The sequence below is a fragment of the Serinus canaria genome, chromosome 1, assembly GCF_022539315.1.
Source record: "Serinus canaria isolate serCan28SL12 chromosome 1, serCan2020, whole genome shotgun sequence".
Classification (NCBI taxonomy): Eukaryota; Metazoa; Chordata; class Aves; order Passeriformes; family Fringillidae; genus Serinus; species Serinus canaria.
This window is the reverse complement of record NC_066313.1, coordinates 10950471-11238828: the sequence shown is the minus strand read 5'-3', so window position 1 is coordinate 11238828 and position 288358 is coordinate 10950471. Positions and strand designations below refer to the sequence as shown.

At 38.0% G+C, this 288358-nt stretch overlaps 2 long non-coding RNA genes across 5 annotated transcripts; both read right to left on the bottom strand.

Moving 5' to 3' along the window:
• Window positions 1–17282: 17282 nt before the first annotated feature.
• Window positions 17283–32304, bottom strand: LOC108962420 (uncharacterized). 2 transcript variants are annotated; one of them, XR_007777471.1, is made up of 4 exons: window positions 32189–32304; window positions 31030–31146; window positions 28837–29198; window positions 17283–17878 (listed from the first exon to the last, which is right to left on the bottom strand). It is a non-coding gene; the product is annotated as an uncharacterized LOC108962420 (long non-coding RNA). The 2 variants fall into 2 exon arrangements; XR_001991045.3 differs by lacking the exon at window positions 17283–17878 and having other exon boundaries at window positions 27137–29198.
• Window positions 32305–45013: 12709 nt separating this feature from the next.
• Window positions 45014–273401, bottom strand: LOC108962419 (uncharacterized). 3 transcript variants are annotated; one of them, XR_007778231.1, is made up of 7 exons: window positions 273052–273401; window positions 225683–225802; window positions 180216–180314; window positions 139766–139814; window positions 111143–111196; window positions 85812–85874; window positions 45014–49675 (listed from the first exon to the last, which is right to left on the bottom strand). It is a non-coding gene; the product is annotated as an uncharacterized LOC108962419 (long non-coding RNA). The 3 variants fall into 3 exon arrangements; XR_001991040.3 differs by lacking the exons at window positions 180216–180314; window positions 225683–225802; window positions 273052–273401 and adding an exon at window positions 146779–147068; XR_001991041.3 differs by lacking the exons at window positions 180216–180314; window positions 225683–225802; window positions 273052–273401 and adding an exon at window positions 146317–146611.
• Window positions 273402–288358: the final 14957 nt, after the last annotated feature.

The following is a 288358-nucleotide window of genomic DNA, read 5'->3' as shown; positions in this document are numbered from 1 at the left end:
GCAAAAATAACATCCATAGTAGTTTTGCTTGTTCAGCTGCCAATAATACACTGAGCAACATAAAAATCATAGAAATGGCTTGAGTTGGAAAGGTCCTCCAAGTTCATTGAGTTGCAACACACATCTTCTACTAAACCAGATTGCTCAAGGTCCCACCCAATCCAGCCTTGAACATTTCCAAGGATGAGGCATGCAGCAGTTCTCTGGGTGACATGTTCCAGTGTCTCATTACCTGCTGAGCAAAAAATGCATTCCTAATGTCTAATCTAAATCTCTGCTCTTTTAGTTCCATTCCACCTATTCTCCTATCATTATCTGCCTGTGTAAAAAGTCACTCTCCCTATTTTTTGGAAGTCCCCCCTAGGTTCTGGAAGGCCACAATGAGGTTCCCCCAGAGCTTTGCCTCTCTTCTCTTCCTCTGAATGACCCCTGTCCTCTCAACCTGTCTTTGCAGAAGAGGAGCTCCAGCACTACGAGCATCTTTGTGGCCCTCTTCTTGCCCTGCTCAAAAGCAGATCTTCCTGATATAAACCTGTCCCATTCTTCTCTCTCCAGAGACACCAGGATATACCACAGTTTTCAGGAGGAAGGACAGAGGACCTCTGGATTTTGGAAACTTTTATTCATTTATTTTTATGATACATAAAGCACAGCAAAACATACTTTATTCATGAAACCAAAGTGTGGGTGGGGGAGTTGGTAATTCCCTAGGGGTTTGCAGAGATGCTGAATTTGTTTGCACCTATCCTCTAGAAAGTTCTTGTTCTTCCTGTCTGATCACTAGATATGGAGGGGGTGTGTATGAGCACATTTGACTTACTAATTAAAATGGGGTCATTTTCTCCATTTCTTCTTCTTCCTTTATAGTACTAGCTGGAAAGAAGTGGTCCCTAGGGATCTCCAGGGTTATAGAACAAATTTTGAGATATTTCTGTTGAATGCATTCAGAATGTATTAACAATATATATATATTGACTTCACATTTCAGTCAACATCAAAAATTTTGACCCTTGAGGTAAATATTAATCTCAGCCTTGACTCAATCAATATTTACCACTTGGTTCAATAAATCTTGATGATCCTCTCAAGTTAATTCAATATATACTTGGCATGCAAGAAAGTTTATTACACTGTTACATGGGGTTTTATGTACCGTTCTTTCTATTCAGTTTAAGATAAAGTTTCTAAGGGGTATTTTGATAAATAATATTACTTACCTTTGAATTATATTTTTGATCATAAATAAAATTAAAGATTCATAGAACTGATTCACAAGCTTGGGGAATGAACTACTCAGCACCAGCAGGTTTTGCTTAATAAAAAATTCAAGAAAATGTCAAGGACAAAGTACACAAATGTCATCTTAAAAAAAAAAAAAGTATTTTTCAATCCAGGTATCTAGTAATTCAAAAAAGGAAGAGACTGTCCCACAGATATAAAAACCTGTATAACATACTCCAAGAAAAAGAAAAAAAGATGAAAAAACACAAGCCAATTTTTTAACACTTCTCAAACAAGAGCTCAGAGAAACCTCTGTTCACCACCTGCACACTGCAGCTGTTAAAGACAAAACCCCTGTTACTGAATCTGTACACAGTATTGGGCTCTGAAAAGAACCTGAGGTGTTCTATGGTCTGAAGAACCTTATGTCCACTGAAGCTGCATTCTCATACCTGCTGTGTTTAATGGTGAAGTCAGAGAAACAAATCTGGATTTGGTAAAAACCAGGCAATCCCAAATTCAATATTTTGCTTAGTTTAGAAGCTAAAGGTTAATAACAGGTGCCAAGCCTAAGCAGGTATCCTAGCACCATAAACTGAACAATCTCCCTGCCCAAACTTTTTCATATATAGTGGCTACACAGATAAATTGTTATCCAAATAAACTGGCTACAAAGCAGGAGTGAAAACTAATGGTATTTACTGACACCAAGAGCAAGGCTGCTTCAGCAACTGAGTGCAAAGGCAGCCATCCTCTCACCTCACCCTGGCTGCATCCTGCACAGGTCTGATGGGAACCCCTGACAACCTAAGGGATCTCCACGCCCTCCACTCTTCCACAGATTCCTTCCTGGTTGGAAGTAAAATGAAAGCACAAGGCAGATAAGCATCTAAATAAGAGTCATGGACTGTGTTTGCTCCACAGACCAAGACTGGCAAAATCTCTATGCTACTTATTTTGTTAGAGAACCCACAGAACAGAGGAAACACCAAATTTGGATTTCTCAGTGAGTTGGCGAAAGCTAGACTTCAGATGGATTTTGTTTCATGAAAAAATAGAATATACACCTTCATTCCTACAGTGAAGTTATCATATTATAGTTATTATTGAAAACCAGCTGTTAGATAATTTTTTAAAAAAGTTGTGTTTCTGAACCCAGATTGGGTTGCCTCTTTAATGTATCTCATGGAACATAATAGCAGGACAAGAATTATCGCTTTTACCAAGAAAAATCTCTCTTTACTCCAGGTTTCATTCAAGAAAGCAAAAATCAATCAAATTTTCAGACTGATTTCCTTAAGATCAAGGGGTAATTCACAGGCCAAAGTCATGAAGCACCTACCTGGATATATTTCATGCACTGTACAAAAACAATAGAAAGACTTCTAAGAAACAAGAGAAATTATAACGTGTCTCTCCAAACACATCTGCTATCAGAGGACAGAGATAAAACTCAGTGTTTCCAGACTGCAGTACTTGAAGGTTTTGTAGCTCTGACCACACAGCTAATGAGCACTTTAGACACACAATTCACAGGCATACTGATGTTGAAAATAGCAGACCTGGTGCTATTTACTGCCTGGGTATTGATTTCCCCAGGAGCAGCAGAACCTCTCAAGGAGAAGATGAGCACATAGTGCACTCCAAATGCTGGCTGTATGAAAATATGGGCAAAACATGCCTAGATTACCTATAAATATAGACACCTAAAATTGAAGATGTGCAAAAATTTACTGTTTACTACTCCTCAGCATCAGATGGTGAATGACAAGTGGTTCTTAGCTCCCAGCTATGAGCTCCCAGAAGCCAGCAGATTGCCTGCAAGAATGATGAGAGAAAGCCTATATTCAGCAAACTTAAAATTATTGGAGGAAATCTGTTTCTCCACGGGAAAGTTTTTGATTTATGGATCCCTTGTATGATTAGGTACTACCAATGAAGGTTCCATCTATTTCTTATGCAAGACTGAAAATGGGATCAGAGTTGTAAACAAACATACAAGATGAAAATTAAGCAAAAACTAGATAAAGCTCCTCTTAGCACAAGGAAAACACTCTGGAGAGCAATTGGGATTCTGGTAAACCATATGGATCACAATTTTTTGGTCTGTTTCCTTTCTCTCCCATTTTCTCCCACTTTACCACCTCAGATCTGTGGCTGTTAACAACAGTAGAAAAAACATTGCATAATTACAGCACTGAAATGGCTACAGTTCCCAATGAAGCAGCAGAAAAAATGTAGGCTGAAAGAAATGAAATATAGACGTACAAGGTCAACATAAGAGAAATCTTTGTTGCATAGGAAACCAGTAAAATATACTTTGGGATAGCAAAACAAATAAGAAAACCAAAAAAACCATTGATAATATAATCTGTGAGACATTGTCTTTTTTAATGAAATAGATCTCAAAGTCCTTCTGTAAGTAGCCAATGCCACAGAACTGCATTTGTATACAAGATGCTGATAAGTCATGGACCTGATCCTCCAAACTAAAGATTCTCCCAAACAGAAGAGTTTTGTCCTTTGACTAAATCTTCAAGTCAAGTGCAAAGACTGGATACTTAAAACAAATGAACAAATAAACAAATAAACAAGAATGTTTCCTTCCCTACATTCAAAATCAATATATCAGCAAAGAAAAGAAAAATTGAAAGGTAGACAAGATTTGCCAGGGGACTGAGAAATTCCCCAGGTGCACCTCATTTCTTCCTCTTCCCCACTCACTTTTCTACCTTTGTCTTAAATCCTGGATTGCTTATGTCTGACAGGACCGCATCAAACCACTGCAGGAGACCCCAAGGAGGCAGTGTATTTCCAGAAGTACACTGAAGGTCTCAGTGCCCTACCAGAGGTCAGAGATGTTGCCAGTGGAGCTTCATCAATAATTGCTGCCAGCAAGGTAGCCTTAATGGGGTTACTGCACTTAGAGCCTTCTTTCACTCAATGCATCTCGTGAAAATGCATTTCACAGTGACTCTCGTTTGACGAGCATTTTATTGGGCACTTAACAATAAAATAAAGATCAGAAGTGTCACAGCTAGACCTCATCATCTTTAGCCCATTAGACTATCAGAAAATGTTTTTTAAAATAATAAAAAATATGGATTTAAAAGAGCTACAGATTTTGCTATACTCTGTTAATTCAGAGTGGCACCAGTGAAGATTTTGCTGACTTTTCATTTTTGCAGAAAACAAGAAGATATTGAATGATTCATTGTCTTAGGATTTACTTTATTGCTCCTAAATTAAGCTTACATCTGCAACATGAAACAAAAAATACAGAGATACCATAAAAGAAACACATTGGCAGAATGAGAAACTTTCCTTGGACAAGCAGAAGTTCCGTGTGAATGAACAGGTGATACCTTTACAGAAAGAAGGGAAGAGATGGCAAATTATGTGTCTCTAGGAGAAGATCCAAGTATGGCAATGAAACAGGTGAATCTCAAACTGAGGATAGCCAGAATGAAGCTACCAAAGGCTCAAAAATCTGGTGCAGTTTACATGTCTGCTGAGCAAGAACCAGACTCCAGAATTATCTTTGAGGATGAGACTTCCAGTTAAAATTCTCCATTATAATAAAAGTACTAGGAAGAAATTGGTAATTTTCATGATGGGATCATGCGACAATCAGAAGTGGATGCTTCCATTTTCTATTCTAAAATAAACTCAAAACTCAAGCTAAAATCTTTATGTTTCAAAGTCTATGGCATAAGAAATTGAAGTAAAAGAATTTTTAGAGTACTGTGCCATCATCATGACTCTTCAGGGCTCACTCCTTGTCTCAGGCTTACTTTCATTAAGCAGCCCCACTGCAGAAGCAATTTACCCTTACAGTCTAAATCATTTCAACCAGTCCTTACACAAATGTTACCAAAAATTTAGCAGCAAAGAAATTCTCTTTGCATTCCACATGCTACTCCACATCATCAGAAGTTCAAATTGTCTTCTGGTGTAGTCGGCAACAACTGAAGGAAATGGAAAAATTAGATGAGACATACACATTGATTTCTAACCATTTTTTGTCACAGTTTCCTACTGTTTTGAGAAGGACTAGTAGAGTCCTCTGTGCTACTCTAGACAAGAAAAAATAGTTGTGTAACTCTTTGACTACCAAGGGAGATCTAAGTAGAAATAAGCCTTCACACTTAAAGGTAGTCATCTGGCTGGCTTATTCACAATTTTTCTTGTACTGATATTTGGTGCTGAAAAAAAAAAAAAATCAATCTCCCTTCAAGCCAGAGCACAAGTGTTATTTTACATCATTTCACCTGACATGCTGTTCCTAGCCTTCACAGGGTAAAGAGGCCTCTGTCTTGGAATTTTAAATAGTTAGTGGCTTTAGTGTCCAGTACCTCAGAAATACTCTGTTAGAAACTGGAAGGTGGAAATATAAGATATTATCAATTCTGTCCTAAGCTGAATCCATGAGTGCTTTTGTACTTTAGATGTCCCTCTTTGGAGGAATGTCAACAAAGCTGCTGAGTTTGAAACCTTGGCAAAGGAGTTCCTCTGGGCTCACTGAGACAAACTCACATATTCAGTGTCACTCACTTGCTTAGCCTAGGTTAAAAAAAAAGATCATACAAGTACCCTGCCAATAGTTATCTATTTATATTTGGAAATTCAATAGTTTTTTATGAACTGAAGTCTATTCGGGGGAAAGCTTTCATACCAGAAATGAAGACGCTTGTTCTCTTAGGAGTAGAGAAATATTTAATTTCTCTTACCATTTTTTTCATATTTCTCCTTTTGATTTACTTTAAATAAGTTCCCTTTAGGCTCAGAAGTCTGAAGGGAAGGGGCTTGCTCCCTCCCCTTCTTTGCAGTATGAACAGGAATTGCTCTCCAGGCAGGTTTTTCCAAGTGCCCACAACTTTGCTCTTTACTTATATAAAAGGCCTTCAAAAGAAAACAGTGTAGGATGGTTTGTCATCGATTTGAGATTTTTCTAACATTCCTACAGTTCTCCAGTTTGGAGGGGTTTTTGGTCAAAACCTCAGCTGCTATTTTCATCCAGCCATAGATGTCAAGATAAGCAGAGCACACTTTGGTACTTGATACTGGAGTCATGCACATCATCAAGGATGTAAGAGGGGTCATCTCATCCTCACTTTGTTGTTAACAGAGACTATCACAGCACCCACTGAATTTTTCTTTGTGCATATTTTTAAATTCCAGGCCACAATCTTGTTTCACTCTTTAACTTAATGTCACACCCTCTGCTTCTAAATTTATTCCTAAGCTGAGGTTGTTCAAAAGGCACTTTCAATGATATGGAATGGAAGCTAAATAGGTGTTGCTCTGTAAAATGATATATTCCTTAAAACTGTTTCCATTGGGTATTATAAAGGCTCAGCAAGCAAACTCTCAGGAGGCATAACTAGGTAATGCATCAACAAAGACACAGAAAAACAAGAGGCAGCTGGGCTATTATTAAGAAATGAAGCAGAAGTAGTTGAAAATATAGGGTGCAAGCTTGAGGAAAAAAGCAATTTGCTTAAATAAAAAGAGTACCAGCATCTGCATCTATACTGGAAAGCAAGAACAGCCTTAAAAAGAGAAGAAGAAAAAAAAAAAGGCAGCAAACCCCTATTTCTCATTGTATAACAGCCTTCTGTCTTTCAGCTGCAACCAGAGCACACAGCAAAGTCCATGTCTAAAGGGCTCCTCAAAGCAAAAATTTCTAGGCTTAGTTCCATCGTCACTGAAACCAGAGTGACTTTTGGGGCGTGGGTACCTCCGGGAGGGGCGGCGGGAGCCCTGAGCTCTGTGATCTCCACGTGGGGGCACAGTTGTACTTGCATGAAGTCCTGTTGGGCTGGACAGGTCAGTCATCCTCTCTCAAACCCTCTAAGTAACACAAGGGCATCTACTTAATCACCTCAGTGCAGAATTTGGCACTCTCTTTTGTCTTTTTTTTTTTTTTAATAAATTATAGCCAGGTTTTTACTCCCACCATTAACAAATTTCACTTTTCCTTTTATCCATGGCACTGTGAAATACAATGGGAAATCATGAACTGAGATGCTACTGCTCCAATTTTTATTTTCAGTGCTTTTAAACAAAATTAGGAGAGATACTTACTAAACTCAAATAAAGATTTCCTGTGGAGGCATACAATAAAGACTTTGACATCAGCAGATCTACAGCCTTTAAATATCACACTTATAATTTGTTTTAACAATTATGCAAAAGAAACATTCTTTTGACTTGAACTGTGGAAATGTGTTTGAAGTTCATCACTTTGTGTGCAGGATGCTGAATTCATGCCTGGACACTTCAGTACTGAAAAACCAAACAAACAAATTAGAAAGAATTACAACCATGCAGATTCCGTACTTAATTCTTTAAATAATTTCCTTGTCCTAGTGTATTACACATCCAAGTAAAGCACAGACACTAAAATTCAGTCAGAAAGCAACAAAAGAAGAAGATAAAGACCTAAATAATTTACAGGAAGTATCAGAGAGCAAGAACACAGTTAGTGTTTACATTGTAGTGGTTTTGGACTGAATTTTTTTGTTGTAATCAAAACCAAGGCTTGATCCTCAGCCTCCTAGTTATGGAACACCAAGGCTGGCTACGTTCCTTCAGACCTCTTTGATAGAAGTAGATCCAAAAATTCATCAATCCAACATTCTCCACATGTCCTTTGCTTACAGCACAGGCTCCATCAGAAGAAGCACTTGCTGCCTTGAACTTAGTAAAGGCTTCCAGGGTCACTTACAATCAGCACAAAACACTCACCTGGCAAGTGACCCAAGGTTGCAACAGAGCAAATGCCCTTTTCTGACTGATTTTAACATACAGAAAGGGATCAGCTTGTCCAGTTACAGCATCAGTTTAATGCCTTAAACACAGCACCAGGTAGATGAGTTTCAAAGAGCATCCAACTGTCTTTAGTCCCACCTACAAGTCAGTTTTTTGCAGTCCATCTTTCACTGCCTATGATTTTCTCCTTTCTGTGTAGTTAGTGGGTTTATCTGTCTCAGGTTAACAAAAAAGTTTTATACATATAATCAAAGCCCATAAAACTATATATACAGATGTATATAAATATATGATTTTATAAATCCCTGGCTGGAAGAAATTACATTTTCAGCTCTTATTGTAACTACTTCATACAAGGAAAGATAAGAGAACAAGACCCATTTTTTTCAGCAGACCACAAGACCCGTGTTAAACTGCCTAGAATTAGCCTGCTCTCCTTACTTGCCTACATTGTTGTTTATTTGCAGACTTTCCTTTCTCACAGTCATAGCTGCAGTCCTTTAAAACTGCTGCCTTTGGTGTGCAGTGAGAGATGGGAGAGCAATTAGGGGCTCCATTAAGGCTTTAAATGCTTCAGGTACATGGAATATACAGCCATGGCTCACAGCATCCCAGACCACAGCCAGCTCCTGACCAAATTATGGTCTCAGTGTTAAACTGCAGAGCAGAGACACAATTCCAGCCTCCAGATTATACATCTCTGTCTATTAGCCCAACATAAAAGTCACAGATTCAGGTTTTTTTCTTACTAGCAATTTTGGAAAGTGGTGAGCTTTCATAGGGCACAGGCATTAAAAAATTGTGAGCCAATAATGTTCAATACAACAGAAGGCAAAAAAAAAAAAAAAAAAAAGGAGGAAGCAGGGAGGGATAGAGGGCTAGATTGAAAAAAAAATAAATTACACACCTATGAAAAGGACATACCTACTGACAAAAGAAAGATGATCCAATTTCTATTTGTCTAACCGTAAGCTCATGCAGAGTAATTTAAAATATTTATTTCTAGTCAAGACAAAAGCTAACAGAGGAGGCATTACTGAAATGGGATCACATTAAAAACATTTAAGGGAATTTTTTGAGAGGCTCATAAGGACTCCATCTAGTTTGCTCTGAAATCATTAACATCCTTGCCATAGATTTTTTTAGAAGGACATTAGGAAAGAACCTCCCTTGAGAGAAAAAAAAAAGTCTTTCCACCAATTTATGACTCTTACACTTGTGCAAGTGGAAACAAAATTTTGTTGCCAGCACTTGCCCTGCCATAACTCAGATATTACATAGCAAGATTAGCAAGAAACTACCGAACACTGAGTAAACTCATTGTCACATTTTAGGAGCAGCAGACACTGTATGAGTACATATTGCCTTTTAGAAACTGTTTTATTAAGAAGTGTTTAATCTCTTAAGTAGTGTTTAAACTTGACTCATCTCCTGCCCCAAAAGTAGTCACCCACTCTGGCCATAGGAAAGGCACTGCCCTGGGTCAGCACGAAGAAGCATGGATTAAACAGGTTATTAATATCCCTGCCCTTGTGCAATTAAAATATACTTAAATACATTTGAGTGTAAGAGGGAAATAGCTATCAGCTGATACTGAAGTCCCTCCACAAACATTCACTCATTTCAAACTGAAACTTCCTCTGTAGTTTCAATGATGGCATATGCTTTTGAGTTCTATGAATTTTTTTGTTAGTAAAGACACTGGTATAGGTATATATATTCCCTATTAGAGCCAAAATAGTGATAGTAGTAGTAATTTAAAAAAATAAAAAATTCCCAAAACAAACCAAACAAACAAATAAAAACAACACAGAAGCTAAAAATCTTCAGCACAAAACACGGAAGACATTAACATTGGTTGTATATAAAATATTAGGGGAAAAAAAAGAAAAACAGAATTCTTCCCCTCCTAAAATTTAACCATTACCTTTATCAACAGAGAAGTACAGCCTTTCAAACAGATGTGTGATATGAAGCGTGTTGTGATCTAAAAATTAATAAAATTTTAGAATTTTCATTAAATACCATCACTATGATGCATTGTAACACAAACTTATTACAAATAGTGAGAAAAAACCAACATGAGAAGCACAAAATTTCCAGCAAACTAGATAATCTTCTCCTCCCTTTGTCTTTTTTCTCCCATGACTACAACTCAATATTCAGAGTACAATAGCACTATATAAAACCATGTCATTGCACTGTAAAATATTTTTAAAAATTATTTTGTCCCCTAAACAGATTGTAAGTTAAATTTCATGCATCATTTTCTTAATCTAAGTCATGCCTTGGTCTGCAAGGAAAGAAATTAAGTAGAATGAGAGATGCATACTCAGTACTCAATTCTCTTTATTATAAGGAAAATACTTTTATTATGTACAAAGGAATCCTACTTACACCAAAACATGGTAAAATTTTGTATTCTTTTGTATGTATGTATGTATCTCAAGACATCTAGAAGGGAACCTGTAATTGCCTGCATCTGACTCACCCTAACATAATTTTTTCTTGATTAAAACATAAGAGGGGAGAAAAAAAAATTAACCTTTAAGGTGAAAAATTTTGAAGCCCAAAACAGACTGGCATACACTCTTTTGAAAGAATTTAAGCAGATTGAACACTCAGCTCAGCTTTTTTTATCTTTCTTTTTTTATTTTTTTTTCCCCTCTTTCTGGGCTTGTCGGCACAAGAGGGAATAATGGGGAGGTGTATCATTCCCAGCGAGCTGCAGTTCAGTGACTGCTGCATATTTAATGTCACACTGCAGCCATGGCCACGCAGCCAGCTGGCTCACATCTACACTGCAAATAACTGCTTTCATATCTGGGGGGATTTTCTTGATATTAAGCATTACATGACCATGCTCCGTGTTCCTTTCCCCCCTACCAGCCCATCAGCATCGCAGAATTTCACCTGCTGTACATTTCAGACTACAGCAACAAGCAAACAAAGCACACTTAGCAGCCCCCTGATCCCTCTCCTGCCAGGCAGTAATCCGTCTCCTCCTCCCACTCTGGCAGTACCCCCACCCAGACCAGCCACCCAAGTGGAACTGGTGCAGCATTTGTGGTTACCAACACAAGGGCATCTGGAGGGACATTTGGGGCTCTGCCAGGGCCCAGGGCAGCTGCAGAATGCCAGCCTGCCAAAGCCAAGCTGGAGCCTGGTCACAGAGCAGCCATCAGCCCATCTGCGGCAGCGACGAGGGGACACGGCACAAGCATAGCTGGAAGGAAGTTCCTTGGGATAATGTCTCCCCAAGCCACTGCCCAAAATTCAGGGACAGATGCAGATGGTCAGCTAAGCTGCTCTGCTTGGCAACACTTAACAAAACACACAGGCTCCTCTATCAGCCAGAGCAGTAGAAGTGAGGAAAGACTGGACATGTCAGCATGGAACGTCTGTAATAATGAGATCATCACTATTGTTGATGGTAGTACACAGGTGAGGAAATTTGGGTTTTCTTAATCAAGTAAAAGAGTGCTGAAACCAGCCTGTCAATGTGGGCATTTCCAGACCAACCAGTATGTTAGAAAATGTGTGAGCTCAGAGGACAGAGGCCAATTGTACAAAGAATATGATTGTAGATACCATTTCTTTCCTCGGTGCAATTTGGGACCACTTTCTGTGCAGACATCCCAGTAGTATCCTATAGACTGGCAGGCTTTATCATCTGGCTGCTATGAATTTCTTAATGAAAACACATCTCTCTTATCAATGGGTCTGCCACCATCATATTTAGGCTAATGACTATTAACTAGGGTGAAATTTTTGGCGTAAAAGCAGCTACATGAGGTCCAGTCATGCTCTCTATCTGCTGCTGTTTCTACAGTTCTGGGAGGAACCCGCCCTAAATGCACAGTGCAATTTTTCCTATGAGGTTTGTTTTAAAAGCATGGCAGAAGTACAGATACTATACTCATCATTCTGGGGGAAGTTACCTGCCAGATGCTATCCTGACTGATAATGACTTCTATTGGACAGCTAGATATTCAACCACCATCAGAGCAATTACATTTGGCTGAAGGAAGGAGGCTCTTTCACAGCTAGGCTAGTGCTTGCTAAGCAGTGTCTCCACCTGGTATTTTCATGTGGAGACACAGGAGCAGGTTATGTGTTACATAACAGCTGTGGAAGCATGAGAAAGCAGCTCTCTGGTGGCTGGGAGGCACAGGTTCAGTCAGATTTACAGAGCCAGAAGTCAGCCTTCTCTAAGATGACACTTCCAAGAGACATGTCTAGCTCTTACTATATTCTTGCTCTTCTTGCTAGATAAAGACTTGCCTTTTAAATTAAAGAATCCAATTTCCAGGTGTATGGGTTTTTTTTTTTTAGTACCTTGTATAATTTTTCATGCATATTTCATGGGTGGTCAACGCAATACAACATGAATATTTCAAGGCCTTTTACCCCACAGAATGCTAGGGAAAGTTCTATTTGAAAATTTTCTTATTACTCCTTTTTTAAAGCTTTTTTCTACTGTAAAGGAGGGAAAATAAGTATGAGTTAACCTACAGGATTAGCAACTACTAGACAGAAATCCCTCTATGAAAATACTATGATCTAAACTAAACTAGGTGAGATGGGTCCCACCTGTGCTGTCTCATTCCAGCATTCCTGAGGATCCACTGCCCCTGACTGTCTCTAGACACCCTGCAGGCCTGAGAAAACAGCAAATTACTCTTACAAGTAATGGGTTGTGTTCGCTTTGGGCCGTGGGAGAAGCAGGACCAATTATCAGGCCACTTGGCAGTTATATCTGCACTGGTATTAGCATCCCTTTTAGCAGAAGAAATGAGAACAGGGAGCAGAGAAAGTTTCTTCAGGCAGACTAGAGCCATCTCAGCACTGTATATATTATGTCATTCACCAGGGCTGTGACATTTGGCATAAGTGGAAGGGCAAAGCTCCCCACTGAGGGATGGGTGACAAGGCATCTACGCTTGGCACAGTTTGGATTTAGCAAATTGCTTTCCCTATCTTTCCATTTCATACCCCCTGAAGTCATGCACAAAGTTCACTGTGAAATAAATGGGGTTTTGAAATGATTGCTGACAATGTCTTCATACTGATATGTATTTTCATGGAATTATTCCACAAAAATATTTTTTTCTTCCTTATAGTTCATTGCCTAAGTGCAGCACTAGGTTTTGTTTAAGGGTGAAAACTGAAATGCCTTTGTACAGCTGTAATGATCCAATCTACATGTCACTAAATGCTCCAGGGAACACCTTGCATGTTGATTCTTTGGTTCTCTGAAATGCACTTCATAACATGCTGTGATGTTTGTGGAACTAAAAAAGGGCTTTTAGAAATCTGTTTCTTTCTAGCCCTCTCAGACTCCTACTGCCTCAGCTCAGGCTTTTTTTGCAAGAACTGCTTCTCCTGCTCTGAGAGATAACCCAGGCCATCTGCATCCAACTCGCTGCCCTTCCATGAAGTGCAGTCCAGGACTGGTGTCCCAGGACCAAACAGCTCTCAAAGGAAGCTGCTCCTACCACTGGAAACAAACACAAACCACTCTGTTTTCCTGAAATGGGTTCTCCATAAATATACAGGGGAGGGCTGCTTCTTAGCAATGCTTGCAAGCTGAATTCTCAGATCCTTGCTGATGTTCTGAGGCCAATGGTCAATCAGAGTGCAATGGCCAGCGAGGGGGCCACAAACATGTGTAGGCACCTGCCCACACTCCTGTAACAAATCTTGCTGCAGTAGAGTTCCTGAGCACCTATCCCACTGGAAATAGGCCAGCCTAAGGAAATTCAAGGCTTCCAACAACCTGATTTGGCTGCCCTTGCATCCAAGGCTAGCTGGAAATAGACTGGTCCTGATTGAACTTAAGCACAAAAATAGATAAGAAGAAAGAGATGGACTGTCCTAATGGGGAGACAAACCAGTGGGAAGTAACAGCATACTGATGCAAAAATACTATATAGAAGAGGCCCATTTTGCTCATTATTAACTCCATGCTGCCTAATTTACTACACTTTGAAACAGAAGTGTGGAACAAACAATATTCTGTCAGGTATATAAACTGTATTTTGGCACTGAAGCTTAGCTCAGTAAGCTCATTTGAGAAATTTTACTCAGAACCAGTTTCCTTTCCATCCTCCCTTAGATAATTCCCCTGTTTCACTGAAGAAATGAAAGCATACCAACAAACCATGTAAGAAGGTCCTGACAGCATCTCCTATTAAATTTACAGAAACAGACGGATTATTTGTGAAAATGAACAAAATCTTCCCTTCTGAAGAGAAAGAACCTCCTCGTTCATTTGTTCAATAATAACTGCATGTTAAAATTCCAAAGTTAATCTACTTCTCAAAAGCATTCTTTGCATGTTCCTCCCCCTCACCTTCCTCTGTGTATGTAGCCAGCAGTCCTGTCATCTCTACAGAAGCTTTTCACTAAATCCCAGTGTTCCAGTGGATAGAACCAAGAACATGAATTCTTTCTGTGTGTTTAAATGCTAAAAATAAAGCATCAGATTTTCAGCTGACATAAATCAGCCTGATTACACCAAAGCCTGAAGAAAGCAGGGAATAACCCAGCGTATAAAATCCAGCTCACAGAAGTTTCCAAAAGCTACACATGTACCTGCTTCAGTACCCACATAGGCACATGGCACCACAGAATAGGAAATGTGCACTTGCTTCAGTAGTTTTTTGACCTGCAGTGCTTTAATTTACCTGTTCTTGATTCTAACATACACTTGCTAAATTTTAATTACACACAAGGGGTACAAAATCAACAGTGCAGCAAAGCCAACCATAAACAGATGCAGAAAGAACCTGTTCACCCCCTTGTGTTACTTGCCAAGGCAAGGCCTAAGCATGCCTCTGGTGATGCTCCCATGACTTTTACTTTGAATGACCACAGAGTTCTGTCCTCGTGATGGAATGTGCTGGTCACATCTCTGTCTTGCTCTTTCATGATGTGTGCAGACCCAGCTAAACACTAAAACAGCATCTGGAAAGTTTATACTTTTTGTTAAGTTTGTGACAGCTATAAATATTTTGTACGTTAATGAGATTATAGAAATCTTGAAACCCCAGATCTTGTGCTCTGTGGGGGATTGCACTATTTGGGCTGTAAGGCTTGTGTTTGGAATGTCTCATGCCAAAACCAGTGGCTAGGCACAGAGCAGAATCTTAAGATTTACCCAGGCATCCAACACCCTCAGAGAGGGTCACAGTCCATGATTCACATTTCCAAAGATATATTCAGCAATGGAACATCCTTAAACCAGCTGCTGCAGTGTTTTATACTTTCCTTCCTGATAAAAAGATTACCTAATGTTTAACTTCTAGGTTCCTTACTGAAAATGAAGTCTATTACTTCCTTCTAGGCAAATCTGTCATGAAGACAGGGAACCGATCATTCCTTTCCTCTGTGCATTCTTAAAGATTAATGTTGTGTTTCTCATCAGACTTCTAGCACTGAAACCAAATAACTTTACCCTGAAAATGAAGGTATGTGGACTTCTTAATTTCTTTATTTCCCTCCAGATTCTGTTCAATGAATTTGGAAGAGCAGTGGCCAGGACTGAACACAATGATTTGGTTGTGCTTCTACCTGTTCAGTAAGATGAGGGCATCTTAAAAACCAAAGCTGTTGGAACACTCTGGTATATATTTTGCTGGTTTTCAACATTATAATTATATTTACTTCTAGTTTTAGTCTCAACAATTTGCAGGTCCCTGTCCATACAAAATTTACCTGGTTGCTCCCCTACCTGCCTTAGTATGGCTGATTATTCCTACCTAAACTTTGCATACTGCAGCTATCCCTGCTGACATTCATCCCATCCCCACTCAGCCCCAAGATCATTTCTCCCATTTTTGAAATGATTTTGAGTACCAAAAGTGCCTTTCACCACTCTATTCCTACCTACCTGGAGCTGAACAGATGACTGCAGAAACTTTGAAAGGTCTTTCCATCTTGATATTGTTATGAACTGTGGTTTCCCAGGTAGTTTGTTTGCCTTTCAATTTTTTCATCTAGGTCCCTCTTCTTTAATTTGTTATGTGTTACAGTTTAGGAGCACATAAAATGCTACTAAAACCTTCTTGAAAGTCAGCAAACTAAACATCTACTGTTACTCTGCTACAGAAATTTGTTAAATTTATTTAGAATGAAGAACTATTTACTGTCTTGTTTTGCTGCTGTCTTCTAGGTGTCTGCAAAAATTAATTTAAACCATCAAGTGTTAGGTAAAATAGTTTTTCCAGTCTTTTTATTCACTTCCATGTCAGTTAAGTTTTGGAAGAAACTTTATCTAGCAAAGATGACTCTCAACTGTGGGATCTTCCAAATTCTTCTATTAATAACAGTACTACGTCCTTTAAGTACCAATTTCTATAGATGTTAAGGTTAGCTCTTATCACATATGGTTGTAAAAGCTGAAACTATATCAGCTAAGCAGGAAAGAGCAGTGAGAGCCAAACTTAGCCATGTTGTGAAAAGACATCTTGCAGAGAAGAGGCTGTGTAGTACTTCTTATTCCTACCTTCCAGAACGATAATACTAAGGAACAGAATTATCCTTGGACTTGTGGGTGGTTGTCTGCTACTTCTGCTTTTCTCTGTGCCTTCTGGAAAGTCATTTAACCTTTTTCTGCTGCAGATTTTCTGCCTATATGATGGACATAATGATGCTCACTATCCTTTTAAAACTGTTCTTTAGCAACATTAAAGACAAAATAAAAAATTCTCTAAGTGCTAAGGTGTTATTTATGATTCACTTTCCCTGGGCAAAGGAAAGTGAAATTTAGAAAATAGTGTGGTTAAAAAACTCCAAGCAGGTAGCATCCAGCAGAATAAAGATAATATGTATACAAGAACATCAGAAGTTTCATTGTTCTGCTCTTAGACATAAATGAAGATGTAACATATGTTTTTAACTCCTCCTTCATTTCACCAGCTGTCCATGTGACCTTTAACTCCTTAAAGTAGAAATAAGCACATAAAAAGTGCATTATTGGTTGGAAAAAAAAATCCTGTCAAATTTTGCTCTACCTCTCTCACTCCCCAAACATTAATATGAAATGAGGATTTATGGAGTTCGTGCCACTTTTTTGTAAGATTGTATTTTTTTTTCCATAAACTTGAGTTAAGTATCACTCCTGTTTAGGTATTGAAGACATAAGGTAAGCTGCCATCTCAAAAAAAACAGCTATCAGTGCAAAGAGCTACAGAGATTCTCTGGATGACAGCAGAACAGGTTAAGCAATTTGACCCCCAATAATTAAACTTTTCTCAGGAAATCACATGAGTAAATAAATAAATAAACATTAGTATCTGTAATACAAAGTCAGTTATATCTATTTTATAACTCCTTGTGACAGAATGTACAAAAAAAAAGAGAAAAAGAGAAGAAACAAGAAAATGGTTACTGGAGAGCCTTGACCAGATCTGTCATTCAATTTAACTTGAAATATTTGAATAAATTCTGTTTACACCTGTGTCATCCCTTGACTTAAATAGCATCAGAACATTTTGTCCCACCACATTCTGTCATATTTCTTGAAAATGTGAAATGGTTGCTGAAACAGGAAAGTTTGAAATCTGAAGTGGAGGTTTTCCCTAGTGAACTTCAGAAGTACCCAGCACATGCTGGGGGGTGGTATTCCCCTACAGAACTTGTCAAAGCTGTATAATTATGTGGTAACACTTGTAGATCCCATTTGCTAGAGTGTCGCCGAGTTCAAACCAGCAATGGAAGTGGTCTTCACACACATTTCCATATGCTTGCATTCCTAAAGTACTTCAAAAGGAGTATCAGGAGTCTCCTGCTCACATATGGCCTGTAGAAGGCATTTAGAATTCTGGAGTGCTAACTTGTGGGATGGGAAGCAGCTCTGTACAGGAGAGGTGGTTTCCATCTGCAAATGCAAAAAAGTAAAATTGTATCATTATCAGAGCCTTAACATTTACTTTTTCTTCCTTAATTCTCTTTATTATGAATTTTCTGTGCTGTGAATTACACATTACAGATCTTCTTTTAGCTTTGCTGCAACAGTAAGCAAATGGAATTCTATTCCTTATGTTTTGTTCTTTTATTCTTTCCTCTTCTTTTATTTTCTTAAACTCTCCATTACTCCCCTTCAATATGACTACCTGATTATATCTCCTTTATAACGTGCTCACTTTTGCTCTCCCTTTCACTCACCACACCCACATGTGGTGTTTTCATCAACTTATCCACTAATTTTGGAAACAGTACACTGTGATGGCTGGTTACACCCTTCTACATTTCTTGTTTAACCTTATGACTGGTTTTTTGCTGACAATGCAAAATTTTGGCAGTAAGCTTTGGGTTCAGGACCATTCTCTTGATATTTCTCACAATATTTTTGTAGAGTCTGGACTATATCAGCCAAACTACCTTATAAATTCATTGCCAGCTGAATAGATCCCAGTTGAAATGTTGTTTCTCATTTCAGTGTGGATTCTAAGAGTTTTAGACATGTCCTTCCTGCCTTTCATCAAATATTACTTGAAGAAGAATCTCTCATTTGAATTTGTATAATCTTCATAATTGTCCACTGGTTCCAGTGGGGCAGGATCCTTGAACATTGGCAGTCTGGGATGTCATCAAGGCTTCACCAGTACCCTCACTGACAGCTTTAGATATTTTCATCACAAAAAAATATTGGAAGACATTTGAACTTGCCATTTTATGCATACAGATCTGCAGCTGAGTGTATTTTGTGACCATTCCCCTGTACTTGGCACAGAATTTGGTGCACCTCAAATTCTGCATTTAGTTTCGGGCCCCTCCTGAAATGAGGACATGGAGGTGCTGGAGTGAGTTCAGAGAAAGACAACAGAGCTGGGGAAGGGTCTGGAGAAAAAGTCTGATGAGGAGCAGCTGAGGGTATTTAGCCTGGAGACAAGGAGGCTTGGGAAGACTTTATATCATTCTACACAACTCCTGAAAGGAGGTTGTAGCCAGGTGTGGAGGGCAGCTTTTCTTTGTAAGTAGTAACTGATAGGACAATAAAAAAACACCAGGAGAGATTTAGGTTGGATGTTAAAGGAAATTCTTAATGGAAATAGTTGTCAAGCTTTGGAATAGGCTGCCCATGGAGTCACCATCCCTGCAGGGATTTAAAAGTCATGTAGATGTGGCACTTGGGGACACGGTTTAGCAGTGGGCTTGGCCGTGCTGGCTTCATGGTTGGACTCAATGGCCTTAAGAACTTTTCCAAACTAAACAATTCTATGATAATTTAAAGTGTCAGGATAATAAAATCATTTTTGGCAGATTATTTATGCCAGGTGTTTTTGATATGTGTCTGATATTTCTGAAGGCATAATCTCCACATTTCAAGTTGGTAGGTAGCCTCGCTTAAAGATTTCCATAACAAGGCCAGTCATAGCTTAAGAGGCAAATATAAATCAACCACACTAGCAATCAAGTAATCAAACAACTCAGCTCCTCATCTGTTATGAAGCAAGTTTGTAGATCTCTTGCAAAAATTTTAAGCTTACAGTTCCAAGACAGTTTTTCAGTTCAATTCTCTTTCCCTCTTTGTGCGAACTCTACAGCCAAAAATATATAAAAAAAGAAGCCAATAAACTGTCCCAGGTCAAGCCAACTCTATTATGGAATTTCCCATTATAAACAAACCTTTGGAATCACAAATCAAACTTGGTATCTATATTGTTCTTTCTCTCCCCAAGTTAACCTTGTTCTAATCCTCCAAACTCACTTTATACAATTATCTTTGAGAGGTAGTTTCCTTTATATATATACAAACCATCATTGCAGTGATTGATAACATAAATAAGCTGTAAGCACACATTTAATCTAGGCTTGTACTGATGTCCATTTGCTTGTAGCATTGTATTAGGGATATTACACATGAAACTTAACAACAAATTTAAATAACACTCCCCTGCACAGAAAGATGACGCCTGCTACACTCAAGGCAAGTGAAAAGTCTCAGTCACACTTGCTCCTCCTTTTGGACTTGCATCTCTATTTTGAAAAGAAGCCTAGTATGAGATCTGAGCTTAGATAAATCCTTCTTTTAAAAAGACTCTGTCACACAAAGTATTTCCATAGTAATTCTTTTTTGTTATTCTATACTAATACTTTTTCAGAAAAGCTGATTCAATTATTTTCCTTCTCTTACTAACGCATTCTGCTTCCTTTTTGAGATAGGATAAAAAAACCCTAACAATCTCTTTCTGTGTTCTGTTCTTGTTCTTCCTCACAAGCTCAAAGTGGAATCATTAAATAATAATTTAAAGGTAAGCAATGACTGTATTTGTGATTTCTCAGCTAGGCCAGAGATCATTCAGCGCCTCAAGTTATCCAGTCCAGCAAAACCTGTATCAGAATTGTCCAGCTCAGCCTCTACAGCTATAGACTGAATCAATGTGCAGAGGTATATTTCAGTCCTCTTCCAGGTACAAATTTTCACAAGACTAATTTTTCTTTGCCTGTGTACTCATACAGGATGCTTTGGTTCTTCCAATTACTTCTTTTAGGGAAGGTTCCCGTGTCATCTGACATCATAGACTAAGACCACCAGAAAGTCTATTATTGAGAGCCATTTCCTAACTCTTTCCCCTATTATTTTCATCTGCAAAACTCAGACTTCTTACTAAGGGCCAACAAGCCCATAACAATATTAGAGTGTATCTAAATTTATCAAGGGAGAATTCAACTTATCTCAAGCTAAAAGCAGATCACCCAGTTAAGATTTCTCTCATCATTTGTTTCCTTTTTGATTCCTTATGTTGTCCTTCCATCAGATAGTCCCATAAACAAAGTTCATTACTATTTTACTAGTTTTCTGAAATATCTCAAAGTCCTTATTTAGTGGAATAAATAAATCTTCAACAGAAGAGCAAGCTATTTTAAACAGGGTGCGCCATTATCAATTTGCTATGCTGCCTTTAACTTTCAATTTAGGGAAGAATTAGGAAAAAACATCTAAATAAAATAAGAGTATACTTTCCTTCTGCTTTTTCCCCCAATCAAAGACTCAAAGATTAATATACCATGCAACAGAACACATGACACTTCTACAGATGCTAACAAAAACACATACAGTGAAAACAACTACATTCTGCAGAGAATCTTTTAGAGACAAAAGTGCTCTTCAGACAAGGCCTCTGAACAGGTTGTTAACAAGTGCCTCTTGATAAAGAACTCCCACATGCAGCTGTGCCCACCATTCCCTGAGGAAGATAATGCTTCCCTTAACATCCCTTTGATGGGCCAAAACTCAGAGCCAAAATCTTTCCAGCCTGCAAGAGGCTCCTTGAGTAGGAGCATGAGCTCAAATAGAGCTGGTGGGTCCAAGATGAGGGTGTGGGCGAGGGCTCCAGTTGGGGCTGGCCAGAGCCACTAAGGCCTGCTCAAGACACTATTATATAGGAAAGAGTCAGAAAATTGAGAATGCAGCCATAATAGTAATAAAACCAAACAAAAAACCCCAATATTAGTCACTTTGCATGAATTTCAAGAGAACTGCTTGAAGACGATTCCTCACTAAGATACCGTGTTTTGGGAACTATTAAGTAAAGTTCTAAAGGCTGTTCTTTAATGATTTGAATATCTAAAGCTTGTAGGAAAAGAAAAAAAACAGTAATTATAAAATAAACTCCCAATGACACAGACTGCGTATCTCCTCCCCTTTTGGTATGCCGTTCTTTAAATTATTCAGCGAGTAGCCACAAACTCATCTTCACGTGGGCTAGGAAATATGCTTGCACAGACTTCCAGAAGACCAAAGTCTTTTTTCACTACATCAAAAAGCCATGCAAAAGGGTGTGCTGAAATAGAAATGAAACTCCTGGTACTTTCACAGACTTTACTGGTTCAGTGCATATTTGCTCATGGTAGCTTTTGACAAGAAACAGGACGCAGGTCACTGGATATTTTTTCAACTATGATCCAAATAACATGACTTTATCTAATTCTTTTCCCACATGATGAACTTCATCACACAAAAGTTTTCAGAGGAGAAAACACCCCAGCCTATTGAAAATAGCAATGGTAACCACCACACTAAGAAGCAATGATGACGATAAGTACAATCTGACCTCATCTTGGCAACAATGTTGGCTGATCAAAGAAAGTTAGACATGAAAAACTAACACATGAGATTTCCCAGTAATTTCGACTCCACCTTTGTCAGTGGCAAGTGAGTCCATGTCCAGCAAATCCATTTCCATACTGGCAAGACTGGAATTAACTTTACATGACTGATAGACTGCTTCTGAAAAAGACAGCTGATTCAAGCCCTTCAGAGGGCTGTGTTAGTCCAGTACCTTTAAAAGCACACATTTATAAACAAATACAAGGTCAGATCACAACATGCCGTATGCTAGACTGGGTTTTTTTTCCCAGCACATTCATTCTGTCCAGTAAATAAGCATTTGGAATGTAATAATTTAAGTGTAGGAAGGGAAAAAAAGGCACAAATAGTAACAATCACCAGGGCCATTAATCTCCTCAAAGCTACCTGCCAGATCTTGGCAGTAGAGGCAGCAGACTAGTTTTTTTGGAAAGGACACAAATACAGTACTGTGGTTTATTACTTCTCCAGATATATTGGTTTGGCTCTACTTATATAGACATAAGTGGCACACATTGTCCAGAAAGTAAGTAAATACTTGAAAAACATGAAGTTCTCATGTCAGATAATGGACTTTTAAAATAATCAAAGTTTTCATGGGGCTGTTACATTTAACATCATTGTCATAGTTTATTTTGCCCCCAGAGAAACGGGGGGAAAAAAGGTAGAGAGGAGAAGAGCATGAACTAGAACATATTAAAAGAAAAACAAAACCCACAAACCATCTGCAAAAGTTAATGGGTTGATGTAAAAAAATCTAGCCAGTCAACAGCTATTGCACCTGGATCTGCTTCTGCACAATTTCTGATGGTAAGAAGATTAAAGATGATTCTATCCATGGCACCCAGACAGCCTTAAACTAAATGTTCCAGATGAAAGGAATGTTAAATATGAGAAGATGATATAAAAATCCATCAACAACAAATGTCAATGGCTGGCACAGAGCAAAACTACTGCCTGGCCCGAGACTGGGGACTGGAGCTCTCAGACATGTGGAGCTTTTCAGAATGTAGCAAATAATCCCAGCCTCCCTTCTGTGATGATTCAGAAGGATTTCTTTGGAGGATCTGGGGTCATCTGCAGTATTTTCCAGTTCAACAGTGAGAGAATCAAGGACCTGTTTGCATTCCCTAATGAAACATAAACTACTTAGGAGGCTTCCCACAAGACCACATCAGAAGCCAGAACTGTCTTAAAACCTCTCTCCATGGGTATGCTCCATAAGCCTGTGTGTTTGTGTTTTAGAAATGTTGATTTGTCATTTTAAGTCTTAATGCACTTGCCAAACAGGACCATGATATATTGGAAGGTTAAGATAATAAACACGGGAATTTCAGGAAAGAGCTTTTCCTAGCAGCATCACGAGCCACTTTATTTAAAACAGGACAACACCAAATATTTCATTTTGGGTGAGATCACCCATATCAAAAGACTATCCTTTTCTAAAACAAAATACTGCTTTTTATGTTGGAGAAAGTGTATGTTAAACTCTAACAACCTGGAGCAATTTTCTGATGCAGTTGATGCAGCACTTTGTACTGCAAGGATCTTGTTTTTTCCTTCTGGTGACAGAGGCCTTCCTTAGTTTTGAACTGCCAGGCACAGTTACTTCTGGAATTGAACATGTAGTCAAATGTCAGATATCCCATATTTTAATTTTATACAAAAAAATTAATCTTACTTTAAATCTGGACTCTTCAAAACCCTAAAAGAAAGGAGCACCCTCAAAAATCTTACATGCAGATATGGAGGCTGCATGGTTTATCTGCTTCCTTCCATTACTTAGAAAATGGTTTTCTCACCATCAAGCAAATAATTTCAGCCAATATTAAACTAGACTAATACTAAAAACAATAAATAAAAAAAAAATATTAAGCCACCAGGGACAGTTAGAAGAAAAGCTGGATAACCTGAATCCTGTGGTGAATTTAGCCCAAAGAACCTATGCTTCCTCAGTAATTTTGAAAGTCTGCCCTTGAAGGATAAGAGGAAGTTTTTTGCTGTAGTGACAAAATACAACAAAAACCACTACTACTTCAGAAGGACTCAATAAAGCAGCTCCAAAATGATAATAACCTGAAGAAGTAAAACTTTTGCCTCTGACTCCAGCAGAGATCAGATCTCCACTGTAACTTTGTACTGGTTGGTGGATTTTAATTCACTTGAAAATTTAACATGTAGTTGGGGTCTACCTGATACATGTTGAGATGGTCACAGTATTTCCAGTTCAGGAGATTTTTGGCCATGACTGGCGTCCCTGAAAGGAGTGCAACTACCATAAACTTCCAAATCTTTCCAAAATTCACAGTTTCATAGCTGCAGAAAACACTGGGTCTGAATGTGATCATCCTAGTCTCCCTTTCATGGTCTCCCAAAGGAATAGGGAACAGGCATGGGAATGAGAGAGAAAGGCTCCAGGGCATATTTCCAGCCATAGGTAGACATGCCACTTTTCTCCTGCAGGGCCATGGGTGGGCACACAAGGCTCCACACTCCTGACTTTGGAGCCTGCAGAGGCACCAGTAGAGCCTGAGTCCCTCTTCCAAGACAGAGAGTTCACTCAGAGGATCCCACTGTTCAAAGGCACAGAAAAATCAAAAGGGAGGTTGCAGACAAAGTGACAATCTCCTTCCCAGCCTCCCCAGAATAGATTTGTGTAACCTTTCACTGAGATATGACCCGTTACTTCAGTTCTTCCATAACCTTATTTATCAGATTTTCATCATTTTAACACACTAAATTTGTGTGCCAACCAGGAGGAACCTAAAGTCATGAACTTCCCAGGCCCAGGTTCAGAGCTGAAGTACATATTGTTTCTTCCTGCAGTTAGAGACACACAGCTGCTCCTGTGTCAGCCAAAGCAGTGCTCAGACATCCAAGTCTGGGAGTTTATTTTTGTCAGTCAGCAGTCCAACAGAGGCTTTACATGGGTTGGTTAGAATCCTACATTTATTTGTATATTTTATCTATTATCTCTCTATCTATTATATGTATACATATGATACATGCATCTCTTAAAGCAAAGTCAAACCTGTCATCAGCTGAATATTTAATGCAGATGCATTACTTGCCTAGAAGAGAATCTGCACGAGGGAGTACTGTATCCCAGCACAGTGCATTTTGTGCTTCAGTGCAAGATTATCTCACCTCCATTTCCCCTAAAAATCCTGGTGGAAGAGGAAATTAAGGGAGACAAACTGAACTGTGATGCTTAGGGAGTCCCTTGATTCTGTCTGTCACAGTTTTAAGCCTGCCTGGGGCCTCAGGGGAGTCTGGCTGTTCTTACTCCTCCTCTGCCAACCAGACAGTAACGGCCCAGTGCTTTTATTCATTACCCTGAATGTAATGCACTAAATTTAACAAGTAACACACTCAGCGGGAATTTATTGGCCTTTTGCAGCATGATTGCAAGGTAGGATATGGATATGGATTCCAATTACTGCTGACACCCAGATAAGAGGAACAAAGCCTGCATATGATTGTTATTAATCAAAGGTGATATCTGGTATTGCGAAGAAAAGAAAAACAAACCTAGAATAATTTAAAAATACTTAACTAAGTACTTTTTTCCTGTCAAAATGTCAGTGGTTGCAAATAAAATTATGCTGGCATTTCCTAGCTGGGAATAATAAAAAGGATAAGCATATTGGGCAAAAATGATCAGAAAAAAAAATGTAAATAAAACCTGCTATTGATTACAAAATGACATGCAGAAAACTCACATCCCAGGAGATGTAATAAGCTGTGTAAAGCTTAAAAAAGAAATGTGCCTGGGTTCACAGCTGTAGAAGTATTATTAATCACTAAACAAAATGAAAATTCTGTGTTGTATATTCCAGGGAGCTGAGATTCATATTTATCTGACAGCATTAAAAGATGGGCTAGGAAGAAATTAATTTTTCTTGTTCACATCTGGAGTTTAAATAGGTACAATATGAATGGGCAAAGAACAAGCCAAAGACCACTGCGTCAAAATTCCAGAAACCAACAGATGTGAAACACATGTAATATCTCTCCCAAACCTCTCCCAGGTGTGCACAGAATCGAGCCACTGAGTTATATGGGATTGCATTCATTTCACAGCACTGCACCCCACAGCATGTTAAATACTACCGTCATGCAGAGCAGTGAGAGGCAAAGAATTTGGGTTCATAGTCTTGGGAATTGCCAGTCAGCTTGGACATAGAAGAAGAAAGTCCTTTCCAAGTTGTCTAAACAGTTAAGGTCAGCAAATGGGACAAGACAGCTTATGAAGTTTCTCACTACTATTTCCAAAATTCAGGCTGAGCACATCAGATGAATATCTCTGCTAACAACTCCTTTCCCTTTCTGAACCATAAGCAGGATGAATTACTTTTCAAAACCACAGTGTTAAAAGGGATGAAAATTTCTGAAAGACACAACAGAAAAATTTGCTTGAAGTCCAGTGAGTCTGCTATTCACTGACAGACTGCCTTAGATGCCTATAACTTATGTATGACTTTAAAAATTAATCAGAAAATGTGAAAATTATGTTGCAAATACCAATGTGGCTCTTCCTGGATCTATTCTAGAACTCTTTCCTGCTTCTTGAGAACATTTTTATTTCCCAGTCCCTTCAGTATTTGTAAAAGGCAATGTGTGTGCCCACTGGGACCAGAACTGCCACAGTAGCTGTCTCAAACAAACCCTCACAAACTTTTCAGTGAGGCTTCCAGAAAGGAATTCAATGCTATGACTGGAGAACAAGCTTAAAGGAGCTTTGACAATCCTTCTGTCTTTAACTAAAGATTTTATTCTACAAGACATCGTTCTCACATCATTTACATCAGACATGGCACATGCATAAGGCTTACAGCCCACCTAACTGGGGTTAACCTGCCTTTCCTGGGATGCTGCCTCTCACCTGTAAAAAGCAAGAGACCAGTTTTTGCTGACATTGAGAATTACATTTTCATCTCTCCTGTGAGGAAAAATGCCATAAGCATGTTCTACATATACAAGAGATATAAAATAAAAGGTATAAAGATTTATACATTTCATCAAAAAAAGAGGTGAGAAAAATAATTTTAGCAAAGGCCTTTAATTAGTGAAACAGAAAAGCAATCATGTTTTCTCACTGCTTTTTGCCACTTTACTGGTATATGAAAGTGTGGGTACAGCAGGAAGAAGAAGAGAATAAATAAGAATAAGATATTTTTAGGAAATAAAAGTATTTTAAACACATTGTTTATACATTATATACTGTATATTATCTATCACATGACATTTGCTATTTATATATGAATGATGGATTGAGAGCACAAAATCATTTTTGTGGTATTTAATGCTGTAAGGTTTTACTGATAAATATTTTGTTGCATTTACAGAGCATTTCAAACTGAGGGACAGTCAGCTTGGTGATGCAGCCTTGGATATCAAACAGATCTTTTATTAACAGCTGTAGTATTTTCTTGCAATACATGAAGTTTGTCACTGAGGCAGAAATGGAAACAGCTAAAATGTTGATTTATCAGAGCATGCAGCTATGTTTATAATTTTAAGCTTGAGATTAGTGCTCACCAGGGCTTTGTAAATAAGGACTTTACTAAGCAATGACTTAGTAAATACACTATTTCCCCAACATTGGCTTCAGAGATTACTCCTGTAGTCCTCCAGCTAAAATGCATGCTTGTGTTTTACAGTCCTTGCTCACAGTAAAATAAATGCACAGAAGGTAAGTTTCTGTGATTGTCTGCACATTGTTTTCCAAAGGACATGAAACTAATGTTGTTTCCTCATATTGCAACTAGAACCTTATATGAGGAAAAGCCCCATGGGTGGCAACAAATGTTGAAACTCCAGTCTTTTGTTCTCAAATGTTAATGACAAAAATCCAACAACATTTTCTGGAAAAGATTACAATTTAAAATGGTAATGGTACATTTGTCTCAAGAGAATTTGTATTCTGTCTGCAAACCAATCAAGATATGGTAAAAGGATTTAGAGAGAAATCACTGCTGAATGCATAAAATCCTGTGAACAAAGAATGGTACCTGCACACAGGAGACAGCTGGCAATAACCATCAGTGGACTGAGAATGCAATTCTCTTTATTCTTGCAAATACAAAACCATCTAAATTCTGATAGTTTTTGCTATGTGTGACTGGTTTTATTCACACCACACTGTTAAGGAAGCCACTGTGTCCTCCATATTTTTGCTAGCCCATACCATGGATGTGTATTAGATCCAGACTCTTATGATTGGAATAAAAATCACCAAAATGTGGATCAGGTTGATAACTCTAATATAAATTATTATCTTCTCCTTCCCCCACCCTGCCCCGAATTTCTCACAATGCTTTTAACACACTAATCCTTAAGAATCATTTAAGCAATAAGAGTAGGAGAAGGCATCACACTGGAAGGGAATAATTTCATGCCTCAGATGTGTTGTGAAGCATGAGGATGAAGAATAAGTGACTTCAGTCACCTGAGAAGTGCAATGATTCCCAGAAATGCATTGCCTAAAGTATCTTTTTTGAAATTATTTCATGGGAATTATTTTAGAAAAGGTCAAAAACAATGATTGGATTTGAGTGATTACGGTGCCAACTATACAACTTGTAATTCACTTTTTAATAAATAAGTTCTCTCACCATGCTCTTAAAAATAAAGTGTACATTTTAAAAATTAAAAAGGACCTCCTTGCTCAGGTGAACTTCCACCCTGGCCAAGGTCTGCTACAGGAGCTGAGAAAACAGGGTTTGGGCCACTCTACCTACATGAAGAGACTTTCATGGTGATATTTGTCCAAATCCAAAGCAAGCATCACCACTGGGAAGTGTCCATTTCCCATTCTTCTGTGGGATTCCTCTGTCACAGTCTTCCTTGGTTTAGGAATGGCAAAGAAGCAAACAAATGTTCTGCACCACTGTATAGGCAAGAGACATCAGTTCTCTCTGGGTCAAGCATCTGTTTGGGTGTGGAGCAGGTATCTCAAATTTTATTCTTACTCTTGTTGGAGCTTTTGTCACCATTTTTCTTCTTTTAAAGAGAAAAATCACTTCTATTCTTCAGGGTTGAAAAAAATTGCATATTCTTCGTGCAGATTTCATTTTTAATAAAAAAAGAGGTTTCAGAAAACCTGTAAAATAAAGAATTTTAAAAAAATCATCCTTCATTACACAGATTACAAACTACAGTTCTGTTTGCTGAGGCATCATCTCATGGGTTCTACTAGGCAAATTACCAAGTATTGAATGGAAACAGCACTTTGGTTTTGGAAAAAATGTATCACTTTTCTTTTGAAAAGAAGTGAGCTGTAGCTAATTTTTAAAGTTATATTATTAATCTAAAGTTTAATCTTTAAAGATCACACTCCTACTCTCATTCTTGGTATATGTTGTAATTTGACCATACTAGATACTGCAAAACATTTTCTTTCTTATTCATGTCATTTTATGTTTCTTTAATGGCATGATACTAGGGAGTATTTTATTTGCCTGATAACATAAAGGGGAAAAAAAAAAAGTTAAAAATTTAAAGCCAGAGGAAAACAAAAAGCCTTCCAGATTTTAAATCAGAATATTTCTTACTCCTCTTGCTTCTTTATGGCTCTGAGGGACTGATCAGAGTATCTGAAGCGCTTTTGACGTTGCTGTCAAAATGAAATATTTAAATTAAGGGATTTATTTTTGCTCCCCTGGTCAAGTACCACATGCAGGTAAAATGTGATAAGAAATCAAAAGGATGAGGCACACTTGAGGGAGTATTTTCACAGCCTACTCAAGGCACATAACACAGGCATGATTCCATGTAACTAAGTTTAGCAGCCAACAGCCAGCACAGAAGCAGTAATGTGTAGGGGCAGGTTCTGTCAGGGGGTAGTAAAGAAGGTTATTTAGTTCTAAACAACAAAGAAAGCCTTATGTTCAAGATAAGTTTACAGGGCATTTACTATTGCTACAATGCATGAAATGCTGTAATTTCCTCTTTCTAGCCTTAGGTTCTGCTGGTGCTCCACTTTTGGCAATTGTTCTGGGAATAAAGAGAAGTGAGTGTGTTGGTCTAAGCACCTGAGAGCAGGAGAGATCTTGCAAGTGTTTGTCTTTCACATTAGAAAGGATCATCTCTGGAAGGACTTTGGGGGCTTAGAAGGACTTGACAGCTTTGCATCCTCAAGAAGAGACTAATTTGCTGCCAATTGTAAACAATATATACTGGGGTGAGTAGTGGACTTAATTATCTACAATAAAATTTCTCAGTTTAAGTTTTCAAACTGATAATCATGAAATTATTTTCTCTTAGTCATCATCTTCCCTGTGCCCCTCCCTGCTTTCCCTGTGATCTGGTTTACATGCCCTCATTTGCAAATATTTTTGGGACAATGTCAGGTTGCTTTAGGCCAAACAATGAGATTTCTTATCTATTTTTATAAAATTTAATCCCACTGGCAACGTTGGCTGGATTTCACTAATGGTTACAATGAAAACAGTGTTTCATTTGGCTTTAAAGCTGTGATCACAGATGAAACTTTACAGGACTATGCCAGAGTATGAGGGCCAGGCACCGAAACCAACTCTAAACAAAAACTGAAATTATGTAGTCTGGATTTTCATTATGAAATCTGAAAAAAAAAAAAAAAAAAAAGGGGGTAACCTAAACCCCATAAAAGTTGCTTATATAAAGAAATAAATTTATTATATAGCAATATACCCTTGCTATATTGTAACATGCTACTGATGTGGTATCAGCCAGAGCTGTGGGGTCCCAGATGGGGCAATGTTCATTGTCACCCAGCAGCTGGATCATTTATCAGCCAGCCAGCACATGGAGTTTCACAACCCTCTTCTGCAATTCAAGGGGGACCCTCCCCTCCAGCCCACTCCCACTCTGAGTTTAACCCCACAGCAAAACTTTTAGGCTATCTTTGCAAGGATGTCTAATCCACACTCAATATGCTGATCAAGAAATACCTCAAGGGCCTCTTTGTGATGGTTTTGGTTCTACATGTGTGCAAGATCTGCAGCTTTTGGCCTTATCTCCGGTAAGAAGTCACCATCTCTGGTTCATGAAATGCCATTTTCCTTGTCCTGTATAATAGACAGGTTTCAAACATTATCAGTAAACACAGGCTGGGAGGTTAGCTCAGAAGGACACGTTCCATAGAGGCAGGATGGATGCTCCCTCTACACTTTGACCTTCTAATCAAGAGACCTCAGCACAAATAATTTGGTGGGGAAAGGGGAGGAAAGCTGAGAAGAAGTGTCCACCCTGCCACAGCATGCACACAAGAGCCCTGTGATGGATAGTGCTTGCAAGTCCATCAGTATTTACAGCCAGCTTCTTTTTTTGTTGTTGTTTTTTAATTGTGAGATTCCCCAGAAAGAGCAGTCCCAGCAGCACTATGGTGTGCACTGCCAGATGCCAAGATTCTGCAGCCTCTGAGAAGTAGATACGCTATTCCTACCCCAGTGGTCCTGTGCTTCTCTGGAACACTCTCTGGGATCTGCCAGCTTTGGGAGAGAAACCTGTTTCCTCTTTTAAGCGTATGAAAAACCTGCCTTAACCCATGGACAAATTAGGCAAATCTCTGTTAGTGAAATCTCATAGACTATCCCTTCCGTAAGTAGTTTTAATTGCGACTTTTTTATAGACAGGAGAGGGGTTTATATCCTGGCTTGAAATCACTAAGACTGCAAGACCACATTATACTGCGTGTAAATGTTGGGAAAGAGCACATTTGAAAACTGGGCTGAAGAAAATGGTGGATCTTCCTCCTTCTCCAGCCTGATTTTGTGAACTCAAATGTCCATCTTGTGTGGTGCTGCTCTGCCTGCACCCACCCCAGGGCCTGGGTGCTGGGCCCTGATATATCCCAGTGGCAGAACCTCCAGTCTGGACCACCCTTTTTCCCAAGGAGAAAAGGAAAACCAGGGCGGTACCTAAAGAAACAATATGTCAGTTCTTTGTAGCTTTGCTCCCTCACTGCAGGTACCAGCCTAAGATGGGGCACTGTGTGCTAAAACAGACCTCTTGTAAATATTTCATATTCATGAGACAAGCAAAAAAGGCCTGTCACCACCCTGTGCATTTCTATTATTTAAAGGGTCACTAATCAAGCAGTGAACTTACCTTTCCGACAAATCTCCATACCAGACAATCAATATTCATCTGGTGCTAGCGATACCCTTTCCCCGCCCGCCCAGCATGGGGGTGCAAGCTGGACTGTCCTCCTCCTCCTCCTCTTCCTCCTCCTCCTCCTCCTCCTCCTCCTCCTTCTCCTCCTCCTCCTTCTCCCTGGGGATTAACACAGCCTGGGCAAAGAGCCCTGAGGACCTGGCAGGGTGTGCTGTGTCCAGCACCCCCAGGAAAGGGTTTGGAATTGTCGCCATCCGCCGCAGTGGGTACAGTAGTGGCGGGACTAGGAAGGGTTAAAGTTTTGTCTGTGACACTGAAATTGAGGCCAGCTGTAGGTCATATTCATGTCCCAGTCACAGGAAAATGAACCTGTGAGACAGAACCTAATTATCTGCTAAACCAAAAGCCAGTCTCAGTTCAATAACTTACGACAGAGCTGGCAGCCAGATATAGCGTTGTCATGGTAACGCCGAAAAAAAAAATCCACTGCAGTAGAGAACAAGAAGGAAAAGAAGGAGACTGTAACCCTGAATATGCTGTAGCCATTTGATCTTGGACAAGTAGATATGTCTAAAGAGCCAGATTGCTACAACTGTCTATCCACTTTAATATCCTCTATAATTACTGAAATGAAAAATGCAATTACAGTGTGCTCTGAGCTAAAAACCAGGAATAACTGGCTAACTGGGAATTAATTTTAGAGGGAACAATATCGGTTTCTTTCCCCTCTCAACACACATGGACTGAGAAGTATGTGGGGGCTGGAGAGCAGAGACGCCTGCTTCCTGCTAGTCCAAAATCACCACACGCCAATCAAACCCTTGCTTTTCCCTATCACCTTCCCCTCCTCCCTCTTCCATCCACAATCCATTACAGACAAGGGAAAAGTTCAGTAGAGCAAAACACTAAAGATCTCGCTTTGTGGACTGCAATGTCTGAACTACGTGAAGTTAAAGGTGACATGAGTTTACAGCTCACAGAAAAACATCCTGAGCATGGCCCCTGACACGAGACACACAATAAGTCAGAGCAGTCCCTGGTGGAACCACGCTCCTGGGAGCCAGGGGGCAAGAGATCCTGTCCCCCCAGCATGCTCCTATTGGGAGCTGAGCACAACATACTCCAGCAGAGCTGGTGCTGGGTATGAAGGTTTTTCCAGCTGAGTCTTCCCAGGTAACAAAACAAAGGATATCATCCTTGGATTGCTCACCCAGCTGGTCGGGAACAAGGGCACAGAGCAGCCCCTTGGCTGTGGACCACCCCCACTCCGCCAGGCCCCTTGGCACAGCTGAAGAAAAGTTTACAACAAATCAGACACAAGTACACACCAAACACAAAATCAAATTGTGCTTTGAAATGTATATTAAAAAAAAAAAATAAAAAAAAAAAAAAAAAAATATATATATATATATATATATATATATGTGCACATATTGTTTACTGCTGTGAGGACCACAAAACCTATCTCTGCTTCTTTTGGTCAGAGATGCAGATTTGATGTCGGAAAGATCAGCAGTGATTCCATAAAAGAACATATATCTGTTCATGTGTATAAAAGACAGATTGTAAGTGAAACATCATGGTTAGAACAGTACAATTAAAGCAAATAAGCTATTTATTTGACACTCCTCTATCAGTGTTTCCAGCTTGCTGGAAAAGCTATCTGTGCTTCTCAGAGCAGCTTGCTGAACAGTGAGAATTCACTCCCAGATGCTGGAAACTGCATGGTTTCAGACTCTCACATAGGCATGCTATTCAGACTCAAAATGTTCTTGCCCTTACTAATTGCATAAGAGACTTCTGAAAAAAATTGCAGTATTTCAGGTGGTTAAGATAGCAAAATCATTTCCAACCTGAGAATGTGATCAGGAAATGTTATTGTCCTCATATTTTTACTTTGCACATGCATTCTTTCTTCTGACTGGGCAACTGAAGACCAGATTTGGCAATTCTTTTCCAGGAAAAAAAAGCTCTTATTCTAGTAATAATACTGGATAAAAATTACTCATTTAATTGTGGCACCTTCTGGAGAAGGTTATGTATCAGTCACCAATTCACAGTGCTGTGTATGTGTAACAAAAAAAAAAAAAAAGGAAATTTCATTCAACAGCATGCTATTGGCATTCTAGCTTTTAAAATAAAATATGCAAAAAACACCCCCAAACCAACCCAAACTCCACAAAAGTCTGCAGGCAACACATCATGTAGATCTTCATGTCTCTGTATAGTTTGACAGCAAGATCCTGATCTCATAAATACTTACCATTAGTACCCACTCCAATGAGTAGTTCTGTTGAGGTAGTAGAGGTGTCTGGTATCTACAGAGAAGTGGAGCATGACCTTTCTACACCTGCACAGTTTTTGTCAGCAGTAATGCAGATCAAAAGATGCCCATAGCAATATTTTCAATCAGCCAGCCTGGTGCTTGGCACGCATGAGGTCTCCTAAGGTCTGTGGGTCTAAACCTGATTATGGTGGTCATTAATTTTGCCTGATTTTCATCATGGAAAATATGAACCACCTCATGCTTTTCTTTCATTGATCTCTGTGTTTCTGAAATGTTAGCAACTTGCTTCTCTACCAGTCTGAGAATTGTGATTAGTCTTTTCAAATTATGTAAAGGATTTTTAGGAAAATATCTTCTGGAAATTGGCTTTAATACACTGGTTTTCAGCCTTCAAGAGATCTATGTAAACTGATAACTCATTTTTAAAAGAAATTTATCAAAAAGGGATCTGAATCTTTTCTACAAGGATCACTATCACAGGAAATTCAGAGGCATGCAAATAATGCAAAAGAAGAGAAAAACTATTGGGAAAAGGTTAAAAACCAGCATGGGGAACAGAAATACTGTCTCTGTTTAAAAAACTGAACTTAAAAAGACCCTGGCCACTCATGGTAAAAGCAAAAAGTCTTGATTTTGCTTCTGAAATGTGTTTTGTTTTTCACCTGAGCCTGCAGACATTCTGAGACAGCACTTCCAAAAAGAGTGGACTGCCCTTTCCCTGTCTCTTACATGGATCTGCTGAGGAGAGACAGGCTCATCCTGGGGATGAGGCAAAGGGGAGCCCCAGAGTGGGTCTGCAGAACCCCTGAGCAGCAGAGCTGCCTCTGCTCACTGTGAGTCTGACAGGGCCACTTTTAGGGCGGGAGATTTTTTGGGAAAGAAGCACCCACCCTCACCTGTGATGCTGGCAGCACATTTATCACTACCAAATCCCAGGACTGTACACTTTAAGCTGCTCGTTGTAGCTATGAAAGGGGTTAGCTGGAGTACTGATATGTTTACACAGCTGAAACCCAAACGTGTGCCTCAGTTGGTGTTCTGACATTTGTTGAAAACAGACCAAAAAGAGACCAATTAATGAAAAATGAGAGCACAATTTTGTAATGGCAGAAGCATTACAGACAGCTATTGGTTAAAAAGTCTACTCTTTAGCACCAACATTAAAAAAGAAATAAAGAAGAAATTAAAGAAAGAGAAATCATGACCTGACCATTTTGGCAGTAACTGGGGTCAAATGCTGTCTTGTGTCCCCATATGAAACTGCAGCTTTCATAAATTTGAGCTACACCAAGTATCCACTGACATATTTTATTAATCCATGTTTTTATCCAGCCTCCTGAAAATATAAACTCAGAAAATCAAAGCTGGTGGTAATAGTCACAACTGAGTATTTCAAGGCAGCATTTTAATTTTCTGAACAAAATATGTAGTTTGTGAAGTTCTTGAGAGTACAGTGGAACGGGACAGGTACCACAGGACTTGATTTCATATGTATTTGAGTGTCTGTTGCCTTTTGTGATGACTTGAAGCATCTGAGACATTAGTGTGAGGCTGGCAGATATGTCACACTGTTCCAGTGGACTTGTCATCTTTGGGTGTAACACCAGTAGGATGCCCTAAGACAAATGGCAAGTGTAACTTTACATTTTCTAAACATTTCTAATGAGTTATGGTTCCTCCAAAGTCCCAAGCACTAAATTTTAGTCAGGCCTGAAAGAAATACCAAATAACCACATGAATCCATTTTGATTTGTCCCATCAGCTGGGTTGTAGTATGCCCTCATATACTGGCATTATACTGCAGAGTAGCTGTACTTGATCTAATTCCCCATAAAATCAGCACTTAGTATGAGATGCTAAATTTTGTTCTAGAAATGAGAAATCAATCACTGTATTAAAAAGTCAGGATTGTGAATTACTTCAGGTAGAGTCTTTGGTAAATCATACAATTTACAAATTGTGATGCTATACTTAAAAAAATTATGTATAGTTGACATGAATCATCCAATAAAGCTGCTATATTAAAAGCTAAAATATCTGTTTAAACTAAGCAGTTAATATTTAAACTCATGTTCCATTAAAAATATACCAGAATAGTTTTGCATCATGTTAAATGATACACAGTGAGGTCACTTGATTTGACTCTATTTTTGTTGCAGTTTTTAGATCCTGAGCAAAGCAGCTAAATATTATACTTCTTTTGTTGAATCTAAACAGAACTTTTCAGTCTTGGAATATAGACAGTTTGAGCTCTTTTTTCCAGAGCTAGCATTCTACTTTGGTGCAGGATTCAATGTAAACTTCTCATCTTGTCCTTGAAACCCCTGACTAGGAGGGTGTGATGTTCTGACAAGGGAAATGCCTTCCAGGGTTCATTACACTGTCCCCCACGCAATTTGGGGATAAGTTAAGCACAGAAGGATCCAGCTCATAGTATGAAGTTTTTGAGAGTGGAAATAATTTAAGTAAGTGTCTTGTAAGGATGGTGGCCACTCTCCAAAATGTTTAAATTTGCTGGTGACACCTTAGCAACTGATCCAAAGGCTCCCCTTGACTTTAACAAGGCCAAAGCATTCCTTTATGGAAACAACAAGGCTGCAAGATGCCTCTGTCTTCCAGGACATGCTTTATAGAGATAAAAACAGTCATGAGAACATCACAGTGCCAAATGTCAGAGCTCTGATTTAATCCACCTTTAAGTCTCTCCTTGTGCAGAACAATGTGTGGCTGGAGAAGTTTGCCAATAAGCTACACATATCAGAAAAGAACACTGGCCTCAGGTAAAGTCTGTACTAGGACTGAACATTAGAAATTGTCCCTGACAAGAAAACAGTGACAAATTAAGTGAGCATAATGATACAGGTTACACAGAGGCATTGCACCTTGGAAATCCATGCAAACCACTTACACATGGCTCCAACATTTTCTCAGTCTTCTGTGGATGCAAATGAATCTGCAGAACATGGGGATATTTGTAATCAAGGAAAGATACCATTGTTATCACACCAAAAGGGGTCAGAAAATTAAAGCACAACACATGCACAAAAGAAAAGAAAAATTCTGCCTAGGGTGCCTAAATAGGTTGGTACCAGCTATTAGTCACTGCATTGAATTCCACAGGAGACAGAAAAAAAAAAAACAAACCCACAACAGAGAAGTATCACTTTACTTGTCCTGATCTTATCCTTTTCCTTGGGCATGTCCTAGTGGCTATTGTCAGAGAAAAAGGATTCTGGGCTAGATGCTAGCAGTTTGCTAGATTGTTAGCATTTCTCTCCACACCAGATATGTTTCACTGCTCTTTAAGATGTGCTGTGACAAAGCCCATGGACAGTGTCTAGACACAGCACATAGCTAAGGCCTTTGAAAGTCATTTGATGCACTGGGTCTCTGTTATTTATGCATGGTTTTAATGAACTTCTTACAGGTTTTCCAGGAGTACTGTGCAGCAGGCAAGATACACACAAAGAGAGAAAAATCCTTACCTTTGATTTCACACCTGTTGCTATAGACACCGCAATGTGTTTCACTCTATCCTGTTTAAGGGGCTTAAACATGGAATGGCCATCAGATATTTTTAATCCTCTGTATGCTAAGGATGCTTTTCCTTTCTCAGTTTCACACAGGAATGCATCTGTTGGCAAATTTAGGCACAGCTTACTCACTGGCTTAGATTCTCACACATGCATTACCTTACGCCACCTTCCTTTTTATAACCGGTGTCCTCTAGATGGTTTTGTTTTGCCAAGTGAGAAACTAAAATTTTGCAGAGCATGGCAGCTCCCTGTGAAACTATTGGAAAGAACATTTCAGGCTCAGTTTTGGACCTTCAGTCTGATGCCACCTCAAAGTCTTCACCTTGGGCAGTGGCCTTGCTCCAAAAGGGGTGTTGTGGTGTGTATGAGAGCAGTCGGAGTGAAGGACCCTTGGAATCATATTTACTTACACTTGTTAGTGCAGCAGTTCCATGGGTGCTACAGTCACTAAGCTCATTCCCCTCTCTCCTTGGATGGGGAATATCTTGTCTTTACAGTGCATTCTTACCACCCATGCAAAAAGAAAAAAAAAATAAAATAAAAAAGTAGAGACAGCCACTTTAATTCCATTTGCTTGGGGTTTATTTTTGGCTCTTCAAATAATAAAAAGTGCAGCTGAAAGTTCTAGAATTTCTGGGCCATTTTTGCTACAGAAAGGTTGTTACAAGCAGGACAATTTAGTGCACAATGGGATGTCCTGGTGTGCCAACACTGCCACCACTGTGGAGCACCCCATGGGAATTCACATGCAGGAGAGCAGACCTGTGGCATCCCATGCTCTGAGTCTGCCTTTTCATCCTTCCAGTGCAGGACAGCTACTGTCTTTGGAGGTGGGAAAAAGGCAATGTAGGTTCAGGAGCTGTGCCCATCACCTTCAGCAGGCTGTCAGAAAAGGCAGTTACTCACAACAGTACCAGGTCCTGTGGTGCACTGCACACAGACATATTTCTGTTTTAAACTTTATGTGGGATATTTGTAAGAGTCGTTGCATAGAGTAACTAATCCTCCAACAAAATCATGGAAATTCTGAATAGGATGCAAAAGAAAAAAAAAAAAAGAACAAGACCATATTTGGAGTATCCCAAGATTTGTGAAATGAAATTGATTTCCATTCAAATCAGGTCTTTTACTCTTCTTGAAAATGTCAGGGTGTCAGCCTTGGCCATTACCAGACTGTGATTTATAGTTGAGGCAGAGCAATAATACTCAGGTGACTGTCTGGAACTGTACTGCTGTGTCTGGAAAGGCTACAGATGACAGTTTCCTCCTTTCTTAACTAACTTGCTTTGCTTATCTGAGATCAGTCTCCCCCCATCCCTCCTCCCCAAACACATGATAGGGAAATGATAAAATGTATGTATATAATCTGTATGGGCTTGCAGATTTACTGACATGAGCCTTGTGAAAGGACTAGGTTACAGAACTTTGGAGAAACATATTAAAAATAATCCTTTATCTAGCTATATCCTAGCTGTTTGGATGGGTACCTGTAAAATGTGAGACTGATTGCCTGGCTTCAACACATGGGTATGTTTTAATCCATCTGTAGGATCTATTTCTGTAACTCGAGTGTACAAGAAACATAGGAAATGCTGAAACAAAGCAAGCTTTCAAATAGAAGGAATAAAACAGCTGCTGTCATTTCCTTCTGAAATTAAACACAATTTATTCAATAAATAGATTAATAGAGGTCAAAAACTACCTGGCTAATAATTACTCAAACACTCATGAGCTAATTCTGTTATTTCTCCCATTGGCATAAGGTTTTGCTTAAATAAAGGCAACAGAAGTACTTAACAGTTTAGGTGATAAACTCCTACTAATTTTAACTGGAATTGGGAACTTTTAAATACCTAAAAAAAGACTTTTGCAGATAATTTTCTCTCTTTATTCGTTTAGCTATACTTGTGATCTCAGTATAGTAAAACAAAGAAGAGAATAAACAAGATAAATGAGTAAGTCAAACAAAAGAAGAATTACTAGCAAGCTAATAATACCATTCCTGACATAGCTCGCTCATTCTGCTATTAGTGTTTGCAGAAGATATTGACAAAATGGGAAAGACTCAAACAAGAACAAGCAACATGATCTGATCTTCCCAAAAACCTTAGAGTAAGACAATGAAGACAATCTCATTAGTTTTTTCACTGAAAGTCCCAAGAGGGCGAAGGAAGCAAATGACCATTTAAATTGTCAGGAAAATTAAAAAGGTAGCTGGAAACAAATGCTAAACAAATTCTAATTGGAAATAAAGCCTATGTTTTTGATATTGATGTAATAGACTACTGGGAGACTGTTCCAGGAGGTTATTATGGATTCTCTGCCATCCCAAATCCTAAATATATATGCTAACCAAACAGAAATTGTTGGTGTTGACGTGGGAGTTGCTTGGTGAATGCTTTGGCATGTTTTATGGAGGAAGTCAGACTGGATGATTGAGTTTGCCTTGGCAGCGGACAGGATATTTCTGCTGTGTGTGGGAGACACAAGGGAGGAGAGCAAGGGGGAGGGAAAAGGAGGGAAAAAAAGAAAGAAGGCGATGCCTGGCTGTATTTCTAGCCTAGCCCATCTAAGGTGCAAGTCCTGCATGGTACCAAGTTTCCCGGTCTAGTGAATGGCACACGGTACTGGAAGCAGAGAGAATATAGGAAGGCATCCATGGCATTCATCAATGGCATTTATCCACAGGTTTTACCACAAGCAAAGGAGCCTTCATGTCCTCTCAGAAGACAACTGCAGGTATTAAGTTCTGCTGTCATTTCATAATCCAAGCTGAAGGATTTTTTTCACCATGTTGAAATCACACAGAATTGAGACACACGCTTTAGACTGAGTTATACAAAAATGATGAGCCAGGGACTCTCTGTGGAGCTCCTCCTTTCTGTTGGTTTTCTTACTTACTTTTGCAGAAGATCATTGGGACCATTAAAATATGAACCTGAAAAAAGTAAATGTGCATATCAAAACTAGTCTGAAGAGTTTCAATAGAAACTAGTTGAATATTGGGATCTGAGATCCCATGTCTTGTTCAGATGCAACCCTCTCTTTCCATACACTGCACTAAGATACTCTCAATAACTGAAGGACAAACAGCAGAAACAAGATGGTAAAAGAAATGTATAAAACGTTGCCTCACACTGCCATACTAAATAATGACCTCCTGCTTTGCTAATATTTGCTTTATACTGAGGTCTCAGAGCTCTAATAAAATCCAAGGTCCCCCTGTGTCAGTCACTGTGCTCCCAATAGTGATTGGTGTTCCCCACATGAAAGAGCCCACAGTCAGCCTGGACAGCATGGGAAAATGGCAGGGAAGGAAAGTAAAGGCTCCAGGGAACTTGTCTGCATTCATGATGGGTGCCAGGAAGTGACCCTAAATCTTTAGCCATTGATGCAGCAAAAAAGAGCACGTAGGCAGCAGTTTGGAAACATTTCAAAGGGGTTTAAAAGTGTTAGTTACTGCATGTAGTAATTTTGATTTCCCACTAGCATTTAGGGAATGATTACCAAATTTCAGAAAGCCAAGCTGCAGTCCCTGGAATTTATTAACTCATAAAAGCCTACCAAACCTCAACACTTAGATACTGGCAACACCTACAAGAAATCTAACCCTCTGACTCAGCCAGGAGAGGTTTCCAATGCTGCACTGGTAACCTGCTTCACTTCTAAACATCCAGCCATTGTTTAAAAACCAGGTGCCACAATGGCTCCTAAAACATTAATATTTTGACCATACTCCTCTATTTCAGAAGGAGACATAAGATTGAGAATTAAGATCCAAAATAACATGCCAACATAATAAACAACAGAAAAGCACAGTCTACTATGTTTATTTAAAATGTCACAGTAAATCTAGTTCCCTGAATACCCCAGTGCACATATATAAATAACATCAGCAAGAGCTATGAGGACTGTGTACCCTCAGACTTGTGACAAATCTTCCCAACAGAGGGATGAACCCCGTGCTTCCAGCGGGGAGCTATAAATCCCACCACAAAATGGCTGTGCCAGCCATTTCATGTGCTGGGTTTGCTGAACACTGATTCCTGTGCTTTTGGGATCCGGTGCCATAGGGATGGAGAGGTGCTGTGTCTGGGTTAGGCTCATCCAGCTGCTGCAGAATGGCAGCAGTGTGAGAGTCTGTGGACCTGCCTCCTGTAGGCCCAAAGCAGCACCAGGCTCCCTGAGAGCAAGGGGTGACTGCCAAACCTTCTGGAAATATGAACCTGGCTAAATGCTGGTGGCAAAACTTTCCTGCACATTGCCAGCAGAAACCACCTCTGCTGAAGAGAGCCGCAGAAAATTATCCCGTAGCCTGCTCTTCCCAAATCACAGTTATTAAATCTGATGTTCCATAAATGAACCTTCTTCCTGATTGTGCAGAGATCAGGACTATCATGCCATTCTTCAAAAGAAAAAGGAGAAAGAAGATCTTTATTTTGAAAACTGCAACCCACAACACAATATCTTACGTCTGACTGCTGGTTGTTTCTGAATGGGGCCAAGGGAGGAAATGCAGAGTCTGCAAAAATGTACAAGTAGGGGCAATTTATACATCCTTCGTGTTCAGGGTGAAGAACCACTGTGGAGAGAAATGCAAACAGTGGGAGAAAGGCCGACTTAAACTCCTAGGAGAACAAAGCCAGTTTCTTGTCAGGCCTTACAGTGGGGCTGTGGAAGGGGCTGAAACAAAGAGACAAGAGAAGAAGGGGAGAGGTGATTGTTACTCACTAGTAAGATTCTATTTCACAGAATAACTTTGGCAGAAAAAAAGTAACCACCTTGTCCAATTCTCTGGCACACCCACATGGACAGAAACATTTTAGTAGTAGAGTGAGTGAGGATCCCACAATCAAAGTTTTTCTAGACACAGTTTTCCCCATGCGCTTCAAAAGCAGTTTGCAGAGGACAGAGGGAACAGAGGAACAGACAGTGAACCACAAAGACTTTTCCACTGCTAACTGTCTCACTTGTATGAAAATCAGTATATAAACTGGATAAACAGAATCTACTTCTTTATGCATTGGAGGCACTCACTTCATCTGATTTATTGCCATCCGATGGAAATGCTTTAAGCAAAGGGATGCACTATGAAGAAACGCTTTCTACTAGGAAAGGCTTGAGTTTGAAATTAAATCCTGTGCTAAACTTTTCAAGAAGTATCTACCTTCACTGAAGTCTTTTCATAGCCCTGCTTATTTCTACTTTAAACTTCTCATTTATTGTACTTTAAGCCCCATCAGTGAATGTAAATGGGGTTTCACTATACGTTTAGTGCATTCAAGCATTCTTTGTTACAGTTCCCACCCTGCCGCATTATGTGAGCTCTGCCACGGAAGTCCAGCAGTCGGTTTGTTTTCTGCTATTAATAAAAGAACCTACTTTTCCGCACTTCTTTGAAGAAGTTGAAAGGGCTACATGTTAGAGGGGGAGGTGGTGGGGAACAGACTGTGGTGTAATCCCCAAACGCAAATGCTGTCTAGATTAGAAACCTCCCTGAAGAAAATTTACAAATGCTAAGACTGTGCTTTTTGTGTGATGAACACTAGAGCAATAACTTAGCCACATACTGGGTTCTGCCTAATGCTTAGGGAGCCTACTAGGTGAAAGGAATTAAATGAAAAGTAAAATCTTCCAGTTGGCTCTGTGCCGATGCCATCCAACCCTTTTGGTATCAAGTGACTTACTAATGCAACTATTTTCATGTGTATTTCATCACTGAGGTATCTTAATATAATACTCAGGAATCTGTTAAACTAATAATAACAAAAACACAAATGGGATTTACACATTGCCAGTGTTTTTACATAGTCCAGGAAAAGCTTAATTAAAGGGGTGGGACGTGTCTCTGCTGAATAGCTGTTTTTCCTTCATACCTTCCCATGCATGACACGTACACATCCAAGAAAAGAAGTTGGGGGTGGTGGTGGTGGAAGAAAACCACCCAAAACCAAAACCAAAATTACCAGCCCTAAACTACTCAGCACAACCTTGTTGATTTGCTTGGCCATTTAAATAAATGAACATGTTTCTTGTAGAGAATCACGGCCCCAGCGCAACAGCTAACGAGTAAAAGAAAAGTACAGAATATTGTCTGTCTTGTTCCCTGTAGAATGCTCATATTGCTCAAACTATCATTACCATATCTAGTTTATCCCGCAATTACGACTAATCTTTTGCTCCTAAATAAGTAGGAACAGGTGTAAAGATTGCACTTCTGAAAGCCTACCAGATAAACTTTAGTCTGTAGTCAACTGAAAGATTCTGTGATTAATTTTAAATCCTACTTAATAGGTTAAAGATGTTTTTAAAGATGACATAATTTTATTGTGTTGATTTTATTAATCTGACTTTCAATTACTCTCTAAGACTCCCATCCACTTGTTGCTACTCAAGCAGTGCAAGTGAAGCTCATCAATCAGTTGAGCTGGATTCTGGTCAGAATAAAACTCCCCATAAGAATCACTCTAGTGTTGCCAAGGAGTGCAACAACACAGCATCCAACAAACTTGGAAGATGCCTATTGTAATCATCAAACAATGAAAAAACTTAACAGGGTGATGAATGCCTCAGATACATTGTTTTGACAAAACCACTTTAAATGAACATAATAAAATAAATCTACTTTTAATTGAGTGATACAGTTTCAGCTGGCATTTTTATAGTATTCCAGATATGTTTTTTTCTATTGTGTGACTACCTAGCTAGTTATAGACTTCAGACTCAGATGGCAGGCTGTCTTTTTTTTTTTTTTTTTAGGCTACAGTTGGTCCCTAAGAGGAGATGACTGATTTTCAGTGTGAAATTATGTACCTAGTCAGGAATTGAGCATAATCATCACACAGGCGAATCGAAATGATGGCTACATTTACTGCCTACAGAAATTTCTGCTGCACTGCATATTAACACACTGAAAATGTTGTGTTAGCTTATCGTGGCTGTGCCGATTTTCATTACCCACGGAAATGCAGAACATCTTCTGTTAAACCTCATTGACATTTTTCATCAAGTGAATAGAGCAATGCCCTGAAATGTGATAATTGTAGATTCTTGTTATACAACTTCAAGTAAAATATTCTTCCCTCTAATTCCAACAGTAATTAACTTGGATTGGAATTCCCTTGACTCGTGTAGCAGTCTTCAGCACTGTATTAATGGATCTTAGAGTTTATATGGTTGGAAAAGAAATCCTGTCCCATATATGCAATACTATACAAAGGTGCTAAAGACTTTCAGGTTAATGAAAAGAATTGATCAAATCACCCCAGCTTGAGCTATGAGCTTTTTTTCTTTTTTTTTTTTTTTTGCATTGTTTGGGTGAAATATGAAATGGTATATTGCTGAAACTTAAAATGCCTCAAAAATGAAGCTCCAGAAAATTGTTGCATCTCCCAGGAAGACTAAAAATTAAATTAGACAATTATCATAATAATAACTCAGTTGTACATGGCAGACAAAAGAGAAGCTAATACTTCCCTCTATTTTTTTGACTGATGTTTTGTTGGGCTATAGCTAAACAGCACTTTAAGTTGACAGTAAATTAGCAAACAATATGAGGGAGAAAAAAAAGAAAAAAAATCACGTGGGGGTTAAGATGTTTATGTAAAACAGTGATTTTCCTTTTTAAAATTAAAACGTACAAATAAGCTGGTGTCAGAGCCTAGGTGATCCTTCATTTCCACCGCATTGAGCAGGCTCCCATCAGCAGCAGACAGCCGCTAATATATGCGTCTGGCTCAGTCTGCTCCACCAACTAGGAACCCATCGAATTGTTAATATCAGTCCTTTTTTGTATGCAACACACATCTTTTTCACTCTCTCTCTCTTCCTCCCCCTTTGCAAGAGCTTGTGTTTTTGTTTTTTTGTTTTTGTTGTAGCACAAGCTGATTACTCTGAAATCACTTATTAAAGAGCATTTAAATGCTTTTTGCATTGAAACAACATCAAGTTGTATAGAAATATATGATTCCTATATATAGAAATGTATCAGAATCCTGCACATATATCTAAGCATAATATAGTGAAGATTATGCTTTCTATTTATTTGTGATAATAGAGACAGCTTTCATATTCTGTCACTGGGTAAATAGGACTGCTTCCTGCATGTTCTCTGTAGGCGTTGTCACGCTGCTCCAGGACACAGAAACACGTTGTTGATCTTGGTGGAAATTCTGCCTGACTGAAGACACTGCTTCTTCCTCCCCTCCATCCACCTCTGCCCTACCTGTGTACCAGAGGTTGGGCTGGCTGTGCTGAGACTGGGGAAGAAGAGGGAGCAGGCAAAGAGGCAGGCAGTGCACCAACTTTCCCATCACTATGGCAAGGGGCAGCAGTGAGTATGATGGGCAGAGCGGAGCCACTGGAGTCATCCCAGTTCAAGCAGTAATGCAGAGGCAGGACTGCGTATTCACGACTTTTGCTGGAGCACCAAATACACCAGGCAGGGGTGTAAAATGATTCATTTTCTTCTCACTCTCAATGCAGGGCAGAGCATAGTTGAAATCTTCAGACTGACAGAGACAAAATGTTTCACACCACAGTTTCACCTTCATTGTACATACAGTGTTAAATGCAAAATTAGTTCAGAGTGCTGAATGTGAACTATCTTCATTCAAGAAAATTTTGCTGATCGAAAAATAAATGCAATGACAATCTTTAAAATGCGTAGATGGGTACATCTTACAGCTGATTAAATCTATAAGGGCTTTTATTTCGATAAACACTACATGTAATTTAAATTATATATTGACACATATACAGCAACACACAGGATAGTTTTATCTATCTCATTATACAGCTCGAATGAACAGAATATGTATTCACCTGATCAGTATCTTAAATAACCCATTTTCAGTATTGAAAACTGCTACAGAATATGTGTAAATTCCTAACAAAGTGTAGCACCTACCTGAGTGCATTTGTCTTTCCTATATACATTCACATTTACTTTTCCAATATTTCCTAAACAGAGGTCAATGTTGAATATCACATATGTGTTAAATAGGCTACCTTAATATCTGAATTTTTGCAAGTAGCTCTTTTGGGTGTTCTTAGCATGTGGGATTGACAGTTTATGAAGAAAAGAATTACATATTTACAGGAACTGTATCATCACTGTAATTGCTAAGGCAATATTTTTATGACTATTTAAAGACTAATTATATCTTGAGCAACTTGAAAACTATGTACTGAGCATAGTTTCTGTCTCTTAAGAAAACAAGACAAGAAGAAAAAGTATTATACTAACAGATAAGAACAATTTATTTTAACAATAGTGTTGATGCTTACAATAAAACACATTTCCTCCCACACAAGTGGAAAAAATATACTGCAGCCAAAATACCACTTTTGAAATGAACAAATAGTTTAGATGCCTGATCTGTGTGAAGCCTTTGTTTCAGTGAAGTCTGATGAATCAACAGAGTCCTTCAGCATCTTGGTTAGACACAGGAAACAGAGAAAAATGACTCAGAACTAACTCACCTATAAAATATTAAGAAATACAAATCAGATGGTGTGTTTTAGATCAGATGTTTGAGACGAATAAGCAGTAAAGAATAACTCATGTGCTTGTGAATCTCCTTATGCAAAGTCAGAGAAGAACTTAACACATGAGGGACAAGCTACAGCTCACACTGGTTATTTTCAGAGGGATAAAAAATATAAGAAGTGATGGAGAAGTTACAAGTTGAGTCCAGTGTTTAGAGTATTGTGGGTTCACTTTAAATTGGACAGGTACAAGAAATATGTTTCTGAGTGCAAAGGGATGTTAGTGCTGTAGTATGATTTTTAAACCGTTATTCTCTTTCAGATTAAAATGTAAATTAAATGAGAGAATATCTTAAATGACATATTGTGTTCTCACTTGGACAAAGAAAAAGGATGGCAACTAAGTACAAAATACTCTTTGTTCCATGTTACAGGAAAAGCTAAGCAACAGTTTCCCTGTAGACTGAAATCATTATTCAAACAATAGAATGAATGTTTTCTAGGCCTCAAACATCAGTGTTTATGTTTTACATTTTTAAAGTCAATTAATGCTTGAACAGTAAGGATGAATATATTCTTTTTCGTAATTATTTATCAAAATTGTCCACAATCATAATGATAATAGTATTAATATTATGATTGGGAATCTTTAATATATTTTAGTATCTGTTTTGAGTGGAAGTTTTGTTGTTTTTATTGTTTGGGGAGAGTTTTTTCATGCAAACTAACATCCAGGTTAAATTATAATTCTAAATGTTACATGTCATCTAGTCCAGTTTTCTAAACACATAAAAATGTAACATCCTAATGCTGTACAATGAGTAACAGTTGTTTGGATTTTTTTCTTTTTTCTTTTTCTTCCTTTTTTTTTTTTAGGAACAGTTCTGATGCTTAACATTTAAAATAGGTATATTTTCCTTTTTACCCTTCCAGGCAAGGAAAGCTCCTTTGGTTCTCTAAATTCTGCAGAGAAACAAACACAGTCCAAAGCTGCTGGTTCCCCTCCGCCTAGGTCCCAAGAGCCTGACTTGTGATTGTTGCTAAAAAACCTCACAAGTTAGGGTCTCAGGGACTAGGAAAAGTCCGATATGATCCAGAAGAATTCGTCTTCCAATAAACTGAATTGTTTAGTAGTCATAATCGCTGTCACCAAAACTTTCACTGCTATTGTTAAATAGAAAAAAAAAAAAACCCAAACCCAAAAGAAACCCTAAAACCAATGTCCCGTCTCCCCACCAAATCAACACCACCTCCTTCCCCCCAGATAAACAAACCACAGTTTCAAGTAGGGGGCAGAAAAGATCAAATAAGAAGGCAAGACACATACATACATTCGAACAATGTATCAGCTGACCAAACAGACTTTTCTGAGAGTATGGTCCTTAACTTTTGAAAAGAAAAAAAACAAAGAACACAGGATAAAAATCTTCACTGCCTTGTCTCACAAGTAGCTATGTTACTATAATGCATCAGAGGGAAGCATCTACAAATGGGTTAAAATCTGCTTCCAGCAGATTTGTACAGTAACAATTTTATTCTATTTCCTTAATGCCTGAAAGAAGGATTAAATGCTTGTTAAGGGGGTTCTAATTGAAATATTTCTCCGGTATACTTTCAGTCCTACTGTTCAGGTGGGCCCTGGGTTACAGGGTACTTTAAACCCATTCACGATGCAAGGATAACCTTTGGGCGTGTATTCACTTTTTGCCTCTTCCCCACGTTCAAGATTTAATCCTTCTACAGACTGCTAGAAAAAGCTTCTTCCTTTCCAATGGCAAAACTAGCCTTCACTCCATAAGCTGCAGAAAACATTGACATGCAGAGATTCTTGTCACTTGAACCAGATTACTCAAAACACACATAACTTTCAAATACTGTCGATACAGTAAGAAGAATTGCTCGGATTCCCCAAATAATTTTGTTCTGAAGCCGAACACTTTTAATGGCACGACCACAATCCTGAATTACTTTTGAATTCGTTCTCCTCCGATCTTTAGCCTTGTTTGCAGAATGAAAAAGAAAATTTCTACTTTAGGGACAGGATCCATCGTGGCTTTTTTATTTTCCTCCATCAGATCCCAGAGCAAAAGAAACAGCAGCCATAAAGGTCCTAGCCACTGGAGCAGAATCTGGCATAGAAAACTCAGAGCTCTTCGGGAAGCTGTTCAGCTTTAAAAAGGAAAAAAAAGAGAAGAGGGGGGGAAGAATTAGAATCTCTGCTGGTCGAACAGGTGAACCATCCATTTACAAGAAAGCTGTACAGAGTGCTCTGCCGAAGAAAAGATTTGCCAGTGCCCCCCACCCCCACCCCTGCCCTTCACCCTCCCTTCCAGACTGATACTTCAGATTTCAGAACATTTTGGATTATTTACAATATTATTTCAGCTGATGATATAATGCAACATTATATAAGAGCTGTTCCTTTGTCACTGTGCACCATTCAATCAGTTATGCCTCAGACACAAAATAGTTAAATGAAACAAAAAAAAATATATATACATATATGAGAGAGATATATATGTATAGCAGTCCCTAGATTTCATTCAATTTCTTTTTTTAAAGCTGATCATGATTTAACAAACAATTTTGACCACAGCTTTCAAATCAATAATTAGAATGAAAAATCTCTCCCCTCTATAAATATGACATTAACATAATTATACCACCCCCATCGCATAGACCCATCCTCTTTAGGGAATACATCTGATGCTCTGAAGATGGAAATCAGTCAGATTTTAGTTGCTCTCAAACGTACCTTTGCTTCTCACTGACTGACTGGCTTTACCTTCCACGCACACACACACACACACATACACACACACACACACACACACACATATGGTCACAGCAGACAGACAGACACACACAAACACACACACACACACACACACACACACACGCACGCACACACGCGCAGAAAGGCACGGCAAAGCAGCGGATGCTGACTCAGAGCAGTTGTGTGTGGAGGGGGTGGTATCGGCTGGTATTTTCACTGCACTCATCATTAACATTAACTCACTCTCTAGCATCCACCCTCTCTCGGACCTGCTGGACTGCAGCATTTGCATGACGCTGTCACTCTAGCCCTTGTGGGTCAGATGTTAGAAGAAAAAAAAAAAAAAAACCTCAAGGCTCTCATAAGAAATGCCTTCATTTCTTCCAAAGGGTCCCTCTTCTTATTTTTCCACCTTTCTACTTCCTCTGTTGCTGTGTCTCAGTTGTTTGACATCTTTCCGGAAGAAAATGTCTTGAGCTGCAATAAGCCAGTAGTCAGTCGGTCCTCCCCTCACCTCACACTCATATTCCCACCCCCTTTTTTTCCTAATCAATAAGACAGATCTCCAAATGCAGTTGTGAAAACAGGCTCTGACACACAGACTTTCATCCTCGATCCTCTGCCTCAGGAATAGCAGGCAACCCAGGCTCACACGTGATGTAGAGAGAAATAATGCCAGTAATTCTTGAACAGTCTTAGGAGTTTATTCTACGCCTTCTTCATTTTTTCCTTTGCTCGAATAAATACCAGTGGGAAGGACACACTAGCTCTCAAAAGCTACAAGGATCCACTTTTTCAGAAAATAATGAACATTAAAGGACTAATATTAATCTTCCTCAAAATTAATGCTATCTTCCTCCCCCCTTCATTGTACTCTTTATAAGTAGGAATTGTCTCATAGCCAAAACCCTGCCAGGGTCTGAATCACCATTCACTGTGCTGAAATCGTGAGTTTCTGGGCTTCAATTGGCATTTAACTGGACTAAGCAATTTTTTTCCTCTTTTTCTTTTCTTTTATTTTAGACTTCTTAGTTAGAATAAAATAAAAAAATAGAAGCTGCTTGTATCAAAGGGAGCACTGCAAGAGAACAATGGCAATACACCCGCACCACCACGCTGAGTACTGAAAATGCATGTTTGAGCCCCACTTGTGTATTTTCCAGTACGATATTTGCTCCGTTTTGGTAGAGAAGTCTGAACATATACATACACACCGAATACACACACACCGAATACACACACACACAGAAACTGAAGACACATATGGAAAATGTACAACACAAAACAAAGCACAAAGGCTGATAACTGAAACACAGGCACAAGTTGTCTGACAGGCTATGAAAATCCACAGAGCATAACCATTGTGTGCATTTTTACCTTGTTCCTTTGTTCTTAAGGCAAGGGACTTTAATGGCTTACGGTGTTGACAGTCTTTCGGCTTTTCTCTTTTTTACGCCAACAGTATTTGGGAATTACTTTTCCAGACAATACCACATCACGGTGATTCGCGGTATAGAAATTATTTACCAGAGGGGGGGGACAGGTGATACGCAATTCACCAGTCAATTCTCTGAGCTGCCTGGTGCTGTGGGAGCCCTCGGCGTAGCCGGGCGGGCAGGTCCCAGGATGCAGCGCTGCAGTCCCAGCTCAGGTAGCCTTTTGGCAACCTTGTGGCAGCAGCAGCGAACGGGAAGGGCATCTGCTTGCAGGGAAGGTCCAAAAGAAAATACCACACAGCCCCAAAGTAAAGGAAGGAAGCCAAAACGCCAGGTACACGCCCTAAGCCCAGTTAGTGCGCGCTTGGGACCAGTCGTGGTGATGGTGATTAATTTCGTAGGAAAAGGATGGAGGAAAGTACACAATTAGGAAACAGTTAAGTTTGTAATCTCACAGAAAGGGAGAGACGGAGACAGACACACACCCACATACAGAGAGCGAGCGAAGAACGCCAAGCATGAGACAACAAAAACATGACCAAAATCAGATTTGGGAAACTGAAAAAATACAGGATTACAGCATTCAGCTTAGCAGTTACTGAGGTATATGAAAAAAAAAAAAAATTACCACATGCACAGCATGGCTTAAAATACTTATTGCCATCAACAGTCTGTGACGGATGCCGGCTTCTTACTGCTATACGTACATTAGATTGGTCATCGCCTCTTAATCTCCTTTTGCTCAGACCCATCCATTTTTTGCTGCTCCAGCATCTGTGCCCTTTATGCTTTTTTTCTGTATAGTTACCCACAATACCCTGGATAAATTAATGTCATGACCTCACTATGGCTATCAGAAAGAAAAAAAAGTCTACTATTTTAATAATTGAACGTGCACGTACAGCAAACTGCCTACTGATAGCCCAGCTTTGTGGACTGCCTCCAAAAGCAGCCTTTGCTAGCTCTGCGAATCAGAGACAACAGATGCAAATACTGGCCACAGAGCCCCGGCTCTCTGCCTTGCCTTTTTTTTAAAAAAACCCACCCTTTTCAGTCTGTGCCACTTCATTTTCCCTGTGCCTCTTCCCTCAACGGTTAAAAACATTAGCCTGATGAAATTAGAGGCTTCTGAATAAAAGGATGAAGATGAGTGAAAATTATAAATGGTTGCAGATTCTGGAAATTTATATCCAGACGGTGAGTAGGGAAGAGTACCCAGGTTCAAGTGCTGAGCCTCACTCGGGAGCACCTCTGGGGCCAATGGGACTGCAGACTAGATTAAATCAATAGTCGTCTGAAACGAGATGTCGTAATCAATCAGCTCAATTACCACTGTCATAGATCTGGGCTTAAGGTCTTTCCTGATTCCACTCTTCTAATCATTAACCCTTATACATCCTCATAATAGGAACTCTCGCTTGCTCTGCTGCCCTACCTTCCGACCAACAAAGTTTAGCTTAGCATTTTCTCCTCTTTTTTCCTTTCCCTATTTAAATAATATCAGAGTGGGTCAGCAAGAAATGTTTTAAGCGTGAATATAGTGAGATTAGATGCACTCCTTTAAGTGTACCTATTATATATGTGCTGCTGTGCACTTATATATTATTATTATGCCTCCGGGAGTGGCTGGGTGGATCAAAGACTGCTGTTTAATTAACATTCAACTCAGCTGTTTCCTGGGAGATTAAAAATAGAAGACTAGTTGAATTAAACTGAAGCTGTTCACTCTTTTCACTAATCCAATATTACAGAAACCTCCTCCCCTCAGCCTAGTTAGAAACAACTCATTTCTGGTTAATCAGCCACCAGGAAAATCCATTTTCAGTTTGAAGGTAAGTGTGAAAAAGTTGGAAAGACAGTTTTGTGTGCATGTCTGAATTTCACAGAATTGCCCATCATTTACATTTTGCATCCACAGTACAGTAAATCCTCATGCAATGCAAGGAGAAAAGAACCATCAGGCTTGACTATGAGCAGAACCACTTTAAATTCTTGCCGGTAATTATTATTTACTGTATGAAGATTAAATGTCAACCATTAAACTATTTATTTTTTCCTGTGCAGGAAAAGATCTAAGAGCTTTTCATTAAAATGCTCCAGCAATTCTCACGTATCTGTCTGTGATTTTGTTAGGAGGAAAGAAAGAATACAGGTAGCAGGTATCCAGAGTTCAGGTCTCTTAAGTCTGATTTCTTCTGTTAGACTTAAATAATAGTAATGAAAGAAAACCCTGGTACATTTACACTTACATCACTGCTTGTGCACACTGCCTCTGCTTCCAAGCAGAACCACACCTTTTTTAACCATAGATCTGCTTCTCATCTGGACAGACAGCATGCACAGCCCCACTCCAGGCAGCACTGAGAATACCAAATAGCAGAATTAGCAGTGATAATGGTATTTGGGGGGGGAATTTGTGCTCCTGGAGGTGCTAGCAGTGGGTATGGGACAGGGGCAGCAAACACAAATCTCACAGCAAAGGCAGAGGCCGAGGTTGGGGGTCTGTCTGGGCAGGGCTCCATGCTGTCCAAACCAGGTTCTAATTGGAGATCGACTGCTGGATTTAATGACCCGCTGTTTTCATTAGTAGAAATATAAAAAATTGGTCTCGAAAATGATTCAGCTGCTAGCATAGGTGCTTTTTAACAGGCTTATACTTCAGCCAGGAACAGCTTGGTTGCAGTCACTGACCCCTCACAGATGGAAAAAAAATGACCTCAGCTTTGCCTCTTTTCTGGGAAAGCTGTAGCTGGCAGGGGGATGAGAAACAAAAAGATCCTTAATTTTGTCCTTTAGTCATGCTAAATGAATGCACTGCACCAGACACCACCTTAAACTGGCTGAAGGGCACTGCTCAGTTTTGCAGGCAGCAGCTCAGACTGTAAGCATCATCCACAAGGGGACAGCATCCACATCCACACTGGAAAGATGCAGTTTGTGATGTGAGGAACAGAAAGGGGAGCAGCCATTGCTGAAAGCACCCAAAAAAAAAAAAAAATTAAAAATTTAATAAAGACAAAAGACAAAAGAGAGACAGAAGAAAAAAGAAGACGTTTCCTGGATTATTACTTCTGGACGGAGAGGGAGGAGAGGTGAGACTGGACATGCATGTCAGATATCAGAACCTGCTCAAGTACAGGATCAGCCTTTTGTTTCTTGAACAGCGAGAGTGAGGTGATTTGCAATATTAACACAAACTTTGTGTGACAGATAAAGACTCTCTGGAATAACAGATAGTAATGTTAAGAGAATGTGATGAAAATAATTAGATACCATTGGAGCAAAATCAGAACGCATCTAATGGGAAGAGAGAAATGCACTAATATCAAATGTTATTCCTGATTTTACAGTTCTCATCTTCATATCCTCAGTGTGCTTGAACTGAGACATAACACACTCATCCCTTTTCTTTTTCTAGAAGCAAAAGTTTCTTCATCGCAGTGCACATGGAAAGTATATTCATAAAAAAAGTTTCTCTTAACGTAGCATTTAAACGACTTAGAAGAGTAACACTGTTAGAATGACTTGTGCATAGCTCTGTATGATTGTCCCTAACACCTTCTCACCTCACTGATGAACAGCAAGGGGATAAAGACTTCAGAAAATTCTCACAGCTATCCAATGCCAGATTTACCATAAAAAAAAAAAAAAAAAAATCTACCCTTCTATATTCTTATCTAGAAATGCTACGTCCAGAATTCATCTTTTTATTTAGTAAGGGTGCCTTTTTAAACTTAGCTGTAATTCCCACCTGATCATAAAGTATTGAAAATATATGTAGCCTACACAATCTTTAAAGAAAGGAAATCACAGAAATAAAATGACAGAGAAACAGCAATATCCTTCTCTTCCTACGCAAGCTCCATCTTACTCAAGAAATGCTATTATACCATCTCCTTGCTGACTTGTCAATTTACCTGCCCTTTATTAAAACACAGATATGTGACAGCAGAAATTATTGCAGTTTGAATTACTTTTTGTGTGAATTCTACTCAATAGACCTTGATTTTGCCAACACTTTCAATTAAAAAAAGTAGTTAGTTCTGAAAACAAACCACTGTGATATGTATACTTTTTTGACCTATGTTTCCCTGAGCTGTGAGAGCATGAAGTAGTGAATGAATTAACTTTTCTATTTAAGAAAACTTTTTATACATACTTCACTAATTGCTTTGTGTTCCTACTTAATACAGGATCAGCACAATGTGAAGAAAGGAAGGGTCCAGTAATAAAATGAAAATCCAACTGTTTCAAACCTGTTTTTGCCTAAACTGCCAGGTCTGCATTTGTGGTCTGTTCAATAAGAAAGATGTAAAGTGCCAAGCACTATTTTAAAAATCCCGCTTTGTAAATTTTCCAGTAAGACATTTTTACTGTTCTCTGACCTGTAGGTATACCTGCACACACACACACACACACACACACACACACACACACACACATAATTGATAAAAACACAATATTACATAGAACTGGATCACCAAAATATGCTGTCTATTCCCAGAAGTCACTCCTCACACACTATTGTTGCAATCACCAGTGGGCCTGATCCTGAAATAGGGCAATACAAGTCCCTTTATTCGAGTGGATAATGTTTCTGAAATGAGTTGAACAATTTCTATGAGCACTGACTCTGAGGTGTGTATTTGCCTGATAAAAGTCCAAGTTAGTAAAAGGAAATTAAGGGTATTTGGTACACACTGCAAACACTAGGAGAATGTACAGAATTCTGCTGTAGGACAAAACACTCCTGTTTTCTTAACAATGCAATCTGAAGATAAATATTTGTGAGAAACATTCAGACACAACACTTCTACAACGTTGTTTTTAGAGGTTTCAAAAGCAGTCTGGAGAAAACAAAAGCATTCTAAGAAGAAAATACAAAACAGGTTCAATGCCTGCAAAACCAGAATATTTTAAATTTTCTAGACAGTGAAGGTTAAAGCTCTCCTGCATTCTCATAGTTCTCTCTCTCCTTTCAATCAATCTCATTGATTTTTTTTAAAGGTCAGAGGCTATACCTTCATTGATCAAAGAAACAGCCTGACACAGCGAAAGAGTCTGCCAATTCCAGACAGATCAATCACACCTTTGTCTGCTTTTGATACATTATGGTTATTTATTCTGCATCACCACGACTTTCTGTCGCATGGCTCTTAATGTAATAACGCTGCTCTGCTCGGGGACAACAATAAAAGAAAAGGGGGGAGGGGAAATATTCTATTTAAAATATTTTAAGCCTCTCTCTGGTATTTCTGAGGGTGGCTTATGATGGAACTTGGCCAACTTGTTTGATTTCATTTTTGCCTTGGAAGTCCTGTTCTGGTATTTAGCTCTTCTTGGTCAGCTCTTTGCAGGATTTTAGAAAGGCAATCTTTTGAAAACAATTCGTGAAAACAGTTTTTAAAAAAGTAATTGGATCTTGATAGAATAACAGTTATGATCTAATCACAACCATAATTTTCCACATTTATGCACCATTTTAGAAATGTTTTAATAATTAGGTTGTAACTGATACCTGGCTACGGCTACAGCTACAGCTTTATGACTGTAAAAAGAAACTAATGGTCAGCCTAAAATAATTACTAGGAAATATTGCTGAATAAACAGATATAAGTGCTGAAAAGCTCCTGGCTTTGCAAACTATTATGCTGAAAGCCAGCTAAATCTTTAAAAAATTCACGATAAGCTCACTGTCTGCCATCACTGAAAGTTCTATGCTATTATTTTGCTCTCCATAGGTCCTGCAAGAAGCCTTCAAAACTCCTGTTGGTCTAATAGCAAAACTTTTGCTCATATTTGGTAGCATATCACTTCACTAGCATTCCTAGCAACAGTTTTACTGCTTAAGACTGAGACTTGTGATATTGGTTAACAGTAAAAGCATTAAAATACACTTTTAAAAGTGAAATTGTATCTTAAGAGAAGCCAGTGGTAAAATGCCCAGTGACAGCAAAGGAGCAGGGACTTCACTGGAAGATGTTAATCTCAACTCCACCAGCCAGAGCTACCTGCAGCAGAAAAGGCAGTTTGTGAGATTTCAAAGGACCCTAATGGTAGAAAGACTTAAAAAACCAGATACATTTCTTATCAAAATTGGTAACAAAGCTGTGATGGGCTCTATGCACCACTCAGTCCTATCAAGCAAAGTGGACCTGTTCAGTAAAATTAAGCATGTAAACCTTTGCAGAATCAGGATATCAGATAATAAGACATAATCACCATAGTTAGAACATTAAAATAAGACATGCAATAATCCAAACACTTGGCATTAGTTTCTGATTTCATTGTGCCTGCTCTGTAAATTATCATGCACCCAATTTACAATTACATCAGCACTATTATGTAGAGCAAAAGGTAAGTGGTATACAAAGCTGAAATATTAAACCCATTAAAAAGTTATGAGTTTGACAGAGTCCCTACATGTATTTGTGTTCATGCCAAGAAGTGCATTTAAAAACCTTTAACGAAAGGAAACTGCCTTCCAGTGATAAACTGCAGTGCCTACAAGACATTGCTAAAATGCTACTGCCACTTTCAAAGGCCAAGAGACCTTAAGAATGGTTGCTGGCTGACAGCATTATACAAAAACATACAGTTTCTTCTGTAAAGAAATAAAGCTGAATGCACAACATTTCAGACAAGTTTTGAATAAGTCTATTTGTCCAGCTTACTTTGCAAAGGCTCTGAAGAAAACAGCACCATAAACACTTTCAGTCCCCACACAAGGGCTAAACAAAGAGTCCTCTTTCTAGCCATTTAATCCAGTAATTTATTTTTTCAACCATCACATAAATCGAAACACAGCTGTAACCAATGACTTGCAGATCCATTTCCCTGCCAGCTGGATCCTGTTCTGCTGAAGCAGCAAGATTTTTACATTGTTCACTTCTGTACATCTGGAGAAATCATTTAGGTTCAAAGGTGACTAGAAAAGCTCTTTAAATAAACTCAACCAACAGTGAAGAGAGGCCTGTGTATCTATGAAAGCTCCACAGAGTTCCATTTTAAAAGTTTATTCTTTAAATCACTGCATAGAGTAGTTTGCTTCTTTAACTATTTTTGATTATGACATTTTAATTGAATTCTAACTCAAATATGCATTGTGATAACAAAGAAATATTTAGTATTTCCCATGAATTTTCAAACAGTGTCAAAAGTGATCAGAGTCAACAGTGTGTATATTTATCACATCAAAAGAATGACCAAACAAATAGCAGTATAGTGAAAAATATATATACCTCAATTAATGCATCTTAGCTGCTGCCTGAAATGCACCTTGACTTTAAATTAAAAAGAAAACAAACAATAAGAAAGCATACACTGTACTTGGATATGCTGAACCTGAAATCTCTTAGAAGTTAGTCCTTAAAATAGCCTTACTTCAAAAAGTCCGCCTCATCCCACACTGCAGGAGTCTGCAGGTTAAATAACAGAAATGTCCCTGACATTTTAAACTGCACACAGAAATTGATTACAATGCAGCATTTCTTCCACAAAAGCAATTGCAAAGCAAACCAGCTGAATCTTTCAGAGGAAAATAACAATGAATATTAAAGGCTCTTATAATCTTTGATTTCTTTTCTGACAAAACAAGCACTCAAACACATTGACAATGGAAGGGGTTTGTGCCTAGCCCAGGCCCCACTATCTAAAACATTTATGATATTGAAAGTTCTGATGATAGGTCTTATTTACAAATTCATAGGCACATGCTCTCAATCACAAATTCAACTAAATTTTTCTCTGCATTTCTGTTGAAAGCAGGTAAGCTAGACACATCCAGAACATGCCCCAGTTGCTCAGGTAAAGATGTAGTTCCTGTCTTGCACGTTATTAAAAGGCATTTCAAAATTCAGTTACACTTCACTACTGTAATTGCTTCTTTTCCTCTTCTAGTACTTACTGTAATAGCTGCTTTGAAACAATGCTGATAAAAGTATCCTTTCTGCTTGCCTCTCTGGCCACATGTCTGCTCTTCTTCGTCTCATTGCCAGTTATCTCTCCTCACAGATTAACTGAGGAGCTACCTCACCTTCAGCTCTTGCTTCTCCTTGTCAACTCTTGCCTGCACTCATAATTATAGGAATGCTATCTGTGCTCTGTTGTGAAAATAGGAGCATTAAAAAAAAATAAAGAGGGAAAATATAATGTCTTTAAAAGCTAGATAAACCAGATAAATCATCTGCAGAAATCAACATGCACAACTCATAACCAGGTAATTACCACATCACTCCAGGGCAAACTTCAGAGTATTTAGACATGCATTTCTGTCCACTAACATGTATAGATTCACATAAACATGCTAAAATTAAAAGTATCTAGTTTTCAGGTAATTACCATGTTTCTGGAAAGCTTTCTCACTTCAGTTCCTAATGTGTATTTACCTGTAACTGTGGCTGAGTTTTTGCTTGATAACCAAGGTAAGTGTCACAAAAGGAAGTGAAATTTGTCAGAACAGAAGCCATCAGTGCCCAGTGAGTGAGGCTCTGCAGGGCTTGCCATGATCAACCTTGCCAAGTCATCAGCACAATTTAACAGCATAGACTTCACTTGCCACCCATTTCTTTTGTTTCACCAGCAGCAGCCCTCTGTAATTCAGATTCTGTCTTGCCAAAACTATTTCACTCAATAGGCAAATGAAAAAAAAAATTCTATTAGGATTTATTATTCAGTTCAGACATCATCTGTGGTCCATGATGTGACATTGCCTGTTTTCTGCCTACCTGCCTAGGGTTTCAGGTAAGTTTGGTTTGGGTAACTTTAAGTCACAATCTGAACTACACCCTTCAAAGGCCTGTGACAGACTAGGAAAAGTAAAGTAGCCTGGAGGGAGGCATTACCTATATTTGTTAGCTGCCTTTGGCTACTTAAAAGACCTCTCTTAATTCCCTCACATTATAGTTGACAGTACAGATGGTATTCTGATTTATCTAGGAATATAAGTCCCATGGCAGATCCTGAGGACGTTTCAATATATAACTAGTTTAAAACCAGATATATATTGAAACCTATATAAACTCTGCTGAAAGAGTGTCCCAAGTGGAAATCCAACTCACCAAACTAGGAAGACCAAATCAGAGATTCTGAGATCCCAAAGGCCAATTTCAGAATGTGCTCAGCCAGATATTCCAATTATTTGCATTTTTGTTATGGGTGCTTCTACCAAAGGGTTTGGATAATTATGCTTGTCTACTATAAGGCATTTACTTATGCCAATTTAAATTGTGGAGGGTACTTTATGTAACCTGTACCACTGGGTACTTGCAGCAGGGATGAACAGCTTACAAAGCCTGGAGTGCCAGACTTCACATTCATCTCCTGTCTTAAAGACAGAGCTTGTCAGCAGGAACTGAACGGGGGGACAGAACCTGATGCCATTTAAAGATGAGTGATGTTGACAATCACTTTTTTGGCAGACTCCTGCTCCCATGCAAGGTAGCAATTCCCATTTGCCAATTCCCAGTGCAGACCAAGACCTGTAGCATAAATCAGGACATCTGCCTGGTGTTCCTTTCTGCTATCCCTCCCGAGCTGGGTCATTTGTTCCTCCACCTTGTTTGTGCTGACACTTGCCTCTTGCAGCTGCATCCTAAAGCAGATTAGGGAACTGTCCCAAAAAGCAAATCAGAAGAAATACAAGATTAGTTTGCAGCAGGATCAATCCTTCATCTGGCTCATTTAACAGTCATATAAAACTAAGTGCCAGCACAAAAAGCCAAGGAGAAATTAATGCCACTAGCAATGGATGGAGTTCTTTCAGTGGCAACCTGAACTCAGGCAGAATATACGTGGCCTTGCACCTAGTTGGAACCAGGAGCTGTATGAACCTGGGCTTCTCCAAGTCAATTCCTTAGGACACTTAAGGTCCCCACATTCTGACTATAAAGTAGTGTTGCTATCCTCCCTGCCATCTGTTTTGAGCTCTGCAACTCAAAAGTAAAAATACTTTCTGATGCAAAGGTATGAGACTGTTTTTCAGCCAGAGAGAAATTAGAAGCTACAGCCAGGGGATAAAAGACTAGGCACTCCAGGAAGTATCATGTAGAAGGGCTGTTCAGGGTGGTCAGAATAGTAAATGAGATATTAGCAACAGTCAAGCAATACATCAAGGCTGTAAATAACTGTGAAATCAAGTATTAACAGTAATCATACAACACATAGAGGCGGTGCTCAGAGATTCCAGTACACTTGAAATGCAAATTACAGTAGAGCTAAGGGTAGTTGTGACAACAGACTTGAGCCAAAAAAATTAGATCTCTAATTTTCAGACACTACGAAGAAATGTATTTGAGCTTTGCCAAAACAGGCTGAAATGTACCATATACATATAATTACTTGTACAGTCTTCTTCTTGCATGTATCTCATTCTACTTACCCTATTTATAACAGTGTTCTCAGTCAATTATTTACAAAGATAAAATGGACAGGCTTAGGGTTTTCATAAAGTCCATTATAGCCATAAAGCATACAGAGAGAATCAATAAGTTGTATGTTATCTCCACATAGCATTCAGCATTTTCCTGTCTTTTATTTTAGGGGGGCTGGGGAGGGGAAGGGGTAAATAACACGCCTATTACTGATGTAGTCAGTTCACTCTTCTCTGGATTTTGATCCACACACCACAAGGCAAACATATGCCTTTTCCTTCACAAATAAAGTGCCATCAGTCACCACACCCATGTTTGTAAATCTTTTCCGAGATGCTGTGTTCTCACACGTGCAATTTGAGAGCAACAACATAAGATGAAACATATCATTGTGAAACATATCACATCCAGGACTTATGAAAAGGAGGGGGGGAGGAAAAAAAAAAGAGGTGGAATGGCACGATCCACAGCTAGGTTTACGTTGTGCCTTGAATTCCTAAGCAGAACATCTCAGCACAACACTGAGCATTTCAGCCCCCAAAGGCCCATGCCTCTCCAGGCATCAGAGCATTTGCAAGTGCATGGGGATTCCATGTGACGCAAGCATGCGACAGACTCTGCCTGGGAACCCACCAGCCGGCTGGAAGAGACCAGCAAGAGCTTAAAGAATTATAGCACAGACAGAAAATAAACTTCCCACATCCATGCTCATTTACCTTTAAAATAGCCCCCAAAACAGAGCTACTTTTGTAATAAAGTAAATTTGACCCATAATGTTGGCTCAAACCACTTCATTTGCATACCCTCAAAAGAATATGTTCTTGAGTATAACCCAAGGGAGATGTAGGCATCAGAGAATACAGGTATCTTTTCTATCTTTTCTTAATTTTTGATTATTAGGTTGCAATGGCAGCTTGAAAGGCATAATTTCCCTTGTGAAATCTATCTGTACAAAGTCTTGCCTTCCCAGGATCCAAAACTGCAGTCTGTGACAGCAACACAAAGCCATTGAGCAAATCCTTCTTAACGCACCAGTTTTCTCCACAAAAGCTGTGCTAAACCTTGAAAACACATGCTTCCATGCTAGCAGAAGATATGCCTGTAGGATAGCCAGCAATAGGAGGAATGTAGGTCTCAATCCCTTATGTAGCATAAAAATGGCCATAATGGGTTAAATCCAAGAGCCTTCTCGCTCAGCATCCTGTCTTCAACACTGCATATAAATAGATGCCAAAGGTCTTCCTTTGAATCAGACAAGCACAGATGATCCTCCTAACAAAAGACTGTGAGGTGACTACAAGGAAAAGGAACAGGTTTGTATTTTATTAAGAGAGACTCCAAGTGAGAAAAGTGAAATAACACAGAATTTTGCAGTCACGTTTATTCAGAAACTGAAGGGTGGCAGAGGACAGGGAGGCGGTTAACGTGCTGTTCTCAAAACCCACTAAAACTTCCCTGTTCCCAGCTCCTCTCTGTTTTCCGTGGATACCATTACAGGGATTTCAAAGCCTCTTTGCAATTCTTTCATAAAGGTCAAATTCCACACTCTGTTCAACATGAGCAGTGGTAACTGCTCTGCCTTTGAACATCAGCTCTCTGGTGCAAGGAATCTCTTGTTACCAAAACGGGAACTGCTTCATACAGTCTGCTGAGTGCAGCTACCCAGATGACAAAGAAGCAAATCCAACAAAACCCAACAACAGTAGCTAATCAAGAGAAATTATGTTTAATAATTTGGGGTTTTTTCTCTCTGTCCAGGGATCCCTTGGAATCTATCTTGGGAGCTTTGCAAAAAAATAAAATTTATAAAAAAGCTCCTACTGACAAGATCACATATTTCAATTACATCTGGCAAGTTCAGAAAGCCGCTTTGAAGATACTGTCTCTAGGTAAGTCTGATAAACACAGTTAAAAGCTCCTGTGCCCTACATGTCATCAAATACACGACTGACAAGTTTAAAGAGAGCTACTCCACTAATAAAATGTTCAGGATGCTAAGTAAATATATGTTATGTTTCTGAGGCATAGAAGTTCTGCATCAAGCCTTGAGCCAAGAACTAAGAGCCTTATAGTCTGAATTCTTATATATTTCTTTTATTAGACAGAAACATTACACCTCTGGACAGGGTACAGATGCCATAAGCATAGTTACTTGAAAAATTAATTACCAAAATTTTCTGTGCATTTTAGTTAGGTAACTCCAGCCTTAATGGGCTGAAAACAAAAACCTGTAATCCAGCCAAATATCTAAGTCCCCAGATTTATGAAGTGGTTCAATGCAATGCAGAAGTGGCAGGCTGCTTTCCTAAATCCACCTGCAAGTGAAGTGCCACGTGATTTTTTTTTCCACAGGAAAGTGGCCCTCTTAAGCCTTGATGATATCAGAGTTCTTCAAAAGCAAGTTGAAGCACAGTATTTTTTCAGCCTGCCTTTACACTTGATTCATTCTTAGAATTCAGCAAAAAGTCAACAGGCGTTTTCATTGTTCAGTGAGGAGCACCAGAAAGCATGAGGCAAACAATACATGAGGACAGGTTTATAACTTCTGCCTCTCCATCAATTCTTACAGATTTCAGTTGTTTAAAATTTTCTTCTTAACTCCTGTCTCTGCTTTAGCTAGTGAACTCATAGCAGCAGCTTTTAATTTTAAATACCAGGCATTCACACCTCAATAAATGTGCAGCAAATTTTACTACATCAGCACAAAGTTTCCCTTTATTCACAGGGAAAACTGCTTCTAAAACTATCTTTGGACTCATATTCTTGGATTCCCAGCTTTTTGGGTCAAGATGAACCAAAAATATTATGTTCATTATTAATCTAATTTATTAATATTTTAATATAATTTTTGGGAAAAGAAAAATAAATTATATTGTATTCCTTTGAAACCCAACATCCATTTGAAGGAAAAGAAACAACCCAAATGAAACAGTATCAAATGACACTCCCCATTCATTCATTTGGACTCTTGGTATGATTATTAGTGCTCATGATTGGGAACCCTGGACTCCTCTCACTCTTAGTTCCTCTAGATTTTATTCTGTTCTTAAGAGACAAAATTTATTTGATTCATTGTCTAATATGAGAGTAGGAATTTTCTTTTGATTTGTAAGAGTTTCATATTTGATGCTGTTAGGTGTGGGAGTGAAATCCACAGAATCAATGTAACATTTCAGCTTATAATCCAAAAGTTTAAAATAAACTTGAGGGAACAATAACATTTCTTTTACTGACCACCTTTTCACTTCAAAATAAATCCAGTAAAGGGATCTCAAGCAAAGAGATCTCAAGTCAAGGGTTTTTCCATAAAAATCCAGTCCTGTAATTCATTAAAGTCATCTGACTCCTCTGCTTCAAGACTACAGTCAGAATTTACCTAAATTGGCATTGAACAACAAACTCGTACTACACATTTTTCCTATATGAATTTTCTCCATTGATGTAACCTATATGCAAACAAAAGTGTAGGAGAATATTTTCTCATTTACCATTTCTACTAGGGTACAGCCAAAATTAGTCTAAAATGAAAGATATCAGTCAAATTAATTTATATTAATTTAAATATAATAATAATAACAACAATAACAACAACAACAACAACAACAACAACAACAACAACAACAATAATAATAATAATAATAATAATAATAATAATAATAATAATAATAATAATAATAATAATAATAATAAATCATCTCACTCTTGCCATCCTGTTATCAGGAACACTTTGATAATGTGGAGGAAGTTCAGAAAAAAAAAGAAAATTTAACAAAAAAAGGTTTTGATTAGGTCTACATAGTCTGGAGAACTGTCAAGAGAGATGCTTTATTTTAAGCAGATATTTTAAGCATTTGCACAACAGTCTACAAGTATTTTTTGGGCAATACCTCCACAGAAAAAGGGCAGAGTTTTTCCATAAAGAGTCCTATATAGAAGTGAGACAGAAATAAGAATTTCCAGTTGTGTAATAAGGAATTATTTTCCACAATGACACACCACTTCAAGATAATGGCTATCATGTACAAAACTAGCTTAAACCAAGAAAGAGCAGGGACTAATCCTTCAATGGCTCAAAAAGCAACATGGATCACTTTTAGCTTCAGTTCTTAAGGGCTTTCATACAAAGATAAGGAAGTCAAAGAGTGATATTAGTGGTAAGAATCAATAGAGGAAGCACCTCAGAGCATGGCAGCAGTTCAAGGTTTTGTCTGCCTTGATAGGGACTGAAAGAAGATCACAACAGCAACACCACAGTGAGAATTCTGCAACCTGCCCTTCCTGAGAATTGAGGCTTCTATGAGAATATGAAAATATTGTAAAATGTAGAAGAGAACAGGAAGTAATTACAGATTAGGAGGACTATTCAAAGACAAAAGACCTTTTGATGTTGAAAAATATTTAGTAATTGAGAGGAATTTTCAAGTATATAAAAGAACATGGGACAAGACAAAACTACCAGAAAGCAGAACACAAGATGGAGTGGTGCATGGATTTGCCTTGGAGTTAAAGGTAACTGTGAAAACACCAATTAATTTCTTTGATCTGGGGTTTTACTGAGATTCTTTGCTGCAATAGTGATATTGAACAACCTGGCAAAATATGAGACAGCTTTCTAACCATAGGTAAAATATGGACCTTTTCTTTAGGCTGAACAGTAGATATATGCCTGTATGCTCAGCTCATACTCAGTTCAAACCAGTTTAGTAAAAGAGGAGAGAATCATAGCATCAGAGAATCATTTAGGTTGTAAAAGACCTTTAAGATCACCAGGTCCAACTGTTAATCCAGCACTGCCAAGCCCACCACTAAACCATGTCCCACATTTCCATGTCTTGCTAATGCCTCCAGGAACAGGGACTCAACCACTTCCCTGGACAGCATCCGACCTCCTGCCTCTGCCCCTGGGAAATCTTTGGCACCAGAAGTTCTATCAGGGAATGAATCACGGCCACCTTAATGATCACTTCTTAATGGATTTTTGCAAATCCTCTCTTTTCCAAATATTTTTAAAAGCACCATTGTTTAACAACTGCACAATGAACTTTTCTCCTTGAAATCTATTTTAATCAGTTCTGTACATACAACTAAAAAAAAAAAAAAGAGGATGCTCATTTTACATTTTCCTTCCTCTCCTCCCACGTGTTCTGCTTGGAGGTACACTGTGTAAAGATCCCTGCTGTGGGTGTGTGACTGTCCATGGTAACACTGGCACGGTTCTTGTACAACCGTGCAGTTAATTTTTTACAGCATATGAGATTTACTATTACCCTTTGGACTGGAGAGAGACACATGTAGCCCAGCAAATGCAGAGGATGGAGTCAGGTCAATCACAGGGATAACTCTGCTAACCTTAGCTGTGCTAAATAATAACTAAAATGTAAGCAAGGAACAAGGACTGTCCTAAGAAATCCCTCAGCTCTTTTAACGGGGACAAAGATGGTAAATCTTGCCTCACAGAGGGAACAGTGAGACAGAAGGGCTCAATTCAGACCTTCACTAACAGCTCCCCTCTCTGGATTTCTGAGAAAGAAGAGTCTCTATGGGATGCTCAGCACCCTGTAATAGTTGATACTAGCAGCACTTTTATATCAGTTTGACTTTACACATCTAAATTGCTTTCCCAAATGTATGCACCTACAAGTCTGGAACCTTCTTGCATAGACTAGTATTTAGGTATTTATTTAATGAAAAATATGTGTTATACTTGCATAGATAAAATTTCTGTCCCCCCACTTTTGCCAAATCTTCACTCATTCTACTTTAGAAAGAGGCACAATGTATCTATTAAGAAATAGGTTGTTTTGTTCCTCTTGTTGCTTATTTCTTCTCTATCACAGCAGTCAGAATAGGAGAAGATGCTGCATAATACACTATTGGCTGCACTGGATGTAGTATATTGCACAGACAGGGTCATATTGCCATTGATTCTTATTTTGTTGTGAGGGGATCCTTTTATTTGGAGAAATTATAAGGGGAAGGGAAAGGCTGATGAAACTTTAACAGAGAGCACAGGTTTTATTGAGTTGTCCACAATGACTTGATCTCTTTTTCTGGTATTTCTAAATTAATTTAGAACCCAAGAGAGGTCATAAATAGTTTAAATTACTTCTTTCAATGCCTGCTAGCTTTCATACTGTTGAATTTTGTTTGACATTGTGTCATGCACTGCTGTAGATCTCAGGGCTCCCTTTTGATGTCCCCCACATAGTGTGTTTTGGATTTGAGCAACCCAGCTAATTGTGACATTTGCAGGTGCTGTCATCTCATTGCCTAACTTTCTTTCCATTATTTCCATGGATTAAATAACAAACATCATAACATGAAGCAGTGGAGCAGCCCACTTAATCTTTCAGTCACAGTGGAGGATGACTATATATTTTTACTCTAGACTTTGTCATCCAGCCATTTTCACTCCATGATGAGAATTTTCCTCTCCCCCAGTGGCTACTTAACTTCCTTAACAGCTGCTCCTGTGGAGAAAATTTTTGAAGTCCAAATATTATGCTGACTGATTCATTTTCCCCTTCTTTTCTAATAAGTGGTTTAAAAAAGAAAAAACATAAACAAGAGAGCTAATAGAATAGTGAGGAATTAATATTTTTTTCCAAAAAAAGACCTGGTAGCTATGACATTATCATTTCAGCATCTTACTTTAAATAGAGCCTCCTCTAATTCCCAGTCTCTATTTCTTCCTATTGTACAGAAATAAACCTCACTAGATTAATCTGTAACAGCTTTCTGAAACCTTGTCACAGTACTATTCAATTCTTCAGTAAGGATGAGTCATTACTCTTCATTTGTCAATAGAGAAACTAAAATGTGCCATATATAAATAAGAAATCTTTGTAATCTTTATCACTTTATTCCAAAAAAGTACATTTCTTTAATGTCAGAAGGGAGAGGTATGGTCACTTTCACAGACCAGAGAGATTGACACTTTTTAATTACATTAGCATCTAAATATAGCCAGCAAAGTCACTCAAATCAGAATAAAAATCCACACTCCGAGGCACTTTTTGATCTTAACCTTTCTGTACTTCTACTACTTTTATAATCTTGAACTGAGGAATTTATAGCTAAACTGTTTCCCACTCAAGGGTCAAACATTATTCCCAGAACTGTGAGATTCTTAAAATTTGTATCTGCATATTGCAGTTTGAGATTACATGGGGTTTTTTACCACATCCTTTAAAGAGTTACGAGAACAATGCTAACATAAATACTTTAAACTTCTTATTCATAAGGTGCAGAACATACATTTCACACCTTGTGGCAAGTGGAAGTAAAATGGATTTAATCCAATTTTCAGCCTCCTTTATCCTGGGCTGCTCTACATCTCCTCACATAATTCAATTGTCTCTTTGAGAGTGCCTAGGACTGAGCAGGAAATGCTCAGCTGTCCATGACCTCCAGCCAGAATGGCTGGGATTTGTCCAGCAGTGCCTGGCACACTTGGAGTTCCTGCAGCCTCAGGGTTTGCCTGGAAGACAGCCTAATGGCCATTTTCTTACTTCCCTCCACAGCAGAGTTCTTCCCAAGATGGACCTGGAGTTCTCAGGGCCATGTCTGCCAGGTCTAGTCCTTTCCATAGAAAAAGGGCCAGGGCACAGAGGATACAGAACAGGTGAAGTTAAATGCTGTGGGCAAGGGCATCTCTTCAGCTTCCTTAATGGGAAGTCAATGCTGCAGATTATTTAAAGAGAAATGCTTGGACTTCCCGTCACTGTTCCCCCTCCTTGTTCATATGCCATACTCCTCTCCTTTTAGACAATGAAAATCAACAAAGGCAATTTTAGTTTTATTTGTAGAGCTAGTTTTACTTTCAAGATCCACTGAGCTTCAGCACTTGAATTCCAATTGGTGTTGTTTATTTTAAACACCTTCATTACTGCAGTCTTTCTATGTGCATATATTATGTAGCTTTTAATATTTATGACAACGAAATAGTCTTATTAAATGTGTGTTATTATTAAATACAAGAGATGCATTAATTTCAAGAAGAACTGTGGGGCAAGCTGTGTAATTACTACATTATAAAACACAATGTGAAAACATCACACTGATAGAGAAAACACATTCCAACGTGATACATCAACTTCAAACTGTGAGATGGTGCTGCTTAACTCAGAACACAGGCACTCGGCCTTTAATGTACTGCCCAGAAATGACTTTCATAAATATGTGTTTTGGACTAGTCATCATTTTGGCAAACCAGAGGGTTCATCCCTTGATCCCAATGCTGACAATGACATCCAGCACGAACTTGGATAAAGTATTAAATTGTCCCAAGCTCCTGCTTTTCGCTGTGGGTATCATGTCACAAAAGGATGTCACACTCCTAGGTACATCCTGTTTGTTAGAAGCTGTCTGTGGAAAATTATTAAATAGAGGTATATGAATGGAGAAAGACACAAGGACCTTGGCTTTCAAAGCAAACCTGAATGCTCTCCTGAGTACAAATGTCCTTAAAGACGTCAGTGAGGTTATCATGGAAGAGGAGGGACTTCTGTAAGATTGAGTATTTGCCTGTTTTTCTGACTATTCCTTAACACTGGATAAATGTAATTGCAATGTCTTCTTCATGGATGTGTATCACTTATAGGTGCACCATATTTATTCTACTGAAAAATAAGAATACATTGAATTTCTCAAAATGCTGTGGCTTGTAGCCCTGGCAATAAATAGATTTACTTTTTTCCATGTACTGATGATAGTAATATTTTTAGGAGGATGACACTGAACTGCTGTATATAAAGCTGGCTTACCTTTAGGTAATAGATTTTATCCCACAAAATATATAGATTGGCAAAAAGGCAACAGTTCAGACAGCCAGTTGGCAAACATTATCTGGTGAACAATTATGAAGATTATTTATATAATGCTCTCCATTTTATATTTATTCCCTTTTCCTTCAAGTTCTTCAGTTGAATTACTTTGAACTGGTTTTGTTCAGTTTCACATGAACACTAATATTTACACTTCTTGGACTATGTTATTCCAAAGATGCTAAGACACATAACCACAAGGACTTTTAGGATTATTGAGTCGAGTATTGTGGGGTAATTTTCTTTGTCTAATAGATGATCATTAATGATTCATTTCTCATTTCCCCTACTACTACTACTGCTAGTAACAAGGCCCATTTCTCTTGCCAGCTTGTTGATTTTTTTTTTTTTGATAAATACTTTTTTCCATTTACTTTTTATTTAAAGTTAAATTGAACAGTTATTTTGTGCCTGAAAGAACCTGACATTATTAAGACTTCATTTGTACACTTTCTATACTTTAATTTTTTTCCTCAATAATGCTCAATAACTAAGGATTTAGTCTTCACCTAACTATTTCCATAAAGCACAGAACTATTGTCTGTTTGCATGCAACTGTTTCTTGATATCTGGGGGAACTCCTACCTCCAGGTTTATAAAAAAGCTTTTAGAGGTAAAAAAAGAGACAATAATTCACCGTGTTCCCTCAATCATTTATCATTTACCTTGTTCTTAACAATAAACTAAGAAAATTTATATGAACAAAGTAATGAACCTGTGAAACTATATTAATGAAAATTTCATCTTGGAACAAACACAAGTTTTTTTTATTAAATAGTTTTAAATTCATAAGAAACATGAAGATTCTAAAATTTAATTTAAATTACATGAATTTGCAGACTTGTATCCTCTTTGTTAGATCACTAACCACCATTCCACCATTTTTAAAAAAACTTTTTTAGATTTTTTAACAAACCTTCAAGATCAAGGCTGTGGCAGAAAAAACCCCAAACCAACCAAAAAACCGAAACAAAACAACAAAAGCCCCCAAACAATCAGAAAAACCCAAGCAAAAGCCCCCACATCTATATGTTAGGGAATGTTCTCACTCCCTTACATTCCACAGAGTTAGAACTCAATGTGCATGCTGTCATTAATGAACACTCCTCTAAGTATTTGTCAAATATATTTATACACATTTGCTTCTATCCATGGATTTAAAGTTTAAAGCAGCTTTAAAGCTTATGAAGTCTTCTGTAGCTCTGAAGCCATACAGAAATTTTTAGAGCAAGTATTTTCAGATGTTATTGCACTCAACAGAGATAGTTACATTTTCAATATTTCCAATACCATGCTATGGACCCTATGCATAATGATAAAAGTGTCTGGGACTGAATTTATCTGAATATTTTAAAATCAGCAAGGATTTTATTCATTTCTCCTTGTAGTCATGTTTTCTGGTATTTTAAGGTATTTTAGAAGATCTACTCACACTGGAAAAGCTGTGAGTGAAAAATTACACAAATGAAAGCAATGTACTTAAAACATTTTGAGAATTTGACTTTCTCAGTATTTCCCAATTTTATATATGTTAATTGAACTAAAGACTTACATTAGTAAACACTTTCCTTTCTGCAGGGATCCTGTTTTCATGATCACTAGTTCTGAAATAAATCTTCACTCAAGACTTCACTCAGGGAGAAATTTACCATCAGGTCTTAAAAATGTAGCATCATATATGGGGAGCTGTGTTGGAGATGCAGTATATAAAATGCATTGCCAGAAAGCAACAGTAAATTGAGGCCTGACTGGTATATTGCAGTTATGTCAAATGGAGAGAAGAGAAACAACTGATGATGATCAGACAAGTCAGTACAATCCTCTAATGCAACGTTAAAAACATTGTAAAATCACTGTAATTCTCTCCAATGAGAAATTACTATCTGGTAAATTAGGACTGTCTTTTAGAAGACAAAATTGTTTATTTATTTTTTTCCCTCACAAGAGTGCCTATGAATATGGTTCACTTCACTTTGTTACGCTACTATTTGTTTAAAACAAAAGCTTTGAGGATACCTTACATGAAGATTAATCACCACTTCATAACCATAGCAAAAGCCTGTTTTATTGGTCAGCCATTTCACTTAACAAGCAAATAACCTTGCAAAGCAAAACTGAAATTTGAAAGTACCTAATAATATTATTTATCTCATACCATAAATATTCACTTTCCCTCCTTATATTGGACAGAGAAATTAGTGTTCATGTATAAAATAGAGAGGCAAAAATGATCCTCCAAACAGGCTTGAATGTAAATCTGCAAGCTCTTTTTGGATGCTGAATAAGCTGATCTCCTTCATAGAAATAGTTCAGGTTAACATCATGGTATCTCCCAATGTTTTAACACATTCCATGTTCTGCAGATGTGGAAAATTGGAAGCAGCTAAATTTACTTCAAGGAGATGGAAACTTATGACTTGACCAGTTTAGAGACATTTAGGGAATTAATGAGATATTCCATTAATTTGTGGAACTGCTATTACACTCCGAAAAGGACTAATAGACCACCGTTCTGTGTCTGGAAGTGATCAGCAGTCAATAAACTTCATTCTCTCATAATTTTAAAGAGAAAGAAGTTCTGGAACCTCAACAACTCTACAGTGCATGGTTTGAATCAGAAATATTGCTACTTCTAGCGCCACTGCACATACTGTTCTTATTCACACAAATGTTTAACATTCTTGATTCTAACTAGGAATTTCCCTAAATTTAGTTTTGTGGTAACAGGCTGCAAATTAATTACAGTTCATATAGAAGCTGGAGTTATCTTATTCTTTTTGATTCAGGCTTTTGGAAGTTTTATATTTCTCATTTGTGCAAATAAACAGAGCAGATGCCAAGGGAAGGGCAGGAGAACACACAGGAGTTAATCCTCCCTTATGATGACACTGTGCAGTCATAATATGTCCATAATATAATCATATTTAGTATTTGTTGTCTTAGACTGAACTGAACTAACCAGCATCATTACTATATTGCTTGCATTAGTCAGAGTTAAGGCTATCTGTGTGCCTTTGGTCTGGATTTTCAGTTTATCTTTAGATTTATATTTTTGCTTTCCTGATTCTCAGTAGTGGGGGATAATATTGAGATGGTTTCAATAAGTTTGAAATGTGTAGCATCCTCAGATACTACTTTTCATAGTTACTGCCCTCCAAATTTTTATATTATAATGGGGTTTTCTACTTGTAAAATAAATAGAAATAGAGCAGGAAATATAAAAACTTATTCTCAGGAGGGAATATTCTGTTTATTTACAAATATATGAAGTTTTGCCTGTAAATCTTTCCTTCAATTTATATTTCACAGTTACCAAGATTCACCAATGTTGATGAAGCACAACAATCTGAAGCTACAACATCCTCATGTCTTTTCCCCATATCTTCCAAGTTCCTTTTTTTTCTTCCACTTTCCTGAACTACTGTGCCTACATTCCCAGAGCTCCTCTAAGTGCAAAGGAGCAGTGACTGCAGTTCCAGTCCTTGTAGCCTCTCTCTTATTCCATGTGCAGCTTCAATCTCCTTCTTCTCTTACATCCTCTTACACTTCTTATCACATAATAATTCATCCTCCCTATTCCTTCCTCCCTCCCATACAGATACACTTTGTGTCTCTTGCTGGTTTTTTCATTCATTGGTTCAAGTGCAAAGGTCTGGTTTCAGAAAAGGTAAAAAGCAATATCATTAATTAACCTCTTCCTAGCTCCTCTCTGTTTGAAGCCTTCATTTCTAAAATTTATTAATATTAATTTATAAATATTAAAGAGAAAGAAAGCTTGTCTTTATAAAATTACTGATAGATTTCAAAATCACATAATCTCTTTGTAAGCTTTTCAATCTTTAGTTTGAAAAATACCTGCAGCATGAAAATAAGTAGGAGACTGTTGCAGATGCTTTTACAGAATCTTTTTTCTGCATTTGGAAAATTTATTACAAATGAATAAAAGAATAGATTTCCAGAAGTTATAAGTTACTTATTTTCTGTGAAAGTTTTGCAGTTATAATCTCCAAGATGTCCCCTTTAAAAGCCCATTATGCAAAATTCTATAAATGAAACCTTTAATTTACCTTTAAATAGATATTGAGTGTGAGAATTTGGGGGAAAAAATCCACAAGAAAGGTGGGTTTAAAACAATGGATTTGCCAATCTGCTATTTAAAAAGTGAAGTTTAATTAAGAATTTTCTTTCTTAAAATATTTTCACACTGCCCCTGAATGACTTGTTATTGAAGCATTTGAGTTCAAGTTCCATCAAAAAATTCCTTACCAAGCTGGTTTTGCAGACTTTCATTAAATCTCCGATGAAGCTTCTGAGTGCAAGTCCAAGTAAATTAAAGGCCCAATCAATAAAAATTGAAATCAGCCTTGCAAATCATGCTGCCTGCTAAGAACTGTCATTAAATTAGAGTCAAATCAAATTACACAATAACAAACAACAGCCACTCCTCACGTATGAGAAGGATCCTTAGCACAAACCTCCTCTTTCCTGGAGATGAGCACAGCCTGACCCTCTCTCCAGACTGCCAGGGTCGCCCCTTGGAGAGGATTCCCACATCCTTGGCTCCTGCCTTAGGGAGCTGTGTGGGCCCAGCCCCGTGGCCTTGAATCACAGCCCTTATCCTCTTTGGTATTTCCAGCAGCTCACACGGCTAATAAATAGTACATTCATTAGGCAGGCTGCGTGTTTACTGCCACAGACCAACATTTGGACTTTTTTAGCCAACAAAACCCCAAACTGACTCAATGTTACGCTCAATTCCTTCCTTTTGGGCACGACACTGCACGTCCCTGTCCTTGGAAGGGTGGTGATTGCAGCCCCTTCCAGGGAGAGCCACCCCTGCCCCAGCAGTGCATGAGGCTCCCTGGTGCCCCTGGTAGGACGGTGCCTGCCTGTGCTAAGGACTGAGGCAGGAGTGCCTGGCAGCATTCCCTGACAGCATTGCCCTAAAAACAGGAGGCTGGGGCCAGCACTGTCTCCCACAGCAGGCAACTCCTCCCACAGCGCCTGGCAAGGAGAGGAAAGGAGTCCGGTGTCCCCTTGGAGCACCTGCATGGCTGGCAGTGGCATCGGCAGGAGTATCAGGTGTGCAAGCTGTGCCTGTTTTCTCTGGCTGCATTGTTTATAGTGCCTTTCTTTAAAACAGCCAGAGGAGAGGAATTAAGGGGCTATTACCTCATAACAGAGGCTAAGTGTGTATTGGCGCTCCATGTTTGTCTGACATGCAGAAGCACAAACCTAGAGGCAGCTCCAACCACTTTATATTTTTAACATCCGGTCATTGGGTCAAAAAGCTGTAAAAATGCCTTTGCACCTGAGGTTTCTCTTTTAAAACTTGCCCAGATGTTGTAAATCAAGAGGATGCTGGCTGCTAAATCCCTAAGATATTTTGGGAAAAACATCAGGATTGTTTCAAAATGTCACACTAAGTGTGAGTTAGGTTCTTAGACTCATCACTAAAATTTACATTTTGGCCTTTCTGGTACAGCAGTAATTCAAAACCAAAATAATGATAAAAATACCTCTAAATTCTCCCTGTATCAGATGACAAACATTTAAGAAGAGCAATAGGCTTTGCAATATTTAATAATAATCACTCACAAAAATGCCTTAATCACCACAGGAATCACATACTTCACTAGTCACATCCTGAGAAAATGCTGTCTAAAGAAAAAAAATACTTCTCAAGCAAAAACCTCTCTAGTGTAGTAGCCAAACTGCCAGCTGTGGTACCTCAGATGGACTCAAGCCTGCAGACTCATCTCCAAGTGTGTGTGGGCCATGAACAGCAGAGGCTGGGAATTTTCAGACACTGCCTTCCTATTCAGTGATGAGATACAAGTGCAACACTTGATTTAGGTGGTCTGAGCTTAGTTCTTTACAATTCACAACATGGAAATATATATATATATATATATATATATATATTTGGGCAGTAGAGCTAAAGAAATTAGAAGTGAATGTGGTAAAATGCATACTGTTGGAAAGATCAAGCCTAAGGATAAAAAGTTAACATTTGGACAAAAGAACTTTACTTAGCATAGAGCTGAACAGCTACATTGGTCCACTGCTCCCTCTGCCCCAGCTCACAAGGATGTCCTCCTACAAGGATGTCAGCCTCAAAAAAACTTAGCTCAGCATAGTATCAATCCTACTATATTAAAAATTCTACCTCCAAATAATTCTCCTCCCAATAAAAGGCTCAGCTGACACAGGCAAATCTGCACATTCAAGGAACTTATGGAATAAATCCCCTTCAATTGTGCAAACTAAGTGCACTTAGGGTTTTTGAAAAGGTGAAGATGGAAATACTCTCTGAAAGTGCAAGATTTGCTGGACTGTGGTATGGAATAGCAGCCAATGATTCTCACCCCAGGACATTAGAATGCTGGAGGGACTTTCAAGCCATGTCTCCATCTACCATGGAATCTACTTCTGGTCCAGACAGAACATCTTTCTTGGGTAACTTTTCAGGAAACCAGCTGTTTTAAATCCAGGAAACCATGGATTTAGCATGCTTCAAATGCTATCCATAGTCTAAAGTGAAGTTCTTTCAAGCAACAGTGAAGTTATCATGGTCAAGTTCCTATCTGATGGTTTCTTCCTAACATGGGAAATGAACAAATTTGTCTCAGCAAGCTAATTGCAATGGCTGAGATGGAGAATTTTGGGACTGTGTTCTTTTGCTCATTTCAGGGTAGTGCCAAGCAAAAATCCCTGACAGCAAATATAAATAAAGACACGTGTGACTGACAGTCATCTTTTCTCAGACATGCAAATCTACTTTGATATTGCAGTAACCAGAAGGCTGGGTTTTTGTCAGGGAAAAGTGAGCCTTAGACTACTTTTGTTGTCCAGGGGCTTTGAAAAATGAGAGTCACACGGAGTTTGGGCAAGTTCAACCCCAGAGTCTCAAGTCAGACCTACAAAGGTGATAGTAATAAACAGCTTTATTCTCCTTCCCATGCTGAAGAGTCATAACAGACAGGACTCATGGAGAAGATGTTTTGAGTAAACTTTGGTTTCTACTAACCTTATAAACATTACAGCAAATCCCTTTCTCTCCAGCCATCAGGCCATTCCCAATCCATCCCTGTTGCCAGTATATCTGCAATGGAGTCTAAATCCATTGCTGGTATTATCATGATGTCAGTAAATAAAGAATCAAAAAATGACCAGTGGAAAAAGTGTGTGGAGACCAAAAGTGGAAGGAAGGGAGTTGCATTTCCCAGATAAACTGCAGATTAACCCAGGTAAATCACCCTCAGCCCTGGACATAAAGTTTAGTTGAGGTGACTCATAACATTCAGATAAAGACAATACAAGTATAATATATGTATGTTAACCACATGCACAAGAAAATACATCACTCCCTTTTTTCCCAGCCATGAAAGCAAAGCAGTACACAAGGCTGTTGTGACTCTTAGAGAAAGGATTAGTGTGCTGTTCTGAATTTGTGTCTTTTCAATGAGGCTCTTGGTGAAATGGTTGGTGCATATTGGTGCCAGCTTTACTCAAGCCAGACAACCACCTTATCCTGAAAACATCCAAGTACAGGTGTTTATGGGGACATCTTTCCATTCAAAAGGAGGTGCAACAAAGCCCATAAGAGTAAAGGGATCCATGTCTATTTTGCTGCAAGATCAAACACCATGCCAATTATATTTGCAAAAGAAGGGATAAGGAGATAGGAATTCCTAAACACAAGAATGACATTCTAGAAAACAAAAAAAAAAAAAGAGGCCTGATCTTGTGAGTTTTTACTTAGAGTTTGTAAGCATTCTTGAGAAGGCTTCATCAGTGTGAGGCCTACTGTTACTGTTCCTAGAAGTGGCATGAAAGAAGAGGTGAAGGGAAAAAACTGAAAAAAAATTAGCCTGAAATTTTTATATACATGATATATATTACAATGAATTACAACTGAAATATCCAGAAGCCTTATGCAAGTTTAAACTCTACCAAAAAGATCACTCTGATGTAAACATTTTTACCATGTGAAGGCCAAAGCTGAAACAATTTCATACTTCTGCACTGTGCAATACAAAAGCATTAGCTTTTCAAACTTGTATTTAACTGTGCTGTAAAAACAATACCCAGATTTAAATAGGGCCTGCCATATGTATTTAATTCTTGTTTTAATAAAATTATCAGAAGCTGCTCTCAATAGATAAATTACTGTCATGTGGAACCACATCCAAAAGATCTGAAAAACTTCAAGTGCACTTCTAGTCCAGCTTTATCAGCTGAGCGACCTATCCCAGGTCTCTTGCTGAAAAGTTTCAATAAACCAGTTTTGGAGATTATTAAACACTGTTTGTCATGTTCAAGGAACAGATTTTGGAGGAAAAACCTTTTTTGGGGTTGCTTTTAAGTATTTTAACACATTCTTTACCTAAAAATCTCTAAAGACCTTCAACTGTTTTGAAGACAAGGAAGCTAAACAAAGGATGAGACCAAGTGAAAATCCACTTTTTTTTTTTTGCTGAGTAGAATACCAAAGCCAGAAATTTGCTCATATATTTTTGACTACTGTGTGCTATTTGAACAGCACAAAACTAGTAATAACTTACTTTACCTCTTCTGCTAAACTGGATTAACTTCACCTTTCGTACAGGAAAAGGTCTCAAAATGGCTGCACCCAAAACACCTAAGTTCTGTCAGTGCTTCCAAGTCATGTCTGCTAACTCAGAAATGTCCCTCTAACTCTGTTTTTTTTTTTTTAATGTGCCTCTGGAAAAAGACACTGAGGGCTGCAGAAGGAAATACAAATTCTCCCCAGCTCTCTGAAGTGACTTGGCTCTTAAGACAGGCAGGACCTGGCATTGCAGTGGGTTTTTGCCATGCTGTAATTCCTTTGTTGGGAACCAGGGCTCACCATGGATCAGACTTAATCTTTACCAAGGAAATTGTGGCAAGCAAAAGATTGCTGGGTGAGTCAGTGCCTCTGCAGCTTTTCTTTGGGACCAAACTTGTGAAACACTGTGGACATATCTCCCAAAGGAACAACTGGGAGTCACAGATCCATTGGATCTCCAGATTTTCCCTGAATATCTTAATGGAGATTTTTTTCCAAATGCAAGAAGCAAAGTAAAGGCACAAGAATGACAACATTCTCTCTTACTCTCAGGAGCAAACACTCTCAGATGGGCCCCAGGTTGGAACCCATCCCCGTTTAGCCACTCCACAACGTGCATTCATTTCCTACAGAAGCATCACATCAGTGTAATGCTGAGTCTACGAGGCACCCTTGTACTCCAACTGCACTGCAAAGGTAAAGTATGCCAGACTTTACTTAAAACAGACAATATGTTTTATAACTTTAAAATGAAATCACAGAAGACCTAACTCCATCCAGCTGTTCTTAATAGAAGCTTTTTTCCTCCTTTGTTTTTCATTCTCTACCTTAATCCGCTTCAAAATTACCTCACAGTCTCATTCATTTTTTGCTTGTAACTTGATAACTCTTGCCAAAACAATGTATTGCGTATTACAGGGTAAAAAGCCTAAATTGAAGAACAGAGAAAGAAATAGAGAAAATGTATATTCATTAAAGCTGGTGATGCTGCAATGAAAATTTGCATAGCAACCTGCAACTAGGCCTGATAGAATTACAAATTTATCATGCCTTTGAAGGAGAGATGAAACATTCCCACATTTTCTGCATCAGTCATTTCTATTCAGTTCAGCTTAGTATAAACAATTCCCCTTATTTTGCAACTAATTGAAGAATTAATACAAAGGGATTGAACACCTGTTGCTCTGTTGGCAGAAACCAGCAATTACAATGTTTCTTCCCAGTGAACTTAAACTACAAAAGAAAAAAAAATTAAAATAACAAAAGAAAATGTACTGGTGACCAGAGTCTTTTTGAATCCAAAGAGGATATTGCAGTTTTTACTCAGATTGTGAGTGGTCCCTGTTAGGCTTCACTGGTTGATGGAGGTCTCCCCTCTATCCTTCCATTTAGCCACTGCTCCCTTAAAGCATTTCCCATCAGCTTGGAGCAATTCTGATTCACTCAACCTCATCTCTCCTCTGTCCCATATACTTTAAGACAGACTTAAAATTCAGTTTGGATCCACCTGTCATGCAGATCCTCTTTATCAATTTCCTATCATAAAAATTAATCACTGCAAATAACTGCTGTTAAAAAGATAAATTAAATCCATTTTTAACTCCTCCTGTTATTCCTTATCTATAAAAGGGTTCAGGTAAACCTAAAGCTTGTAGGAGACAAACATAGGGAAAAGTGAGCAAGTGATTTTTTTAATACACAGACGTGGAAAGAAAACACCACCAAAATACAATCAACCTTCAAATCCACTTAAAATAAAAGTTCTTAACTGTCCTTGCTGATGCAAAACATAAAACAATTAAACATTGGAAATATCAAACATCTTGTTATGTTCACCTCCAATAAAAGTAAAGTCAGAAATTCAGGGCTTCCAAACACCCTGAAAAGAGAACTGTTTGCTGGTAACCTGGCAGCTCCAGGAACAGATCCCTCACCCCTATGTGGAACAGTCACATTTTACCCTCTCCTCATCCCATAGGAGTCTGATCTGTCCCTGACCACAACACCACAGGGATGTTGTACTCCACTCTTTTGTAGAGCACATAAACAAACCTAAGTCACTTTCCAGCAAAATTATCACCATTGCTGTCTTTAATGACAAATTATTCTTGAAAATAATACTCCTTTTCACTTTTTATGGAAAAGTATGTGGAAAAATACAGCATCACTTTTTCCCAACTACTTTGGAATGAGCATCACTGTCTGGTCCAGATGCTCTGACTTTGGCAATAATGTTTGTTCCATCTCACTGGGGAGGCCTCATCTTTGAGGGCAGTTCCAGAAGTAGCCCTCACTTAAAAAATCATGGTGAATATACAGGCACAGTTCTTTTCTCTCCTTCTCATAGCTGTTTCTAGGAGTGGAAACACTCACTCTTGTCTCTTTTTGTCAGGATACCTGCTTGTGGGAGGTACATATTAAGGGACATTTCTTTGTTTTTCCAGACAGGATGAGGAAGGCTGCAAACCAGAATGAAATGGGGTCACACAAATTGGGGCATAAACCTCCACAAGCTCAATTTTGTCTCCAGAATCAGATTGGGATCTTTTTTATTTTTTTTTCCCTTGGTTCATTCTGGTATTTCTTTAAAAAAAAAAAAAAAAAAAAAAGGCATGCAGGAGGCATGGAGATAATACACCAGGATTGAGGAGAGATAATTTTGTCTGTGGCACCCATCCCACATCGGTGGAGGTACCCAGTGCTGGGATCTGATACTGGGGGCAGTTTCCAGTGTTTTGGAAGCCATTTGCACAGGGAGTGTGATTTCTCCAAGTCCTGCTGAGCTAGAAAAATGAATCAAGGACTGAAACAGACAAGGGCATTTTGGGTCAGGTCTGACTCTGGCCTGACATTTGGCCTGATGTGCTGTGCTGAGACCCCAGAGTGGGGCTGGGCTGAGTCAGTGAGTCACAGGAAGGTGGGAACATAGGTGGGCCTGAAGGTCCTTTGGATCTGTGCTCATAACACTGAGTTCTTCAGGCACAAAGAAATAATATCATAAATCCAGGGAAGACCAGCATCAACTTGTGACATTGCCACTGCTATCCAAGCAGCAGCATGCAATATTTTCTGGAAAGCATTTTAAGGACAAAATCAAATGTTCTTTTTCTTTCCAAAAAAAAAATAGACTTATATGACGTCAGCAACAAAAATCAAATGTATAGGATAAGCGATTCCCTGAAGAAAGAGAAAAGAATTAAATACTTGGTATTTTCCTGTGTTTATAAACCAAAATAACTTTTAAACCTTTCCTGTTAATGGAATTAAAATGATCATCATTCTTTCCTTAAGTGTCTGCAGTACATAGTCACAGTCCATTAAGGCAATGTGTCAGCATTGTTCATAACAGGATTTAAATGAAATAATCAAGTCATCAGGACTATTTCAACATCAATAAAGCCTCAGAGTGATCATTATGTACAGCCACGAAACAATACCTTTTTGCATACTTTCCCTGATCAGATTAAAGTGGTGATGAATTCCTCGATGGCTCAAGTGTGCTCCAAGGAAAGCTAGAAGGTTGTACAGTTAACTCCCAGGGTGTAACTCTAAACCATACAACCTACTACCTCAACCCGGATGCACACAGCTTCCGACGGTGACCATAAAGTCTTCTTCATTTCTTCAGCCTTTCTTTGAAATGTGACAGCAGCCACTGGCCTACATATTTCCCAGGAGGGGAGGCTTTCCACTGCAGTTATTTCCCACTTTCAGATCAAAAGGCATATTCTTAGATAGATTTTTTCTGCTGCAGAAGTAGAACTTCTATCTTGTTTACATATGTATAAAGATATACACGTGTGCTGTGTGCGTATATATATATACATACATATTTGATAGGGATGATGAAAACCCAGAACATCTCTGGAAAGAAATGAGTCTTTGGCCTTACTTTACAATAAGAATAAAATATAAATGTCTTCTTTATTTTTGAGCGTAATATCATGGAATGGCATATTTAATAAGGCCACGAAATGGTATATACTACACTCCCTCATTGGAAACCCTATGATTCCCTCACATCTCTTTCTAAATCTTAACAAGATATTAAGACAAAGATGCTTAAAGCAACCTATAAAAGAACAAATCCCTTAATCAGGTTGGAAGGCAATGGACAAGAGAAGAATTCCAGAATCAGCACATGGTTCTGTACGCTCATTTGGGCTTGTTGTCAAACCCCACTGCAGTGGGTGCTGCGTGAAGTTTTGCCAGATCACCACACTGACACAGACCCATAGAAGCGAGCTTGTGCAATGCGTTTCAACACAAGATCGGATCTACGGGTTTATGCCAATTGGCATGGCTGGTTAGGGCTTTCCTCCTGCAGGGAGTGCAGGAGACTTCAAACAAACAAACATACCATGAGATCTGAGAACAAGTACTCAGGAGTGAAAACATTACCATCTATTGCAAAGAAGGCTCCTCCAAGCTTAACTGCATGAATGGCAGGCAACAAACAAGCCAAAGATTTGTGACTATTTCTATTTGAACAGGGAAGGATTTTTTTAAAAAAAGTTTAACAGCAAGAGATTGTTTTGTTTTCCTCTGGAACTAATGTCCTTTTGTGCGCTGTTTCCCTTTCTGATGAACCCTCAGCTCCCAACTTGCATCTGACTGTGGTGTGCTCGACTGGAATCAATAACTGGACATGACATCAAAGTGAACAGTAGAGGTTTTCCTTCATGTCTGAGTTCATATCATGTACCACAACCCAAAATAAAATTCACCCCCCCAAATCTGAGATGCGACAAACAAGGCACAGTGGAATGCTCCTCCCATACAATACTGTGAAAACTGCAAATCTATTTCTTCACATATTCAACTAAAGTACTGCTTGACAATAACTTGTTGATTGGATAACAGACACTAAACAAAGCAAAGAAGTTAATTTGTATATTTTAGTCACTAACCCTCCCATCAATGCAATTCCCTAGTAATGAGGATGCAGGTGGAAATGCAATCTTGCAAAACTTCAGGGTTTACACCTACAACAAATCCATCAGTCTTCTGATCGGCAAGCAACCCACTAAAAATTATCCCACACTGAATGTAGAGTACCCTAAACAACAGACTGAAAACAGCTTATTTGGGGCAAAACCCAGTAATCCAGAAGAGTGACACACAGACACAGTTTTATAACTCTCATACTCTAACCAAAAACATTGATAAACACCGCACCTTTAAGCACAAGACCTGACACATCAGAATAACTTGCAACAATATGAATGCAAAGGCATTTGTAAAATACAGCCATGAGACTCAGGTATAATTTCAAAACCAGGCACCATATAAAGGTGTCTTTTGATTTGAGCAGGTAACTGAAATCTTTATCTGAATAAAATTTTAATGCCTTCCTTCCACTAGTTCTCACCATAGTCCTAATTCTGCCATTGTTATTTGAGCGAAATACTTTTAAAGAGAATAAATGTTTGTCAATAGCAAAGTTTTTTTTTTTTTTTACCAAGGCAATGTTTTATTTTCTTGCAGACTTCAACACGTATTTCTGGTTCAATAATGATGGCTGAGTATTAGTGAATTACCATTTCCTTCCCTTTCCTTTTTTAAATTAGTGAATTAAATCTTGCATTTCATACTCTCTTGCATTTTAAAATAACTTAAATTTATTTTCTAAAAAAAGTCTCTTTTAAACCTGCTTTCACTTTCTATGCAACACTTCAGTATTCAGGAGGAATGATATTTTTATAACTGCATTCTGCTGACACTGTGAAGAATATATAGAGACAAGCCCTCAAACTAGAATAGTTATCCTAGTATCAGAAATAAGTATGCAGACTGAATTTGCAACTTACTGAATGATTGTAATAAGATCTATAAAATTACTTTTCCAATTTTCTTTCTTTTTTATTTTTGTGAATAGAAGATATATTTCACATTTGAAAATTAATTTGTCATTGCATTATATTTACATAGTAGAAAGTAGATATACGTACTACCAATAGATTAGTAATATGAGTATATTAGTAAATACATGTCTTATTATGTATCTTTTATATCTGTTAGGCCTAATCAAAGAACAAATAATGTTTTGATTTTTTAGTTAATTCTTAAATTTCATGTATAACATACAGGATAAAGCTACATCTTTATGCAATTACAGCTACACAATCTGCAATATTCCCAACTGCAAATAATGAGAGCAAAAGTTTAATACACAACTCTGAAATTATATTTGTAGACTGTCTCAAGGAAATATTTTTTAAACTGCTGCAGGTTCTTGCCATTAGCTTTAGTGTATAACCAAAAAACAAAAAACAAAACAGAAAAAAAAAAAAAAAGAAAAAAGGTATTTAAAATCACTGTATTACCTTCGTTGAAATCTGGTATCATTAACATCTTCATTTTCCTTTTTCATTTTAATTTTTCTTTCACTAAAATGAAAAAAAAAAAGAAACAAAACAAAAAACAGTGAGAGAAAGGTTTTGAAATATCTGTTTTATGTCCAGTGCTTTCTGAACATGAAATATACACAAAATTAGTAAATATGCTTTTAAGATATAAACCCGACAGTGCTGACGCCCCTCCTCAGGGCCATGGGGCGACGTGCTGTGAACATGCACTCTTTGGAAAAGGGACTTTCTTTTGTTATTTTCTAGCCTTTTTTTCAACCTATTAATACTTAATTTCTATTAGGAATTTCAGAAGAGAAGGAGCAAACTTAACAAAAAGGAGTACTTTTTATCAAGCAGCTAACACAATGAGGTAATTAGGTACGGAACTTCAGAAAAATATGAGCATAAACTAAGTGGCTTAAATTAAGAAACATTTGCAAAAACTTATTGGGGGGGGGGATTGGGAGAGTGATTTGTCTGACCAGATAGAGAAATTTGTAAAGTTATTTTCAGCTAATACAAGCCTTGGTTTCTCAACAGGCTTAGGTATCAATGACAAACAAAACTATTCCAATAAACTATTGGGGAGAGCAGTATCACCATAAACCTTAGAAACACTTTCTGGTCCAAAATGAGTATAAGGGGGTGTATGTGTCATATATATATAAGGTCTCCACTCAGCAATTTCCCAGAATTCATTGCAGAATAACAAAAAAATAAAGTAGCAAAACTAGCATATAATCTTATAATCATATAATCTATAATCTTAGAAATTACTCTCTACTCAGTAATGTATAAAAAGTGAAGAACATGTTAAAACAGTTCTATTTCATAAAGGAATATTTATAAAGCCTTTTATTAGAGATGCAAATATCATGAACATTTTGAAAAAACCCCAACAAATGTAAGAGTTTCTGATGAAAGAGACACTGTAATTTCAAAGTAATTTCTAGCTAAGAACATCTGTTTTTTTAACAGTAATTAAAAAGACTTAGATAATATTAAAAAAAAAAAAAATCCAAACTACGTAAAGCACCAATTTGGCCAAGCTTTTCAAAATCTGTGAGTCAGAATGAATTTTGTTACATACTCTTCTAATTGCTCAGGAATATGTTACAACAGACAGACAAATGCCTTAAGTAAAAGGCTCTACTAAAGTGTCATATGCTCAAAACTTACTTTAACTGTACATGCACTTATCACAAACATCCTGAATGGGTATCTTAAATACTGTTTTCAGCTATTCCTGGACAAGTGCGGCTTTTCCAAATATCTTAAAATAGTTACTGCTACTGGCTGCAAACCAGGCGTGCTTCATGAATGTCCCAATAATGTGCCTTTTATTCCAGTGCTTATCACACTGATTTCTTTGTAACAGATTTAGATATAAACTGCATGAAACTCATATTTAAATTAACTCATATTAAATTAAAGTTACAACTTTAATATACAGGCTACAAGAGCGATCCTTTCCTGCAGCTTAACACGATTTTTTTTTCACTTCTCCTCTTTAGAAACTGAAAGCATGAGTCACACTGTAAAAAAAGAATTTAATTTCCTTAGCAACCAGATCTAAATACCCACAACTTTCTTAGAGATAACCAAAGCTTAGACTGAGTAAATGTAACATTAAGGTCTTTGCGTAACTCCAGTGCTTAGCTAAGACAAAATGTGCCTAACCACTTATTTCTATAGACCGTCGATTTTTTGTTTACTTTCTATCTTTAACAACATTAGATCAAACACAACCCCAAAAGTTAGTTTAAAAAAGTGTGAAGAGAAGACTACGTTAAAATTAATACACAAGAACTCAGCTGCAGAACAACACGTTTAAAACGGCTTAAAAAAAAGAAAAATAGGAAAAAAAGAAACAGAAGATATACCTGATATGAAAGGTACGTGTTCACCCAGTGCCAAATACTGCTATGTGAGCAATAGTGAAAAAAACATGCAAACAAACAAAAATTAGTTCCATCTTTCTTTTTTCTTTTTTTTTTTTTTTAACTTAAAGAAACAATCTCCTATGCTCATTTTGTTACACTGTTTTAAGAAGCTCTAACACGTCCTGATGCCTCTGTAGTGAAACGTGCCAGATTTTTTTTTTTTTGGAAGCAGGAGAGTCACTTTTTTTTTTCTGTACTCTTGTATGTAGGACAAACTCAGATTTGTTTCTTCTTCTTAGGGCTCCTGTTCTTTCTCGGAAGAAGACCAGGATGCCTGTCTTCTCTCTCTCTCGCTCTTCTCGGAATTCCAGGCACAAAGCACTGCGCAAAAGCTGCACCAATCCTTGCCGCAACTGCCTGCCCAGGACAAGAGGTGGGGAGAGACCAGAAAATTCACCTCGCCCCTGCGCTGGTTTTATAAATGGGGGTTGCACAAATGTGCCGGAGCAAAGGGGTGAAAAGGCAGGGTGCCAGTTTGCTACACTAGGCTGCAATGATCTCATGTTCAATGCTGTCGCCCCGTTTGCCCAGTTCAAACGCCTGTTCATTAAACAGGAGGAAGGAGGAAAAAAAAAACCAACAAAAAGAAAAGAAAACCCAGAAAAAATAATAAAAAAAATAACAATTTTATCCTTCAGACACTCAGGAGGGTTGTTCTAAACTACACGTCACCAATAAAAAAATAAAGCGTGCAGTTCTAAAACGCAGTTATGAAGTATAATTATTCTGCTTATATTTTCTTTCTTTCTTTTTTCTATCTGGAGATAAGAAGCAGAATTTATCAGGCGTGAAAGGGACAGCCTCCTGGTGGTGTGCCAAAAAAGCCAGAATAAAGGCAAAGTTGTGCTTCAAAGCTCAATTGCTTGCTGAGTCTGGCTAAAGTCAAGTATTAAGATCCACCATTTTCTGAGCCATGTAAGAAAAGAGGAAAAAAGTCAGAACGGGCACCGCTTTCCAAGTCTCCGTTGGCACCATCACAAAATCTCAGCCGTAAGGTCACATGATGCTCTGCCAAATGTGGAGTGCATTCCCATAAACCATTCTGCTGATACTGCGAAGGCAGCTATTGTCTAGTTTATACCCAAAGTTCAGCCCACTCTTCATTGAATTAGCTGAAAAACGCATCACCTTTGGGGGTTGGGAGCCATGGAAACGTCTACCTGGCAGGCTGCCCACTTTTTCTGCCCAACAACCAGAGATGGAATTGTGCTGCCTAATGTAATGATGACGAGGAATGTGAAGAGTCGTCCAAAGTGAATCTGATTCTTGCAAAGCCTGCTTCATTTGCACAGCAAACTCTGGCTTCTTGTCGTTAAAAAGGGGAGGGGGAAGGGTAGAAGCAAAAAAAAAAAAAAAAAAAAAAAAAGCGCCTTTCTCCTAAATGTAGCAATTAAAGGTCTAGTAAACATGCCTAGTCTGCAACTTTCCTTCATAACATACTGAAATGGTTCCCAAAATAAAGCACTTGGTATAACACAAGTTTTCTGATTTAAAGCAGCACTCGCTTCTCCCCAGATTAATGTGGCATCCCCTGGACATTTTTTTTCTCCCTAAGAAAAATAAGAAAAGGAAAGGAAAAAGCCCTACACAGCAGATCTCTCATCTCTTCTTTTTACCTGTCTTTATTACTTCCTGATTTTATCTAACACAAATTATACATGCATGCGGCAATACCCACCAGTAACAGTGGGGCTGCAATCTCCCTCAAAGCAGCCTCCTGAGAAAATTGCTTGTGTTTCCAGCAACACAAAACTCTTCATCTGAGCCCTCTTATCTTCACCAGCGAGTAGGACAGCTGGTCTGCAAGTTTGCAAACCAGCATATTTGAAACCAGTCAGCACCCTTCCTTCCTCAAAAAGCATTCTAACTGGATTTTGTGAAAAGAGATGCAATCAGGCAGAATTTATAAATGATGCAAGTTACTAAATAGACTAAGTAATAGACATTACTCTTCTGCTACAGACCTGAAATTTCGATTTTGCCCAGCTATTGTTCTAAAGTAAAATGTCACGGAAAATGTCACTTCCAAATGAAAATACCACGTAACCTACTGAGCAACAAACACATGCTCTCCCAGCACCTGAAAACCTCATACAGAAGAATTGACCTCAGAGCTTTGTGTTGTCAACAAATGAGTTTACTGTTTCTACACCATGAACTTTATTAGCTACTGCAAAAAGCGATGTTAAAAACGTGACAATTTCTCTGATCCTCCCATTAATAAAGATGGAGCTATGGGAGGAGTCTCCCTGCCTATTATCATGTCTCCAAATGCTCCTGTGAAGGTTGCATGCTAGAAATCTTATAGCTGAAATCTGGGAAGAAAAGGCAAACAAACTAGGAGACAATAGGCTAGAAACTGCAGTGCCAGGACAGGAAAACCCATTGCTAGGGACACTGCAGGCTATAACTCTCCAGCTCAGCTACTTTTATGTTTTGTTTTACAGTTTTTTCCAGTTCCACTTTATTTACCTGGAGGAAATTGAAGGTTCATTACCAAAGGAAGGAAGTGTGAGAAAGGGGGCTTTGAAGTAGAGGGAGATTGTTATGATGGTGGTGCAGCCCTTAGAGTGAGGTCCTGAGGCTGTCATCCAGGTGGGACTAGGACAGTGCACATGGCAGCCTGGCAGCACAGATCACACCCTGCCTTGCTCCTGGCACATCCTGGAGGCTGAGACCCAGGTTTCAGGGCAGGCCAGTGTGACTGGGAGGGGGAGAACACTTGAAGCAGCCTCTATAGATGGTGGTGGCGATGCTGGTGGGACCCAGAGGATAACCACAACAGCCCAGGAGGGGCAAAGGCCTGGGAGGAGGTGCTGGGTACAACATCAGGGGATGGAAGTGACCCTGCTCTGTCTGCTGAGCCAGTGCTTGTGGGGTCAGCCCCACTCTGGTCATCTGGTGGGAGCTGTCAGTCAGAAGAGAAACTTGCTATGGCTCCAGAAAAACAGTTCATGGCTTAGTTTGCCTCTTTTCCAGCTTTGGAAGTTTTCAGGGGCCAGCAGCTGGAGGAAAGCCCTCTGATGCAGTGACATGGTGTAAGCTCTCTCAAATGGTCTTCCAGACGGCAATGCCATCTGCATGGTTTTATATCCAGATTCCCTTTTCCCTATGAACTAAAGATGTCTGAACAGGTGCCCCCAGGAGGTAAGTGGAAATGCAGCTAATCACTCCAACTACTTGCCACAAGACTCATGGCTTGGACCAAAGGGATCACACTGACCTCCAGGGATCACAAACAAGCTCTGTGTGTCATTACCCTCAGCCATAAGAATGATGGAAGAGGGGATTCTTCCATCAAGGTCTTTGAGATTGAATATATTTTTGAGATTATTTAGAACTAAATTAATTTTTCCAGACTGAGAAAATTCAGCCAAATGTCTTTAATTAACAGTTATGTAGAAATTGAAACTTGGAATTCAATTTCTATAATTTTAGTAGTTTTCTTATTGATTTCAGCAAAAGTTAAACCAAGTTTTCCCTTTTTTATAATTTCCTAATCGGGCACCTGGGACTCAAGTTCAGCTCATTCCATCTTATATTTTACCATTAACCATAAAAATGTTTAGGCTGTAATACATCTCCAACAGAAGCACCCATTTATTCAGGTGCATTTTCAACCACGGTGAAAAATAAGGGTTTCAGTAGAATTGAGTAGAAATCTCCAACTAAACAAAAATTAATTAATATCCTGCTCAAATTTGCGGCTATTATTCAGTGGTGATATGTGAAAAGGACAAGACAATTGTCTGACTTTCAGATCTCAGAAGGATAGATTTCAATGATTACAAATAATAGACAGTCTGAACTGGGCAAATCTGAGCAACAGTTTTTGAGGGGTGACAGGCACAGCATCCTACAGCCTTTTTTTTATTTTCCATGGGTGGAAAAACACTTCAACATGTGCCTAGCCCTCAAAAATGAGTACTGACTTCACCAATATTCAAGAAGGATTTAAAAAAGCTGTTAAAATATCACTTGCATATGTGCCTGACAACAATTAGAGATGTAGATGAACCTCAGAGTGCTTTGCCTATGAACTAATTCACGGGCAACACAAAGGGAACCAAGAACTTGTGTCTGTGGGAGCGCTTGGCCCTGCTCATGCAGAGCTGGAGGAGGCAGGGAGGCTGGGTGGAGGGAAGCTGCACAGAAACAACCTCTCCATGGGAGAACAGGGCACTGAGCCTTCCTCTGCTCAGGAGGCAGCAAGAGGAATGCAAGGAGGATGGGAAACCTGGGCTGTGCCGAGGGTTTCTGGTCACGGACAAATACAGTTGCACTGTCCTCAATTCCCATAGAACAACCCAGAATTCTCAGGTTAAAAGGCTAAACAATGGGAAAGGGAAAATCAGAATCTTTCCTGGGCATGGCAACCCACAAGATATGACAGAAAATCTGACAGAGAATGGGAAAGAAATGCAACCACCATGCTGGTGTGAAAAGAGAGGTATGAAGGGAGTCTCTACTCTTTACATGGCTGTTCTTGAACATGAAAACAAAAGTTTAAAACTTTAAAAGTACAAGTTAAAAATTGAAACTGCACAAAATGAAGAGGACATGAAAGTGCTAGATATATTGCACATTTCTGGATAACTTTAACATACTATATTGCACAGCATAACACTTTAGAACTAAATGGTCTTGCTCTGCAGATCACATTCTCAAAGGCCCTAGTGTACAGAGGTGACAAAAATTATTTGTAAAATGCATGCAAATTAAAAGTTATCATCTGCTAGCTACTTTAATTTTATCCCCAAATGGCACTATGCCTTCTGTTTTTTTCTGCCTTAAGGTTAACAGCACCGAATTAAGAGACTTAAGCAAGATGCTCTGTGGCAAGAGCCAGAGATGTCATTCCTTTTAAATTTAAGTGTAATTTTCCCCTTTCTGAAATTTCCATGAACAATTTTGTTTTAAATTCCTTCTCCTCTAAACTTTTCACTGTGTTGTTTGAAACTTCTTTCACTTTTGGCCTTTGGCTGTATGACTGGGTACCAGCTCTTCACAAACTTCTTTCTGCTTTGCTACTGGATTAAGGCAGTCTTTAGAAACACATAGCAATAGAAAAATGAATAATGCACATCCAGTACTCTTGTTCAGGCAATAAAAGACTTGTTCACGGATTTTTTAAGATTAGCTTTTCCCTTAAGTGTGCAGATACTCATAAATAACAAAGGGTACAAATAAAATGAAATTAAACCTCCACTGAAAATTCAGATGAGCCTTTTCCAGTAACTCCTGCATGTATAAAGAAAGTACCAGGAGCAAAGAGGAGACACACTTTTCTGCTTCACAGGGAAGCACAGTTGTGGTAGAACAAACAGCATGGAGAGATGGTTTGGAGACAAGCTCATAGAGAGGCCCAAGCAAAAGCCAGGCTCTATCACTACTCACCAAACCTTATAAAAACTCAGCCTTTTACAGGTGATAATCCAGAAACAAGGAGATATGTCCCTTGCTCCACAAGCAACAACACAGTGGCTCGGGCAGGTAGAAATGCCATGGTGTTCTATCAAACCAAACCTGATTCTATGAAAATCTTTGCCACAGACATTTCCTTCAACATTGTTGTTCCAGCTCCAATTTATTTCACTACTGTCACTCCAGATACATTAAGTTCACAGCAAGAGATAAAACATCCCATCTCTTCACATATATCCAGTCTTAGATGTAGAAAAACACACTCTCTTTACCTTGTTTATCTCTTCTGGGTCTAAGTGCAAATATGACTAAGCATTATCATTACCGTTCAGCAGATGAAAAAATCTGAACCATCTATTTTTTTTTCCCCTAAATTTAAAAGCTTTCAGCACATCACTCCTCAAAATTCCTGGGTAGCATGGCAGTTAAATGTTTTTACCAGATTTAGAGGCAAAGGAGCCAAAGATTAACTTGTTTTCAGAAACAACATTACTGTACTGAGCACAGAATACCTGACACTGCTCAGTGATAAGTACACTGCACTGAATCATAAGTACTACCTTGAACTAGATAATTTCTAAATAACACCCACACAGTTTACACCAACTTGACCATTACCTTTGAAAATTGAAATCTGAAGATGACTTGTTATAGTTCCTGGTCATTAGAGTAGGAAGACAGTGCACACAGTATATCAGCTATCAAAGAGGGTAAACAACAAACACCTCCTTACATGCCTTCTACTTGTGATAAACAAAGCACTGTCTGTCTTTTCCAAACATCTCTTCAAAACAAGGACAAGTACAGCCAGAATGGAAGCCAGGAACTTTTACAGATTCCTGATTTAGCAGCATGCCTAGTGCCTAAACCTGTCCCAGTGTAACTCCCATCCCAATGATCCCCTTCAAAAACAGTTGCCCTCTGCAACTCTGCATGCTCTGAGTCCATGCACGTGTGCAAAGAACAGCATCACAACAACAACCCTCTCCCAGGCTTCAGAAGGAAAAATCCTCAGGGGCCTGGGATTGCACAGAGAGAACTCAGCAGGAAGCCCAGATGACTTCTTGCTCTCTTCTGCCCAGTTATGTAGCAAGGGTCCCCCAAGGCACTTATTCTTCTTAGGACTCATTCCTGACCTGAATACAGACTGGTGATATAAAAGATGTGGGAGGGGCCTTCTTTGGACCATTGGTTTATCTGTCACTGAAAAAGAGCTGTGGGTTTTTTTGGTTTGTTTTAAACTTCATAATTTTTCCTACACGAACATGTATGAATCCTGGCTGCTCATCCCTTAAAAATGTTATAAAATGTTATCTAAGAAGATCATTTTGCTTAGCTGCCTTGAACCAAAAGTAGAACACAAGCTGTGTGTCACCTATCCCGTGACTGCTATAAATGACACAGTCTTACACCTCAGTATGGCAGAGTTCATTGGCAAAAAGAGAAAATTAAGATTTTTGAAACATAATTATTTCAAGAAGGAAATGACATGCATCTCTAGGTCCTTATATTCCTACAGTTCTGGACAGTACTTTCAAAAACATCATAATATTTTCCTGGTAGATGTGTATGGACATATGTCCAAAAATATCCCACACATTTTCTTATTTTAATTACACAAAAAATATGGGACCTATGTACATACTTTGCTGGGTTACCTTCCCAGCAGGTTGAGTTCTATTAGCCTGAAAAAACTGGTCAGGTCACAACTCTTAGATGAAAAGAAAGAACATGTGCATTATAGTCCAATGCAAGGTGTGTTTTTGATTCAGCAGACCAAAGTATCAAGTAGTTTTGAAGTAAAAATGGTTAGACCAGTTTTAAATATAGCATTATTTAATTTCCCTACTGTGAATTCTTGATTCTGCAAAATATTCCCACCCCAAACAACACGATCCCTCAAATCTAGATCTTAAAGTACTTTTATATTAAAGAAATTAACACTTCATGCATTGAAATGTTTTAAATATTCATTCTACATTTTGACTTCTTCAGTGGTTTTAGTAAAAACAGCTACATTTGCAGTTAGGTTTTAGTTTGAACTGACTTAATTTTGTGAGGAAAACCTGCACTTCAAAATCAACATCCCCAGCTAACCTGAACAGCAGAGATAGAGGCAGAGGAGATCAAAGGCACGGAGCCTTCTTGTAAGATTGAGCAGGCTCTGAGTGATCAAAGACAGGGAAGAGAGGACTCTGGATCTTAACTCCTACTTCCACTATTCATGTATAATTTACAGGTTATTGACTTGTAGAGGGGGAACTATTTATACACTAAATATAGTTCACAGGCTGAAAAGTTATTTGAAATACAAAAATTAACTTTGGTTGTTGAAAATATACAGGCAGTGTCTTTTAAAATCCCATTTTCCAATAGGAAATGTTGTTAATATAAGCAGCTTTCTTTTCAATAAACTGTCTCTTTCTGACAAAATCAAACATATAAAAAGGCACGCTCTGGCTGGTGGGTGTCATCACAGACAGGTGTGCTGCTTGGAACTGATTCACAGGAATAATGGAAAACTCACCTTCTGAGTTAAGGCATACTAATGATACTAACTTTGGGGAAAATTTAGTGCAATGTAACTCAAAATCACGGAATCACAGAATGGTTTGGGTTGGAAGGGACCTTGAAGATCATCTCATTCCAAATCCCTGTTATGGCCACCTTCCAGCAGACCAGGTTGCTCAGAGCCCCATCCAGCCTGGCCCTGAACACTCCCAGGGATGGGGCAGGCACAGCTTCTCTGGGCAGCCTCTGCCAGTGCCTCACCACCCTCACAGGGAAGAATGTCTTCTTAATATCTAATCTAAACCTGCTTCCTGTCACTTTGAAGCCATTCCCCCTTGCCCTGTTGCCCCAGGCCTTTGTAAACAGTCTCTGTCCATCTTTCTTGAATGTTTCCTTCAGGTGCTGGAAGGCCATAATTAAGTCACCCCAGAGCCCTCTCTTTTCCAGGCTGAGCAAGCTCAGTTCCCTCAGCCTTTCCTCATAGGAGAGTCCTTTATCTCTTTATCCAATTACAGCTCCACACTATCTCTGTGAAATTCACATTGTGCAGTCATATCAGGGCATTTCTTTAGCTTTTGCCTCACACATTTTAGCAGTATTCCTGTGTACAAGCAGACTTCCTGCCACGAGAGTTTTCACATCTTGCCATACAAGATCCTCAAATCAGCACTGGATCAGCTATCCTGCAATCAGTTAAGTATCTTAGCTACCATATCCTTGGTTACTTGGTTATCCATCTCTATCAGAACAAAGTTCTGTACTTGACAAAATATTTCTAATTATTTTTTTTCCTAAAACAAAGGAATTATTGCCCTCACGTTTTGATTTGGCCAATCAGGTAAAAAGATTTACTCAGAAAATCCCGAATAACTACATAAAAATAAATACCAAGCATTATGTGCAAATTAGTGAAAGAATTCAAATTCAGTAATGATACATGAATTTATGTAACTTGTGATTCCACAGCTCATTGAATTTTATGATATTACATATTTCTTCTTCCCCAGATACATTCACACACTGTGAATTTCATTTTAATATCCAAATTTTTTCTTGGTGGAGAGACCAGAGCCTCATCACAGCCAAGATTACCATAGTGTAGCTGAAAACACATCTGACTTTAGGAGACTGTTCTAGTTCACACTTGACAGCAAAGCTGCAGCTTGGGCAACAGGTGACACATAAATAAGCACAGAATGATTACTGAAGAACCTGAAACATGTTGAACCATTAACCAAAACCAGACAGCACAGTAGGTTAGTCATTGGTTTGAAATTTTCAGTACTGGATGAACGACCAGCACAAAGGAGATTTCAGAGGACCAACAAGCATCATGCACTTAAATGTTTTTTTTCTTCCCTAATAATAAGTAGAAGACCTTTATTTCTTGTTTCAAATTGTGACAAGAGTCCTCAGTTGCCTTTCAACTTCTGCCTGGAATTCTGAACCTCTAGCTTACACAGACTACATCAACTTGAGAGCATTAAAGGCTTTTTATGTTAAACTTGCACAGTACCTAGGTCTTTGGGATCAAAGTCAAGAATTTGCATTTTTTCATTACAACAAAAACTTGTAAAGTAAAATCTGGACAAGAGGAATCCAGTATGAATATAACACTTTTTGATCACTACCAGGTATATCCTGGCTTAAAAGCTGGGAGGCAGGGCTTGTTCCAGTGGCTCAGAGATAGGTATCTACAGAAACATCTACAGTCTGGGTGGAGGGAACTGTCTGGTTTGCTTTCCAGAAAGGCTTGGGTGCTGAAGAGTCAGTTTGCAGCAGCCACAGGACAATCATAAGGAGGTATATTCAAAGGGTTGGCAGCTGCTGGGTACCTAGAGGAATACTTCTGGGCTTACTGACATGCCATCATCTTTTTTATACTTTTCTGATTGTAGCAGGAAAATAAAGATTACTAATCATTAAATCTACAAATGCTTTGCTTTCAATTTGTTAACAGACGGTTCATTCATTCATCCCCCACAACTCCAGTGGATTATATTTGATTGTGCTTGTGCTCCCTGAAAAAGTATTTTTCTAAAACACTATGGTAACCAATGCTCACAGAGCATGAAACCAAGCAACCAGGTTTGTGGGATGCTTTTCTGGATAGCTTTTATCTAGCAGGAAAGAAGCAGAATGCAACATGTAGGCAACAGTTCCCTTAGTTAAAATGCTGCTATGTTCTGTAAGCAGAAACTAGTTCTGTCCTCAGAAAATTAATATTATTCATGGGATGGTGAATTCATGGAATCATAGAAAGCTCATCTCATTCCAGCTCCCCTGCCATGGGCAGGGGTGCCTTCATCTAGACCAGGTTGCTCAGAGCCCCATCCAACCTGGCCTTGAACACTTCCAGGGATGGGGCATCCCCAGCTTCTCTGGACAATGTGTTCCAGTGCCTTGCTACCCTCACAGTAAAGAATTTTTTTCCTAGTTCAAGAGAAATAAACTTTCATAAGGAATGTCAGTATCTTATATTAATTTGAATGCTGTATTGATTGAATGTAATGCTGTGCACAGAGCACGCAGAAATCTTGCCTTCACACAGCATGTCCCATGATGAACCTTTTACTTCCATGCTCTGGGAGAGGAGTTGGGCTGAATAAAGTCTCTAGGCTTCAGTCATGCAAACTCTTACACCTATATTAATTGTTCAATTAGCCTTCTCACTGAAATTATAGGAACCATCCAACGTGAGCAAGTCTGCAGAGCTCTGTTGAGAATGGGAGCCTTAAAATCAAAGCCACTTACAACAGATATTGGGTTCTATTGTGTAAACAAAGAATTAGTACAGTAAAATTCCTTTAAAATACTTTATCAAGGTCTTTAGAGATGATGTAAACAGTAACATATAACATTGAGATGAACTGAAACATTTGTCAATGTGTCACTGTCTACCTCAGATCATTAGCTTATGCTGGTACCTACTGAAAACTGGTTTAAGTTTCAAATAACTAGCCAAGTGGCTTCTCCTATACATGTGGAGGATCTCCTAATAAATTGTCTCCTTATCTACATGGCAAAAATTTAGTTTTTGACATGAGCAGTGTCTACTTGAATTTTTTTCTCCATTTCTATCTGTCTTCTAAAGTATCAGCAATCCTTCCTGTTCACACATGGCTGTATAGCTGGATGCCTAATGAAGAGCCTGAGATACACCACCAATCTAAATAAATAAGCCTAAGGACTGCTTTGCTCTCAAAGGTTTTGGCAACGTGTTGCAAATAACTAATAATGAGAAAGAAAATAGATATAGTATTTGTATGCATTTTCAGTCACAATGTAAATCCTAATCTTGAAGTGTTTATAAACCAAGCATATCACAATAAATAGCATTTTCATCAAAAAAGGCTTCCTACTACAGTGCTGGTTTGTTGTATCCTCTTTTTCTGATTTTCATTCTGAAAATCTTTTTTTTTTTTTTTTTCCAGTGGGAGAAAAATTACACATTGCAACTTTGTATATAACAAAGTATTTCCTTTCCTTATTTGGCAACCCCTCCTAAAAAGTCCATACCTTTTGACTGAATGTGATGTGACCAAGCTCACATTTACTTTGAGTGTTGGGGAGTTTCTTGCCAGCAGTGACTTCTCTTGTACAGGTGTCTGGTCAATCCTGAGCTCCTCTGCAGATACTGCAGCGTGTGTGTGTGCACTCAGACAGGTGTGTAGCCAAAGAACCCCTGTGAAAATATTGCTTGGCAAGGAAATGCATGTATTCCTCTCTTGAGTATAACAAGAGAGGAATACAGAATATTCCTATGTGTATGACAGAACAAATACTTCCCCTCTCTCACACCCCTTCTCTCTCTCAAGTGGCCCTCTTTGGAATTGGGGGAATTAAGTTCTGGAGCAGAGGACATAAGAGACTAGGATGGATTTGTGGATCCTGTATAAAATTAAAGCTCTTTACAGATAAGTAATACAATTTTTTTTTTTTATTTTGGCATTGGGCATTGCACCTCTGTAGGACTGTAATAAACTGCAACTAAGAAAACTCACTTCTGGAGAGGAAAAGTGATTGATAAGCTGCTGCAGTTGAGAAAGCAGATTCTACTACTAATATTATATTGTGCCATGTAAATGACAAACTCTGCAAAAACATTTATGTAGAAACCAGTCCAGCTTCAGGCAAGGTCAAACTGTGAGTTCCTAGAGGTGCTATACACATGTGATGCTTCAAAACTCTGATGCAACTGCCTATTGATAACATGCCCAGATGTGAATGCCTTTGCCAGAGTTGGAGTTAAACTACTCTTATCTGAGCACTTAAATATCTCAGGTCACTCAAATCAGCAAATTATTACAACTAGGAAAATAGGTAGCTTTGCCTTTTCAGGATTTGCATTAAAACAGAATTACCCATGAAACGATTTAGGGAAAAATTCAGGAAGGTTTTTATGTGATACCTGGGACTAAATCCCAGCTGTGTATTATTTTCTGATTTAATCTTACAGCAGGGTGAAAACTGGTATTTCAGGTCCTGTGCCCTTTCTAGTTAAAGAAAATTTGCAAAATGACACATCCATTTGATATTTGACATAACTTTGAACTCTGTACTGGCCATGTGAGAGACAGTTGCAACATTTACAAAATGACCTGTGACACAAAATAAAAACTCTGCAAGGACATCCTGCTCTCAACAGGCTTCAGGTTCATTTTGCAAATAACAGATTTGTAAGCAATTAGACATTAATTAAAATAAATTGATCAATTAATTTCAAAGTCAGATACAGATGAAGAATTATCCATTTAATTAGTTGGGTATTTCTTTAACACATACTGTGCATGGGTATTTTTAGTATGTAAATTTAGAAATTCTTCAGAAATTTTATTCATTGAAATAATTACTATAACCCAAAATTTTCTTGGACCTTCCTGCACAAACAGACACAAAAATGCATCAGGATTGCAGACATTTTTAAAATATTATAAAACTCAGTTTATATTTGATAGGAAGAGTCCTTTCAAATGTTTAATATGCTTCTAATCCATAGTTTTCTAGCTTGTGTTTATTTACAGAGGCATCTCAGCCCCCTTGCTTATCTATGCTTATCTATTTTCACCTTCTTTTTTGTTCTGGGCACTGAATAATACAGTTTTAATTTTTGGGGTTTTTTGGGGGAAGAGATTGATATTTTTTCTGTTTGGTTGGTTTGGTTATGGTTTTGGGATTTTTTTTTGAGGTTTTTGTTTGTTTTTTTTCCTTTTAAATTATTTATTTTTCTTTTTTTAGCTTAATTAAATTTACTTAATCTCCATATAAATTTTTCTTTGAGCATATTCTGCTTGCAGTTTGTCTGGGCACCTCTGCAGCATCACTTAGTGAGAACACAAGGTCACAGGTTTCCAGGGTACAGCCAACCTTTCTGGGGACAGGAGCATTTACCAAAGAAAAGAGGCTCCAAAACCCCATCTTCCCTGGGAACTATCTCAAAGAAGAGATAAAAGGATACTATATTTTGGACATTTTTTTCATTTCCAAATAAAATATTGAGTGGATTAAAATCCAAGAGCTGAAAATTCTGGCATTTTCTGTAGGTTGTAATACCTTCAAACAATCTGTCAGACATTTCTGAACTACTCTTGAAACAGATACCAACCTTCATGGATCAAACAACAACCTCTTGATAGCCTAAACTTCCAAAAAAGTCTTTACTGTGTTAGCCAGCACATGTCAATGTGTTTTCTTTCACCCAATTAAACATCATTTTCATTCATGCTCTTTCCTCCTCTCACTGAGTATTTATACATGCAAAATATTTTAATGTTTAAGCAAGTTTTTACATTTCTCCTACTCCATCTTCCCCCAAGCCTACAGTTCTCATCCTGCAAGGACAGAGTGCTGAGCCACAAACCCATAGAGCAATGCACTATCAGAAAATAATCAGATATTATGATGATAAGAGCAGTATAATAACCTGTGGAATAAAGTAAATCATTGTTCATTCTGATCTTCACTCCCAATTTGGATTTTTGTACTTTGAAGGAACTTATTTCCTGGAAGCACATCTATGATGCAGTATTTAAATGACAGCATCATTAACAGAAATTATTTTCCTCTGTAAAATCAAGTCCACTATATTGAGAACAACTTCTAGGAATATTTAATTGCCATTCAAACACTTAACCACACAGATACCTACTCTTTATTCTAACATGAGGTTTAATTTATGTGCTTGTTACTGTTAAAAAAGTTGTGTGCAGGGTTAAAAATTTTTGCTCCATAATCCATGTGGTCTCTATTTCATAATTCCTCATTGTTAAAATATTTTATTTGGATTAGAGAAGTCATTTTCTCTTCTTACTTCTCTTTACCATTTCTTGGTGGACTGTAATCTAATCTAAGTATTTTCTTCCTCCTTTTTGCTCTTCTCTCTTCAGAGTGACAAAGGTACTTAATGACCTAGATTTCTATCATATTTTAACTTTGCCCAATACCAGTCCCTAAAGATTACTAATTTTTAGCTGGAGTACAAAACAAGAAATCTCAGGATATGTATAATAATTTGTTTTTAATTTCTTTAAATTAAGATAATAGATGATAAAGTTTAAACTAAGTAATAATATTTTATCTATATCATACACATAGATGTCTATCAAATTTTGTACATAATTACAATAATATTAATATTTTGCAGATGTTTGCACAGAATAATTTTATTTGGTTTTATTTAGAATTTGTGTGCTTTTTCCAGTGTTCCTTTTTTTTTATTTCTAGAGGAATGAGCAGGTTCATGATCAGTACATTTAAAAAAATTTTGATAGAGAAACATTAGAAGATGTAATGCTCTACATAATTTATAATTATATTTTGTTCAGTTCAGAGATAAAATTAATTCACTTTAAGTATGTAAAAGGATATTTATCCTGCTTAAAATGAAAATCCTAATATATCTAACCATGATGTTGTTGGTGATATTTTCATAGCATTGTCATTACACCTACATGCTTATAGGCAAGTCTGCTGGTTAATTTAAGTCTCCAAGCAAGACTTCTTTACTGCCAGTTCATTTCTGAATTCAAAGCAATGTGGTGTTTTTAAACTACAATAAAAGAATACATGTGAATTGAAGCCAAGAATGTCCATGTGAACAGAATGTGAACAATATTCTGCAGTACTTCACAATAAAAATAGGTTAACAAATGGGGGTAAGAAGTCCCAGCACTTCAGGGCACAGGTACACTGCTATTAAGGGGCAGCATTGATCAGAAAAATAAAACACTGACTTTCAGATGCTACCAAGATTCTAAAAATGCTGTGATTGTTTGCAAACTTTGGCAATTCATTGCTTAGTTGTTGTGTGGAATCCTGGCCTTGAAATCCATTCCAAAGGTGTTGAGAGCAGGTCACGAACGAAGATGAGCAGGATCTATGTTTGTGTGAGGCTGGCTGGGGTGGGAGTAGGAAGGCATGGCCCAAGCCTGAGCACCTGGAATTGCTACGTTTCCAAAGTGAGTGACACCATCACATGCATAAATGTAAGTCTGAAGTGGGAGTACAAACAGGAATCAGAATAAACCATTAAGCCTGTAATTTTTTTCCCCATATGCTGCTTAGGGGCAAAACATAGTAGTGCTACATGCTAGAAACAGCAAAAGCAATTCAGAATCTGCTCCATAAGAAGAAAAAGTTATTAAAAATAGGTCTTTTTGGTACTGCTTGAAATGTATAATCTGTTTTTAAAGTGCTGAGCACAATATAAATGCAGATTGTGCTAGATCCTACTAACCAAAAAGCCTAGTCACAGCGTTATGACAGCTTTATGACATTTAAACATCATAGCATGTGAAAACATGGAAGAGATGGCAGGTGGGAGGAAGTACTTGATATTCAAGAGAAAATATTAATGGATGTGTCTAAAATGTAACTACTTTTTAACATGTCATGCTTAGGAATATTTGCATAATATTATCCTTTAAATTGCAGTGTGTACATATTAATTTCACAGTGTCACTCCCAATAAGTCTGGCATCTGTACATTCAATGGGCCCAGTCTAGCACACTTGCATCTCTTTATCACAGACATTTGGAGTCTCAATTTAACAAGTGACTCAAAAGCAAGACAACCCAGACAGGCATAAAGATTTTGGGGAAAAACTGAAAGTCTCCGAACACATTATGTTCTAGGAAACCATGTCTTGCAATGTGAAGAGTTGTCCCAAGCTACCTTCTGCCCCTTCCTCAAATATATTGTTTCTTAAATTACACTTCTTCCTCTGGATAATGCCTGGTATCTAAGTACTCAAAGTCCAAAGTCTGTTTCAACCTGTAGAAGAGGTGAGAAAGTAAGGAGCACAGAACAGTTCAGAAACAGGAAGCTTAAAAAAAGCCCAAACAAAACACCTCAGGGATGAAGAACAATGAAGCAAAGCACAATGCTCCATATATGCCCTTAGTGCTTGGTGTTATATAGTTCCTAGCACATTTTTACCTCTTCCAGCCTGCACTCTCCCCTTTTCCCTAGGAAGTACATCATTAGATGCATGAGAAAGGTGGCTGTATTTTTTTTCCTCCAGTTTTAAAAATAATATGCTTTTTATTTGCAGAATGAGTCAGGCTGGAAGGGACCACAGTGGGTCACGTGGCCCCAGCCCCTGCCCAAGCAGGGTCATCCCAGAGCACATGGCACAGGGTTGTGTCCAGACAGTTAAATGCTCAATAGAAATAGACAAAGAAACCCCACAGCTGTATGTGTCTGATCTCATTATCAGTCTGAACAAAGTCTTCTCTTCTATATGGTGGCATTTTGGACTTTAGTTTGATACCCATTTGCAGTGGGAAACAGGAATTGTACCATAGATCCTGTGCACACAGGCTGAAAAATCCATGTTTTTCTTGTACTATGTGTCACACCATTAAAGGCAAAACCACCCTGCAATATTGAAGATTTCCATTCTGTAACTCTTAGAAGCATGGAGAGAACATTGCAGCCACTGAGACTCAAGGAGACTAAGACTCACATATGAGTATGAATTTGACCACCACCATTTTCTAGCAGGTCCCTGCCACCTCAAGTATTTAGAATGACAGATGGGAAGCACATTTAGACCTGTAAATCTGCCATTCACCTGCTCTCATATGTTTCCCTTTGTAACATAAGCAACTTCCCCAGAAATTAATTTCTACACAGTGTAGTTTCTACTTAAGAACGAGAAGCACCTGCTAAAAAAAAGGTTTTTTTTTTTGTTTTGAACCACTGTAAGCTAATAGGATACAGAATCTTTAGGACATATTATCATCCTAAAAAAATTGGCAGAAAAAACTCTATAATCTCACTTATTTAATTTATTATAGCTATACATCTCTCCAACAGGGCAACTGTAAAAAGGTTGGAAAATATTTTAACTCATTGTTATCAAGATAGCTCTACTCATCCTTTCTAGAATTTTCTTCCTTATTATTTACTTAATTTTATTCAAGTAGATCAGAAAACAAAGTTGTCAGTACCGTGTAAAAACTATCCCCAGAGAGGTTTGGAAAAATGAAAACAAAAGAAAACTGTAAAACAGCTGTACATCTTTCCTATATATAATGAAAATTAACCAAAAAAACTTCAGACATAAAAGATACAATAACAAAAATAGCATCCTGAAGATACCAGTTTAAACTACAAAATAATACTGTAAGTATATTTAGGTGAAATTTCCCTTAAATGTTCCAGGAAAAACTACTTAAAACTAAGCCTTTGGACACATGACAGTTTGTAAGATGCTGTAAAAATGAAGCAAGTTAGTATCTCATCCAGTTCTTCATTTTGAGAAAACGCCAAAGCCACAATAGTTATATCTCTACTGTTCCAAGATGAGGCTTGTAGCTCTCAGCTCCTGTAGCTTCTGACATTCTACTGCCTGGAAATATATGAGGGAAAAAAATCACATACACTATCCTATTTTTACATGCCTGACTAATTTCTAAAAGTAGATTGGAAGCTCTACAGAATGAAATCAATGAGATAGTTCTGCTGAAATCTTAACATTTCAGGTAACCAATAATTTATGTTTCATTTCCTGCTTTCTTATGAAAATAAGAAAATATAGAATGAAGAAAAAAGGCATAAAAAGCAACTGCCTTAAAGCCTTGCTTTACAATTGTTTAAAAGGTGTGAAATAATTTTTTCAGTCTTCCTTCTCCTTGTGATAGTAATTGTAACAATATTGCATAGAGGATGGTAAAAAAGAAAAAAGAGAATACTTATTTTTGAGTATTGGCTATTCTTTCTTTTATAAACACTGTTTGAAGTCTGAAGTTAGAATGAGCCTTTCAAGACACCCTGTCTAACTACTGAGGCTACAAAGTTAAAGAGAGCATGAAAGGAGGAGTTCTTTCATACTCACACCCAACTGATGAAGCATTAATGAAATTATCAAACTTTGCAAGACTGATGGCAGGAGAAAAAGAGTTGCCAAGTTTGCAGAGTCTGACCCTGCAAGAGGTCTCCTGTGCTCATAAAAAGATCTATCAAAATCTGCATTTTCTCAAAACAAGGGCTTGCTCAGTCTGGATGGAGCTCCAAGAGCAGAGCCCATAGGTGTGTACTCTGTTGTATGGAGCTTTGCATAAGGAATATTAAAAGCATTTCAATTGGTTAGGTAGCTTCAGGCTCTATGGTTAGGCTTTCCCAGGTCTTCAGACATAGCACAAAAAAGTGACACCATATATTCCACACCCATCAGAAACTATCATTCCAAGGCTGTGTTTAATTTCAAATGATCCCAAAATAATCCTATTTTCCTTTAAGAAAGGAAAGGGACAGAGCTGCTTGAAGAGAGACTGCTTGAAGAGGGGTTTGGATCCTGACTTCTGAGGTGTTTGACAGAGCTGCTTGAAGAGGGGTTTGGACCCTGACTTCTCAGGTGTTCACAGTGGGCCAGGACAACAGCCCTGATCCAGGAATAAAGGCTGGATTTCCCTTCCCTAACCAGCTCCCTCCCAAGGAGTGAAGCACACACTACTTTAATTCTTCAGGGGCAGCTCCTCTCCCTGCCAGGGTGAGATCTGCACAGGAGGGGCTGGATCCACCTAAAGCTGTGTTTTAATTGTGTGGGTGCAGGATCTGACTCAGCACACATCAAACCTGTGACCAAAGAGAGAGGGAATTTCTGGAGATAACCTCCTGCCAGGAAAAGGGAGGTTATGTGTGCTAACACTCTGAAGAAAGTCACACAGGAGTAGAAAAAACTAGGAGAAATTTGCTATCCAAGTCATCCCCAGGATAGCTGACCAGCAGATACTGCTACATAAGAAATGAAAGTGAATTTAGGATTAGTTAAATAAAAATACTGCAAGAAAAAAATAGATACAAAGTTAATATCAGTTCTGGGGCCTTCCATTGCTGATATAAAGTGAAGAGAAATACCCTCTTAGCAAACCAAAATGCCACAACAGCAAAACCCTCAAGAGACCTTTTTATAATCACTAGTACTAAAGTTCATATTTGTGCACATCCAAGCTGAAAAAGAAACAGCCCTTATAACAAATTTAAGCTATTTTCAACAGTCAAAATGTTTAGCACATGAATGAAATTGCCTTTCTTTAAAAAATAACAAACAAAAACCACTGCCTTTTAATGGACTTTTTGCACTCACTCAGAGATTTGTGGAATTTTGAGTACAAATGTGTGCAAAGCCCTAGACTTGGTGAAGAAACTACTGCTGTTTTTTTATGGTTGTTGATTTTTCATGGGCAAACTGAAATCGTTTCATCTGTATTGATTCTGTATGAAACTCATCCTTGGGCACAGAAACAAACACACAGCTTTATGCCATACAAAGACTTCAGAATAACAAACAGCAATATAGAAACCACCACATGAGGTGAAACCTGGGGCTCACAAGTCCAAAACTGTGCTTCTGAGAGAGCCAGGACCTGGTATTTACAAGGAGGTTGAAGTGAAGTACAATTAATAGAGAACCACTAGTTAATTTAATTCCAGCTTGTATGACTTTTGGTATATAGCCTGTGAACAGATCTCCTTATGCATCTGAGACCTGATTGGAGAGTAATTAGGCGAATCCTGTGGTTTTGTTCAAGTGTAACACTGGCAACCAGATTCTGTTTGTGAAAACTGTGAATCCAATTTTCGCTCACAATGGCTGCTCTTTGAGTTTGTTCTGTATCTGGCAGCAATTTGATGGGCTACAATAGTCCTAACTTTCTAAAATCTCTGAGTATTTCAAAAAGACATCGTTGGAATTCAGAAAACTTCTGAAAGAATTGCCATGCCATTTACTAGAGCTCTTAGGGAATACACTTCTAAGATATTCTATGCCTCAAAATAGTTATTTAGAGCTCTTCTTATTTCATATGGAACCCAAATTTACTCATTGAAATGAAAATATAAGATGCACCAGTTGTTGAAAATATTTAAAATTAAAAAATTAAAAAGTAGACCTTTTCCTGTTGGATTTTCTATATTATAGATAAATTCTGGTTCTCAATTTGTGTACTGCCTAGAAATGGTGTAATAACAATGTAGCCATGCTATTAGAAGACTTTCAAAGCCTCTGAGAATGCCAGTAGCCTGACAAACTTTAAAACACAGCTATTTGTCAGAGTGGTAATTCTTGTAAGAATTGTTGCTGATCAAATATCTATGGAAAATTCTGCTTTTGGACAGTATTGCAATAGCAACCCAGTGCCTCAGTCACCAGTCAGCCTTGCAGGCTCACAGTGTCCTACCCCACAAATATCAACAGAATCAGGGGCTCATCAAAAACCTGAATAATCTTGAGAATACTTAGATTTGCATTTTAAGTTGGTAAGAAAGAGCAAGGAAAAGTGCCAAACCAGCTTGCATTTCAGTACCAGTGTTAAAGAGCAGCCCTGCCCCCCATGTTGAGCTGCTCATCATCACCTGATTCAGCCTGATTACTTCATCACAGACATCTTCATTACATACATATATTATGCAATAATACAAATAATTCATGGAAACTTATGGAGTACATGCAAAGATAGACTGTGCTCATGGAGCAGAAGTATCTACTGCAGCTCATCTTCTTTGTACCTCATTTTTTGTAGCATTTTTTTTTGCTCATTTTCTATTGTACCTATAAAGCCTGCAAGCATCAGCATTAAGGGTAAAGGAGGCCATAAACCAAGTCAGTAAGGAGAGCAAACAGTTGAGAGAATCACAGAATCATAGGATGGCCTGGGTTGGAAGGGATCTCAAAGATCATCTTGGGCCACTTGAGCTTCTCCAGTTTGTATGAAAATTTTCTAGGGGATCTAATCCCTGCCTTTGGACTTATCTTCTTGAAAAAAATGTCACTGACTGCCAGACATATTTTATCCAGAAACATAGACCAGGCAATCTTTGAGAGTGGTGGCCAAAGAAAGAAAGTATGGAAGATGTAGAGATGAAGTGGGAGAAAGTAATTTGTTCACAGAAAAGAAAGTTTTGATGATGAATTTTTTTTCACTCTTTTAATTAAAATAATTTTTAAAAATTGTCCCGTCAAAGACATATTTGTGGAGATCTTTCTAAATTATATTGATTTTTGTTTCAGAAAAATGATTAATGATATTTAAATAGAGGCTGTTAAAAAAATAAATTAAATTAGCTATTTAAGCCATAATGATTTGTTTTCTTGGATATCTCATATTGATGAATAAATCAATTATTATTCCAGATCAATCAAAGCATTACAATTCCATTACAATTTACATCTGTAAGGCAAACACCATGACAAATTTTGCAGGAGATATTATGATTTAAGAATATTTTGATATCAGATAATATCAACAGCCATCTTTTTGCTAGAGCTGTTAAAGTTAATGGATTCATTTATCATTGATCATTAGATCCAACAATGCTTTCAACAAAATATCATAATAAAATACCATAATACCGTATCTTGGAGAAATGGCTAATTTGGATATGTCAATGTCCAGAAAAAGAGAGTCTAGACATTAGGGGCAAAAAGATTTTTTTAAATTATAATTATTTTTTTTCTTTGATCAGTTGTCCAAAATTTTAATATGAAATTCTTTCGAAAAATTCTTAAGACTAACATTTGAAATCACTAGGTATTTTTACACTAAGTTTTTCCCTTCCTTTGCAAGTGTAAATGCAGACTAATTTGCAAACAAAACCCAGGAATATCACAGTAGGCACCCAAAAGGCAGCACAGGCTGAAGCAGATATCCATTTTTTTTAAAGACATAAAAGGTATTGGGAGCAATTTGTCCAAAACAAATTTCAGGAGAAGATCCAAAGGGATGAAACTTCTCCTTGGTGAACTGAGACTGAGAAAGCTTTTTAAGTGTTGGCAGCACCACAGAAAAATCCAGTGTCAAGAAGTTAGAATAATGAGAGGGTGATCAAAGAACAGTTTATCTAAATTAAAGGTGAGATTAACAGTACTGATAAAAAGGTAGAGCAATGGACTATTTTAACATAAAATAAGAATAGTACTTGCAAAGAACACCATGATCTTATTTATTATTTTGGCTGTATTTCTTTATTCCAGCCAGGGCTAAAATAAGCCCATAAAAAAGTACAGAAACTTTTAATCTAAGGCAAACCACATCTATATACTGTGAAGATAATATTCCATCCAAAATAGCAACTTTGTTCACATCATTCTATTAAAAAAACAAAAAGGATAAAAAATTATCTTATGTGTGTAGGCAACATTAAAGCTGCACTGCATGTAAATGATATTGCCCAAGTCTCTCATAATTAATGATGAAAGAGGTGGACAAAAAAGGTGTTTTCTGCAAACTCCCTACAAAAACAGCCAGCCAAACTGAAATTCCACAGGTAAAACACAAAATTCAGCCTATGAACCTAGGCACAGCAAGAGTGTAATTTGGTGCTTTACCTTATTTTTTTGATAGCAATGAAACCAGATTATTACCTCCATTTATATTCATTTCTGAATTGTATTTTTTTAATTTCAGAAATGGTGTTTATAAATTTCCAAAGCCATCTCTACTTCCCAACAGTCACTACAGCATTGCTTTGCCATTCCCATGGTGTTAAAACACCATCCCTGGAGTTCTCAGCAGATGGTTTTGTTTGCAATGCTGAAATACTGGCAGGTAGAGGGAAATCGATAGCAAAAAAAAAAAAAAGTTCCACTTGTAAGACTCTGATAAAAACAAAAAAAGCCCATAAATATTAATGCAAAATGTGATGAAACAAAGAGAAAAGAAAAGAAGGCAGAGAAACAATAAAAGTTCAAACATCTGGAAAAGGTGGTAAATTTCCTAATTGAAAATGATAGCCTTCTTAAAATTGTAACTGTCTTGCTTTTGAGTTTTTTAAATTAAAAAATAACAAAAGATTTTGAATGTATTTATAATAGATTTTGCAAATTTTATCCAACAATTCAGAAAGCCAGTTTCTCAGAATTAGTTTTCAAATGTCTGGAAAATATTTTTTTCTGAAAAAAAGTATGACTATGCATATTTGCTTACCTGGTCAGTTAAATAAAATTCCCTGGCTGGAGCAGAACACATTGTAAAAGAAACCTGCAAAGAAGAAAAAAAGCTTCATTATAATTTATTTATTTCTCTCATATTTTGGATGAAAGATTTAGTAATGAGTGGTTCTTATATAAAAATGGCAAGCAGCACAGTCATTCTAAATGAAAAGCCTCTTAAAATCTAGCAGGTCCCTGTTTGTTCAGAAGATTCCTGAGTGTGTGGCAGGATTACATTTATAAACAGAACTAAACCAACAGACATACTAAAGCATGCTTTCCAAAGAAATGTTTGAGGTTATCTGTTACACAGGTGGTATCAACTTTTGTGTATTTTTATTCAAATCCAAATGTATAACTATAATTACATGATAATGATATCATTAGAAGATGCTCAGATGTTCAGATGGTGAAAAGAAAAGGAAAGTATTTCTCATTAAGTGTTCTTCAAGGGACTGAAATATACGGAGTTACTTTACTTTCTATAATATTTTAAATAAATATATTGTCAAAAGAACATTATTAAGACTGTTTTGTGATAAATATTATCATCAAAAAATGCCAAGTTTTAAGCCTTCCTGAGCAACTTTTATTTTTTCAATGAGTACAGAATATGCTACAGTTCTTAATTACTTAGTCACACTGTATTTCCATGGGAACTCCTCTTCAGCCTGTGCACAAACAGACATTCAAGAAGTTCAAACACTGTTTTGTGAAATTTCATTGACTGACCCCTGGTTTGGAGAGACATTAAATAAATAGTATTCAAATCCTCATAGAAAAAAGGGTGATAATTTTGCTATGGTCCATATATTCTAATCATGAATGCTTTGACTGTGTTGCAAACACTGCACAACTCAAGTTCAGCAAATTCCTTTGCAGGAATAACATTGTCCCAGATGAGCCCCTCAGTGCCAAGAAATCAGACCAAAAACTGAATACTTAATTTGGATCACATGGACTCATTTTTTGTAAAGGACCCAGAATTATAACAGACTTTATATATTCAAAGATCTGCTCAAAGATTTCAGTTGAAAACAAACACTGAGCACATTTCAAATAATTTTTTGCTAAGTAAGTGTGTTTGGATTGGATATAATCTTCAGAAATTCTGTTAGGAAGAATGATATCTGCCAACCACTATCACCAGCTCCAGGGCTGGAAGATGCAGATGATCCTCCTCAAGGTCAGGGAATAACTGAGAGCCCATTCCATCCTTTCCACATACAGGTGTGACAGAAAGGTTTTTTGGGAGTGTTTCACCAGACATTTATTGACCCCAAAGAAAGAAACACAGTTTCAATCCTGGACTCTGGAAGTTCAGTCTTATAATAGGAAGTGTAAAAACAATGTCAACAGAAGACTCTTGAAAAGGATTATGGTGACACAGAAAGACAGTTCTTTCACCTCTCTGCCAGCCCTCTGAGACAGCAGTTTCTGTCATATGGAACATCCTTCCATGCCTCTGTGTTGGCCAACATGCCTTACATCTTTCACTAAAAGGGAAACCACTGACCATGTTGCTGAGAATTTTGGAATGGATGAACAAACAGTAACAAGGAAAGGTACAGACATCATGCAAACCCTGTCAAATCAGCCCAGTATTCAGCAAAGCCTAGAGAACATCTTGCTTAAAATAAAGGTTTCTTGTTACACTAGCATCTTTCTGATGTAGTCAGGCTAGTTTATATTAATTCAGAAACTGTGATTTAGGTCAGACAACTTTGAACTGAAAGGATCATGTCCTCACCATTTCCTCAGCCATCTGCCTGTTTGTGACTTTTGAGAACATCTGTCTCATTTCAGAAAGACTCATTGTGTGAGTCCCAACCACAGCCCTGTTATTGGGTTTGCACCACTGGACTGTGCATGTAACTGTAGATAAAACAGTTTCTCTGCTCAGATATAACAGCAGGGAACAGTTTGCAGCAAGAGAGTTTGAGCAAATGCAAAACCAGGGAAAAGATGATTGATGATGGGATAAAGGATAAAATAAACTGGTGAGTGTGCTTTTGCAAGATTTGCTTAATAATCTTTTATTCTGAGGTCTTACATGGTAATGAGATATACTATGAAAAAAAAAAAAAAAAAAAAAACAACAAAAAACCAAAAACCAAAAAACTCCAAATCTAAAACCAAAAAAAAAACACCCATAACCAGAATTTGTTCTGTATAAGAAAGCCATGTCTGCATGAGAAGGACTATCACTATGTGCACTAAAAGACAGCAAACTTTGCAACTGGCTGCTCATCTCCCTTTTTTTCCTGACAGTGTTGGTAGGTCACCAGTGATGTCCCACCAACATAAATCACTCCTGGTTAGACTCCAGTACCAAGCATGGATGCTCCTGATCATTACATTTGTTTAGCATTAGAGAGCAAACTGTCTTTCCCTGTTAGACTTGTGGATATTTTTGCTGTTCCTTTCAGTAACAACAGGATGTGCATGAAAACTAGCAAGAGTAAATGCACTCATGAGAGATGGGATGCAATTTGCAGATTTGGCCAGGTCCCAGAACTGTGGTGGCCACCCATCCCTGCTGATGCTGACATTGCTGCCAGCACTCCTGAACCAGCCAAAATCCCTGAACCTATGACTCTGCTCTGGGGAAAAAAGCAGCAGCTCCACTTCCTTCATTAATTGCAAAAGATACTGCTCACTCCTCCTTAGTCAACTTATCTCTGCTTTGCTTAGAGAAAATAGTTTCAATTCTTTACCTTCTAATGAATCACAAACAAACTGTTATCCCCACTAGCTCTGGAGGAACAGGCAGCATAGAGAGTCTGATGAAAGACATGGTTTTTTTAACTTGTGATGACATCCAAGCAAGAAATGAAGCAAGTTTCCCTCCTAGTTTCCAGACACAGTCACCAAATTCTTCTATTCAAATTGAGCACATATGATATAAAAAGCATCAAGTTACAGGAACAATTACCATACAGTTCTAAAGATACAATTTTCACAATCCTTTTTAGAGGAGAACAGTATTTTCATTCTCTTTTTATCCCTGAAACATTTAATAATAATCCTATTTTATGCATATTAATTTTAAGTCATAACGATAATTGGAAAGGTATTGATTTCAATAGGAGTTAAGGGCTAAATACCTTTATATGGAGCCACAGCCTTCATCCTATTAAATCTCTACATTTATTGTCTGGACACAAATCATTATAAAGCAGGCGCTACTCAAGAAAGAACTCAAAAGCAAGAGAAAAGTCCAATTAACAAGGAATTTAATGCAATTATGGAAGTTCGGAAGTTGCCTGGGGTGGTGTTTGCCTGTAAATCATTGGGGAAGATGAAAAAGGAAGAGTTTGTTTCATCCCCACTTTCAAAGTATTATTTTCACTTCAGGTCCACATTGTTAATTTTTAAACCTGAAGTATCAGGACTTCTACAAAGTCAGGGGTTAGGAACAAAGATGCCATTAACTGAGTTTCTGGGGGATCTTTATTTTGCAACAGGGGATCTTTATTTTGCAACACTCATCAGTGCTGGGGTTACTTTTATCAGTAGCTGGAGTTCTTGTCTATAGCTCTTGGATGTTTGTACATAATTAAACTGGCTTTTCTGACCCTAGTCTTGCAGACATTAAAATCAGCTCAGCACAAACAATCCTGGAATGCACATTATAATATCTGAACTCCTTCCATCCCATTTATGTGAAAAAGGGAAAAGAAATAAGAACAGAGAGCCCACAAAAAGGTAAACTAGATAATTAAAGTAAGGACTTTTTAAAGTATTAAAATCAACCTTATTTTATTAGTATGGGCTCAAATCTTCCTATAAAAAATGTCTTTGTATGTTCTCCACCTAACCATGGAGAAAAGAAATTTATCAGTTTAGATGCCTGCTTAAAAAGTTGTGGGAACAGGAAACATCTAGTTGAATACCTTTGTGGTAGCATCAAGGCATTTCAGGGCAGCACAAATGGAATACCTTTGTGGTAGCATCAAAGCATTTCAGGGCAGCACAAATTTCATTGCACAGTGTTTTTATGGCCTTTTTTTGTGTAATACTGCAATGGGCTTCATGCACCTTACATCAGCAACACACTTGGCTGGTTACAAACACAACAACAAATATCTCCAATGAACTTTGAGAGCTGCAAATTCCTGCCTTTCAGATTGTCTCTGTTTTAACCCCTGTGCCAGCTACCCACAGTTTTCCAGCTTGGAATCGGGTTCTTCTTCTCAAGGTAGATTCAGATATACCATGATATGTCACTCTTGGGGTCAAGATGTTTGTTTTCCCAGTTTTTATCTGTGTCACTTCCCTAGAATACAACCAGTAGAACCTAGCAAGTGTTCCCAGGGTGCCCCCAGTGCTCCTAGGACACTGGGAACTCAACAAACTTACACATTTCAGGAGGAAAAGGCTAATAATACTGGAGGTGGTAGTAAGTGGATGCAAATTAGCTAAAAATATAAAATCCTCTAAGTTTCATCAAAAATGCTGACAATCATTGAATATTTAAATTCATTGAATTTTAAATATTTAACAAATACCCCTTTTTTAATGCATGTTTCCAGCTGAACAGGGTCAATCTGAAAAGACTGAGAAGTCATATTTAATTAAAAAGAAAACATGAAGAAATCACCTACCAGTACCTCAGCTACTAGTAAACCTGGACTGGATAATTTTGTAGGCAAAAAAAGGTGCTCATGGTATTTTTTATATTTCAAACAAACAGTAAGGTATGACAAGAACCAACCTCTTTCTTTCTTTCTTTCTTTCTTTCTTTCTTTCTTTCTTTCTTTCTTTCTTTCTTTCTTTCTTTCTTTCTTTCTTTCTTCTTTCTTTCTTTTCTTCTTTCTTCTTCTCTTTCTCTCTTTCTTCTTTCTTTCTTTCTTTCTTTCTTTCTTCTTCTTTCTTCTCTCTTCTCTCTCTCTCTCTTTCTCTCTCTCTCTCTTTCTCTCTTTCTTCTGCATTTGTGTGATAAAACCCACAAACTATTTAGAGGGATTTTCGTCATATGGATTTTCAAATTTCTAAAAAAAAAATCTATTTTGTGAATGGTTGTTCCAAAAGCATAATACAGAAACATTAATCAAATATTTTATTAAATGAATTTGAGTTCTTCAAGGTTTTTTTGCAAATTATGACTGATTTGGGGGTAAAAAGTTAATTTTTCTTTCCTGAGTGAGATCTATTCTACTTTGTAAGGCTTCAAGCTCCCTTCATTTCTTAAATTGGGGATAAAACTGGACTCAAACATTGGCTTTGCTAATTCCAGTTAGATTCCTACAACAGTACCCAAGCAATGACCAATTTATCAACACAAAGCTTATATAACTGTTTTCATTTTGTTAGCAGGAGTTTCAGTCACTGCTGCAAGAAGAAAGGACAAAGTCTTTTAAGTCTTTTTTACTCCTAAAATATTTAAACCAGTATTGATTTTAATATATTTTCTAGGGAGTTGAATTGCACTGTGAACCCATTTTAGCAGAAAAAGAGAGAAGTAAAACCTCCACTGCAGTTGGAGGAGGATTGGAAGGCACATCCACACTTCCCACTGAGTCAGCATCCCCTGCAGCTCAATCCCCGTGGCAGCTACTTTGTGGGGCACCCAGAGCAGATCTACAGCCAGGCAACCCCCCTGGAAATCACCCTCTTCATCTCCCTTCAGTAGGCAAACAGCAGTTTTCTGCTTTCCTCTTCTTCCCTGCAGCTTCTCCAGGGTCTGAATTTTTTCCCCAAGGAGAAGAAACCCCACATCCAAATGCTAGCAGGAGCAAAACTATCCTGTTCCAGACTGGTGAAGACAAAATACTACACAGGAATAGTGGCTCACAAACTGATCCTAAATACCTCACTATAGGTGCAGAGCAACTCCATTAAACCATACACCAGGAAAAAAAAAAAAAAAAAAAAAAAAAGCACATCCTGCTCAGCCCTGCCTTATTACATTAGCATTTCTTTTTGATTAAATAAAAAATAAAAAAAAAACACAGAAGAGTAGGCACTATATTAGTTATTTATCTAGAAGAATAACTTGCTTAAGATTTTTGGCCTTGATTCAGTTGAGCTTTGTAATTTGTCTTGTAACATTTTTCAATATACCACATGAATGGAAAGCTGAATTTCAAAGAACAGAAAAGCCACAAGTTACATAACAATGGTTGCAAAGTGGATTTTTTCAAAATTCATAATAGGTATAATTAGCTCAATAGAAAATAATCAAATTATGTTTCAGTGAATCTTTAAAATGCTCCAGATGTTTTATGCTTTCAGTTCTTCATTTGTATTTACTTAAATCCTTCTTAAACAAGATTTGTACAGGAGCAGTACATAGACCTGACAGCTAAATGCCAAATTGCTCATTTTTTCACTAGTGTGACTAAACAGGAGAAATTTATATTCCTTTTGCTGCTCACCCCCTTGAACAAGCCAAACAAAAACCTCATCTGGCAAATCTATCAGAATATAGTGTTATACAGGAGGTGAGATGAGATAACATGTCACTGTACTTTTGTTTGTTTCCTGTGAAAGTGAATGGTCTTAGCAAAGCAAAGAAAAACACGAAACAAGGAAAAATACCTCTAATCCCTGAGATTCTCAAAGGTAATTCATGAAAATTTCATCTTCTAAATCTAGTCAGACACTCTCTGTACTTACACATTATTCTAAAGATTATTCTCTACCTTAAAATTTTGATATCTGTTCTTAGAAAGAATTCCAGCTCATCTTTCCCGGTACAGCTTCAGCATTCCCTCTGCTTTCCCTTTTGTTGACTGCCTCATCTCTCAGTATTTTTCCACACAAGTCACATCCCCCACCCATAACTATTTTTGCCTCGGGAACCTGTTGCCTCCATGGCCAAACCCTTACTTACGACGCTGTCCTGACCCAGGGAAGCCGCGGCTCCGTCGCCCGTGGACAGCCTGGCTCCCTCTCACAGCCAGCCCCAGGTCTCCTCCTGGGGCCTGCTGCAGACAGCTGGAGCTGCTGGAATTTACAGCACCACCGTGACCTCTGCCTTTAACCTTGAAAGAGCTCTGTTATCTCTAGAGCACCCTTCTTCCCTCTGCTAAAACAGACGGATTCCCTGCAGAGGTTTTTCAGCTGGAGAGAAGTATTTCAATAATTACTCTTCTTCTGACTATTCTAATACAGAAATCTTCTCTCACAAAATTATTTTCTTTGCTGCAAGCTATGCCTCTTCTGATTTCTGATCCTTCTGTGACGTCCTCCTCTGCACGACTTCATCCACAACATTAGTCTTTCACTAGTAAAATACAATAAATTGACAACAGTTTCAGTAGCTGCTACTGTTACTCTCTCTCTCTCTTCTCCATCATATTCTCCCTCTCCTTTTCCAACTCCCCAGTTGTGTCTTGATCTATATAGTCTACCAGGAAAAAAATCCTCCTTCAAGAATCCTTCTTCCATCCTGTTTCCTGATTCTCTTCCATTTTTTTGTTCCTGTATGTCTAACTTCCAAAGTGAAATATCCATTCTAGAAATATTCCCTCTTATAAAGTACTTGCTTGTGTGCTCTTCCACTTCCTCCTCTCTCAATGCAGAATTTCAGAAGAGCCTTCTCTCATTCCCTGGCATCTCCTTGGACCAAGCGATTCAATATTTTTCTACTTTAGTCATGTCCAGCCACAGCTCAAAGAACTGCCTTCCACCAAGAAGTGTCTCTTGGTTCTCACACAAGAGCAGCTCAGTGCATTGCTGATATTTCCATCCTCTAAGGCTCACTAGGCCTCTGTCTCCCGAGATATTAATGAATCCCTGGTGCATGGATACCACATATACACATTCCAGCCTAAACTGTGCTTTGAGGTACTTAGACAAGCTTCCTTACTGAATGAGCCAAGCACTTAACAAGCTTTAGGCATTTATGCCCACAACAGCCCTGTAAGAGATCCCTATTTTTACCTGATGGGCAACTGAGGCATAGGAAAACTACTTATGCTACTTAACATCAGGATATCTGTGATAACTCAGGAACCATGACTAAGTCTCTGATAACCCAGACTAGAATGCCAATCTACAGACTATTCCTCCCACTTCCTGAGTGATAAGGGTTCAGCAAATCTTGTGCACGTAGATTTTCTCCTGCTGCCCCTGGAATGTTCTGTGCATAGATGAGCTATCTTGGCTGGCTTGAAAGCAAAAAATGGAGTGTCTTTTCCTCCCTCTATACACCTTTAGACTGAAACTGGTTAGCCAGTGGTATTTTGCTGTGTGCAGCATTTTTTAGCCTTTGATACAAAAATTGATGTTCCCATAGCTATAAACATAGGCAGTAAAAGAAAAGCAAACCTAAAAAAATAAAACAGAATAAAGGGGAGAAGAAAGAAATATGCTATGTGTGATTTGTGTACAAAATTCCAAAGCAATTGTAAAATCCATTCTGTTTTCAGTACCATCTTTTATTTCTTCTTAATTCCTTGGGAAAATATGTCTCATCATACCATACTGTTCAACACCCTTTGTCAAAGCTTTCATCAAATATGGAGAAAAAAATAAAAATTCTAAACACTGCTGTCTTCAGGACAGTGATACCCACTTTATTTACTGAAGACTGGGATTTTCTCCCTGCACCTGAGTCTGTTTAAATGAGATAGCTCCACTATATCATGAAGAAATACTGCCTACATAGAGATAGCAGCCAGAGGTAGCCACTATGACTTTGCCAGTACAACTCCTCAGATATAGAGTTATTACAAATTATTATCTCTATCAGACAGGTAAGTCTGCTGAAGTGAGGGGAAGAGACAGGAGAATGAAGAGGAAAAGGTGATGAAGGCAAACAGGGCTTGTAAATCATGTGCCTAATACAGACAAAAATCATAAATAAAAATGATTTCTAGTGAACAGTAACACTTCAGGAGCTAAAATGTTTTTATACCTCATTAAATGAAATTTCTGTTTCCTGGGACTAAAACTAAAAAATCTCTATATCCAAGCTTATTTAAACTTCAAAACAAACCAAATATTAATTCCAAATAGCAGTAAATTATTAAACAGGACATCTGCTTCAGTGATACGAATTGCTTTCCACATACCATGTATTGAGCTAGTCAACCTTAGTCTATTGTTTATTCTCCAAGTTTCTCAAAGTAAGATGAAAATAATACCTGACAACAAGGAATCCTTTTAAACAACTTAGACTGCATCTGTAGTGGCTCTTTGGTCCTGTTCCCATAACAAAGCATGGTTTGTGCACAGCTGAAACATCTCTTATCTAGTTCACTTTATCATTTATAACCCTCTGAGCAATATCAAGAATATTGAAAATAGCAGCTTAAAATTATATCACAGGAATAGGAAGAAATGGCCAGTTGTGCTCCAGGGAAGAAATAACTGTGTTCCTAACTCATTTAATATGATCATGAAATTGTTTTTGCATAAAAGTATAAATACTACTGTAACGATCAAGAGGAAGTTTTGAGATCCATTAGCTTCTATAAATACTGCAGCAGCAAATATTCTTTATGAGAATCTATAGGAGCACACTGCTGGAGTGCTTGGAACACTTCATACTTTTATAATGTACAGACAAGTCAGTTCTTCCAATATATGTTATCCCCTTTATCCACGTACACATCAGAGCTACAATGTCCATTTATATATAATAGACCTAGATTAAATTAGCCCAATTTATGGATGTGTCCCAAGCTGCAACTTTTAAGCTGAACCACACTGAACCGTAAAAGAAAAAACCCAACCAGCCAACTAAACATTTAAAATAAGGTCCTGTGTGCCCTGAAGTCTGGCACTATCTTAAACCATAACAAGGCTGTAAGTATGGTATTCTCAAGCACCAACACACTAAAATGTATCTAGTTTAATATATCTTACAGATGGCAGTATTTTGCCACAGCAAGGAGATCTTGGCAGGGAAGCCCAGCAAACAATAAAACCAGAAGCTTTTAGAACTGGATTTTCAGAAACTGGCCTCCATGTTTGAAGATAGTCTGGAAGTAAAGCTTTTAATTTCCTCTGTAGCTGTTGCCAAGAACACAAAAAACCTTGAAAGGAGGAGATGAATGAAGTGGGTTGTGGAATGTAAGGATTTGCAGCAGCAGGATGCTCTGGTGTTGTCCCATTGGCAGAGAAGACACTGAAGTTTGGTCTATTTGCAAATCTCAAACTACTGAAAGAAAAGCTAACTACTAATCCCCCCTCAATTAATTTGCACAGGCTAGGGGTCTAGGGTACTCAGCCTTGCAGCACTCACAAAGTCCTTGCAGAAGTACAGTTGCATCTTTGTGACCTACAGTTAACTTTCCATGATTCCTATTTATCTATGAAACCACCTTAACAGAGTCAAGGAAAAGGAAAGATTGTGTTACTTTAAACTAGCACCAAGAAAAAGCTGGACCTCAGTCAGCAGAAGCCTTTTCTTGCTTCCTGTGTCCCAAACATTGCCCTTAGAATAATTCCTGTCTTTTGCATCTTCATCCTTTGTTCACTGGTGTTGGGAGCTGCAGGGGCAAAGGGTTGCCAGGGCAGTGTGGTGCCAATCCCCCTCCAGCCCCTTCCTGCAGCTCCCAGTGAGGTCCATGTGGCATAGTGATTGCTCACTCCTCTCCCAGGAGGAGGATTTACTCCTAACACCCTCCCACCCCTCCTGGAAGAGAGGAGGCAGAAGGCACGGTGAGTCACTGCTGCCTACCTGCACATCCTGTGGATGCACCACTTTGCCTCATCCTCCTCACAGGAGAACTCCCACATGATGCCTGAGAGGTTTCCACTTTGCTGTCTCTTACTGAAAGCAGAATTTCCCATCTAGAAGGAAGAGCAACTGAGCACAGAATGCTTTGTGGTTTGGTGGGCAAGGCTCCTGGCAAACATAGGAACCAGGCCTCCAGCCTTCTGTGGTCTTCCTTGCAGCACTCAACATACTGACTAAAAGCTGCTGGGAGCCTGTAAGATATCACAAGACAAACTCCAAAAGCATTGTAGGATTTAAAAACAGAGAAGAAAACATATGCATATCTCTGCACATGCAAGGCCGTACACAAACAAGTGGGCAAAAGAAACCTTCTAAAAGTTTTGTTTCATTTTTATCTACTGGTGAAAGAAAACCATTGCAGTATCATTAAGAGGAAGATATTTGGTTTGTGTTCTCCAAAAGGCTCAGTAGTCCTTTGATTAAATAGGTTTGGGAATCACTACTATAAAGCAGTCATCACAGTTACAGCAGAGAACCTCCCAAGTAAATTAGATCTGCACTGTACACACCAACTCAATTGAGAGAAGCTATTTGCTCTTCAACCCATTCTTTAATGCGGGTTTTCTTCCCTTTAAAAATGCTGAGAGGCTGAAAGAACGTTTTATAATCATCACTCTGCTGCTGGTAGTGGAAATACTTTGTCAAGAAGAACTCTGGAAGCTCTGTTGGGAGATAGTTTTTCCTATAAGATACTCATTTACTGAGGATAATATTTTCAAAGCCAGCTTGTCATATCACAGCATTTTTCTTTTCATTTCCTTGACCATTTCATGTTCAAATAAATTTTGTTCAAATGTTCTCATCAGGTCCTGGGTTTTTAAAAAATATTTTTAGTTTATATCTTTTTTATTTAATTTCCTAGCTCCTGAAATAGCAAACATGACTGTAATCACAAGCAAGCAGCCCCCCTATTATCATCCACAAGGAATCTAGTCCCACTTTCCTTGTGACATGTTCCAGGTTAAAGAAAGAAAGCTAAAACCATGAAACAATGGATTTTGTATCTTGGTTTTATCCTACTCAAGTTCTTCCCAACAGCCATTGGATATACCTTCAGCTGCCAGCCTGGAGATCCTTCCAAGGAAACCCTGCCCACAAGGCAGATGAGCCAAGCTACAAAGAGCAGGGTGGTGCACATCACACACTGAGATATGCAGGTAACAAAGGAAAAGCTGCTGCTTTTTTGTTGTTTTTTTTTTTTTTTTTTTGCAAGAAAATATGAAAGTCTACCTTAAAAACTGCCCAGAGCTCATCAGAGATGGCTGAAATTCCAATACTTTCTCCAGTGAATTGCTCAATACCTTTTTCCTCAATCTGCAGTAGATGAGAGCTTTTTAAAAAATGAGCAAGCATGACTCATTTTTATGACCAATGCACCATTCGCAAAATGCTTTCCAACCAGATTGCAGTTCAAATAAGACATGTGTATTGTTGCAAAACAAAATATGCTGGCTGAACAGAATGTATTCATCTATATTAGTTTTTCTTTCTAAATCCAGCACACTGTGAGCTAAATTAATCTGCTGAGTGCTAAATTCATCTACTGAGAGCTACTGTAGATTCAGGGAAATGTTTTGAGTGCTGTAGCAAACAAGTCTCCCTCACTCAGGAGCCCTCTGTGGGCTGCTGGTGTTTTTAACCATTTTGTCTGCTTCCAAGCAAGGGAGCAGCTGAGAGACAAGGGAAATGCTCATTGATTTGCAGGGGCAGCAGCACAGCCAATCAACCCTGCAAGGAGGCACAAGCAGGGATCTCTCCAAGTATGCATATTTATATGCAGCTGCCGTACCTCCAAGTCTCCAGTGAATACCCAGTGCTTGTGTGGCCACCAAGACACACAATGCTACCCTGCAGCCTGCTCTTGCTTCACTGTGGTAGGGGGAAATGCAATATACAGAAACACATTGCATCTTCCCTGGCTTGGCTACCCCAGCAAATTACATGCCTAATACAAGTACACTGTAACTGCATAAAAATTCTTAATCCAGAGGCATTTTTAAAGGGCTAAAGGAAACAAACCTCTTGCAAGAATGTATTTTCAGTGGGGCTTAGCTACAACAATGGAGTAACAGAGACGAGCATCTTGCCAACAGTGTCAAAATGCCCCCTGGTACTGAAGGGAGGGCAAGGGAAAGAGCCTTCCCTGGTGCTGCCGTGGTGATGCATGGGCAGCACCAGAGATGTGTCTGGGAATGGGACTGCTCAGCTCAGAGGTGGGGCACAGGGGTTAGGAAGAGTGACAGGGGGATTTCCTTTTGTTTTAGCAAACTCTAAGACTTGGAAACATACCCCAAAACAGAGAGGTCTGTGGAGCTGAAAGAGAGAAGTCCAAGTAGAGATGCAGGTAGAGGAATGGCTCTGTGAAAAGAAAAACCCAACAATCTGACACTTTTAGGAAGGCTGGTGAAGTACATGTACCAAGGATTCAGAGGGGATTGGCTAATTATTTAATGGTTAAGCCATTACTTGTTTACTGAAGTAGAATGGTATTTAAAGCTGTTTCTACAGTCTATGGGCACACAAAGGTTCTGCAGACTTCTATCAAAATCAAGACCTGGAGCTCAAACTGTGCAACATCCAAAAAGGACTGAAACAGAACCCACAGCCTTCATGTACAGGGGAGAGGGGCTGCCTCTGGTCAGGCTGCCCACAACTGGGCTCATTGGCAAATCCCTTGAGGAAAGCCTATCCTGGGATGATTTTCTTGGGGTCCTAAATGACACAGAAAACTCCCTTGCCTTCCCTTCTTGCTGCTCAGCCAAAAAGAAAGGCACACTTGCAAACACGAAATGTTGAAATATAAAATAATTACAAAGCAAAGCCATAAAGAAAAATTATATATATGTGTACATAAACCATCTCACTGTGTTGCTGGGAATAGTTACATTTGCTACTCCCTTGCAAGCAAGCCACACTAAGACATAAAAGGGGAAAAAAGAGAACAGGATAGAGTATTTTCACATCTGGTATTTACAGCTGAAAAAGAGTACAATTGGGGTTTATTTATTGTGGTAATCACATATAAATTTAACTCCTACTATGAAATTATTCTCATATTTTCAGTTCCAAAGAACAATAGAAAAAGGCTTCCACTAAATGCCTAAAGAGAAGTCTTCTACATAGTGTCTATAGGCTAAAAAACCTGCTAATCTGAGAAAGGTTGTTACAGAAATCTACATCATTGTAAGATCAAACTCCAAGTAGTATTGTACCAAAATGATGAAAATCTTGTATGGATCAGGAAATGAAGCAAATGGACCTATTTTATCTTCCAGTTTATTACTGAAAATGGGTTTTACAATTTGCTGTGCATAGTTAAAGTGCTACCCAGACAAATTACAGCTGCTCTTTTAACCTGAACATGAGATGGCATGGTTCCAGCCAATCTGAAGTATGGTTTCTAGGCAGGATGTCAAATCTCAGCCCCCTGGGCTCCAGAATGATGGATTGAACCTTGAAAGTTGCAGCAGAGCAGCATATGTGATTTCTGTACTGTATTTTGATCACTCATGAATATATTAAAACATGTCCATGTATGTATTCAAAGCTTTGGTTTATTGCTTTTAACTATAGTTTAAAATAAAAAAAAAAAAAACAAACACATACTAAATATGCAATTGCTAATTTAAAGGCAAAAGAACTGTTTATAAATTTGGGATTTTTTTCTTTGTTTGCTCATGAGGACATTAGCTAATGATGTAGCAAAAGGGCACCATTTTAGAAGCTGTGTTTCACATAGCTATCTGCATATAGTGCCTATGAATTCAGGAAGAAAAAAAAGAAAGAAAAAAAAAGAAGTGATGATTTTTTTCAATATCAACTACTGCAAATACATAATAATTAACAATTCTTAAAACAGTTTTTGGCAAGCAAATACACAACCCAAGTGTCAGATATCAGACACACTCCTCCACCTGCTCATTCCAATGTTTCAAATGTGTCATAACTCCTTAATTTATTTTCCTCTCTTCTGTAGGTACCTTTTACCTTCAAGAACAGTTTCCCTAAAAAGCTACAATTAATCCAAGGGAAGATGTACTCCAAAGTCCCCCTTAGAAAGCTGGGGGAAGGTGGGGCATACCAATGTCATTACATGGAAGCTGTTGGGGACTCACCCTGACTGTGCTTAAAGGGCAGCTCCTTGGGCAGGAAATTCTCCTGCTCTGTGCTGAGTGTACCTAACAGAGTGAGGGGCTCTGGGCTCAGGCTCTGAGTGCCCTCCCAGTATGAAAATAAATCTGTTAACAACATCATCATATTGCACTCGGACCCCACTGAAATCTTTAGCTCTCCACAGAAATACACACCAAAGTTTCCAGAATCAAGGACAGAGCACAGCTCCTAAAAGACTGGGGCAGATTCAAGGGGAAAACACACTTTTAATGGAAGGAAAAAAAAAAAAGAAAGTGGAAAGTCAACATACATCAATTTTATGAATGATTTGTGCAACTCAGCATTTTAAAAAGATCCTAATTTACGTGCTTTTCAGCTGGTTAATGTCTGCCTCTAGGACATGGTTTTAAACACAATATTAACATTGTGACTTTTCTGCTTTTTCAACTTCTATGGTCTTACTCTTCAAAATCCTCTTGTTTATGATGACAGTAAAAATACTTTGATTTTTAATTTAGGAACAGAGCTACCAAGTTCTGTTTTAAGATTGGCTTTGAATACTATCCAAAATACATAATATCTCTATATTTTATATCTTGTAAATACAACTAATACAATTTCAGAATCCGGTAGATTTGTGTTTCTGTAAGACTATTAGCTTACAGTCTCCTATGTTTTTCGAAGTTATTATATTAGCCAAGACTCTATTACAGATTCAGACAGAAAACTGAGGCAGGAAGGCACCTCTGGAGATTGCCTGGGCCAGCTCAGCTCAGAGCAGGGTCAATCAGATTGCTCAGGGCTGTGTCCATCAGATTTTAAATATCTCCGAGGATGGACACTCCATAGCCTCTCTCATCATCTTGCTGCAGTGCTAACCACCCCCAGGTAAAAAGCTGCCATTTTTTCAAATTGCTTTTAAATAGAATTGCTTATCAACTTTTCACTGAATACCACTGAGGAGAGCCTGGCTCCATCTTCTGTAATGTATCACATTAGTTTTGTACACAAATCATGAACATAATGTGCTGCATTTGAACATCAGAAACTAAAATGGCTAAGTTCATTAGCTTGCAAACATGCCTTCCCATCTTTCTGGTTAATTTTTAGCAGGCAGTTGAGGGCATGACACCAAGAACAAAATAAGGAAACAAATCAAGATGTTCTAGCTTAAAAGCAAAGATGGCAGAAATTCTTATTATCATAGTCGCCCGATCTTTGCTGATAAGTATGCACAGAGAAACCAGAAATTACTGGGTGAGATTCAGGTTAGATCCTTGGGGTTTAAAAATATCAGATTTTTTTTGTAAGTTTGAAAGGAAAGCACTGAGATTTCTTTAAAACCTAAGGCATGTCAGATGTGAAAAGCAAGCCATTTAGGTTTTCATTTGTTCTTCAAACAACACTCTAGACTACAAAATAGGTTTCAAAATTTCGCCATATTTAAAGTTGCTATTATCTTTGTTGTTACTGAATATTCCAAAAGAAGGGCTACGAAGAAACATCTCTTAAACAGGAAGTAGAATTACACTGAAGTTAAAAGGAAGTTGCAGTCAATTTCAACATGAATTCAACAGATGTTTTTAAAGAAGGTGAAGAAAATTAAGAATGAGTCTGTCAGTCACTACTTGGAACTTGCAGTCTTTTGAAAGTTTGTATTTTTGAAATTTGATAATTCTATTTCCAAAAAAAAAAAAAAAAGTGGCAACCAGACAAGCTGCCATATTACTTAGCAGTTCACTTTTTGTTTAATGCCCTAAATCTATGTATGTTGACAGAGTATGCAGCCCATAAATAAATCTACCAACGGGGTTAGGTAAAGCTAATTCATCAGCTATAACATTTGACATGAGGATCACCATAGTTAATTGATTATGCTCTATGTCAAAGATGATTTTGAATGAAATCTGTCTAATTTAGGCTGCTGCTGCTCTTGGCCAAATGAATCACCACAAGCAACTGACCTCCACAGTTCCCCAACAATAGCATGAATTTGTCTTTTATTTTTAATTGGATCAGTTGGTATTTTAACTGGCCAGTTCTCCAGGCCTAGGGTCCTACACTTTATCATCTTCTGCTCAATTTGGTGTGAATTGCTGAAGATTTCTTTTTTAGTTATTTCATTCTTTGACCTCCTCCAAAACTGGGATACTGAAATCTTATTTATTAAAACTTAAAGTAGAGAGGACACAGCATCAGCAACTCCTTCAAACAGTTTTCCCACCACTTTTGGAAAACAAAAGAAAACCAATGCAGCAGAAGACCACATACCTTTGTGCCTGTTCCATCATCAGATACTCTGCTGGGAAAGGCACAAGTGGCAGCGGTTGGATCTCACTGTGATACAGACACAGGGAGCACAAGCATTTCAGCCAAGGCAAGCCAAAGAGGCAGCTTTCCTCTGCTTGCCACAGACTCTGACTCAGGCTATTACTTATCACACCCCAGCAATGAAATTTGGACTCTGCTGAAAGCAATGGCAAAACTCTTGTTCAGCAGGGCCAAAATCTTGCCTAAGTTTATGACTGATTTTACAGCAATGACAAAATCTGATATCCTTTTACCAAAGTCTTAAGGCACCAGCTGCCTTCCTGTTTAGGATCATGCCTTACCATCATGTTTTCCCAATTATTAAATAGATATTTGCAGCCATAAAAAGGAAACCAAAGAGAAAATAAAAAGGAAAGCAAAAATAAAATGGAAGACTGCTGCTAACAGTTAGCATATATGCTCTAAATACAACAAATGAATTTTCCAATGTAAAGCCACCAGTTTATTACCAAAAAGCTTCTTTTCTTGGGATGGAAACTAAGTTCTCTTTTGTCTTTTTTTTCCCTTTATATTTTATTTTTTGTTACTATTCATTATCGTTAAATTTCCTGTAATTAAAATTGCTGAATTAGAAACACATGACTGCTTATGAAGCCAATGTTTCTCAACATACTGAAATTCCAGAACAATGTTTAGCATGAAAAGCAGATCAGCTTTAATTATTGCTCTAGGATTTATGAAAACTTAGCACAGCTACAAGCCCTATCTACTGTCCTACCTCTACATGTAAGCTCCACACAAATTGAAAGCCATCACACAGAGCATGACATTATAATTTCAAAATTCAAGTCACAAAATATGTGCTGATTTGCCTTCCAAGAGTCCATATAATAAGTTCAGGATATCCATTATTTTCAACTGTCTCAAAATCACTCATTTTTATGAGAAAAAAATCAAGAAAACACTGCTGAAGCAATATATATAAATATATATATAGATACACACCTCAGTGGCTCAAAAATTTTCCTGCCACTCCCAAATTTTTATGTAGTTTGATGATTTAGCAAACGCAAATTGCAGTTTATAAAGAATTATTTTCCCAAACCTGTACCTGTTAGAGTTTTTTAGCTCCACCTTATACCTGCAGATCCAAAAAAATTACTAATTTTTTATACCACCATAAGGAAATACTAGAAATTCTTTACAAGCAATACAACAGGTTCTTTAAAAAAACCAGAGAATTGCTGTTCCTAGAGAGAGATGCTGCCTAAAGACACTGTAAATGTGCCCCCAGGTTCTGATGAGGCCAGCTGGCTCTGAAAAGCCATTTTGCAGCTACACAAGGGCACTTCCAACCAGGTCTGGTTTTCACCTCCAGTCCCATCTCTGATATGAAGAAGAACTCTTCATGTATTATCTGAATGGCATTCAGAAAAAATGCAAGAAGGCTTTGCAGGATTTTTGTATTCATAATGAGCAGAAAAAAGTGGGAATGAACTTTATGTGGGAAGAGCCAAGGACAATCTTTGAGTACAAATCTCCTTTTCCACTCTTATTTTATATGCTTGTGTTATTTTTTGAAACACTCAAAAATGGCTGCTTTTGCACCCTTCATAGGATGAGCACTGTATGTGTAAAGTACAACCCAACTTCTACACTTAGCTTTTTCCTTCAGATGGAATATTGACATTTTCTTAGATTTATAATAGAAGTTATAATGATGTGGGAGTTGGTCTCCAGGAATAAAACTGACTAAAATGCATGCCAAGATACAGAAAAGAGAACCTTGCTGTGTAAAAGCTTTCAGCAAATATCATGGGGCAATATGTTCTCTGAGACCCAGAATTTGTTTTCCCCAGATTAAAATACAGAAGGTCCTTGTTTGGAGTCATGTAGGACTCTCCCTAAATAAAAGGCAAAGCAGATTTCAAAACATAAGGGACTTTGCACTACTTCAACTCTCAGAGAAGAGAGTGAGGTGGGAATTTTGAAATTTACTTCTGTTATGAGAATCCTCCTCTAATTTTCCTCAAGCTTAATAGCACACTTTACAAGATCTCAAAACAAAGGGTAATGATTTTCCTATAGCCTGGCTTTTGATACCTAATTTAGTCATTTAAGAAGTCACATTTCTATGCCCATCAATGGACAGAGAGGCTTTTCCAAAGATAAATTCCAATGAACTCATTTTCTGAATGGTCTTTAAACATCAGATTATGGAAATATTTCCCAAACTCCCCAAGAATGGGTTCCTGAGAACAATATAACAGCGTAAAAGGTTTCAATGAACGATTATTAATTTCTACTTCTTTGCCTCCACTGAGGGTACAGTAAGTAAAATTTTTGTCCTATAAATCACAGGAAATTTTTGAAACAGTACAACTGAACTATAAGACTAAGGAATGAATTCAAAATGTTAGAAAATACTGTGTGGCATGAGTAAAGACAGAACCAGCTGAACCAAAGCACATTAAGAAAACCACACAAGAATCTCATTTAATTACCTGCATAAACATAAACTTTGAATAACTTAATTGAACAGAAATGCCTTATACCACATCTTTATTAAAACAAAAAGAAAACCAAAGCTATGCCTCATAACCACTATTAGCAAAATCTTTGCAAAAGCAACAATCACAGGTTAGTAAACAAAGAAGTGTCCAGTGCATGTGTGATGCAAAGGTTTGCAACCTGGAAAAAGAGGCAGGAATACAACTGGGAATGAGCAATAGGAAGGGATTGAGCAGAACAGATCAAGATGGAAGCAGGAAAAATACGAGGTGCCCCAAAGTAGTATTACAGGGAGCATTGGACTGTTTCAAAATCCAGGAAACAAAACTTCCCAACTGGATTTCAGTTTGAAGATGTGGCCAACAGAAAAACCCAAGTGTGATGCCACTACAGATTTCTAGCGTGGCAGGGCTTTATTCATTTAATGCTGAATTTTAAATGCACTGTTCTTTTGGAGGTTGAGCTCTAAAGAAAAACAAAAGAGCAGTAGATATATCAGTAAGTTACAGAGAAACACAGAAAAAAAAAAAAACTCATTAAAAACCCCATGGGAACTCAATACAGAAATTTTTTATTTCAAACCTGAATTCTTAATTTAAGACCAAGGTCTTTTGCTTGCCTGCTGCTAATAAGGTGGTGAAAATCACTTTGATACCACTTTTGTCTTCTCAGAGGTAAAGTCTGAAGTGTTTGATAATCAGCAGACCCAAATAAATTAAAATCATCTGTATAAAAAGACCATTACTCCTTCCTAACTTCTGTATTAGTGCATTGGAAATAAATCATTTCAACTTTATTCTGGTGTATTTTCCACCAAGGTATGGTGCACACAATCTTATATAGGTCATTTTTCTAACTAATGTGATATCACATTAAACTGCTGAGAAGAGAACACTTGTTGCACGGTTAACAGAACAAAAAATCAGAGTCTGCTCTCTTGTTTTAACTGAGGCTTGATTTACATATAGCTGGCAAGAAGAAAACCAGAAACCAATGTTCATGACTAGAAGATAAACAGAAAAGTGCTGAACTAGTACTTTAATTCTAGGATAATGGACCTGATGCTTCCTTTTCTGTTTTGTAAATATTTTTTTAAGTATTTCCTATATTTCTCATTGAAAGCTCTTTTCCTGTTTTCAGTTGTGTCTCATTGCCCCTATTGCATATAAGGGGGAAAATGGCTTTGGCCTGGCTGTAAGACTTTGTGTAAGAGGACACATGATTCACTCCAGGACATTTTAAAAACTGAATCTCTGAAAGCAATATTGACATTTAACTTGAGATTTGGCAGGCTGGGGGAAACATATTTCAGGTCCTTAGTACCAAAAATCTTGGTTTTATTGTTTTGCAGAAATGCCACCTCAGAGACAGAGTAAAGCAGCAATTTCACTTCTAATTTCATCCACCAGTTTTTCTGGTCTGAGAGCTGTACATCATCAGTCTCCTATGGCACTGTAATTACTTCCTAGGCTGTGTAATTCCTCACCCCTTACTGACTCATTACTCAGGAACCCATTCTAATGAGTTATTCCAGTTTAAAACACATTTTCAACATATACTTCTTGGATGGAATGCTGCACTGGCTTGTAACAGGCAAAATGTCAGGGACCACAGAGGTTTGATTTGGGTGTGCTCTGAAAACTTTGAAATCTTACCCAGGATTATCCACCTCCTTGTGGTGTCCCTTCCTCCTCTCTCTTTCATAACTTTGGTCACAACAGACCTCTATTTGTTTCCTTCTTTGCTCCTCAATTTCTACAATCTCATCACAAGCCTGACATCTATTGTAGGCACCCTTGTGTCCTTCAAATCCCACTGTAAGCTCAGGTTTCTAAATTCTGATTCCTTGGATACTGATCCTCTGTGAGATTTTTTTTTTTTTTGGCAATAACAAGTCTTCCTAACATTTCTTTGATTTTTAAAAGCAATAAAAAAATACCAGTGTGCCAGAAAAAAAAAAAAAGATTAAAAAATCAGTTTTGTGCTCAGAAGACAAATTATACTTGGAGTTAAATACAAACCCAGCACAGAAAGGCAGCAGCAAGACCAGATACTGCCTCATTCCTGCACTGGTTGTATCATAACTTTGACCTTATTTGTCATTTTTATGGTGCTCAAATAGAAGTTTTCAGCACTTTGGCAAGCCAACCACACTCCAGAATAGAAATCAGGGTACAGGCAACATCAAAAGTTGAAAAAAAACCCACCTGTGCTGAATTCAGCATTAGAAAGCCAGAAAAACTTGGGAAGACTAGAGGTGATAAGGAATCAAACAGTTCATGAAAGGAAATAGTTTGTTCTATTTTTTTTTTTCTTTTAGAAACCCAAAGAAACAAAAAATTTTCTACCTGAGAAGATTAAAAGAAAAAGAATTTTCAAAGTCCACACCACTCAAGTGGATTACACTGTTTAAAACTAAGCAGGTAGTAATTAGAAAACTTATTTTCCAAGGTTTCTCTTGACATTCTGTGGCACAACTGTACAGTTTCATCAAGATGATTTTTTTCTAAATTTACATTCAACCATGAGCCAGGATCTGGTGATCAGTTGGTCATGTTTTAATGTTACCTAAATATGTCTTTAACTGCAAAGAGTTCCATTTGCCTTTGAAAACTCCAGTTTTCAGTGCACACACAGATTTTTGTGCACACCTTCTACTCAGTAACCTCACATTTCCTAACTATCTGTAGGTAATATGAAACCTGCTTCTACGTAAATTTTATTTCTAGGATTCTTCTTGCTATATTTTAAGACCACATGGTCTTCACTCCATCATGAATTATATTGCTTTACTTTAGCAACTTCTTTCCTGTTCTTAATAGAGTTGAGGGTTTTTTTGCTCTTTTTTCCCCATGAGTTGTATTCAAAACACCACAAATTTTATATTTTTTCATTTTCTTCAAGAAAGCAAACATCTCCAACACACTCTCTGCTCCCTCACTCCATTTATTTTTTGTTGATGTTTTCTATTTGCTCTACTAGACTTGGTTTGGATGCCCTGGTGTATTTTGTCTCCATCCTATGTTTGCTTTCCAGTTTGAGAACTTCCTGGCACACAGGGTCTGTAAATTTGCTTTGTAGAGCACTAAGGCAAACAGGCAGCACTCAGTGAGGAAGACACCTGGTTGCTCAGGAGGAACAAGTGTTTATTATCATGTTATGGGACACATTCTGCCCTAGTAACTCCCCCATTCACATCAAAAGAGAAGATCTGCATGTTGCTTTGAACACTTTTGACAAGAAATTATCTATATAACTTTGATGGCATGTGATGCATTTCTCAGTGTTCAATATCCATTATATTTTAAAGGAAGATACAGTATCCTAGTGCAGCTCTAGCTAACCACTAAGACTTTGCAGGTCACCATTTTTATCAAGGGCTTGTCATTTGTGTGTTCTCAAATCTTAATTATAGTATGCTACTGCATCCACTGGCAAAATACAGACTCCGTGTACTCATGGTTTATGTACAAAGGGATTTGTTTAGCATTAGACACACATTCTTAGCATTGTACATGTCTGTTTCACTTAGTGGTAAGAAAAGGCTAAAGTGAAATCCAAACAAAATTACCACAATGTTCAAATCCTAATTTATCTTCAGCTATTCTGGAAGTACAGGATCTTCCCATGGGCACTTTCTTAGCCACATAGGAAGCTGCCATGCTAAGTGGAAATATTTATAATTGTTTAGGGTTTTGGGGGTTTGGGTTGTTCAGTTATTTTTTTTGGTTTTGGGGTTTCTTTTGCTGTTTTTTGTTTTTTGGTTTTTTTTTTTTTTTTTGTCACCTATCCGGAATTTGCTAGATAAGAATTTCCCATTATTTAAGCTTTTGTGAAGCAAGACTTTCACACTGAATTTTCAGTGGTACATTTCATATGTCCGTGAGAACAATGGATGGAGGAAAAAATAAAGCAGAGAGATTTTGCTCCTGGACCAAGAGCCCCAGGAAGGTTGTTCCTTATTATTTCAGAAAGCAATGGAAGTATTCAGGCACTACACTAGGAAATACAGCTGGAAATATGAGCAATGATAAAGGCTGAATAGACTTCTTTTAACAATGTCATCCCCTAAAGTAGCTCTTGCCATACAAATCAAAATCAAATCAAATCAAACAGGAGACGTTAATTGTAATGAAAGAAGTTAAATTTTCCTGATCAATTCTTTACAAGCTTAACAAATAGAAGCACTGTGCATAAATCCCCCCTGAAAAGTTAGAAAAGTTTGTGTGTTGGGGTGGGCAGGGTGAGGTGATCAGGAATGTGGAAAATGGAGGAGGAAATGGGAAGATAGGCTGAAGAGAACACAAGGGAACCTCTATGTGTCCACAAGGCACCATCAGCTATTCTTGTCCTTCCTAACACATTTTACTAATGACTCCACTTGATTCAAACATTCCTTGTAAATCAGACCTTCAGGATCTCTGATTATTGTCACTCTACTCTGCCCCCATCTTGCTGTCCAGTGCCCAAAATGGGATATCATGCTCCAGACTACCAACACGGTCCCAGCTAACAGGGAGTGTCTGTCAACAGCAACTGCACACACTGCACAGACATGCATTTTTACTGAGCTACTGACAGAGAGAGAAACCCATGCTCTGCCCCTGAAGAGCTCAAGCTCTTTGCTCAGAGATATACAATATCCCTTTAATCACCTGGAACTGGAAGGCAGTTCTAGAAGAGACTGGATAGCTCAAAATAAAAGCCTCTCCTAGATGCCTCATGGGAAAGTGAAAATAATATTCAAAACCTACTTGCTTTTCTGTACATCTAGTAGTTGAATCAGCACTGATCAGAAGCAACCTCAACTCTGAAGCACTCAATTAGAAAACAATAGAAATAGTTATGCAAGACAGGAGAGGAGGGGCTATACTTGTCTTCAGTGCTACTGCCACAAGTGATGAACCTGCACAAGAATAGAAGGCACAGTGCTCACTCACATTTCTGGCTGAAAGCAGATATTCCTTCACAAGACCTGTAAAAAGCAGGGCACAATCACTTTGAATCACAACCCTACTAAGAGCTGTGTCTTTAAGCCTTCCTTAAACAACACTGAAACATTTCAACAGGACGATATTAGGAAGCAGCAAAATACCAAGGGATTTCAGCCCAGTTTAATGGGGGGCTTGGGAGCAGGCAAGTGATCAGAGCCACCAGCTGGACAGTGGGGTGTGGAGTTTCCCTGCAGAACACCTCTGCCACCCCAAGGACTCTGTCCTGCTGCTGTTCACTCTGCTCTGGCTACAGACATGCCCTGCACAGGTTTCCCAGGCACTGGGGGAAAACCTAAAGCAGGTGAAAGCTCAGGGCAGCAGTTACTGCATGGCTGTGTTCAAGATTATTTGCAGTGTGACTATCTGTGTGCAGGTCTCATCTAGTATATTTATAGTGGTGTAACACATACTGACCTCAAGTAAATCACTGAGCACACCACTTCTGATGGTTTCAGTGGTCTTATTTCCATGAGCACATGAAGTTTATCCACAGCCAAAGCCCTTGAAAATAGATTTTCCATGTATTTCTACTCTGGTGGACTTCATTTTCTAAGAATGAAGGTGAAAACTCACAGCTTAAACTGATAATTTGTTAATGTTTCACATGGTACAAAATCACAAGCACAACAATTGAATAAGTGCAAAATATACATGTATCATGTGATAGAGTAAGCAGGAAATATTTTTGACAATTTTGCCTCCAAAAAATGCTAATTCTTTAAAAAGAAAGTTATTTGTAAGGAAATGTGTCAATTTACTTGTCATTTAAAAAAGCAGGGAGGGTTTTGAAATTTTTAAAATATTCTATTTAAATATTTTCTGGATTTAAAAGTTCTGGTTTGAAGTTCAAAATTATCTGTTTGGTTATTAGTCTTTTTCCCAAAGACTAATATACATGTAGAAAAACATGACAAAATGAGATATTTCAATATATTCTGATAGGAAATATATAACTTGATCTGATTCACCTTCCCTTGACCTTTATTTATAAGATAAATGATAATTTATCTTTTTTTCTATTTCAGAGATCAGAAAGTTATGGAACCTAAAAAAAAAATCTTAATTTTGATCTGTCTTCAAGTTCTGTAAAGTAATTTCATCAAAATATTTGAAGATTTTTTTTTAAACAATATTTTGAATGTGTCTTTTTCTTCCCTGAATTTTTTCATCCTAGGGACATTCTTTTCAAAAATTAGTCGTAATATTACAGAGTATTATTTCTTTTCCTGTGGCTTAATCTTCCCAAGGCCTTAGCCAAAACTTCTAACATTATAGACCATATTCTTATGGCAACTGACTGTGAAGCCACAGCCAGAAGTCTTTAAGGTGAAGATTGGGTATCTGGGAGGCATAAAAAGTGCTGGCAATGCTCCTGATTTACAGGAAAATATTAACATCAACAGTTCAAAGCCCAAACCAAAAACAAAACCAAAAAGTGTTCTAAATAGGGTCTTTGACATCCAGGGAAGTGCCTTTTTCATGCTCCTTGATGCACAGCCCCAAAACACCCTTCCACATCTCCCCCACTCAGGGGGAGTAAAATGTTATTTTATTTTCCAAATAATAGCAATGTAAATAATCCAAAGGCACTCAAAATTCTGCAGTTGCCAAGGATGCAACCTCCCCAACATTTAAATATTTTTTTTTCAGTAAACTACTTCTTTCGTCTAACCCACCAGACCTTCTATAGAAACTGACCCTTTATACAAAATGGTTATGTACAAAACTGTGAGGGTCTGGCCAGGGCTGGACTCTGATGAGTGACTATTAACAAGCCTTAATTGCAGCAGAGTGCAATTTAAGTGCCAGGTAGCGTTCATTTTGCACGTTTTCACATCTGAATGTCTGTATTTTTTTAGACCTTTCTAAGTTTCATGTCAAATGGCATTTTGCCAGAAAAATACCCAAACACAATGGCTCAGTGCTAAAACCCTGCCTCCTGGGCAAGCAGTGATTTAAATGTGGTTTAATATTAAATGTATGTGTATGTGTTAGTAAATATATCCTTGTAAAACTGTCACTGGGAGCACAAATTTGAAGCCTTTATGCCACAATAGAGCATTTATAATATACCATAGCCATCACAATGTATATGCATTAAAAGAAAAAGGTCAGCTGTGCTAGCAGCATTGATGAAATCAGCATTTTCACTCTGTTGTTATTAATATCCTTCTTATTGATTGTCATCCATTTCCTTGCATCCTCAAGAAGTCCCCATTCACAGGCCAGATGCAATGAGCTGATCTGGACCCTTTGTCTCAGAGGCACGAAATTCTTAAAGCCAGAGCACTCTTGTTTAGCAGCACCAGGACCACAGCAAGTTATTCCAGAAAAATCAAGCACACAGGACAATTTGCTACCAAGGTTGTTTTTTGCATCCTTCACTAAATCCATCAATGCCTTTGTAAGAACTTAAAAGGTGTCAGACAGAAAAGCTAATCCAAAAACTTAAGTACAGACAATATGTTATTTTTCATATTAAAGATTATTTGATCTCAGTGGCCATTTTTCTGACTAAATCTTCTGCAAATTATTCTGACATTTACACACTCAAAAAAGAGATTTTAGATACTGCTTAGTCAAGAAAGAAAGATTTAAATGAAAAAAAGCAACAGCTGTATGAAAGAGTCCAACTAAGAGGAAAAATCCAGAAATCCATTTGATTTACTCAGTGTCAGTATTTCCCTAATTGCTAAGGATTAGACTCTCACTTGAAAAGGGAGCCTACAAGTCACATCTGTGGAAGTAAGTAAAGAAAACCTGTGCAAAGGTGTGGCAATATTGTTATTAATTTTATTACTTGAAAACTTTCTCTCCATTGAGCATTTAGCAGTCTGGCCAATAGTCCAAGACCCTCAGAAAAGTAGATCACATCCTTCATTTTTTTCAAAACCAACTCAAAATCACAGTTATGGGTACCTCTGCAATGCTAGAAGAGTCAGTAAGAAGGTGGCAGGCACAACATTCTTCCCTTATGCTTATTCCAAGTAGGAGCAGTATCTAAAACTTCTGGAACTGTGAAAACTTACTTCTGAAACAGGGATTTTATTTTAATAGCAGCATTACCAGGGGAAATACAAGCTTTAACAAAATCAGTGGGATATTATGACAAACATGTTGTTTATTTAGCTAAAACAAAAGATTTGTAATCTTCTCTCAGCAATATTTTTAAGCCTATCATCTTTTCTAATTGTTTTCTGATTTATTTTCTTCCAGGTAGTTCAACTAAGGATGCATCATGGAAGCCTATAATAAGAGTTTTTTCTGCTTTCTTTGTGAAACGAAATTAAAGGTCTATTTTCAATTTATCATATTTTTCTAGTTTCCTGATTACTACCACATCTTGAAAATTTGTTTAAAGAAACTGAATCCTAATGTTTTACAGTATCATTTATTCACTGCCCTGAAAACAAACAAACAAGCAAAACCATACAAATTTGCTACATCTACCTGGTAACAAAAATAGAATCACTACAAGGAATCAACTATCATGTTTTCATTAAATAAGTGTTAATTTTTGTCCAGAAAAATTTTTTGCATATTTGCCACACCTTAGCTATGAACTACTCATGGAAAATCCTAAGAACACAAAGTGACCACAAAATGCTGTTGTCTAAAGACACCTCAGTTTTACAGTGGGAGTGTTGATGCCTCCAATCTTTTTATTACCTGAAAAACCATCAACGGCTTTATAACGATGAATGCAATACAGCTCAGTTTGTATTTGCAAAATTCCCTCTTAAAAACAGCAGATGTGTGCCAGCACATCTGGAAACCACTTTTAATTATACTTTCCTCAAGTGGGAAAGCAGTAGCTTGTACCCATAGCAAAGGTTTTATATCTGACCACACAAATGCTTGCAACCACCTGTGCTGTACACTGATTTTCATTATGGACTGTATCACATTACTGCTCTATTATTCCAAAATGCCATTTGAAGCTGTTGTGTGACTAAGCTGCATCAAGTGTGGTCTTGAAAATGCCTCCACTCTACAAAAATGTAATAAAGTTGATTGCAGTTAGGGTACTTACCACTGAGGGTATCACAGTATGCATGCCCCTGAAGTTGGCTTCTCTTGCTCTGAAAGTCATAAAGGGTAAACAGTAACAATCATTATTGCCAGTCTGGGAATTGGAATTTACCAAACCAATGCATGTCCCCAAATGAGATACCTCGTAAGTATCTGGAATTCTTTTCCAGTACTCATTTCTTTCCTACTATTAATACGGCAGTACTTAAGTAAAATATTCTGTTGCTTCAGCCATGCTCTGAGACAAAATAAGCCATTGCAGCTGTGATCTTCCAGCATAACACAATTTAAATTCTGTCATCAATATTTTCATAGGTTGCAAACATTGTGAGTTACATGACTTGGTTGAGTTTTCCATACTCAAACCTTCCTTCCCCTACTCCCTCTTGCCCCACCCAAGAATAACAGCTTTTTTACATCATTCTTCCTCATTTCTCGCAATTAGAAAAAAAGTTTCAGATGTCTGCAAAACTCCCCTTGTTCACAACACTCTTTCAATATTTTGGAAGGTTGCAATGTTGACATGCAAGATTTTGTGTGTCCCAGTGGAAGGGAAAGGTCAAGCTTTTGTAATGCTCAGCCCTTGGGAGACTTGGCATGCCCAGGGATGCACCCCTCAGAAATGGCCACCGGGATGTGTAAATTTATAAAACACAAGGTATGTCATTTTACAGATTACATTTTAAGATAATTTACTCTGCTGACCTGCACAATGTGCAGGTGACTTAAAAAGCACCCAAATGTCTCTTCAGTATAATTTATACTGCTTAAAAATTCATTACCATACTTGAAAGAAAGATTTCCACATAATTCTAGATCTAAGAACCCACATTCACCTGTCTCATATTTACTGAGTATAATTCGGGTGTTAAATTTTGCTGTAACTCATGAAGCCCCAGTAGATCCCGCACAGGACTGAGCCTTCTCCCAGTGCTCTGCCCACAAAACTCCTCCACTCTCTGCCCAGGGCTCTGTGATGGCAGCTGGAAGACACTGGCCCCCGCTCTGAGAAAGGCTCAGGGCAGAGCTCAGATCCCAAACCAGCCGCTTGCTCCCTCTCCAGCCGGCAGAACAAATGCTCAGAGCAGTCACAAGTGCCTTGGCTTGGCTCCTGCCCTCGCTCTGCTCTCCCAGCTGCTGCGGGGCCCGGGGCCCCCGGCTCTGCACCCCTGGGAGCTGCTGCTCCTGCGGCAGGCAGGGCTCCCCGGGCCAGCAGAGAGGGAACAGCAGGCTTTTCCTTAAGGCACCTTTTTGTCTGGGCATCCCGGAGCCTCACAGGCGACACCTGGTAGGCATTTCAATGTTCAGTCCTCTGTTAGACACTAAAGTTATATGGGAGGTGTTCACTGGGTCATATACACAACTTTTGCAAAAATATCTATAATATTCTAAGATGGAGTATTTCAACAGTCCATAACCCCACTGCTGTGAAAGCATATCTTGATTTCACACTGCAAATGCATGTATTAGCCGTGCAAAGAAGGCACAATATTCCTACTGCTATTCTTTAGTTATCTGTGGTAACATTTTTACAATGCTAAAAGCAGTGCTCATTTCTGTGAATTACTTAAACAAAAAAGAGATCATTATCTACTTCAAAATACGCACACTGACTATAACTTTTTAAAGTTTTTCCAACTAAACACATTTATAGGGCAAACAAAGATGGATGCATTCTACAGTTCTATAAAAAAATATAAAAGTATCCTTTTTTTGTTTGAAGATGAAAGTATCTTGGAATCAACCTTATTGAAAGAAAAGGGTGCCTGATTATCAGAACAATAGGCATAGATTATAAATTCATTTCATCATGGACATACACAAATGCAGCATTTTAATGTGGATACAGACATGTAACTTCACATGCTGAACTCCACTTGAAATGGTGATAGAAATTGATAAATCAAGGTCAGGAACAAGGGTAATTTCCAGAAGGGGAGAAAGACAAGGGAAAGGACTGTAAATAGCCCAAATAATCACTTGGACTCTGCTTCTTTACAATACAAGGAAGGCACATTCAAGTCTTTTAGTCAGTAAACCTTCTTCTCAGAGGAGTGCCAATGAAGACGAGGAAGCTGCTTGAGTAGGATGGCAATGCCAGCCATGCTAGTGCCATCAGGAACTAAGGGGGAAGAGCAGCCAGGTCACAGGGTGAGGGATCCAAAGACACGTAGTCAGGGAGATTTTCTCTGCTGACTGCAATGGGCACAGGATCAGTCCCTTGCCCTTATACCTCTTTAACTATCCCACTCATAACGCTGTCATCATGAGCTTAAGGATGTGGCCGCGAAGGAGAGAAGAAATGTCTTTGAAGTCATGAAATATATCTAAGATTCTGGATATCTGCCATTTTAAAACCCTGAGCCGAGCACACCCAGGCTTAGCAGCAGGTTGAAAGTCTGGAAGCAAGGAGCAAACAGAGGAAAAAAAAATCCTACCATGCATCCTCCCTGTCTCACTCCCTCTGATTCCAGGCATTTTGGGTGCATTGAGCCACATCCCCATGCCCAGCCCGTCAGGCAGCCCCTGCGTCTGCAGCCATGCTGGAGCCTGCCCATCATGCCGCCAATCCCTGAGCCCTCCTGGAAACCAGCTCCAGGGGCTGGTGCTTGCTGTTGCACATATCTGAGGAAGAGAAAACATGTGGGCTCAGGTTCAGGGTGCTGGAGAGGCTGAGCAGGCAGAGGGGTTGCTTCCAGGAGCAGGGAGCAGTCGGCAAAGCGGCAGCACTTCCCCCAGAGCAGGGTGGATGCCATGCCTGTTTCTCCCCAAAAGCAAACGGACTGGAAATACTAAAAAGTTTTTGCAATCGTATTGGTCCTGCCGAGGGAGCCTGACTGGCAGGACAATACATCTTTTTTCTCAATTAAAACCATTATTTGGGTGCAATAATCATTTAAAAGCCAAGAGGAATAAGATTTTGTGATTACAACCACAAATTGTCAATTGAAGCAAATGTTTTAAACAATCAAGGTTTGGTAGAGAAAGAAGAGAGAGGGAATAATAACAACCTCTACTATGACTCCGTGTAGCCTTCATTCAGCCAGTACAATTTTACTTGCATTCTGAAATCAATGCACCATAATCACAAACCAAAATCGTGACTGTAGTAAAAACCCACACACGACACGAGCAGATGTGGAGGGATTCCGTCAGGACTTTACATTACTGGATACTGTAAGTACCCTGCCTGCTCTGTTCTCCTTTCTTTACGAACATAGAGCAACTGTGGCTATTCTAATTCTGAAAAATGGGAAGCAAAGAAAGAAAGAAGTGAAGAGAATTTGTGTTAAATTGGATTTTCTTGTCTACTCCTGTAGTTTTTATCACCCAGATGACAAAACATTATCATTAGCAGTTTATACCAAAAGTTAACATTTGCCCATGGTTTTCTATTTTCTCTAAACCACAAAGGTTGGAGCCTGTTATGCACTCCCCTTATCTTACTCTGTTACTTTAGAATCTAAGAGTGCACTGCGCACATTAATCTTTCATGGCAGAGTTCACTGAAGTTCTGCCAAAATTCAATAATTATGTTCCATCCAATCCAGCAATTTATTTATCTCATTGCTGGAATTTAGAACATATAGAACAAAGTGCTTAGTTTATATGAATTAAACCCATGCTAAAAAAAAAACCAGAAAACCAACAAACCCATAAGACAAAACACAACAGCCCTGTTTCACTTCTAAAGTTTTAAAACATGCAGCAGAATCTACTGAGAAATAAAGCTATTTTTGCAAGAGCAGTGTTTTCTTGATAAACTGAAAGTGTTCCACGATGTTTAGAGTTCTTTTGCTCTTATATAAGTGAAAGTATTTTATAAATACATTTGTAACTTTTGTTCAAAAAGCATAACAATATGTAGCACTTACACTGCGCTACTAAAATATGAAATATTAATGTCTAATGATCAAAAAAAACCCAACTAAAAGGCAAGAATTTATTTTCTGAATGGAAAATGTATTGATTTACTGCACTGAAATGGGTAACTGAGACTTCAGCATTTCTATGGAGCAAAATCTAAGATACAAAATTACAATGAAGTTAAGCTTTATAATTACACTCTTTCATTATGTGTTTGCAAACAAACATAAAACATAAAGCCCTCCAAGTAGGAAGATTAGAGACACATTATTCCTGAGGGCTGTTAAAAATAAAAATAGCACAAAGGAGAACACTTTATATTATCCACCTTTTCTAAAGGCAGGAAAAGTAACTAACCAGTTATTTATCAACCTATTTATAAAGAAAAAAATAATCAACTGGTTTTGGATTTAAAAATATAATGCAGTGTCTATGCATTTTAAACTTTATACTTATGAAGACAGAATGCTGATTTATCTGATGAAAACACGACTTTTCTGCATGTTTGCATAGACCATAGATTTTTTCATGAAGGAAAATGTTAATATGGTCTCTGTAATCAAAAGCCAACTTTATAATGTTTTAAGTTTTTAAGAAAAACTTTGTTGCTTCATATATTAGATTTTACATTTCAGTCATGCTATCAGAAAAAAAATTATTCTGGATTTAAAAACTGTTCACAAAGTTTTTGGAGAATAACTATCAGTGATTTACACACAACCCTTCACCAACTGAAACAGAAAAGAAAACCACTAGAAGTAGTGAACTAGCATGTGTTCATTATTTCACAGTAAAACTTTCTAGGCAAAACTAGGCATATCATAGTAAAACATTTTAAAGTTAGTTGTGCAGTAACAAGGCAGGCATGTGCATATTTTAAATTAACAGTACCTAACTCAGTAACCAAGGAGAAATCACTTCCACGCACCAGCAAATAAATTCCTTAATGATTTGCAAAAACTCTACTATCACATTTATATTTGCACCAAGTATGATAATTTTCTGGCAATGCTTTACATTAAAATAAGATTCAACAGTGACGTATTTTTCCTCTGTTGTAAAGCTTTTCAAAAGCCCCAGAAAAATACAATTAAGTTATATGAGTTTTATTTTACTATAGTTCTCCATCTATTCTTTTGCAACACGTTCATCTTGTCTGCTTATTTTCATTGCAAATACAACATGCTATAGTTAAACTTGCAGGAGGCTTTTGAGTACTGTAACTCAGTCTGCTGCAACATAACAATGAACAAACTCTCCCAGCCAAGTTACATGAAAGTACCGATTCTGAGGAGTCTGTAAAGCTCGAGCTTTCTCCCACTGTAGCTGTGGCTTGCATTATGTAATAAAGGAAACACACTCACACACACACACCCCCAACACCTCACAGAAAATACAGTTTAGCAGAAGAAAGACAATACCTGTAAAGCCCATTTTAACAGCAGCCAAAGGGATCAAGGCTGGGGGCAGGGGGCAGGGAAGGTGGGAAAAGGCTGTTCCATATCGATATTGCTGCCGAAAGATGGTGTTGCTTATAAATAAACAACTCACATAGGAAGGAACGAGCAACTCCTCGGCTACAGCCACATACAAGTGCAGATATGTAAAATGAAAATACCTGACAAAAGTGCTGCCTAATGCTTTTTGTCTTTACATTGAACACACGTGGAAACGACACCGTAGAGCATACACAGTATGTAATAGGAGGTCCCTAATTTCCAACTCACAGAGTAAATTCACAGAATGTTCAAGTGTGCAATAATAATGTATTCGCTTACAGTGCCAAACTTGTTTATACAATATCAGCAAGGAATAACTCATTTATTGCACTGATGATCTCCACAAATTTCAGAACTTCAAGCACACTTGAAACATGAACGTCTGCAGCTCCTTACTAATGTTTAGACTAACTCCCCTTCCCCTTTTTTAACAACAAAGGACTACCCAGCTCCTGTTCCCTGTCTCGCAGATCAGACCCATACCCAGATTTCAAGGAAATGGGATAAATCCAAAGGCACGTCCAAGATTTTCCTTGCAAATTTCCCCCCAGTCGACCCAGGCATGTATTTTTCAAATAGATATATCAAAAAGCTCCACTTACACAATTCAAACAAAGAAACTTCTCGAAAATATCATTACTTACTGTTCACTGAGAATAATTTACTGAGTTTAAAAGTTTAAAGATTCATCTGCTTTACATCCACAAGTGTTTTAAGCAACCCCTAATACTGTATCTTGCTTAAATGTGACAATTAGTGCTGCTTTGGCATGTTGAAAAATACAAAGATACCAACGATCCTCATTATGCCTTAGCTCTCTGTAGCCTGGTTTTTGGAGGTGCGTAAGCAGCGGAAATTTAGAATGATAATAGCAACAATTTGGTACACGAGGAAAATACAGACCCTCCCCCCCGAATGCTTCAGATATACTGTATAAAGTCATTTTGACATGCCTACACAACTGGTTGTGGCAGCTTTCAGACATGATTCCTAATCACAAAAAAATGCTTCAGGTTCTTTTAGAGAAAGCTTGCCTTGGGAAGTTGATTTTGGCCAAGTGCCAAAATCATGTGCAAAAGGGGCCCTCATTACCAATTCATGGCAGCCTTCAGCGCTGACAAAAAATGTGACCCAACAGGCTAAAGCAACAACTAAAATTAAAAAGTATGAGACAAAGACAACTTACTTAATATTCCTTCCATCGCCACGTTAAACTTTTCCGTAATTAAACCCTTGTTAGTTCAAAGCAGTTTTCAACTACTTTTAAATGATTGCACAGGCAGTCTGTAACAGTGGAAAGCTTTCCCTGTAAATTCTCCCCAGCCACTCCACTTCTAACAGCGTTTGGGTCCGACCGCAGAACTTTTTTGCTCTGAGCCTCTGCAAGAAACCCCTCTCCAAAAAGAAGCAAAGTGTCCGCGCGGATTCCAGCGAAAACTAAGCAGATCATTACAAGCTTTTGCAAGCAGTAAAGGCATAGGAGGAGTGAGGAGGAGGGAGGAGAGAAAGGGCTTGAGACGCAGGAGCAGCTATTTCCTAAACTTTCTAAAAAGCTTATCAAAATGGGCATGCAAACTTGAAGCAATTGCAATTAACAGCGCTCGCTGCCCCACTCTCCCATAAAAGCAGATTTGATACACAGCCTTACCTAGATGTCGTCTGGCTTTTCTGTGGATCAAAAAGTTTCCTGCCTAAGCACAGAGATATTCTTTCACAAACCATAAAGGCCTCTTTTATTAATCCAGCACTGTAACAGCCCACTTTCTAGACCACGTTGAGAGCAGGATGCATCAGCTTTCGAGAGAAAAACAGTCTTAACACACAATTAGTGGCAGATTGTGTAATAGAGGATTTATCTTAAAGAGTGAAAAGGCATTTTTTAAAAAGCAAAGAGGGTGCGGTCAGATGTTAGGCTATCCCTGAGAAAAGGGGCCTAGGCTGCACTAGTACCTAAATACTAGCAGAAGCTTACTGGGAAGGGAGCCAATGGAATGACTTTGTTTGACCCAGCTGCCAATCTCTCCTGAAGCACTGCGCCAGACTAAACACTGACACTATTTTAACTCAAATCAGGCTACAGCAGCTGTTTGCTTTCCGGCTCTCAGCTATGCACCATGGCCATGATGACTCTGCACAGCACATATGATAGAGCTGGGGCACTTCTGCTAAAATGCGTTCCATGTTTGGGCTGGTGGTATAGAAATGGGGGCTGGGGTAGCTGTTTAGTGTGGGGGGGTTCTCCTTTTTTTCTTTTTTTTTAAACAATATCTCTGCCTCCATTTTCCACAAAGTCAACTAAAAATGAGATTTGAGGCTTGCAAAAAATCCAGAATCGCAAGTCAGAGGAAGAAGAAAAGTTTCTGCTTGGGACAGACAAGAATCAGAATATGTTGTAAAGAGGTGTGTGTGTGTGTGTGTGTGTGTGTGTGCATGACTCCAAAAATCCACCTACTACTTCAAGAGATTTATTTTCCTCTTGCTAGGTGCTCTAAAATTCATCAACATATAATTAATCAACAGACTCTCCCTCTCACTTTCAACTATAAAAAGTTCAAATGTGTATATATATATATAAATCAGGCATTTTAATATATAAAGAGCAGGCATTACATGTGTGCATAAGAGCCCACATTTACATATGCATCCAGATTCTGATCTAAATTATACCAGTGCAAATTGCACTGTAAGCAATGAAGTTATTACAGGTTAAAGATGAGGGTGGAATTTGATAGCCAATTTACATATGAAAGCATATGAGACTGAGAAAAACCATAAGCATTAATAGAAACAGGCGTATGGCATGGAGGTTGGCACATCTTTTCTAATTCAAAAAAAGTCAAGAAGAGTTGCAGCAACAGAATCAAAGCACATACACATTTAAAATCAATAGAGGCTTTTGAAGCACTGGGCATGTTGTATGGTTCAACATGGCACCCAAAGGTTTTCAGCATTTACACCTAAAGTTAGACACAGTACTTCAACCAAAACTTTGATTCCTCTCACCTTGCCACAGAAGGCTGCTGGTTAGTCTAAAAACTGCATGTCATGATAACTTCCTCAATCAGTAAAAAAAAAATTAGAATATACCCATCTAAAAGCAAAAGGCACAGATAATAAACCCAACCCTTTATAGTTAGTATGAAAGAAAGGTAAGGCTCCTGACATGTGCCTTAAGTAAGCACCGCTGGGTATCTCCAATTCAATATGTATACTCAATAAAGATAAAGGAGAAAAAAATTACTAAACAGAAATGAAAAAAAAAATAATACAAAAATCTATTCTGTAAAAGCTGAGCCTGTTTTTCTGTCAGGTTGTTGGCACCAACATATTTCCATGAGCTGTGCAACAGCCTCCTACCAAAATCCCGTCGAAGTTATTCACATTGCACAAACTCAACTCTCACCAACTACCTTCACCTCTCACTGGTTCTCAGGTACATTAACAGTTTTAGAAAAGATCCTGGAAAAGATCTTAAATAACCCACCATTAAATGAATAAGAGTTACAACAAATGTCAATGTTCTATCTAACATGAGAATTGACATGGAAGAGCAGACCTGCATTATGTCCGAAATGCCATGAAAGAATGGGCAATTACTACAAGAAATGCAGATACCTACTCCTGAGAAGCCTGAAATCTTAAAATGGCAGATAGGTGAGACAAACACAACAGTTTTTTTCAGTACCTCTCCTCTCTCTATCCAGACAAATATTTACCACAAGATGCATTTGCAGGTCCCCTAAAGAAAATGTGACTCTTCAGCAATGAGGGCGTTTGCCTTGTGAGCTCACACCTCACCTTGCCCTGCACTAGAGGTAAAACTACAGCAATATCTCTAGAAAGACTTTAACAACACTGAACTTAGCATGGCTGGAAAAGAACAGAAGTGCAAGATAAAAAGCAAAATACAGGCTGGAGTGAAGCTTTGTCAGATCCTTGAGGCAGAAGAGAAGGTAATATGGCCAAATCAACAGACAAAATTTGAAAATGACAGGAAGGGAAGGATGTTCTCAGTGAAGCCAGCAAGGAACATATCCAAGACAGCAGAACATGTCCAAGACAGGACAAGATCAGGATGCAGATAAACGATGGTGGATAGACACTTTAAATACTATCATAAAAGAATTCTTAAGGGTAGAACACAAATGCTTTTCATTCACAGTATAACTAGCAGAAAGCTTGCACAACCTTCTCGTTCTTGAAGAGTTCATTGAAAATTTATTCCTGTTTCACTTTGTAAGGATGGTTCCTATTGTCAGAATTGCTCCAGGGTGGCTGCAGGAGAGGAAGGTAGTATCTGGAATTTCTTTCACTTTTAAACAAGCTTTTTTCAGCTTTGGGCAACAAATTAAGAAACACAGGGAAACACTGGAACCAGTAACTAGTAGAGATTTGCTGACAAATATTTTCCTTCCAGAAAGCTGTTTAGAATTCTTATTATCTAATAAATGAAGCATTAGTACAGCTAAGCATATTTGCAGTTCCTGTTGTATAAAATCTCTGGTTGGTCTTAAAAGGATTCTCTGTTAGAAATAAGGCCTTCATTTTCTACCCTTGATTTTGAGGTTAGGGAGCTGAGTGTGGATGCAATCACACCATGAGCAACTAAACCTCTTCAAATTGTTGGCCAATATTGATCAACTTTATGATTGGAGGTTTCAGATGTATTTTTTAGAAACTCAGCAGTATTGAGATCTCTATTCCATAAAAAATATAGGTCAAAAGAAGAGAAGAGTGAAATTTTGTTGGCATTCCCATTAGTAAATATGGAAAATCTGTGGAAGAAAAAGAGCTAACTGCTTCATTACTTCATGTTGAAAACTTCCACCAGACTCACATACTGTTTTAAATATCAAAGTTCTGTTAACCTCAAAAAATGGATTCACAGGAAAACAGGCTTCTCTGGTCATGAACTACCTTTCTTTTACTGGGGAGCTGGTAGAAAGCATATTGGAAATATCATCCAAAGGCTTTTTTGGTTTTTGAATTTTGGTTTCAACTACTCAATTAGAGTGACTTATTTTCAACCACATTGCCTCTATGTTTAGAAGCACAGCTTTGGCCCAGTACTTTATGACTGCATGACTCCCCACTTCAAGTTAATTATAAAATTCTAATTGATTTTCAAGGAGTCAGCATTTTATCCTTTTCAACCCCAAGCCTTAAGTAAATTGTCAAGGGGTCCCAGAAAATGGAGCATGTCAAGAACTGTGCATGTTGTGATCTACTTATTAGTCACAGTGAGGTGATCAGTAACTTCCAGCTTCCACTTGTGCATCAGCCACTTCTAGAAGAGATGATGGTCAAAACTATGACATAACACTGTAAGTCAATGGCACTGGAGTCTCTGAGCTCCTAAAAGGCTGTGCATTTCTTCACAAACTGAACCTTCTATTATTTGAAATTTCAATAACCATCCCTGCTAAGCTGGAACTCTTTCACTGGGGAAAGAGAAAAAAGAAGAAATTACACACAAAAGAGAACATACATTTTAGTGTTTCTGTTACTTCAGGGGAGCAAGTTAAATTTCCAAAACTGAAACTGACTTCAAACAAATTTATTTCCCTACCTACTTCATTAGTACATCACACAGCACTAATTTTATTAATAAGTTTCATTTATAATATGCTTTTTTGAAGCTGGAAGACAATGGTGAAATGCAAGAGGAAAAGAAAAACAAAAGGAAAAAAACAAGAGCTGCCTCCTTGCAAACAGGAATAAATGCTATACTCTCTATTAAAAAGTGAGAAACATAAATAAATCCAAGAGACAGTCACCTATTCATGGCAAAATAGAACCCAGATGCTAACAGCTGAGAAGAAACTTGCCTCAGAAATTCAATTGCATAACTATCTTTCATTAAGGATTTTTGTAATCCTCTCAGTAAGCCAGTGCCCACCACAACACCACCAGCAGTAGTGCACAGGACTTTTCTGTTCCATTTGGTTAGGAAATCTGGGCTTGCTGTAGTCCATACACATTTTTTAAACAAAAGCAGAAAACATGGCAGTGACTTTTGTAGCTATGGAGTTAGTTTAATTCAGACTCTAAAATTAGTCTTGCACAATCTCATCATCTCCAGATGCTCCTTTATGCTCATAAATCCACTAAAATGTTTATATTGTCTCATGCAAAAGGGTGAATGCCTGCTGAGGATTGTTGCTCCAAGGCAGCAATAACTTACTATGTCTTTTCTGTAGCAAGTTGCAGTGGTTTTTTGAAGAACAATCTATAGACATTTGCTCTTTCCATCACACCTCCCACATTTCCACAACCACAACATATTTATGCTTCAAGACATCTTCTGGAACAAATCAGTTTTAGTTTTGAATTAGAATACAGTATGACATGAGACAGATATAGCTGGGGTTTCTCTTAAGAAAAAAAAAATGGTGTGCTTTTAGAATAGACACCAAGCAAATATCAAGCTTGCATATAAGCCTTAGTTCCAAGCCAAAGAAATAGCTACCATATGTATTAAAAAGTCAGTATCAAACATAATTAGATTAGATATAACACAACTGGGCCCCCAAAGACCACCATCCAATCTTGCTCATTCCTTCTTTGGGACCAATTATCATGTTATTATACTGAGTAGTGCTGAGAATCCATCAAGGAAGAAGATCCTATTGTGTTGCCAGACAAAAAGGCAGTTCTTGTCTCAAGCATCATCTTTTTTGTCAGTCAAACTCAGCATTGGAACATAAGATCCCTGAGCTCATACACAAGTTTAGCACTGTTCTCCTACCATCATAATTTCTTTGGTAGTTATGATTTCTGAAAAAGAGAGACATTCCCCAGTTTTTCCTCTCTAAGTAAATATCTTTTATGGAATTATTTTCTATTACTTTCTCTAAGAAGCAATTAAACATGATAAAGAAGGAGAAAAAAAAAGAGCAGCAAGAAAAATAAAAAAATTAAGATTTTTGATAATGGACCCCTCCAAACATTACCATTTGCAGCATTGCACAGTACTGAGACACAAGCAGTTCTAGAGGGAGTGTGATACAGCAGTTCAAGGTGACTTGAGATCTGGATTATTGGTGTTTCTGGATTTTGGGGTACTTCTAACCCCACTCCTGGCTCAGTGGGTACTCCATGGGATATAACTCAACCTCCTCTGCTCCAGATTTCAGCTGATGAAAAGGCACAAGGCTCAAAAAGCATGTGAAAGGACATGCAAAGTCAAGTCTTTGGTTGTCTACATCTTAGTTTCTCTAAAATTGTGGCAGACAATGTTCTTACTGATTTATAACCAATAATAATGCACTAATATGAAAAATATTAATTCTTACTAAGACACTTAAGATACACCTTTACAGCATTTAATGAAATAACTTGATAATAAATTAATGTAAACTGAGCTCAATTTCTGACCCTGTAATTTTTGTCAATTTTTCATTGCCTGTAATGTTCATTAAGAGTAGAAATAAATATTAAACAAGGTTCAATTGAATATCCAGAATAAACTTGTGGTTGGCTGAAGTGCCATTTTTGTGTAAATTGGAGAGACAGGGCATCAGATTTAGTTTTTCACTGCATACTTCACAAAGATAGTCCTAAGCACAAATGTCTGGAGTTTTAAGCTACTTGCTTCACTGCAAAGCTTAAATAACCAGTCACTCTGCCAATGCCTATGCCTTTAAGTCAATGCTGTGTTGACTCTTTAAATATTTTCACTTTTTAATATAAACTTTTCATGCAAAAATTTCTCTTAGAGAACAAGGACCCTACACAACCAAAATGGAGAGAAGTTACCACTTCCTGGTTTTTCAGTCTCACCTGTTTGAGTACAGCTGACCCAGCACAGATGGATGCATTGCTCCTGTCTGGGGGAGGGCCTGTTTGTCAGCCTTATAATGACTTGCAGAAGGAATCACCTCATTTAGGAATCATGATGGTACTGACTATTAATATCAAGCAGAAGAGCCTACCAGCTACACCAGGAGATTGAAAAAACCTGTGTTGGGCTCTATTCCAAACTCTGGAGAGGAAAAAAGCCACCTGGGATTTGCATTCATTGATGATTTCAAAATCCTGCTCAGCAGGAATTTCTTCTCCTGCACATTTAGACACAACCAAAATTAAACCTGGCAACAGGAGAGAAATTCTTCAGATATACAATATCAAAATAGCTGGTGTTCATGTGCATTCTACATCAAAATAGCCGAGTTTCCAAAATATTACATCAGAGCATTTGGAAATGAAAGCCTTTATTTGCATAATATAAATCCACCTAGAACTGCCCATAGAAGAAACATAACATGCAACTGAAATAACATATACAATACTATTATTGTATTCTTCGTGCAGAACTGACTGCCTAGAGTCTTCCCCTTCCAAATCCAACACAAGACAAATGGTACATCTCTAGAATCCTATAGTCTTTGCCAACAACTACCTAAACAAATAAGCAGTGGATAATGAAGCTCAGCTATTACCTGCTATTGCACATCTATGACAGCCCAAGAGAAAAGACCACCAGCTCCAGCCTCTTGACTAGGTAAAAAATCATAACATTACATGGTTTCTCTTAGGTCTGTGTTACGGCAGAACAGGTTTTACAAGGATACAAAGTGGAGGAAAGCAATGTAATCAATAATTCATCAAAACAAAAGCCATAAAATACTATGCTGAAAAATGTACTTAATAAGTTTTGTCATACTATTTTGCCACTAACTGTCAAGAGAAAGTCCCATGAAATACAATGACTTGCACAGAATAAAGCTGTACTTCATATTCAATAACAGTTATTTATACAAACATTAACCTCTGCATAGAGACGACCCTTCCTGATACAATGCCTCCTTATGTACAAACACAGCTTTTATTCCACTCCCATCTGCATTTTATTAGTTATTTTAGACAGCACTTTACTGTGGAGAAGTTTCAAGTTTAATCTAAGGCAACTTCTGCATCCCAGCTGAAAAAGTAGCAGCTATGAAAAGTAGTTTTCAGTTAGTCACATCATCAGAAGTTGGTTTGCATTTACTCTGTATGAAGCTAAATTACCATTCCAATGTGAAACCCAGAAAACTGGAATTCACTTATGATGAAGGCCTTGCAAAACCTTTTTCAAGCCGTGAGCATGGTCTGTCCCATCTGCTTGACACATATAGTTTCCATCAGTATTGGGAAGATGCATGCAAGTCCTGATGGGGAACACATGCTTATTACTGGAGTCTCCTGAGTAATCACATATCATGAACAATTGAGTGTAGATTTTTTGTCTATGACTTTGTACATTAGTAATGTAGAATCTCAGTATGTGACGATCCCTTCAATATCAGAATATTTAAGGAGTCAATGTGTGAGGAATGGACTTCACTAACTTCTACACATGCCAAACCTTTCTCAAACATTGTATTCTCAAAAAAAAAAAAAAAACCAAAACAAACAAACAAACAAAAAAAAACAAAAAACCAAACAAACAAAAAAACCCAAACAAACAAAAAAAACCCACCAACCCCGCCCCCCCCCCCCAAAAAAAAAAAAACCACAATAAGAAGAAAAGAAAGACAGTAGTCTGCATTCAAATTGATTCTGGAAATGATGATTCCTCCAGGTGCATTTGGTTCCTACATATGCTCAGTAGATTTAACAAAATCTACGTTAAAACTGTGATAAGTGCATGTAAAGACCTGGATAGTAAGCTGACTAATTTCTTCTGTCAAATGGTGTTTCAAAAGCTTCAAGTGTCCACTGCTCATCTGACTAAGGAGTGGAGAGAATGCAGAAGAGAGGACATAGGAACAGAACAAATCAAAAACCTTTTCTGGTCTCCAAACAAAAGAATATATACAATGTTCTTGTAACATTAAGGTTTTCACGGCTTTTGGGGGGTAGAAATTGAGTCCCCAGACTGCACTGAAGAAGCTAAAATGCAGTAATCCTTCATCTTTCATCATTTGTTGCAAAAGTCTAGCAAGCTGCTATCAAACATAAAGATAGTGGCCAAGGGCAAAAGGACCAAAATTGGGGTTGTGGAGTAGAAGGAAAATGATGAGCAAGAATTGTGGATATATTAATAACAATACCAAGCAAGTACAAAAGGAAAAAAACAGAAGGTGGTGGTTTAGAAGGAAGAAAAAGAGGAAGAGAAAAAGAAAGGGACTTTTTTTTCCCTCACTCATCATGCCTGCAACAATGAGGCAGGAAAAACAGAAACTTCAATTCTTTGCTACTTCAGGTTCTATTGTTGGACAGAGCTAATGATGGGCATCTCACGGGTCATTCAGCCCTAGGAATGAACCAATTTGGAAAGTCACAGAAAAGCTTTCCTAGTAAAAGGCTCCTGCCAACTAATAGCAGCAGTTGTGTTCCTGGAGGTTCAAAGGTCTTGTTAAATTTTGGAATTTCTCTTAGAAATAACTAGAGGGTGCTTCAGCCCACAACGCTTTTACCAGTCCAGCAATTCAAGTGACTTCAAACATAGTTAAAAATGTATCTTAAAGTGCCCATACTCCATACTTACACTACACTAGCACAAATGTTATCTGAAGCTTTACATACAAAAAGATTGTCTCCTGTGCCTTATAAAATTGTTTAAATTTCTATTGTGTGAAAAAAAACTATGATAAGTTACTCGTTACAAGCTTAATGGTGACTCACGTATTGGCAAAATGGACAAAATTAAAAACTGCTAATTTTTTATCCTGAATCCATGTTAAACTGAAAAATGTCCTTTTAAATCAAATAGGTTTATTTCAGGGATGCAGCTGGAATGTGGAGGGGGTGAGTGGCAGGGGGGATGGGATATAAGAGAATCTAGAACTTTGAGAAATCATTCTATCTTTCAGAGAAATGCAACTGATATTCTGTTGAAATGCATTTCCATGACTATGAGGCTACAAAATTTTATATCAGCTGGAGATCACCTCCACATATTATTTTCTCCTAACAAGGAACATGCACTAATTTTAGATTTGGAGTTAGGCAAAAAGAAAGAAAATCAAACAAAGAGTGAACAAAGAAATACACAGCATGACTTTTCTTCTTTTCATGAAATATTTCCTTGTAATTAAGCTTTAATTTTGTAGGAAAATATCATGGGTGTACATATTTAAAAATTCATTATGTACAGAAAATAATTAGAACATGCAAAATCCTCAACTTTAATTTGGGTTGTGAGAGAAAATTGGTCAAAATATTTGCTTAACATCAGAGCAGAGGATCCATGGTCCTAAATATTATATGAAAGAGAAGGAGCCAAGCATAGTAATATTTAACAATAATATAATGTTAAATGTTCATCTACAGAAAACAAAACACAACAACAAGAAAAAAAAAAAGATGTTGCTTGGCCATGTCTTAATTACTAAGCCATGTTTTTTAAAAAAATGTAATAAGAAAACTATTTTTTCAAAAGAAACAGTTAAGCAACAAAGCTGTTTATGCAGTTTTCTCAGCACTCAATATAGGACTAAAGAGCCTGCAATTTTCAAGGTGATTTGCAATTTTCAGTAATTTGTTGGAGGTTTTGTAGCTCAATAATGAGACACTTTCATCAGTTATTAGTGAATCAGAACTGTTTACAGCTTTAATTCAAACACAGTAAATACAAATGCAAATGTGCACATGATTTTTTTTTCTATTATTATTGCTAGAGGGTGAAAGAAGGCAAATTCAGGAGAATGGGGATGTTTATCATTACTTGCCTTAAATTGGTCAACAGCCCCATGCCACTGGAAGTGAACTGGGGGTAGATGGTGAATGCCAATATTTGGGTTCCAATGAACTGCAAATGGTCATTTGGGGATGGGTTGCTGCCTTTACCTCCCCAAAACCTGAAAATCAAAAGCTTTTTTCTACATCATTAGATTCTAATTTTGGACTGTTATAAAGATATGGTTTTATTCATCCATCAGCTTCTTCATTCAAAGGTAAATTTCTTTATGTTTAGCATCTATGGTAATTCTGGCCTTTTAGATCTAGCACCTTTAAAGTCCTTGACCAAATCTATAGACAACATCCAAATTTTGGAGTTTTGATGGAATGGATTAAAATGAGACCCAAAAAAGAAGATTTAACTGTATGTTAAGGTGCCTGAAGATTCAAAAAGACACTCAGAATAGATCACAAGGTGACCAGATGAATTCCTAATGTGAGCTGAAGCTGATGTAAAAATCAATGTCAACAAAATTTGATGTCACTGAAATCCAATTCTTTCAAAGCATTTTTGAGTATCTACCTCTACAGCTCTCATCCAGAGGGTAGAAAAATTATATTTTTTTCCTTTCAATTAGCAAGTATAGAATACTCCCTTCCTTCAAACCAAGCTGTTAATTAAAAAGATTAAATACTTTTAAATTAGAGATGGGTAACACAGAGGTTCTACTCAATAGCCACTTGATGGCAGCGTCATGTATAAAAAGATTAGCCTGTGAAGTTAAAACTTTAAAGAAACCCCTTCAATAGCAGTAAGAAGCCAACCCAAATGATACCTTGATTACTCCAGAGTATCACCCCCCAACAGAACTCTTTTTTAACAATATTTTTAAGGTCAGCAACTAAATCAATAAGAAAACCCATAACAATAATGAATTTTAAACTTCAGAAATGCTGCTATTAAGATTATTCCTTTAAAATATCTCTTTCGTATCTAGTATTTAAAAGTTTAGTACCTGTTATGACTTTGATATTCATTCTGGCATGATATTCATTCCAGTATAACGCAAGGTTAATTTCTTTAGGAAGAAGCAAACAAAAAGAATTCCAAGAGGATTTACTAAGAAAGAGTTCATGGACTCTTTTTAAATTTAATAAACAAAATGTAATAAAAATACATGACATTAGTGTTACCAGCACAGTCTTAATTTTGCAGCATATAACTGTGAGAGTGCTTTACATTTTCTGCCAACAAGATAATCCACGTTCTTTGGTCAACAGACATGGCCAAATAAGCTTGACAGAAGAGGGGAAGCAGCTGATGGAAGGATCAGTTGAATGGTCAAGTTGAATGGTTTCTCTTCCTCACCTGACTTACTCATCAGTTTGCACTTCAGCCTAGAGAGCAGCCCCAGACTGTTTGAGCTGGGCAATGGGAAGGACTAGATCCCTGTGCTGAAAGTGAACCAGTTAGGATCTGCCTTTACCTCCCAGGATGTCCAAACGTAATCACACCCAACTTCAGGCATTTTTACACTGGTTTGAAAAACAGATCATTCCCAACAGGTAATGACAGCTCAGCATATTGAAAGCATTGGTCAGTAATATATTGCAATAATGCAACTGCAAAGACAGCTCTGTGAGGAACATATTCTACCCTTGGTTTGCTAGAAAATATTTGTTTGCAGTACTAAACATGTATCTAGTGAGGAAAAGACAACTCTCTTATTCCAGTCTTTGAAGAGTTAGGCAACCCTTTAAGTCTAAATACTGTCATTTTCTACATTCATCACTGGAATTTCTATTGCAATTAATGATTATTCAATACACTGTGTGATGCTAGCCAAAAAAAAAAAAAAAATTCAACATTCATAAATAGATTTTTGAGTTAGAAAAACACTAACATCCTGAGCTCATACAGAATTCAAACCCAAAAAAAATTTCAAAATTTGGGTAACTTCATTCCAAGTACTAGAGCTGGGAATGTTTGTCACCCAAAGCAAAATTTTTTGTCAAGTTCTTAAGCCTCTGCAAATATGATTTAAAATAGAAGCTGAAAGAGAAAGTCCATCAAGTGCAGAACAATAAAGAGAAGTAATGTTTTAGATCTAAAACTAATGTTACATTTCTCATTACTTTTGTGAGTCACAACATTAATATGGAATAGTCTCAACAGTTCAATTCTACTTGAGTTCCAAAATTAGATAAGTGTCCTAGGAATTTCCAGAAATCTTTGAAAAAATAAATTAAAAAGTATTTCCTGCCCTACCTCCACCAAAACCATTCTGCATGAAATGAATTAACATTACAAAAAAAACAAGACTTTATTTCTCTGGTAGTTCTATCAAACAGAATTCAACACATGATGACAACAACATAAAAATACCAAACACTTCTGGGACCATTCTTCCATTAGTATCTTGAAAAGACATTTTATAACTTTTATGTGAACCTTAGTGCATTCAAATGTGATTTCCTAAATTTTTCATGATGTTTTATTTCACTTAAATTTATATTTAAGCTATAAACACTACTTTATTTTATACCTAACAACAATCAGTTTACCATAACTGAGACTAGGAAGGTGAATTGAGAGAAAGGTGGGAAGTGGGACAAAAAGTAGCAACTGTAAATTCAGCTTCCAAATGTAGCATTACTATGTTCCTTCCTGTACTGAGTACTGCATTTTCTTAGTCTATATTTTTATGTTAAAAAAAAAAGGACAGAAGATTACTGTAGTCTGAAAAATGTTATTCCAGGTAAACTTAAAGAATATGAATCATGTATGAAATTACTTCTCTTCATACATAAAAGAAAGTCCTGAGGCTGCAACTTCAGTGATTTAGTCAACTGTATATGATTTATGAAAAATTTTTTAAATTAAAGAGTCCACAAACCTGCTCCTCCTCAAACTAGAGAGGCAGCAGAGGGGTTTGCTCATTTATTAAGGACCATTCACCTCAGTATTAATTCTTATAGAGCTCCTTTTTGGTTGCTATGGGCCAAAATTTTTTATGTCACCATTTGGAAAATATATAAAAGGGGCATTGCCAGGATTGAGATATTTCTGACTAAATCTTATAAATGTGGTGTGAAAGACTATTACTCATCATATTTACCCTTTCAGCATGGTGGTAGACACACAGAAAACTGCCCTGGAAATTAAGAACCTGGAAGACCACTCTGTAGACCATAGTCAAGCAGGCTCCAGAGCTGATGGTGATCACTAAGTCACAGAATATAATCAAGACCAATAAAACCAAGAAATGTCAAATTTTAGTGGTGAAAATTAGAAGAAAAAAGTTTCCTTTGCTTGGCTTTTTAGTTTACTTATTAAATTTAAGCTTTGCAAATTTAAATTTATTCCTTGGAAATCAGAAAGCTTTAAAACTGCACACTTTGGAATTAATAGCACAAGTAATTGCCAAATGCCACAACAAATGGAAGTTCCATGTTCACAAAGATTATGCATTGTGGTGGAGGCTGCTTTATAGGTGAGCTTAAAAGTATTTCAAAGAGGAGCTTGTAGGTTCTTGCTGTACAAGAGTAACATTCTTGTTAGTGGAAGGGAATTGAGCAGAGTGTAGAAGGCACTGGCAGAACAAGAGGTGCTGATTTTTGAAGCAACAAACGAGGAAATATAAGCAAGGTATAATGATTCAAGGTGGAGAGAAGCTGGAATGGTGAAGAAGCCTGTGGATCTGGGTGGCAACATTAAAAAAAATTCTTTCTAAAAACTGATGAAATTTCATGCTCAAGTTCTGAGAAAATCTTGTTTTAACCCGTTACTATTATTCAATATTTTATGTGTTAGGAAATTTTGGAGATTTTTTTGTTTGGGATTTGTGTGGGGATTTTTTTGTTTGTTTGTTTTTCATTTAAATTGATAATAAAATGACCTTACAATTTATTTTTTTTTTTGTGTGGAATAGAGATAAGATTTTTACAAATGTTTCTTATCTTTGGAGCTATATATTGCACTTCCCTTGACCTTCTAAGCACTTTCATAACTAACCAAATAGTTTAGATTTCCACATGCAATGTTTGTTTCCTTTCTAGACAGAACTGACGAGCAATAACCGCAAATGTTAAATGCCCTATAGATATTTCTTCTTATTTATTTTCTTTTTTTTTGGTTCTTTAAAGAATCTTCTCCCTTCAAACTGTGAATCCCTTAATAATTAGGTGGAAGATGTTTTCATACAAAGATATATAAAAGCAAGCTGTACATAAGAATATATAAAAGCCTTCCTTATTTTGCCCTTGGTAATTTACTTATCAACACACACTACACTGGGAAAGTACTTCTATTTTTAATGGAACAGAATGGACAAAACAACAAAATATGACAAAGCAAAATTCATGACTTGTAAATATCAGATCAACAATATCTTTAACAGACACATGGAACAGCATTTAAGGTTAGCCAGACTACTTGATCCTACTTTTTTTTTTTTTGTAAAATAGATGTAATTCCCAGATTTCCATTCTTTCTCACTTGAGTCCAAGGAACACAAGCATCATATTGCATCAAATTTATCATAGTAAATGCTTAATAGACAAATACTCTTGTTTTTTTTCATCTATTTGTTAATGACCTCCACAGACTTATGTTTCAACTCAGAAGCTCCTGCTCTTATTCCTGACTGCATTTTTGCATCAAATTGCCCTGTTTACATCTTCATGAACACTGCAAAGAAAATCTTGCAGCATGGCTGATAATGCTTGATTTCAGATTTGACAGCATTCTCACAGTTTTTTTGTGCCATGATAGCATGTCCATGGAGAGTGATTTTGCTACTCATAAATAACAAAATATTTTTATATTTTGAAGATTATAGAATGATCTCCTAATATAAATAGAAAATTTGTCTCACATGTCTGTTGCTCTATCTACAAACCTACTTTTTGTATCAGAGATCATAATTCACAAGAATTTGTCAATTAAGTGGTCATCTTTAAGTAGAGAAAAGAAAGTACTTCCCACAGAAAAAAAATTATACCAGAATAATTTTCTCCTCCTGCCCTATTGCCAGCCTCTAATGAGCACACATGAACCTTTCCTTTAGAAATAGTGTTACACTCAGCTGAGGGTTCTGGCTGATATTCTTCCTAAAATTATTTGGAAACTGACAGTGGAGACACTGCTTCAATGGGAACAAGGCACAGAAGGAGTCACCCCACAGTAACACACCATAGAGAAGTGTTTTATAGAATATGGGACTTATTGTTGTTCTGAAATACTTAGAGCTCAGGCACTACTAAGAGGCTTCCTAAACCTTTCAATTTAAAAGGTTTAGGATTTATCAAGACATTTTGGCACATATTTTATAGTATGCAAGAAGTCCAATTAAGAAATTATTAGAAGCTGTCTGAAAAATATCTGAAAAAAAATAACAATGTCATAGAAGTCTTTCAGTTTGGAGCCATTTCCCCTTGTCCTGTCACTCCATGTGCCTGTAAATAGTCTTTTTCCATCTTTCTTGTGTGCTCCCTGCAGGTACTGGTAGCCCACAATTAGGTCACCCCAAAAAATTTTCTTTTCCACACTGTATGTCAAAAGATCCCATTAAATCTGGAATTAATTTATTTCAGTCCATTTTTTTAGATTGCTATGCTTGCTATTCTTTCACTTTGTACAAGCAGCACTACAAGAGCCTTTGACAGAATGCCAGCTATTTTTACAGAGAAGAAGAAAAATACAGCTTTTGCTTTAATTTTAAGCATAAAAACATAAATGGAAATAAAAGAGTTAAATCTAAAACAGTCTATAATAGCAGGAATGAAAATGTTTCTTTAGGAGCCTATTTGCTTTTTAGGGCTTACTTCCTTATTTCTAAATTCTGCATCAATGTTTAAGCTAGTCTTTAAGTTAAAGAGAAATACACAACCAAGTATTTTTAAACATATTAAATTATATTCTTTTGGGAAAAAAACCCTTTCTATGACAGGACTAAGTATCATATTTACTTAATCTCAGTTTCTTAAATGGTGGAAGGAGTTTGACTTTTTATTCAGTAACTGTTTGATGTCCTCTAGTATATACCAGATCCCATGTTCCACAATAATATTGTGTGTCCTATTTCATAATGTTTTTGATATTATATATTTAAAAAATGAACTCAGTCCTAATGAAAGCAACTATGTTCCCACTTTATAAATAAGCAGACTGCTAAACTTAAGGTGTTAGTAAAAGAACTTTTAGCACAATGTTCTCATATCAATTTATAACATTGACAATGTTCAAAGAAACACTGGATCAGTCAAATGCTGGCATTAGGCTAATGGTTATCACAGCTAAGTTAATGTCAGCTTAAGAATGACATCAACGTTTCTGCTTCCAAAACTGATGATGCTAATCAAAATGTGGAAATCACACAGCCACCTGGGATGGATGGGAAAGTTTAGCCATGACATCCACAAAGTATGTGTTTCAGGAGTGACAAATTAAGGTTTTCAAGCAGCTGCAATGTTTTCAAGAGGGAAAAGCTGGCAAAAATCACATGAGGTGAAGCAGAGATCTCTTTCAGAACATGTAATTGGGCTAAGGATAAAGAGAGACAGAAACAGGAATTTTCTCTGAAAGGAAGGGGAACCTACTGGCAAAAAACAAAAGTAAAAAGTGTGGCAGAAGAAACAAAAACCTATCTTGATATTAAAAAGAAGGACCGGGTGGCATGAAACATTATTCTTTCTTAAACAGTACGTGTAAGGCCTGAAAGGGTTGGAATTTTTTTTTTTTTTTTAAATAAAAAAAAGAATCTTTGTAGGAATAACTGTTTTGGAAGAACAATCAGCCAATAAGGTTATGTTGTTTATCAGTCAATAAAATGCCAAGAGCATTTACTGTAGGTGCATCTCAGAAAATGGTTGAGATGTTTTCCTGGGACACCCAGTTGTGGCCAGTGGATCCTGATGTGTAAGCTGAACTACACATTCAGTGGCTTTCAGGTGAAACTATTGCAAAACCTTTCAAAAGCAGAGCCCAGATAAGGTGACTACAGAGATTAGAGAGTTTTGCTATAAAGAATTTTTACATATGGAGACTTCCAGGACCAAATTTGGAACACATCAAGTTCTATTTTGTCATATCATTTTCCATATTGGACAAAGCAAAGGGAAGGTGATCTTGGCAGTGGAAAATACGGACCATAAAAGGAAAGAATTTAGAACGTGTAATTTTTTTCCAACAGTATTTCTACAAGAGACAGACTACTCATCTAAGGGCCAATCCAAATATATGCAGCACATGTAAAAAAATAGTTTGACAAAGTCTACTACATGACGTTGTGCTGCACCAAAATGGGGCAGGCATCTACACATAGCAAAAAAGAATTAATGTCTGTGATGGCTATTCAGGAAGCATGCAAGGAAGGGTTATTTCAGGAAGCAAAGTTCTTCTCATTGAGGTTGAAGAATGTTGGAAATCAAGGGTAAGGTTTGCTTTATGGATGAAAAAACGTAGATACACATAGATACACATAAGGTACAAAATACAGGGAAGCAACCTAAACCAAATGACCCCCTCCAAGATTGCACCCAGCCATGAACTCAAGCCAGTGGGATCAGAACAGGACCAGACTGAAGAAACCTCAATTCTCCCACTGATCCCTGCAGTGGGGAAAGCAGGATCCTCAGCACCAACTGTTTTGCTCTGCAGATCAGGTCCTATTGCTACTCACTACTTGCTAATGTAGACATAGACAAATTATATTTATTTGGAGACTGAAGCAGGGCTACATATGGAGAATTTCACCTTTGACAAGTACTAACTTCATTTACATTAACACCTGTCTAGACTGTTTTCCTAAGTATAAACATAAAAATCTCCTTAGTGTATTTGGGCCCTTCTTACTTAATTAACCATATGTGACGTAAAGTGATACAACCCAGTTAAAGGTATGTCATTGTTGATAGGATCAATTACAGTCAGACATAAGTATTCATTGCTTATACCATCTGTGCTGTACTCCTAAGTGCAGAACCTTGTCAATGAAAGTATACATAGATTAACTGTATTCTCTTTCATTAAAAACCACCAATCTGGTTCGCCAGCTCCAGGCGCTCTCTGTTAAAAAGTTGCAATATTATAATGCACAGTCACCTCCTCCTTCCAGCATACCATGCCTAGATAATTTGAAAGGTTCAGCATAATATTTGTGATTATTCCACATCTTGAATGATTTTATTCTTAACTAGTGGCAACTGTCCAACAGCCTTCCAAAATGCTACTTATATACCAGCCTGGGAAATCATTGTGGTGATGGTAGGGAAGTAAACCTCGCCTGTTCTGTTACCTGTTTATCAACATTTTCTAAGGCTTCTGGTATTCACTGCATTTCTTCAATATTACAGGATCTGATCACAGCTCATTTGAGAAGGAAAAAGCTCCCAAAACTGTAATTCAAGCCTCAGAACCTTTCAGTTGCCATGTATTTATGCCTACAGACAAATACACGCATGTAGAAATACTACAACTAATTTCAAGTCTTTGATGTTAGCTGCAGTGAGAACTCACAGCTAGATTAAACTAATACTTCTGAAGTTAATTAAAAATTTGATGGATGATACTTGTACATAAAAAGCTATATGATGTGTTCAGCTCTCTAGGGTTTGGAATAGGTCTTACATTCATTCCTATCATTACTATGAGAAAATTATTTTTATTTAATAACATAGGAAAGGCAACAGTCTCTGGATGGGTGAGGAAGGGGTTTAAAGGACCAGTTTGGAACATGGGAAAAAGCTACATAACCACATAGGTCTAGAGACGAAAAGTTCTAAAAGCAGGTTGAATCACAATTCACATTTTTCCCCTTAGAATTAAGGAAAGAAATTGATGGGGTAAAATATATTTCTAATCAAGCTCCCTCCAAAGACAACTTCAAGTAAGAATAGGAACCAGTGTTCTACTCTTAAATGATTACAATGAAAACTCTAATCAATACAGGTCACATGAGAAAATAGGATGTGCATCTAAGTGCATTTCTCTCTTCTGAAATATTTGAAGACCAAGCTTAAGGATCCTCATGAAGAAATGCAAGAAGGAATGAATAAGATGTACTCCTATTGCTATTGTTTGCATACTGGTTTTATATATCTGTGTTTAATTTGGAAGGGATTTAGAGGCACACCCATGTAGGAAGAGTCTGGTCAGTTTAAAACTGGAAAAAAGAAAAAGGAACAAACCAACCAAAAAACAACTTTTGGCTGATAAAGACTTTTCCCTGTGTTTATTGTAAAGTAGGTCTAAGGACTTGGTCTCCTGAGATATTAAACAGTGCTGATGAAGATACTGACCAAAAGTTAAAGCAATCTAGAAGAAATAACATTATGGAGAATAATATGGTAATTACAAAGTAAAAAAATATTAAAACAATACTAATTTAGGATTACCATGCTTATTTCTTTTAACAGAGCTGAAAGAAAATCCCACTTTGGGATGCTGGAGAAGACTTTTAATAAGGAATTTTTTATTTGAAATCTATAGCAGGGTGCCTAGAATATTATGGTTGTGTATAACACAACTCCTGTTTACAGCACCTTCTAAAGCCAAAAGTAAAAAAGAAAAAGCCAAATTTTTTTTTTTTTTTTACTTTTGGCCTTCTAAAGCCAAAAGTAAAAAAGAAAATTTTGTAAAGCATAAAAAAGTTCCTCCTTCACCCACCCAAGACCACATGTAAGCATTTTAAAGAAGCCCTTTCTATGAAATGATGGAACGTGCATGATTAAGAACAAAAAAGCATTTAGAGTATTTGTCATAAAATATATCAATTCCCTTACAAATAACTATTAATTTTTATAGTACTTTATATACTTTAGTAATATTTTTATGCTATATTGACAAACCAAAACCTTACAAATGTCTACATAAAAGAGCCTGAAATTCTTCTCTCCTTTTGTTCTCTATATTCATAATCTCAAAATCGTAACTACTTTTCACTTATAACAAAAACCATATGTAACTTATAGGAGCACAGATGATATGACTTTCACATTAATTGCTGACAGATACACCTTTGAAGCATTTTTTGAGTCTTATCTGGAGGACAAGGTTAAAGCAAACTAAGCAGAGAGGTTTGCTGTGACACCACCAAACAACAGCTACATGATTATGTGGAGCTGTCAGAGTTGGCAGGTTCAAAATCCCAGTATAGAATCAAACAGCTTGCTTGATTTTTGAAGCCAAATAGATTACATAACAAGAATTTTGTTTGTGCCGGGAAAATGTTCTCTGTACCCTTTCAGGCCTTCCATGAGTATTTCTTTTATGAGTATTTTTCAAAAGGCAAGCAGTGGCATATTTGTCTTGAGGAGACTTTCTTACACTGCACAAGCCAAATGCACACATCTGAAAACTGTGCAGTGCAGGCATACAGACATAACACATTATATAATGTGTTATTCTATTAGAGATGCTCCATGGCAAAGACTGTACATAACACAGTCTGTGCTGAATGGTTTCAGAAATGTACATTTGAATTAAAAGCATGCATTTGATATAATTGCACCTGGTTTTGGCTCTGCACTATGATGTTTGCATGAAGGCTTGAAACACCACCAGAGATGGCTGTGAAGGTTTTAGGCTGGAGAATGAAGATAAAAGTGTTAGATAAAGGTCTCAGAAGTTAATAGAGCTTGCTGCAACAGCAAGCCTCATCACACTGCCTCAATGCTTTCTTTTCTCCTCATTAAAGACAGACTAATTGGGATGCAGCACAGCATTTGTACAACTGCAGTAATTTAACCATCTTGCTCTAGGAAACGAACTTTATGAACAAAGCAAACTAGAATTCTACCATTCTTTTTCAGGTGGTTACACCTCTTAAAAAATGCCACTAAATAGCCATTATGTTATGCCACTCATCCTTATAATTCACCTATACTACAACATATATTTTAATAACCATTGTATACAACAGCTAGTGGTCCAAAAATAACAAATTTCATAATTATCATTATTTTTCATAATGATCACACTTCAGGAAAAATTGCCCTAGGAAGCTTAAAACATTAAGGCATTATTATTGTAAAGAGGTCTATCTAAATTTAAAGTGGATTCAAGTGTTCAGGTATTCAGAGTTTAACAAAGTGCTTTGTACAGAAAATAAAGTTGTGGCAAAGTTGGTCTTTATTCCCCCAAACCATAAAAAAGCTGCCAGCATACAACTTTTAATAAAAAAGTGAGGAGGTTCCACCTGTTTCATCGTGAATAATACTATGGTCTTGTAAGAAAATAATAATTAATTTGAGGTAAAAACTATAAAGAAGACAAAAAATATCAGAATCTGCTTTAGAAAACAGATGCTCTCAATTTGGAATTTTTTCTCTATTTTTGTTTGGACATAATCTTGAATTAATTCTTTTGGCAAAAATTTCTACTACATATATTCTAATGAAATCCATCTGGAAAACAAACAGCAATTCAAATGACAACTATTATGGCACATCAGCTACAACACTGAAACTAATTTTATGGGAAGAGTATAATCAACACAACAAAAACTCAAAAAGAGATCTTGCTGGTTATGGCACCAGCCTTGAGATGGCCGATGTAGATTGAACCCCTCACTCCAGTCCAGACCAGTTTGTCAGCTGATCCTCAGACCACAGATTCACAGGCCAGCAAGGTACCAAAAACTTTCCGGATGGAGTTTGGAAATTTTGAAGATCTCAACTTTGGTGTCTTTGTTCCTTTCTTTCTCTGCCTTTTCTCTAAGTCAATAAAATAGCTCTAATCCTGTCCTATAAGTTAATATAAATAGAGTTGTAAAAGATTCATAAATAGTTTAATTAATGCAAAATAGGCAACCCCCAGCCTTCATTGAAAGTCTGTAAGAGAAAGCACACAGTAAATTTCCAGGGCACTCTGAGAAGGCTTTAAAAACTTTTGTATCATTAGTCAATGGTCTCTTTGACTTGTTTCTCTCAAAAAGACTCTTTGCTCCAAGTCTCATGCAGTTATCCAGGCTGATGTTGTTCATTTTAAACAGCAGCTTCCTCTATGACTGTCATTATTGCTGCTTCAAGTTTTCACTATGCTTGAGTTCTGCCTCTTCAGCACTGTTCCTACCTATGCTTTTTAAACACTGCATCCTCAAAGCTATAATACACAGCTTCAGATGACCATCTTGTACTCAACACAAAGATCAAAGCTGAGATATGTTTCCAAAGTCCCTCTGGACAATGTTTGTCATCTATGAAAACACTGAGGAGACAAAGGATAGGGAACAGATGACAACTAAAATTGGAACAATACAATATTCATAAAATGCAGCGATCCAGAATACATCTGCCACTCAGTCAGTCAGTCTCTGCCTTTCTGTCCTTAATGCCCACAAGCAGAAAAACCAAGAGTCCTTTCCTCTTTCTTACTGGAGGTGGCTGCAGCTGGCTGAGTCCTGCAGAAACTAATGCCAAGGTCTCTAGGATGCAAGTGACCCCACTCAATTGTAAACCACAGCTCAGCACAGCCACTTTTTAGCAATAAACTAAAAAATGTTCCACATGCAACTGACACTTTATATTGACTTTGCACTGTGTGCATTGTCTCTTTAGCATGGTCTTTATACCACTTGCTTTAGAGAGCAGACATCCCGAATATTATGGAGCACTGGTACTGCCCACTTCCTCCAACAAACCTCTGCAAAGGAAACAGAGGCTAAAAAAGCAGTTCTTACCCTTAGCTACCTTCAATTACCTTCTGAACAATCACACAAGAATACAGAACTTAAACCCAGTTATTTCTATGGAGCTGTATTGAAAATCTGCTTAAATGTAAGGAACACAAAAACATCAATGAAGCAGCTGAGACTGTTTTTACTTTGCCACAGTGGAATAACTTCTTGGATGCTGAGAGTGAACTTGGATAGCCAAACAATAACAAGAAACAAAGTATTTTCTCATTCTTGCCAGGATTGGATATTTTGCCATATTGGTTGGAGGGGAAAGAAGGGAAGTGAACCCAAATGTTTATATATAGTTTATGTATGTTTAATAGAAATGAGCAAGACTCAAAGTTTGGTATTGGTCTATTAGCCTCAGCTTTAAAGTTTTCAAATATAGTTAAATGAAACCAAATGCAGTTAAATGAATTTGAGCTGATTTCTTATAAAACACTGAATTCTTGTGCTTTTTGTGGTTATCTGGTATTCACTTCCAATAACTGAAGCCAACAGAGCTCAGATCTGGAAAATTAGCTTTGCTGAAAATAGACAAGCAACTCTTCTCTAACATTTACACTAACATCTTCTGGAAAAAAAAACAAACAACAACCAACAAAACAACCAAAATCCCAAACCCAGCAATCTTGTGTACTCCATTTGAAGGGATGAATAAATGTCAGCACCAGGCATTTTCCCCATTCTGGCCAGCACTGGCTATCTACATGAAAACACAAAATTGCTGGTAAATCAGATGGCTGCTTACCTGCTCTGTTTTTCCTTCAAACTGCCACCAGGTCCTGACCCACATCCCACCGTCAGTGCCATTTCCCAACAGCTCAGAATTATGCTGATTGCAAAGTCAATGCCACAAGCTTTAAAACCAAATGATCTCACATGTTTTCTCATTAATCATTATTCAGAATTTATTTTTCACTCTTCAAGGAAACTTTCTAGCTTTCCTCTAGAAACCTTGTCTGGTCTTCCTAACATCAAGAAGGGGAGTTTTTTTAGTCTGTGTAAATATTTCTTAGCTTATAAAAAAAGTATTGATGAATTCATTTTTTATTAGATGTCTCTCAAACTATACCTTGTTTCCAAGATCAATCAAAAAATTAACAAAATGTCACTCACATCAGTGAAAAAGCAAACATATGCAACACTTCAAGTCTGTAAAGTATACAGCCAGCTTGCAACTCACACTCTTGTGCCATCCCCCATTATATTTAATCTTTTAGAAGAAGCCTTCCTCTATTCAAATTAAATGCACCACTTTTCAGTTATCTCTGTATGAACATCTGCCCATCGACTCAAGCTGTGCATCACTAAAACAAAAATTTAAAACTTGGTCTCACAGAAGTCCCTTCAATAAAATCCTCTTCAGTTTTTCTAACACCTTTAACAGCTGGCCTTTGTTGATAGGACTAATGAATTTCCTTCTGTTTTTTTACAGGTAGGATACTCAGGTCATCAGTTGTAGGTGTGGTCTTTCCCATGTATATCCTCAACCAAATGTTCCAAAATATTACATGTCAATTATGTCATGTCATCCTTTTCTGGCTTGAAGAAACATTTATGCTCAGACCCATCTGAACTTTTCTCTATTACTTCACATGATTCCCATCATCTTGGGGAGTTACAGGCACCTCTACCTATGTTTTGACCTGCTATCACTTTCTCGACCTCCCACCAGAGATTCTCTCAGCAAAATGCCATGGTTTTTAACTTTTTTATTTACCATAACTATAGAAATTGAGAGAACAGCTGTGCTAACTGGATGCTCAGACTGCTTATAATACTAGCCCATGGCCAGCTGTGTGTCCTCTTTAATTATTATTTTGATTACATTTAGATCTGTATATTTTCAGAGCTCTATATTGAGTAGTCTTCCATGAAAAGAGCTCTTCAGCAAAATCAGACAAACAACCAAATTTTCTCATATTTTCTGCACTATGACCTTCTTGTGAATGAAATGTAGGAGGAAAAGCACCTAACTTTGGTTCTAAAATGTTTCAATTTTTCACCTAATGTCCTACTCTTTTAATGGTTCCTCATTTTTCTCCATGACCTATTTCCTGAGTCAGTCTTCACTTTGCCTTTGCAAAGTTGGAATGGCACATCAATAATAATTATATAATCACACTGGAATAAGACAATGATATCTCCATATATACCAGTGAATAAAGCAACAAAAAAAAAAAAAATGATGAGACATTTACTTGTAGAGATTTAATAGTGTGCTGATGTTAAAGCCTATATATGTATAAATATTTTCACCTTGAAATCATCCCTTAAAAATTATTCTACTGATACCCATTACACTATGACTATGCTGAGCTGAATTAAATCACAAAATTTTAAAGACTATTCAGAAATCTAAATATTAAACTTTCCAGTAAGGAACATAAGCTTCCAGGAAGACTCAAAAGCTCTAAAAAAACCCCAACAAACATACTTGTTTTCTACCAAATTTTCATTTGATATTGTATTCAGCCGTCATTTCTAAGAAGATTGTCAAAATGAAGCCTCACAGTAAAGCTGATGAAAACCACAGATTCCAAAGGATCCTTGAATAGTAATCATGTACAGAGAAAATATAGATTGTAAATCCAAGTCTGAGTGCCAATATAATATTCATGAGAAGAAAAATTATGCATTGAAGCACTCAATATATTAACAAAATTTAAAATATAACAACTGTTAATTTTCAGATGTGCCTATTTATAGGCTTTTTTCTGCTGTTCAACTTTGTAAGCTGAAAGTATCTTCAAAAGATGAGGTTTTGATATTTGATACATGGACTTATTAATATATATTTCATATATAATACATACGCAAATTTTACTATGAAAATAACTTGTAAAAACCAACAAATCAAACAAACAAACAAATGAGAAATTCCAAATGGTAAGTCTTGATTCACATTCTTATTGCAAAACAGCCTTTCCAGGATAATATATAATTCACAATCCAAACAGGCATTTCTCAGTGCCCAGGAACAACTGTTGTCATCATCTAAGTACCTTTCAGCACATCTTTTTGGTCTTAGCACTCCTTTACTGAAGATACTTTTCAAATTACTTGAATCTTCACATGCAATCATTAATTTCTGAAAGTTGTTTTTTTGGCAAATACTGTCCTACCCAAGCCCTCCACAAACCTTCTTCCCTTTAGATAGAGGAACACAGCACTTTAGCTGGCAGAAGACTATCAAGGTTACTTTATTTTGGGCACCCGAAAAAAACGTCTCATGAACTGATGTTTTGCTGAGTCTCTGTTTCTGTATATTTAAAACACATTCCCCCTATTTTCTTTTGTTTGAGTCATGGGAGTTGTCAGGTATGCACTGGATACTACAAGTACCTCCCTTAAGTTCTCTGGAAATAAGGAAAGGAACGAGTCACTCACTTAAGAGTCAGACTTGTTGATCCTTGTGGAGCCCTCCCAGCTCGGAATATTCTGTGATCTTGAGTGCAGGGAAAGACATGCAAAATAAAAACTTAAACCACATAAAAGATATCAATTTTACATCTCCTGTTCAGCAATTTTGAAGCAGTACATAAATAAAATGCTAACTTGAAGGATAAAGATCATTCTAGATTAAGATGCAAGGCTAAAAATCGGGTAAAATTAAAGTCACACGTGTTGTGCACCCCTCTCTAAACTGAAGGACAACACACTAGGGAAAGGAATATCATCATGGTGACATGTTATTGAAACTTATGTTTCCCAGAACTTAACCTAACCCCCTCTGTAGAAAACAAGATGTCAATTTGAAGTGCTTCTTGAATTCAACTAACCAGAAGAACTAAAGATTTGAAGTTCCCTGGATATTGTAGGAACAGCATGAAATACAGAAAAGTTTGTTTTACTTGAGATATCTGTTCAAGAGCAGCCAAAATTGCTTAGTGTCCTACACTAAATTACTTTTCTACCCCAGAGAGAGGGTGTTCCCTCTAAACCAGAGATGATGATATAAGGATTTCAGAAACTATTGTTTGCATCTTACTGATCTTCAGATTGGCAGCACAGAGAATTTTCAATCAAGCACTGATAGTCTGAAAGCTCTAAGATATTTAAATTCATTTGCTTCAAAAAACACACAAAAGAGAAACATTAAAATTATTTAGTGCTCTATTAGAGGTATAGTCTTTTTACTGCCCTTAGCATCAGGTTATCGAAGTACCCTCAGTAGTTTATTATGAACTAGAAGTACTGTGCCACAGTTGCTTCATTTCCTCTTGCCCTAAGGGGCAAACTAAGTATAAAATCTCATGCTTTGGTAAGGTTTCTTCTCTTTTATTATTTTAGCAAACACATATACATACTTCTATGGCGGTGTCACAGACAAAACTATAGAAAATAATTGTGCCTTGCACTTGAATTTCTATAGTAAAGTGGCTCCCACCACCCCAAACAGTCCTTAGAAAGGCTGAGGAGACAAGCTTTATGAAGAATAGAAAATGCGCCAGCGTGAGCAAACTGTGTTCATTACAGTGATTTTCTACCCCAAAATTAAGATAATTTTTTAAAAGTAGCTTCAGTTGCTCATCACCTTCAAGCTAAAAAGTATGACCTCATACTGAAATCTTTATTCTTTGGAAAAATCTTGTCTTTAGAAGGCTAGATTTCATAACATGGAATCAGAGAATTAATGAGTTTGGAAGGGATATTGAAGTCATATCAAAGAATGGCCTGGGTTGGAAGGGAACTGAAAGATCACCTCATTCAACACCCCTGTCCTGGGCAGGGACACCTTCCACTACACAAGGTTGTACAAAGCTCCATCCAACCTGGCTTTGAACACTTCCAGTGGTGAAGCACCCACAACATTTCTAGCAAACGAGTCCCTGAGCCTCACTTAACTCACAGGAAAGAATTTCTTCTTAATCTCATATAGACCCACTCCCTGTCAGTTTGAACCCATTCCCACTTATCCTGTCACCCCAGGGCCTTCTCCATCTTTCCTTTAGGCTCCCTTCAGGTACTGGAAAACTTCAATTAGGTCACCCCAAAGCTGAACAATCCCAATTCTCTCAGCCTTTCCTCCCAGCAGAGCTGCTCCACCCCTCTGATCACCTTGGTGCCTCCTCTGGCCTGGCTCCAGCAGGTCCCTGTCCTTGCTGTGCTGGGAGCCCAGAGCTGGATGCAGCCCTGCAGGTGGGGTCTCAGCAGAGGGGGCAGAGGGGCAGAATCCCCTCCCTGCCCTGCTGCCCACGGGGCTCTGGATGAGCCCAGCACTCGGGGGGCTCTGGGCTCCCAATGGCCGGGGCATGTCCAGCCTCTCACCCACCAGCACCTCCCAGGTCCTTCTCCCAGGGCTGCTCTGGATCTGCTCATCCCCAGCCTGGATTGGCACTGGGACTGCCCTGACCCAGGTGCAGCAGCTTGGACTTGGTCTGTTAAACCTCATGAAATTCCCAAGGGCCACATCTTGAGCTTGTCCAGGTCCCTGTGGATGGCATCCCATCCTTCAGGTGTGTCACCCACACCCCTCAGATTGGTGCCATCTGCAAAACCTGCTGAGGGTTCACTCAATCCCTTCTTCCATGTCTTAACGAAGATCTAAGAGTCATCTGAGGCAGGTCTGAGAGCAGTCTTCTCAAGGCATGTCCTGAACACTTCCAGGGATGGAGATGCAATTATCAAATACAAATATCACATCTATCAATCAGAGTGTTGCTGTAAAGGAGCATCCACTCTCCCATCGATTTTCAAAGGTAGCTGTGATCACTGGTGCTCTGTTTTGATTTCCTCCATAATGAACTCAAAGAGTTGGACTCACCTATTTCTGTATCAACTTCTCATTGAGTAAGGATATTTCTATAATCAGTTTTGATTTAAAGAAGTGAAATTTGAGATACTTCAATTAATTCCAAACTCTGACTTTATAACTCATATCAAACTCTATCCCACCCTAACAGACACTCTAGAATATACTTATTTTTGGTTCAAAAGATACAGCCTCCTAGATTTGTCTCTCATTACTTCATCTTTTCCTACAAAACCTTCTCCTAAAGTTTAGCTATCCTAAGTATAGAGTGCAATTACCATCTAGCTATCAAATTTCTTATTAATCCCTGGTGATTATAAATAAATATGTGAAGCTGTCCTGGGGCAGGGGGTAAAAGGGGATAGAAAGGGAAAAAAAAAAAAAAAAGGCCACCAGTAGACAAAAAGCAAAAAGAACAAGATTGTCCAGAAAGCTTGCATCTCACTGTCACCAAGATTTCAAAGAATGCTTCACTACAGGTCATTTCACCAGCTGCAGTGAAAATAAAAATCAGCCAGTTTTCTAATCAAGAGCTAATCAACGTAGGTGCTTCTCTCTCACACAGCTGAAAATAAGCTTTCTCTTGAGTTGAAGACTGGAAGAGACAACCAGGGATCATTTTCTTTCTGAAAGCTGCTCACTTTTCTGCCTTGCATAAGCTGGACTGAGCAGAGAGAGCTCTTTGCACTGAATGGTTGAAGATGTGGGCTTGAGTTCCAAGCACTTACTTAATATGTGTTCACCCAGCCCTCTTATTGTTAAACCTTCCAGTAAAACCTTGCTATGTGAAAAGTGTCTGTGTCCTTGAGAAACCATTAGGCAATTACATTGCAAAGTCATGAAAAAGTACTTCCTCTAAAACTTATAAAGAAATCAGACACCTGCATGTGCAATGTAGTCTTAAAAGCAGAATGACAGGATTACAAGGTCAATGGTTTTCCTTTTGACAGATGTTATCTGGGCAGGATTCTGGCTCCTAGAGAGTGCAGAGAAAGGAAAAAGACTAAAAGAAACAAAAAATGACAAAGATCAACCAAGTGAAAAATTATTTTAAACAAAATATAGAAGAATTATGAGGAATGGGAAGCATAGGGTGGCAACACTTAATTATCCCTTTAAAGAGGAATCTGATGTTACTCTGCCCCTGGGATTTGATTGCACCACTATGTACCCCATGGAACTCTTGGATTCCCCTAACTTTTCCTTCACTCTGAATATGCTGGTTAAAAACACACTTTTGATACAAAGCTAATGGAGAAAATGGCAATTTATTCTGCATGTTAAGAGCAAGGGACCACTTGTACTGTTCTCCACCAGGAGAAAACACAGCATACAGCAAGGACAATAACCTATTTAATATTTGTACATAAAGCAGATCTAATCTTGTTTGGAGTCTTCAAGACACTGAAATGATGAAATACAAACAAATTCTGGACACCAGTTATTATTCCCATATGGTTACTGAGCAATTTATTACTGCAGATAGGCATCTGATACTGTCTGCCACAAGTGAATCTCACCTCTATTACCACTTCACATGTCATTCACTTCACTGACCCTTTCATCCTACGTGAGAGTTTTAGCTCTAGAAAACCTAATTAATTTACTATGCATAAAATGCCCCACAGACTCCCCTGATATTCTATTCATACAATTTCATTCCTATTGGGCTGATCCTTCAAGAAACAGGCAGTAGTTAACACAGGTACATGTTGAGACTCAAGGAGGACCAAACTCACTGCACCAAAATGAAGGTCTAAGCAAGGAATGGAGGCAGAATTAGCACAGATGTTTTTGCACCAATAATTAGTAGTCATGTCTAAGACAGAGTCCAGAAGAGGCCCCCAAGTTAATTGGTCAGATGGACCACCTCTGCTGTGAGGAAAGACTGAGAGAATTTGGAGTGTTCATCCTGAAAAGACAAAGCTCTGGGGTGACCAAATTGCAGCCTTTTAGTACCTGAAGGGAGTCTGCAGCAAAGATGGAGAGAGACTATTTACAAGTGCCTGGAGTGACAGGACAAGGAGGCACGTCTCCAAACTGACAGAGAGTGGGTTTAGATCAGAGCTTAGGAAGCAATTCTTTACACTGGCACAGACTGTTCAGAGAACTTGAGGCTGCACCATCCCTGGAAGAGTTCAAGGCCAGGCTGGATGGAGCTCTGAACAACCTGGGATAGTGAGAGGTGTCCCCTACCGATGCCAGGGGTTGGAACTGAATGATCCTAATGTTCCCTTCCAATCCAGGCCATTCTGTGATTCTATGAAATGATGATAGGAAGCGCCCCATGGAACACTGCAAAAAGTGTAAGATCTCCAGCTGTGAAGAAATATTCTGGGAACAAGGCTTGTATATGATGTTAGTCTAGTCCAGGGGTGTGGGCAAATCTATCTTTTCTACCTATGAAGTTTTCCTTATTTTCTTTCCTACATTTCTCTACCCTTGACTAATTTACAATTCAGCAGGTCATTCTGTACCACTGAATATTTGAAATTTCTTTCAGAACCAGCAACCAAATCCTAACATTGTATATAGATATATCTATATCTACATATATCTCTGTTTATACACACGCACACACACACATCATGCACACAGGTGTAGAGGATGTAATCCTGGCAGAATTGCTTCCAACTGCTGGGATATAACACTCTTTTTCCCACCAGATGGCAGTAACTTCAACTCAATATAACCCGGACTGGTCACCACATGCACAGCAAACAATGGCATACTTTATGTTTGGGATTTTCCTTAAGAAGGAATGTTGATTTTTTGAACATGCGCAGTAGAGTTATTCCGGTTTCCTCCTATTTAATGGCAAAGTGTTCTACTAATAGCTAAGTTCAACTTTGATCAGTATATCCTACAAGATTTTTTTTTAAACACATATCATTCCATTTTTGTTTTTCAGTATGCTGTAATTTTGTCAAATTGGAGAAGCACAAGTATTATTTCCAGTCGTTGTCTTGTTCCAAGAGTAATTCACAAGCAGAAATATCTGGGTAACTTTCAAATGCATAATAAACAAACTTTTACAATATATGCTAGTGAATAAAAAGACTAAAGGACTCCAGAGAAGGAGGGGAAATGACAAAAACCTTTTGCATCATTTTTTGACAAAAGCATTCAGTGTGCAGATTTCTTGGCTTATAAAAGCTCAGAGTTAAATCTACACCAAGAATATTGCAGCCAGTACATACTATTTTGCACACCAGAAAAATTCTCTTTAATATGGGACCTGACAATTTTTTCTACTGGCAAGACCCAGAAAGCTTTTGGCAATATAGGCAAGGCATCATAAAAATAATGTAATTTGGTGGAATGGGGACTATTCTATAGGACATCCAGATCTAGGAGCAACTCATCTATTTTTTTTAACCAGAAGATCCTTGTTCCCTTTTTATTTCTTTAACTTCTAATTTTTCAGAAGAAAAAGCCTTATATTACAAAAAGAGAACTTCCCTCCTATTCTACTAATATTAGTATTCAGACTGATTAACTGGGTTTATATTCAGCTCTATTCTGATTGCAAAGATAATATCAAAAGTGCACATTCTTATTAATAAAACACACTCATTCTCCAATAAATTTATGACCAAATATGCAGTCTGTTTGGACAGCTGGCTTCCACCATGCTACAAGCAGGGATTCAGATCCCTTTTTTTTCTCCCTATGTTTGCTGTTTTTTGTTTGGTGGTGGTTTTGGGGGTTTTTTTCAGCAGAAAGTAGAGCAAAATTTTTTCTGGATATACAAAAAATGAAAGTAAGTACAGTAATGTACAGAAAAGACCAAAAAAAATGCAAAAAGTGATATGACTACATTCTACTAATTAAATACTAAGCAGCCAATTATACTTGTCTTTCACACTCATGGGCAATATTCCTGAATATTTGAATTTGAATACCAAAATGCAAATCCCATTTGCATGGATGTGTACTGGATAAGCAGTATCCCAAATCAGTGACATTTGAATTGAAGATGTTCTCAAGATATATTTTACTTCAAAAGACCCGTTCATAAACTTTTCATTATGGCTTGATAACTTTCTGAGATTGCATATCTACATCAGCTGGAAGGATGAGAAGAATCCACCATAAAAATAAGTCATTCTTACATCATTTCCTCTTCCTGAAGGAAGAGGAAAAGTAAAGGTATCAAGTAATGTTTAGCATGAACCCAACCAAATGATTTGAAGTGGAAAATGCAAACCTTTGAGAATAACCACGAACTAAAACTCCAACCTTGGCTTGGAAGGAGAAACTGAATGAGTCATGGTTGAAGGGGACAGAGTAAACACAGGCCTTCAACATTTAAAATGAAGTGCCAGCATAGAAAGCTTTGCACAGCCCTGATATGTTCAAAGGGATGGTGAACTAGAAGTGATGGACAACTGCTTTTTCTTCCAACTGCAGGATCAGTAATAATTCTAGAGTTACCTTTAGAGAATTCTGTGTATTTTGAAAAGGATATGGGAAAAATAGAGGTGAGTGAAGGGATGCAAAACCAAATACTGAAGAACACATATTACAGTGAAAGTCTAAAGAGATCTGAGATCTGTTTTAGCTGACTTGAACAAATATGTAGCAGTCATTATAGGAAAGCAAATACCACCTGTAAGTGCCAGCAGAAAACAATGGAACAATGGCTCAAAGCTGAAGCTGGTCAAATTTAAATTGGGTAAAAGAGGTTGATCCTTCCTTTCATGAAATAATCACTTTTGCTATGAAGATAAACAGTAGATTAAATCAAAATAGTTTCCCACTTCAAAGAAAAAGTGCAAGGGTATAACAGCACAATATGTAAAATCTTGAGAGTTTACACTACATAGTCCAATGGGCCATTCTGTTTGAACCCAGCCCTATGATGTGAGGAGAAACACCACATCTGAGCTCCTCAGGAGCTGTTTGAAATGCAGAGGGAGCATCCTCTCACTGTCCTGGGAAAACTGTTGTGGGATGGAGAGCAGCTGCACTGCCCTCAGCTTCATGTGCCAGGTCATGGTGACAGGGACACAAACTTTGGGGAGTGGTCTCAGGGCTTACCTGCAGCTTGTGGAGCAGCAAACACAGCCCTACTGCAATGTGGAATGGCAGCTGCACAGCTGGAATGGCAGCTGCACACCTGGAATGGCAGCTGCACACCTGGAAGAGACACAGCACATGAGAACAGCGATACAGGACTTCTGCAATAAACTAGCTGAGTTTCACCTAGTATTAAAAAAGGAAGCCTGTATCAAAGAAAGACACAGCATTATGTCCCATAACTACACACTATAAAGACAAAAAAGATGAATCTTTTTTTCTACAAGACTTGATGAACTTCGGCATATTAACAAATTTAAGGGAATTGTCATATACCAGTAGCTGAAATAACAAACATGGTACAACATTTTCTGTCTTGCAGGTCCTATAACCTTTCAGCACATCAAACTGGGGGCACTCTCTTCCTGGATGCACATTTAGTTGTCAGCTGAGCTTTGCATGCAAACAAATTCATATTTTTATTACTAATATAAAGTAACCAACTCAATTTCTTAAACTGAATTTTAGTACCCAAAAATTCTTTTTTGTCTTTTAAGATTGTTAGAAAACATATAGAATGAATTCATGCACAAAACTTATATTTTTTCTCATCTTCACAGCAAACACAAGGTTGTGTTTAGCAGAACATATAAGGAAAGTATTAATCTACAATCACGTGTCTAGAGCAATAAATACATTACTAAGAGAAAACACGTGTAGCAGAACCACTATGCTGGCAAAATATATTTTGTCTACCCAGTAAGAAATCCTCTGAGCTGTTTGCAATCAACAGATCATATTTAGGGCCTTCCTTTCATTAACATGGAGTTTTTCAAGAAGTGGGATAAGTTAGGAAATTGTTGTTACGCTCAGGGAAAGCACAGGATTTTTAAACGAGGAACCCTTCAGTTTCTGAGAGCTCAATTAGTATTAATTACAAGTTTAAAGAAGCACCACAACATATTCACATTGATAGTATAGGCATATCTACAGCATAATTACTGTCACTTCAATAAGTGCAGTCATGCATTACACATGCCCTTCTAGGATCAAAGTGGTGGCATATCCAGTCCAAGCTCCTGCTATCACAGGCGACTGTGTTTCACATTCCCTTTCATAAATGTATCATTTTCCACCTTGCAAACAGTCAGACGTGTGTGGAAAAACAAAACCTGACTGCTTTATTGCAAGTCTCCTCCAGAACACTACTGCTTTTATGGCTAGAAATATTCTAACTTCCAGTCTGATTTTCTGCCAATTCTTTCTGTCCCAGCATTGTTCCTCAGATTAGATTGCTCTCCTTCACTCACAATTGTCCTGTTCCCACTGTTTTCTCTTGGCCTTTATTTTATTTAAGAGAAATAAAGCTGTTGGTATGCTCCCAATAACCTTTCCCTTCCCACTATTTGTTTAAGTCCCATTTCTTTCTCTGTTTGCTACACCTAAGTTCATGCTTCCTACACCTGGGCACTCCAAATGCTTGGCAGCAATCCTGGGGAGGTTGCTGGGGTGCACATGGAAGCAATACTAATTTTATTTCATTATCTGAAAGGTCCAACTTGATACTATTTTAAATTGCATAAACCTTGCTCATGGCCTTATCAGATCTCTGGAGTTGCAGTTATTTTGGATGAAATTGCTCTTACCTAGTTTTAAGCAGCCTCTCTAAGCTAGTCACTGCAGGTCCTTTAGAATCAGAGAGACACTTCACAGCACGATTCATCTGATCTATTTTTAGAGATTCTGACTGGATGAAATCTGTTGTGCCCTAGAAATACTCTTCACTGACCATGCCTAAACAAATACCTCTGTTGGAGAGAGCTCGACTGAATCAACTGGAGAGCTCATTTTGTGGTTCATTAATATGGTCAGCTCCTTCATTTCCTTTTAAAAAATCTTGAGGTAGCAGATAATAGCAGAAGCAATCATAACCATGTACATAACTAAGTTTTCAGACTTCATCCTGTTTCCATTCCCCAAATTCTCTTAGTTGTGAAGTTTTCTCTGCATTATTCACTGATGGTACTTTTGAATTGCATATTGAAAATGTCTCTTCTGGCACATTTTAAAACCCACAGTAACTAGAGGCAGCAAAATTTTCCCTCAGAAATCAAGTGCTTATGTAATGATTTGATATGATTACAGTTTGGCAACCGATATTCTAGACTAGTACATGAGAAAGAGGAACAGGTATTTAAAATATGCTGGATTTTGATCAGTCATAAATGAAAGAATGTAGACTTGGGGAAGTTGGCAGGATGCTTCTTGCCATCTCCACCAAATCTCATTAACTACCCCTGCTAAGCAAAAAGAGTGAAATAGTTTAATAGCAAAAAATAAACTTAAAAAAAAACCCCAAAACAAAACAAAGCCCCCAAGCTCAAATATATATTTCTAGTGTCTTCTCAAACTGAATGATTATAGAATGTTTCTGCAGAAAGAACAGTTTAAAATCAGAAGGAATTTGATACTTTCCCTCAATCCAGAGGGCCAATCAAGATAGTTACTGTACTATATGATCTCACAGTGGATTATGATATAAAAATTGGCTACTGTTGAATCTTAAGAATTTACCTGAAATCATCCAAGTATAAGTTATAAAAGAGAAAAAAGTGTAACCACTATACAACTTTTTCTTTGCTTTGTGAAGGAAGTGCTAGTATAGATAAATAGGTTTCACAGATAAAGAGGTTTTGCAGTAAGTAACAGGCTGGCCTGAATATCTCAGGAGTTTGGTTTGGCCAAAACAAAGTCATGAAGGTTTCCTTCACAACTCACCAATCCTGCTTACATACAAGCATTTGAACAATTTTTCATACGACAAAATTTTTCATATGACACAAGTGCTAAGACAAAATTCTTGATGAGAGGGGATAACTAAAGAAATTTTAGTGAAAATCAGTCAGTGAAGTTGCAGAATATTTGGAACACAAGTACAAACAATTCAAAGCAAAGTTATTCACCAAAACAAAAGTTATTATGGGTACTTGTTATCCTACTTGATGCTCAGAAACCAAAAATCAGAATAACTCTCAGAAGAGCAAACATGGAATAACTTCACTCCTTGAACCACGAAACCAAAATGATTAAATTCCAGACAGTTCAGGCTCATGGAAAAATTCATGGACAGGATGTCCATAAAGAGATACTGAAGGGTATGGCTAGGATGTCCCCTCTAGAGTCACACATCCAAAAATGATAGGTGCCAAGAGACTATGAGGGAAATGGATTACCATTCAGACCCAAAATCCCAGTCACAGAAGGTTCAAGGGATGTCATTTCACATAAATGTGAAAGATTGTTATCAGAATGTAATTTCTGATACTTTTTAATGCCAGACTATCAACCATCATGCCCCTCATAAAGCAAAAATCATACAATTTTTCATTCTTTATGAAAATTCTATTTTCTTAGGCCAGAACTATCATAAACATATCATTGACAATGGCATAACCAAACATATATGCTGATCTTTCCAAAGTTTCTCTTTTCTGAAATGACTGATCTTATTTTGCAGTCTGCTATGTATTCTTTCACATAAAACTTTGGATGCTTGCTCTAGTTTGCAAAGTACCCTACTCTTAAGCCTAAACAGGATTTCTTCACAAGTAATTCTTGTCAGTAATGTATAACTTCCAGAGCTCTTCAATATATACAAATACAAGGCAAATTTCCAGCCCTGATTCTGAAATAGGATACAATAAATAAAAATAGTCAACTTTTCTTCCTGAAAACTCCCTTTTTCACTATTAACTCTTTAGCTAGGGAAGGGGAAAATCAAATATGAAAAAAAAAATTAAAAGGAAGAGGCAAATGCTGAGAAAAAAAAAGGCATTTATATATGAAGAATCATGATGTTCTTCTGAAAATATTAGAAAGGCAAAACCAGCCATGTTTTTTACTTGTTTTAGGATGATGCATCTTCTTGCAGATCAGAAAACAAATAATATTCTGGGCTGCATCAAAAGCAGCATGGCCAGCAGATGCCTCTTGCTCTGTACTCCACTCTGATGTGACCCCACCTGGAGATTTGTGTCCAGCTTTGGGACTCCCAGGACAACACAGACTTGAATTTATTGGAGAGAGGCCAGAGGAGGCCACAAAACTGATCAGAGGGCTGGAGCAGCTCTCCTATGAAGACAAGATGAGAGAGTTCAGTTGTCAGGCCTGGAGGAGAGAAGGCTTGAGGAAAACCTTACTGTGACCCTTCAATTCTTGAGGAGTTTTAGAAAGCTGGAAGTGACTTTTTTACAAGTGCTTGTAGAAATAAGATGAAGGGGATGAATTTAAGCTAAAAGAAAATACATATAGGTTAGATTCTAGGAAGAAATTCTTACCTCTGATGTGGTGAGACACTGGCATGCATTTCCAGAGAAGAACCCCTGACAATATCCAAGGCCAGGTGGGATGGGACATTGAGCAACCAGGTCTAGTGCAATGTGTCCCTGCTTAGGGCAGGGGGGTTGGAACAAGATCATCTTGACCCTAAGATGAGCTCAGTTGGTCAGAGCATGGTGTTAATACTGTGAGTTTGATCCCTGTATGGACCATTCACTTTAGGGGTAGAACCCTGTGGGTCCCATCCAACTCAGAATAGTCTGTAAGTTTCTGATCTTTCATGTCCCCTCCAACCAAAAAATATTCTGTGATCTGTGCCTGTTGGGTAGGACCAGCTCTTTGCAATAAATATTTCTGCCCTGAGATGTTATCACTTGTGATTGTGACCTTAAATTAGCCAGATTCTACACAAGAACAAAGCTGTTATTGCTGTTGTTTTGCATGTCTCTTAAAAAACTACGACAAATATCAGGTTATTTTGGACTAACATTATTTCTATAATGTTAAAGATTCCCTTTCTGTGAGCAGCATATAATCATTAAAAGGACTTCTACTTATCAATAACAGAGGCTCAGAAAATGACAGCCCTGGAAAGAACCTCAAACACTTGAGGGGCTCCTGGAATCAGACTAACTTCTATTTCAAAACATCAGAGAACTGTGATGCTGATTGAGAAAATGTGACTTTCTGATCATTTGAGAGTTCTTCTTGCACCCGTTATTTATATTCAATGCATTTGGAAGGAGACTTGAATAAGGGGAAACAACTTAATCAGACTTTCTAAGGCTTTTTGTGGTGGGGATTACAGACCAAGAAGAATACTCGAGACAGAGAGACTTAATTTGTCTTCTATCTTAAATCAAAGTGGATGCAGTCTGTCCCTCCCAAGCTCATAACACAGCAAATGCATGTACAATACCAAAAGCAAATAACTTTTGCTGATTTCACTGATCTATCAGGGGTCTTGGTTTTAAAGAGGAAAATCTAGAGGCTTTCATGTGCTACCAAAATTCAAACACCACAGTTTTAAGTTTTGATGATTCTTTGCTCCACAGGCTTCTCCAAGTCCTTGCTCTTAGCAAGTCCACAGTCAGGTTTGAATATTCTGTGTCATTAAGGTAATGTAGAAAAGGATTATCTGGAGAATAAGATCAAAGGATCTTTGGTGGGGATTAACCTGGCAGCACTTTTAAAAACATTGGGTTTAAAAGGAGCCTTTTACTTAAATTTCAGTCAACTGTAATTCATTTTGTATCAGCAGACTAAAACCTGGGGGTTCATCTAGTTTTTGCTGCCTTTGTTTTATCCAGTAGATTATGAAGATGTACAACATGATAAACTACTGTCCTTGAAATTATGATTTACAGCATTGTTGCATTATCATAAAAAGTACAGTGTCAAAATTGCTTAAAGCCAGGGTGCAAATTGCTTAAAGATGGTCCCAAACTGCTCCTCTCCACTGAGCAAGGAGATCATGGTCTCTTTTTCCTCATTTGGCATGCTATGACAGAGCTGACAGATTTTTGTTTTTTAATGCAAGGGAGCATTTCAGTCTAAAGCTCCCGTAAAATAAACTGGTGACACAGCAAACCTTGCCTAGAGCAAACCATGAAAAATCTTTGTCTACCTCTCTTGTGTAGGAAAAAAAAAAAAGTTCTGAAGATAATAGAGGCATGAATTGCATTGTTTATAAAAGAAATTGTGTCTGATAATCCTTTCTATGCAAACCACAGAACTTCCCAACATCCTGGAGGCAACTTCTGTATTAAAAAAACCCCAACCAACAAACCCTCCTTCTCCTTGTTTCCTACCTTGCTTCAGAGAAGCTGAATTGCTCGAAGGAAGTTACAAAACGGTGGTGCTTCTTGAGGCACTTTAAGGTATTTAAGAAGGGGAATAAAGTGTTTAGATTATTTACTCCTCCATTTAAATGGATGGCCCAAAAGGGAAAAGAGAAATCTCAGGCTCTTAGTCACCACTGGCTGAAATGGAAAGTAAAAGGCCTCAGACTGGCAGCCTGGACTTTAGCTTGAATGAACCAGGTGCAAAGTTGGCACATGGCTCAAGCAACTGCCCAAAGGTTTTTCAGAACCTCAGTGTCAGCCAACACTAGAGGGACAGGACCATGTTTGCTTTGGGGTGAGACATCAACACATGGTAAAAACCACCCTACAACAACACCAATGGAAATAAAACTTAATGGTTCCACAATCATGTTTTCATTGCTCATGGAGATGCAACTTTTCCCTTCAACACCAAGTCTTACACATCTTTCATTGCAGTGCTCTATCCTCAGCTCCTTATAGAAGACTAATTATTTCAAGAAATAAGCATGGATATAATTAAGTTCAGATCCTCCCCTTGGTAAACTGCAGACTATTATGAATCTAGAAATTGTTTTCTTATCAATTACATTAAAAAGGACAAGAAAAAGCCTTCCACTTAAAAAAATCTTCCTTCCAACAGCAAATCTCTTTCTTAAAAAAAAAAAAGTTAAACTGGAATGTTTTATTTGCATGAGAATTATTTCAAGCAGTGTTTGAATACCAAACAAAATGACACTGTCTTTTGCACTGTTTGTGCCATACGTATGACAGGTTATTTAGTCTTTTAATTTATCATTGCAAGGTATAAAAATTGAGAGAATTTCACATAGACTAAATAAACTTGAAGACATAACATTTCCACACCGTGTCTGAATTTGTAAAGTGCTGTGAGTATATGAAAATGTTTGCCATTATTAACATGCATCTGATGTTCAGCAGGAATATCAAAATGTATTATTACATCCAACAACCTACACAAAAGAGCAAATAGATTCTTCTCTTAAACTAATGGGACTAGTTAATGCACATTCTGGAGAAAAGGTACAGCTTGCAATCATGTCAGAGTCCAGCTGAAAACTGAATTCATATGCAGGGTATAAATTATCCAGAATGAATCCAGTTAATCCAGATCATGACCGTTTTAAGATAATGGGCTTCAAGATTTTAATGTAATCGGATCCCTAATTTTTATTGTCAATATTTAATTGCTTATATTGTGTATTTATATTTTCCTATGCATGTTTATAATTTCCTATGCAGTTTTTGAGATTTTTTGCTTGGATAATTTTGGCCCATAAATGTTTAGGGTAGGCCAAAAACTTTCTTTAAAAAATGCCTTTTGCTATTTGACGACAACTTACAGTTAGTTCACATACATCCTTTAATTTCAAATACACAGTCTTCAGTCTGAAGTTAAACCATCCTAAAGATCAACGAAAGTTCAGAATACACCCTGAGAAAATACTGCCCTGGATACACTCATAAATATTAATTACATTTATAGGTTAGCAATACAAATTCTACCACAGGTCCTTATAGTTATTAAAGAGAAGGAAAAAAAAAAAAAAAAGAAATATTTTGAGTAACTATTAGTGTTTCTGAAACTTTAAACTCGGTTCCACAGTTTGCCAGACATTTCCCTCCCTCTGTTTCCCCCAACCCCCAATTTTAACAAGAATAGTTGGAATAAAATTAATCTCATACAAATGCTATAGCTTGTAATAATAGAGACCATCATATAGTATGTAACAGAAGCTACTAAAGCACTCTTTAACAGTAAAATTCTAACAAAATGTGAAGCCATCAAAATTTACAAACAACCACAAACAGTTAAAATATCACAGAACAGATGTAATAATAAACACAGTTCAAAAGCCAGGCACACCTATACCAAGGCAAATACAATGCACATTTTAATTTTTCAGGAGGAAATGTAACACGAAGTAGCTAAAGGAACCACAAAGCAAAAAGAAACAAAGTACAAACATAAGGATTCTCAAAGGTTAATGGTTACACCACAGGCTTAAAGTCACTGATCACATTTTTACTACCTATGCCTGCAGATAATTCTCTTTTCTTTTCCCCCTGAAGACAGCAGGACTATTATGTTTTGATTTTGTGTGCATTTTTAGTTCTCTTTTCTAGAAGTGCAAATCTTGAAAATTAGCATTGTAGAGCCCAAAAATTAAGAAAAAGAACTGGCAAAATATTGGAACAAAAAAGTTATTGTAGAAACAGAAATTCATTACTTTCGTACTCTGTCAAACTAATAATCATATGCACTTGGAAAGAAAAACAAAATCTTATTTTAAATGGCATTTGCAAAAGCTACATTAACAAAAGGATTTGTGGCCCTGTCATGAAAAAAACATTGACCCTTGACCTTTTTTCAGTTTAGAGAAGGAGAATAGGCAGAATCTTGTGTATCAAACAAATGTTTGTTTTGTATAAACCTTCTCCCAATTTTCTTCGTTTGCTGCAAAAGCGGAGGAGGAAAAAAAAAAAAGGACAATGAAAAAAGAAAAGAAACTGCCCCGAACGAAAGGCTCGATTCAGAAACAGTGCAAGGCTGCTTCTAAACAGTCATGTGACTTTTTTTTTGCTAACAGCCATGTGCTCGCGTATCATTTTACTCTGAAATAACTCTGCGGATTTCAGCTCAACCTGCCTTTGCTTATAATGCATGACATAGCCTGTGAGGGAGCCTGAGAACTGTCCCTCTTCAAAAGCAAGGTTCCCATGCTTGGCCTGTAACCATGGAAGCAGATGCCTTTTTTGCTTACCCCTGCTTACCTCTTTGCAGCCACGAGCTGCTCCCTATTGTTAAAAGGGGTACGCCTTGATTTTTCTTCGTCGTGACTGAACTTGCCTCTTCTTCAAAGGGCACGATGCTGCAGGTCATTGGTCTAGACTGTTTGCACGGTCCAGAGAACAGCCTTGATGTAACCCTTGCTCCGTCTGTGCCACACCACCAGCCGTGCGACTGCAGACTGTAGGGGGACATCGGAGATCTGTATTTGAAAAGAAGTCCGTCCGATTTTGCCATTGTGCCTTTTCAGTCATCGATCGAATGAATATCGAACCTTCTGTCGTTGCATGTGTGAAATAGATAGCTTAGCAAGCACTTTTGTGCCCAAACCTGTGCAGTGGGCCAAACTCTTCCTTTATTCACAAGTATTATTGGTTTTTTGGTAGTGTAGTAATTTCTTAGGAACTTTAATAACCGTGTTTTTATGTTAGACCAGCCTCGCAGCAGAATCTCTTTGTTTTAACCTGCTTGATTTAGCACTTAATTCTTTTTTTTTAGAGGTGATTTCTCTTTTAATCATTTCCAGTTCAACATCAGCCCTCTTAAAGTGCAAGGGAGGCTGATTTGGAATCAGTATGAACAGCTCAGAATTGTGAGGGGTTTCAAAACAAGATACTGACTGGAGGTTTGCTGCCATGAGGCTTTAAAATTAACACAGGAGAAAAAAAGAATGTGAACTTGGAAAGCTTCCAAAATTAATTATAAAAGTAAAAAAATAAAAAAAAAATATTGCTTTTTTAGCTTGTTTGTTAGATACAATAAAACAGATAATCTTAAAGAAAGTACAGATATTCTAATAGATAAAATAACCCTGACAGTGGTGACTAGAACCCTAAAAGAGTTTATATTCTTTTTTTTTGCCTTGATATAGAAAGACAAATAATTTGGAAAATTAACATGGGTTTTTGCTCTTCTGTACCAGTGCAAAAACATTTTTGATACTCACTGGTCAACTTTTTTTTTTTTTTTTTTTAAGTATGTATTCTGTTTTAAAGAGGAAACAGTTAAATGTTCACTGCAAGAAATTATGAAAATCATGCTAAACCACTGAAAAAGTGTAGCTGAAATGTTCAGTCAAAGAGTTCAACAGAACTCCAGGAATTTCAGGGAGGAGTGAAGAAAGAGATTCTTTAACACCATCAAATTTAAAAAAAAAACCAAACAGAATTGTAGCTAACGTGGAAAATTATATCAGTCGGTAAGCAAGTTTTTACTCTTCTTTTAATGGAATGGCAAAATTCTCTGACCACTGCTTGTCAAAAAAAACAATAATCCAGTGAAAGCCATCAGCACCCACTCGTTGTACAATATACCAGCCTCTGCTCTGTTCTAACAAAATTTGGATTGCATCAAAAAGGACTTCAATATTCTTCAGGGTGCTGCTAACCCAGAGCTGTCTGTATATGACATCAGGATATATATTTTTGAGATACCACTGTCTCATACTTCAAGGCATACCTATTTTCTCTAATTGCCGCAGGCAAAGGGGAGGTGCACTAAAGAATAAAGAAGGTTATTGTGACAGATGAAACATAATTCACAATGAGTACTCTTTTCATCCAGCCTTAAGTAGCAGAGGATTACTCCAAGCTGAATTTTAGGGGAGTATGTATGATCTAATAATATGAGGACAGGCCACAAGCTGAAAGGCAATATAAACCAATTATGTTTTTGCTGATTGTTTGTGGGGTTTTGTTGTTGGGGTTCACCCCCCCCCCACACACACACACCCTTTCTCTTCTCTGGAAATAGAAGAAATATTAACGTGAAGAGGGTCTGAAGAAACATGGGGAAAAGTAAGAAATGCCAAGAAATAAAAGTTGGGATTTTCTGGAATGGATATTGACAAATGCTTATTCTATATTTCTGCTTCATGACACTTTAATGAAATAAGATCATGCCTTTTCTTCAGTAATTATGCGCTGTGAAAGTAGGTAAACTAATTTTGATACACTTATTGAACTTGTCTTGCTTCTGAGAAATTCATACTTGAGTCTTCTAAAAATGCTGTGTGATGTCAAGTTTAGATGTAGATAACTGTGATAGTAAAATAACTTTCTGCTAAGTGTGTGTACATTGCTTTTCTGAGTCATTGTTTTAATATTTAAACAGTAAATGGGTAAGCTTGCATGAGCATTTTATGTTTGTTTCCTTATGGCATGCTTTTGAAAATAAGTGCTTAGCACAAATTACAGTATTGCATTTTGAAAGGCTTAAGCTTTTTATAGTTTCAGTTTTCATAAAACAACTCTTTTTGTACGATCTAAAATTGTACTCAGAATGTCTGGACCTTTTAGCTAGTTAAACTGCAGAATCTACTAAGCTGTTTGGCAGAAAAGAAATAGAAAATGTCCCATTTTGTCTATACAAAAGTTAATTTAGATTAATTACTTTTTAAAGTAATAGGTAACTTTAAAAAATCCATTTAAATGTGATTTTATTAAAGCATTCATTGATCTTCTCTAAAACATTTCTATAAATTTTGTATAACTTAGTATGCAAAATAAAACTCTTTTTAGATATGGATTCTTTGAGTGTTCATCTTTTTTGAAAAATCCCAGGAAAAAAAACCCTCAAAAAGCTCTGATTTAAATGTTTATTTTCCTATATTTTGGATTTTTTAAATTACACAAAATCTTTTTAGAAGCAGAGCTAATAAAGCTGTTCTTCTAATTGAAAATTAATTAATACTAGGAGTTAGTTTATATCTTTGAGATTTTGGACTGAAATACAAAATAAATATTAATTGGAACAGGTTTTCTGTTATTCAATGCCGCTACATGTCAGACCAGCTAAGACGATTTAACAATTTAACATCTAATGTTCCATAAACAAACAGCAAGGAAATGGCACAAAAATAAGCACATGAAATTATTATATTTTATAAACCCGGAAAGAACAATGTTGTTTTGTCTTTCTAGAGGCTGTTACTGAATTATTCTCTTACAGAATACAATTTCATGTCATTCTTAAAAGCAAACCTAAAACCAATGTAAGAATTTCATAAACACCACAAGCAATTAGGTGGATTTTGGTGAAAAAGCAGTATGCATTAAGCACACAGCAGTAATATATTTTAAAGAAAGAGTGAGAAGTCAGAAAATGTATAAAATGCAGTAAGAAAGCTGCTAGGTTGAAAGCATACATTTTAATATTTTACTTCACGAGGGGAGCGGCAGCCAAAAGACCATTCTAACCACCTGACAAACAGCAACAAACAACAGCTCTCGAGTCAAAATATTTATTAGGGTGTCATGTCAATGTACAGGCTAGCATATGTGCCAAGGAGAAATTATTCTATTATCTTCAGCTGAGTGAACCAGCAACAATGAACGTACAGATTTGTAAATATACAGGGAACTGAGAATATTCTTTCAAATCATACATCCATTTAATTTTCATTCATCATTTAAAAAATATATCAAAAAGTGTGAAGTACAAGTTACATTAATTCCTGTGACAATTTTTATCCAAATGTTTTTGTTGCCCCGTCACTTCGCACTTGCAATCCATGGTAAAGTTTCTTAGTAAGAAATATATACTTTAGCATTTGTTTCAGGATTCAAGTGGCATTTTAGCTACACTGAATGACATTAATTTAAGCAATATATCTTCTATTAATAAACTTTCAACAACATATATTTTCAGGGACATTCATATCAGTAGACTTGTGTCTCTTCAAAATTAGTTTGAAGTATAATTTATTATTGACGAGGCACATAAAACTTTCAGCAAAATTGCAGATGAAGGCTGTCTTTGGAAAAGTAGGGAAAAGAGAGCACAACAGATGACGGCTGTGTGCAACAAAAGAATCTCTTAAGATGAATAATGTTTTAATACTGAAACAAACTACGAGCACTTGTATAATTTCCAAATCCAAAACCATACAGCATTACACATTATTTTAATTCTTTCCTGCAGAACATACATCAGGCTGAATGAATATATGCCAAATTCACCACATAGTTTTTAATTGCCAGTGTCTAAAATTTTAAAAGAGAAGAGGGAGGGGAAAAGAGCTCTTCCCCTTCCCTGCAAACTGCTTTGATTTTAAGCAAATCTAAGTGTGCAGGTACAGTTGTCTCATCCCATAGCCTAAAAAGCTTTAAAAACCTACGTCTGAAATTAAGATTTGTATTATTTTGGGGGCAACAAAGAATACAGCAACTCAGGAGACAACACTGGGAATGTAGGAAATCACAGACTTTGATTCTATACGACAAGCTGGATAGGAGTCAAAGCTGCCACATGTGGTGTGAAAAAATGCCACCCCGGTGTGAACAAAGGGTTTAAAATGGAGTCAAGAAGCGTGCAAGCTCAATGTCTAAGCTTTTCCTGTGAATTGTACTGCCACAACCTGCAGGATATCAAGTGGGCTGGGAAGAATAGAGTGCCTTTGGAAGCTACAATGGAGGAGCGGTGGCCGTCGGTGCGTTGGGGTTTCTATTGTTTTGCTCTTCTTGTTTGTGTGGCGCCACAATGCGCTGCTCTACTTCAGCGAGAAATTAAACTCTAAGCACCAAAAATAAAGTCACAAAATTCACCGAGAAACTGATGAATGCAGTAAGTTGGATCTTGCTTGTTGTACTCCTGGTTTACAGCTCAATGAGAGAATTTACCAGCTGGATTGTGCATTTTACCGGGGCCCGAACCGCAATGTCACACACGTAAAAAAGGAAAAAAAAAAAAAAAGAGTAATAGATGTTGCTCATAAATATCTCTTTGGCCTTTTACTGAGATAATCATTGCAATAATATAAACATTTTGTTAGGTTTATTCAACTAGAAAGAATGTTGCACCTTATTTCCATCAACAGCTTTCCTCCTTTTATCAGAACATAAGGATGTTAATCTGCATATTCAGTTCAGAAAGAACTATCTTTTAGAAATAATCTATTACAGTGGATGTAGTAGCAACTTAAAAATGTATGGGTCACACACTCACAAAACTGCTATGCTAACACTGCAAGACAGAAACTGTACTAAAAATCATAAATATTTTACCTAAATAAAGGAAAATACCATGTAGCTAAGGCAAAAGGAATAATAAGAAAAGAAACAGTCAAATATATTTTCCAAAAATATGTGAACTGCAATTTCCTTGATGAGATAATAGATTACAGTTACTAAATTCCTGAATAAAAAGAATTAAAATCCAAGAAAGCACACAAGCAAAACCTGATAAACAGTAGATTTTCTAAGAATTAAAGAAACCTTCTGATTTCCTATATTAAATTTGCATTTTTTATGAAGGATTAGGTCAAAAGCCACTGATTTTTAGTTTATGAATGCAGGTCAAGACAAGAACATTTTTCTATTTACTCTGTGTAACTCTGTATAGAAATCAATCCGTTACTTTCATTACAACCACACAATCAATTCCATTTAAAGTACAATGCAACAGCCAAGTCCAAGGACAATATGGATCACTGAAAATCCTTCATACTATCCACAGAGTTTATTCAGTTTGACTGGGATGATTTTTCTTCTCATTAGTATTCACCAAGCTTTCACAAACAAACTTATCCTGGCTTCACCTGTTTTTAGCCCAAAGCATAAACCAAAACAAACACTAATTTACTGATACTACACCACTGTGTAAGTATTGCTCTTCAGTAAATAACAGAAATAATCTCAAAAAACAGTTTTATATGCCTAAGTCACACTGAGCCATGAATATTTCTTCAACTAGAATAAGACAGGACTACATGCCACATAAACTGTACAACATCCACACATGCAGACACGCATGATGAATGTAGACGATGTATTTAAGCACTCTGTCTTGGCTATTTTTTATCACCTTACAAATACTTGTAAACATGCTCCTCTCATTTTTCTCTCCCTCATAATGCTCTTTTGAAGTTCCTAGGGGACACGAAGAGAAGGTATTTAAAAAATGTAAAATATTATAAATGTCATTCCCTACATTTCCAAAGAATTTGCTATGATCATTTGGACAGATGCAATTTAGCCATTTTTATAATGGTCCATAATTCCATAACATTCTCATATGTTCATAAATGTTCATAATTTCTTTAACAATTCTAGTTCAACATATTAAAACCTAGAGATACTATCAGATGTTAAAACTGTAAAACTCCAAACAGTACTTTTATTTATGGTACTTTTTATTTATTTTATTTATTCAAGTTTATTTTGCTGGTTTCCTTTTGTTCCCAGCCTACTCTCTCAACTTAGTTTCTCCAGTATCTTAGTATTTTTTGGGGTTTTAAAATGTTATTTTATCTTTCTGTCTGGCTGAAACATAAGCCTGCCAAAGAAATATTTTAAATATAACAGAACAGATTGAAAAATGTCCTGTTTGGAGGTCTCTGCCCAATAAAATCTTATCTTGAATATTCTTAGCATTTGTTCCTTATTTGTTCTTTTATTGATCACTTTTTCAACTACATGTGTCTCTCCCCAGCAAGATATCAGAAAATGAAAAATGAATCTTGGAATATTGCTTCAGAATGTGCAGCCTGATGCAGACTAACAACGCAGAGGCTGCGTTTCCACGTCCAACGTTTCCTCAGCTTTGATAATTTGAGATATGTAATCTCTGTGTGTTTCTTAGAGTGCCACCTCCTTCTTTAATCCAATGTATGTTTTTAAGTATCTCTTAAATTGCTGTCCCTGCCAAGTGGTCATTCAGTTGGCAGCCTCCTCTCTTGGGCAGAAGCCAGCACTGCACACATGTACATACAAAGGTGTGCACGTACAGGTGGGAATGTGCCTGCTCTGCTTTGTTATTTCAGCTGAGCCTCAAACTGGGGCCCTCATGAACCATTTACATTTGTCTTTGCCAAGCTTCACTGGATGCATTTCGGTCATGAAGAAAATTGCATAATGCCAAATTTCTTACTCACATATAACAGCATGTAAATAGGCAAAGGGTTCACAGCACTGTGAGGGGAGAAACTGTTCTGACAGACTTGCAGTTATCCCCACTGCAAACCTTAAACAAGCACACATAAACATCTTTTTCCTCTTGTTCAGCTGTGTTTACTTGCCACTGCTTCCCTCCCCTGGCTTCCACCAGCTCATTTCTCTCTACCTCCTGGACCTGTTTATTTTCTTTCTCCTGCCTATCTGCCAGCTGCATCGCTTAAAGATCCCCCAAAATCTGCAGTCCCACACATCTTAATCCCAGGGGCACCCTGAGTACGTGAGTGGGGTGCAGGACTGAACAGGTTAATTCTGTACGTGCAGGGAGAGGCAAAGCTCAGGCTTTGAGAATACGAAACTGGATAGTTTGGAAGGATTGCATTAAATGTAAGATGTAATATCTTCAAGTGAGATAGCAGGGATACTGTTGGGAGAGAAAAATTCACTTTCCCAGAATGCTCTTCATCTATTCAGACATTAAACAGCTGAAACGTGTGTGCTGCAGAGGTTAAGCTTGTCTGCTGAGAGCAGGACACTGAGCCCCTGAGCAGCCCCTGCCTGTCCCTCCAACTGCTGCGCCAGCCTGGAGAGCCCTGACACCAATTTCATCAGCAATCTGCCCCCAGGGGCTGTTTTAAGACTGTCCCAGACCCATCTGCAAAGCTGGCCCCAGAGAGCCAGCTCAGGTCTGTCTGACATGCTACAGAACAGCTATGTAATCCAGTTCAGAACCCGCAAAGAAGCAATTTAAGGGATCTTTGTTTATTAACAGAAAACAATTCCAAGCTTTCCTCACTCAGCTGTGTAAATTAACAAACAAGGCTTTCCCCTGGCTAAAACGCACACTGGACCAGCGCAGCAACCACCTCCAAAATCAGCTCATCCCTCTCAGCAAAGAGGGCAGATCCTCTTGCCATCTCCTGAAGCCTGCTGGATCTACCCAGCACACGGGTAACAAGACCAAATGGAAAAGAGGCAGAGGAACTCGTGGGGAAAGCACAGTCTGAACAACCTCCTCTAGGACAGAAAACTTCCCCCAAACATCTGCTGCAGAGCCACTGCCCCTGGATGAAGGTGTCAGAATGGTAAGAGCAAAATCAGGGCCCCTGTCGCCCTCGAGAGCTTGGGGCTACGCCTTTAAGCTTTGCCCATCCCCTGAAGAAGATGCCAGGAAAAATCAGTCAGGAAAAGATTGAGGTTAGGAAAAAAATATCACCACTCTCTTTTGCTACAATGGTTGCTGAGCATTTACTACCACATGGGGTAGCAAAGTCAATTCAATTTTCCCTGTGTGCAAGTGCTGGAGGTCATCACCTGGTATAAGTGCCAAAATTATTCTGATTTCTTGTGACAATATGTTTCATTCACACTTATTGGCAGTTCAACAGGAACATCTTAGTGCAAGAGCACACTCTGCCCATCAGCCATCCTGTGGTGTTTAAAAATGAGAGACCAAGTGTAACATGAGAGTATTCTCTTATTGGAAAGAACTTTTCACTGCCTCCCATAATTTGTAAATCGCCTTCTGTGGGTTTATTTTAGTACCTTGATTCTATTTGAACATAGCTTATTATGATTTAATTTCCTCCTTTCTTTTTTTTTTAACAGAGGATGGAAAAGAAAAATAAATCTCTCATGCTCTCAGCGTACAACAATTGATATAATAGACTGAAATGGCTCCTTCTAATCACTTGGGGATTTTTAAGTGCATTTTATTGACATGATAAGCCATTATGAGTCCTTCAGATTTGTTATGGTTTATCATATCAAGGCTTATGGTTTTAAGTAATATTCCTAATATGCCTTCACAACATCCACTCCAACAGCTTTTTTAATCTCAATTAAATACCATTAAAGATATGTATGGTACCTATGTATAAGTGGCACTAGAAGAGTATTTATATGCACTAGTGACCAAATAATGTCAGGCTGCCTCAATTGCCTTCCACCTCATCCCATACACCCACAAGTCTTACTGCTCAGTACGAGTGCATATGAAGAGGCAACATTATTCAGCAGAATTATAGGGGACAAAAGTTCCTCATGGTATTTTTTTTTTTGCTAGGGTTCCCTTCTTTCTTTTATTCAAGTTAGTCAATAAAAGGATATCTCTTTTGCCAACTTCCAGCAGCTGCCTGAGCAGAACTTGAAACCTCTTGATACATTCCAGCAAAATGAACGATACCCCTGGTGTCTAGGACAATATTTGTTCTCAGAAAGAAGTAAAACTGAATGTCAAAACTCACCTGAGAGAACAAAGCTCTGACTGCATAGAGCAGAACCGTGCAGCTATCCTGAATGGCCACACAATTCACCTCTGTCTTCCCAGCCTGTGCTGCAGATTTATGGTCTGCCTCTTTATGCTTTTTGCACTGCAGACGATTTTTTTTTTTGCCATTTCATCTCCCTTTTATCATTACATTCTGACTTCTCTACAGCCCTAGGTCCCCTGCCCTTAGGAAAAGAAAGTGGAAAGCAGCCAAAAGAGAAGTGTGCAAGGCAGAGGTGAGGCAGTCAAAATGAGTATAGCTGTCAAACTGGCCAGACCTTCCATGAGCAAAAGGCAAGGACTCCTGCATTAGGAGCAGCAAGAGAGAAAGCTGTTAGGAGGTTATAAACCACTTGGAACTTAAGTGTTATGAATTTATGGCAATCACTCTAAATTCGAAATAAAAAATGTGCAGCTGTCTTAGGAGGCTGAAATGGAGAAGAAGACCTTCCAAAAAATACAGTACAAAAAAAGGAGTGGGCAGCCTGGCAAAGCAGGCACCACATCTGGCCTAAGAACAGCCACTAAAACACCCAGAGGCTCTGAAGGATGCCAGAGGCCCACCCTGATATCTGGTGCTCTCCCATGTAACCCAAGGGCAAAAACCTTGGGAAGAAGTATAAAAATAGCCCAAAAAGTGCAATGTTCTTCAAATTCAAAAGAATCTGGGAGCTGTCACCTTGCACAGAGGCTAGAAAGTATTAATCAGCTAATGTTGTATCATCTTTCCTCTTCAAGGAGAAGTACTCAGCACACTTATCTCTAATTTAAGGATGCAAATTATATATATATAAAAGATGAAGAGCATGTGTCATTTAACTAGATATACCAACAGCAGAAACAAAGATATTCATGTTGCAAAACTAAAGGATGCAGATCCAAATTCTACTCATAGTTATGGCCAGAAAGATGCACAATTCCCTAATCATTTCTGGCAAAATAGCAGCAAAAATCAAGTAAGTTTTTCACACTTGTCAGAAGTTGGCCCACGACTGAGATTACCCCCAGTATAGAATGTGGTGCCTCTCCTATAATGGATTTTGAGTTTACAATGCACTCTCAGAATCTTTTCAATAAAACCAGAGGCTATCAAATTATTTCATAATCAATTAACACTACAGCTTAATTCCCAGTCTGCTACATCCTTCAGTGCTGCTTGGCCACATAATTGATGTCTAATTTGCCATACCATAAAAATGGCCTTGTTTATTCTCATTCCATTACCAGTAACTAGCTCATTATTCTAATGCACTCTGAAGTATTAAAAAAAATATGTGAAAGAAAATTCCATTCTATTCTACATGCATTTGTTATCCTTACAGGTTAAAAATCATATTTAAATCATTATAGCCCTTTCTCTTTATACATACCAAGCAACTAATCTGTTGCTCAGAATATGGTCCATTTTTTAGGAAAGTTTGTTGTGGTAAGACCAGCAAGACTGATACATATCAATCCTCAAACAAAGTAAATAATTTTTATTTTATAACTTCCTGCTTTATTTGGACAGCCCAACATGATAGAAACAGTCGTCCAAAAGTCTCTTCTAAGAAATAACTTTACATTATTATCATATCCTCAACATCAATAACTTTATTAAGATACTCCAGAGCAAAACCAGCATGCAAGTGTAACTTGCAAAACCTCACCAAAAAAAAAAAAAAGTTTATAGCACAGCAGAAGAAATCCTCTTCACCACCACCCAAGGATGTTAAATCTGTTTTATTTTTGTATTTGACAAAAAGTCCTGTAGCACAGGTCAGTGATCAAAGCCTTACCTAAGCAGGTAAAAATTGATCAAATTACAAATTTCTCCTCCACTATTTATAGAAGCAATGGGAGATGGAATTATTGAAAATAATTTACTGACCACTTAAAGTTAGCAAAAATCTGTTCTTGAGTCCCTTAAGCAGAGCAGCTGCAGCGCGGCATCTGACTGCATATTTCTATATTAATTCAGCCAAACCTGAATTCAGGCAGAAGTCCACAAAGACAAAGTCACTTCCTAGAACCCTGGGCCTTTAAACTTCTGGTCCTGATCTCATCTACTCACATGCTATTTCCTTGGACTGTTAAGGACAGCATTAAATAGTTATTATCCATGCAATAGTCTGTCATTTAGTATTTACTTTCCAGCATGATTTGGTTTCTAAAGATACATTACTGCTCTTTGATTATATACAGCCATTTCAAAGCTCCATGCAGGGAGGGCATTATTTTTTTAGGAAATGAATTACTAACACTCATGTGATTAAACTAAGTGATAAGGTGTTACATTCCTGGACAACAAATATTAAATGATGTTATAACAGGATAATCTAGAAGAATCTCACCCACACCTTTTTAATTCATAATTTTTGGGTTTATATTGTGAGTCAGATTTCATACATAAAATTAATTAAAAAAATAGAGAAATAATCAACAAAAGAAGCAAAATATATCAACACTCAGAAATCTCAGATTTATATTTGCCTTTAGCAGACCAGGGGACCATGGCTTTGATATCCATGTTGTTTAGAGTACCTGATGATATCTGCATCTGTATTTACATGCCACTATAATGCATCTGGGAATATCCACAAGTTTTATTTAGTTTCTATATAGAACTCAACCCCCTCCTTTTCCCAAGAATCAAACAAACAGTTTTCAAGACGGATTGTTACAGACCACCCATTTCATAAAAAAGAGATTATTTATCCCATTGTACATTTAAATAACTATAGGTTCACTATTTTCTGATTTGTCGAAAAAAGAAGGTCAATCATAAAATAGTTATAACCAGCTAAAGTATATATATAGAGAGAAGGAAAGGCCTGAGGAGACTGAATCTTGGTACCTGTAATAATAGAAATTAATTGACCCAAGCTCTCCTTTATATGGAAATGCTCAACAGATCCTCTATCCTCCCAGTACTTGACCAATACAAATTTTACTGTTAAACAGACTTCAAGTATTTAATTAATTTGAAGCAATTAATACAAATTAGGACTACTTTTCTGAGTTGTGCATATTAATTTTTTGCTTCTGCATAAAATAAAATCAGTTATAGATAACATACTAATGTGAAATGGTATTACAATAATGACCAGAAATGTCTATGATCCTTTAAACACACATCTGTATCTGCAAGCACAGCAATCTATCCATCCACTCCAAGATATTTGAAAGAAACCTAATGTACATAGTCTGAACAACATGTGAGTCAAGGAAGCACAAAGAGCAAAGCACAAAGTTCAGTTCCATGTTCTCATTTCTTTGAAAAGGCACAGTCCTTAGTACTTTGGTTGGTTTTCCACATTTCTTTAGAAGTATTTAGAATATACTTAGAGACAGGAAAATTTTATCCAGTATAGGACTAAAATGTGAGGTTTTCAGTGAGTGCCATGACTTGGCAGGGGCAGGACAGCCAGGGGATCAGGCACAGCCAATAGGGATTTATGAAAGGAAGTCCTGCTTGACCAACACAGTGGATGAAGGAAAGGTTTTTGATGTTTAATACCTTTATCAGTGGTCTGGAAGGGAGGATCAAATGCACCCTCAGTGAGTTTCCAGAGGACACCAAGTTGAGCTGGAGTGTTGATCTGCTGGAGGGCAGGAAGGCCCTGCAGAGAGAGCTGGAATGGCTGCATCCATGGGCTGTGAACAACCGCATGAGGTTCAACAGAACTGGGGAAAATGGCTGGAAAGATTCTTGGCAGAAAAGGACCTGGGAGTGCTGATCAACAGCAGCTGAACATGAGCCCTGGTGTGCCCAGGAATCCATGGCACCTGGCTTGTATCTGTGATCAGATCACTGGTGAGGACACACCTCAATCCTGAGTTCAGTTTGGGGCCCCCCACTGCCAGAAGGACATTGAGGGCTTGGAGTGTGTCCAGAGAAGGGAACAGTGTGTCCAGAGCTAGGGAAGGGTCTGGAGCACAAGCCTGGTGAGGAGCAGCTGAGGAACTGGGGCAGGGATGGGGTCATCCTTGAGGAAAGGAGGCTCAGAGGGGACCTTATCATGTGCTACAGCTCCCTGAAAAGAAAGTGTGTACAGGTAGCGGTTGGCCTCTTTTCCCATGTAACAAGCAATAAAATACAAGGAAATGACCTCTAATTACACCAAGGAATGTCTAGAGTGGATATTAGGAAAAATTTCTTCACAAAAAGAAAAAAAAAAAAAATTATTCACAAAAAGGTTTATCAAGTATTGTAACAGGCTGCCCAGGGAAGTGCTGGAGCCACCATCCCTGGATGTATTTAGATGTGTAGCTGTGGCACTGAGAGACATGTTTAAGGGGTGGCCTTGGCAGTGCTGGATTAGTGGTTGGACATGATGATCTTAAAGGTCTTTTCTGACCTAAAGGTGCCTATGAGTCTATGACAATATATTATGAGTCTATGACAATATATTTGCATACCTATCTTAGCAGTTTGACAGCATCTTAGTTTTAGAAGCAACTTAAATCTCTACTCTCAGCAATTTCAAAGTAAGTGTTCCAATTATGAAATTAATACTAAAACCAGAATCTCTTTTTAATTCTCAGAAGATTATCTTGGATTATTTGGATTCTGCTTGTAGCATGGCCAAACAGGAAAGCAGAAAAAGTAAAAGGTCATCAATTTTTTTCCCTCCACAACTATGAAACTAGCAAGAATAATTTATTTCATTTTGGCAAGATGGCACTATTCTGGAAACAAAATCTCCAAAACATCGTCTGAATTTCAGGAAAGTAAACCAATGAAAAAGAGCATGCCCAAACACCTTACAATGCAGGAGCTTCATGCCAGTTTACAAAGCAGCGACATAACACAGTGACAGAACCCAAGACAGAGTAGCAGAAAATTAAATTAAAGTTTAAAAAAAAATCCCTTTCTTATCTTCTCAGAGAAGCTTCTGACTAAACTGTTGTCTAATTTTTGACAACAGCTGGGAAACAGCTGCATTTTTCCTCCAGCACTTATCCCAAAATTCCTGCACAAAGACAATATTCCTTCCTTTTGGCAGGACTTGGTGAAGTTCAGGTGCCCTTCTGCTCCAGTGAGGCTTATGGTGAGGAAGTTGTGAAATTATTTAGGACACAGCAGTGCTGTTGGGAAAATGAAATGCTATCCTCTTGAGCAACAGCCATTAAGGTTGTCCACACTTTTATTCTTAAGTATCTGCTTTTCTGTGACTTGAGCAATCGTAAAAGGCATGGGCAAAACTTCCTGATAACTTTGGACACCTCTTCAGAGATTTGTAATATTTTTCTCCTACACACAAAATTACTCTGTGCTCCTCAGGGGCTGACATTACACAGCGTAAGAGAATGCAGCAGCTCAAGAAAGATAAAGTACCAAGAACCAAGCAGGGCTCATGCAAGAACATCATGTAATGAATGCTCTGTAAAAACTGCACCAACCTGGGCAGTCCATTCTCATGTTTAACAAATCTTGCCATGAAGAAATTCTTCCTGATTTCCACCTCAACCTCCCTTGGTGCAGCTTGAGGCTGTGTTCTCTTGTCCTTGCCTAGGAGAAGAGACCCCAAACTGCAAATATCTTCAAGAGTTCCCATATTGCATAAACAGAAATACTCATAATGATGCATATTCCTGGCATGTATCCTTCAAAGTTTTTCATTTCAATCAAGAAGATGGACCCTCTCAGGAAAATTCTCATCCATTAGAGTAGAAACTAGACTTTATTTACCTATGAATAACTTATCTTGTTTTTAAATTTACTGTTAGCATCTGACATTTGCTGGAAAATATGATTCAGATTTTGGAATCCCTGTTGCTAGAAGAGAGCTGCCAAAAAAAAAAAAGCAGACAACCTAAAAAAGTCTGTCTTGCCTTTTAAAAGAGACATCTTTACCTTTACTGTAGTTTCCAGACTGGACAACATCTTTAACCAAAATAGCACCACAGTATCATGTTTGTGGAAAAATCATAGAATCATAGGTTATACTGAGTTGGAAGGGATCCATCAGGACCATTGAGTCCCACTCCTGGCCCTGCAGAGGACACCCCAAGAATCCCACCACGTGCCTGAGAGTGTTGCCCCACACTCTGAGAGTATTTTCCAAACTCTGCCAGGCTTGGTGCTGTGACCACTTCCTTGGGGCCTGTTCCAGTGCCCAAATACCCTCTTGGAGAAGAACCTTTTCCTAATATCTAACCTAACTCAGCTTCAGGTTGTTCCATCAGATCCTATCACTGGTTATCAAAGGGAAGAGATCAGTGTCTGCTTCCCCTCTTCCCCTCATGCAGAGGACCACAATGAGGTCTCCCCTCAGCCTCCTCCAGGCTGAACAGACCAAGTGCCCTCAGCCACTCCTCATATGGCTTCTCCTCAAGACCCTTCACCATCCTTGTGTCCCTCCTTTGGACATTCTCTAATATCTTGAATCTTTCTTATATTGTGGGACCCAAAACTGCCCCCAGCACACGAGGTGAGGCCACCCCATTGCAGAGCAGAGCAGGACAATCCCCTCTCTTGCACAGCTGCCCATGCTGGGCTTGATGCCCTCAGGACAGGGTTGGCTCTCCTGGCTGCCAGGGCACTGCTGGCTCATGTCCAACTGGCCATTGACCAGGACCCCTAAGTCTCTTTCCCCAGTGTTGGGAACTATCATTTTTCAGGACAAAGGCTCTGCCACATAGACTTCCACCTCCTGTTGTTTGCCAACACTTGGAGCACAGAGTACAAACACATATTGACCACTGAGAACTAGAGGTGTTCTATCAAAATAAAGAGGCAATACTCCTACTGGAATATAAAGATGCAAAACAGGCACATTGATCACAGCTATAGTTTCCATAATCACTATTAATGTCCACAGAAGCTCAACATGCCCTGGCAGTGTGCTCTGGGAGCCCAGAGCCCCCCGAGTGCTGGGCTCATCCAGAGCCCCGTGGGCAGCAGGGCAGGGAGGGGATTCTGCCCCTCTGCCCCCTCTGCTGAGACCCCACCTGCAGGGCTGCATCCAGCTCTGGGCTCCCAGCACAGCAAGGACAGGGACCTGCTGGAGCCAGGCCAGAGGAGGCACCAAGGTGATCAGAGGGGTGGAGCAGCTCTGCTGGGAGGAGAGGCTGAAAGAGTTGGCATTTTTCACCCCAGAGAAAAGAAGGCTCCAGGAAGGCGCTAGAACTCCTTACAGTACCTGAAGGGAGCCTACAAAAAAGCTGAAGAGAGGGACTTTTTACAAGGGCATATAGTAATAGAAGAAGGAGAATAGATTTAAGCTAAAAGTAGATAGATTTAGAATATATATTAGGAAGAAATTCTTTACTGTGAGGATGTTGAGGCACTGGACCTAGTCTCCCAGAGAAGCTGTGGCTGCCACATCCCTGGAAGTGTTCAAGGCCAGGTTGGATGGGGCTCTGAGAAACCTGGTCTACTGGAAGGTGTCCCTGCCCATTGCAGGGGTTTGAGATGATCTTGTAAGTCCTTTCCAACACAAACCATTCTGATTCTATGATGATCCAATGATTGCTAACATGACTTGTCCCACTACTTCTATTTTCCAGGTTACCCCAGAATTACAAAAACTGATTTTCAGAATTGTACATAAAAAAAAATCAGTAGGAAGAGTTTTGCCAATTGTTCCACACAAAAACTAATGAATAGGCATTTGTTTGTCTTCCTTAAAGCAAGTTAACATGACTGCACTCCTGGATTGACTTCCAAAATCTTAGTAATCACCATTACCACACCTAATCATTATTAGGACTACATTCATAAAGCATTCCATCTTTATTTATTAAGTCTTTCCTAGATTAAACTAAGTTTACCCTTCTCTAACATGTGGTTCTTTTTATGTCTAGCATCTGACATTTTCTGACAATCACAATTACTATATGCATTAAATACTGAACTTCAGGTGGAATAAAAGCATAAACACCATTGATTCCTCTTCAGCTGGGATACCGTCTGTGAAGACTGCCCAGTTTGTGATTAATGGACAAGACTACTAAATACTGAAAAATCAAAAAGTAAGGCTAAACAAGGCCATTCTACTATCTTCAGTTTACTGGAGAAAGTGCGATAAAGAAAAATGGTATATATTTATCCAACCTTCACACAGATTTTGAATTAATGTTTGCCATACTCTGGAGCCACAGGTTTCAAATTCAAGCAGACTCTGAATACTTGTCTTTTTTTCTCACTTAAAGTGTTCCAATTACCAAATAATGTAACAATACTTTCTCTGTACATTGAAGTTATAAAGGTGAATTCCACATTGGAAAAACAGGATTGTCCACTCCGCCAACAGTTAAATATAAAGGAGTAAAATCTAGGAATCTGAGGATCCCAAAAATAATTCCAAAACAAAAAGTAATTTTTCCTAAAGAATATTTTCTATCCTCATGTTGTAGACAATTACTTGTAAATTCTTGCTAGAGCTGATAATAGTCAAAAATATTTTTTACTCAGATATAGGCTTCTTTTTGCTCTCAAGTAAGCTGTTCAAAGCTCTGTCTTGTGTCTCATATATTTAATCCTAATTCCTTAGAAGCACTTGAAAAAGAAAATATTTGTTGCTCATACATTAAACACTGAACCGTAAGTTCAGTTCAGAGCAGAACAGAATATGACAAGACTTGATATACTTTTGGGTTCTTTTCTCCTAGATTTGTATATATAATGTCAGCTATAATTTTTCAGGTCTCTTTTAACTCTGTTGCACAGCTAACAGAACTGCAGCTGCTCTTTATTTATTTGTATCCTTTTTTTTCTTTTTCCCCTGTTCATAATATACAGTCTGTCTGGCTCATTTTCAAGCTATTGAAATATTTCAATTCTAAAAAGAGTACAATAGGCCATAACCACTTGCGTGCTTGTGCTTAGGAAGCCTCCCTCCCTCCTCTCCTCAATCTTCTGTGAATTTCTGAAGTCTAGAAACAAAACTGGAAATTCAAGTGCATGGTATGTCTTAAAACAAGTTTGGTTTGTGCTGGTTTAGCTGTTCCCTCCTGAGATTAAAATAATGTACAAAACAAGTAATTCTTGTGGTACTGCCTCTGGAATTATGAAATGCGGACATCTACAAAAAGCATGACACTGACATGAAACCCCCTAAATCTAGTTTTATAAACTTAATGCCTGTTCAGTTTCAGCTCCAGAGACAGATGTCAGTGTGTTGAATTTATCCAAAAGTACACCTCAATGGACTTTCTTCACTGAGGTCAGGGAAAAGAGAAGCCTGCAGTGGACAAATTATATTAAAAGTTCCTTGTAGAGCTTATTAGTAGTGCTTATTTTAGAGCCTGGATGTCTTACCTAATGTTATTTTATGTATGGCTGTTAGAACCTGATATACTTCAATGAACCACTGAAAAAATCCAGATGGTCAAATTTTAAAAATCACGGTTAAACTTTGCATTGGTTAAATTTTTTTTAAGATTGCTACTCAAGGCCCCTTAGTCTCCTCCCACAAACCCACATAATTTAAAACAATATTTTCTTCCTTTTTTTTATGCCACAAATATTTTCCTTTCTGCAGTAAAATGAACAGTTATTAAAAATGCAAAACTGTTTGGTATGTTACATTATGTGAGCCCATAAAGCCAGGAAGGAGCAAAGCAAACTCTCTGTTTGGAGTGGAGAAAGAAACAGAAACCTGTGCCGAGTCAGGATGTTAGATGAGGAAATCACTTTAACTCTTTATTTTAAGCAGTTATACCAACAGCATTGGCTATGAGATTGCCTGTAAAATCTGGGCAACGTTGTTTGCTTTAAATGCATTCTAATATTTTTGATTTCATACCTGTGTGGCAAATGCATGATGGTCCAACACTGGAAGTCTCCTCAACTAAGAGGGGATGTTGCACAGATGATGCTGTCTTTGCTACCACATGCTATACCATGATTAAATTTTAATAATAAAAACAATGTCACTTTGAGGGGGGACTAGAAGCATAACAAAAATCTACCTCTCTGTCTTATATTAAAAGTAATTTCTAAAGATACTGGTACTGGATCAAGTATTCAAGCTGTTTATACTCAATATCCTGCAAACTTCAAGAATTTCAATGATCATTAAACATCCATGGTTCATCTAAGCAGCATCCCCACTGTAGAACAGCCCTCAAAGAGCAGTTCCAACAATTATTCAGAGTCCATCTTTGCTTTTAGGTAAAAAAACCAGCAATGACTATCAGGGCCTGAGACCCTTCTTGCATCCTCATGTCTGGAAGGCAGCATTTTCTCATGTGATTGCTTCCAAGGGTCCTCAAAAGACAAGTTACAGGTCCCTGGTAGAACTCCTGCACAAAGGGAAGCCACTTTATACTCATGGCAGTATGACTGCTGCTGACTGATTCACCAGAAGCATCTAATTAATAGCACTAGGTCAAATTATTCTGAGAAACCTTGGTTCATCTCAGCCCTAACCTCTCATTTCAAATTCTGTAGTTCTGAAAACTCAAACCCCAGTTAATGTTTGATCTTCAAGCCCATGAATCCAGAACTGAGGCCCATAACTCTGTTGCAGGCTCTGCAGAGCACCGAGTAACTGCGCTTAACCTGAGGCACTCAGCAACCACAAACAAGCACTCAGAATACTCATCTGAATGAATAACAGAAGTCTGCTGTCATTTCTAAAATCTTAGCCTTGTCACATGTAAAATGTGGCTTAAATCTTAAATACTTTAAGACTTCAAAACCTTAAAACATAATTATTTCTTGGATTGTAATTAATGCCATCTACTGTGATAAATGTGTATTTGATAATGGTAGTTGCAAGGAAAATACAGTCTTGAGCATCAAAGCCCCAAGGCTCTTAGTTAAAATGTGGCTCCTATGTCTCCTTTGCTCCCCAGGGCAGGAAAAGGAAATCTGGGAGACAGCCAGGCTGTGAAAAGTGGAACATCCTCAACAGCCACAATGGCTGGAAAGCCAGGAACACCAGCCCTACATGCTGCATGTGGCACAGCTTGGTTTGCTCTTTTGGCTGGCTGGTATTTTCTTTGTGATAGTTGGAATGGCCAATATACATCTGCAAAGTACTTTGGTTCTGGTGAATTGGCTTCTGCCCAGGTAACCTCATTTCAGCAGAGAATCCCAAACCTGCCCTGGACATAGGTTTTTGAGTTGCAAAACCTTTCCCTGGAAGTTCCATGGGAACAGAGGTGAACTGGACAGACAGCCCTCCTACCCCCAAACAGGGAAGATGGGAAGGAAAACCAGGAGATGAGATTTATCAAAGCTTTCCTCACAGGGAACTAAAGAGCCTAAAGTACATCCTAAAGAGCATTAAAGGAGCGTGCCCCAAGTCTAATGGCAAAAATCATGCCTGGAAATTACCCATGCATTCTAGGCTTGTCTCGTTCACATCTCACGCAGAAAACTGAGAGTTAGACTGAAAGTAATTTATTAGTTCTGAAGTTACCACTGTATGAAGATTGGGCAAAAGGCTTGGTAGTGCATTGATGTAGGTCTGCTTAAACCCATGGAGCTAATCTCTGTGTTTTTGTACTACACTGAGAGAGCTTCTCGATTTTTTTTCCCTCCATATTTAAAGTAAACAATGGGCTGAAATGACAACTCTTATCTTCAGATGTTTATCTGGAATTACTGCCCTACAGCATGCAGGCAACTCTCTTAGGCAAGTAAATCCTTTCATTTCTATCTGTGTATTAAATTCAGAAGAATCAAGTGTTTATTCATAAACCACAGACAAGATCTGGGAGAAAAAAAAAAAACTACAACATTACTTCAACTGCAATGAAAAATGTGCTGGACATTTACACATACTTATTAACAAGACAACAGAGAATGCTAGCTCTGCTAATATTGCTTTTCAGCATAGCTTTAGAATAATGATTTTCCTAAAAAATAAGTTAGATCTGTAATTCAAATCACACTGTATCTTTGATTTGCTACCCCCTCCTCCCCTCACACTCTCTTTACTCCTCCCTCCCCCCGAAAAGCTTTATATAGAGTGGCTGGAAAGCAAAGAAGGGATCTATGCAGACACTATCCATCACATTTCTGTCTTAATTGAATGACACCAGAATGAGATCGATAAAATGTAACAAGAGACAGCTTTGCATTTCCACACTCACTTATTCTCCCTCTCTATTACTGCCAGCCATCACCGTGACCAGAAAGCCTAAGTATCGAGTCTGAGCATTGCTGCCAAGCAAGCTGTTAGTATATGAATAAACTTGTCAGGAAAACAATAAAACTTACAATACTGGGAAAGGCCAAAATGTCAAAAGGCTGCTGCAAGCAGCATTAAATATGCTGCTTTTAAAGTTGAGCTATAGAAACATATGAAGAGTTTCTAAATAACATGGGCACTGGCAATTCTTCAGACATTATTCCCCTCATTCCCTCAAGACATGTCTGTGTGCGTGTGTGTGACCGTCTGACATGCAGTTGTCGTGACCTCTCGGCGCAAATCTGCAATTTCAACAATAAGCCCACACCAGCTGTGATTTCCCTACGTTCAAGGATTCTGAGATCTCCAATGCATTATTGATAACCTCGTTGCTGTGCCAAAAGCAGAGGCTGACGCACTTATAATCCCAGACTTCTCCTGAAAAGCTCCAGCTTCACATGCCAATCGATCATGAGAAATAAAATGAAAAAAGCACATTTCAAAACCAGGCTACACTTTGAGTATTGCATCCATTTCAGTATGCAACTTGAAAATTTAAGCTTTTTTAAAACTTCTCTTTTTTTCCTAACCCTCAATTATGATATTTTACTCCTGACCCTGTTAGGGTAATGCTAGATTATCAGGAGCATAATTCAGATGTCAGCATTGGGTCATATTTATATTTAAAGTGTACATTGCTTTTGTAGCTAAACTCCCCAAGCAAAACCAGGTATTCTGCTAACTAGCAAAAGAAGCAGCTAATAGTATTTAAAAAAACCCAAAACCAACAAAACAAAAAGAAGGAACAAGTTATATCAAGTGAATGCAGCAAACAAGATGACTTATAAAGACAGGAAGAGGAAAGAAATAACAATAGTAAAACTGCACAGGATACAGCTTTACTTATGCATAATTAGAAAGCTCCTGGAACCTGAAAACACAAGTATCACCAATTTTCTGGTCTCAGTTTAGTACGTAAAGAAATGCTCAGACATTGCATCACAGGAAATGTTCTCTTCATGTTTCAAGACAGACTGTCATATTTCAGCTTGAAACACAATTAGATATTAAAACAATTGCTGTACAAGTACAAGCACTTCTGCCAGGCACTATTAAAATCCAGCTGATGAGACACTTGGCCTCTTGGCTTCAATGCATAATTCTTCATGCCTGGTTGACTGTGCTGCATTGTTTCTTCATTATTACGTCCATGCTCACTTTTTTTTTTTTCTCTTATCTTTTCTTCATGTACCAACAATCAAATATGAGTTGGCTGGAGGTAGGAGACTGAGGCAGTCATGACTTCTCAAAGTAGAAAGATTCCTTGAGTCATCCCTATTTATCAAATTTAAGCATGCAACAACTTTACTTTCAGTTAATTTTTTTAGGAAGTGTATTTACACAGTAGACCCAAAAGGAACTAATTTTCAATAATATATCCAATTTTAAGTAAAGTTACATTAATGATCACTAAACAGGTGGTATTATTAAAAGTATACTAAAATAAAATCTGTATATACTTCTAATCTTTCAGAACAGTATCTAAACCTGAATTATCAATAGAAAAATTAAAATGAAAGGATTTTTTTTAATTTGATGAGGTTACACTTATCCAGGACTGACCAAGACTTGTAAAGATTAATATATCATTCTTTAAAAATTACTACTGAAAAGCCAAAAAATATCTAAAGTATCATTGAAAACTTCCAACCACAGAAGTCAGAGCTGAAATACCTTATACAGATAGCAGATGATGCTTTATTAGTGTATGGCCAATATTAAATAGTAGACATCAAAATCATGGAATTTGCCAGAAAAGCTGACAACATTCATCAAAGAGAAGTAAGCTGGGAAGTCCTAATGCCACAGTTTCATGGAAGTAAGAACACCACGACTTCAGGGTGCCTACAGAGTCAGTGAGAAGAAAATTGCTGCTGTAAAAGGCCAAAAGAAGGATGCCCAGACTGTCTTGGAAAAAGCCCAGATTAGAAACTCAATTTGGGTAACAGAAATGGGATGGTGTGGCTTCCCCTTTGGAGCACTTGCATTGCTGTGAAGTGCAAACAGATCAGGCAGAACATATTTTACCCTGGTGCCCACTCTGTGAAGGGAAAACAAAATTTTTCCATGTACAAAAGGGACAGAGCAAACTGGGGGCTGAGGGCAAGAGGCTCCCTTCCCTCCTCTTTCCTGGTATCAGTGGACAAGAACCATAGCCAAAAGCTGAAGAAACACCAAGTACAAACTACCATTTATGACAAGTGCCATATGAATTAATCAAGATAGCTCCCAAGGATGTCAAAAGAAATGGAAAGCAAATCTAAGGAAATTCTAATTTACTTAATTTTGAAGTTACATTTAGAAGATTTGGGATTTCCAAGAACACTTGTAAATTTCACAGATTTCCATATGAAGACAGAACCTTCTCCCCAGTCAATTCCATCCTTGTGGTAAATTCTCAGTGGTTTCCAATAAAATGTTTTATCAACTGAGTCTGTATTTCATCACAACTCATAAATTTAATCCCTCATCAACATCAATTTACAGAAGAGTTGTTTTGCTTTCTAGCAACCTACAAAAACACCTTCAGCTATCATTCAAAGGTCATCTTTGTCATGAAAACTATCCCCCCTCCACAAAGAACCATCCCTTCATTTCCATTGGTTTTCAGTGTGGTTAGTTCAGCAAAGCAGCATAGATGGCTGCTCAAATGGCAGCCTAAAGCAACACTCCTTCAGGCACTGACAAGTGAATGCTGTGGCCAGATTCTCTGGCAAGATTAAATTCACATTTTTATACCACTAATTCTAGTGATCCTAATTATTCTCCTCTACCTTTCATTTGCTTGTGAGAAGAAGTCATACTGTTTACCTGAGGTTAGCTTATTATCTGTGATGAAACTCAAAACACCTAAGTTTAGAACATAAAGTCTGTGTAGGCACTGCAAGGGAATACCTGCTTCCCTCCAGAGATCAAACTCAGAGCACACAAACATAGTAGAAGTTTGAAGTCCAGCAATACCATCTTCACATTCAAGCACAACTAAGTAATTCAATTTTTCTCTCTCCTTTTTCTCAGAACTTTTTTTGGGAGACAACACATTTTAAAAAATCATGTCAAAAAAAGGTAACAATTTGTTTTATAAATTAGGTGATTCTAAAGATTTGTTTAAATTTCACCACAACTGAAATATTAGAAATATCAATAAATATTCATTAGTATTTAATTAGAAAAAAATGTCAAGCATAACTCATTACAAAAGACAAAAAAAAATACACTTCAAGAATTAGTAAATCACAATTCTGAAAACTTTCTGAGTATATCTGAGATTAAAGATAAATAGAACTTTGTCAACAACCACAGAGACAATATTTTGTCCTTGGTGCAATCCTCTACCAGTGAAAGGTACCATTCTCTCAGTTTAGCAATACAAGATTAGACAGCAGAGAAATATGGATAATTTGGGAAACTATAAAAGTTTAGAGACTATTTCCTCTCATATTTTGAAAACCTTTAGGCTTTTAATAACTTTTGCTAATTTATTCTTACAAGGCCACTAAAACTCCCTTTTAGTAGTGATTTTGTTATTTAGCTTCACTATTATACTTTAGTATATGATAACAATATCAAATTTTGTGATATATATTCATTACTTTTTAAAATTAAATTCTTAGAAAACAAAAAAATCACACGCACAATCTGTTTTTTCCATTGTTCTTGTATTACAAAAAACCAAAACCAACTAGAAGTGGCATTTATTTACTGCATCTATTCTAAACTTTAATACATTTATGTACCATTAAAATAATTTAGTTTGGAGAAACATGGATAAATACTGCTCCTTAACAAATACCAGTTACATTAACAGGTGGAAAATATGATGAAAAATTCCCTGGTGTTGTTCTGGTCCACTGAAAAAGAACCTTTTTTCTCGAACATACTCCAAACTAGCAGAAGAGGGGTAAGGGGGGTTTAGCTGGTAAAACAAAGCAAAGTCCAGATTTTAAAAAGTAATTGCTGAGTAAGCTACTAGGAAGTACTTTGATGTGAAAAACTATTGTTTTATCACATGAGCCAATGAGCACGTTATGTTACTAATGTTTCTTTCATATCAAAATGGCTTCAAGCTCTTAAGCAAATAACATTTATGTTCTTTCAGGAAAAATCTTGCCAGAAATGTGTTTGTTATCACATTTCTATAAATCATGCTAGAAAGCTGTTTGTTATCACATTTCTATAAGGCAATTATTGCGTACACTGAAGAAAAAAGTTTAGCCCAACACATTACCACTAATATTTATGGAGAAGGAGAAATACAGGAGAGGCTTGAACTTCATAATGTAGGGCCATTAATTAGCATCAAATGAAAGAAAAGCAATAAAGCAATTTTGTCACCAATTACTGACAATTTGCCTAAGTGCCACCATTAATTCTGGATAATATAAACCCATAAAATTAAGGGACCAAAACTATTTGAATCAATATCTCTTGATAATCTTTTCCTACTGATTTAAATACTTTCAAGAGTATCAAAATGTTTGAAACTTTCTGTAAGAAAAATGGAAAAAACATATGGTTATGATTTCCTATCTAAAAGTTGCTGGCTTTTGGTTTGGGGCTATTTTCCTTTTCTTTTGTGGCTGAAATTAGGGAAAACTAGAACAATTAATATTGTTACTCTTTGGAATTAACACAGCTAACACATTTGCATTGACTGTGTCAACTCCTACTGTTTTAGGCAGTTTTCACAAAAAGGAAACCTGTTTAGGAGAGCCAGAAGTATCAATGTTTAATAGTCTGATTAAGGAATCTCCACTATGTACTGCCATTATTAGCAATGTACTGACACATTATTAACATCAAGGGAGTGTGAATGATATCCTTGCACTGGGATATGCAAGAAGGAATTACAAACCCCAGCAAAGCGCCGTCACCCACCCCCCGTCTCTCCGGCCCAGCAGAATTCCAGGCAGGCAGCATCCCACACCAACTGCCATTGGTGGAGAGCCATGGCCCTGCAGATGTGGCCACAGCTGCCTGGCCTGGTGTCCTGCCTGTGCCTCCCTAGCACAAGGTCACCCCTTGCACAGCACATTTCATTGCTGCAGCCTCCCCAGCGCTGCCCTGCGCCCTTGGCCCTCTGCGCTGCCCTGAGCGCCAAATCCAGGTGATGTGGCCTCAAGACAAAGTTCTGCAAAACTCTCCAGAGGCTGGGGATGACTTTATTGATGAATGAACTTTCTGGACTCCCTTTTCCCTCAGCACTTGTCTGCACTCCAGGAAAGCAAAGCAACATTTTGAAAAATATCGATAGGAGTTTGAGAAAGAAATTACACACGGAACACTTCCATGTCTCCCAGAAAGACCCACGGAGGAAACTTACAGTTTAATCAGCATCCATATCAATTCCTAAACCTCGGGTGCTAGAGTACAAATAAACACTCTAAAGGGGTTTAGCTGCAAGGAGATAAGATCTCTCCCTGGGGAGACGGCTAGAAACTGCTCCATTGCCTTTGTGCAGACTACTGGAATGTGCTTGCTTTTCATTTCGGTCTTTGTGTCTGGCACTCAGGCCTCACAGGCAGTGTCTTAAGCCATGCAGGGTCAGGGCAAACAGAGAACTGCATTCATGGACAGATCAAGTTTATGTGAGAATCTGCTCCTCCTGTGCCCTCAATTTCCATTTGAATTGTTAATAAAATCTCAGCCTGAAAGCACATGATCCCATCAGTGGGGAAGTCATGCAGAGAATCCTCCAGCTCAGAAAAACAAAATTTCTTTATCTTTTTCATCCTCCTCCTACATTCGTGGGAATTATGCCATGTAACCCCCCCTCCAAAAGTAACCCCCCTGCCCCAGCACAACACCTGATTGCCAGCCCACAGCTTGCACTAAAAAGCAGTGGGGGGAGAGAGAAGGAAGGGGAAAAGATACACAAGCAATGCTCAGCAAAGTCACAACTACAATAATTGCACCTTCGTAGCAATTTAAAAACTCCCAGACACCTTCAGGCAAAAGGAAACACAAATATTTCAATTTTTAAGTTAATTTCCAGCAGCTGATAACACCAGCTGCAGAGTTTCCCACAGCTTTATGACACTGCATGAACTACAGGGCCACAGAGATAATAAAAGGTCACACATAAAGGAAAGAACAGAGCCATACCCCAATTAACTTGGTCTCCCCATGCAAAAATTGTGCAGGAACCAGAGCCGATATTTGCTGCAGGCACCAGACATGCATCTCCTAACCTTGCCACAGTCTAACTGGGCCTCTTGTTTCTTCTGCCTTTGCTCCTTCCTTGCAAACTGGTTTAATATTGAACGCTTTTCAGAGGGATGGGCTGATGAAGGAAAACATGAATTTCCTGCTTGCCCTTTAAGGTGGGTTAAAGGGGGCGCTAGTAATCAATTACAGAACAAAAAGCAAAAGAGACACTAAAGATTTTACAAACTAGATGTCATAAAGTTTGCATGCTGTTTTCTAACCAAAATACTCCCTTTACTTCTTCCTTAAAACTCTTTTTTTTTCTTTTGAAAGTACAAAACAGAGTATTAAAGTAAATTCTGTGCGAAATGCAATGACAGAGATATTGACAGAGTTTCCACTTGTTCTTTAGAGCAGCACATCAGTCCCAGAAAAACAATAACTGCACTAAATATACAATGGAATTTAAAATCTTGTGGTTCTGAGTGTTACATGTTCCCATCCTTGGCCTCCTCTCCCTCCTCCTTGCACTCATTTGGGAAGATATTTCTGTTTGCAGTAATCACTGGAATAAGGAAAGTTTTAAGGCTGAAGCTGAATGTCTGGGACCAATCGTGTTCCTCATTTCACTCACCAAGGCTTCCTTTTCTGCCTGGCAACCACCAAAAAACTTGATCCTTGAAGTAAGTACAAACACCTGGAAAGGCAGATTAGACCTTTGCCTACCTCTGAACAGAGCTTGTCTGAATCATTATTACATATTATTAATCAAAGAATATCATTACTGTGACAGTATCTCATACTTAAAAGATTATTTAAAAACAAAACTGGTATTTCAGGGTTCTGTAGGTCTCCTGGTTGGGACTGAATGGGCTCACAAAACCAGAATCTATCTGTAATATTCCTATCAATTAAGGATATATCACAACAGGTGTTGAGGATGGACTTTGCTATCACACGATGAAACTTATTTTGTTCTAGTCTAGATATTACTCATTTTTAGCTAGGGCTGGTGGAATTGGGAAGTACAGCCAAAGGATAGAGCCCTTAAATCTGTTCACCAGGTGTCTGCAAATAGGTCACGAGTGTTATTAATTACTTCATTAGCCACAAGTCCTTGAGCAGTGTATGCAAACATATTTGACCCTGTGACACAATTTTTAACTGACCGATAGGAACAATCCCTATTCGTTATTCGCGATGCGTGACTGGTCACTTGGAGCACAAAACTCTGCTCTTTTCCTGGCTGGAGAGAAAAGAGGGCCTTTTTTGTTTGCTAATTCTCCACAAATGCTTGCAACTGCCTAAGGAGTCAGTTAAAGTGCTTTGTTCAAATGGGACTTTCTAGCAAATACTTATTGCAGGTTAGTTTTTTCCCCACACAATCTGGCGGCCGGTGGGTGCTGCTGTGACTTCAGGCTGGGAATCCCTGGAGAGCAGCAGAGGGATCAGAGGATGAGTTTCCTTACACCAACACATGCACACTCACAGAACACACCAAATGCCATGTGGAATTTACAATTTCAACACATTATCTGCCCATGTCTACAGGCCCAAATGACCTCTTCCTTTTTTACCTGTGTATGTACTGACAGAACTTCCAGGGTTTTTTTGTACAGTTACCCTCTCCTCATTCAAATGCTTCCTTAAAACTCCTTTCTCTTGGATAGTTTATTGATGCTCCCTCATATTTTATGGATTAAGTGAAAGCTGCCATATCACACCAGTAAATACAAAAACTGAGAGCAACTACAGTCCTTTCATTAAATCCACACCAAAGCTGGAATTCAGTGTGCATGTGGGTACAGGGAGGAGGAGAAAATCCTAGCAGGAAGTTGCATAAAAATTATGCATCAGGTATACATAATTCAGAGCTAAAATATGTTGATTTTATCCAATTTGAAATAAAAAATTGACTTCTCCAATAGGCTTTTACCATAAAATAAAGCTAAGAGGAAAGGTGAAGAAACAAAAATGGCAGGAAATTAACCTCATCTTATAAAAAGAAGGCAGGTCTACTAAAATGCAGGCTCTGCAAAAGGATCTATTAAAATTCTCACTTACTTTCTCCCACGAGATTAAAGTATCCATCATGCATTAGGAATCATGAAAAATGTTAGACTTCTTACAGTAGAACTCAGGAAATTAACTCACACCTTGCAAGTTCTAGCTGAATGTCTTAAGAGAAGAGACAGCTTTCTCCAACATCTTCCTATTGCCTACATTACCTTACATATATATACTCTAGGTACAGTATGTATTCCCTACATGACTACCTGTGAACTTAAAAAGGTCCAAATACTGAGATGGATTGGTTCTTTTTTTTTTTTTTTTTTTTAAATAAGAGAACACTCTAAATATTTATATTAATAATGTACTAGAATTAAATTATTACGGGTAATAGATTTATTTTTACAGGAGTTTAAGATCAGTATCTAAGCAATTAACTTTGGTACTTCATGAATCATTAAAGTGTTTGCTACAAAATAGTGAGATTTAGAATGGGTAAACCCCAGTAAAACATCAATAAAATAAAGTTTATCCACTCATTTTAAATAATGTAATATTCCAATAAAGTTCTCTAACTTTGAATGCTATTTTGTCAGCTAATAAGCTGATAAACAAAACACATCCATTCTTAAGGAGCTGCATGTAACCAAAGCACACAGTCAAGAGACTTTGTCTTTCAACAAAATCTAAAGCACTAAACAAATATACACAGAAACAACAATGCTACCTAACTCCCCTCTTCTTAAAACACTTTTTTCCTGTCTTGAGTGCACACAGAAGCAAATTAGACTTTACATCAAGTGAGTGTGAATTTTCATGAGTTTTAGAAAGCTGGTAATTTGCCATCAGCCAAGCCAGAGCCACCTGCAGGGGCTCAGGTCATCCCAATCTCCACCACTGTGGCCCTTTGTGGACTCCTCCTTCCATGGATTTGCCCCCTGTGCCAGACTCTGTGCTGCACAGGGAACATACAGGGTGTGACCAAGGACAGGGATTCAAAATACTCATTGACATCAGTTTGAACACATCTTTTGAAAAGAGATTACAGACTTTGTAAAATGCCACTCCCATTTTCCCTCTGGTGAGGCTGTATCTTTGAATAAAAAAAACACTAAAAAAGTGTGTGGGGGGTTTAAACATAAAGTATAAAAATAACAATATTAAACAATTAAATATTTTTATATAAAATATTTCTTATTGGAGAAATAGCTTCTACATTTATTTGAGTTCTTTCACTAAAAACAAGCTAAATTTTGCATTTAAAATGGTGTTAATGAAAATGAACATTTGTAAAATACTTGTCAAAATTTACATTGATGCCATTTGAAGTAGATATTAAGGGGGGTTGTTTACCTTTAAATATTTTACTTTCTTTAAAAAGATAGTGGGAAATTATACCCTCTTTAGTCTCCCACAAAAAAGAAAACGTGCACAAATGTTCACCAGCAAATAAAACAGATTTTTTTTTCTAATGTGTTTTAAGTATGTTTAATACCCAGGATATTATTTTCTTAATTTTAGAATATACCTAGAAGACTGCTTGTGTTAAAAACTGTTAAAAACCAATACCAATGCATCTGTGAAGCAGCCAGTCACCATCCTAGCTTGCAGATTTTCCTCGGTGAGCCAGCCTGAAGTTGCAGAGGTATAAACCAAGAAAACCCAATATAACAAAGTGAGAAAGCAAAACACCAATGTTGCTTCTCCCTGTCCTTCCTGTCAGCTGCAGGACTGTCCAGGGTGGGAGAGCAAGGGAGAACAAACAAGATCATAAGCACCACTGCATCTAAAAGACAGATGCAGAATTTATGCATAAATTGTGTACTCTCTACTCCACCATGTGATCAAAATTCAGTATCTTTATTTCAGTGGCAATGTTCAGCATCTCTAATGTAACTGGAAGCTTCAGCTGATGTGACTTGGGTCTGGTTTAAACAAGTGAGCTTTCAGGAATAGATGCAGCAAACAGTTTGATTACTTTTTCATTCTTTTTGTTGTCACTGTCCCTCCTCTTTTGGGGATGCTGAGGCCCCGTACCTGTAATTTTTTAGTTGTGCTTGCACTGCCAACAGTGCCCTGGGGTTCTGCTGGCATTTCCCTGATTTGACTTCATCAATCCAGCCTGAATGGCAGAAGCAACCAAGACAGAGAGGCACTTGTGGTTTGTGGCACCTGTACTGGCAGGGTCCTAGGTACCCCAGGCACACCTTGACTGTATTTTCACAATTCTGCAACTCAGGTGGGTGTAGAAGGCCATGAACTTGCTCCTTTTTCATAAACTGTTCCCTTTTAGAACAATTAAAAAAGCTCAGTGCACTTTCTCTTCCAAGTTGCACACTCTATGTTTCCAATAACATAGAATATTTTCTTGAAGATTTGGAGAATGTGCCAAAAAAACCCGATCACAAATCTAGGTTTATTCCAGAGATCTAGTAAGTACTTATTTTAACTCATTACATACCTATTTATCCATGAAGATCTGGAGCTTTTTGAAGACCAAAGAGGTTGGAAGGTTTAACTTTAAAAGATACACATTTGGCACATGGTAAATTCCTACTGTCATAGGCCCTGTGTGAGTTTTAACTTCCATGCTGACCAAGCAAGATTAAAAAGTCTGTCACAGTGTAAGAAAACATCCTCAGCAGTTGAATATTCCCCCCTCTTTAAAGCTCTTCTCAAGTGCAAGGCAGTTCTGCATTTTCTGCAATTTATTACATGAAATAATCTCAAATGGGTATTAAATGACCTCAAATTTATCAGCCCAAATCAATATACATTTATAGTGAACAGTGGAAGGAAGGCCTGCAGGATGAGAGGGATGAGCAGCAAAACTGAATGCAAAGTATGAAAGAGAAGCATGGGGCAGTTGAGCCATTATCATCAGACACAGCTGATGTAGCAAGAGCTGTGGAGATTAATGAGAAATGGGGTCAGGCAACAGCTGATGGTCCTCAGAAATTTAGGTGATTATGGTGGATGCTCAACACAGAAGGGGAGATTTGCTGCAGCAAAATATTAGAGAATTCTGGTTTTCCCATCTAGAGGAATAATAAAACCCAATGCAGGAAACAGCAAACCCTGGAAATGTACTTTAGGCTTATTCCCTCTGGATGCTGCTCTGGGGCCAGCTTGCCTCCAGATCTCTTCCGTGTCAGCAGCAGCACAGCAGCCACTACCACCAGGAGGGATTGGTTCCCACTCCCCTGGTGCAGGTCCTCTGCAGGTGACAAAATCCTGCCAAGCCACAGGGGTGCTTATCAGTATGGCTAAACACATGGTCCTGGGAAGCTTTATATCACAGGGTTTGTTAAGGTTGCTGACAGGGATCAGCTTCACTGTTCATCTTTGGGACATCTTCAAGAATCTCTTCTCATGAAGTATCTAAAGGAATTTCTGTGGTAGCAGAAATTCTATGAACAAATGATTAAGACAGTTGTGAGTGAAGTTAGCACACCTAATCAAACTTGTACATAAAAGGTACAGTAGGAAACAAGATTAGGTGATAAATCACCTCTTATTGCAAAATTTAAAAAAGAAACTAAAGAAAGGAGAAAAGGATTTATTAAAGTGGTCCAGCTAGGTAAAAGCTTGAGCAAACAAGAGTTATAGCCCAAGAAATGGCTGCATCCAAAATGTATAAGTCAAAAGGGGTAGAAATAGTTAAAGTAAATAAATGGGAGCAAAAGTACATACAATTTTAAAATTAAATCAGAAAAGTGTGGGTTTAATTCCAAAGGGAACAGTGTGTGCCAGAGTATTGAGTTATACATTGCTGTATTGAAGAGTAGGTCAAGATCTTATCAGCTCTATTATGAGGAATGTCAATAAAAGGCTGTACTATGATAAAATGTTTAATTAAAAATGAACATTGTGCAACAGATGAACTCTTTGTATTATACAGAAAAAGGAGTCAAATGGATTATGTTCTCCAAGTTACAAATTGCAGTGAATCATTTTCCCTCCATCAAACATCATCCTTATCACTACAAAATCTTGTATTAAAAAATGGATTTACTTATACTACAAGTTTTTACAAATTAGTGTAGGACTATACCTACAGGATACTTCAAATACTTGAGCATCTGGAACAACTTTAAGGAGAACATTAGGGTCTTGTTTTCTGGGTACTCTTTCAGGTGAATAAGTGGTATGCTTTGGCAAGTTAATTATTAAAGCAAAATATTAATATTGATTTGGTGAGATGATCCAAAAGCAACAGGAATAAGCAAGACTCAATACTTTGGTTCATTACTTATATAATATAAATGTACTCAACATGACTGCCCCAAACATCTCTCACAGTTCAGTACAGAAGGTGACAAACAATGACACCAAGAAGAGCACAGGGAACTAAAAGCAGCAACACTCATGGTAGACAGACATCGTGATTCTTCCCTGGTGAAAATACTTTATCCCAGTCATCTCTGCAATGTTAACCATCTTAGACACTGGCCAGAGCCAGGACACTTATCTATGAGAGTAAAGGCAAAAGAATTCAAGATGGAAAATATGTTTTTTACACAGATTTAAAGGAATTGTGCAAAAGGCAGGGAGCAGAAAATGGTAAATTAGCACCATAGGACTGGGCAAAAAATAGCTTAACACCTCCATGGCCTTCCTTCCCAGCATAAGTTTGTGTAACAAAGCATAACAGAAGGTTCATATGAACGCTTTGGCCAGAACATGCAAAAGAGAACATTTTTAATACCTCTACCACTCAGCTTCAGAGCATACAGATGCATATGGACACAAACATTGCATAAACTGCATACTTCCTAAAACCCAGCTTAAACTGGGAGAGATTTCTAATTAAAAACATTGTAAAATTCCTGAAACAAGATACAGCAATAGGATGAAACTTCCAAAAGGAGCTGATGAACTTGAGATATTGAAAGATATAAATCAGATAACAGATAAGAGCACACTCAGCATTTCATATCTGTCCCTTTTTCAGAAATAATTCATAATTGCATTAAAAAATATCTCTGAGTCAGAAATAGTTTTGGTGAAGCATTCATGTTTTTGGCAATCAAAAAATTATCCTCCTATGTCAGAAAACAGTTTTATTGGACTCTAATGCCTGCACTATACAATAAGTGAAATATATGAGAGCAAAGAGTTACATTGACCAGCTGATAGAAAAGAAATTATTACGTAGAAAATAAAAATTCTAGTGCCCTTTAGTCAAAGGATTTGTAAGTTATGATTGACCTGTGGGCACCAAATGCTCCAGCTGTGGGAGTGTGAAAGAGTCTAAAGCAAGAATAAAGCTGAAGTACATATTTTCATCTGTGGACAAGGATAAACTAATCAAATCCAAACTGTTAATAAGGGGAAAATCCAAAATATGCTCATGAAAGAATTACCAGTCATAGAAACTGATGAAATTAAAGAGCTGTTAAGTGATCTAGTCTCCCTCTCAGAGTTAAGCCTTGTTTCCTGAAGTTCTTGCATAATAATACCTTACCTGTAGGATTGGCACCCTTTCTCTTGGTTAATTGTTCTGAAGTCCTTTATCTTTTCAGCAGATACTATTTCCTGAGATTCAGTCTATAATTACCCATAATAATACAGTTATATTTAAGGGCAGAAAAATATAGGTATAGAAACATGTTTCCTTCAAGCATTGGACATCCCAAATCAAGAAAAAAAAAACTTCAATAAGAGAGAATTATTACCTAAGAAGTAGATTTGCTAGCAATATTAAAAACTAAGTCCTCAGAGGAGGTCTAGTTAGGGGCAGGAATAAAACAAATCCTTCACCAGGAGCCAGTAGAGGTTCCCAAGGTAATGGCCTCGTTGAAATTAAGAGAAAAAACTCCTACTTATTTCAATGGGGCCAGGATATGGTCCCCTTATTTTATCCATAGTATATCATCACAAGTGTAAACTACAAATGAAGCATCATGAGGTGAGGTTCCTATAATTCCTAGTGTTTTCATCCCCTGTTATAGCCAAGACCTCTCCCTGAACTCCAACAGAGGCAAATTAGTTCCACATGTCAGATACCGACCGTAATATTTTCCTTTACACTTGGTACACAATGAGGAGATGCAGTACAGCACACAGCAATTAATACATTTATTTTTGTGAGATAATGCACGACAGAACAATTCAGAAAAGATGTCGCTCACTTGAAGGTTGCTAGCTCATGAAGAGTATAAGTAGGAAAAGCAATCAATGGAAAATAAGATACATTAAGCCCCCCCCCCCCTTACTGTTCAACACCTTCCTAGTTGTTGCTTTACTTGCTTTGTTTCAACCCTCCTTTCTTTGCAGGTCTCCTGGTGCCCCTCATTTCCTACATCACCTCTGAATCTCAGATTACAATCTATCACAATCCAAACTGAACCAGCTTTTACAGTTTCCTGAAAGAGAAATCTAACATATAGGATAGGACTGCTAAGCATAGGCAACTCATGCATTTTGCATACCCTACAGAATCCTGCCAAGGGCTCAGCTGCCATTCCAGATGGCTGTGGGTCTATTGCGTGTTTTGTGTCATATTTACCAGTCCTGTGTTTAAGTAACAAACTCTCACCTCAATATGTCTTTTACCACCAGTGAGAAAATAGTAAAAGAGAATCAAGGCCTTTAGGCAGTACCTATTCATTGCACAACATTTTGACCAGAGATTATGCACAATAATAATAATAATAATAATAATAATAATAGTAATCAAGCCTTCCTCAAAACACTCTCCTGAAACCATTCTGTTAGGAAATAACCTTGCCTGGGGAAGGGTGACTAAGATATGCTCTTTCTGATGACACATGCACAGGGACTACAGAGTGCACCTGTAGTCACAGGTAACAGTCACAACAGCCCAAGAATGTTCTGGAACAGATCTGTGACATGAATGAAAGCTCATGGAACACTGAAGCCCACGACAACACGTGGATTTGTTAACTACTCTGTTGGGTAAATACCAACCAGAGGGAGCCACCAAAACCAATGACAAGTCAAGGTGATGTCAGACTTGGGATACCTGTCTGACTTCACTTATATTAAACAGGAAAGTGACTATGAAGAACTTCATCAGGCCTTGTGGAAGAGAATGAAACCTACCTCATTCTGAGAAGCTGCTCTCCTTTGCCAGTACTACTCAGTGCTGAATGTGGCATCACTCAGAGTGGAGCATGACAGCAGACAGAAGCTGACATCTGTGGAAAATGCTTCTTTCCAGTCCTGTTAAATAAAACCAAATCACAATTCTTTCAGAAACAAAGACTGTAACAACACTGTGCTGTATAACGCTTGTTATAGTTCAATGTTTCACAAAGAAGAACTAACTTAGAAAAACAACAAAAACAAATGGAGAAGTAAACAAAAAACTTTCCCCCCTCCTCAAGCTGGCAAATTCAACTTGACTTCTAGAGTTCAAACCATGTTTTCATGGATTTTATTTAGAAATATAATTAAGTGCCTTTATTTGAAAAAGTGATTTCCACCATTTAGAAGTAGCAAGTTTATAACAGTTTAGAAGTGAAGACAAGTAAAAATTCGCAAGCTTTCATGTATTGGCCAAGTATCCAGTATACAATAGAATGTTGACTACCATGATATTTTCAAAATATCCCACAGAACCATTTATGATGGAAAATTAATCACCACTTTTTTGACTAGACCATGGCAATGAGTGCCACATTCAGTTGTATCTTGAACACCTCAAGGGATGATGACAACACCACCTAATTGTAGAAGTGTGAAGATAAGCACTCTAGAACTGGACAAAATTGAAGAAAAGAGATCTATGTTGATCAAATTGGCAGTCATATAACTGGATTTTCATTTTTCTGGTAATGCATTAACCAAAGTGGAAACTGCTCCTAAATCCACACAGACTTGTATACAATCAATAGGAACACACAGAGAAAGGGAAACTGGATAGGGAGCAGCTGATTATTTTGGTACAAGCTGAGACCACAAGAAAGACAAAGCCAGTTAAAAAAAATATGCAAAATGTATAAACATCGTCTTCAGATATTCTCTTTTCAAAAGGTTTTGAACAAAATTTAAGATAGTTTGTAAACATGCATAACTTCAGTAGTGTGACAATCAAGTTTACTAGAGACCAATGTAATACTTTATTGTATTAAGTACAAAATACTTTATATCTCTCTTGCCCTCTTTATCTGGAGTAGCAGAACCCCACTACCACCCTGTTTACCACCCCACAACTAAATGATAGCATTTTAAGACAAGGTGAAAATATCGTGCACCAAAGTGTCTTTTTGAGTTTGAAATTCATTCCATGACTGAAGACAGAAAATAAATATTTTTCAATAATCTGTTCTAAGAAGTTTGTGAAACAGGTGCCCACTGACAGAATAGAAATAAAATATTTTTCCTTATAATGCATGTATCTGAGATTAAATAACTATTTCTACAAGATAAATGTCCTTTTCAGTTGACAGTAATATATATTTTAGGTATGCACAAATACAAAGCAAACGATCCTAATATAATATAAATCCCTTTCATGAATCTCAAATGTTAAATTATCATAGAATCATAGAATGGCATGGTTTGGAAAGGGACCTTAAAGATCATCTCATTCCAAACCCCTATCATAGGCAAGGACATCTTCCCCTAGATTAGGTTGCTCAGAGCCCCTGGCCTTGAGCACTTACAGGGGTGGGGCAGCCACAACTTCTCTGGGAAACTTGTGCCACTGCCTCACCAGCCTCACAGGAAAGAATTCTTTCCTGACCTCTAATTTAAAAATGTTCTCTGTCAGTTTGAAGGCATTCCCCCTTGTCCTGTCATTCCAGACTGTTGCAAATAGTCTCTCTCCATCTTTCCTGGGGAATCCCTTCAGGCACTGGAAGGCCACAATAAGGTCACCCCAGAGCCTGCTCTGTCCCAGGCTGAACAATCCAATTTCTCTCAGCCTTTCCTCCCAGCAGAGCTGCTCCACCCCTCTGATCTGCACCCCTCCACCTTGGTGCCTCCTCTGGCCTGGCTCCAGCAGGTCCCTGTCCTTGCTGTGCTGGGAGCCCAGAGCTGGATGCAGCCCTGCAGGTGGGCTCTCAGCAGAGGGGGCAGAGGGGCAGAATCCCCTCCCTGCCCTGCTGCCCACGGGGCTCTGGATGAGCCCAGCACTCGGGGGGCTCTGGGCTCCCAATGGCCGGGGCATGTCCAGCCTCTCACCCACCAGCACCCCCAGGTCCTTCTCCCAAGGCTGCTCTGGATCTGCTCATCTCCAGCCTGGATTGGCACTGGGGCTGCCCTGATCCAGGTGCAGCACCTTGGACTTGGTCTGTTAAACCTCATGAGATTCCCAAGGGCCACATCTTGAGCTTGTCCAGGTCCCTCTGGATGGCATCCCATCTTTCAGGTGTGGCACCCAGGTGTGGCACCCAGATTGGTGCCATCTGCAAAACCTGCTGTGGGAGCACTCAATCCCTTTGTCTTTTTCATTAATGATGATATTAAATAACACTGGTCCCAGCATGTTTGTCATGTCTGGGTATCTACTTACATGGATGCAAGACTAAGTCACAAGAGAGCAATGGTTCAAACCATCAGACATGGACACACTGAACATGAGATTCAAACAGGAAAACAAGCCTGACATGCTTCTAAGTAGTTTTCTTTATTAGCATACACAGATATCTCCACATACAAACCCAAGCACAAGTAAAATTCTTTGGTTTCAACTACTTTTTGCATAACATTTCTAGCCCTTGAAATACATATTTTAATGCCAACAGGCACTGCTGTTGTTTTTGCTGTGTGGCTTAAAGACTAAATGGAAATTTCAGTCCCTCAAGTGATAGCCTTTACATATGAAACTCATAGCACAGCAGGACATTCTCCTTCATTACCAGTTTGTATAACCTGATGTCCTATATTCACATTCAAAGTGAAAGTCACTCTTAATAAAAAGCATAAAATAATGTGAAACGTGTACTTCTGCCCCAAAATAAATCAGATCTTTTGGGGGAAAAGCAGTTATGAAGAATACTTGATACAAATTCATCTGTCTCAAGGAACTTTGTTTGAATATGCTGAAATGAGGCCCACAACCATCATTCTCTACTTCATAGCTGAGCAAACTTGGGTTTTAATGTATAAATTATGAAGATGGATCAAAGTCCATAGAATAAGAAGCTTTAAGTTATATTCAAAATTTTAAAGTGTAAGTCTTTCATAAGGCGCTGCAAAACCCCTTATGAAATCTGAAATCAATATCTTGTAGGATGTCAGAAGAAGAGCCACAAGGGGAATCAAAATTTTTGTTCATGAAGCAAAACAAAACCAAATTCTCAGAGAGACAACTCATAGGAGGAGAAAAACCATCCAAACAAAATTTTATGATACTGAGACATTAAATGGTAAATGCTGTTACAGTTCTTCCCTTGGACAGGGAATGAGGAGAACCTCTTATTTAAGGTAAGTGTAATAGGAGCAAACTGCCATGAAATATCCATGGCCTGCTGCCTTCCACACTAAAATAAAAGTTAAGTAAAATCTTCTATGCTTTGCCTAAGAATTCTATGGTTTGAACCATTTGCTAAAAGAAAGATACAGGAAGGTTCTGCTCCCAACCACAGTCCCAACTCAAACCATCTTGTGACCCCATCCCATATTAGATGTTATCCTGGAGAGGTGAGCCCTCAACAACAGGTTCTTTGGGCTTCATCTTCTCACCTGCACCTGAGGGATAGAGGCTGTGCTTTTTCCAACATGTGCAGAGAAGAAAGATCACAGGCCTGCCTAAAAAATTGTGTATAAAATGGGGGAAAAAGGATATTCTGGAAAATACATTTGGTGCAGCGCTGAACAGCCAGCACTGGCTGAACAGGCATTGTAGGGCTCTTGCTCTTTTCCAAGAGTCAGTGTGAAAGGGCCTAGGAAGTGGCACCAGCAGAGCCTGTGTTTCTGAGGAACAAGGCTTCACTGACAGAGGTGAGGGGGATGCTTGTATTCCATCATCTACTTTGCTTTCAACAAAAATTTTTCCTTATCTAGATTTACAAAAGGCCGATGCTATGATAGGATGGTGGTATGAACAAGGGGAACAAAGAGTATTCTGCTTTATTTTAGGCACAGTCAGACTTTTGTCCAGCAAAAAAATTTAGGAATACAGAAAAAAAAAATCTATAAAGTTTTAAAAATTCTACAGTCCAAATGTCAAATTTAGCAGACTCAAATAATGAAAATAGCATTTTGTTTGAATTAATAGTTGCTGACCTTTTATTCTTGTAAACTGAAACTTAAACTCCTACTTTCTCTTCTCTACTTTTAAAACAAATAAAAATTTCTTTCACTGACCAAGACATAGATAGCTAAAGTACTAGTCCTGATCTTCAAAGTATCAGGAGTTAATTTGAAAAGATGGAGGTAATTTTGATAATTTTTAGAATGAAGGTTACAAAGAGAATTCTGAATTTTTCAAACATTAAAAAAAAATTCTGAGAGTGGCAGTTTCGCCCTGAGAAACTTCACTTCTCTCACATCATTAACTCAGAGAAAGAAGTGGTGGGATTCTTTGCTAAAGGTGTCTGACATATGGAAAAGAAAGTAAATTAATTTTAGATTAATATAATTAGTCTACAAAACATGTAACAATTTTGAGACTTTATACTTGATTTTATAACTACGACAGACAAAGGAAACAAAAATAACCCCAAAATAAACAAAAAACCCCCAAAAAATATTGACTTCAGGACTGTGCCTGATGGGACCTTTTTTTTTACCTTCTCACAGAGGACTTAGAACTAATGTACCTAATTCAGGTAGGGTATTAACTATCTAAACATATATATTATCTCTTTAGGCTTTGTATTTACTATGTTATACTTAATGGTTCGTTATTATCTTTACTATGGTTTAAAATTTAGAACAACAGCAAATAAATAAATGGCTTTTTGCTTAACAAAAATTAAGTGGGAGATCCACAAAAGAAAAAAGCTGGAAAATTCATTCTGTAAACCTGGGGTCTAGTTCCCTTTTGAAAACATCCCCAGCAATTGCCATTTGTTGCCATTCACTTTTATGACAGCAGATTATTGCAGAAAATAAAGTTTGGAATTAATTTGAAATGAATTTTTCACCAGCCACAGTTCTGGCATGGAGCATTTGTCACCCTAACAAATGCATACTAGAATTAATCTTCATACTGTACAAGGCTTCCCCGGTAGCTTCACACCAGAGCAAATCACAGAGAATTATCAGATGTATTATCTCTTTATTGATATTCCTGAGGCATTTGGATGGATTGATTCGGATGTGCTACTCCTTGGACATATTAGATAGATTACTTAACAAATTTCCGAGCAGCTGCCCGTGACCCGGTCAATATCTCCCAGGAAGTTCCTGCTCACAAACACCCATCACTTGCCAGGAGCACGTCTGTCCTCTGAGCTACAGCCGTCATCAATGATACACAAACCACAAGACAAACAGGGGAAGTTAAAGCACCCCAATCTTGCCTTTTGAATTTAGACTAGATTTGGGGCTTAATCATTAGCCTCTTTGCATAAATGCTTTGAAATGTCTCTATTATTCCACAGTTATCTAATCATCAACAGGAAATCGTTCTCAAGTGAAAAATCATCCTTATATTACTACATTTTGCTTTTAAAATTCCAACTTCTGACAAGATGGATAGTCTTCTGCAGCATGTTTTAGTTTGAACTGCAGAGTAGAGCAGATGGAAGGACACCTAAGATTTTTTTAAGGCTTTCTACATGATAGGATCTGGTGATGGAACTTCTGGCTACCACAGCAGATTCACAGCCTGGCACACTTGTTCCCTATCCATGTTAAATCTCCTGATGGCATAAAACTGCCCTCCCTGCAGATCTCATCCTACTGCCTGGTAATAATGGCTGTTCCTATTTTACCATTACTCAGGAGACTTTACACTCCACAGAGACAAAGGCTGTTTTCTGACTAGAACTGTGCATTGCTAAATCTGGAGTTTGACCCTCAACTCACCTCCCACTCATTCCGCAGGAGCGACCCAGCGCAAACATCCTGAAATCTCAGGATGGCACAGTCTCAGGATGGCACAGCAGGCTGAGCCACCTCGCCTGCCAGTCAGATTCCCAGGAGGCCAGGCAGGCTGGAGCTGGGATGTTGCTGTACATCCCACAGCCAGGAATGGAAGAGCTTGTCTCAGCCCAGGATAAAGGGTGAGGACTCCTCCTTCTCCCTTCTGTCCTTCAGCAATACTTCATCAGAAGTAAAGTCTGGATGGGACAGAGAGAGGAAGGAAGAGAGGGAGATTGGAAGGAAGGGAGGGAGGGAAGAAGACACTACCAAAGTCCTCAGCCCCTTTATCAGATCACTGTGTCCAGCTGGGCAATAGGGAATACTAAGGATGTGACCTAATCCTACCTCTCATACATTTTGCTCAGAACTGTAGGAGGGCACCTTTTCTCAGGAGATGATGCGGAGGGGCCAGATTTCAGCAGTGTTTCCTCACACCTTGCCATTTCTACTTTACAAGTCATGCTAACCATGGAAGTGGAAGGGCACTGCTGTTGGCTCATTCCTCCAAAGCCTTATCTCTGATTTTAATTAAAGAAATAGACTTTTTGACCAGTTGCTCAGGCAGTATGATGGTAAAGCCATTTCTTTTCTGTGCATGAAGAAGTCAGTACACACAAGCCCCTTTTCAAATAAATGCTCCACCTGCCAAGACACAGGGGGATTCTGGATACATGCTACTGAGGACCTGATGCTCAAGCTATGAACATTTACACTCTAGTTTGCCCCTTTGTTTTGAATGCCTGGCTGCAGCAAATCTGCCACATTTGTTTCATCTGAAATCAAAGCAGTTCATGTGCTCCAAAACGTGAAGCACAATAATATACTATTTCTAATATACTATTTTTTGCTGCAAGCATGTTTTACATGGATCCATATAAACTGCTTCTGAAGTGAAGAAACATTATGGATAAGGTAGAAGAGTCAAGGAGTTGAGAAAGGTGGCTGAATTATTGGTCATATGATAATACAAGTGAAGGTAACAAATATACTCAGAAAATTTTATTAATTGAAAATGTTTTTCTCAGAAAATTTAGACTAAGTTAATATATTAAGATAAAATAAAAATAGTGTCTATTAAATTAGTCTGAATATTTTCCAGAGTAATTAAAAATAACAGTCCAAAGATAAATTTAGATATCTAGAGAGAGACAAAGATGGCAATTACTTTTTCTGTTAAGAGTATGAATAGAAAAAAAATATTTTTTGGTAAAGAATCTTCACAGCACAAATCTTTCCCAGTAAAAGGAGTTATCTAAATTATGCAACTAACAAAAAAGGAAAATGAGATCCTCAACACATGAACTTTTTCACAGAATTAGATGGATGTTAAAGACAAGCAAGAAGAAAAATTCAACTGAATTTACTCATTATGCAATATTCAAAACTCTACAAAGATTTCTAAGAATTCAAAGTTTACCTGAGAATGTTTCATTTATTGTTATCCAGATCCATGTATTTCTGAAGAACTAGAAATTTAGAATCCACAATTCACTGCTTTCAATGGTAAAAGAACAACAGATGCAACCCATGGATGCTGGGATTATTAAGGAAGCCCAAGGTAATAAAATGTTCAAATTGCTTTTAAATTCAATGGGAGTGAGACTTCTAACTCCTTAAGGCTGTTGAAAATTATATTTTCCAATATCCTCGAACCAAATAAATTAAAATTTTGATAAACCTTCTGTGAAGTAGTAACTATTGATTATTTAATGGCTGATTAAACTTTCTTACTAACTGCCTCCAGAATTTCAAATTAAGAACATTAGCACTCATATTTCTATTTTTCATAAATGTCAATTCTGTCTGAAATTGTGTGTTATTCAACATGAAAAATGTCTTGAAAACAATTCTGCATAGGAGTAGGATAATGGCATAAAAGCCACCCACTGAATGCTACCAACAATGAACCAGTAAAAATAAGTAGTTAAATAAGTAAAAATCTGAGCATTTCTTAAGAACATATTTTATAAAGTAGAACTTTATTCTGTTCATTTTCAGAACAGAAAACAGAATTGGTGATTCAGATCTATATCCCTGCCCTGGTCATGCACAGCAGGTAGCATGAACAGGATGGGATTCTGGTCCACCAGCTATTCCATGATGGCTTCTCCCATTCCCACATGGTACACCCTTTATCCATGTGCTACACCAAAAGGCATTAAAACCTTGCTTCTGTTGCAATTAAATGAAACATAATTAAATAGTGCAAAACTATTTCTTAAAAATAAATTATAGGCTTTCAGACAGCTCCTGTGAGTAGCTAAAGGGTAATACTTGAGAAAAGCACTCCCTGCACTGCCCCACAGAACAAGCCCAGGGCCTCCTCCTCTCCTGCCCAAGGCAGGGATAATTCATCCTTGCCTTTTCCTTTATTACTGAGCCAGCAAAAGGCATTTTTATCAATACTTCTGAGAAGTTTTAGCCAGCTGTAAACCATTTTACAACCCATAAGACCTGAAGTTTCTGGTTGGGAAAGTTTCATGGTCATATGGGATTATGCAAAAAGAAGTTTGGTGTGCAAAGACTTCACTGGGAAGTTACATGGTGTTCTTCAATTAATAATTCTGAGAAGTGGAAACAGCTAGACTGTATGAAGCCTGGAGATTTCTCTATATAAACATTAGAACTAGAAAAAGAGGAACTTTTGTTTGGTCTAATAATGAGCAAATCACAAATAGCAAAGAAATTCTAGTATTTCAATGTAGCAATAAAGAACAGCACAACTAGCTTGCATACCAAGTCAATTTTACTCCTTTTTAAAATATGGAGAAATGAGGCCACTGGAAAATTGCAACTTTCCATCACTAAAAGAGTAAGTCTTAACTAAAGGCAAGATTGCTAATATATGTGTACCCTGTCTACAAATACCTTCACTGCCTTTGCTTTTCCTGCAGGGCACACTGGTTTTGTCCTTCAAAACTCTCTCTTGCATGAGACCTGAAACTCTCATCGAACAAGATACAAGCAGAACAATGGAAAAGGTCTTAAGAGGCCACATACAATATATCCAAACATGAAAGGCTCCAAGTCTATGGAGCAAAGTAAACACTTTACAATATTTGTAATCAACATAGGGAGCCTTTTATTGCTTTGCAGAAATCTAAGCCAAGAAAAAATTGCAGCTCTTTTATTTTTTAATGACGCAGCATGCTGTTAATTTGGGTATAATGCCAAGAAGCTCCATAGTGTTATTCAGGAAAGAGTTGTCTAGAAACCCCTCAATGTCATAGACAAAATTGAATCTGAATGGCTAAACCAATTTGAAAACAAATCAATCTAAAACTAATTTTACCCATAATATGCAGTTTTTAACAAACCTCTTGGACTACAACAGAGCTACTTGTGAGTACTTAAGCCAAATACATTTATTCTGTTCTCAATGTTGCATACAAAACAGAAACACCTTTCTGGTACTACTACAGAGAAAACAAATGCCTGAATCTTTCCTCTTTTGTTATTCCATTTCCACCACTGAAAAGAAAGTCCTCCTCACAGCTAGGCAAACACCTTGGAACTTCTCCTGCCCTGCTTCCTGCCAATTCACCAAAACTCACTCTCCTGGAGTTTTAAGGTCCTTCCAGAGGAAGACACAGAGAGTCTCTTCCCTTCTGGCCTGAATAGGTCACCACTGGTTTCCTACCCAAGAAGTGAGTATTCTCCTGCCTTTTATACCCAGATGCTGCAGGTATGGCATTGGTCCTTCTCTTCGAGGAATTAGTAAAAGGCAGAAATCTCCCAGAGCCCATCATACACTGACTTGATTAAACTGCTGCCACCTTCCCCTCACACACCAAGAAAACAAACATGACTGCATAAAGCAAAGCACAGTAGTGAGTTGAAGGTCTCTCCTGTATTTGTTTGGCTCTAACAACTAAGCATCAAAATAAGAACTTGCAATGGTAAGAGATGGAAGGGACAAAGGGCTGAAAAATAGTGGGGGGGAAGGGGGGGTGGATTATCTTCCATAGAACTGTGTGAATTAGCCATCTCATTTGCACAGGAAACTATCTTGGAAAATACATTAAAAAAATCAAGCAAATAAATTGGTTGATAAAGTAAGGATTTTTTTTCTTTTTTTTACTTAATCCTTATTAATGCCTAAAATGATACTATGTTGTGACTTTCAAAAAAGGCACCTCAGCTCAGACAGCAAATTACTTCCCACTCTGTTATCCTTCCCATAGTTTTGGTCTGGCCCTGCACATTAATGTGAGGCAAAATGAAGTTTCCTGCTATACTTTTTATTACTTTTGCATTCAGGCTGAAAATTCACCTTAACCATCTAAGTACTGCATCACTCACACCCTCATTTTTTTGGCATTGGAATAAGGAGAGCAAAAACATTAAAAAATTATGACTGAATAACTTAAAAACCCTGAAACACAATCTTTTGTAATCTCTACTCACCCATCTATACTTATATTAATTTTCTTATCCAAAAAAATCCCTATTCAATTGCAGTCCTTTTAAAGCAAGAAGAAAAAGGGCATCTGAACAAATGCAAAAACACTTTTGCTCAAGTTTAGGTTTCAAAAGGAAGCACAGAACCAGGCTGTTCTTTCCTTTATTCTGAAGTATCCAGAATTTGCTTCAAAATGTGCTATTTTCTCATTAACCTTTAAAGCATCTTAAAATAACTTTGGGAAAATAATACTAATACTAATAATACTAATAACAATAACAACAACCCCCACAACACCACAAGATAGCTTAGTTGCTTTTCAGGAATGGAGGAGAATTTGTTCTACTGTGTTGTGCATTCCTTCAGGGGTTTTACTTCTTTGTCCTGTAAGGATTTCCTGTCCTTATAGTGAAGGAAAAAATATTTCCTTGTCCTAGGATTTACAAAATCGTATTGCTATTACAAATTCTTGGGGAATTGTTCAACAGCCAGAAAGTGTTAGAAAAGGAACATATTTCCTTTTGCACAACAAAGAATTTAAAGTAATTTCTGTTAATATTATACAGAATATTTTTGGATCCATTCCTACTAAAACCTTGTTAAAAAGTCCCATGGGACTGAAGTCATTCAGGATATTAATGATTTTTAATTTTACAATTACAAAGACATTTAATTTGACCTGATAGTTCAAAATTAAATTTCTAAACTGGATTGAATAAAAAATAAGGTTCCCCACTGAACAGAAATACAGTTCTCCCAGTAAATAAAAATGGAAATATAAAAGATACAAATATTTAAATATTGATAAAGGGAAAAACACAGCAAACAAACAATGAAATCTATTCTGTGTATTAAGCTGATTTTATATTTTTACAATAAATAGAATAAAACAGGTTGTCTTTTTAATATGTTTCTATCATTTTCACAGAGGGAAGACACTGATAAAAGCCTTAAGTTTTTATTTCAGTTCATTCTGCCAACAGAACACCTGCTTGTATAGAACTTCTTTTAAACAGATGCTTTTTTCAGATGTTCTTGAAATTCAAAAAGAAGACTTGAGGAAATTTAGACACATTATAACTGCTATTAGAACACTTCTTTGTATATAATACATCCCACTGGAAAATAGCATAAAACTAATTGAAATAGTTCATAAACCATCACATTCATCTCTCAAATTTTATGAGAGCATTGTGGATCTAAATACACTTTAGATTCATTCACCTCTGTCAACAAATAATGAAATTTTAAGGATTGTAAACTGTGATAAATTTAAATTTAAAGGCCTCCATTAATCTTGATAAAGAATATCAGTGCATAACTTAGTTTATGTATAACTAAATATATTCAAAATGCAAATGGTTTATAACCTAGGCACCAGACAGTCTTTAATAGCAGCATTCAACAAATTCCTAGAACTGTACCTACACCAGTGCTGAAGCACCTGAGCCTTAACTTCACTTCTATGTCTCAGTGGAACTACTCCAGGAGTGAAGTTACTCCCTGTGTTAGCATCTGTTAAATGAGATCCATAATTACAGCTGGCAGTCGGAAAAGTGAAGCAAAAAAATGAATTAGCATTTCAAATATTTCAGTATATATACTACTCCCATGTCACCAATTACAGTCCCATCTGTACAAAACTGTACCAAAAACACTTGTACTTTAATATCCTTCCCTTTCATGTCTAAATACTTCACTTGCATTGGAAAATAAATTTTAAATTTGTTTTTTTACCACCAACCACCCTACAGAATGGTCAGCATTGCTATCACCAACAACAATTCATTACCCTTATACAAATGACTTCCTAATATTAAGGTGAATTTATTTCCACAGGAGTATGGTTTTTATTATCTCTGAGTTGTTGGCCACCTTAACCATCACAAATCCTTTTATACACAGGGTATTTCCATACCCTTCAGACAGGAGTAAACAAGAAGGAAGTTATCTTAAAAGATGAGGTTTTTTCTGTCCACTTAGGCATTATGTTTTTTTCCCCGCTCCTTCTTTCTACTTTCCTGCTTCTGCTGATAAAAACAATTCATTACAGTGTTTATAAAACTCAAAACAATAAAATCCTCAAATAATGCATGTGCTGTTAGAAAAGAAAGTTGGAGCAGTCTAAGCTTTTATTTTCTTTTTTTTTTAAGAAGAAAACTTATCTCCAGGGCAAAAGCAGTCCACAAGTGTACGGCATTTATTATTTTACAGAATATATGGCTACAGACTATACTCTGAAGAATAAATCTCTCTCTACTGGAGTACTTGTGTCTTGCCAAAGAGCCTGAGAAAATGACAGTAGTTCAATCCAAGGTAGCCTAGATAATAATTTTATTTGATGAAATGGAAAAATTATAATACTATATATTCTATTTAGTTTTTAGCTTTGAGGCACACAATCTAGTATTATCAGAAATACAAAAAGGCTTAGTATAAGAGAAATTTTGCAAATTACTATAGAATATGCTCTATCTCTGGTAAAGAGAAAACTCTTAACCAAGAGAGAAAAAACAACAATAAAATAATTTTTACCTGTTAAAGAAAGTCCTGAGACCATTTAATTTACTAGTTCCCTACACAACTTTAAGAAAAGAGTATTAAACTCTCTAGACTCAGTAACAAAGGAAAAATAGAATGCAAGCTCTGTAATCAGAATTGAAGTAGACATACGAGAATAAACAATCATAGAGAATCTTAATCTAAGAAATATTCTGTCAAATTAGAACTAAAATAATTTCATTTCATTAAAACTTACACCTTTAAAGTTTGTACAAAAGTAAATAATTTACAAACACACCTAGGAATTGTTCTTCTAAAACTGGCAGTTCTGTGAAGTTTCAGGGAAGTCTGAGAAAAAATATTATTGTCATTAATAAAGAAACAAAAACAATAATTCAATCTTTTTCCCAATACAAAACTTTATTTTGCATTATTAATTTAAAATGTAATGAGGTCTATGAAATAGAAAGATTTAAATTCCACAAGTGCTTGCTCCCAGGAGTCCCACTTTGAATTTATTTTCCCAGACAAAGAAGTACAGTCTATCTATCTACAAGTACAGTCATCCCCCCTGCCCCAATATCTACAAAATATATTAAAACAGCAGGCAAGCCCTGTCTGGGTTTGGCACTTCTGTTACAATGCAGTACTTTTACTTTACAGCATTGTACCTAAAAGCCTATGTCACTGCAAAGCTCTTTCCTAAATTGCTGTGGAAAAGTGTTTTAAAGTATTCCTTAAATCCTGTGAACTATAAAAATAATCCCAAATACTGATTGCAGGCATTACTTTGAATTATGTTGTCCAGTACCAGAAATCTGTGCAATAACATCAACTTATAGCGCTTATTATGAGACTAAACATTTGCCATGTGAATAAATTTAATCACAAGTAGTGTCTTCACAAGTTGGAGAGTGAGTGGGTTATATTACAAAACTTTAAATTCTTATGATAGATTTTGTAGTTAACTGATAACCCAGTTGTTGGGGATAAATACTTAAAAAAATGCACATTTCAAATACCACCTAAAACTCATATTAAGGATACATTTGTATGAAACCACTGGATAATCAGCATTCAAGTACATCTGAAAGATCTTTTTTCCATGTATGAAATAGTTAAGGGGAACAGGCAAAAGTGCTGGACGGGGCTACATGGATTCTCACATTTCCTCCTTTCCATTCATGGATGAAAATGTAGTTTTAAGACAAGAAGCTCATCAAACAGAGCATTAAGAAAAAAAAAAAAAAAAAAAAAAAAAAAGAACATACAAAAATAAACCAAGACAGAGAAAACAGTAAAATGCAATAGCTTATTCACTCGATGACACATAGGATTCTGAAGAAGGAATACTTGGTATGAGGCAGTCGCTGCATCACAAGTGACACAAAGTGAAGACAGGCAAGATGACCATTTATCTCCCCACAGGATAAACAAAAAATCAAACAAAACTAAGCCCCCAAACCATTATCGTGTGGAACAGAAAAGACCTTCTTGAAACTGCAAAGTCAACAGAGGGGCAAGCAGGTGTTTGCATTCTCTGCACTTTAACTCATGGGCTTCATTATGTGCTTCACAGAAAAGAAAACAGTTTCATTTGTAGACCTTGCTGGGAAACAAAGAATTTCAACAAAGAGTCCCGATAAACATCTTACGCTGTTAAACATCTTCACAGAGAGAAAAAGAGAGAGAGAGAGGAAAAAAAAAATCTCTCCCGCTGCAAGCAACCGGAGACATCTTTTGTTGCCTGATAAATATTTGCTTTTGTCTTTTGTGATAAGGTCTGCTGCCTTCGCCTGGCGCACAAAAAGGGCCCGCTTGTTTCTGCACAGAAAACCTTTAATTAAGATCATTTCCGATTTTCAAGCCGCCCGTGTGCGCAGAGGAGCGAAAGGGGAGAAAACCCGAGCCCCGCTGGCAGGGCGGAGGGGCCGGGGAGATCTGCCCGAGGCCGGCCGGGACCCGCGGGGGAAGGCGGGCAGGGAAGGGCCGGGAAAGGCCGGGAAAAGCTGGGAAAGGCGGGAAGGGCCGGGAGCAGAGCCTGCCCGCTGGGCTCGGTTCCGTCCCACCGCGCCCGGCAGCGGCGGCAGCAGCGCCCTGCCCGGGAGCGCAGGGGCTGCACCTCCTGCATCCCACCTTCGGTACCGCCGCACACGGGCCGGGCTGGCGGACAGATGATGCTGCAGCTTGCTGAAGGAGCGGGGGAAAACTGTGCTCTGGTTTTTGGTTTTTTTTCCGCGGGCTTTTATGGTAATTTTTAATGGGGTTTTTTTTGTTGTTTGTTTGTTTGGTTGTGTGTTTTTTTTTTTTTTTTGTGTGTGTGTGTGGGTGGGTTTTTTGGTTCTTTTTAATGGTTGGGGTTTTTTTTTTTTTTTTTTTGTTTCTTTTTTGTTTGTTTTGGTTTGTGATTTTTTGTTTTTTGGATTTTTTTCCCCCCACGGGATTCGACGGGGCTGCTCTTCCCATTAGACTTTTATTTTTAAATCCTTTAAAGAGTAACGTACAGTTTGGGGTTTGCCTCTTTGTCTCAACTCAAGGCTCACTAAAACATCAAAACCTCCTTACCAAAGTGTAGAAAAAAAAGCAGCTTTAATAATTACTTCAAATATTCTGTCTTAAACAAACAAACAAAAATAAAAGAAATGCCATGCTCTACAGACTCTGCAGTGTTAGTTCTCTGAGGACTTCACCTGTTTTAAGTACTAGGGTTGGAAAATAAAAATAGTTTTCCCAACGCTGTAGTAGTTTGAAAGGCTGAAAAGAAAATCTAGGAGACAAAATCATTATGAACTGTTTATCTACACACAAGCAGTACACAACCCTTAGTCCTTATGTGTATGTTCATTTACTGGAATTTATCCTCTTTATCATATTGACTGCCTTCAGGACCCAATTCTAGAATATTTTTGGGTGCCAGGTGGTAGGAACAATATTATTATATGAGGTTTCACTGCAAGTCTAAGGCACTCAGCAGTTATACCCCTGCATACCTCAGGACAGCACTCCCACTCATAACCAGAGACTTGTCACTTAAGTCTGTATGAAACTTCATTGAGAAATACTGACAAAAAAACCCTGGTCTGAAATAGGGAAAATTACAGTGCAAAATTTATAGCCACATTATGTGAGTAAGAAAAAATACAGCAAAGATATTCCACTAGGAAATATGCCCATAGTTGCAAGAAAGAATCATTCCTGCAATCCAAATATAAACCACAGAGATTAACTCATACAGTGGACAGACATAGTTGTGAGAGATCTTCCTTTGGTTAAATATTCAGAGCAAAAAGTGGCATTTTTTTCCTTCAAAACTTAGCACAATAAACTACATTTCTATAATAGTTGTACCATGTTTCAGAGGGCACAATTTTTTTTTTTCCTCCAAGACTATCAAAGTTTTTATTTCATGAATGAATTTGTATGACACTAAAGACAACACTACAAACAGAAGAAAAAAAATTTGCTAATGCAAATAAATCAAAGTCATTCTATCCTTCTCTGGCCATCTGTCTCTCCATGAATACACATGTGGAAAATAGAATTTGCTAAAAGCAGCTATTTTAAGTCTATCACATTATTGTTCTAAGTAAAAAATACAAGAGCAGAAAGGGCTAACAGTATCATCTTACCTGCCTTTTAAGCAAAAGTGTAAAAACACGACACACAAGAAAGCCTGCAAGCTGACAAAGACTTTGGATTAGAAACAGCAATTGACCCAGTGAAAATGAATCAGACTCACTTTTTTTTTTTTTTTAATGAGACGGATTACTTCCCTACATATTGACACATCAAAAATTATGATTACAGATCAACTTGATATTACAGTGTATACCATTCACTTCTATGCTCTTAGCAGATTTTCTCATCAAAGCACTCATTCAACAAGAAGCCTTTTTTATGATGCCATAAATGATGTGTTAATGAGATAGGTAAATTCATTCACCTGCTTTGCATAGACTCCTTTCATAAGCTCTCTGTGAGCTGTCAGGTGAAAGCCCCATTTTTTTTAGCCTTTTGAACTCCTAAAACTCCAGTGTGAAACTAAAGTTAATTTTCCTAACAGCACCACAGATTTGACAGGATCGTTTCAAGGTAACCATATCACTGTTGGGTAAGATCAGTGCCTAAAAGACAGTACTTTAAAAGGAACATAATCAAAATCTTTGGTGTGCCTGTTTTGTGTATCTGTAAGCAGTGGAATGCAATGAGGGATACATTTACATTTTCTAGGGGAGGAATTCCATAATAAATTATAATGAAAGTACCACAAACAGAATAACATCTCTTTGCAGTCTGTCTGAATTTGATGAAAAAGAAAGCCATAAACAAGACCAAAGAGTGTAATGGGATTAATCCAAGATTATTTTAATTGATCCTTTTCAAAAATACAGTGAAACCACATCCACCTAAGAGAATACAAGAGGGTAATGAGTAAGCAGGAATTACCCGACTTCAGCGTCAGCATTGGACTGACAATATCAAACAACCATGCAGAATACTGGACACTAACTAAATTAAGACAAAGATTAAAATCTTCTGTCACTTACAGAAGGACCAGTAAGAGACCTACCTGTGTATCAGCTTTTGTTTATGCAGGCAGAACAGATGAAGACAGCTGTAAACTTGAGACTATTTTGGTATGCCAGGGATATGCTCCTTAGCATATGCTTATACTCTAAAAGAGTGAGATAAAGCCTTTTCCAAAGGCAATCTGGGTTATTTTTCTGCCTACAAAATCTGGGGCCATAAGAAAGACATTTTTGTTTATCAAAAAATGTGGTAGGAGTATTTGTAAGTGGTTCAAACATATTTATGATATACTGAAGTGCACTTAGTACCTACTTCAATATCTGGCCATTGTTTAAATAACACATGACTAAAATTGTTAATTGTTAAGAATCAGAGAAAGCTGGAAACTTTACTTAAGGAGCTATGGATCATAGGTCAGCCTTGTCTTTATCAACTTAGTAGGAAAAAGGAGGAAACAAAGGCAAATACCTAACAAACAACATGCTGCCTATCATCCACTGGCAGTTTAAACATGTTCCATATAGAACGTGAAAAAATTTACATTTTCCTGGAAAAAAAATAGTTTCTACATCAAAGTCATTATTATTGTATTTGTTGTGTTGCATATTTATATTATGGAGGGATTTGGGGTGCTTAGTTTTAACATAAATCATCTTTCACATAATATATTTTCAACAAGTTTATATTTTAAATCTGGGGCAGGAAAGTCTTGGATTCAGTGGAGGGGGATCGGGTTAGGGAACATTTAATGGAATTAAAGTAGATATAAACATATCCCTGAGACCTTATAGGATCTACCCATGAGTGCTGAGGGACTGGGCTGATGTCCCTGCAAGGCTACTCTCAGTAATCTCTGAAAGGTGGTTGTAACTTGACAGGTTCCAGAGGACTGGAAAAAAAACCCAAATATCAGCCCCATCTTTCAATAGGGTCAGAAGAAGGATCCAGGTACCTCCTGCTCAACCTCAGCTCAGGCCCTGGGACAAATCCACCAAAAAAAAAATTCTAGATGTATTGCAGACAAGGAAATTATGGACATAATAAACTTAGGAAAAGGGAAAATCAGGCTAGACCAACCTGAGAGCTGTCTAATGAAATGAACTGTGAATGTACATCTTGAGTTTCCATGGGCTCTCACAACATCCCCATCAACAAAGGAACAAAATACAGACTAGGTAAGGGGACAGTGAGGGGGACTGAAAGCTGGCTGAACTGCCAACTCCAAGGGTTGTGATCAACACAAAGTCCATCTGGAGGATAGTCCCAAGTGTTCTACCCCTGGAGTTAATCTCAAGACGATAGTTTTTAATTTTCCTCTTCCATGACACAGGTGATGAGACAGAAAACACACCCAGGGAGTTTGCTGATGATGCAAAACTGGCAGAAGAGGCTGAAATGCCAAAGCGTTGTGCCCTTCAGATGGAAGCAGAGAAATGAGTCAACAGGACCCTCATGAAGTTCAACAATGGAAAGCACAAAGTCCAAAACCTGGGGAGAAATAACCCTAGACAGCACTACACACTGAGGCCTGACCAGTTTGAAGGGAGCTCTGCAAGAAACAACCTTGTGACCTGATTGGCACCAAACTGATCATGAGCCAGCAAATGTGTGTGCCCTTGCCACATGCTGACATCCTGGGTTGTACTAAGATAAGCATTGCTACCGGAACTGTTTCTATTAAATTATCCAGGCTGGAGGGAAAAAAAATAAATCAAAACCAATTTGAAGTTAGATAAGTGTATATATATCCACTATATATGAGAGAAAGCTATAAAGTGAAGACAAATGTGCACCATCCATTAAAAAAAAAATAGGAAAAAAAAAATGGAGAGGCTAAGGGAGCTGAGCCTCTTCAGCCCACAGGACAGAAGGCTCAGAGGAGAACATATTGCTGTCTACTTCCTGACCAGAGGATACAGACAAGACAGGGCCAGACCCTTCCTGCAGCTTCACATTGAAGCTACAACAATCATAAGTCAGAACATGGGAAATTCTGATTATATATATAACAAATTTCTTTTGGTTTTTTGTTTGTTGCTTTACCATGAGAGTGGTCAAATAGTGATACAGAGTGTCCAGACAGGCTGTGGAATCTCCTCATGAAGGAGTTCAGTGCAGAAATTTAAGACACAACTGGACACAGGTCTGAGAAACCAGATCTAATTAGATATGTGTTTGGAGGTCCCTTCCAGTCTCTTTTTTACTGTAATGCTGTGATCACAGTGACTGCAGAAAGACTAAATATGTATTTCTTAGGCAACTCTCCAAGCATAAGTACATGGTGTACAGGAGCCTGTAGCTGCTTTGCTCTTGATGAAAATTAAAAGAATAAAAGAAGTAATGTCACAAAAGACAACAAACTTCTCTTTCAAACTGATTGCTCTGCAAAACTATCAGCAAGAAGTTATACTAGTTACCAAAGATTGTTTTGGAAGATTTCCATAGCTGACACTTATTTTATATATGCTTTGTTAAGTACATAACAAGCTACACAAATACGACAGCAAGATTTTCACTTTGGAAGTCACATGTCACGTATACCTTTCACTGGTACTCTGTCAACAGTGGGGTTTTTTTCCTCACAGACACACATAACCAAATGTTATCTAACTCCTGGTGAAGGTTCTTGGATGTGCTACAAGATATGTTAGTATTATAAAGAGAACTTACACCAACACACAAAGCAAACCAGACTAAACCAAACAAGCAAGAAGTTATTGATGCAAGAGAAGAATCCTGAGAATATTTATTAAACATGTTGGGTAGTGACTGGGGGAAGGGCAGAACATGAAGCTGGTTGTTGCAGTATCCTTCTAACATTTTTGAGTAATTACAGCAACCCCCACAATTACAACCCTGTGCTGGACACCCTCACTGATAGCAGAACCTCAAGGGTGAGGGGATGTGCTTGGTAGATATATGAAATCAGCTCAGCTGCTGCCTGGCCATGGCTCTGTCCACAAGTACATAAATGAACCTTCCTCACTTCAGCCTTGGGACAGCCACAGAATCACACAAAAAATTGGGTTGGAAAAACCACTGATATCATCAAGTCCCACCTGTGACCAAACACCACCAAGTCAATCAGACCACGCCCCTCAGTGCCATATTCAGGCTTTCCCTAAATACCTCCAGGGACAGTGACTCCACCACCTCCTTGGGAAGTCCATTCCAGTGTCTAATAACCCTTTCTCTGAAGAAAATCTCTTTAATGTCCAACCTGAACATCCCCAGGCACAGCTCAAGAGTCTGTCCTCTCTTTCTGTCAATATAAAGAGAGCTTCCCTTCTCCCACAGGAATGCCAGGAAGCCTGCACAGAACCATGGTGGACAAGACACTGGCAGTGGAGCTTCCTTTGCACTTTAACCAATTCCAGACATGCCCTGCAATAACAGGCGTTAGAGCTCAAATCAGCATCCACCTCTGGCATGTTCGTGCTGGGACCTCCTCCCCTCAGACCACACCTGGGATCACTGCCACCATAAATACCTCAGCTGATTCCACTCAGGCTCAGGTTTTCTCCCACTGGGACTGATCACAGAGTAGTCAGTGATGAGAACAAACCCCCCTGAGTGCTACACTGTCTATTCACAGGGAAAATATTGGAGCAAACAGGTCTGAAATAGATTCACCTGCTTCCCTATTTTTCCTTGAACTTCACCATTCCTTGAATCCTCTGAAAGACCACTTGTCTGTTCCAGGTACTTTGCCTAAACTTGGCATTGAACAATCCCCCATATAAAAGGGATTTTTAACTGTTTACTGATCCTTCATACTCTAGGTGCCAGATGAACAGAAAGGTTGTGCCCCTTCACATTGGATTCTAGATCTATATGAAATGTTAATTACTTTGGTTTTCTCAAAAAAATTTAAAAGCTAAACTCACATTAAAAAAATTTAAAAATAAACCAGCTGTATACTAAAACAACTTTGGTAGAAATTACCCTAAAACAAAATTAAACTACAGACATCCAAAGGAGTTTTCAGAGTACACTCTTTCTGGCATAAACGGAAACAGCACTTCTTGGCACTGTGCTTAATGACATACAAACTTATTAGAAAAGATTTTGCTGCTCTGAAGACTTCATATATTTTTTAGCTACCCGAGAAAACTCTAAATCAGTGGTTTAATTCACTGGCCAGTGTTTAGAGAGTTCCTATGAGCTATAGGAGTTAATTTTCTTCAGGGCATGAGTTTTAGGTTACATTTTTTGTTTGAGAGAAATAAATTCCAAATGTCATCCATGTGCTTTCCTCTGCCTAGAAATCCCTTGCAGGCATCATCCTGCACATCTTTTACTAGGGAGTTAAGATGGGCATCTTCATTCTTTCCTATTGGGCTTTTCTTCCAAAAGATTAATTTCCAGCCTTTCTTGTTTGTTTTATACTGGGCTTGTATTCCCAGGGTACTTCTTTAGGAAATTGCATGTTTCAGACTATCTTTAATATCTAAGAAGCCTCTTTGAAAGGGCCAGCTTGTCCTGAAACAAGATTCAAGATAAATGGGGTAGCCAGAAGCTTCATATACAAGCACTGAAAAGAGAAGATCAGATATTTTATTCTAAAAAATCAACTGAAGGCATTGACTCTCAGTGGATGTTTAATAACATTTTTATAACACTTGCATTAAATTTTCTCATTTAATCCTTTTCACCCTAAGCTTCTAAATAGACCCTTACTTGTACTGCTAATTTATGCAGTAAGTGATGTGAATAAACCAGTTGTAATCCCTTAGGCAACTGATTTTGCCACTCCTTATCTCTGTTATTATTTCTTTTCTATCTTTTGCTCATCCTTTCACTCAGACATAGGTTAAAGAAGTAGCTGAAGGTTTTGAACCTTTCTTCCTCAGATTTGCCCTGACTGGTGGGCTGGTTACACTGAAGAGATCAGAGAGCCAAAGTCAGAGTTCACCATGGTATGCTCAGGCCATAAAGGGGAATATGAAAAATGTCAGCATCTCTGAAGTATTCAGAAACCCACTGAAACCTAAAAGAGACCAACTGAGGCCCTCCAAGACCTACTGAAATGTGAAATTAAATGTCTAGAGCATTTTTATGAAGTAGCACAGCAGACCCCCTTGGAAACCCATGGACTACTTTTCCTTCAGTAAATTTGAAATGGATCTGAAACAATGAGGAATGATCTGTACTCTTCATGGATATTACTGCTTGCCAGTTGTTCAAGCTTTAGTGTATTGAAGCTCTGCTATTTTGTACCAATGCTGTAATTATCACCACACTGAACTGAAAACACTCAGTGAATGCTATAAATAACTACAATTAATTGTGTGCTATAAATAATTGCAATCAATTCAGAAGAAAAAAATCTGATTTTTAGATCAGAGTAGCTTTAATAAATACAAATTTCTCTTTCTAAGGGCAGCCTTCATTTTACATACTCTTTTACTTGTCAGCTCCTTAAACAAAACTGCAGTTCTGGGGCCGCTTTCTGTGTATAATTATCTCTCAAATCATACCAACCCAATTAACCTCCTTCTGTGTCTAGTTTGCACTCGAGCCAAACCCAGAAGCACAGTCACTGAGAGCCCAGGAAAGGTACAGTCAACCTGCTTTTGGTTTAGGACTTCTATGCCAAAATTCAAATTTGCCCAAAGCAGGTCCTGATTGAATCAGCAAATATTCTGCTTGGTCCCAAGTTGTTATTATAATGTGGAAAGAATACAAACTCTACTGCTTCAGAGGCTTAGAGCTCTCTGCTTCAGTTTTTACATGCTCAGTTTTTCTGAATGCTTGATACCTGGGCAGATCTGAGAAATTTTTGTAGGACTGTAAAAGGCACTTTTCCCTTCTACCCTGTTGCATTAAAAGAAAGGCAGAATATACTTTCTGGAACAGGCTGCCAGAATATGAGCAGAAAGATGGGTTTCCTCTACATTTCTGAATCCTTCTGGTGGAAAGAAAAAAAAAGGAAAAAAGATGGATCATTTTAACTTTAAAACTTCCCAGTTTTCCAGAAATAGATTGAAAGTAAGATTTTAGAATGGAAAAGGCTAGATACCATTCAGAGACAGCACTTGCCAGCCTGGAAGCAAAGTCATTTCAAACCTGGACAGGACAAAACAAAAGTCCTAAGGAAGAGTATACAGAACATTTTAAAACATTAAATATATCAAAAAGTAGAAAATTGTACAACAGAAAGTCCATATACAAGGTGCAAGAATAGTGGTAAGCTCAGTGACAGCTGATAAGTCTCTGCATCTTCTTTGGCAGCAAGCTCATAGTTATAGACATGGAAGCATTAAAACTGTGCCTTACTTTAAATGATTTTTTAAAAAAATTGTTCTTTAGGGTATATATTGACTTAAAGTGCAAGAGTTTCAAGCAAAGAAACTACAACTGCATTAACTCCATCCAAGTCATCAGCTTCACACTAATTGATGCACCATTAATTAATGCAGCTACCCCTTACCATTCAAGCTGTAGACTTAATGTTTAAATGGGGATTTGTTTTTGCATTAATGTTTAAAATGGGGATTTGTTTGTGCATTTTTCCAGATATGCAATGTAAAATCCCTAAAGACCTAGAAAAGGAAGGCAGTTAGAAAAGCAAATGTTTTCTTGCTAAGTTTAACTGCAGATCTGTTAATTTTGTGTGATTTCTGGTTTGAAATCTAGCTGAAAACATCGGTGGGAGGCAATTTAAACGGGGCTGGAATTGACACCTTCTGAGTTTTCAACACTACTGCACTCATAATGCACTGGCAGCATTAAAAACATCAAGTCACATGCCAAATGTTGTGTTCACAGTTACCTACAGGTGCTTGGGCTGATCTCACCCTGACAGTGTTTAGGAATGAGGCATTCCCATGATGCTTCCATGTCCCCCTTTTTGGGGAGGCACTGGTAATACTCCTTTGCACTTATCCACTTCTAGCATACACAGTTCTAAGACTACTAGTGAACAATAAATTGGAATATTAAACTATTCCATATCTACTCAGTTAACACACTCCTCGTATTTCTTTTTGTAAAATTACATATTAAAGTAGGTGAGACGTGCTACACCAAAGTTAAGAGCAGTTTTGACTTTTGCTTTTTTTGTTACCTTTCTCCTCCGTGCAAAAAAAATAATTAAAAGTCCATTTTTTTAAGAAGCCATCTGGTTTAATATTGAAAAACTCCCTAATTTACCATTTTACACTGAGCAGAATAATACTTCCATTCTCACTTGAAATAATGATTATCTTCACTGCAGATTCTGATTATAAAATTTCTTAGTTACAAGATAAATGCATTGGCCTACAATCTTTTTATAACATATCAGAACATTTCTCTTACCCACAAAATAGTCTAAGCTAATGAGTCTCAAAGAATACAGAGGGATAAGACTCCAAAAGAAGCTACAATATAATTGTTTTCTCTTATACACCTTTAAAATCTAAACTCTGTTTTGGGACGTGCTTAGCTGGAAGGCTGGAACTCAAGGCATCCAAAATGCTAAAGAGGAAGAAAGTAAAAAGGTAAGAAAAATATGTATAGTTTGCATGGAAATCGTTGTACAAACCCAGAGTTTCTGTTTGTTTTTATTTTTAAACTGGAGGTATATTTCAAGTAATCTAGAAGAGATTTTAAACAGTAATTGAGACTCTTAATACTGTATAATTAAAACAATAACTGTAACAGTTATTATTTCAAAATATTCTTTCTCAAATCAGCATTTTACTTGTGATGTTCAGCAGATGTTATCTCCCCCTAAATAGGAAGGTCTGTACAACCAATAACTGATATCAAATAACTTGAGGGGAGAGTTAATCAAAAATAACTCTACTTTCTATTATAGTTTTAATTCTTCTTATGTAGCTATATTATCTACAGATAATGATTAGCTACAAGGACAAGGAATGCACACACACCAACACACACACCTCCCACTGCCAGAACCCATAGGAAATTATCACAGAATGATCTCAACCCACGTCCTCGTGGAGCGCTAACTCTACTTTATAACAGAGACTGAGGAGAGGAAATACCAGCAAAGATCAACTATGTAAATCTTTCTGCAAGCACTGGAACTGACACAGGTAATTAAAATGGTTAGTGTAAGAAACAGGCAAGTCCATAAACACAGTAGAAAGGCAAGTAACTCGGTAGTTAATTCGCATAACAAAAGCGAGTCCATAAAGTTGTTCCCAATTCAAGGCTGTCCTTAAGAAATGTGGTGTGCTCAAGAGGGAGCATGTAGAGGCAGTAAGGGTCATCAACTCAGCATCAGACAGTGCATGGCATGGGCAGGAATCAGCTGTCTGCTCCCAAGGAGAAACAGGGTAAAACTTTGTGGAAGGGACAGGAAGGGTCCTCTTGTCACTGCTCGAGTCCCTCTCTACCAACTTCTGCCTCCCTACTACTATAGGATATATTAAAAAGAAATAGATATCCACTGCAAGAAGCCCGCAGCAAAGGTTCCAAAGCAAGCTATTAATTTCTCACCTCTGTATTATTGCTTCAGAGAATTCAAAATATACATGCTTAGTAAGAGACACATGAATAAAAATCCAGTTTTGAATTTCCATGAGTCAGTTCTCCAAAGAGTCACTTGATAAGAAGGTGGGGCTTTTTGATTTATTTATTCAACTGAATTAATTTATTATCCCTCCTGTACGTTTTACTTGAGTAGCCACACTGTAAAGACTTACTCTATCATTCCCTCCCAAAGTAAAGTAAAAATTTCATATTCATGTTGGTTTCAGTATTTGAAATAGCACAACTCCTGGCACTGCTTGCTCCTTATTGCAGGCTTTGCCTTTCTTCAAAGACAACTTTGTTAATATTATTGAAATAAGAACCTCTGGAGTAATTTTTCTGAGCAAGAAAATGTTTGAAACAGTTTTGAGAGAGTGTGAGGGTACTTACTGGGAGAAGAATGGCAAGTACAGATAAAGGAAACAAAAGGCCCAGCTAGAAGAGCTGCAGAGTGCTTTACTGAAGGTCCAAACGTCAACTAGGCTTGAACAGAATAAAAAACTGTAATGTTTAGGCAGAACTGGATTTTGTCAGGTCGTTCTCCTGTTGTGCTTGGAGAAGAGGAACAGGAAGATGGGCAGAAATGTCACAGTCTGCCATACAAACAACTTCCAGTTTCACACTAATGATGCACCATACTCACACCAAAACACAAACTCTTTGAGTTCAGCCCTGTTTTCACAAAAAAAAAAAAAAAACAAAAAAAACCAAACCAAAAAAAGGGGCTCCTAACAACCAGCTGCTTTAGTTTTCCACATCTCTTTCCCATTGACAGCCAAGCCAGCTGTCCAGTGATTGCTGTCCAATGCTTGCATGAAGGAGAAGAAAAGAAAAATGTCACCCTGTGCTCCAATTGGAAAGTTTTACTGCTGTCTTGGGCACTGTGTTTTGTGAGAGCCAACTTGGGTTTTATAAGTGATCCCTGCCAGCCATCCTGCTCTTCCCTATCAGTCTGGGAGGAACAGATGGAGCAAAATCAGGTCTTCTGCAGGGGTTTTAGTGACAAGTTACTGTATTTCCAGTTAAAAAAAAAAACAACTAAACAACGAAACACAAATGTCAAAGAGAAATCTAATGAAATATGTTTGTTCATAAATGCATGCTGAAGTGAACAGGAAAAAGAAATGTTGCCAGTGGCAAAAGAAGATATACAAATAATAGTTAAATACAGAGCCTCAGTGTACTGTGAAATAATATCTATATTTAAAAGAAAAAAAGAAAAAATTTAACACTGCAATTGCTTGAAAGCCCATTTCACTGGACATATGTAAGTTGTGATTTTTTTCCCCAGTCACACAAATATTATTTTAAAATGCCATGGTTTCAACTTTGGAAAGCATAATCCAAGAGATTCAAGAATCCAAGAGATTCTGCTGGAGTGCAGAAAGGACTGCCAGAAACAATAAAAGTTCTATTTTCTACTAGGAACAGAGCAAAAACTCTTTATTTTATTAAAATTTACAAATGAGAAATTATTTTGAGAGGTAAAGTATGGATTCTGCAGTTCCAGAACTGGTTTGGGCCCAATAGCTTGAATAACGTACTGAGGGACATACCTACTTGCAAAATAAAAAAAAAAATATAGCTGAATAGAAACTTCTTTCATAAATAAAAAAATACAATCAATTTCAGGAAACTTATAACTTCTAGGTCATCTTGTAGAGCTTATTCTAAGCCATTTACAGATAATTGTGGTGAAGTCTGTAAGTCATCTGTACCTAAATCTTGGACACAGAGAGGTCTCTCAAATTGCCAAAGTCTTGATTTGCATGACATAAACCATATTTGTTTTCAAAGAAAGATGTTTTCAAAATATTTTGCTTAAGGTAATAGAACAAACAGAGAACCTGTTATGGATCTCAAAGACATTGCCCTGGGGCTATTTTATTCCACAGCCATCTAATATAGGGACTTCTAAGCTCCTAAGCACCTGGAACTGGCTGCCATCACAGAAAACATATTGAGCAGATGGCCTGCAACCTGTTTCAGATTGCAATCTCCATGGACCTAAAACATTAATTTCAGTAAAATATGTAGTGAAACCTCACCAAAATGTGTGATATTTGTAAAGTAGGATCTCATTTTGAAACCCTCTTGAATCAATATAAGTTTAATTTTCATTTCATTGTGCTAACCTGGTATATGTCAGGCATGCAACCCTAACCTATATGAGAACATCATATGCACCTGCTGACAGAGAAAAACTCACATATTAATTTTTTTTAAATACCAAAATAAAAAAGGGTAGGGCTGGTAGTTTATGAAAAATATGCTCTCTGATCATAAATGAACATTCAGTACATAGAACTAGATTGAACCTAAAGTAGAAAGCTCAGAAGTGTCCCCACATGTGGACATCAGGTCCTCAGCATAAAACATTTTGTTTTTCAGATTTGCTCCTATTGCACTCTAATATTTGCTAATGTAAACAAGCAAACTGACACATCCAGTTTTAACTATTATTTGTTCTGAAGGGGTGAATTTAAAACTTTAGGATCTTGATAAGCTTTCAACATAGTGCAGCTGTTCCCATAAAGATGTAGTGCAAGTGTACTGCCAAATCTTTAGTTTGGCTTCAGAGGCATGAAGCAAACATAAGAGGTTTAAACAAATGGACATTTATTAAAGTTTACTCAAGGGTGATTTGGACTGAACCACCACTAGGATTCAGTGGTACTTCTTGGTGTGGGCAACCATCATGTTTCTGGCTTCGTCCACTGAAACCTCAGCCACAAAAACATGAACAAAAAATCCTGGGTCCAAACAGAAGTGAGGTTTTTTAAATTAATATTCAGTGGTTTTTTAGCTTTTTACAAACACATTTTTGCAAGTGTTTCTTTTCTGATAGCCAGCATTACAGCCTTAACTATACATAAGTCATTACTAAAGATATCTGTATGCCAAACATCTGGAACAAACAGGATTTCAGCCAGGAACCTTCACTGCATGAAGGTGCTCTGGACTCCCCATGGGGCAGCCAGCTGACCTACACAGAGTTCTGGCTGCCAGACTGTGTCTTTTAAACAAGTTACACAGCTAAGGAGACTCATTCCACTCCTGCACTCCTTAAATATTTATCCATTCTCCTTAATCCTCATCCTAAAGCAAACAGCTCTTTGGCAAGATGCAAGGCCAAAGATGTCAGCCCTCAGCTGTCTCTGGGAGGCCCACACGAGCTGCAGACACTTTATTTTGTGTGTGTCCTCATAAAATCCCTCTGACTTTTGGGCTGGAAACCAACCCATACCCTTTGTAAGCATTTCCACACATCAGAAGTAACAAGCTGCACAAATTCCCTCTGTCGTGGTCCCTCTCTTCTGGAAAGACACCAGGGGACTCAGGGATCAGCAGGTGTTGCTCTGGAGAAGAGCCACCAATAAACAAGACACTTCTGAAGCAATGTACCTGTGCTGCCCACAAAACAGGATGTTCAGGGACAAGAGAGAGCTCAGGAGACCAGGGAAGAAGCTACACTAGGACTGATTTACAAGAAAATAAATCCATACCAAAGGAACAAGGTTTCTGATTTTATAGTGAGGTCAGTCAACTGCACTGACTTTTATCTGTATTTCAGATTTAGTTCCTCTCACATTTATGATTATTGGCAGTTCATGTATACTTTTATTACATTAAACTTTTCATGAAGTTCTCCAGCGTTATCAAACTTTTTTTATGGTACACCAGCAAAGTAAAATTTGCTTTCATAGCATGTCTATGGGTGTGCCTTTCTCCTCTACTTTGTTGGTGTTATGACAAGTCAAACACACAGGCTCAGAAAATAGATCTGTTCTATAAAGTAATTTCCTTTAGTTTTAAAAGAGTAACTTTGTGTTATCCTTAGATGTGAAGACAGATTACTATTCAAGTTGCTTAAGTGGTGGAAATTATTCTATGGCAGCACAGCCCAGCTACAAAATGTGAACAGTACATAGTCAAATAATGCATAAACTTTAGATTGTGTGAATAAATATTAAAATATATATAGATATTAAAATATTATCTAATATTTTAGATATCTAATATATGGATATTAAAAATTGGTGTCATAAATTAAGTCACTAGATAGGCTCTTTTGTGGATTTAGGACTTTATAACAGGACCACTTATTATTCTATGATAAACTGTAATGAGGAGTAATGATGAGTTTTAAAAAGCAAAAGCTTTACCTGAGCCCTTGGTATGCTTGACATTTTCTGCTGATGCCTCTTTCCAGTTACCTTTCTAATTCCTAGGGTTATATCAAATTCCACTCTTCCAACACGCAGCTAACTCTGCCTATAGGTATGCTCCGCAGACTTTTTAGCTGAGCAGCTTGAAGGTTTATCATTAAACTGAACTGTCCATGCTTAGTAGTTTACAAGTAGTTCAGAAAAAAACAAAACTCAGTCTCATAAGGAACTGTTGCAGAATTCCCTGTCAAAATTGGTTCATCTCTTCCCTGTTTTAGCTGCAGTAATTTTCAAAAAAAAGTTTGAAAAACCCCAAAAAAACCCACTAAGTAATTGTTAAAATATTGTATTTTTCTCCCTTGTCTCCAAATCAGAGAGGCTAAAATTATCATCCAACTTCTTCCTTAATGCCAAACCAAAACAAACAAAAAATCTAAATCAAATAACCCAACAGCTACAAAACCTCACTTAATGAGGCAGAAACCATTTCAGCTTCTGAACTCCTCAGAAGTTACAACCCCTCAAATACTGTATCTCAAGGAAAAACTGGAAAACTCATCAAATTTCACTACATGTATTACCTCCATTGCATTCACTACTACAGTGTATCATTTAGGAAGTGTGTTAGAGGTGTGTTATCTTAAGCTCCACAGCATGAGTGTACACTGAAAATTTTAAAGCTACCTCCAACAAAGAGGGGAAAAGGAGTAGTTTTGCTTGCTTTGTCACTTACAGTGACTTATTTAAAAAGAGCTTTCACAGTAATTTAAAAGCAATCAATCATTTAAGGAGAAGCCAATCTTTCTATTTACCCAAGACACACAAGGATTGCTTTTCCAATTTCATAAGGACTCATTACCTAGTAGATGAAAAATAAAACATAAAGTATAATACCAAAAAAAAAAAAAAACCAAAACAACAAACCACACACAAAAAAAACCCCAAAACCACCCCCTAAACCAAAGCCTGAGGATTTATTTTATTTTATTTAACATACCGTCTGGAGAGCAGATTTACAACCTTGAGAACTTACTGCTTCTCAGTAGTGTAAAATACATTTGTGCATGCCTCAAAAAGCCAACAACTTTGCATTAACTAACATCATCTCTTTCAATTGTTCATCTCCCTGACCTGCTTTGCTCCAATGAGTCATCATTTTAATCCTCCAAGTGCTTCTGCTGCACTTACACCACAGCATGTAGATACCATCTGCTTTTCAGCTCAAGAACTGCTACAAGAAATCACTTCACACCTGCCAGCCCAGTAACTGAGATATTTTACAAGAGGCTGCTGGTCTTGCTCTTTCTAAAATACCTTGTGCTGATCATTGTGTTCCCTTCCTGAGAATGCTCCAGGTCAGACCAGGGGGGTATGGAGGTTTGGCCCTTGCACAGCAGGGAGAAGAGGCAGCGTGTCCCATTCCTGCTCCCTACACTGTGGCCAAGCAAAGCCAGCACATGCTGGGGCCACCTTTGTCTACCACTGAGGCTGCTGAAGGCATTTTTGGGCTGGCCCCCAGCACTGCAGGCCTGATGCCCATCACAAGGCTGAGGATGCCTGAAACCCCTGTGGGCACACAGCACAGGGCTGTGGTGGCCCATACTGGACCTGGCCCCAGGGGGCTCCTCGAGACCCAGCAGGGAATATTCCTGAGCTCCAAGCCAGCACTGCCCCTCTCTGCTGTCCCCATCCAGCCAGCACTGGAAGGACCCAGAGGGAATGATCCAGACTCTGGGCAATGAGTACCCATGTCCCATTGCTCCAGGGCAGAGCATGGCAGTCTTCATCACCCTCATGAGGAGAAGCAGAGGGGCAGGCACTGACCTCTTCACTCTCATGACCAGGGATGGGACTCAAGAAAATGGCAGGAAATGGTGTCAGGGGAATTTTAGGTTGGGTATCAGGAAAATGTTCTTGCCCCGGAGGGTGGCTGGGCACTGGAACACATTCCCCAGGGCAATGGTAACAGCACCAAACCTGACAGAGCACAAGAAGTGTTCAAACAACACTCTCAGGTAAATGGTGTTATTCTTGGGGGGTCCTGTGTAGGGCCAGGAGTTGGACCCACTGGTCCCAATGGATTCCTTTAAACTCTGCAGATTTTATGATTCCAAGGTGGCCCATTAGCTTCACATACCGGGAGACTTTCCTGCTTCCCCTCCCTCTCCATGCCCACAACTCCTTCATGCCACAATCCAGTAGCTCTGTGAAGTTCCAACCCTGCTGCTGCTGGAAAGTGCATAACCATGGGCAACAATTCTGCCTCTCCAGAAGCCAAAGACCTAAAGTTTGGCATGGATGTCAGGTGGCCAGGGGCAGGGAGTCATTGCCAACATCAGGTGTCACACTGCTGCCTGTCACTCTGGCACAACTCCCTGCTGGCCACACTCACTGCTTGGCCACTTGGTAGGACCTAGCACAGCTGCAACCTCTATAATCACACCAGACAACAGCTTTAGTGAAAGACTTCAAGAGAAAACTATAACTAAAAAAAAAATAGAAGAGGCCACCTTCATTTAAAGAGAGGGGAACAAAAGTTCAAAAATTCCTAAGAATACCTGCTGACACCAAGTTAGTTCAGCTCTTCTTTGGATTTGTTTCTACTTTAACACACAATTCAATATCTTGAAAAATTAGGTAGTTTTTTTTTCTTTTTTTTTTTTTTCTGTAAAACACTTGCCCCTTTCAAATAGAAGCTTTTAAACACAGAGTAATCATGGGGGAAAAAAAAAAATCATTCTCTTCTACTTGGTGCCAGGGAATAGTTTTCTTACATCTGGAAAGGAAAACAATATCTTCTGCCCCCAGTGCAAGAATGTCATGCTGGTAACATTAATCCATTTCACCAAGACTCTCTCTTCCCCCTCTGTAGCCAGTCCAGGAAGTAGATTTCAGGTTCAAGCCCCTTTTTATTGAAATAATTCATTTCTTGATGCACATTTTAAAAGCAGAAGCATTTAAATGGGCATCATCCGAGTTATCCCTGGAAAAAGGGTTGGGCTGCTAATGAATATTCCAAACCAGCATGATATCAGCTCTCCAGAGATAGCAGAAAAGGAGTACCACCCTGAACAGGGCTTGGCAGCAATGTAGGGAATTTAATCTTAAGTTAAACAAGATGGAAGGCTTTTCATAATGTACTTGAGATGAATATTTTATTAATCACACAACTACAGGAAATAATTAACCCCATAGATAACAATTTATAGTAATAATAATAAACATGATTAGAGAAACGGCATTATCACAATGCAGTCCCTCAAGTATAGTCTGTTCACCAGATGAAACTAGATAATATCTAAAAGAAAGAGCATGTACAGCCTCAGCACATTAAGCAGAAAAATGCAAATATTCAGTCACACAAAGTACAGGGGAAGAAACAAGTAAATTACCATTGGCAAGGACACAATATGATATTTAGGAGTCTGATTGCTGCTCCCAGACTCTGTGAGCCTCTGGGTATTTCCCTTCACTCTGATAACTAATTTATATATCTACAAATCCAACAAGAGAGTAGGGTTCTTTTGGCAGAGAAAGAGAGTTTATGCTGCGGGCAACATTTTTTAAAAAGGCTTGGCACTAAGAGTGGACATGACTCCACCAAACATGAGCTCCTGAGGCACTGTCAGGGCTGAGGGGAAAAATGCATCCCCAGAGGCCTCTTTGAAAGGAGCCTGAAAAGGGCTCAAGAACTTGGATTACCTCTATACTTGGCACTCAAACTTCTGGTGTTGGAAGGTTGTATCAATGTCTGATGTGCACAATTCAAGAAACTCAATAAAGAGCCTCATGAGTAAAAGACCAGAAGAAGCTCTTTAATATAGTCCTGTTTATCCTCAAAAATTACATCTGAATGGATCATTGTCTGTATCAGTTTTGACAGAAGCTTTTTGCAGGTAAAAGACAACACAACCAACAAGTCTCAGCAGTCAAGTTCAAATTATACAGATATATGATCATATCTATATGATGCAGGTAACACAAGGCACCTGTTGTACTTCACCACTGGAACACCTTCCCAAGGGTGATGACATGTTCTCTGTCCTTCACCCATTTAAATCAAGACTGGATTTTGCATTCTGAAAATAATAGTTCAAACAGGAATTAATTTAGGCTACATACACTGTGTTAACCTGAATGATCTCTCTTTTCTGGTTCTGCTTTTTTCTTTTTAAGCTTCAAACATCCACTTCACATAATGATATTTATGAATGATATTATATACTTAGGGTTATGCAATTCAATAGGCCTTGTAAAACAGTCTTAAAAGCGTAATGAGAAGTCAGAGTTGAAAAGTACTGTTCAGGGGAATACTGGCTCCTTAATATGATGTGGTTTTCATATTGATGAGTTGAATAATAAAAATAACTTTTTCCTCCTTATGTTGTAAATTAATGGAATGGTAAAGAATAACATATATTACATCATACTAAACTTGGCATACACTGCACAGTTGAGACTCATATATAAAGATGTGGGAAAGGGGTGGATGAGAAGATGTAACTATGACCAAATAAGTTCTTGAGGAAAAACTCGATGTAGGAGCAGCTACCAACAAGGTAAATCTTCACAAACCCAGCTGCAGATTTTCTCCTCATCTAAAACTTCCCTGTCAGGTCCCTGTTTATACTCTCCAGCCGCTGCCTCCTTTCCTTGCCACCCAAGGCCTTTCCCAGCTGTTCTCCACTTCTCATCCTGAGTCTCCACCATCCACATGCTCCAGCTGCTACATTATTCAAATGGATGCTATGGGCCAAACAGTCTATAATCAATTAGTTAACTCAAATAACTTCTTAATTTACAGGGAGAGAGAGGACCATCCAATATGTTGCTTTTAGACACAGCACTCAGATTACTTTCTGTTATTCAGGTGTGTTATTTCAAAAATGGCAAAACAATAAGCTGCTTTCATTGACATCTATTCATCTGTTGCATCACTCCAGTAACACAAGGCACTCATAAACCCTCTTTAATTGGTGTTTTAGGGCAGGTTTATGGCTACATGCATTGCTAAAACATTGCAAAGCAGAAGGAAAACTAAACCTTTCCCCATTATCCCAGACACTACAAACATCAACAGATATTTACACTGTGGTCTAGGTCTTGATTAAATTGACAATTGCCATTTTCTGCTCTCTCATTTCTGTTCCATTTAGAATGTGCTCAGCTGCCTTCAGCTAGCAAGGACCAAAGAAAGCAGATGACATTTTGAGAGAATCTTTTTAAGATGATTTCTTGCTTTTATTTATATATATATCTTCGTGTATATATAGTCCATGTATCTATCAAAGACATCTACACTGGGCTAAAATTCCTCATCTATATGGATACATGATAAGATATGGTTGTAGGTAAAACAGAAAAAAGAAGAAGAATAAAAAAAAATCCAAAACCAACGTCCTTTATAGATCTTGCCATCAAGTACAACTGAATGAAAGTACATACAGAGGAACTTCACAGGTTTCTCTGAATACATAATGTTTTGTGTAGATAAGCAGACAACATCAGGAATGGATTCAGACTTCCAGCTTATGTTTGTCTTTGTTATGTTACCATTAATCACCTTTAAAGAGGATGAAATTTGATAAGTTTCAAATAAGCAGTGGTTCCTTCATTATTACAAGACTAGGTTTGGGGTAAAGGGATCCTAAGATCATGTCTGAATTTGAATGAAACATGTCAAGTTTCCCAAATGCTTCAGCTATGTATATAAATATATTAAAATATGTAAAAATATATAACACATTGCACATTTGCAGATACTCTCTGTACTTATATTTAGTTTCATTGTCATCAGCAGTATGACAGCAGGATACTGTTCAAAGGAGTTGCTTTATAGATGCAATCAGGGATTTCAAATGGAGGCTGTTTTAATCACAAGTTCTGCCTTCATCAAAACCAACTTTTCTATTTAGGGAAACGCACTGGTTTTAATTTAAATGCCACTGGTGCACAAAGGCTAATGCAAGACTAGCTAAAAAGATTTTAAGTGTTTCAATCTTATTGCAATAAATATTTTCACTCCATTTTTTTTTAATTCAGCATGTTTAATTACCAGGCTTCTGTTATTTCTGTTCTTTATAGAGAAATTCTAGCAACACACTTCTAAGAGGGCTAAAATTACTCTCTATATAATCTACCCGCAGGGCTGTGATCTGAATAGAAACTGTGTTACTTGATTCATTGCACAGTACACTTCTGTTGTGCATGTTTTTCTCTGACACCATATGACAGAAGTACTGGCACAGTTCTTTCCAGTTTATCAATATTTGAGATTTCCCAAGTGAACCAAATAACTTTTTTTTTTTTTTTTTAACCCAAGCAGCACAAAGCCAAGACTGAGTTTACCTACCACATCTAAATTATTCAGATAAATTATGGGCATTTCTGTGCACCTCTCATACAAACCTTGGGGGTTTTTTAAGATTTCCCTCAAGCTACCAACAAACGCCCCTGCATGGCATGACCTGAGCAGAATTCAGCATCAATCTGTTTCTGATTGTGTCAATGTATTATTGACTGTGAAAATATATACATATATATCAAGATTCCTTTTCTCAGCCTTCACTCAGTGAGTCTTTACAAAATATTCCAATTTTATCTTTGTGAAAAGTTTCCAAGTCCTTGACTTTTTCATCATATGAAATTCTGAGAACTTTTATCTGTCTCAAAGCCTCCACTTCTTCCAGAAAACCTAATAGGTACCCATCTCATGGCTTTCCTCTTTTTCAGGACACTCAAAGGCCTCTTCTCCCACACCCCAGGAGATTTTCAAGAGGGGTTCTACATGATAAAATAAGCATTTTCATCTCTCACCACCCACACTTAGGGGGTGTTACATAGAGCTGCTTAATGTTTTTCACCTTGCCATACAGGTCTTCTTGAGCTACCACAAAACTGGAATTAGCAAAAAGGGAACTGCTGGTGTTTTGTTGTGCCAATGATTCCTACTTGAAAGGAAAAATGTGTGAAGCAGAAGTAGGACTGAGCCCTCTACAATGCCAACACGTGCTATGCCTACCTCACATGCACTTTCTGTCACTTCCTGCATAATGTGTGAAAGTCACCTGATCCTTTTCCTGTGGCCTGCTTCCCTTAGGGGCATTCCTTGTGCCCAGCAGAACTGCCTGGTGGGAAAACAGCAAGGGCCTCTGGATAAGGGCTGCCATGAACAAACATGAAATGGGAAAAATGAAATTTAATAAGGTAATTTTACCTGCTGTACTGGCACACACAATGCACTCTCATGAGGATTCGTTTCACTCTGTGTGCATCAGTGTACCTTGCACAGATATATGGGAGTCCTAAGCACATAAACAGCCTCTCTGGTTTACTGGGGACTTCATCTTTCTTTGGCAAGAGCCAGCTGAAGCATGACTAGATGTCTGATCCATGGAGGAGGGAGGGAAGGAGAAAGAAAAGCATTCTGTCTTGCAATGGGACTTTTCACATTACTAAGCTACTGTATATATTGCACTACCTGCGGCTGAGCACCTCTGAGAAAACCTGCAGCCTGAACTCCTTGACTTCCAACATCCCAAAATGGAGCTTTTGGAAGTGACACACAAAGTCACTCATGGATTTCAAGCCTGTTGGATGCAGGCCTTTCCATTTATTGGTGCAGAAGCACGTGCAATAAGCTGTAACCAAATATGTGCTTGCATCTGGAAGCACTTTAAAAAACGTGATTAAAATATAAAAAACATATGAAACACATGATTTTGCAGGAAGTTCTAACATCACAACATGCTGCTAAGAGGAAAGCACACTACTGGTCTGGCCCCTGGTTACTGACAGGACACAGAATTGGAGAGCCCTGAAAGGGAGAAGAACTCCTTGCTTGAAAGCAACAATTGGCTGTCATTCTGTCATGTAGACAGAATCTGTCCTTCAGAGAATAGCCAGGGTTTATCCACCAAAAAGGATGTTCAGAAATACCCAAAAAAGGAGTAACAAAGACCTTCATACGCCACAGAAGATTTTCTGCTCTGCTTTGCCAGGTGCAAGAACAGAAGATGCTCCAAGGAAGTCCCTCAAGCTCTAAAAGCCCTGAAGAGGGGAAAAGACTGCTGTGCTGAGCACTGAGCATGGCAGATATTGGAGAATGGTCACTGTGGCTAAATGTGTTATCCAGCATTTCAAAGTACAGAGTACATCCTAATTGCTACCAACATTTTAAATTCAGCTGCAAATTCCATACAAAAGCTGTTGCTGAACTGACTTCTGCTTGCAGTGACCTGAATCATTAATATTTCCTGTTGCTACGGGTAACATCTAGATATTAATTTTTCAAGAAACAGAGAAGTAGTACTCTTCCAAAACAGTCCATAAAAGACAACTGTTCCTCAAATGTGAAATGATTTTATTTTTCTCTGATAAGTAAACTAGTGATTGCTGATGATCATCACCTGGCATTGATGCTTATTCAGCTTGTAAAACAAAAAGCAAGGTAATAGAAAATGAGTTGGTGTTTTTCCTTATCATGAATGACATTAGGAGAAGGAAAATTATCTTACACAAGCTACATCACTTCAGAAAATCAAACCTATGTAATCAATAGCATCCTAAAAGGCAGTAGAGATTAATTTCCATTGAAGAACCTTGTTTGGCTGAGAAATAAAATGCTCTTTTAAAAATTATTTAAGTAACAATAATAGGCAAGCATTAATATTTTCAGTATTAACAGTCTCGTCTTTAGAAAAGACTAATCCCTAGTTTACAAAAGCCATTTGCAGTTTGCCCAAGGTAAAATGGAATACGTAGACATTTTAAATGTAAACAAATAGAAAATACTGAACTGCGCTAAAATCAGGTTTTTATCCTCGTCTAAACACATCTATGCTGACTTCAACAGAGCCAAGTAAAAAACCAAGTTCTGGCTAAATTCATACTTGGAAAAAGTAGGTTTCCTCCAATTTAAAGTTTATTACCATATTCCATATCTCAGCATCCCTATTTTACTGTTTATACAGAATTTAACTGCAGTTGGCCCTCTCATATGAAAGATTAGTAGGAATCTCATGTGTTCAGTGCAGTTTGTGAAGACTGAAATAGCATGTGATTTCTCCATACATGATAAAATGCTCAATAAATAGAAAAATAAAAGCAAACAAGATGTTCTTGCTTGCCTATAGTAAGCAATTTACATCCTTTTAAGATTTTCTGGCATTTGGTCCTTTATTCTTCTGCAAGAGCAAACCCAAGGTGTCCTGTAAGCAGCAGATTGGATGAAACCTGTTTTCCTACAGATTTCTGCTCTTTGCTCTGTAACTCCACATTCTTTCTTCTCACTGCAAATGGCCATATCTCTCCACATTGCTTATTACACTGTCACCTGGCAGGAGAAACTGTAAGTGATGAGTCTGGGACTGCACACATTTTGTTTGGCCACTGAGCCACTGCCAAGCAGAATGTATGACAGCTATGTTCTGCCTGCCTCTTCCTCTAAATTGGCACCAGTTGTGGTTTTTTTCCTCCATACACTCACAGATTTTCATAAAACATGATATTGAGAATTTCACTTTTCAGATTTAACTGAGAGACACAAAAGGGTTCAAAACACATGAAGGAGGGAAAGAACAAAGGAGAACATACAAACCTTAGCAGAAGTCTCACTTAGAAAAGGAGAGTAACAACAAATATTTAGGAATAGCACTGTTGATAATATGCCAGCTCTGTGAAATCCAGTTTGGGTTGTTTGGGGTTTTTTTGAAAGATTCTAAGATTAGGCTCTTAAATATATCTCAAGAACTGAGATGAAGGACCCTGCATCCAATACAGCAGGCATACAGCATTTTACTTTTAAGTGTGATGTGCACCTTGATCAGCACTTTAAGCTACAGGATTCTCACTTCCTGACTTTAGATATGCCAATGATTACCTACGAATGCATCCAACCAGATGTAAAAAAAACTACTCACAGAGCACAGGTAAATTGACCTGTAAAGTTAAAAACAAACAAAAAGCCCGTCTAGATGGATACTGTCAAGTTAATGTACTTGTAGCTAGAAAGGAACACATTCATTTATAAAACACATAGAAATACTAAAAATATTTTAGCAATAAGAAATTACATGTTTTGAGTAATTTGCCCAAAAGTACAAAGAAGACACCTTGAGATATCAATATCCAGACGTAGATTGAAACTTTTAGGACTAAATACTGTGATAAACTCTGAATAAACCCAGAATGACAGAGATGGATGCAACACCACTGTGTACTATGCTTCTGTAACTAAATCCCCATAAAATGATTATCTTTTCAAACATTTAAACTGAAATTAAGGTATTCAGCCATGCCAATATCTGAAGTTGAAAGTTCTATCCATTAGTTCATAACTGGACTGTCTTAAGAACAAATTCCTCCACCCGAAAATAAGTTGGATGTGCAACTGCATGTAAGTAGCACAATGTAGATAAAAGAGTTGAATTTTCATCCAAAGTTTTGGAGGTTTCAGTTTGGCCAGGCCAAAAAAACTGCTACAATGTTTTCCCTTTCAGAGTCCATGCCAAATCACTGAACACTGTCATGCATTGCTTTTGCTTGTCATCTTTTTTGAGATTTTTTTCTAATAGGTATGCAGAAAGGAACAGATTTGGCCAAATTTTATGTGAAAGAGTGGTGGACAAACACAGGAAATAAAGCATGCCACCAATAAAAATCTGAGAAGATTAAATTCCCAATGATATAAAATAAAAGATGGAATAGATGGAAGGAAGTCAAGATTTTGTGTGTCAAACACACCATTCCCTAATACTTAAATATTAATCATAAATAAGTATTGCTGTAGATGTTTTCTATAGGATTTTCTATTATTCTTTTAAAAAAGCAATTTAAAAGATGCATTTGCTACGACCTACCTGTAAGCAAAAATAAAATGTGTATATACTCCATAATGTAGCAGTATATGGCTTGATTTTTAAAAACAAAACAATAAAACAAAACAAATAGATTTTTGAATACTAATGGATGAAAAAAAGAAAGAAACTTAAAATAGCACTGGATTTGAGTTGAGTTGGGAGGTGGCTACTGCCTGCCAGAAAGTAGACAGGACCAATTAGCTGAGCTATGTCTACCAAGGAGTCACAGAATCATGGAATATGAAGGGACCTGAAAGATCCTCTTGTCCCAAACCTTGCCACGGGCAAGGTCATATCCCACCCGACCAGGCTGCTCAAGGCCTTTTCCAACCTGGCCCTGAACACTTCAAAGGTTGGAACATCCACTAGGGCTGGCAATCTCACAGGGCAACCTGTTGCCATCTCACCACCCTCACAGTAAAGTGTTTTGGTTTTTTTTTTAATCTAATCTAAACATCTCCTCTTTCAATTTGTACTCATTAGTTCACACCACTGTGGTGAATCACCTGGTGGTAATGTCAGCAGAGATGCAGAAGTTATTGCAATTACATGTATGGTGCAGGAGATGAAGAGGGGGAAAAAATCCCTAACACATTTTTAACACCACCTGGTCCTGCTGAAACTACAGTCTAGGAAGGCTTCATGAAAAAGAAGATGGAAAGAGCATCCATTCATTGCCCATGTTCCAAGATGACAATCTTGCTTCCTATGTTTTTACTTCCCAGCATCCAGCTAAGTCAACTTTGGATACATGCTCATGGCAATTTCCTGCAGCATCCTGGTCTCTAAGGACAGGAGACTTGGTGTCATCCATATACAATGCCCAGCTTGTCTTAAGATCCAAGTAGCAAATAAAAAGAATCAGTGCCTACCTTGACATCTATTGCCAAAACACACGTAATAAGCAGCTATAATTTACCACTTCCAATATAGAACAATTTAGATCTCTATGTCAAACCCCTGAAAAATAGTCCACAAACCACCTGTTGATCACATTGTTCCAAAGGCTGTTTTTCAAAGACTTTGAGTTTGTTTTGTTTACTTCATTTTTAGAAGGAAAAATATAATGCGTTCCTACTTTTGCTGCTTAAAATAACTTCAACATACTTCCTTTAACATGAAATAAAAAAGAAAACAAACAAACAAAAGAATCACCTGTGGTTTTGGACAATGGAAAATTTCGGGCGAAAAAATACAGTTAAAGGACAAACAAAGTGATAGAAAACAAATGGCCTGATAGATCTTAAAACATAATTAAGTTACTAGATCCAAATTTCTTGGTTGTCTTCCACACACTGGCAGTAGATAATAAATGAAGAGGAAAAACAAACCACAAAGGAAAGAATTTGAGGAATACTACTTTCTGTATAGCATGAACTATCAATTTTTACAGTTTTTGCCTAGTACTGATGTAATTCTTCTTGATGTCAGTGGAAAGGTAACTGGACCTACAATTGATACTTCTGGAAAAAACCTTCCTTGTGAATTTTCAGCCAGAGTTTGACAGAAGCTTCAGGGGGCTCAGAGAAGGTGCATTCTGGTTTTCACACAATTCAAAGGTATTTCTTTCTAACACAGGTTGATTCTGTCATGCTGCTGTGCCACATTTTGTATGTTTTTTGAATAAATTTCTGTACCAATCACTGTCTTTTCCATTTTCATTGTTTATATGTTATAACTTACTTTCCTCTACTAAGCGCACAGATTTTTATTTCAGTAATTTATTATACACAGACCAAAATAACAGATGCTCAGTGACAACCAGGCCACAATCATGAACAACTTATAAAATACAGACCAAAACCACAGGCAGTATTTTCAGAGGACATTGATCCTCGATCCAGAGGGACTGCAAAATCATGTCGCCTTCGAAAAAGGCACTTTGAAGGTACTTCCACCATAACAACGTACACAGTTTTTGTTTGCAGAGAAGTGAGGAGAAGAAGCAGTGAGAGAGAACTGGGATACCTCCATCTAACTGTGCCACAAAGGATTGTTCTTAGGAGGATGTCTTCAGCTGCTGCTGCTTTTTGGAAATAATTAAAATTCCCAAGAATGGGACATGTAATTCAGCGTAGGGCCTTCTCTTAAATAAAAATAAAAAAAAATAAATGATAAATTAATCTTTTTATCATTTATCATTTTATTTTCCTTTATCATTTAACACAATTCAGTGTGCACTATTCAAAACTGGACCAATTGCAGGTCTTCCATGGTCAATTTATGGTGCTTGGAAGACCTTTTAGGTTAAGAGGAAATGTGGATAGTTGATGATACAAATGGTATACTGTCACTCAAAATGGCCTAAAAGAGGGAGAAGAGTGTGCTGTTTGCAGTACTTGAAGCTGTATTTGTTACCTACCTCTATCATGTTGCTGAATAAACTGAGGTTACATAATTAATACTATCACAGTCTTGAGGTTTTAAAGGTAATGTCATAATTGGAAAGTTCATCTAGTTATTGTCTGAATCACCAGACATTTCTGTTACAGAGAGGCAGGTATTTCATAGCACTGTATGTACTTCTGTGGTTGTGGACTTTGGCGTCGTGTCCAGTAGAATACTGAGGAACCTTAAACCCTTAGGGTGACACAGTCACACTCTGAAAACCATCATGAACACAGTTTTGATCTCCCCTGCTGGCCTCACCCAATGCCTACCAAAATCAGTAGGACCTTTGACAGAGTCCCAAGTAAATTCTTTTTATCACTCATGGCTTTAAAGTGGATGGCTTGGTAAGAGGAGAGGCAGAGGAAAGTCCATTGATATTTCTCACCCATCTCCCCCAGAGTCAAAAATCAGAATTGCCAAAAATCCTTACAAAGGACAAGAATGTTTAAAAAGTTGCAGAGATCTTGTAGGAGTTGAAAAAATTAAAAAAAAAAAACAACTTAATCTGTGCTCAAAAAATATTCACAACCTGACCTGATGGATGTAACCATCCATCCTTTCCTCTACCTGCACAGCTAGACAGAGAGAAGTATGTAAGAGGATAAAATAAGAGGATGTTAGGTGGAAAAGAGAGGGTCCATGTCACATCCCCCTCTCTGAAATGCCGTGATCATAATTTTGGAAGGAACAGCCTACTTGCTTGGGTGAATTTATAACTTCAGTTATAAAACTGGCTGCCAGAAGTGGAAATGCTTCTGAAGAAACCCAGAGAAACACTGCAAAATTCCCAAGGCTCATTTCAAATCATTTTAGACAGGGTGGGTTTTTTCTCTCATTCCATAGTCCTTCTACTTTTAGGTCTCCCCTGGTTTGCTTTTTAAGTTCTGCCTCTCTTATTACTGCTCCTATCCTCACTTATTCTTCTTCTCTCTGATCCCTTGCTTTTACTCACATATTAAAAGTACTTAAGTCATTTCATAGGCCAAATGTTTCTCCTTTTATCTCTTCTTCTTTCCCCTTAATCATCACCTTCTGGGACAGTCTTCTGGTGATGGTTTGAATAAGTTGTTGGAAAGTAAAAGCAAACTGAAAGTTAATTTGGGTATTCCAAAAATCACATTCCAATGTGATCATAAGTTGCAGCTGACAAGATGAAATTTTTTTTTGTTTTTTAATTCTTAAAAATATTCTTTCAAAATGACTAGGAATTAACTTAGTTATTTTTTTTAATTCATCTTAACAACACTGTGATTCACTGACTCCACGAATACTAAAATTCTCTTATACCTGCCAATTTTCCTTCATCTATTGTAAGAGACATCACCTTGTCAGCACAAACTAGTTCCTCTCTTTGAAAGAAAAATCAACTATTACTCTTGAATTTCCATGATTTGTATTGTGACTCTAAAGATATGCATAGGTGCCATGCACACCTGCTCCTGTTATTATACTGATACCAATAAAAAGGAACAGATCTAGTAAATCAAGGGTTTCCTTCTTCCATACAGATCAAAACAAACCTAAAAGGGAACTTCCAAAACCCCTTCCCATGCAATTCACAAAATAAATCTATTTACTCATTGAAAAACATTAACAATGTAAAATACAAACTTTTCAAACATTCAAAACTACTTTTTTTTTCACTAACTGGTGTCAGGGAGAACTAAACAAGACTGTATAATTATTTTAGTCTGAGCTCATGGTTCTTTGGGTTTCTCTAAGAGAAAAATAATAGTATTTGGAAGTATTGGTGTTTTAGCTTCCTGCCAGTCACATTAGGTTGTGCCAGTCCTCAGACAGTCAGTGAGAATACCACATTTAATCATCATTATTGCTGGCCTTCCTTGAATCACAGAACACAACTACTGTGAGCAGATATTCTGCTTTTAATAATAGGCATAAAATCCTCAGTAAATTCTTCTCTTCCTCATTAAACCTTTTCCCCTTCGTCAGGCTGATCATCAGAGCATGAAGAAATGGTTCATAATTCTCCAGCCTGGTGTCACAACTGCACTGGGGCATTATTTTGCCAGTGGAAACCCCAGAGCACAGAAAGGATGGATCCTCTGCTCGTGTGCCTAGGGAGGAGGCAGCCCCGTGGGAGCTCCCACCTTTCCCTGCTCCCCAAGGAACTCGTGACCACCAGGAGGGGGGGAGACCCGAGGCCTCCACAGCTGGCAGGAGACCACCTCCTCAAAGTTTCTTTTGTGTCAAGAGCACTCCAGCAAGTATTCCTCCCTGACAGCATAGCCAAGAAGGAAATAGTACATTTATGCTACGGAACAGAATATATCTCTTTCCCTCAGAGCAAACCTGAAACTCCTAAAAGAACACCCTTAACTGAATTAAGAGCACAAGTCAAAGATTTTCTTGTGGAAAGAAATGCTTAGCCCAAGTCAAAATATACAGAAATTCAATTCTAAATAAGAAAACACAAAGTTTGAAGTCCACTTATGTTGCAACATTGCATTCAAATCTCTATTTCTTAGCATTTCTCTGGCACAACCCCCCCCTTTCTTCTAAAACCATTTTCAAAACTGATGGGTGAACTCAAGATCTCAAACTGGCAAATAAGAAAGGACACAATAGGTGAACGACATGACTGCACCTGAAAGGGACTGTAACATCAGATCAAATTAGATCTGAAACATCATCTTTTTTTTTTTTTCAAGCAAGCATTCTGCTAATTGTTAGGTGAGCATAAAAAAAGACAGATCAAGAAAGAACTAGTAACATACCCTCTCTGCAGAGTTCATCTGACCAACTTCTTACATTGCATATTAGAATTATCCTATCAAACAGGGATTTTCCATTTAGCCTCAAATAACTGCTCCCTAATTTTAAGAGGTTTTTTTGTGAACCTGAATTATATTATGAAAATAATTTTATACAGAATCACACTTCTGCTGACGGAAAACCAGACTCTCCTCTAAATTACAGATATCTTAAAACCTCACATAGAGAATAACTTTGACAAGCCTTGATGATTTATTACTCTAAATTTCATCCTCTCAGCAGTTTCCACAAACATATTTCTAACATTACTGTCAACATGCAATGTTTAATTTTGTTGCTGTGCTAATGAAGGAGCTTTTTCAAACTCCTAACTGAAATAACATTATAGGTCAGATCATATTTATTACCAGTACACTAGATGACTAGTGTATTGAACAAAATCTGCTCAAGAACTTATCCACAAGTGTGGTGTTTCCCTCATTAAGCGAGTAAAATGTTATAAAAGCTTTATCTTCTGTATAATTGTGCAGCTTACCTAAAATTTAGATAGCTCTCAGGTAATTTTGGAAATATGTATCAGAGTATAAATATTTTTTCTCTCAGCAGAAATCAGAATCTAAAAATACTGTTTTAAGGAAAAACTACATGCATCACAACAAAGGAATTCAGAAAAGCTGCAGGAAAGCTTGAATAAATAAAATAAATATGGATAGAATAAAATTGGCCTCCTCCCAAAGCCCAAGTTTGTCAAAAGAACAAAGCACACACAAACAGCATGTAAAACCTGAATTCAAAATACATTTATAAAAAAGGGGTGAGGACACATGTTTTTTCTATTTCAGCTTGAAAAATAAAGGGGCACGGCAATGAGTCTTGCTGGCAGGCAGATAACTCATAGGCCCTGACCCTTCGACTCACCAGGAATTCAAACACAAAGCTCTTTTCATAGTGACCGTGCCATACATTCTCAAGATAAGGCAGCAAAAGAAGGAGCAATGGAAAGGTGCCACAAAGCTCAAACTGCAGCAAACTGCACAGAAATCATGTTCACTTATTCACCTCCATGCAGCTGCACACCAAGTGCCGACTGCACAACGATTTCCTTCCAAATCAGAAGCCATGCAGTGTGCTTTTAGACACAGGACCTGTCTCCTGCAGCAAGAAAAGCACGAGAGAGCAAGCAGCAAGGAAAGGGCTATCCCTGTGCATTTCTGTATCGCTCAGAATTGAAGTGCACATCCGGAGAAATCATCTGGAACACAATGAGCTCTGCAGAAGGATCGCTGTGGTAAAACGGAAGGGTTTTTAGAGACAACAAAAAAAGCTACATTTCAAACAACATTTCAAATCTGGACTCACCATGAATAAGCAACAGTTGCCTGAAGTTAGTGTGTTATTTTCTGCCCTGTTCCATTGCACTTTTTGCCTAGTTGTCCAACACTTGGTAGCTCAGAGCTGCCACACAGAGGCCCCTTCCGTGATCTGGCTTATTTGCCTGTCAGTTTGAGTCTCAGCTTCTGTATGATGCAGCTGTGCACTTTGCTGAAGGTCTAATATCATTTCCATAAGCTTTCTCCCTGCCTGGAGCAAGCAGTTTGTTCTCCCTGCTCAATAAATACTCAGATCACTTTTCTGGTACTCACAGGGATAAAGCTTTAAGTTGTTAAGGAGTTCTTACTAAGTAGTGGGTGGAGAACATAAGCTCAGTACAAGGAAACTCTGCGCATAATCAGAAACTGAGAAACTTCCTCCCTTTCCCCCAACCCCTCCTCTCACCAGGCAAAGCTGCCAGTGCCTCCTTTACAGAAATTTAGGAATGTAAAGGGAGGACTCAAAGGGGCCCAGTCAGACAAGCCTTTCTCAATCAATTAGCTTGCAGCTATTACTTGTGACCCTAGGTCACGCAACATAAGTGTGTGGGGTGTGCCTTTAGGGGTACAGCAAAGCTACTTATTAAAACTTACATAACCAAAAGTGCTAAAAATCAAATAACTCCAAAAGCTGGAAAATACTTTTTGTATACCAGTTTTAAAGGAAGAAGAGTTTTGCATTAAGAAATGTTGCTTTGCTTTTCCAATAACAAATTATTTAATGCAGGAAACGAAATCTTTTTTAAACTAAAAAAAAAAGAGAAAAAAATGTAGATGCAGAAGCAGACTGTAAAGTGGTATTTGTTTTATGATTATGTAAAAACAAAATAATACTGGCCTGAGTGATATTTGATGAAGCACGTGACCATGTTTTTTTTTTAATAAGGCTATTGAGTGCAGCTGCAAAGGCATAGATGTTTATAGGACTATTTAATTAATTAATGAAGTTCATCCCCTGTATTTCAGTCCTTTGCAAGAAGCTAGTTCTCAGCATTCAGATTCTCTTCAATACCCCAACATAACAAATTGAACAATTTACTTTTAGAAAAGTATAGAAAAGAATATTTGAACACTGCATGAAGTTATCCTGCCCTGAACACAGAGGGAGGAGAGGGTGTAACTTGCCACGCTTCCCACACAACAAGGTTACACCCCTTGGTGAGAAGGAAAACTTCAAAAAGACCCTCAGCTTCATATCCTGCCAACCCAATGACATGGAGATGATGCCTTGGAAAAACCCATGAGGGAGTCCTGATTTGAAAAGCAGATCTATGACAACCCCTTTCTGGGCCAGGCAAGATCAATGCACTGCAGGGCCGATGCACTTTAATCTCCAGGTGCATTGCAAAGCATCTTTAAGTAGTGCCACAGATCAAGGCTTATACACAGTAAAATAAAAAAAAACATTTTAGCCCAAACTTCACCATCTACTGAAGGCAGGTAATGGAGAAACAGCTACCCAAAACCTCATAGAAGTCTTAGGGAAACCCACAACCATGTAGGGAAGTAGTGGTCGTGTAGTGAAGTTGATTGAGGGTGTTGCAGACAACCTGCAATTTTCATGTCCCTTCCCTGTTAAAGCCCCAGCCAAACTCTCAGAACAGGCAGCAGGGCTTGTGCTAGTTCAGACATTCATTCAAGAGATCAGATAGCAGGATCAGGGCCACTGAGTAAGTGCCCTGGGGTAAGGATTTTACTTCTGCCTTGCACGTAAGACAGCATTTAATAAATTAGGTCACATTTATATCCTTGGAAAGCCCTGGCAGTAGAAATAATAATCATGAAAACTTTAATTTTGAAAAGAAAAAAATGGGTTCAGGATTAAGACGCTGGACTGGAATTTAGGTTATTTGAGCTCTGTTCCCATTCGTGTTTCAAATGGCCCAAATTATTTGGGACATTGCTTCAATTTCTGTATTTATGTCAAATTGCCCTTGTCTTGCTGTTGTAAAGCCTTCACCTCCCCAAAGTCTATCAACAAAAAATTGGACCATGATAATAATCTTCATTACGCAAATCCTTTCAATACTGGTTCCCAACACATGCTCTATACAGTGGAATTAAATCAGGGTTGAATATAAAATATTTACTGACCCTGGATTTCTCAGTAACTGAAAAGAAGAAACTACACCAAATCCTCTGAAATCTGTGCAATCTCCAGGAGATAAAAACAAGTCCATATACATGAATAACAATATAGGCTTTGTTCTTTCCCCTTTAGCCCTCTAAGTGTAAAGTTCCTGGAAAACTTACAGGGTTGGGTGCTTAAAACTCAAAAGGTTGGACTCCCTAATAGTAGAAAAAAATGGGAGGGCTATGACTGTGAAGACACAGGTTGTCTAGAGTGCTGCTCTCAGCAAGTGTTAAGAAAAGAAGAACTCACTCCATCTTTGTCCAGTCTCTGTGAACTTCCAGGCTGAAGCAGAGGAATTACCATTGATTCCAGGTTTCCCTTTAAGCCACAATTTCCAAAGCAAGATGCATTCCAAGCAGCCCACTTCATATACGCTCACACCTTTCCTTTGGAAAAATCAAGAAGGAAAATTTACAACTCAAATAACAAAGAAATGTAAAGGATGTTTTTGATCTAATTTAAAACAATGCTTCCACACCAGCAATAAGAATAGAATAATGGCTCCTCCTGGCACTGTTGAGTCCCCTGGCTAAGGACTCTTCCTTTTCCTGATTGCTGGCTGCAAAATTACCACTCCATTGGCTCCACTCCATTGCTGCCACATTTCAGCCACGCAAAGGCAATGTGAGCCATTTCAAAATTATCTCTAACAAAGAAAGATACAAAGTTTGAACGAGATGCTCATACTAAATATGGAAACCAGGAATATACAAAACTCCTTTAGCATTCTCAGGGTGGGGTGCTATGAGCAAGATTCCTTTTAATTAATGGAAGTAACCACCACATTTAGTGTTTCCACATTTACATTCTAATAAGGATCAGCCCAGAACAGACTATTTCAGAAAAGGAGAATAGAAGTTTTCATATATTTTTCCACATTCTGCTCTTTTTTCTCAAAAGCAATTGAACTTGGAGGGATCTACCTTAACTAGTCACCTTTTTATTCCCATTATTTATCACATGTTCTTGTAGACTAAGCAAATGCTCAACTCCTTGCATCAAGGTATTTTCACACTAACTCACTCACCAAGGAGATTAAATGTGCAAGAGTTTTACAAGTTTTTCTTTGCATGTGGAGATCTTCAGACCTGGCTTACAGCCAAGTTCAATGTGATCAATATATGATCATGCTACATTAAGGGATCCTTTGAGAGTAAAAGGGATATCTTGTTATTTGGGAGCTTATTTCCTGCACTGGTCAATAGGAAAAGCAACATTAATTCACAGAAGTAGCTCTACTCCTCTGTTATGTTCTTAAATGTGATTAAATTCATTTTAGTTAGGAAGATACACAAACTATGCACAAAACACTTGTGGCAGAATCACATGTGTAAAGTTTATAGTGTTGATAGTGGTATTCAGCAGACATTCATATCTTAAATCAAGCCCTAAACACTCTAGATTAAAAGCAACTGCTCCTTTAAGAAATAAAATAAAACTCATTCCATTAAAAAAAAAAAAAGCTTGCAAATACACTACAGTACTTTGAAACAGATCCTTCACTCTTTAAGCTTTCTTCCCCTGCGTTCCCCCACCCCCTTTTCCTTTCAGGAAACAAAACTCAAGAAGAGAAAGAGAGAGAGAGTCAAAAGGTTACAGCCAGCTTGTAAGTGCAAAGAACGTGAGAGGCCCATTCTTCCCCTTAACACCTGACATCCCAGGGTACATTTTCCCCTGCACCGAGGCTGCTGAATTAGCCATGCAGGTCCTGGTGATAATGCAAGCTCTGCATCTCATCTGCTATGCACTGCTACTTAAAGGTCTTCTCCTACTCCCAACTCCTGGAAATTAGTCTCATTTCTGCTACACAATTGCAAGATTAATTAATGACAATTTGCATTTTGCCATGATCAGACTCAGTTAAATACCTTTTCTGAGCCCCAGATAACCAATAAGAAATCAATCCTGGAATTCGGAAGTTTGAAAAAGTTGCAGTAAAATCCGTAAAATTATGCATTTATTCTAAATTACTAATAAAACCCAAGAGAGAACCTGACATAAAGCTAATAAATGTTAAAGCTTTGATTAAAAAAAGAATCTTGATCAACAACCTTTGTGACAGCAATATACCATTCATGCTGCCATTCCTTGGCTCAGAATACCCAGGTTTCCATGATTTCCCACAGCTTATTGTAGCAGGTGAAACCCATCTAAGGCATGTTGGTTACAGGTACAGAATAATGAACATGCCAGAGAGAAATACTAAATTACCAAAGTCCTTGCTGCACTTTTTCTAGGGTGGAGGTTCCTAGTAACCCTCAGAGGCAGCTGATGTCGGCTTGCTTGGCTGATGCTGTAGGAGCAAGGAAACAATTACCTCTAATTAGGTGCATAATCATGCACAAAATGGAAAAGGACTGAGAAAAAAGTTAATTCTAAACACCAGAAGTCTTCAGGCTGAAGGAATAAAGAGAAACAAGATTGATTCATGTACAAAAGGTACAGTTCACAAAAAACAACATCTAGCTCCAATAAAAAATAGGAGGAGAAAGAAGGACAAAATAATTACTTGGAAATTCCTGCTATTAATAAATGCTATATTCTAAATTAAAGATAACAATTTCAAAAAGGATCTGAACCCCAAGGTGAAAAATGCTGGAAGTGAGAACATGGCAGAAAATGTGAATTCTTGCTGTAGAGGGGTAGCTCTGGGATGTTTCTCACCAGCTGCAACCAAAAACATCAGTACCTGCTTCCTCTCACCCCTGACCTACCCCATTCTAAGCACCAGCCAAATGCTTTCTGCTGTGGATGCAAGGCACTTTTTTGAAGGTACAGGTTTTCTTTAGAGTGCAAAGAATATTATAAGTTTCGTTTCTTGGATTTTGCAAAACATCTTGGTCCAGTCACTACTAAGAGCAAATGTCAGAAATATTGCAGGAGGAATCTGAGGGGGGGGGGGGGAATCAAAGAGACAAATTAAAATTCTGGTAGTTGATAGCCAGGCTTTCAAAAATGTACTGAGGCAACTCAAACATTTAGGACTCAAATGTGTGAAAAATCCAGTGAGAATATCCCAAAGAAGGTTTAAAGGAAGACAACACAGGTGCACAGCTTCTTTAAGAAGATTTTACAACCAGCAGAGTAAAAGCTGCCTGAAGAAACTGGTTTTTACAACTTGTTTAGATGCACTGTGGTAAAAAACTTCCTTCAGCTGATTTGATTTCCTAGAAATGAAAATGAGTGTGATTTTTTTATTTGGTACTTTATTGAAGGACTAAGATAACTTATTTTTTAAGTCACTTGGATCTTGGAAGTACGAGTGAATACAAAGACAGAGATTAAAGATAGTGCAGTCATTCCAGAGACAAGCATTAAATGAGACTTTAATGGGGTCTGTCCATCACCTCACCAGTAACCTGCCAGGTAACACCACAAAACCCCTCACTAGACCTGTCTTCCAGCCAGGATTGTTTGATTCAGCTTTGTTGTTCAGGTGAGAAGTGCTATTTATTTGGACCATAGAACCAGACTAGGCACAGACACTGCTGTGTCTGTGTCTTATTTTAGCTGCATTTATATTTGTAAAAAAATAGACCCAGAAAACAAAGTAGTGCCAAAAAAGACCTTGAAGGCAAAGATACATAGACAAATTCCAAGCATCCCCATCAATATATCAACAATTTTTGTGTACAAAAACTGACTGGCTGGTGGCAGCTGAATGGAGGTGGGGGGATAAGGTTGAGCAAATTTAGGGTGTAAGTCTAGCCCAGCACATCCAGCCACAGACCCTATTGTCTACAAAAGAAGCAGGTAGTTAGCTCTACCTGACATGAATGAAGACATCCTAAAGCACCTGTCTGGTGGAGATCCTGCATCCTCACACATATCTCATTACATCAATCTTTTAATGTCTGCAAACCCCATCCCACGTTGCCAATGTGGACAAGCAATGAATCTGTTCTTGAAAAAATCTGAATGTCCTAAAAATGCTACAGAAGTTTTAAAATTTAATCTCACAACATACATGAAAATACACAGATGGGTAAAATCCTTTCCTGCCATTGCTCACACCAGCATTTAAAATGTGTTTTCAAAAGAAAAGTCTGGAATTTTTATCTGTATATTCAGGCACACCTCCCTGACAGAGAACTACAATGGGAAAAAGCCTGGTAATACTTGCTCCGATTTATTTTCTCTGAAGTTGATGCTACTTCTTTGTCTGTGAACTTTTTTACTTTTTTTAAAGTGTCATGAAAAACATGACCTTGCTGAAGCTTCTGAGTTAAAAATGAATTCTCAGTAGAAAAATATCCCTAAAGTAGATTCTCTCTCTTACCAGGGAATGCTCCAGCAGTCAACTTCAATTTGCCTTAAAGACAAAAAGGCATCTCTCTAGGGATAAAAATCAATCCCCAAACTGTCAGCAGCAACACACAAAGTTTAAAAATGTGCTTAATTCAGCACAAACAAATGCTTGTAAATTGTCAAGCCAATATGTGAGAAGTGTCTCTTCCATTAAATAAAATCATGAGCTAAACGAAAAAACTAAAAAGGGGACAAAGACACCACAAGCAGATATATTTTACCCACCTGATATCTATCAAGCACACTAGTACAGAATAATAAGAAACCTTACTAATAGAGTGCTGATTGAGTTTAAATAATTTTAGTTGCTACTGACTTTTTTTAAAGGTTTTCATTACTGTGGTGCTCCTGTGCATGCAAAAGCACACCTTCTCCACACAGCTTGGCAATGGGAGCAGTCTGGGACAATAGAAACTCAGATTTGCAATCCAAAGGTGATCCGCGCTCAGTAACGGGCAAATCAGTTTTCCAGCTTGGAGACATCATCCCAAATTGCAAGAACTGAGAAATAACTGAAGCCATTGCTGGGCTTCAGATGTGCAGCAGGGCTGTCCTTGTCCTCCTGTGCCTTTGTCCTCCTCCCCTCAAGGCTAGAGCAAGGTTAACATGCCCCAGCTGGGAGCGCTTGCCTTTCTCTTCCCGTGTACCTTGCGGCACCTATGGAAACTGCTCCCACTGTCCCACCTCCTGAGGTGACCCTGCCCCTTCCTGGCAGCACTTTGGCATCCTGGAAACTGCCTCCACAGCCCCCTTATCAAAGAGATAAGGTGCAGGGGCTGCTTGGAAGCTGTGTGGGCAGGCAAGGACCTTCCTCATCTGTCCATTCTGCCTGCAGGTGCTCTGGAGATAGGGATGGGACTGTTGGTGGGTATAGTTCAAGTCTTTATTGCATTCCTGAATGCCACTGATCACAGCAGGGCAGAGACAGAATACCCTAAGAAAAGAAACAATACAGCCATGACAGCTATTACTGTAATTTCTCCCCAGGATAATGAGAACTTGGACTTTACCCTTTATAATTATGTTTCATACCCTAGTAGATGAGCCCATGATGATCAACACTTGTAAGAAACACACTCATAATTTGTGCAGAACTCTACCCCGGTCTCCTTCATATTCAATGAAACAACTTAATCTTTCTGCACCCCAGTTTCTGATCTGAAAATCTCCATCTAGAGAATATAATATAGACCTTGTTATCAAACAGGTTTTATGCAATAACCAGTAAAAGCCTTTCAGTTTTGTTGTCATGTATAGCTGTATACGTCAAAAAGTCCTGAAACAAGAAAAAGCTATTCAGTATAAACAAGGTGTTTAACAAAAAAATAGGCTGTGTTTTCCTTAAAAATCCAAACTTGCAATGACCAAAACTAAAAAAACCCACCTTCCTCAGTAAGGATCTAACACAGACTCAAAGATCAAGTTTCAGTGATTTCTGCAAAATAACACCAAAACCTCCATTAATGTAAAAATGGAAAGGTATGTTCCACAGTATTGAAAAATCCAACATAAATCAGTTAAAATACACAACCATAAATACATATGAAAATATAAAGTGAATGAACAGTGCAAAAACCAGGAAGATTTCATAAAGCAAAAAAGCAAGTAGGGAAACCATCACAGCAAAATCAGCAATAACCAAAGCACAAAACAGTGCAATTTAATGTGTAAAATGTAAAAAAATATCTTTTGTGTAAAATGTAGAAAAAATAGACCAAGTTACATGCTGGATATGCACCTCAAGTCAGACACAACCATGTGTCATTACTATGCTTTCATGTTAATTTCTGTGAGCACAAAAATATTGTGAGCAGTGAACTTTTAGGTTGAACAAGGAAAAAAAAACAGAGCCAACGAGGAAAAAAACATAAGAAAAAACATTGGCATCTCCTTCTGCCTTTACTTTCAGAGGTAACAACAGACAGATATCCATACACCGACAGAAAGTGTCACACAATTTCACATATAAGGCAATAATGCCCGAAAACAAATGGCTACTGCTACTCTCTGAAGTGCTTCACTATAAAGCTTTCTATGGAGACTCCTAAAGATTTAAAAGGGAGGAAAAAAATCACGTTTCCTGATTTATCTTGAAAATCAAAAAGTCTAGGTTATTTGCAGCTGATACTTCAGAATTATCAGAAATCTTTTCATCACTGCTTTGGCAAATAAATTTTCTGATACATGTGATCAAAGGCAAAGATTAGCACAGGAATCCCAACATCATTCATTTTGGCAATGTGCATACGTTAGTAGATTCTTTTGGTCCTCCCTAGGATTAACATGTATTTTGAGAGATGGTATGGAGTCCATACAAAAATCTGAAAGTTTAAAGCTATATTGCTTAGTTTAGTCACCCAGGAAAGTGAACTAGAACAATTAAACTATCTAGCATTCAAAAATAAGACTGCAAACTGTTCCTGAAGAGAGTAAAAACTCAATCACTGGTATTGGAGATCCTTCTCACTGGCTGGTTCTCTCTTCCATACAGTACATCATCACCTGAGTTCTCCCTGTAACTGTTTTTACTATTAAAAGTATTTTTCAAAAATGCATATATAATTAGTTAATATGCTACTTATAACTCTAGATATTATCCATTGAATGAAAAAACTTAATTTTTATTTAGTGCTCATAGCACTAAACTATTTAAGTTTTTAATGAGAAGTTACTTCTCTGTCCCTTTCATGGAAGACAACAGTCGTTGCTCAGGTCCACAGTATAAAAGTCATTATTTCCATTGAGTCCAAAGACAGCAAGAGTGCAACTTTAAGCTAAAAGGGCAAATTAATAGTTTCAACTCAGCATGAAATAAATGAGGGTCTCAGGCACAAACCTTAGACCTTGTCTTTGCCCTTGAAAGGCAGGGAGTTGAGTCAAGCTGGGCAGTCCATACTGCCTGCAGTGCTTGTTGCTGTGTGCATACACCTTCAAGCCCTCTGCCCCACTTTCAGTCTTTTCTTTGGGCCTTAACTAGAAGCTGTCAGATTTTGTAAGCATGGAGATTGTCACCTCTTGCAAAATCACAAAGTGGACAGGATTACTGGGGTTGAGCCAACAGTTCTCAAGAATCGTCAGTGTTTCACAGTTTTGGTTTAATTCCTTGGAAGGAAAGTTCCTGATTCTGAAAGCCAGGCTGAATCCAGCCACATGCCTTGAGGAACTGAAGGGATGGGGGAGTCCAGGGGTAACTCATGAGCAGGGCACAATCAGAACTTGCAGGAGTGTCGCTGGAGAAGGAGTTGAGGGGAGGGTAGAGCTGGGACCTGCAGCAGTTCTGCTGGCAGTCTCAGAGGAGTGTGCTGGGGTTCTGTTTCAGCAGCCAGTGATCTGAGCTACCCCACAATAACTGCATCCCCTCAGTGGCATCAAGAGCTGAAATAGCAACACCATCTCACTTGCTGGCAAACCATTTACAACTCCAGTGTTGCAGTCTAGGCACTGCTAGGTTTACATTAACAAGGTACTGGCAGCAAAAGCAAAAAGGAAAACTTAAACTTGTCCTTTCAAAGTTTCAGTCCTATGTCCCAGTCTTTCACATCCTGCAGTCTGCTCATTACTGTGCTGGACCCTACTGCAGCAGGGAGGGCAAGGGGGATTGTGACCCGAAACCTTACACCAAAAGTCTGTGAGCACAACAGGCTGAAGATTCCCTGAGGGAAATCCTTGCCTGGGCTTCCTAAGAGGTAACCAGAGAGCTGCTGTGCCTTTTCCCGTCCACTGCATGAGAGCCAGACAGTGTCTGAACAATTACTATTTGATTTGGGTTAAGAGTCAGACACCACCCGGGGCAACATCCAGACTGCAGCCAGGGATACGGTTTCCGGAAACAGAAACAACAGGTGGGGAATTTGCAAATGGCAACCCTTTGCACACTTAGAGCACCTCTGTGCTTCAGTGCAGAGCATTAAAACACAAGACTACAACATATTTCAGAGTGACTTTTTGCATTGTGTTGTAGCATTCTTGAGAGTAGAGTCTATCCCCAAACTCCCTGACCTTTTGGAACAGCTGATGATCCCAAACTCAGGGAGGCAAATTCTGCCTAACTTTCTTTGCTGATCCAATTTACATCAGATGGATGTACACTCACATCATGCAGTGTGTGAGCATGGAGGTAGTGAAAGGGGGCTGCTGTATGACAGGTTTCAGAACTCCCTTATTTCAGTTGTAATCCTGATTATTTAGTTATCTGACAGAGTGGGAGAAAAATTGCAGCAGGTCATTGGTGATTCCAATCATGCAAAACTATAAAGGAAAAATAGCATGCTCTGATTTCTGGAAGTATACATGCTTTATGCAAGCCTTCCTGCCATTTTTATGGGTACAGACAATTATTGGATGGAAGAATTTCTCTCTGAAGACACTAAATGTTTTGTGAAACAAACTAACCTCTATCACCCAAAGTTATTTTTTCTTCTTACCAGACATCCAGTCAAAAATTTGTCATTGTTGCTCCTCATTTATTTGTATGTTCAAGAAAAAATTTGCTCAACTTCCAATTCAGACAACATATTTTATCACCTCTGACTATCTGGCTTAAAATACTAACTAGGTACATAATTCATTTCTTAATTTAGTGCTTCTTCACTCAACCTATTCATGTTGGAGTGATGGCTTCATGACATTATTTCCACCTTGACTGAGTGACTAAAACTGTGCAAACAGAACAACAAAACAAGAAATAGCCTTCCTAAATGCAAGGCTATTGGGAAGATAATATCCATAATAAACTTCAGTAATTATTACGGTCTGGGAACAATTCCAAGTGTAGGAAGACCATGTGTTACTATGCTTTTATAATGAATAGAAATTCACAATCCTATTCATGAAAAAAAATGTTTTTGATGTTTAAGCAGCACTTATTTATAACCTTTTTGAGGCCAACAGGTAAAAAAAATTAGCAGAGTAAAACTACTTTTGCATGTTGGGGACTAACATGAGAAAGTTTTGTCCTGAAAACATACATGCTCCTGCTCTTTCCCTTTTTCTGTGAAATCCTGGACTGGTTGTCACCAGACACCTTAGACTATCAGGTTAATACTTACTGAATGCTCCCTTAATGTTTACACCTGAAGGAAAGCTGAAGAGATTTCAGGGTTTAAAAAGCCCTGTGGCATTCGAAATACCCTACGAACCCTCTGAGAAGTTCAGTTCCCAAGCCACAGCTCCAGTCTAGCACTGCAAGAGGCACAGCAAAATTCCACATATGGCATTACAAATGTGCCCTAAACTCTGCCCCAGAGGGACCATCTTTGAGGCCAAGAGAGCACTTCAGTCTCAGTTCCCCTGCAGACCTTTGGCTCTGTGCTGAGGCTGCTACACAGGGTGCCAATTAGTGCCAGCCCATTGCTCCTGTGATGTGCACACCTCTTTGGGAGCCAGACTGAAGCTCCCAACTCATTTCCTATAGGTCACTGGCTGTTGACAACTCTGTCCAAGATTCACTAAGGCCCAATTTGGATTAGCAATTCAGCAGGAAGGTCCTGTGTCACACTGCCCTCCAACCTCTCTCATGTAAGCAATTTGAATACAGCAACTTCTCAGCTGCAAATTGACTAGTTTCAGAGGGAGGGGTGTTAAAAAACTCCAGAAGCAAGTGCATTTACAAAGCCTGCCATAAAGTGTTATTGGGAAATTAAACTGTGCCTTGCCCCCTTCACCTCTTGCTATGTAGACTGCATTTGAAGGATTTCATTAGGGCCAGAGGCCAGAGCTTACATTTCTGTTGCCAAGTGAAATGAATCATGGAAGAAATTGACTTAACTGGGTATCCCAATAAAATACTGGGTTTAGAACCAGAAAGTCAACAACTATTTGGCCACTTCAAAATTTTAAAGATGTGAGCAGGAAAATTATGGTTTGTTTTAGAATATAAAAAAATATAGTTATAAAGTCTTCCTCAATCTAATTTAATAAACCCATCTCAGCAAAATAATGAGAAAAAGGAGACTCTTACCTGAAAAGTATGTAGCATTACAGGCTATAGGATACCTGCAGTAGCTAAACTTTGACTGCTGTTAGTACTTTAAAGTGTACTCTGTAGTACTCCAATGTATATGTCCCTTGAGCTGCAATCACTTTTACCAGCTAAACTTCTGCCAAATACTTATCATAGATCCTACAGAACTGATTCCAGCGCCAGTCACTGCCACTGGGAGCAGCACCCAGTGCTGTGATGGTTCATTTTGCCTACATTCTCATTCCTGGCGCTGCTATGGAATGGAAATGGGATACAAACACTGTGTATGCTCCTCCTTCTCAGACTGATTCCTTAGCTAACCCTCAAGAGGTGCAATAGTATTTTTTAACCACATTAGATGAGTACAACCACAGTACACACACAGTTATGCCTGGCATAAGACATGACTGAACCCATGGAAGGAACTATAAAGGAATCGTATGTATAGGTCATTATTGGAATTGTAAAGGAATTTTATGTATAGTTTGTCATAGTTGTTGAAAGTTGTGTTATTTTAAGTTGTTAAAATTGTATCATTTTCATATAGAATCAGAACTGGTGTTATTCTAAGATGAAGGTGTTACAAACTTTCTCTTCATCTAATCCAGCTCAGCCACATCTGTACTCTAGAGGTATGTAAACACTCAGCAAAAATAGAAGGATATCTGCTCAGCAGTGTCAGCCACTTGAGGTGCTCCATGTCCTTGACTCCCGCTCATCTTTGACAGTTGATTGTAATGCAATAGCTCAAAGGAGATAGGAAACAGGAGAATGAGACCCCCCTGCAGGGCTCCACTGAGTTTCAAAGGTGCAAGCAGGAAGAAACACAGTAAATTAAAAAGCTAGAGTGACAAGAAATGCAATCTCCAGAGCTAAATAGATATTGTATGAAGTCACAATATAATGGGCTTCTACTGGAGAACAGCAGACAGCTAAGACTTAAATTGGCTAGGTTAACAAATAAAAATATAATAAAAAAATGAAGCTTTTTAAGTGTGGACTCCATGCAGAAGGGCACAAGAAAGCAGTTGGGGACTTTTGTGTTCCTCTTGCTCCAGACACTCAAAGCACCCCACAGCCAAGCAAAACCAGAAGGTGCTCCCTGCTTGTATTGGGGCCAGGTTTAAGGCAACCCAAAGGGACACATAAAAATTCAAACATTCCACTTGTTGTAGTCATGTCCATTCCAGCATAACATAATTGCGAGAATTCCCAGGCTTTACAAGTGAAGCTGAGTCTGTTCTTTGAGGCACCTGATGTACCCACTCTGCTGGTGGCTCACAATGCTATCCCAGAATTTTACATCTATCTTTGCTAAGATATCAGGCAACAAAGAATGAAAATAAAAAGGATCCTATTATAATTGTTTCTTGAGGACTGAGCTGAGGAGAGCAGCTTTTCAATGCCTATTATACAGAAAGAAGGTGCAGAAACTGTCACACTGAATTTGGGACTGGTCTTTACTTGCACAGTAAAGAGAAGCCCACCAATTTTCTTGGATATTTGTACTTCACAAGGAGGACTTCACTATATCATAAAAAAGGGATGTCTTCCTACCAGATCACATTCTACGTATAATAGAGAGCTGTATATATTAAAAAATAAATTTAACTCAGTCAATGAGTACCTTCTGGTATGTAGGTGGGGAAAAGTTACTTATAGAAAATAATTTGTGGCAAGAGAAAGCTGGAAAAATTCCTATTAGAGGAATGACATTTTAAAGACAAAGAATATATTTTAATTAAAGCTGCCTGTTTAAGGACATGTCAGATAAATCCTGAAAGTCTTTAAGTCAAACCTGGTCATCTTTTTAAACTGTGTTAGAGCGCAACAGAAGTGATAAGCTTGAGACAGCTTTATTTAGTGTGGCTCTATGGCCTTTGGTAGGTCATGAGGTCAGAGAATATCAGTCACCAGGGCTGCCTTTTCTGATGACTTTAATCTTTAAAACCTTCCAATGAAACTGTGTGACCCATCGTTAGCAAAAAGCATAAAAAATGGCCAAAGTGCATATTTGGTTGCACATGACATCATAAATTACAAACAGGACCGTTCTGAACGATGAGTTTTCCCTGGAATTAAACAAGAAAAAAAAACCCAGGGAAACAGAGCTCCCACTGTCACCACTGCCTGACAGCAGACAGCACCAGGATGAGCTGACGCTGTGGTGCCCCAGCCAGGTCTCCACCCCCAAGCAGTCACTCACCTCTGCCAGAGGTGAAACCTTCTTGAAATCACTTTGACCAAGCTCCCCAAACAACACATTTGTAAAACACTAGCACTAACATCTTACCCTGGGAAGTACAAGGCAGTGCTCACTATCTTTGATCTCATGCTCCCCTCCTGCCTCACTAACTTTCACAGCTCCAAGGCCACAAAGAGGACCCAATTTCAGTTCTATATATCCTTTTACAAAAGTTTCACTTGATTAGAATGAAGGTTGTTCAAAAACTTTTACTCATAAAAAAAGGGACATGATAAAAAAAGACAGTATTAAAGATATATTCAAACTCAAGCCAAGACACTGAAATCAAACCAAGCATAAAAGACCAGGGAAACACACTGTAACTCACTCAATAGTGTAACAAAATGCTATCACTGCAGAAAAACACAAGAGTAATAAAAGTAACTTCGACCTTAGTAACTTTTAAAGTATTAGGTACTGATGGAAATTTCCTAACCTGATTTAAGAAATCTGTTCTGCTCTGCAGCCTCCTTATTTTTCCTGTGATGTGAAATTTCAAAAGCCTCCAGCATTTTTTGTAATTCTAAGTTGAAGTTCAAGGAATGAACCTATAATTTGTTGAAAAATTACTTTCAATAACAATATTTCAGTACATTCTTTTACTCTTCTTGAAAGGATTTCCTGACAAGTAGGAATGAAACATCTTT